Source organism: Mixophyes fleayi, chromosome 6 (assembly GCF_038048845.1).
Source record: "Mixophyes fleayi isolate aMixFle1 chromosome 6, aMixFle1.hap1, whole genome shotgun sequence".
Taxonomy (NCBI): Eukaryota; Metazoa; Chordata; class Amphibia; order Anura; family Limnodynastidae; genus Mixophyes; species Mixophyes fleayi.
Window position 1 is genome coordinate 39,230,114 of NC_134407.1, and position 218,824 is coordinate 39,448,937.

At 40.4% G+C, this 218,824-nt stretch overlaps 1 protein-coding gene and 1 long non-coding RNA gene across 3 annotated transcripts; both read right to left on the reverse strand.

The window, feature by feature from the left end:
- Nucleotides 1-19,161: 19,161 nt before the first annotated feature.
- Nucleotides 19,162-144,812, reverse strand: LOC142160240 (uncharacterized). Its single transcript, XR_012693112.1, has 3 exons — nt 144,723-144,812; nt 130,896-131,012; nt 19,162-19,613 (listed from the first exon to the last, which is right to left on the reverse strand). It is a non-coding gene; the product is annotated as an uncharacterized LOC142160240 (long non-coding RNA).
- Nucleotides 144,813-183,956: 39,144 nt separating this feature from the next.
- ZNF365 (zinc finger protein 365) lies at nt 183,957-211,017 on the reverse strand. 2 transcript variants are annotated; one of them, XM_075216335.1, is made up of 5 exons: nt 210,785-211,017; nt 201,348-202,088; nt 194,447-194,627; nt 190,270-190,307; nt 183,957-185,076 (listed from the first exon to the last, which is right to left on the reverse strand). In XM_075216335.1, the coding sequence occupies exons 2-5, from the start codon at nt 202,073-202,075 to the stop codon at nt 184,830-184,832; spliced, it is 1,194 nt and encodes a 397-aa protein (XP_075072436.1). In that variant the 5' UTR covers nt 202,076-202,088; nt 210,785-211,017; the 3' UTR covers nt 183,957-184,829. The 2 variants fall into 2 exon arrangements, with proteins under 2 accessions (XP_075072436.1, XP_075072435.1); XM_075216334.1 differs by lacking the exon at nt 210,785-211,017 and adding an exon at nt 207,676-207,764.
- Nucleotides 211,018-218,824: the final 7,807 nt, after the last annotated feature.

The window sequence follows — 218,824 nt, forward strand, 5'->3', positions numbered from 1 at the left end:
AGCATTTCCACTAATTTACAGTGTATTCTGAACACCTCACAATATAGTTATTAGTCCAAAACGTTGCAACAAGGTATCTTTCTGGACTGCGTAGAGGAGTGGGTCACCACAATATATATTAAAAACCCTGAACTTTTATGATTCGCACCAATAATTGTACCTGGACTGCGTAGAGGAGTGGGTCACCACAATATCTTAAAAACCCTGAACTTTTATGAATCGCACCAATAAATGTACCTGGACTGCGTAGAGGAGTGGGTCACCACAATATATTAAAAACCCTGAACTTTTATGAATCGCACCAATAAATGTACCTGGACTGCGTAGAGGAGTGGGTCACCACAATATATATAATAAGAAAACCATCAACTTGTTTGATTCGCACCAATAAATGTACCTGGACTGCGTAGAGGAGTGGGTCACCACAATATATTAAAAACCCTGAACTTTTATGAATCGCACCAATAAATGTACCTGGACTGCGTAGAGGAGTGGGTCACCACAATATATATAATAAGAAAACCATCAACTGGTTTGATTCGCACCAATAAATGTACCTGGACTGCGTAGAGGAGTGGGTCACCACAATATATTAAAAACCCTGAACTTTTATGAATCGCACCAATAAATGTACCTGGACTGCGTAGAGGAGTGGGTCACCACAATATATATAATAAGAAAACCATCAACTTGTTTGATTCGCACCAATAAATGTACCTGGACTGCGTAGAGGAGTGGGTCACCACAATATATATAATAAGAAAACCATCAACTTGTTTGATTCGCACCAATAAATGTACCTGGACTGCGTAGAGGAGTGGGTCACCACAATATATTAAAAACCCTGAACTTTTATGAATCGCACCAATAAATGTACCTGGACTGCGTAGAGGAGTGGGTCACCACAATATATTAAAAACCCTGAACTTTTATGAATCGCACCAATAAATGTACCTGGACTGCGTAGAGGAGTGGGTCACCACAATATATATAATAAGAAAACCATCAACTTGTTTGATTCGCACCAATAAATGTACCTGGACTGCGTAGAGGAGTGGGTCACCACAATATATTAAAAACCCTGAACTTTTATGAATCGCACCAATAAATGTACCTGGACTGCGTAGAGGAGTGGGTCACCACAATATATATAATAAGAAAACCATCAACTGGTTTGATTCGCACCAATAAATGTACCTGGACTGCGTAGAGGAGTGGGTCACCACAATATATTAAAAACCCTGAACTTTTATGAATCGCACCAATAAATGTACCTGGACTGCGTAGAGGAGTGGGTCACCACAATATATATAATAAGAAAACCATCAACTTGTTTGATTCGCACCAATAAATGTACCTGGACTGCGTAGAGGAGTGGGTCACCACAATATATATAATAAGAAAACCATCAACTGGTTTGATTCGCACCAATAAATGTACCTGGACTGCGTAGAGGATTGGGTCACCACAATATATTAAAAACCCTGAACTTTTATGAATCGCACCAATAAATGTACCTGGACTGCGTAGAGGAGTGGGTCACCACAATATATTAAAAACCCTGAACTTTTATGAATCGCACCAATAAATGTACCTGGACTGCGTAGAGGAGTGGGTCACCACAATATATTAAAAACCCTGAACTTTTATGAATCGCACCAATAAATGTACCTGGACTGCGTAGAGGAGTGGGTCACCACAAGATATATTAAAAACCCTGAACTTTTATGATTCGCACCAATAAATGTACCTGGACTGCGTAGAGGAGTGGGCACTGGGCACCACAATAAAATATATAAAAAACCTTCAATAGGTCTGCATTACACTACACATACGGCTGCTCCTCCATCCTCTCCATCATATACATGTTGGAGTTTTAGCGTGTGACAACCTCTTGTTTTTGATAATGTCAGTGCATTTGGAATATTTTTCAATTTGCCCCACACCACTGAATGTACTTTATCTATGATACGCATCTATCTATCTTGACTGCGTAGTGTGGTGGCCCCGGTACACAATTTGGTACCGAGGCCACAATATAATTTAAAAACCCTCCACGTGTCGGAATTCCACCAAACAAGTATCTGGACTGCATAGTGGGGTGGCCCCGGTACCCAATTTGATACCGGGGCCACAATAAAATAAATACACCCTCCACGTGTCAGAATTCCACCAAACAAGTATCTGGACTGCGTAGTGGGGTGGCCCCGGTACCCAATTTGATACCGGGGCCACAATACCTCCTCCAAACATGCTACAGACAATTCGTCATTGACAGACCCCAGACAGACAGGGTCGTAGTGTTATTGTTTGACTTTGTAAACCCAAAAAAATGTCCCTGTTGCACTTGCACATAGTCGTGCAATGAAGACTGACTTTTTCATTTAAAGGCACGATCTTTCAAGTGTAGTGTTTGTAAGTCTAAGTCATATTATACTTTTGGTAAAATTGGTTTTTTTTGTTCCTCTTTATGGTAATTAATTAGTAATAGAATTAAAGTAGGAAATAGAATTAAATAGAATTAAAGTAGGAAATAGAGTGGTATAGAGTTGTAGTGTGGTATAGATAGAGTGGTCCACACAATATAATAATAAAACCCTCAACTGGTCTGAATTCCACCAAACAAGTATCTTGACTGCGTAGTGTGGTGGCCCCGGTACACAATTTGGTACCGAGGCCACAATATAATTTAAAAACCCTCCACGTGTCGGAATTCCACCAAACAAGTATCTGGACTGCATAGTGGGGTGGCCCCGGTACCCAATTTGATACCGGGGCCACATTACCTCCTCCAATTTCCAAGTGTAGTGTTTATAACATCTTAACACTACACTAATTCTAGCACGTCAAAACCTCTTGTTTTAAATAATGACAGGGCATTTAACTTTTGATTTAATTTATTGAATTTGTTGGCATTTTCTTTTACTTTTTGAACATGGCAAACGACTGTTGAATGGTCACATAATGCCAAAAAAAAAGTTGCAAGATGGAATTGTCCTTGGGCCCTCCCACCCACCCTTATGTTGTTGAAATAGGACATGCACACTTTAACAAACCAATCATTTCAGCGACAGGGCCTACCAAACAACTGTGGCTGAAATGATTGGTTTGTTTGGGCCCCCACACCAATAAAACAATTCATCTCTCCCTGTACAAACTAAACAGGCTCTACTGAGGAAAGATGTCGTCCTTATCCTCAACCTCTGATTCCTCTCCCCCTACAGTGTGTACTTCCTCCTCCTCACACATTATCAATTCGTCCCCGCTGGACTCCACAACCACAGTCCCTCTGTACTGTCTGGAGGGCAGTGCTGTACTTCATTGAGGAATTGATTATTCATTTTTATAAACATCATTTTTTCAACGTTGTGAGGAAGCAACCTCCTTCGCCGCTCACTGACCAGGTTCCCCGCTGCACTAAAAACTCTTTCCGAGTACACACTGGAGGGGGGACAACTCAGTTAAAAAATAGAGCCAGTTTGTACAGGGGCTTCCAAACTGCCTTTTGGAGTTCTACCACGTCACTACCTCTAGTTAATTTAGATTGCAAGGCTTGTAAATATAAATACTTTGAAGATAAAAAAAAGCAGGCTGCACAGACTGTGGAGCTAGAAAGTGAAATTAAATGGACCACGTTACTTTGGTGGCTATCTATGCCCCCCCCCCGCCCTACACTTGTAGTTGAATATAAATAAAGCAGCCTGCATAGACTGTAGAACTAGCAATTCAAATATACAAAGAAATGGACAAAGGCAGTTTGGTATCTGTCTGCATCAGATCCCCTCTCCACTAGGAGTAAAACAGAAAACTTTTCAGCCGTTATATAATCTAGAATATAAATAGAAATTGAGAAATGCAATTTGGTATCTGTCTGCATCATAATCATCAACATCCTCCTCAGCGCCAGCTACATCAATATCCTCCTCCCAGTGCACAACATTCACACCTTCATTAGCCAAATCTGTAACTGGACTGTGGGTGATCCTTCCAGCATATGCAGAGGGCGTGCTGCAAATGCTGGATGGAGTCACCTCTTCCCGTACAGTGATGGGAAGGTCAGGGTTCACAACCAACAACACCCTTGGACTCGCCTTGGGGATTTGTGATGTCATCTGTTTAGAAGGCAGAGTTCTTTGCTGTTTTGTTGTTGTTGCTGACAGCATAACTCTCTTAAATTTTTTGTAGGGGGGGGGAGGAGGGCTTTGATCCTTGGGTGAAGTTGGACCACTAGTCATGAACACGGGACAGGGCCTAAGCCGTTCCTTGCCACTACTTGTCGTAATTGGCATATTGCCAACTTTACGTTTCTCCTCAGATGATTTTAAGTTTCTTTTTTTGCTGTTTTTTGAGAACTTGGGCTTTTTGGATTTTACATGCCCTGTACTAGGAGATTGGGCATCGTGCTTGCCAGACGACGTTGATGGCATTTCATCGTCTATGTCATGACTAGTGGCAGCAGCTTCAGCATTAGGAGGAAGTGGGTCTTGATCTTTCCCTACTTTATCCTCCAAATTTTTGCTCTCCATTATATGTAGCACAAGATACTGCAGAATGTGTGAACTTGGTAATATTGCAGTACCAATGGGCTTATACTGCAGAATTGGTTTTGCAAATTTTTGTTGTAATTAAAAAAAATTTAAATTATTTTTTTGTATTTTTTTTTATAACTTTTTTTTAATTTTTTAAACACTTGGGAATAGTGGGGAAATAACTATGCCCTTAGAAGCACAGAGCACAGGACACAGCACCACTGGACTGAACAGGACACGGCACAGGACCCAGCAGCACTACGGAACTCAGCAGGACAGAGCACAGGACACAGCACCACTGGACTGATACTGCAGAATGTGTGAACTTGGTAATATTGCAGTACCAATGGACTTATAATGCTGGATTGGTTTTGCAAATTTGGTTATAATTATTATATATTTTTTTTTTTTTAAATTTTTTATTATTTTTTACTTTTTTTTTATTTTTTAAAAACTTGGGAATAATGGGGAAATAACTATGCCCTTAGAAGCACAGAGCACAGGACACAGCACCACTGGACTGAACAGGACACGGCACAGGACCCAGCAGCACTACGGAACTCAGCAGGACAGAGCACAGGACACAGCACCACTGGACTGATACTGCAGAATGTGTGAACTTGGTAATATTGCAGTACCAATGGACTTATAATGCTGGATTGGTTTTGCAAATTTGGTTATAATTATTATATATTTTTTTTTTTTTAAATTTTTTATTATTTTTTACTTTTTTTTTATTTTTTAAAAACTTGGGAATAATGGGGAAATAACTATGCCCTTAGAAGCACAGAGCACAGGACACAGCACCACTGGACTGAACAGGACACGGCACAGGACCCAGCAGCACTACGGAACTCAGCAGGACAGAGCACAGGACACAGCACCACTGGACTGATACTGCAGAATGTGTGAACTTGGTAATATTGCAGTACCAATGGACTTATAATGCTGGATTGGTTTTGCAAATTTGGTTATAATTATTATATATTTTTTTTTTTTTAAATTTTTTATTATTTTTTACTTTTTTTTTATTTTTTAAAAACTTGGGAATAATGGGGAAATAACTATGCCCTTAGAAGCACAGAGCACAGGACACAGCACCACTGGACTGAACAGGACACGGCACAGGACCCAGCAGCACTACGGAACTCAGCAGGACAGAGCACAGGACACAGCACCACTGGACTGATACTGCAGAATGTGTAAACTTTGTAATATTGCAGTACCACTGGACTTTTACTGCTGAATGTGTGAACTTGGTAATATTGCAGTACCAATGGGCTTATACTGCAGGATTGGTTGTGAAAATTTTGTGGTAATTAAAAAATATTAAAGTAGTTTTTGGTATTTTTTAAAAAAACTTTTTTTTATTTTTTTAAACACAGGGGAATATTGGGGAAATAACTATGCCCTTAGAAGCACAGAGCACAGGACACAGCACCACTGGACTGAACAGGACACAGCACAGGACCCAGCAGCACCACTGACCTCAGAAGGACAGAGCACAGCACACAGCACCACTGGACTGATACTGCAGAACACAGCACAGCACAGCACAGCACAGCACAGCACAGCACAGCACAGCACTAAACAGCACAGCACAGCACAGCACTAAACAGCACAGAACTAAACAGCACAGAACTAAACAGCACAGAACTAAACAGCACAGAACTAAACAGCACAGAGGACCACCTAACACACCCTCCCTCTACCCTGATCAATGCCCGAGTGAAGATGGCGGCGACTAGCGGGGAATTTATAGGATCCGAGTATCGCGAGATCCGACAACGGGATTATGAGTCAGAGCCTCAGTTTCACTTTTGAATTTGGCGCCAATACCCGGATCTGTCTCGGATCCGACTCGGATCCGCAACGTTCGGGTGGGCTCGGATTTCAGAAATCCGAGCGCGCTCATCCCTAATATAAATCATAGCCCATATAAATCAATCAGATGTAACCTTTCATTTTCTAAACTGTTATTGAAAAATGACAGCTTTGATTTGTTTGGTTTAAGCACATTGCACCTATAAGCCCACAAGTTTACATTTATGAACATGCCTACATTGGTAATGAATATATCATCATCATCATTTATTTATATAGCGCCACTGATTCCGCAGCGCTGTACAGAGAACTCATTCACATCAGTCCCTGCCCCATTGGAGCTTACAGTCTAAATTCCCTAACACACACACACACACAGACAGAGAGAGACAGACTAGGGTCAATTTTGATAGCATCCAATTACCTACTAGTATGTTTTTGAAGTGTGGGAGGAAACCAACACAAACACAGGGAGAACATACAAACTCCACACAGACAAGGCCATGGTCGGGAATTGAACTCATTACCCCAGCGCTGTGAGGCAGAAGTGCTGACCACTTAGCCACTGTGCTGCCAATATGTTTGGCTGGGCTGGACTGGTATTGTTATCTGTGTTCCTATGACCCCTTACATTAAAGCACATTTCTCAAAGCCCTTCCATCCAGAAGATCTTTGGATTCAAAACTTACACATTAGATCTGTGATGGGCAACAGAGTGCCCTAGGGCCTGCTAGCCTTCATCTGTGGCCCCCAGGTCCTTCCTGCTTTAGTGTCAGTTTTGTTTGTTATAGCTTGTAACACTCATTTAAAATGCATTATATGTACTCTGATAGAGTGCATCTAATCAATGGTTAGTGAGAGAGTATTTAACCTAGAGCCATAGCAGCCTTAGGCCCCATGTGGTCTTAATCAAACTCTGATCTAATCAATATAGGATCAAGGTTATATTTTGGTGGATTTTGTAGATTTAAACCCTAAAAATGTCCACAAAAGTAGATTAGCAACATTTTTTTTTACTGATCTTGATGTGTTTCACTAAGAATTACTGTGCTAGTGACTCATCTCTGGTGATAAATTGTATTCTCACTGGTTAGAAGTAGCCATTTGTATCTTACTAAGATCTACTATCTTACTATTAACTTTCACTTAGCAACATTTTTACCGTTACTGCTACAAGATCTAAGTAGAATTTCACTTTCTCTGTAAACAAAACTAAAGTAAAAATACATCTGACTAAAAAAATTTGCAAAAGACAACAGTAATAATCCACCAAATACAAGAAATATATTTTTCCTTTTATTAAAGTGAAAATAAATTTCTTTTGAGCAGAAAAATAGCCTACCTTCGTGAGTATGGTTTGTAAGTATTAGTTATTAATAAACAACCTCAGTATGTCCGCAATATGGAATGCTCTAGCAAGGTAGAAGAACAAAAGTGTACCCAATAAATGACTTAAAGTAGACCCGTCACCTACACACAGTAAAGGCAGCCATTTTATGTGTTGAACTGACATTCAGCCTATGAATTTGTTAGTAATTGGTGACATTGCTGAGGTATGAGACACTTTGTTCCTCATGTCTCAGTGAAATCAGTCGATCCTAATGAATTGATAGTCCAAGGGCTAGATTTACTAAGCTGCGGGTTTGAAAAAGTGGGGATGTTGCCTATAGCAACCAATCAGGTTCTAGTTGTCATTTTGTAGAAAGTACTAAATAAATGAAAGCTAGTATCTGATTGGTTGCTATAGGCAACATCTCCACTTTTTCAAAACCCCAGCTTAGTAAATCTAGCCCCAATAGTGATTCAGGCCACAATATGGCTGCCTCCACTGTGTGTGTACTGACAGGACCCCTTTACCTTGCAATCATTTTTTAAATGGAATACTCTCCAGCTTTGGAATTGCCATTGGTTTAGAAAGCAGGGCATGTTATACAAAATATGTACTGTATGCATGTAAGGGAGAACTCCATTCAAATATTTTTCCCTGCCCTTTAGACCCAATTTGCACTATCCTCCTGCCGTATCTTTATATCTCATTCATGGTTCATGACTTCAGTCTCCACCATGCTACATGTTGATAAGATAAAGTATTTATACCCCGTACTTTTTAATTTGGCACTGAATCCCCCTCAGTGTCTTGGACACGTTCAACTTTTTCAATGGACTTAAAATTAGTAATAGATAGGTGAAGTCTACTGCTTTCATTAAATACATACTTCTCTTTATGTTATTGTATACCACATATCCTGACAATGATGGCTCAGTTTGTATTGTTCTTTAGGTTTTTCAAGTCATTGAGAAAATCATCTGCCCTCTATCTCCTCCATGACAAAACCAAATGGCAATATTTTATTTCCTTTCAAATGTGCAGAAATAACTCTTAATGTGCACAGACTTCTACTTATCCATTTAAAAGTTACACTGAGAACATAGGGGTGTCTATTGAAACATGATGTATGTCGCCCGCATACTCTCATATAGGGGAGGAGCTAACCCCCAGACAATGGTGGGCTGTCCAAAACTCATTTACTTTTCACAGAATCTCTCTCTGTTTTGTTAAAACATGATGATGTGAAGAAGAATACATTAATTAGATATTGTAAATGAACATTAAGCAAACCCTACAAATACTGGAAATACCTGCACACAACGATCGAAATAAATTTCCCTGATGTCATAGTTGTACAATCAAGTAACTATATAGACAGAAAACATGAAACTCTGCAGGCTCAGAGTTCAAAACGAACAATGTCATGATTACATGTACAAGCATTGACACTACAAGGCATTGTAAATAACACATTTTTATTCAGTTTGGACACATTTGGCATGGATTTTGCAATTCTAATAATTTCAGTAGCCATAAATCATTGTATTCCCCTTTTCTCATTAACCAGAGATTTATGCCGGGGCTCAATATGGGATAAAATCTATTAAAATCTATTAAATAACAAATGCTACAACACACAAGCCTCTTAGTTTTCCCAGGACCATTACCCAGTCGTTGGACATAATTTCTTTGCATTTCACCAAGCGTAATATAATACAAGCAGGACTATATGCATATTTTCAGGTGCTTAGTGAAATAACCACTTAAATGTAACGTTGGGAGTTTCAGATATGAAAAAACAGGCAACATCCTGTAATTATTTATTTTTGAGAGAGGAAGTCAAATTGTGACACTCAGCCTTTGGCTGTGTGAAGGTGGGTGAGCCATTAACCATAGATTGTAAGCTTGCGAGCAGGATTCTCTTACCTCTCTGTCTGTATGTATTACCCAGTATTGTTTTATTAATGTTTGTTCCCAATTATAAAACGCTACGGAATTTGTTGGTGCTATATAAATAAATGATGATGATGATGTGGGCTTAAGGAAATTCTAAAACATTTGCAATATGTGAAATGCCATACCAGTCGGAACAAACAAGGAGATGTCTATCAATCTACGTATCACCCCAGAAAGCGTTTCAAATAAAGATGTCAGATTCCCAAGGTAGACTTATATTCTTGCCAATTGGAGTGTCCAAAACCAGCAGGTATAACATTATGCCACAGCCCACTGGTTAAATCATGTATTGTTCACACTGGCGTAGGCAATCTTTGGCTCATGTTCTGCTATTCCTTCCACAAAGGGATCATTTCTACAGTGACCAAACAAGTTAGATGACATATGTGGATCCACTCAGCCCCTACTCCCCGTACTACCAGCTAAAACTGCTCAAAGGTTAACTTTGCAGGATGTCTGACATTGAACATAGATTGCATTTAATTGCTCAATGCACCTGGAATCTAGACTATGGGTAAGGAGCTGGGGGATTCTTCAGTGTTTGGGAGAATATCATTTACTCCTTATCTAAGCAGGTCAAACTGGTAACTAACAAGGACATTAAAGTGTGATCCTTCCATTCCCCTATATTGTTTTGAGAGCAAGTTTAGTAAGTCAGAGGTGGTATATAGTTTATGTTGGGGGCCCAGAGGCAATGTTCTCTGTTTAATGAAGATTTGTATGAAGATGACATTCTTAGTATTTAAATACAACTGTTATATATTTGTGTTAACCCAAAATTGAACATAATTCTTAAATTTACAGTTTAATTCTCAGTAAGGACTGTTGTATAAAATAAAGGAATTACATTTTTTTTTGTCTATTAATGTCTATCGGTAATTAAAAATGATTGTAGATTGTTTATGCTGGCAGATCTACATAGGAACGAAATGTGGTAAGTGGTGGAACAAGTATCTGCCTGCCACCCCAGAAATTCAGCCTCCCTAGGCTTGTGCCGATGTGACTTTTACATAGATCTAGGCCTGGGTCCAGGAGTTGAAAAAAATGTTTGAATGGAGTTTTCCTCTATAGACACAAAGACTTATTATATCGCTTGTAAAATTGTCTGTTTTTGAATACCTGTTATTGATAAAGTAAGAAACTGCATAGAGAAACTGTGATATTAGAGAGGCGTAATTATTATGGAATAAAACCTGGAAAAGAGTTTAACTGTAAGGGGTATATTTACTAAACTGCGGGTTTGAAAAAGTGGAGATGTTGCCTATAGCAACCAATCACATTCTAGGGCCTGATTCATTGAGGATCTTAAATAAAGAGGTATCTTATTTCAGTCTCCTGGACAAAACCATGTTACAATGCAAGGGGTGCAAATTAGTTTTCTGTTTTGCACATAAGTTAAATACTGACTGTTTTTTTCATGTAGCACACAAATACTTGATAGCTTATTTGTACACTGAAATTTAAAGTTGATCTTTGTGTGCTACATGAAAAAACAGTCAGTATTTAACTTATGTGCAAAACAGAATACTAATTTGCACCCCTTGCAATGTAACATGGTTTTGTCCAGGAGACTGAAATAAGATACCTCTTAATTTAAGATCCTTAATGAATCAGGCCCCTAGTTATCATTTATTTAATACATTCTACAAAATGACAGCTAAAATCTGATTGGTTGCTATAGGCAACATCTCCACTTTTTCAAACCCGCAGTTTAGTAAATCTAGCCCTAAGAGTTTAAAGGGAATCTTCAACATCAAAAGGTTCAGCAAAACATATGTACAAAAATGTTGCTTATCACATTATCTTAAAAAAAATCTGTTTGTCTTTCCACTGTGTAAGAGGTGGATGATCTATATCAGTCTATTACTTTCATTATGTAAAGTTAGATTCATCACCTCAACCTCAAAAGAATAATGTGTCTCCTCTGCCGCTCTTAGTGTAGTAATACAGCTGCTACTACTTCTTCCTGTGTTTGCTTTGTGTTCTCACTAAACACAGGAGCGAGCTCTGTGTTCCCCAGTCCCCAGAGACACAAGTGGGAATTATTAATATAATTTATTTATATCGCACAAATCATATCAAATAACGCTTTACATAGAATGATTGTAATCACCCTTTTTGTCACATTTTTGTCAGAAGCCAATTAACTTACCAGTAGGATTTTGGAGTGTGTATCCTACCACTCTAATGGTGACCATAATGTGAGATTTGCCCATGTTGGTTTACCAACCAGATGTAACATAAACCCCCTGTTCCTTGTTCAGGATAGCCAGTGATGCCATACTACATCATAGCAGAAAAGGGGCCCAAAATATAGGTCCAAAGTTGGCCCAAATATTGATATACTGGATTGTAAACTAACAATCTTTTAACTGAATTTGGACCGATTTTATCCTTGGCTGTACCTCTCCAGGGCTTCAGTAAGTGCATAAATTGCCTATAAATTAGCAAAATTCTCAATACTATTTCACAAAATATTTCTTCCATTCTAAATTTAATGATTAGATTTTGTACATTTTACTTCTAGAATTTGGCCATAGGTGTACCCAGTTCTACCTAAACCATACCACACCACCCAGGAGATTTAATTGGCATCATCGTCCCAGCTCTGTTAATCGACTATAAATTATGCAAAATGTAAATTCACTAACACAGTACAGAATGCCATTCCACAGAATGGTAAAAACAGAGAAGAACTTGAAAATTGCATCACAGGAACCCCGCACCTCTGCACAATGACCTGCTCTGCTGCAGAACTGGCACTTGTTCCATTTACTACATCTCTGATTTTGACAATATAGGCTGAATGTAGAAACCTATGTGGTCAATTATAACTACCAGTCCCCCCTGCCCCCCCCCCCCCCAACACACACACACACACACACACACACTCTTCACAAGATGATTTTAGTCCATGTAGGAGGATGACCTTTGCAACTTTACAGCAATGTGTTTCCCTTTGTTCTACTACAGTAGTAATTATTTTCTTTGAGCATATTTCTGCCATAATACGTTTAGACTGAATGTCTTGTCCAACTGAAGAAACATGTGCTTTCTTCTTGTTCACCGCACATTTTTCACTGCCCCTATAAGATGTAGTAGCAGTAATCCATAGAAGAACGTATGAGGACTTCCGTCTAATATGTAAGAGTCACTGAACATGTTACCAAGTCCCCTGCATTATCCAGCAGTCATACATACAATGTCTTCTATAATACACATAAATGCAAATAACTCAATCCACGAGACAATGTTTATAATAATTAATTAATAAACTATAAATACATGCCATAAAAGTAAACAATGATGTGTAAAGATAGTAGTTTGACTCCCATGCTCACCTGCCGCCCTAGGCACAGGCCTCCACAATCACAACGTTGACCTGTCACCTATACATAGTGTATGCATCCATTATTTTAGGCGCAGCCTATTAATTTGATAGGAAGCAGTGACATCACTGAGGGCCTGCCTGACTAAAATTCATGAGAGCTGACTTATATTCACAAGGTGCTGGTTCCTAGTGAATTAATTGGCTAAGTTCTCATGAATATTAGTTCAGCTCACAACTCGGATGCCTCCAGGAGACAACTGAAGACATTGCAAAGAAACAACAAATTAGTTTACAAATTAATAAGCCTAAATTTTAATTTTAATTTGATGTGGAGTAGGTGGGTTTTTAAAGCTACATAATGTTAGGAACTCCCAAGCCAGTACAGTGAAACTCGGGGACTACTCTGAAGGCCCGGTGTTCGCTGGAGCCCCTAGTGGTAGGGACAGACTTGGCTGCGGGCCGACCGAGGGTCAAGTAACGTATACTGACTTAAAGGAGCACCCAGGAGTGGAATCGATTGGCTGGCTGTAGTGAAGAAGGAATCCAAGGTCAAAGGTCACTAGCACAGGTACAGAATCCAGGGACAAGCGATGGGTCAGACACACAGGCAAAGAAGCAAGATCCGGAGTCCAGGCAAAAAGGTCAGGGTCAGAAGCGAGGGTTCAAAGGTCCAGGAACAAGCAAAGGTCAAAACACGGGTAGTCAATCCAAGGTAGAAATAACCAACAGATAGTACAAGCAGGCAGCAGAACTGAGGACACAACGCTATAACCGGCAGTGAGGCTGCAGACCTCACTGCCTTAAATACCAGTAGCAGCCAATCAGAGCCTAGCTCTGAAATCACATGGGCAGGCTCAAACCTACCACATTAATCAGCCCACAGGCTTGTGGGCGCTTCTGCGCATGCGCCCGGCTGTCCCCGGCTGCCGGGACGCAGCACCCCTGTAGTTAGTGTCAGACTGTTGCCCTGGCAACGGTCGGGTAAAGGCAGGAAGTGACGTCCCGGTCGCCATAGCGACGACCGGGACGCCTACAGGAACCAGGTGAGAGTCGCGGCGGTGCCCGCGGCCGCCGCGACTGCTAACACATAACCACCTGAGTAAATAATGTACTAAGCTGCCCCTCCATCTAGCTGGTTTATAGAGTTTATAAATGGTTATACTGTATGTGTCAATTTATAATTTTGTGTTTTTTTTGCATATTTATTCCTTTTTAAAACTCCAATAAACTAATGCTTTCTAACTTCTTTATTCAGAAAGCCAGTTTAGTGCAAAAATCTGTTTTATTAATATGTTTTAAAAAATAAACTAAATCATAAATTAAAAAAATAGTCCCCTATATACCACAGCATTTTGTAATATATGAGGTGGCATCTGAGTCCCTTCACCAAAGCAATATCTTCTTTAATGCATAATCTGGTGGCATTAGAATTTGGTTTCCTGGCACTGGAGAATGGGTGGCCAGTGGTTAACTTTTTAGGGATTTTGAACCATACAATTAGTGTCTCATGGTCTGAAAGCTTATAAAACTAAAATTCTAAATGTATTAATCCATTAAATTCATATTTACAATATGCTGCTTTGCTTTCGCCAGCTCTCTATAATGTGTGGACATTCCAATAGTTTCAACATAAAATGAAATGTAATGATAATGATAATGTTTATTTCTTTTGCAATCAAGAATTTGTATTTTCTGGTAGAAACTGTATCAGGAATTAGAGATGAGCGGGCTCGGATATATGAAATCCGAGCCCACCCGAACGTTGCCGATCCGAGCCGGATCCGAAACAGATCCGGGTATTCCCGCCAAATGCAAAACTGAAACCGAGGCTCTGAGTCATAATCCCGCTGTCGGATCTCGCGATACTCGTATTCTATAAATTCCCCGCTAGCCGCCGCCATCTTCACTCGGGCATTGATCAGAGTAGAGGGAGGTTGTGTTAGGTGGTCCTCTGTCCTGCTATATCTCGTGCTGTGCTGTGCTGTGCTGTTCAGTTCTGTGCTGTGCTGTGCTGTGCTGTGTTCTGCTCAGTCCAGTGGTGCTGTGTCCTGTGCTCTGTCCTTTTGAGTTCAGTGGTGCTGCTGGGTCCTGTGCTGTGTCCTGTTCAGTCCAGTGGTGCTGTGTCCTGTGCTCTGTCCTTCTAAGGGCATTGTTATTTCCCCATTATTCCCAAGTTATAAAAAATTAAAAAAAAAGTTATAAAAAAAATTAAAAAAAAATAATTATAAAAAAAAGAAATTAAAAAAATATATCCAAAAACAATCCTGCAGTATAAGTCCAGTGGTACTGCAATATTACAAAGTTCACTGATTCTGCAGTATAAGTCCATTGGTACTGCAATATTATAAAGTTCACTGATTCTGCAGTATAAGTCCATTGGTACTGCTATATTACAAAGTTCGCTGATTCAGCAGTATAATTCCAGTGGTACTGCTATATTACAAAGTTCACTGATTCAGCAGTATAAGTCCAGTGGTACTGCAATATTACTGCAGGCAGCTGTGCAGTGGAATTCAGACCATTTGAAGGCGGAGGTATTGTGGCCCCGGTACCAAATTGTGTACCGGGACCACTGCACTATGCAGTCCAGAAAGCTACCTCGGTGAAACGTTTTGGACTAAAAACAATATTGTGAGGTGTGAGGTGTTCAGAATAGACTGGGAATTAGTGGAAATGATTGTTATTGAATGTTATTGAGGTTAATAATAGCGTAGGAGTGAAAATAAACCAAAAAACTTGATTTTAACACTTTTTATGTTTTTTTCAAAATAAATCCGAATCCAAAACCTTAAATCCGAACCAAAACCTTTCGTCAGGTGTTTTGCGAAACAAATCCGAACCCAAAACCTCAAGCAAATCCGAATCCAAAACACAAAACACGAGACACCAAAAGTGGCCGGTGCACATCCCTATCAGGAATTGCAAGTTTTATATTATTCACAAATGTCTTATTTCAGATTCACAGTTTGTATTTGTGCCATTAATGCAATAAATTGTGCCAAAAAACTCTCCTCCATGACAGAATGTCTTTCCTGTGATGTAATGTACTAAGGCCTGGATTTGGAATTAAGTACAGTAATCCTGATTGAAGTAACTCAGAGGCATCTTTTTATGCACCATGTATATGTCCATCTTTTACTGAGGGGTAATCAACTTTTACTGAGAAATACGAAACCTGATATGGGTTTAACTGAGAAGGGACAATGCTAAATTGACCATGTGGGAGAGAGGCCTACCTGAGGAGCATGACTGAATGGAAGAGGGGATGAATTATGGGGGGTATTGTCAAGGCTGTGGAATTTTACGTAAAAAGGTGAAGCTGGTCAATGGGGTGTGGCCTAAGGTGCCAATGTCTGACTGCCTACAGGTTCCAATGACATACCTTCCAACTGTCCAGATTTAGGGGGATAGTCCCGTTTCTGTAGGACTGTCCAGGACTGACAGATAGGATGACTGCTGGGAGGTAAAGCAATAGTAAGCGTTGCACGCACCTTCCTCTGGTGCATACGCAGGTCAAGCTCGGTTTTGGAGAAGGGAAGGGGAGTAGAAGCGAACTAGCACTTCAGAGGTCCTAGGTACACCACGGAATGTGTGATTATGCCCGTACAGCAATGTGACCACACACCCCCCCCCCCAATATGAGGTGACCACACCCCTACCAATTCCAAAACTTGTCAGGAAGTAGTATCCAGCAGTATAGTTAATGCATTAAGAAACTGGTCTTGTATAAATATACACAATAATATTATCATGGGCAGCACGGTGGCTTAGTGGTTAGCAATTCTGCCTTACAGCACTGGGGTCATGAGTTCAATTCCCGACCATGGCCTTATCTGTGAGGAGTTTGTATGTTCTCCCCGTGTTTGCGTGGGTTTCCTCCGGGTGCTCTGGTTTCCTCCCACACTCCAAAAACATACTAGTAAGTTAATTGGCTGCTAACAAATGGACCCTAATCTGTTTGTCTATGTCTGTGTGTTAGGGAATTTAGACTGTAAGCTCCAATGGGGCAGGGACTGATGTGAGTGAGTTCTCTGTACAGTGCTGGGAATTAGTGGCGCTATATAAATAATGATGATGATGATTATCATTTTGTCCGTATTCACACATTGAAGTTTTTTTTTTAAATCCAAATTTCACTTTACAACCCTTGAGAACCTGAGAAATGAATGCTCATAATAAATATTGCAGAATTTAAAGTGCAGAAACTCGAGCTGGGACGACATTGGTCAATTCATTCTGCCTATAGTCTGTTTGACTGTACCAGTTTTGAAAATTAATCTGAGTATTTTATCTTCACTCTACGACAGTTACATCCTAATAACAAGCACCCAGTTTTGTTACAGCTCTTTACATGTTGTTTTGTTAAAGCACATCATAAAAACATATCAGAACAGGAGGTCACAGTGTCACTGTGTGATTATATTTATGATACAGGAAGCTCAGCTTTGTCTGAAATAACTTTTTGCATTGCACAGATGGCAGGAAGACACTTTGTATAATAGCAAATGGCACAGAAGCATAGATTATGTGCACTTAAAGGAGAGCATTGTCCAGAACGACCCCAAAAACCCACCAATAAGCAATAAAATATCATTCTTACTTTATGGCAACTGTGAGTAAAAGAGGGAGAGATAGCAAGAGCAAGTTAATAGTGCCGTAGGGGTGGTGGTCCCAACAGTTGTATTGTTATTATGACTATACCCTATTTATACGTGGGTGCGTAAGCTAGGTTCCAACACATTGCTGCTGAGTTCCATTTATAGCATGTTACTGAAATTGGTCATAATATATTTTTTATTGCATTTTTAATAAATATTAAATCAGCAATCCAGCATACAATTGCTTACTTTAAATATCAAGTTAAGTCACTTTTATGTATGTATCTTATTTTCTTTAGCTATCCTTCTACAAATCATTATCTCCTTTTCAAAAATTCTCTGCTTGGCTACGCAGACATAGGCAATTAATTTACTAAGTTCTAGAAACCTGCAAGACAGAGGCTTGACAGAAAACATACAGAATATATGGTACAAATATATGCTGTGATTTTGACACCTAATTAGGCGACTTCATATCTAATTGGCCACAAATCACAGCATATTTGGGTCCAAATTGGCCACCACATCCAATTAATCATCTATTTATTTATATAGTGCCACTAATTCTGCAGCGCTGTACAGAGAACTCATTCACATCAGTCCCTGCCCCATTGGAGCTTACCATCTAAATCCCCTAATATAGACACACACTGAGAGAGACTAAGGGCAATATAATAGCATAATAGACAAATAACCTACCAGTATGTTTTTGGAGTGTGTGAGAAAATCAGAGCACCCGGAGGAAACCCACGCAAACTCAAGTAGGACATACAAACTCCACACAGATAAGGCCATGGTCGGGAATCAAACTCATGTCCCAAGTGCTGTGAGGCAGAAGTGCTAACCACTAAGCCACGTGCTGCCCACTAAGCCGCCAATTAATGTTTGACCAAGATCTACAAAGAGTCTATTAGGGTGGACAGCAATTCCATCAGACGATGTCAGCATCTAAACATGAATGCAGTCGTTGTCTGACCTCAATAATGGTGTCATGTTGTATTAGGCTATTTGGAGATAAGGCTCTCTGTCCGATTTGGCCATTTGAATGTAAGGCCAAATCTGAATGATCAGGCCATTCACAGGGCAGGACTGGCACATTTTAGCCAGGGGGCCAAGACTCAACTTTGTTTTGCTTTGGCAAGTGACCAAACATAGAGCGCAAACCATACTTACAAATCCTGCTACGTTAAATGCTACACTTTGCCCTAAATCCTGATGGGGACCTGCATATATGTATGTATGTATGGTGAAATGCTTTATCTGGGGGGATGATTTCAAATCCCGACCAGAGTCCTTTCTGTGTGGAGCTTGTATCTTCCACACATGTTTGTGTGGGTCTCCTGCGGGTGCTCCGGATTCCTTCTACAATCCTTAGACACACTGACAGCTTGATTGGCTGCTGCGTTAGGGAACTTAGATTGAAAGCTCCAATGGGGCATGGACTGTGAATGACAAATATTCTGTGTACAGCGCTGCATAATATGGTGGCGCTATATAAATAAATAATAATAGATGTACACAGTAAATGGTGTATTAGCAAAATAAAAATAAATCTTACAAAAACTTTTTTTAATATTTTAATAAAAGGCCAGAGTTTCTGGGGGTTGTCATGTAAATCTATACCAGCAGATAAATTATCCTTTTTATCATCATTATTAGAACAAATAGCTTCATAAAACCGTTTATGGTTAATACCAGTAGAGGAAAAACAATTATAAATTTAAAATAGACTACTATCATGTCATTTAGGTATCTTTTCTGAGCACTACAATTTCGTAGGAGCACTCCCACTTCTTGTGATTGTCATTTTCCGTGGGTAATTTTTGTTGTTGTCCCATATGCCGCATAGTTTCCTAGTATTGAATTGATAAACAAGTGGGCTGTGAGTGGTTTCACTTTGTCTCCAGTGTACGTTTGCCTTTTCGTCTCGAGACATTACAGTAAAACTGTTAAAGTTTCCTCATTGCTTGAAAAAAAAGAGAAGGAAATGAACTCTCCACATCTGCGGTTTTTAGTCATCCTTTTTCTGAAGTGGTGGTCGCTTTCTACAGAGAAATATACCACGAAAACACCATGAAACCGTGATCACGCAAATACAGTGAATGCAAACACATATTGAACATGGAACAGAAGAGCAAACACAGGATCTAGTATTGAACATAGGAAAGTTTCGCTTTTCTGCCACCTCTAGTGCCTCAAGTAGGTAACACTGACCTGGAAAGCAGCAGGTGCTGTACTGTAGTTTAGTATATATACATAATATACATAGTGTACATAGAGGTTATAGGCATTTGTGCTGCATTTTTATCTTATCTTACTTGTTTTTTCTTTCATTTGTACCATAAACAACAATTTGCATCCTATTGAAATGTCTTCTTATTGTGTAATTGTTGTATAGGCCAAGTAGATTAAAAAAGATCTATCTTTTAATCACATGATGACTAGTTAATATAATGAAATATGATTAAAGAGCTCAATACATAAAGTCTAATATAAACCAAGCGGACAATATACAAAAGTCTGTGTGTGTGTGTTTTTTCACTGATTTTTCTCCATTCCCCTGTAGTGGATGAGATCTTTTTGTTAAGTATGTATAGACAGAGAGACTGATTTCAAAGGGACGAAAGGTTTTTTTTAAATGTCCTTTGTCAGAAAAATAAATAAATAAATAAAGACTCAAAAAATTTAATAGGCAAAATGTATCAAATGAGGAGGGAATATTTCAAGTAGAAAATAATTTACCTACACTGTATAGCCTATTCTTTTCTAATGATTTTCATAACATGACTCATTAGGTTAACTTGTAATTGTGTAACTGCAGAATGGGGCTGACATCCAAGTAATATTCCATGTTCAGGAAACCTAAATTCTAAAAAAAAAAAGGTTTGGTTTGAGTATACATTAGCCTCTGTGCAAGGTGTGTGCACATCTTGTGTAGGTGTGCGAATTACCTTCATATCGTCATTTGTTAGACAAAGATCAGGGGGTAAATGTATATCAAGCTGAGAGTTTCTGGCAGGTTTGAAAACTGTAGATGTTGCCTATAGCAACCAATCAGATTCTAGTTATTATTTATTTAGTACATTCTACAAAATGATAGCTATAATCTGATTGGTTACTATAGGCAACATCACCACTTTTCTAACCCACTGGAAACTCGCATCTTGAAACATTTACCCCCATGACTATGCACACTGTATAGAGATCTGCCTACACTGCTGGTGGTGAGTCCATGCACACTTCCACATTTGCCCGACATCATTCCATTGTTGATCGTGATTTATAGGAAGTTTATAAAACCAAATCAAATGCTACAATGTGCTTTGGTACGATAAAACATGATCATGGGAGCGTACACACTAATGCCTTATCGGACCTAACAGTTGTTTATCGTGTGATTGGCACGATAATTGGTTGAAAAACCTGTAGTGTGCTTTAGATTGGAAGCTTGGCCTAGATGGATCATGGGTGTGGCCAACTTTCCCCCAGTTTGTAATTCAGTAATAATGCTGGAATATAAGGTGACTTTTTTTTCTAACTAATTTTTTTCCTACTAAAGTGAATCTGTTGAGAATCTTATTTAGGTTTGTATATAAAAAAAATCTGTGACAATTATCAGAAAGTGGTTTCTGGTACCACTTCAGACGTGGGAATCTAGTCCTTACTCTGTTACTAAGGAGGAGAGAGGATGAAGAACCCATTTAAGAAAAAACAGAATATTGAAAGCCTTACTTAAATTTATTTTTACCGAAATTCTTTACACCAATGTTTGGTAATAAATATATTAGAGATGTTTTGTTCCTGTTTTATCAGAGTTGTTTAGCACATGGGTGCACAAATATCCTAATTATGGCTTCCTGAAATCCCTGAATACTTATAAATACTTTAAACATGAAATATAGAACTGATCTATTGATTTCTGCTATCGTTGTTACACATGATTAGTGGAGTTTGTTACAGTTCTATGCTCGCCTCAAATTGAACCTAAGCCTATTCATTTCAGTTTCCCTTTGTATTTGTCTATTGTAAACCTTAAGGGATGGATGTATATTATATTTGTGTTATAGAACTTGAGTTTTTATGATGGTGCTAGTGAGTCAACTTGCAAATTGCAGCATTTCATTGTGCTTGAATATTTTCGCTCACTTCCCCATAATCCCTTTGTCTCCTCCAAGAGCTCTCGTGTCAGTATATATTGCTTGGGATATGGTCTAATGGTAAGGGATATTTTTCACATCTTTAGGGTAGAGTTTGACATCATGACAGACAGCAGGCAAAGAGTTGGCTTATCGCCTGCTCAGAGAGAGAGTATACAACCATGTATAATATATACATTTTCCAGTGCCAGGCACAAGACACATTTCTTTGAGGTTAATGTCCTTGTGAAGATACTGTGCCAAGATCCCTGAAAGAGCCTCTAAAACTGAATTATAGACTGACCTAATATGAAAAGGCGACACAAACTGACAAACATGGATATAGATATTTTTGTAACACGTCAGAAATACGCAAGCTATTGTCATCTGTTACTGGCCACTTTAAGTATAGTAAACAGTGCACCCACTGTTTCTGTACAATGGGAGCCCTATATGTGTGGAGTATAAGGTTAGCGGTGTTCTTCACAGCAGTACACCCAGGATAACATTTAATACCATTTTGTTTATATAAGGAGCGTAGCCTCTTGCTCTGCACATGTATACCCTTTACCCCCAAACCCCCCCCCCTTCCCGTCCCCATCCATGGAGACAAAGGTTTCTGTAGTGTGAGTTTGGTGTACACCTTGTCTATGAAGTGTGTGTGCCTGTACCGTTTGTGAGGTGTGTGCCGTCTCCTTTGTGTGATAGAAAACTTGTAGGGAGTCACATTTAGAGCCTCTGCACTATTATCACTCCCGGAACTATGTAAAACAAGTAAAACAAAATTGCACGGTGGAGTCTTAAAAGAGGGTTATGGCATAATATTTTGGATATTCCTAAGCGCATTTTTACATAGATAACTTATTTCACAGCGTGCACCAAGTCACTACAGTCAGCCCTCCAGGTGAATGGCGGCCAGTACAGCACTAAATGTGACTCTGACCCATTCTGGCAGCAATCTTTACTTCTGTGAACATAACTTAAACAGTTATCCACATGATCCCTAGTGGGTAATGCTACCTTTTATTATTTGTAGCCAGTTTAGTTAACCAAATTGCTTCAACGCCGCCGCCTTGTGTGTGGGACCAAATTGAACAGTTAACCACGTATGTGGCCAAATTGAATAGGGATTAAACGTAAGCACAGAATTTAGAGGAAACAACATCAGAGGTTCCTCTCATCCTTAAGTTCTATCTTCCCTCCCTGTTTTCCAGATTTTCTTTTATAAAGTTAAAGTGAGAATCTTCTTCCAGTAACAGTAATTTTGTCTTATCTATTGTTGAGTCAATTATTCTACTACTCTTCCCTATAACCGTTGTGCTAGCACCAAGGGCTGTCAGGTCAGTTTTTAAATCAGCACTAACCACTATAATGAAAAGAAGGCTTCACCTGTGATAGTTACAATTTCTTGAGTTTCATGAGTTCGATTCCCGACCATGGCCTTATCTGTGTGTTCCAGTTTCCTCCCACACTCCAAAAACATACTGCTAGGTTAATTAGTTGGTATTAAAATGCCCTTGGTCTCTCTCGGTCTGTGTGTGTATGTTAAGGGATTTAGACTGTAAGCTCAATAGGGCAGGGACTGATGTGAATGAGTTCTCTGTACAGCGCTGCTTAATTAGTGGCGCTATATAAATAGATGATGATGATGAAGGAGTGTCAGATACTTAAAACCAGACATAAGCAATTGGTACAGGGTGGTACATAAGTTGCTTAAGTATTTTTCACTTGGGTGCTTCACAAATATTGCGTTGACACTTAAAAGTTTGAGAACCACAACCCTATTTAAACGTTGGCATGATTGTGACAGTTGTGATCCATGAATGTACTAAAATAGTTTTCATAAACTTGTAAACTTCACTCAGAAATGTTGTGTTCATGTTTCCGTCATCTCACAGTACATTGCAAAGGAAAAAGGAGGTTTTTTTATGTTTTTCCTTCACTGAATACTCTTGAGTGCCTTGTTTATGTCTTTAAGAATGCAGGAAATGGGGGAAGGGCTATCTATAGAATATGTAGCAGTTGTCAAAGAAATTCCCATGAGGCTGAGAATTAAGATAATAAATTAAGAGTAAACTTGAAGAAAACATCTCTCTGTTTTCTTATAACCACTATGTGGTTGTAAAACCAAGATCTCTGCTCAGGAAACAACGCGCATCTATCTCCCTGTTCCTACTTCTGTGCTACTGACAGACTTCTGTACCTACAATGTAGTTACATTGGGATATTCAGATGATTGAAATGGGATTGCAGAACCTTTGTGACCGCTGCTTGTCATGTCAAAACACTTCATTAAATCATCATTACCAAAGCACTGCTGTTTACCTGCTTTTCTAATCCTCATTCTAGCCGTAAACAACTGGTGTCAGGGCACTGTGGGGCTGTGTTTCTGAATGTTCATTGTTTATAAACTTGTTTACAATAAATATAAATATACACCCAAAAAGGCGTCGCTGCTGGAGGAACTATCGGCAGATTGTGGGACAGATGGTTGTGAGTGCATACACCCTACAGCATCGGTTCCCAGAGTGTGCGCCACGGCTCCCTGGGGTGCTGTCACAGGGGTGCCGCGATCACCCTCCAAAAAGAAGAAGAAGAAAAAAAAAAAAAGAACTTACCAATCCAGAGCCGGATCCTCCTCACTGTTCTCACTGACTGCCGGGCGTGACGTCAACACGTCCGACAGTGTCAGTGAGGAGCGGCAGCAGAGAGGACATCAGGACAGAAGACAGCAGAAAATGAGGAAAGAAGATTAGTAAAGGAACAGGGACAGTGAAGGGGGGACAGAGAGAGATTCTGAAGGGGGGAGGGCAGAGAGAGAGATGCTGAAGGGGGGGGGGGCAGAGAGAGATGCTGAAGGGGGGGCAGAGAGAGAGATGCTGAAGGGGGGACAGAAAAAGATGCTGAAGGGGGGGGACAGAGAAAGATGCTGAAAGGGAGGACAGAGAGAGATGCTGAAGGGGGGGGCAGAGAGAGAGATGCTGAAGAGGGGGGACAGAGAAAGATGCTGAAGGGGAGGACAGAGAGAGATGCTGAAGGGGGGACAGAGAGAGATGCTGAAGGGTGGGGCAGAGTGAGATGCTGAAGGGGGGGACAGAGAAAGATGCTGAAGGGGGGGGGCAGAGAGAGATGCTGAAGAGGGACAGAGAGAGAGATGCTGAAGGGGGGGCAGAGAGAGAGATGCTGAAGGGGGGGCAGAGAGAGAGATGCTGAAGGGGGGGGACAGAGAAAGATGCTGAAGGGGAGGACAGAGAGAGATGCTGAAGGGGGGACAGAGAGAGATGCTGAAGGGTGGGGCAGAGTGAGATGCTGAAGGGGGGGACAGAGAAAGATGCTGAAGGGGGGGCAGAGAGAGATGCTGAAGGGGGGGCAGAGAGAGATGCTGAAGGGGGGGCAGAGAGAGAGATGCTGAAGGGGGGGGGGGCAGAGGGAGATGCTGAAGGGGGGGACAGAGAAAGATGCTGAAGGGGGGACAGAGAGAGATGCTGAAGGGGGGACAGAGAGAGAGATGCTGAAAGGGGACAGAGAAAGATGCTGAAGGGGGGACAGAGAGAGATGCTGAAGGGGGGACAGAGAGAGAGATGCTGAAGGGGGACAGAGAAAGATGCAGAAGGGGGGACAGAGAAAGATGCTGAAGGGGGGACAGAGAGAGATGCTGAAGAGGGACAGAGAGAGAGATGCTGAAGGGGGACAGAGAGAGATGCTGAAGGGGGGACAGAGAGAGATGCTGAAGGGGAGGACAGAGAGAGATGCTGAAGGGGGGACAGAGAGAGATGCTGAAGGGTGGACCAGAGTGAGATGCTGAAGGGGGGGCAGAGAGAGAGATGCTGAATGGGGGACAGAGAGAGATGCTGAAGGGGGGCAGAGTGAGATGCTGAAGGGGGGGCAGAGTGAGATGCTGAAGGGGGGGCAGAGAGAGATGCTGAAGGGGGGACAGAGAGAGATGATGAAGGGGGGACAGAGAGAGATGCTGAAGGGTGGGGCAGAGTGAGATGCTGAAGGGGGGACAGAGTGTGAGATGGCGAAGAGGGGGACCCAGAGTGTGAGATCGTGAAGAGGGGGACCCAGAGTGTGAGATGGCAAAGAGGATACAGAGTGATATGGTGAAGGGGCGCAGTGATATGATGAAGGGGCACAATGTGTTGGTGAAGGGGTCTAAATACATCTTACGTCAGTTTGACCCAACTACTTAAAAAACGGGACTACCCGGTAATTATTTTGGCTTAGGGGTGCCTTGGAAAAATGATGGTGACCCTAAGGGTGCCTCTAACTGAGAAAGTTTGGGTACCACTGAACTACAGGATTGGAACAACAGTGTTCCATTGTTGAACGTCACATTGAATCCGGTTTAAACTTCAAATGAAATGATGCTTTGGAACACTAATCGTCCATCATTGCATTGTACACACTAATGAGATATCGGGCCGAATGGTCGTTTATCGTTTGATTGGCCCGATAACCGGCTGAAAACACTGTAGTGTGTACCCTGCTTAATACATTGGTTTCCAGAGTCAATTAATGTACAGAAAAAAGTAAAGCCAAAAGCTATGTCCCATTCTGGACTCACTTGTTACTGTCTAATGCAGTGATGGACAACCTGATACATGTCAGGGACCGCGTGACTGGCCCTCTGACTTTCAAAAGCACTGCACATTACCCATAAGTTACAATACACTTAATCAAAGAAAAAGACATCTACGTGTAAAAACATATAATCAACAAGTCTTACAAGCTATAATCTATAATACAGCAGGAAGTGGCTGGTGGGCATATGTGAAGTCTCTGAGGACCCCCTGTTGCTCATGACTGGTTTAATGCCAGGAAAAGATCTGATACAATTACTCTTCAAAGTTTGTAATTGTTTGTATCAGGTTTATTAATTAACACTTCAGCACTATAAGATTGAGTGCAGTATTAGTTCTTTACAAAATAATTTTTTTAATTGCCCCCTTCTTAGAATGTCCACTATTGCCTAATACTCCATAGGCTGTGCAGGGATTAGTTGGAATCCCTGCCATAGAAACATAGTTTCACCATTCACAGCCACAGACTCAGTGGCGGATCCAGGGGGGGGGGGGAGGGGGCTAGCTCCCGACAGCTGCACACTGTGCAGGTCCGTTTAGCAGTGACAGTGTGCTGCCCGGCTGCTCTGATTGTGTTTTAAACACAAACAGAGATGCGGGGCAGCACACTGCCACTGCTAAACGGGCCTGCACATACTGTGCAGCTGCCGGCAGCCTTAGAAATCAGAAAGGGGGCGGAGCCTAAATCACCCCCCCTTAAACCGCCCCGGGTATATCAATAGTCTAGATCCGCCCCTGCACAGACTCCACCTCCCACCCCTGTTTTCTGGTCTGTAGGCCGGAGGGGAGTGGGCGTGAATGAGACCTACTGGCCATAGGAAACCCGTAATATAAAAGGGCTGCACTGTAAAACATTCAAACACTAATATAAAACTGCAGGACACCAAAGCAGTAAACAGACAAAGGTGGGAACACACTACAGAAAATTTCTCCCGATGTAATAGTTTTGGTACCATTTTTTTATGGCAGTGTTCTTAAGCAAAATTGTGAGTGAGCCCACTACCTTGGCTGAGCAGCAACCCCACACATGAATGTTCTCAGGATGTTTTACTGTTGGCATGACACAGGACTGATGGTAGCGCTAACCTTTCCTTTTCCGGACAAGCATTTTTCCAGATGCCCAAAACAATCTGAAAGGGGATTCATCAGACAAAATGCCTTTACCCCAGTCCTCAGCAGTCCATGTTTTTCCTGGAGAGAAGTATCTAAAAAATTAGGTGCGCCAAGAAAACCAAGCATTTAATAGATAAAATAAAAAAAAAAGATGGACGACTTCTTCTAAAATACAATATACATTTATTTATAATCAATTCAACAAATAAAAAATGAAAATAAAATACACAAATCATATAAGAATAATGATTGCATATATCACATCAATAATGAATATTGAAGACATCACATTCCGTGTTTATAATACTATGCCTGTCTAGTAACAAATGACCAGCATTAAAATATAAGTTATAGGACTCTGTAATAGTTGTGCAAATAGTTTAAAGTTGATATAAACCGAGTGTGTGGCCTAACACTCTGTATAATAATCTAGGAGTTCTTTAAGAAGTCTTATAATATACCAAAATTACCAGCGATAAAAGTACTTAGGTCAATGGAAAAGAAAAAAGGTGGTTCCTAGAGTCTCACCCCTCTCATGGCACCTGACATTTATAATAACAGATAAGCATTTAAATAAAGTTCCTCTGTAAGGAGCATAGAGAAGCAGGTATATACACTATGGGCTAGATTTACTAAGCTGCGGGTTTGAATAAGTGGGGATGTTGCCTATAGCAACCAATCAGATTCTAGCTTTCATTTATTTAGTACCTTCTACAAAATGATAGCTAGAATCTGATTGGTTGCTATAGGCAACATCCCCACTTTTTCAAACCCGCAGCTTAGTAAATCTAGCCCTATGTCTCTTGAGGATATATCCTTACCTGTACACAGTGTGAGCGTCCAGGCTGCTAGGGAAGAAGAGATCCCCCATGTGGTTCAAACAGTTGGGAGAAACAATTTCAATCTCCATCTTGTGCGCTCCAATGTAACCAGTAGCAGTGGATGATCAAGCTCCGTCTGGTGCACTCTGATATAGCAGGTGATATTAAGGCTGGTAGACTCAAATAAATGGAATCCTGGTAATGTCCTTGTAATGGCCATATAAGTACAGAATCCGGTCTATAGTTGAAGTAGGTCTGTAGTTACAGGCATGCAGCAAAAAATTCCAGGCCATCCTCCAAAAGTCTTCATCTGACTGTGTGTGTAGATGCACTCACACATGCCTGCTGCCATTCCTGAGCAAGCTCTGCACTGGAGGTGCCCCGATCCCGCAGCTGAATCAACTTTAAGAGACGGTCCTGGCGCTTTATGGACGCTTTTGGGCGCCCTGAAGCCGCCTTCACAACTAGGGAACCTCTCTTCTTGAAGTTCTTGATGATCCAATCAATGGCCGATTTGGGTGCAATCTTACTAGCAGCAATATCTATGCCTGTGAAGCCCTTTCTGTGCAAAGCAATGATGACTGCACGTGTTTCCTTCGAGGTAACCATGGTTAACAGAGGAAGAACAATGATTTCAACCACCACCCTCCTTTTAAAGCTTCCAGTCTGTTATTCTAATTAAATCAGCATGACGGATTGATCTCCAGTCTTGTCCTGTGTTAACGAGAGAATCACTGACCTGACCTGATGTCAGCTGGTCCTTTTGTGGCAGGGCTGAAATGCAATGGAAATGTTTTTGGGGTAAAGTTCATTGTCATGGTAAAGAGGGACTTTGAAATTAATTGCAATTCATCTGATCACTCTTCATGACATTCTGGAGTATATGCAAATTGGCATCATAAAAACTGAGGCAGCAGACTTTGTGAAAAATAATATTTGTGTGATTGTCAATCAACATATAATAAAAAAAATTGTATAAATTACTCAAACAAAATAACTGTAATGAAAACATAGGATAGCACATGCCATAAACATTCCTCAATATATTGAAAAGAAAAACAGGAAACAAACACACTTACGTATAGCGTCACAATAAATTTACACTTTCCGTGGAAAACATATAAAAACACAATATTTATTCAAAACATACATCTAAAACAACATTCTCATTATATGCCTGCGATGCACTAAGACATGTACTATTGTATTACAAATTAATTTGATATAGTGCTAGAGTTAGTTTGCCCAAATCTAATCGGCCTTTTCACATACAAGGAAAAACTTTAAACTATAGAGAACTTCAAGCTCTCACTAGTGAGCTGAACAGTTGATTATATGTCAATATTAGGGTTAAGGCTGATGACAGCATTCTTTTTTTTCTTAACTTTTTATTTGACCCTGGAGATCTTAGAAACCTAGAGAAAAGGGATTTTCTTAGAATACCAGTTGGCTGATGTAGATGCTCTAACATCCAGGCACCATATTTAGAGAGCCCAATGATTGGCAGGTGAGCACTCAGCAAATTATTTTTGACATTACTTTTATGTAAATAAAATATTTGTATTTAAAAACCAGTTTCTCTCCTTTTACTTTACTCTAAAATAACTGTACTTTACTTTTAGATAACTCTAGCACACTAAGGATCCGGATCTTTTTTATACATATATACTAGCATTATTTTTTTGCTTTCTAAGAAATGTTCATTGCATTATACATATTGGGAGCAATCTAATTGAGACTAATAGAAACAGAATTTTTTTATATATGTTGTATTTTATAGCTTAGGCTATCTGTATTTACATATGGCAACAATTTGTATGTATGCAATAGATATTGATATTATTCTTACTGTTTTTATTATTAAACGACTCTTGTTTTTATTTCCTTGGATTTCTGGTCAAGTATTTAAGTGTTTTATTACAACTGGAGATCTCTATCATTTTGCACTACCCCCCCCCTCCTTATTCTTAAAAAAACCCAAATAATTTATGTATTTATTGATCCAAGTCAGTGACTAGGGAATGGGATGTGGCATGGAGATTTGCAGAAATATGTCAGAATGCAGTGAGCAATATCTTAAGTTGTGAGAGGCAACAAAGTACAGTAGAAGCCTGTACCTCTTCTGACCTAACATGTTGACAATACCTTTATGTACTGAAATTAAGAAGACATTCAGCATAGCATGTTTTTTCTATTATTATTTAATGTGCATGTATGTATTATTAGCTTGCATAGCCCTCAATGTACAGTTATATATGTGGAGCCTGAGATCTGCGTTTCTGTGATCTTCATAAAATTTCTATCGGCGCATTCATTTACCGAAATCATTCTTAATACATTTGCTATTCTTTTCAGCCGAAGAAAAGCACAGCGTGATCAGCTTATTTATACATAACATTCAATGCAAGTTAACAGTGATTAATGGCCGTAACAAGAAGCTCGCAATGAAAGTAGTCAGCTAACAGAACATAAATGTTGAAATACAAAGATTGTACACTCAGCCCTACACAGCTCCCTATTATTCTACAAGGGAATTAGGCATCATTTGTTAGCCGTGCTGGTTGTGGTATAGTACAAATAACACAGTAAACAACTAGAGCCACAGACACTCATTATAATTGCCGTACCCCAGAAAAGCAGCATTAAAGTAGATTAAATTTCCTTTTTCAGATTTCTTATTGTTCAATTGCTTTTGAAAAGAGCTTTATAAAAAAAAAGTGTTAAATGAATGCATATCCTATATTAATAATACCCCTAACACAATTAAAGACCACAAGTGGAGCTAGGGGAGCGGTGGATTTACGGATCCGCAGTTTATGCCTCTGAAGTGCCATTGTTTTGGATAGAAATCTTAACTGTTCCTGCTATTGTATTTTAAAGCAGACGATCTATTCTCTAAGGAGATTTAGAATGAATGCACGTATTTCATGACGGAACTAACCTCTTGCATGCCAGATTTAATTGTTTACATAAATGTTTAAAATGTTAGTCAGTGGCTTACAAGTCCCTGCGTTCTGTTGTATGTTGCCTTTTCATCTTTTATTTTTGTGTTCTCTGAATTTCTATGACACACTTCCACAATGCTATGGAGTTTATATTGTCGTGGCGTAACTCAGAGGACCGTGTCTGAAGAATGGCAGTTGCTCAGCGATCAGGGATAACACTTGTTTATTTTTAATTGCATTGAGGAAAAGCAATTGTATAGCATCTTCCAATTTGTGAGGTTGGAGGAAAGCCTTGTCATAGGGTTACATTAGAAATGAGCAGAATGATCAAAATTGTTCCGTGGAATATTCATCTCAGTTTACCTGTTCTCCTTAGGAATTTGTCCTTAAGTGGTCCACGTGAATTCTCCCTGTCATTTCTGTTCTGTCTGGAATTCCCAGCTTGAGCCCTACTACACCACAGAGCAAAATGCATCAGTACTGTCCAGGGGCAGGCTGGGCTGGGGGGTAGGTTGCATCTGTCCCGGGCCAGTCCCACAGTGGACTACCTTGGGCTGGGTCACTGGGCCACCTACATTTTTTTTTCCTTTAAAATAGACTGCTCAATCAAGTCTTGCCCCCCTGGCTGAAATTTGCCAGCCCTCCCCTGGTACTCTCGGAGAAGGCTGGAATTCTTTTGGCAAAATGACAAAATAAAATCAGAACTCGAGGACTGTCAGAAAATGATATCCATGATTTTTCAGCATAACTTTGCGCATCTCTTGGCTACTTCTAAGAAACAAACAAAACAACTTGGAGCCTGAAAAGGAGAAAATTTGCACCTTAGCAAAATCAGGTTGCTTGAGACGGGGAAATACGTTTAAAATGTGGGGAGAGATTTATAGTTGGGACAGGGCATCTCATAAATCAACTTTAATTTCAGTGAAATAATAAAACTATCAATTATTTGTGTGCTACATGACAAAACAGCCAGTATTTTCCATGCGTACAAAAAAGAAATCAGTTTGTACCCTTTGCATTGTAACATGGTTTGTCCAGGTGCAAATTTGCTCCTTTCCTGAATTGAATTGCACAGCAGAAAAGGGCCCTTCACAAATGTGCAAAGTCCCAGTGATACAATCTTAGGATTTACAGGACACTTGCCTACAGTTTGGACCAGAGGGTAGGTCCAAAGGACAAGTGCGGGGGATGTGACCATGGTTTTAGCATCGAATCACGTCATCCAGATCCACATCCACATCCAAAGAAAGTGATGCAAGATCCGGGAGGTTGGAATACTTTCCCGGAAAGCCAGGAGAACGCCCCAACATTTGTGAGTCTCTTTGACATTCCGGGAGAATAGACAAGTATGATCTATATCTGCTGTGTGGTATAGTTGATATAAAACTATAAACACCTAAGGCCAAATTCCACTGGTGAAATGTGCACAATTTCCTGGTCAAATGTGTAATGAGGCAAATATTTTGTGCAATAGTTTTGATAATTTTGGGCATCTCTACAACTAAGTATCCTTTGGATGACAGTAATTATAAAACACTTCTTGTATTCAGGGCCAAATTTTGGGCTAAGCCATGAACATGTCTTCTCCTTCTTAGGCTGGGTACACACTATAAAAACTTTCAACCAATTTGTTATCACTAACGATTTTACAAATGACTGAAGTTCCAGTCAGTCTGCTGATACATGTGTACACACCATACAGAATTTACCTTCAGATCTGTGCTCCTCATCTGGTCCTGTAGTCATCTAGAGAATGACAGCACAGTATTCATTCATTCATTCATTCATTCATTCCTGTCACACTGATTAACCGCTTTGTTATAACTATCCACATGTCCTTAAGAATTTCGTTAGCTTCAGTGACTCTGAAAGGAAATATTCAGTCTCAGAACAAATGGACGAATTATTCCACCTACAGCACTCTCTACATTTATTCACATGTTCATTACCGGCATCGACTGAAAAGATCATGACTCTGTAACCTCTATGGATATCGTGATCGTGAGTGCATACATACTACAGGATATGACGGCAGTTGGAACAAGATTATTAGCTTTATCGACCAACCAGATGAACCGACGATCTGAGCTTTGGAACGACTATCGGTCATCATGTAAGTGTTCACACTACTGCCATATAGGGCCGAACAGTCGGTTTATGAGTGTTTAGCCTGATAATCAGCTGAAAAACCTGTAGTATGTACCCAGCCTTAGAGATAAAGAAATAAGCTTTCCTTGCAGACTGGCTAACTCTGAAGGATAGTTGGTCTATGCTGTACTATAAGTGACCTTGATTCTCAGAAAGAAAGAAAGACAACACAACCAGTCTGTAGGACAATGTGGAGTATTGCTATGTCACTAAATTAACTCTCTCACCTCCCAACACTCTCAGCTCTCAGTAGACTTAGGGAGAGATTTAAGGAAATGGGTGCACAGATAATTTTATAAAAATAGCTTTGTAACCCAAAGCAACCAATCAGGCCCTCTTTTCATTGTCTTAACTGTGCCAGAAAAATTACAGCTGGAATCTGATTGGCCACACTGGTGTTGTGTCGGTGAACCCATGCAGATCTCCCAACTGTTAAACCTTAGATGGGACTGTGCGGAATCTGGGGGGTTGCTCTGCCGTCCCGCTGCAAGGGGATGCCAGCGTGTTTTCGGTGAAGCGGAGGAGGGTGGAGGGTAGCGTTTCAAAAGTGCAAGACGCACCCACAGGGAATGAAGTCACAACACAATTGTGATGTGACCACAGCCCCAATGCAAGGTGACCACACCCTCTCCTTATAGTGCCCCAATTCCAAAAATCCGAATGTTTGAAGCTCTATGCCAACAGTGCACTAATCAGAACAGACAATTTACAATATAGGCAATCTTGGCACTTACATAGGACAACACTTTTCACAGGGCATCAAAAGAACTGTCTGCAGACCAAGTTACACAGAGGTATAGCAGTGCACCTAGGTTCAGAGATATACAGGTGTAAGACATATGCGGCTAAGTAAAAGTATAAAGTGTGATTTAACTTGCATGCTTTGAAAGTGTCTTTTCCACAGCAACAGCAGAGCTGACAGGGTATGTCTGTAGTGAAGAGTAATTGTAGAGCACCTGAGGAGACTTCCTTTTAAGGACAAGGTGGGAGTGTCACCTGTCCATCAAGTCAGGGCTGTGGAAGGAGTGTCACGTATAAAAAGCTGTATTGTGCACTTGTGCACTGCATCTGACGCCAGCTAGTGGCCAGTGACTAGAGAGGGAAACTGTGACTAGCCAGAGTTAGGTTGTCTGGTGTCGTCCTGATGAAGTATATGCTGTTTATTGTGATGAAACAATAAAAATACCGTTTATTTCAAGCAAGAAGTTGTTTGTGTGTGAATCACCTAAGGGTGCCCAAGTCACACATCACAAAATCTCATTTGCTGTAGGAACTTGCTGCTTAAATTACCATTAAGAGGGGTGTTGAACTTAGTTAAATCCATTTTACACAGCTAAGCATGTATTTGTGCTAATATACCATTATAATATCATATCGATGACTATTTAAGCTGATAACACTGTGCCATCAACGGTTTCTCCCACACAGCAAAGTGTTTCCATTAAGATGTACAAAGGTCCTCCTAGACAGCCCAGTCAGGGCTGACATTTTGTCGGTCAGTCTATAGTTAAAAATACAGATAAACATTTATTTTTACCACTCTTTTAATAGTATTTGCACATAATGGAATAGAAGTAAAAGTGTGTTTTGACCACAGGCTTCAGATTGTAAAAAAGGAAAAAACATGTTATAAATATAACTTAAGTTTTCAGTTGGGAAATAACCTTTTAAATAAACCAATTGTTGTCTTGTCTAACAAGTGTGGGCTAATTCCTTTATTAATATTAAGTTGGATAGATTGTGGTAAAGATAAAGACGTTTGTTTGGGGCAGCCCCAAGCTTACAAAAATAGTGGTGAACCTGTATTGTGATTCTTGATGTTTACGAACATGGTTAAAGTATCTGAAGGAAACTATGTGTATAGTAAAACATTAAAATAGCTGGACCTGTGCATTAGGTTTAAACTATTTTATTTTCACATCCCACAGCTTTACAGGTAATGTTATGTGTATGTGTTTCTACTGTCACTGTCCTGAATTAAGATACCAAGAGCAGCTAATGCTTTTTTGCAAATTGACTGTATAATATCATTATTATTACTGGTTTGTAAGGCGTTACATTGCTGTACTGTGTAGACAACAGAACATATATAAAACAGGGACATATAAGGTAGACAAAATAAATGCAGGCATGGAAACAAGACTCATGAGAGCGCTTACACTTTAATTTGAAGAGGGCAGAGCTGAAACAAGAGGAGTTATGGTGACATCCTGGTTAAGAGAAGGGCATATTCTGGGATTATTTCTACGGTGGAGGCGACAGGACTGACAGAGAGACTGGATGTGAGGATTAGAGCAGAGGCTGGAGTCAAATGTGATACCGAGGCAGTGTGATTGGCATTGGTTTTGTTATTGACCATGAGGGAGATTTAGGGGGTTTAGATCACTATGTATCATATAACAGGAATGTTTCTTTCAGGTGTTCTGCAGAATAGCATACAACACCCAATCACCTATGTGTACCTTTCTTAGCTTCCTGCATTCTGATGGTAATGTCCTCTCACAGTACAACATAGCAATTTAATTATGTTCACCTGTAAGAAATACATTTATTTTCAGATACTGTTTCCCAATTGGAGATAATTTAAGATACAGGTTCAGATACAGGTCTGTGCATTCACACATTCACACCCACATTCAGCAAATATGTCTGTGATCATTGCAACTATGCACAGGGGCGGGCTGGGCCGGGGGGCAGGGGGGCATCGGCCCCCCGGGCCGCTCAGAATTTCCGCTTTTAGGGCCGGGGGGTAGGCCGTCCGGCCGCCCCCGATGCAATTTCTCCAGATTTTTTTCTGCGGCCGCATCTGATCACATCAGATGTGGCCGCGTCAGCGCACAGGCGGCCGCACCCCATGACACGGGATGCAGCCGCGTCATCAATGACGCTGCCACATCCCGTGTAATGAGATGCGGCCGTCTGTGTGCCCCCCTGCCTGCATTATCCCAGCCCGCGCCTGGCTATGCAGGTGGGACTCAAAAGTCCATCCGAATGGTCCTGATTTGCGGACAGCAAAAGGGGTGGGGCTTAGCAGAAAAGTGGGTGGAGTTTTACCCAAATTTGTCAATTTGTGGGTGGAGTTTGGCAGGAATGTGGGCAAGGCTTATTTTATCCCATTTTGGGATGCTAAATGTTGGGAGGTCTGCACAGCACAGGTGTGGTACACATCACTCACTACTGGAGATGAGCAAAGCTGCAGTGACAGTTTACATGTATGGAATTTTACAAACTGTTTTGCGGAAGTATGAGATTCTTGTGATATAATCCTTGAGTTCTGCTTTTGTGTGGTATGGTATTTATTCTACTGTGTGCAGTGCTTGGGGTAGAATGGGGAACATTTAAGAACAAATTCAGACGATAATGCATGTGACATTTAGTTTTGATAATTTTGCTTATCTCTACAGGGGCAAACGTAGGATTTGCAGAGGGGGGTTTGCACATCACGCCACCAGTGGGCGTGACCAGCATGCGTGGGGGCGTGGCTCTAAATTTAGAGAGTGCTTGGCTGCTCTCCAACCCTCCCGATCCCCATAATATACATGGGCAAGCGGGGGCAGGGTTCAGCCACCTCAATTATACAGTGCCCCAGGCTTAGAGGGGGTTTCCAAGTACTAGGGAACCCCTCCTCAATTTGCCTATGCTCTACTTACTACTATGCATAGCCCTTCTATCACATTTCTCCAGATTCTCTTATTATTCAACAATAATGTTTAATATAACTCCTGAAAACAAGAGGTCCTAGGCAGGGGCATAAATAGACATTGTCCCTCCCAAGGGTAAAAAAACACATACACACATTCCTGATTGGAAAATTGGTACAAATTAGGCCACGCCTCCACTATACCAAACCATACACAATAAGCCAAAGAAATCATAAACACTAACGCTAAAATATAAAACACTAATAGCAGCTACAACCCACGTTATTATGGTAGTCATGTTTTGAGATATCTGTTTTTTGATACTCTGTTTTTTATATACTTATTGTTGAAGTTTACTAATTGGATGAAGGTGGTAAGCAATATTTTCTGAACACTAATAACGGTTGCGATGAGATTAGTACGCAATTGAATAATTATTATTGCAAATAACAACATGCAAATAAGATTAATCTATTTATTTTAGTTAATATAAAATATAAAGTGGTAGAGAGGCTAAATAGTGTTTCCTACATCTAAATTACATATACATTTCTTACATATACATCAAGTTTGGTATCATTTTGTTCCCAATTGCATTGCCTCCACTCTACCAAACCATACACAATAAGCCAAAGAAATCATAAACACTAACGCTAAAATATAAAACACTAAAACAAATATATTATGCAAAACTAAACAATGCACCTAGATCAGGATTCTATTGAGAACTGAATCTGAAAACTCTCTTCAGAGTTATCCGGGGGGTAAATGTATTAAAGTGCGATTTTCACGAATCGCCGATAGGCAGCGACATTGTGAGCTAAATTTAAAGCGGCAATGTGATTAAAGGGAAACCTTGCATTTAATCACATTGCCGCTTTAAATTTAGCCTGCAATGTCGCCTGAATATCTGCGATTTGTGAATTGCACTTTAATACATTTACCCCCATATCTGATGCTCTATCTTCTGGTTCTTAAGAGCCTGAATTCTTTCCATCTCACTGAGAATATCTTGAACCAACACGTGGTTGGAGAGGAATTCTGTCTTAGATTTAAATAACATTGTACCATCCAAACGTGATTCCTGACCACTGCACCAACTATTATAAAAAGTGCTGAAAAATCCCTATGTCACTTGAAAGGTCCATTTAACCCCTCCTGGTAATTTGAACAAAAGAGGCAAGGCATAACTAAGGCACCTGACACTTTTTTTTCTATACCTGTATGTTAAAGGACATTCCACCAGAAAGTGGTCTATAGATTCCACTTACCTCACACACTCCTTTCGAGAACATTTACCATCATCAATCCCTGTGAACTGGCTATTTGGTGTAAGAAAGAGTGATATTATTTATAACTAGCGCTCGCAAGGTACGAACCCTACAAAAATAACATCGGAAACGTTCTCATGCGGTTGCCAACAGAATGAGACCAAACTTGATGTAATTAATATGCTGGAAATATTAATTAGCTTTTTCACCACATTATATTTTATATTAACTAAAAAAAATACATTAAACTTATTTGTTGTTATTAGCTAAAATAATTATTCGATTGCGTACTGATCACATCGCAACCAATATTAGTGTACAGAAAATATTGATTACCACTTTCATTCAATTATTAAACTTCAACACCCTCAGCACATGTTACAGTTATTTATCAGAACATATTTTCCACTTAATTTTTGGAGTTGGCCCAGAATTTTGGTAAGCAGTCCACTTTCTTCTCTGTCAATTGTAAGACAGGGGCGCGGTGATATTTATACGTAATAGAGTTCCCTTCAAGCATTTCCACTCTCACTCCGACATTGATGTCATGTTTGTCATAATAATCGGTTTCATAAGATCGGAGGTTGTTACTCTGGTTTTATTATATTCACATAACCACAGCCAAAAGGCTTTTTTGCCAAAGTTTTCAGGCACATTGGGCAAGTTATACAACCCCACTTACTCATAGGTGAAGAGTAACCCGGTCTTGGACCCCGATATGGATAAAGTCGCTCCTGCAAAAACTATTCATTTGCAAAAAAACCTCTCATGACACAACCCAAAACAAATTAACGTGCCTGACGTCTGACGACTCAAAAACCCAGTGACAATGCATTACACAGTCCCACGTCGGACATATTCCTGCATAGATATGTTTTTCTCTGGGCTCTTCTGACAGAGACTATTACAGAAACTGGGATAACAAGCTTCCCATGGTCAGACCTCGCAGTATCTTTAATCTATTAGATTTGATGACTTTGCTCCCAAGGCTTTGTAAGTGCTATCTCTACGTCTCCTTCCTCTTGGATAACTCCATATTGCGCAATATCAAAGAGGCCATCATCGATTAAACTGTTAAACTGTACCCATACGATAGCACTGGGTATAGTCTGGGAAGCTTACAAAGCAACAATTTGAGTTACATTAATTAGCATTTCCACAACGTCAGTTGGGTGTTCTCTCTCTCGTTCAAGTCATCCCCATGCCTGATCTCCTCACTCAGATCGAGGTCCATCAGAGGTGTCTTGATGCCTCAATTCTATAAAAAGTTTCCTGATGTGCTGGCACTGAAACTAAGAGTCTTGCTCAATGATATCTTAGAAGGAGCAGCCTTTGATTCTACGACCACCTTAACCAATATTGTAGTGATTCCTAAGCCAAGAAGAGACTCTACGCTCTGTTCCAATTACACACCCATATCATTATTAAATGTCAATCTCAAACTTCTTCTACACAGTAAAATTAATTAACGTTGATACATCGGCTCTGTTCATAGACTATACATTTAGAAAAATGTGAATTTACAAATACATTGTGGAATGGCATTGTGTGGAACAGCGAGCAAAAGCAAACTTGAGAACTGTATTGTCAGTATGTTGTACCTCTGCGACAGAGCCATAGAACTTCATTTGTGTGAAATATTTCCACCAGCCAGTTGTAACACCTCGGATGATGGGCCCCAGATGGTGTGATATGGGGACTGTACAGTCACTTATTTTAGACATCTTCAGTGACCCCTCCAGGCTGACCTTCGAATGGTCCAGCAACAGAAGCAACCCTTCGGATGTCAACTAGGATGAACATCTACCTGGCTCACCAGTGACACCAAGTAACAATTCAAATAGAAAGGGGGGAAATCAAAATAAGCTTTCTTTATTCTTATTAAAAATAAATGAGGTAGGAGCAAGGGCAACCAAACAGTAAGTGCAAGGTAAAATAAGTAGTAAAAGAGTCGTGGTGCTGTGAAATGTATACACTGGATATGATTTATAACTGTACATCTGTAGACATATATATTGCAAACAACTGTAAATAATAAATCACTACTGACTATCTAGCTGGAAGTAGGCCCTACATGACTATAAGCTCTGATCTGACACAGGGTTATGGATAGCAGTCAAATGACATCCAAACACATCAATGTGCTTAGCTAACAACAGCCCCCACAGTCAGTACAGCAACCTTGCGGCTGTGTGTTACACATGAATTTGATGGCATTAGGCAATCTGTGCTGTCTGAGGGAAATCAGCTTCCACACTAAACTATTAACCACAGTCACTGCTCATCAGTTGCAAGGTACCTACAGGATTGTACCCTGTGAATGAGATCACACGGGAGGGACCCATCTGGATGGTGTATATTCTGGGTGTCTCTGGAGATACAGTAAATTAGATAGTGCTCAGAGTGAGAATTCTAGAACACTGGAACACCCCGGATCTCTGCTGGTCACTATAGCATGAGGAAGCTGGGCCCTCTGTATAGTTACAGACGATGCTCTCTTGCTGTCATTTCACTTCCCAGGTCCAACCAGAAGATAAAGATGGCTGCCTCACATGGGCTTTTATCTAGTCCGTCCCATCAGTCTTCACGGCTAGGGCTGATGAGACATGTAGTTACCTCAGCTACCAATCAATGGAAATGTTTCAGGGCCCCTCGGGCTGCCCAGGTTTATGCCTGTTCAGCCGCTCCCATTATTACAGGCACTTATGTGGCTGTGGGGGCTACACCATACTTGCCTGCTCTCCCTGAATGTCCTTTAGACTCCTGAATTTTGGGTAGTTCTCGTGGCAGAGCTGGACGCCTTCCCGCGTCCTGCTCATTTTCTAGAGAAGGCGAATTGCTTCATTGTTGTCTCTCAGACACAATGACACAAAACGTTGCATCAAACCCCCACCGTAGCTGCCACCCGACCTCCGCTTGGAGATCTTCCAGAGGGGAGTTAGAAAAAGTGGTCAAGTATTGGATACACAGTGATTATATTTTGTGTGTACAGGGCATAGGGGTCTATGCATCAAGCTTATTTGACACTTAAAAGATGTGGAAACAGCAGTCCCTGCATGATGCATTCCAGCAGTGCAGAAATATGCATCACTGCGATTTGCATGATGCATATTTAGTTGCACCGCAACTTATTGATGCATAAACCCTATAGTAACATATATTATTATTATTATTATTATTACATGAATAATTGACATAAGTTTTCTGCATATGTTCTAAAGGCCAATAGTAATGATGTGGATGTTTGTCACTTACGCTGTAGCATCTGACTCACAGAACGTGTTCTGTGGGAGGTTTGATGTTTTTACTTGTAATGTCACAGCACTTTTCTGCTGTATTTTTCTAAAGATAAATTGCTAGGAATGCCTACAGTATAGTTTTGCATGAAAAATAACCATGTTGCTTAATAATCATGCTTTAAGGTTCAGAAAGCCTTGTTAATTGAATGTCTGGTCAACCTTGACAGAAAATCTTTTAAGCCGTTCATATAAAACTGAGTGCCGTTAAATTATTGGATGAAGCCCCTCTCTGTCAGTTCTGAGATGGCGCAAAAGTGAATTTATTTTGCAGAGTGGAAATGGCTCCACCCCCTCTGAACGATTTGCACCTAAATAACAAATGATGAGGCCCTTGTCTACTCGGCCCTATGCTGCATTGCTTGCCTGTTTCAGACAGATATTAGTATTGTCAATGCTACAAGTCATACTAGCTTATAGCAGAGCTGTTCTGGATGAGTGGAGACATCTGGGGAACTCCTGGATTTGGGGAACACCGTACACCAAGGTAATTTATACTCTCTATTTTAGCTTTGACTTTTTGAGTGCAGTTTTTTTTTAAAGAATAAAAAGAAATACTTATATACATATATAATATTTCTCATTTTATGCTAGCTCAGAACACAAAATCTGCTTCTCTGAAAGTGATAGAAACAATACCAGCAGGAAGCCCCATCAATTAAGATATAAAGAGTCATTGACAAATGCAGAAATATATGGAATCCCAGCAAGCTTTATTTTGTGAAAAACCAGCTATTTTACCATCTTTTTTTCATGAGCACCCCCATGTGATTCCTGCTCTGACTGCCTATATGTTTATGGTAATAATCTTCATTTATTTTTGCTCGCACTGCAAATATTACAGATCTTTTCTGAACTATAATTGCAGTATAAACATAGCTAATTGAGGGAATCGGCCCTCTATAAGGTGCGAACAGAAATGAGCAAAGATTATTGACAGAAACATCCTCTGGAGACACATCGGGTGAGGTTCTTATGGGATCTTGCTGCTAATTAATCTGCCCCTTATAGTGGTGGAACTGATGTTGACGTCATGGCCAAAAGTTTTGAGAATGACACAACTATTACTTTTCACAAAGTTTGCTGCCTCATTTTTTATTATGGCAATACATACACTCCAGAGTGTCATGAAGAGTGATCGAATGAACTGCAATTCATTTCAAAGTCCCTCTTTGCCATGACAATGAACTTCATCCCAAAAACAACATTTCCACTGCATTTCAGCCCTGCCACAAAAGGACCAGTTGACAATAGGTCAGTGATTCTCTCGTTAACACAGGTAAGAGTGTTGATGAGGACAAGGCTGGAGATCACTCTCTCAAGCTGATTGAGTTAGAATAACAGACTGGAAGCTTTAAAAGGAGGGTGGTGCTGGAAATCATTGTTCTTCTTCTTTTAACCATGGTTACCTGCAAGGAAACACGTGCCGTCATCATTGCTTTGCACATAAAGGGCCTAAATCACTTAAATCAACCATTTATTGGATCATCAACAACTTCAAGGAGAGAGGTTCAATAGTTGAAGGCTTCAGGGCGCCCAAGAACATTCAGAAAGCATTCAGCTGTGGAATCGGGCACCGCCAGTGCAGAACTTGCTCAGGAATGGCAGCAGGCAGGTGTGAAGCCAAGACTTTTGGAGGATGGCCTTGTGTCATGAAGGCCAGCAAAGAAGCCACTTCTCTCCAGGAAAAACATCAGGGACAAACTGATATTCTGCAAAAGGTACAGGGATTGGACTGCTGAGACTGGGGTAAAGTCATTTTCTCTGATGAATCCCCTTTCAGATTGTTTGGGGCATCTGGAAAAATGCTTGAGAAGGAAAGGTGAGCGCTACCATCAGTACTGTGTCATGCCATGCAATGGTATCATCTCCCTTGACAAGCAATCGGCTCAATTCCTTTATAGCGCCCTCTGACACTCTCTCTTCATTTGATCCCACAAATGAAGAGGAAGTCTCTACTCTCTTCTCATCTTCCTACTCTACCTCCTGTCCTCTCGATCCCATTCCCTCACAATTTGATATGTCCCTGTCTCCTGTGCTCATTCCCCCTTTAACTAAAATCTGTAATCTATCTCTTTCTACTGGTATTTTTCTATCACTATTCAAGCATGCAGTGATTACTCCGATTTTAAAAAAAAAATAATTCTGACCCTAACTCTCTCATAAATTACCGCCCCATCTTCCAGCTCCCATGCCCCTCCAAGCTTCTCAAGAGAATTGCCTACACCGACATACATTTCCTCACTGGTCTCGAAATATCTCCCTACTTGACACCTCTGTTCTGCACAAGATCTACGTCTCTCCTCCACTTTCATCACATCCTTCCATTCTCGATTACAGGATTTTTTCCGGGCTGCACCCACTTTGTGGAATTCCCTCCCACGCACAATAAGACTTTCCTTTAATCTTCAAACCTTCAAGCGTTCACTGAAAACCCACCTCTTCAGACAAGGTTATAATATTCCTCAACCACCATCTTAATTTCCCTAGATTACCCTACTACCATCCTCTACACTGCTAACGCAAGACAACAACCCTCTGACCAACATTGCAACACACACAGCCCACTCAATACTTTTACCTTTGCGTTCTAGCTGGTCCATTGTGCGATATGATGTAGCACATGCCCTTGTGTTTCTAACTCCCATTGTCCTATAGATTGTAAGCTTGCGAGCAGGGTTCTCTTACCTCTCTGCCTGTATGTATTATCCAGTATTGTCTTATCAATGTTTGTTCCCAATTGTAAAGTGCTACGGAATTTGCTGGCGCTATATAAATAAATGTTGATGATGATGATGATGATGCCAACAGTAAAGTATCCTGACACCATTCATGTGTGGGGTTGCTTCTCAGCCAACGGACTGGGCTCACTCACAATTTTGCCTAAGAACATAGACTGATATTCTGCAAAAGGTACAGGGAGTGGACTGCTGAGGACTGAGGTAAAGTTATATTCTCTGATGAATCCCCTTTCAGATTGGTAGGGGCATCTGGAAAAACGCTTGTCCGGAGAAGGGAAGGTGAGCGCTACCATCAGTCCTGTGTCATGCCACCAGTAAAGCATCCTGAGACCATTCATGTGTGGGGTTGCTTCTCAGCCAATGGAGTAGGCTCACTCCCAATTTACCCTGAGAACATAGCCATAAATAAAGAATGTTTCCAAAACATCTTCCAACAGCAACTTATCCCAACCATCTAAGAATAGTCTGGTGATGAACAATGCCTTTTCCAGCATGATGGAGCACCTTGCCATAAGGCAAAAGTGATAACTAAGTGTCTCGGGGATCAAAACATCGAAATTTTGAGTCCATGGCCAGGAAACTCCTTAGAACTTAATCGCATTGAGAACTTGTGGTCAATCCTCAAGAGGCGGGTGGACAAACAAAAACCCACCAATTCTGACAAACTCCAAGCATTGATTAGGCATGAATTGGCGGCCATCAGTCAGTATGTGGCCCAGAAGTTGATTGACAGCATGCCAGGGCGAATTGCAGAGGTCTTCAAAAAGAAGGGTCAACACTGAAAATATTGACTCTTTGCATAAACTTAATGTAATTGTCAATAAAAGCCTTTGACACTTATTAAATGCTTGTAATTTTACTTCAGTATACCATAGCAACATCTGACAAAAAGGTCTAAGAACACTGAAGCAGCAAACTTTGTGAAAACCAATACTTGTGTCATACTCAAAACTTTTGGCCATGACTGTACATATATGGAGAATTATTGGTTCTTGTTAGCCAGATTTACCCAATACATAATCTTTAACAATGTACAATTAATACATTGCAATAAATGATTCATTCCTATTTTACTTCCCTTTTTCAGAAAAGAAACAAGCAAGCTATACGGTAAAAATGTTTTTTCTTCACAATACATATATAATAAAACTTAATTACTGGTTTATTGTTAGGGGTGCGTGCAGATCACCGCTGTGTTATTAAATACCCCCAATATTTGAGATGGATGTTTCTTTGTAAGTGATGCACAGTGTTGTAAGGATACATTGTAATCATTAAGTCATATTATGTAGTTTTGTGGTAATGTCATACGTGGTAGAATTTCGTGGATTCACACTGAAAAATTCTGCACACGTCTCTTCAGTTCAAAAGAGACACAAGTTTAAGGTCCTCTCTGTGTCATGTAAGATCCTCTCCAATATATGTGAGATCACACAACAGAACTGGATGCAGATGTTTAAGGTCCTCTCTGTGTCATGTGAGATCCTCTGCGACAGATTCAAGATCACAAAACTGGTAACAGATGTTTCTCTTTAATAGATTCTCACAAGTTCACTTCATGCACCATTTTAAAAGGAAAAAATAAATAAAAGTACACATGCATAGCATTCAAGAAATGTTCATTAAATACATTATAACATGTGTGAAATATTTAACTACTAATTGTGCAAAAAATGATTTATCTTTGTTTATACCTCATGGGTACTGAAATCCACTTTTCTTTTTCATCTGACATAACTCCCTGGAAGTGGTACTCAGAGAGTGTACAGGGTGAGATAGACTATGGATGTTCATTGACTTCCAGAGTCACATGACACTATAACACTATAAAACACTAATAAACAAGTTATACACCATTAGAGGATTTTATGTTGTAGACAGGTTGTTTATTTCAGTGACCCTCAGAAACGATATGCTGTGTAGATAACTTTGTATCCAAGGCATCTAAAGGTGGCCAATTAAGCTATTTTAGACCCAGTTGGCTACAAATCTTAGTGTATACTCCTAAACACATTCCCATTTGAAATCAAAATCTGACCGGGATCCATCAGTTGTTGGTTGGGACAGGGAATAAATGTGATCAGACGTTGATCACATCTGCCTACTCGTGTTCATCATCCAACCATCTATGAATCCAGATCGCCCTGTGTATAGTCAACTGAAACGTATCTGTGGTTATATCCATAGACAGTGAAAATAAATACCTGGGCAATATAATTCTCTGAATCCCTTTAAGGTGCAGTAAGAATAGATATAGAGTTAGGGGAAAAGGCATCTAGGAGGTATAATTTCACACCTTGGCAAAAACATGTTGTGCTTCAGGCAGGAAAATTATACATTGTGCAGAGAGATTAAGGGGTTTATTTACCAAACTGCGAGTTTGAAAAAGTAGAGATGTTGCCTATAGCAACCAATCAGATTCTAATTATCATTTATTTAGTACATTCTACAAAATGACAGCTAGAATCTGATTGGTTGCTATAGGAAACATCTCCACTTTTTCCAACCCGCAGTTTAGTAATTATACCCCTTAGAGTTGGGAGGCCCTAGCTCAATTATATATATATAAAAATAAAGCTGCCCAGTATTTGTGTGTTACATGCAAACAACAGGCAGTATGTTCCCAGTATTTGCACCGCCTGCATTGCAACATGGTTTGTCCAGGTGCAGATTTGCTCCCTTTAGCTGGGTTTGTTTCCTACATTACTCTGCATCATTGTTTTGTTATATTTTCAGGTTATGATTTGCACACATTTCAATCATTGCTTTCCATACGTTATGAATGCATTGTATTTTGTAGCCTTCACCTTTAACGTTTATTTATTACATCAATGTTCACTATAACTGATGGTGTTGCTTAAAAATTATGTATATGTCAGTTTATTATATAGACTAATTTAACTGAAAAAAATAGTCATAGACAGAGAATTGCTTAGCTGGTGAATGCCCCATAAATATCCCATATATAATAATATCAGGCAAATGTATTTCTGAGATCTTAGTCCCAACAAGATATACAACATTTCTCTAAATAGAGGTGTCGATGTGTCGAACCAATCATAGTATTGATGTGTTCTGCCCATCACAGGGTGACAGAGATACAAAATTCATCATAAATTATCTTATTGCATCTGCGAATTGATTCAACTATTATTTTCTTCCAGCATCGTGACTGATAACAGATAAGTAGGAGACATTCAGCATCCAAGGGCACTTGGACCATTTTCCCTGTTTTAACGTTTATTGAGTCACGACACTTATGGTTGCTCTCTTTCCTTAGCTTTTGGCACTGTGGATTTTAAAATCCTCTGACTTTGGGCAGAATTGGCGTTATGGGCAGACCTCTATGCAGAGCTCATACAAGACTACTTTCTGTAGAGATGGCAACATTTTTTAAATAGCACAACAAAATGAATCTAGGTTATTATTTAGTATATATTGAACTGCCTCCTGATCACCTACTCCCTGGAGTATTACACAAGCAAGACTGGATCTAAAAAGAATTGGATTCCTTATGTTTGTTATGTGTGGCCGAGAGGAGAAAATCTGGTAGGAAGGTAATCAATATTACCTTTATTGGGATTTAATATGTTTTTAAAATCTGTTTGGTTTGCTTGTTAAGCTTTCAAAAGGGTAATCCACGCTTTTGATCTCTTTGTTCTATATTCCATGCATGACTATTTGGGAGTAAGAAGAAAGAGGATATTTAAGAGAAGAAAGAACGAAAGACCATTTATTGAAGTTGATTCTCGTCTGCCTGTTGATGTAAGTATCACACCAAGGGGGATTACAGGATACTCACCCGTTCAGGATATATGACATGAGATGGTTCTAAAGAGCTCTTGAAACTATTTTGAATTAATTCCATTATATATGGTATAAGTGTTTTATTAAGATATTTGCATATATGTTTTGATATTTAGCTTGTACCTTTTCCGACAGAATAGAGTGCCACTGTACAAACTCCTGTATGTTTGATTTTTAAAATAGCAAATTATGTTAGATACACTCTGTAGCAGATTGCATCTAACAACCAAACTAAGATAGGCATTAGCATTAAAACAGTTACTCTACAGTGGACGTATAATTTATAACTGACCAGAATGTAATATTACTAGTGATATATTGTCATCAATGTTTTATGTCATGTTTTAAATATTACCAGATATGTTGTTATTAATTGTAAGGACAGGCCCAGATCTGTGGAAAGGCCACAAGGGCTCAGTTAGGGTACAGTTAGTTCTATGTATTTGATAAAGCTGCCATTGGAACCGTGGAGAGGTATGATAATGATATTAGAGGATGGGGATAGGTTGAGGTTGGCACAATAAAGGTGGACTATGGAGGCAAAACATGTAAATGTGAGTTTGGGTAATAATGTTGATAACAGACTGCCATAGAACCAAATGCATATTATGACCCCATTTAGAGTTAGGAGTAAGACCAGATAGAAGGTCATTGGCAAAACCATGTTAATCTACAGAGGGGTTGGGGGGGCAAATATATAATGTACAGACAAATTAAGAGTATTGAGGGGGAGTGTCCTAGCTCAACTCTAAGTCGTATTGTAAAAGGAAAGCTGCTGTGTATTTGTGTGCTACATGCAAAAGCAGACAGCATTTCCCTGTTTACAAAATAAATATATAACATTTGCTAGGGGACTTGTTTAGCTGCAAATTTACCTGTATTGGCTCCTAACTGTCACACGCCGGTCTCCCGCGGCGTCTGCCCAGGAGCCGGCGTACTCACCCGTTACTCTCCCGCTCCGTCCCCGCCAGCCTGCCTTACCTGGTCAACTGCTGCGGCTGTCCGGATGCCCTTTCCGGTGTTGACTCTGCCGGCCGGTCCTTCCACTGTCGGCAGCTCTGCGCATGCGCAGAGTCACCAGCCCTTCTCCCTTTGCTCTGCCTGACTATTGGCTGCCCTAGTAAACCAGCCCTATATCTAGCCTCACTACTCTTGAGTCTGCGCTAGTTCTTTCAGCCAGTTTCTACCTTCTGTACTGGAGGCAGCTCCTGATCTATGGCATTCCTGGTTCCTGTGTTCCTGTGGGTTCCTATGTATTGCGTCCAAGTGATCCTGCTCTTCCGGGGTTTATTCGCTGCAGATCATCGGCACAAACCACTCCTAGTGGCAACGCTGCAGATCATCGCTACAAACCACTCCCTAGTGGCAACGCTGCAGATCATCACTATAAACCACTCCCTAGTGGCAACTCTGCAGATCATCGCTACAAACCACTCCCTAGTGGCAACGCTGCAGATCATCGCTACAAACCACTCCCTAGTGGCAATGCTACAGATCATCGCTACAAACCACTCTCTAAGTGGCAATGCTGCAGATCATTGCTACAAACCACTCCCTAGTGGCAACACTGCAGATCATTGCTACAATCCTCTTCTTACTTGTAACTCTGCAGATCCTCGATGCAATCCACTCCCTAGTGGTAATTCCACAGATCATCACTTAACTCCATTTGTCAGTAGTAACGGCTACAGATCTCCAGTTGCCCTACCTCTTCTACATCTCCCGTGGGCTACTACCTGTCAAATCCTTAGCTCACTCTCTCGCTGTTTGTTGGGAACTTCTCTAGGGGGTAGCGACCTGCAAGTGGAAGCCGCAAAGTACATATTCCCTTGCGGGAATCCCAGGGAAGACCTTTCATTTGTTAGACTCTGCGCCTCTAGCTGAAGTCACGCCAATCCCAGCTGAACTGCCGGGAACTAGTTATTCCTGGTTGATACCGTGACAATAACCCTACATAAGTTCCTAAATGTATGACATCTCGGATATACAATACTGAGATTAAACATAAACACTATATAATCTGCAGTGACCAAGGGCCATTGTATGAATCCGTATAATATCTTCAGTTATAAATGGCTAAGGGTCAGATTTATGAAAGGGTGAAGAGCCCAATTGACAGAAAACTGGTGTTTTCACCGGTGGAAGGGCTCGTTTTTGTTACGCCCTATACAAGAAAGGCTATAACGTTGGTGATAACATTGTTACCTCCTGTAATAATCCTGCCGGCGGTAAGATTCACCCTCTTTCTCTAGTTAATGCATTTGCATGGAGAAGCCTATTTAACAAGTATACTTGTTGGGATAACTAAATATGAAACACACCGCTCCCTCATTGGCCGACAATGGAAAAGAGGGTGTGTGCTTAACTTAAATCCCGAGGATGGCTGCCGCTCAATACAGGGAAACTGGACAAAATAAAAATTCTAAATGAGTGACATAATGTCACTCATTCAATGTTTTAGGCATCCCTAAAATGTTGCCTCTCTAGGTCAGTGTTTCTTAAACCTGATCCTCGGGACCCGTAACAGTGCATGTTTTTCATGTTTCCTTGCTTTAGCACAGGTATATTCATTACTGACTGACACAGATTCACAGGTAGTATAATTATTTCCCTTGTCACCTGGAAAACCTGCATTGTTAGGGGTCCTGTGGACTGGGTTTGAGAAAAACTGCTCTAGTCCACAGTGCCCCGATGATTGTAATGGACCACAACAGGAGATCCTCTCTCCTTCTCACATTTTCATGGGAGGTAAATGGAGATTTTGTGCTTATCATCCTCTGCACATGCTCAGACCCGGACAATACATCACAGAACGCAGCCATGTTCAATTCATCTTCGAACGCAATGGACACTAAGGGCAGCCTACGATTTCAGGGAGGGAACAGGGTGGGAAAGGGCGTTTGGGTGTAGTCAATGTACAGTAGGGCGTTTGGGTGTAGTCAATGTACAGTAAGGGTGTTTGTCTGTAGTCAATGTACAGTAAGGGCGCTTGGCTATAGTCAATGTACAGTAGGACGTTTGGGTGTAGTCAAAGTACAATAAGGGTGTTTGTCTGTAATCAATGTACAGTAAGGGCGCTTGGCTATAGTCAATGTACAGTAGGGCGTTTGGGTGTAGTCAATGTACAGTAAGGGCGCTTGGCTATAGTCAATGTACAGTAAGGGCGCTTGGCTATAGTCAATGTACAGTAAGGGCGCTTGGCTATAGTCAATGTACAGTAAGGGCGCTTGGCTATAGTCAATGTACAGTAAGGGCGCTTGGCTATAGTCAATGTACAGTAAGGGCGCTTGGCTATAGTCAATGTACAGTAAGGGCGCTTGGCTATAGTCAATGTACAGTAAGGGCGCTTGGCTATAGTCAATGTACAGTAAGGGCGCTTGGCTATAGTCAATGTACAGTAAGGGCGCTTGGCTATAGTCAATGTACAGTAAGGGCGCGCCAAACGTGAGCTCATGTAGCAGCATCTGATTCAAGCTCCGGGCATCTCTCAGCTACTTGTTTTACAGCCGTATCTCTTGCTGTAGCTACAGGACTAGTCTAAGTGCCGCTTACTAATGATGACGGCTGTGTATGGATGTTATAACAGGTGTATACAATCAGGAGTAACCGTAAAAATATATTTTATGAACAGTGGACAATACTAACATCTTAAAAAATGTATATCATGGGGATGGGGGTGGTTGGGGAAGGGGGGGGGGGCTTTTTTGTAGTGTTTAACATTTTGTCATTAATACTTATATTAGTAACAAGTGACATTAATTAAATTTTTGTTTATTTGGTGTGTTCTTTTGAGAATTTGTATTACACCTAGGTATTGGATGTATCCTACAGTATCCTGGGTAGTAAAGCAGACCAGGGGGTAAATGTATCAATCTGCGGGTTCTTCAACACCCGCGTGTTCAGCCTCTTCCGCGATTAAATTTCAAGAGGCGCTGCATTGTAAACGGTTAACTTCCCTTTACAATGCAGCGCCGCTTGAAATTTAATCGCGGAAGAGGCTGAACACGCGGGTGTTGAAGAACCCGCAGATTGATACATTTACCCCCAGATCTCTGCCTATATTAATCAGTGTACATATCTCCAGATCTACTCCTGGATGAATTTGAGCGTGCACAGACCCGAATTACATGCATTCTGAAACAAACGCACATTGCGCTCGGTATGTGTCCCTTGATGAATCGCATCCAATATTTTTGGCACCCTAAGCCCCACCTGTCAACTGATCACATCCCTGTCAACTTTTACAGAGATATAGGTAACAGAAGTAGGTTAAAAAACCTCATTATAGACCCTTAACTATTTTAAATGTTTCTCAGTACTTTATTATTGCCCAATGGACACTCAAATCACATAACAGCTAATGCTAACATTATGCTAACATAATGCTATACAAAAAAGCTCTACTGAATAAAACAATCATACAGACCATCGCTGTGCAAATTAAAAGCATATACCATCTATTGTTTGAAGAAGAACTAGAAGAGTTATAAAATGATCTCTGCATTAATTAGTAACTTCCAGGTCCAGTTCTGATTTAACATACCAATAGCAGAGCACGCACCTGGGCGACAGTATGAGCAGGCCTCTAAAATGTTGTACAAGATCTAGGAGCCTACACCAACAGGTAGAAGAATATAATATCCTGACGCATAGCTTGTGCAAGGTCTCATATACAGAGCATTATTTGGTGTCACGTCTAACATGCAGAGCCATATCTGATCCCCAGTCTAATATGCCGGGTTTTAATTAGTGTCTACTACTTTTATACATTGTCATACATTGTATACATCTGGGGGTATATTTACTAAACTGCGGGTTTGAAAAAGTGGAGATGTTGCCTATAGCAACCAATCAGATTCTAGCTGTCATTTTGTAGAATGCACTAAATAAATGAAAGCTAGAATCTGATTGGTTGCCATAGGCAACATCTCCACTTTTTCAAACCAGCAGTTTAGTAAATCTAGCCCCTGGTGCACAGACACATATGTATAGTCTTATCCTGTACTCCTTCTAATATGCAGTGCCTTATCTGGTGCTTAGTCTTATCTGGGGCTCAGGCTAATATGCTCTACATATTGTCCAGTCTAATAATCAGAGCCTTATTTGGTGTCTAGTTTCAAATGCAGTGCCAAACCTTGCATTTAGTCTACTATGCAGGGCTGGTGTTCAGTCTAATACACAGTGCCAAACCTTGCATTTAGTCTACTATGCAGGGCTGGTGCTCAGTCTAATATGCAGTGCCATACCTTGCATCTAGTCTACTATTCATGGCTGGTACTCAGTCTAATACGCAGTGCCAAACCTTGCATCTAGTACTATGCAGGACTGGTACTCAGTCTAATACGCAGTGCCAAACCTTGCATCTAGTCTACTATGCAGGGCTGGTGCTCAGTCTAATACGCAGTGCCAAACCTTGCATCTAGTCTACTATGCAGGGCTGGTGCTCAGTCTAATACGCAGTGCCAAACCTTGCATCTAGTCTACTATGCAGGGCTGGTGCTCAGTCTAATACGCAGTGCCATACCTTGCATCTAGTCTACTATTCATGGCTGGTACTCAGTCTAATACGCAGTGCCATACCTTGCATCTAGTCTACTATGCAGGGCTGGTGCTCAGTCTAATACACAGTGCCAAACCTTGCATCTAGTCTACTATGCAGGGCTGGTGCTCAGTCTAATACACAGTGCCAAACCTTGCAGATGCGATAATATATTTAAAGCGTCTGCCGCCTTCACATAAATAACATGGGAGATGATTGGAGAGGGGGTATGGCATGGTAATTGGGGTAGGAAGGGTGACTTTATTATAAGTTATAAGTAACTAACTTATAATAAAGCTAAGGGGCTAGTCTAAGTTCTGATCAGTAGTGACAGTCTCGTATACATGCTAGAACATGTGTTTGCAATCACGAGCAACTGTAAAAATGTATTTTATGCTCAGCAGACATTAACAACATCCTAATAAATGTATTTCATGGGGGGGGAAAAACTCTTTATTATTTTACTGTTTTAACATTAATGCCTTTGTTATTATCAGGTAACAATAATGCAAGATTATTTTTTTTTCCTGTGCGTTCTTTTGTGAATTTATATTCCACATTGGTATTGGATGCATCCTGCTGGGGTAGAGCACAGTAGACCTGCCCCTGATTTCAACAGCACACGTATCTTGAGATCCGTGCCTTGATGAATTGGGTTGTACTGAACGAGGGTTACACTCAGAATACCTGCCTTGATGAATTAGCCCCTTAGTCTCTAGATTTACAGTACAGTCCACTTAATTAGATCAAACAAAGGAGGAAATGAGATTGAAATTATTTCAGGGAATTATTTGCAAAAACAGCATTCCCTTAATAGCTGAGAATATTCAACAAATAAAGGTCACAATAAATATAGTTGACTTCTGTTTGCAATATAACTTTCTTTTAAATATTGTTTATATTAAAGCATAAATAGTTTCTAAAGTAAATCTATAAGAAGATGTTCCGATGGGCTCCTAAAAATGCCTATTCATTTACTTAAGTGTGATTCTAAAACAAAAACAAAACACTTTTTGCCTGTATGAGCTTTTTCATTTTAAGGAAATGCCTGGTTCAGGATGGTAAATGGGGATTGCCTCATTTTCGGTGCTGCTGCAGGAGTCAACAATGAGGACAAACACCTATAAAGTTTGTCTACAAATTTAAAAAAAGTCATTCTGGACATAGCCTTACATTTTTTGTTATTTCTGTATTTTTTGCCATTTTTCTAAACGGTTTTTTGGTATGTAAATTGATTTAGGACACAAATTGTAGCAGAAATCTGGTGAATTCCAAAACGCAGTGAATCGATTTCACCATCTCTAATAATAATCTGCAGATTATTAGTGCAAAAATATAATTGTGCGCTCTACAGATAAGGAAATATAAACTCCTGGACTGTACAAGTTTAGAGATACATATATTCTCTTTCCACATAAGAAAACTATTTGTGTCTGTGTCTTTAACACACCATTAAATAAGTCTACATTAGCTGCTATGGATGTCTTACTAATGGTGAAAGTGGATCCGCTTAGTTACTTGCATGATAATGTGTTAATGTGCTTGTGGTCTGACTGTAATTTCGGCAGAAAGGAGTATGTTTAAGGAGTTATCAGACAGGTTTCTTACACCCATTATGCAGTGGCTGGAGGTTTATTGGTATGTAAATATTCCCCTTGTAGCTGGGAACGGCTTCTGTCACTTCTGCTGAAGGTAGTTAGACATTAAGGGTGGGATAGTGGGCAGGAAGGACCCCCTTGGGGGCCTTCAACCTTTGTAAAAAAAAAATGATGTATGAGACAGGGACTCCTTTGGAACCTGAAGAGAACGTGACAGACGGAATAATATGGGAGGAAAACTCTGTCCTAATAATTGAGACTGATGATCCCATCTTGTCTCTATGTTATTGTTCCTGAGCAAGACTTCTTGACGAAGAAGCTCATTTTGTGGCAGATTGTGTATGTTGTACACACTGTCCTCAGTGGTAGCTTTCCATCCAAGGTGCGGGCGATGACAGCAAGACAGCGACACCCTTTGTAATACTCTTTATTTGACACCTAAAAAAATTCCTTCCAGCATTGAAATGCATGCTTGCCAGGAATGACATGTGTGGTTTAATACTTGTGTACCAGCCTGCTTGCCAATGAAAATGCACAATGGTCTGGCCAAGAATCCGCATTTTGGATTTGTACATGACTGGTTGTTTATTACTTATCCTTGTTGTAGTTTCTGCACAGTGGTGGAAGCCTATTGATATGCAGCTATGCATTAGATAATGGTTAGTCTATATAAAAGAGGAGTAATAAGCATTTTGACTCACACATTGTTTCCCATGCATTTGCTGATATATTTTGTATTTAGTAAACCAGCAAATTCACTCTGAAAACTACAACCCGTACAGAGGAATAGGTGACAACATTGAACCAGTAAGCATACATCCAATTTCAGTCTTGAGCTGACTATTATAGTTAATATTTAAGATAGCAGTGGATTCTCTGTTGGGTCCCGAGCTCGAAGGACATATGAGACAGTGGGATGTATGCCAGTTTGTGTACCGTATCTTGTATGACATCACTGCACACATGCCCAGAAAGTGGGTGCGCACACATTTTCCTATGTAGAGTTGTGGGATTCTGACACTTATGCCCATATCCGCCTGGAAAGGGGGGCAGGGGAGGGAAGAGGGGTGCAAGAGCAGACCAATAGGCATGTTCATGCAAATGCAGCATATTCAGATCAGCAGAGATATGTATATCCACCTGATAGGAGGCCTATGTTGTGCACCTGTTATAGGGCACCTGCTATAGGATACAAACACACGCTGATGTTAATGGCTTATCATAAGCCAGGTGCATATATATGTGTATGGGTCCACATATGGTGGGAAATAGAACTGCGTTCCCAGCTCTCCTTTAAGAGCACTCCCAGAGTTGTGTCCTACATCAGCCCCAGTGTCTGTATTACCCTCTTATGTCATCATGTTTTTTAAACAGCTAAATGAGTGTGTGGAATAAAGTATATGTGCCACATAAAAATATTACATTATAAAGAGATAACTTTATTTCCTCTCCTAAAGGATGTGGTGGGAATTTCCAATCATATACAGAGGTGGATGGATATAATCTGTCAATAGTTTGCTGGCCAAGAGCAAGTGTGACATAATATCACACAAATGAATATAATATACAGGTGTTTAGTGTGGGTAAAACAGCTCATAATCAGACAAGGATGGAATCAGGCAGAGCCTGGAAATATAAATAACTTGCTGAAGTACCCGGCGTTGCCCGGGTTTAAATCTTCAAATTATTAAGTTATTAATGATTTGGATGTAACTGACAACCTTTTAAAAATAATTAACAGCTTAGCAGCACTTCCAACACACCCATGTGGTGGCTGCCCAGTGTCGGTTTTGTTTTTATATTAAGTGTCATCTAAATCCATCCAGTGGAAGGGCCAGAACAGGCTCCCCGGGTTAAAGTTATGCCCAACGTACACCAACAGGAGCTCCAACCGGGACACCAAGCCCCTAGTATGTCTTCCGGGATCTAATGGTACCAGTCTGTGACGTTTTCATCTAAATCCATCCAGTGGAAGAGCCAGAACAGGCTCCCCGGGTCAAAATTCTGCTCAGCATACACCACAGGGAGGTCCGACCAGGACCCTATCCCCCCTAATACCTGGCCAGGATGCAACTGGACCACCTTGAGTTGGTTTCATCTAAATCGGTGCAGGGGTGTCCGAATGCATAACCAGACAGACATACAGACCAATGATTTTTATATCTAAGATTACTTTAAAAATTTGATTTGGTTCTACAGTTAAACATGCATCATTGTGGGAAGCTGTTACCTTTCTAGTGCGGAGTGTGGCCTTTATGTCCCTCCATACGGTTGTCGAGTACAAGTTCTAAGTACAGACAAACATCACATCCAGGCTAAGCTGCAGCAAATGTGAACATATCTCTATTCCCTCAATCACAGATACCATGGAAGAGGGCAAGCCATGGAGATCACCATCTGAATGATAACATTGGTGGAACATCAATGCACTACAGATGAGATTGGTAACCCTACTGTACTAGCTGTTCCACAATCCCCAGCCAAAGATAAAAGAATCAGTCCATCATAGATTGGTAACCCTACTGTACTAGCTGTTCCACAATCCCCAGCCAAAGATGAAAGAATCAGTTCATCATAGATTGGTAACACTACTGTACTGGCTGTTCCACAATCCCCAGCCAAAGATAAAAGAATCAGTCCATCATAGATTGGTAACACTACTGTACTAGCTGTTCCACAATCCCCAGCCAAAGATAAGAGAATCAGTTCATCATAGATTGGTAACACTACTGTACTGGCTGTTCCACAATCCCCAGCCAAAGATGAAAGAATCAGTTCATCATAGATTGGTAACACTACTGTACTAGCTGTTCCACAATCCCCAGCCAAAAATAAAATAATCAGTTCATCATAGATTGGTAACACTACTGTACTAGCTGTTCCACAATCCCCAGCCAAAGATAAGAGAATCAGTCCATCATACTTGGTCACTTTATACATTTCTAAAGTAAGTTGAAAGTTAGTTGTTTTTTTCATTCAGTGACACAAGTGTCATCCTGTGACAAATGGGGACATGCATGGCAGTGCACTATGAGAAAACTTAAGGTACCGTAGCTATGAATCTCTGAAGAGATCGGTTTGAGATTGGAAGTTTGATAAATGTCTGAAACTATATTGTGAGTAGAACGCAGTAACGGCGACTTATGCCACTACTATCTTTGATACATAGTGCGAACCTCAAAAACCACATCTTGATTGAAGGACTACTAAACATAAAATACACGTTAGCTTATGTAAAAGGACTACTAATAAAGTCCACACATATAGAATTAAAGTGTCAGGAGTTTGTTAGAAAAGAAAAGAAAATAGAAACAGATTTACTACAACATACCAAAATAATTCTTTAGGTTACTTCCGTAAGGATTGGGACTCATAATTATGAATAGAAAACCGCTGAATGGGAATAGAAATGCTACATTTAAAAATGAAAGGTAAGAAATTTAAAGGGGTTTTCCACCATCAGATAATTTTAATTTACTATTTTGTGCGTGCCCCTCTAAAACTTCTTGAATATTGAAGATGTTGGACTTGCTTGCCTTTGGTTATGACACAGCTCTGCTGCACTTTCTGCATTGGGTACAGTGATATACCGAAAGAATCTTTCTGTTCTGTCTGGGCCAATGAAAAGAAACAATTCTCCCTGATGCTATAAACACGTGGCTGAAGAACACTGAAGGAGGCTAGGAAGAAACAGTTGCAGGAGAACATGAGCAAGCCAATGCATTAAAGAGATGTGAAGGTGAAAATCCCCTCTAGAAAAAAATATATATTGTTATATTAAAATTAAAGGGAAATAACATAATGTAGAAATGGGGCTGTAAAAAGAAAAGAAGGAAATACGTTTTTTTACTTTGCATAAGATGGTTTATAAGCTACTAAATATAACAAAGTTACTGTTCCTGTCAGTTGGCACATTGCCTAGAACAGCTTAATAAAATACTACAGAAGAAGGTTTGAAAGTATTTGCCAGTGTTACTATACTAAGCATTGCGATGGCTTGCCTGGTCTGGGTACAGCACACTTGGGTGCAATTAGCATAGTGAGCTGGGAAAGCCTCAGTCCTCAGGCTTGCCTCTACTACAATCGCTTGCTTAATGTGATCATTCATAACCACTGTTACGTAAGACAAAGCCTTAGCAGTGAACGTTTGTTGTGTAGAGTCTCCAGATCTCCAAATAAGGGATTCCATTGTTTTATTTAGTCAAACCCTGGCATGGAAAACATAAAGTTAATTAATAAAATGATTGATATTTCTTTCCCTTAGCAATAGATGTTTGTCCAAATAAATTTCAAACCTGCTTCTCCACATGCACCGACAGGTGAGCACAGAACAAAGGAGCAGACTTGCTTCAAAATAAATAAGCGGAACTCCTTCTTCAGAACGCATCCAGATGACATACTGCTCAATGAAAGCTACGTGGGAGATTTAGTTTGTAGAATAAAGTGATGGGGGAAAAAAAAAACTTGTTTCTGTGGGTTTCAAGCAAGTGGGAAAGAATCATAAAGAGATAGATTATGGGCCTGTTGCTCAGTTGGTTGCATGGTGGGTACAATTTACTCTAAAAAAGCCACGCATAAAAATACTGTATTTATGCCCATATGCATACAGGAGCGGACCTAGAATTTATTTTTAGGGGGCAATTTAGCATAGCCACACCCCTCCTTCACTCTGATTGGCTGATCCGGGATCGCCTCCCGCCCCCATGGATCCGCCACTGACCTTTCTCCTGCTGCTGTTTCCTTCCTGTTGTGACCCGGCTAGCTGACTATTCCTCCTCTGGTTGTCCCGTTCTGTTACCGCAATTTGGCCCATATAACTACTCTCTGGATTTTCCTTTGGCTCCGTCTGCTCTGAATGGCTCTGACCCGGACCGTTGATTCCTCTACTACTGCACCGGCAACTGTCCAATGGGACCGCGACCTGCGTGCCCTGTGCAGCTAAGTCCAAATCCCCTTGCGGGAGTCCCTGGTGAAAACCAGGGGCAAGTTAGACTCCGCACCCACTGGTTCTGTGGCATTCATACCGGTTAGTAGTTTCTGTGGGCCTGATTCATTAAGGATCTTAAATGAAGAAGTATCTTATTTCAGTCTCCTGGACAAAACCATGTTACAATGCAAGGGGTGCAAACTAGATTTCTGTTTTGCACATAAGTTAAATACTAACTGTTTTTTCATGTAGCACACAAATATTAACTTTAAATTTCAGTGTACAAATAAGCTAAGTAAGTCTCCATACTCCAGCCGAGCCTGACAGTATACTCTGGCCATGACTGACAGTACCGGGGAACCCTCTGCCAGTGATCTCCTTTTTCATTTCAACGGGTGGATCAACAGGAGGCTAACCAGACTCAGCTTCTCCAGTGTATCCAAGAGGTAGTATCCCATCTGGACGCTTTGCAAGGTCCTTTGAATCCTCCCCAGGCTGCTCCTCCGGTCGCACCTCCTCTCAGTGCTAAGGCCGCCACTCCTAGGAGCCTACATATACCTTCCCCTGAAAAATATGATGGTAACCCTAAAGGCTGTCGAGGATTCTTAAACCAATGCTCTATCCAATTCGAAATTGCCCCAGAGAACTTTTCATCTGAGAGAGCCAAGGTGTACATTTCTGAAAATCTCCAGCGAGGTTTTATTCGAAAATCCTCCTTTCCTGCGGGGGCCGGATTCTTCTTCGTGAAGAAAAAGGATGGTTCTTTAAGACCCTGCATTGATTACCGTCGCCTTAACGCATTAACTGTCAAGAATCGTTATCTGCTTACCCTCATTACGAATTATATGACCGCATCCAGGGTGCCAAAATCTTCTCCAAGCTTAACCTCAGAGGAGCCTATAATCTGGTACGCATTCGTAAAGGAGATGAGTGGAAGACAACCTTCAATACTCGAGATGGGCACTATGAGTATTTGGTGATGCCTTTCGGGCTCTGCAATGCCCCCGCTGTTTTCCAGGAGTCTGTCAACAAAATTTTCAGAGACCTTCTCTATCAGTCTGTGATCGTCTATCTGGACGGCATCCTGGTATTCTCACCTGACTTGCGCTCTCATCACAGCCACGTCAGGACCGTCCTCTCCCGTCTCCGGGATCACTCCCTGTATTGTAAACTTGATAAGTGTCTCTTTGAACATCCTCAAGTGCCCTTCCTCGGCTTTCTTGTCTCCGGCACTGGTCTCCAAATGGACCCTTTCAAGGTGGAAGCAATCCTCAACTGGCCACAACCATGTGGTCTTAAGGCTACTCAGTGGTTCATCGGGTTTGCCAATTATTATCGCCAGTTTATTAAAGGGTTCTCATCCATCATTGGTCCCATTACGGCCTTAACATGTAAAGGAGCTTGCTGTAAGACCTGGCCTCAAGATGCTGTTGCTGCCTTTAAGACCCTCAAGGAGGCTTTAATTTCCGCTCCCATTCTCAAACAACCCGATCAGTGGAGACCCTTCTTTCTTGAGGTAGACGCCTCCTCCATGGGAATAGGGGCTGTTCTGTCCCAAAAATCTTCTTCTGGCTCCTTTGAGACATGTGGATTCCTCTCTAAGAAGTTCTCCAGTTGTGAAAGAAACTACGGAATTGGGGACAAGGAGCTCCTAGCTATCAAGACTTCGCTTGAGGAGTGGCGTTACCTTCTTGAGGGGGCTCTACATCCTGTGACTGTGATGACCGACCACAAGAACCTAGCCTGTCTTCAGGAGGCACAATGCCTCAATCCTCGCCAGGCCCGCTGGTCACTTTTTTTTCCCCGCTTCCAATTAATACTTACTCTGGGCCAAGACTCAAGCAAGGCTTTCTGAATCCGCACTGCGGTATACGGACGCTGCTGATCGCCATCAAATAAATTTGCCTGTCCTGAAAGTAGGAGATCGTGTTTGGTTAGCAACCCGTATTCTCAGACTTCGTGCTCCCTCCATGAAATTGGCTCCTCGCTTTATTGTACCATTTGCTATTTCCAAAATTATTAACCCAGTCTCCTACAAACTCTCCTTACCTCCTTCCCTCAGGATCCACAATACTTTCCACATCTCCCTGCTAAAACCCTTGGTTCTCAACGAATTCTTCAAGGAACCAGTGGTCCCTCCTCCCATCAAGACCTCTCTGGGTGATGAGTATGAGGTAGAAAGAATCTTGAAGTCTCGCTCTGTTCATGGTAGTATCCAGTACTTGGTACATTGGAAGGGTTACAGCCCCGAGGAGAGATCATGGGTCCCTGAGGCTGATCTACATGCTCCCCGTCTCCTTGCTAAATTTCTGGAGAATACCAACCCTTCTTTGGGGGTGAGAAGGGGAGGGGGTACTGTCAGGCACCCTCCCCGCTTCCTTCCTCCAGTGTAGGGACGGCCACCTGATAGTTTCGGCCAGGGGCTCCTGGTTGCTAAGCAACAGGCACGGCGTCCCTGGCCGCCATCTGCCTGCCGGGCGCAGGCGCTCTGACACGTTCCATTGCTAGGCAACATGACGCTCTCTGTCGGCGGTCAGACCGCCCTCCGTGCGCTCCTATCAGCTTCCTCTTGCCCCTATTTTAAGCATGCTCTGGCGCCATTAGGGTGCCAGAGTATCAGTGTTTAACTTAGTGGTTTCCTGCCTCTAGCTTCCGTTTGTATTACTTATTTGTTGTGACCCGGCTTCCTTGACCTTTCTCCTGCTGCTGTTTCCTTCCTGTTGTGACCCAGCTAGCTGATTATTCCTCCTCTGGTTGTCCCGTTCTGTTACTGTGATTTGGCCCATATAACTACTCTCTGGATTTTCCTTTTTCTCCGTCTGCTCTGATTGGCTCTGACCCGGACCGTTGACTCCTCTACTACTGCACCAGCAACTGTCAAGTGGGACCTGCGTGCCCTGCGCAGCTAAGTCCAAAACCCCTTGGAGGGGCACATTGGACTCCGCACCCGCTGGTTCAGTGGCATCAATACCAGTTAGTAGTTTCTGTGTCTCCATACTCCAGCTGAGCCTGACACTTCCTGGGCTTATAGAGGGCACACCAATGGCAGTTCAGCCACTGTGTAGAATTAGTGGTTTTACAAAAGGGCAGTGGGTGCTTGGAACAAGCTTTCAGTAAAATTATTAGATTCTGAAAATGTCAAAGAAAGTAAAGATTATTGGACATAAAAATCACCTTCAGCAACAAAGTACTGAGTGTTTATGAATCAGACGTACAATTGTATAGACTAAATGTCCCTGTTGGTCTTTGGGGCTCTCACACATCTATGTTTTTATGGCTGAGTAGAACCAGTATTGCATTAAGCAGCAAAATGACAAAGTGAAATTATCTGCACATGCAATTATCACTTAGAATCACTGTAGCAACTGAAAGATTTGAAATCATTTTACTTTTTAGCAAACTATAAAAGTTTGCCACTTAACACATTTGAATTGACTTTTCCAGATGCAGTTTAGCCAATTGCTTAGAAAAAAAAAAAAGAAAAAAACCAGAAGCACATTTAATCCCAGAGAATTATTCATGTGGAGGTATGTAATCTTCTAGTCAACATTTCAATGAAACAGAAATGAATGATAACAAAGCTCCTGCCATGTTTTAACATTAAGCATGTCTGACATGCCGCATTTACACTGTGTTCTTAAAAGTTTCCTCTTTACTAGTTGAGTTTAAAGTTATTTTATTAAGTGACATTTTAGTTTCATAAATCAATTTATTAAATGTACAAAATCGTTGTTTAGTTATTGGGGGGGGAAAAAAAATAATTCCAAGTCTAAATATTCATCAATATTTTGCTTTCCCTTCCAAAATCGAGGTTCCCATGCTCAACCGGGTAAAGCCAGAAACTTTCCTAAAAATTAACAAACTTTGGCGTCAAACAAGCCTGATGGCCCCTGAGCCATTTGAATCATAAAACGAATAAATTTAATTTAATATAAACAAACTGCTTAATCCACTTTACCAAACCACTAATTTTAAAATACAAATTGCCCCATAAAAAAAGCTAATAATAACATTCACAAATATATAGGAAAATGTGTCCGGGTCTAGAAAGAACTTGAAAAGTTTGGCATTTGTATTTCTTGTGCCACTGTGTGCAAGCTATTTATCTCTGTTGTCAGCCAGTTACTGCAAAAGGAGACTAAAGTGAGTCTTTGCAGTATTTTGAATGTAACAATTAGTGGCCCTTTCAGTGTTCTACCAATGTAAATCTACTATCCCTAAATTCGGTAAATTACACAAACCACCCACCCTCTTAGTTCACTTTCTCCCCAGTATTGGTTGTTTTCTCTCCCTACCCATTCTACTTTTTGCACCTTTCTTATTTTACTTCTATCCTTTCCAGAGTACTGAAGCTCTATGTAACACATTAGGGCCAGAATACACCTGTAAAAATTTTAAGCCCTTGGTACTCCGTATGTAAACCTATCATAGACTAAATCAGGTAACTGGTTCAATATTTAACAACTGGGAGGCCAATAAGCGATAGGATCACTATCCGTCATTTTGGTATATCATCTTGATTATCTTTGTAAAGAACTTACATCCCGTGGTGCCATTGGAAGTAACTGCATAGCCCCATTGCCAAATGGCCAGATCTCATCCATTAGATGGCCAATGTGGACAGTCACGTTGTTACTGGGAACTTGGGCTGGACAGCAGAACTGTAGGGCCAGAATCATGTTTAGAAAACCATTTAACTCATTGCAGGGTTCCTAGTGATGCCAGTAACTTTAGTATAACCTGGTGGCTGCAGAAATCTACAGACTACCCCTTTATTACAGAGATTAGATCCAGTCTGCATCCATATGGGGTTCCCATCCCAGTAGCAATTGTGACCATTGCAACCTCTGTTTCTATACCGCTGTTTAGAAATGGAGTAACTGTTATCTCAAAATGTATTTCCAAGTTTAATCACCTGTTGTTGAGCTTGAAATGTTTACAGCAAAGATACTCCAGAGGCCATCCATACACAAGGACCAAGAGATTTGGGGTGTACTTTGTGTAGGTATAAATTTGAGAAAAAGTGACCAAGAATAATTCAGGTAGACTAATCAAGAACAGAGGGAAGATTGAATTTCTATTCAAAACTTCACCAGCAGGTGGCAGTAATTCTTAGTCATTCCACTATGTATAGAAGTGTGGATTGCCATGTATTTGGTAAAGGTTAACAGTTTCATGTACAGTGAGTGTCAAAGAGAAAGTGATTTAATATCACATCTTCAGTCACTTATTTGGACATGTCTGTATACAATGTAGATGTAGAGTAACACTAACAACCATTGTCAACCAGTTAGAGGCTCACACCAGATGCAGTCTGAAGACAGTCTTGCTTGACTCTTAAAGGAGCACTAAAACCTAAAACCTAAAGCCTAAAACACAGGTAGTCTAGTAATAAAATACAATAATGTTAACAAATATATCTAAAAGTGTCAACAACTTATCACAAACTGACAATATTTAAGATAAAGTTGTTGTTATAAGGGGCGGTATTTTCATAACAAAGCAGATTTCCTGTCAGTAATCCAATTGAAGGACCGTGCAGGTTTCCTCTTTCAGCAACCCTTAAGAAAGAATGGTTGACAGTGTCGCCGAGAGCCACATTGGGCCTAATGTGACCGCTTCTTGCCCCCTCCCCTGTAGACGGCCCATGTAGCCTTGTCTAAGGCCATTTCTGTGTGCACTGCCTAAGGATATGTGTGACTTCTCCCATTCCCGTTGGGGGTGTGAAAGCATTAACCATTGCCCTAGGATGTGTGCAACCTTCTCCCACCCATAGTATCTCAGAAGGGGCAGTGAATGGGTAGATGGGGAATACTCAGCTGTTTGAGAGCATTGATTTATGAACAATTCTCTTAGTCCTGGCCCATTTCAATGGAGTTGAGGTCTGGGTTTTGCTTTGCTACCAAATTCTTGATTCTTTTAGGGTTTGCTAAGGATCCTAGTTCTGTTGCATGAACCAATTTTGGTTAAGCTTTAGTTGTTTGACAGATGACCTCATTGTATAGTAACCAGGTACCTGGTTACTGTACAATGCTGCCCGGATCACTGCAATGGAATAACAATTAAAGTGGGAAAATACAATCCCTGGCCTACAATGAGGTAGTGGCCTAATATGGTCCTCCATTGGAACTAATTAATTGACTTTAAGTACACAGATGCATTTATGATAAAAACCAGTCCCAATCTATTTGTAATTAAGAGAATGAGGGGAGGAGTATTCTCTGTAGTATTCTCTGTAGTATTCCCTGCAGTATTCTCTGCAGTATTCACTGCAGTATTCTCTGTAGTATTCTCTGCAGTATTCTCTGTAGTATTCTCTGCAGTATTCGCTGCAGTATTCTCTGCAGTATTCACTGCAGTATTCTCTGTAGTATTCTCTGCAGTATTCTCTGTAGTATTCTCTGTAGTATTCTCTGCAGTATTCTCTGTAGTATTCTCTACAATATTCTCTGTAGTATTCTCTGTAGTATTCTCTGCAGTATTCTCTGCAACAGTTCAAGTTCAGCCCCCCAGGTCAGTCAAGCACATTCTGAAGGGTTCTAGCCCTGTGTCTGGTACTGTGCAGAGATTACAGCGTTACTCATGCTGATAAATGCCAGTTTTAGAGTACAGAGTCTGGACTCTCCTTGGACATCTGGATCGGATCTAGAATCCCTCTGGGCACACAGACCGGGTCTAGAATCCCTCTGGACACCTGGATTTCTGGGCTGTTCCCTGCTTGGCCTCTCTCTCCTCTATAACATATCTCTCCTCTAGTTAGACCTGTGTATGTGAGGTGAGCATTCTGAATTACAGCATGGATCAGGGGAGGAGGAGTGGTGGGAGAGGAAGATTAGTCTAGCCGCAGCATTCAGGATGCATTATACAGGGGAAAGGCAGGTGAGGGGAAGGCAAGTGAGGAGGAGGTTACACTAGTCAAGGCGGAAGATAATGAGCAAATGGACCATGGTTCAGTTACTTCCTCGTGAAGAAAAGCATATTGTGGCAATGTTGAGGTGGAGGAGACAACAAGACAGTGAGAGGAACTGGATGTAAGGGTGAATCTGAGGGCCGAGTGGAGGATGACACTGAGGCAGCATGCGTGAAGCACAGGGGAGACAGTAAAGTTGTTAGCTGTGAGGGGGATGTGGGGAGGGGGAGTGGCATTAGCAGGGGGAAAGATGATGGGCCTGAGTCATTAAGAAAAGTAAGGCAAAAAAAGGAGTAAATGTTCTCTGGGACAAACCATGTTAATCAATGCAAGGGGTGCAAATTAATTTATTATTTTGCACATCAGTTAAATACTTGCTGTTTTTTCATCTAGCACACAAATGCATAATAGCTTTATTTGTACACTGAAATTTAAAGTTGATCTAAGACATGCCCTACCCCAACTATAAAACTGTACCCATATTTTACATTTACCTCCCCCTCCAATGCACCATGGTTTTGCCCAGATACAAAGTTACTCCTTTTTTATGCTTTACTCTCCTTAATGACTCAGGCCCGATAAACTCAGATTGGGACATGTTAAGCTTGAGGGAGTGTTGAATTATCCAGGTGGAGATGGCAGAGAGCCAATTGGACAAGCGGCATAACAAATAAGGTGAGAGGTTGGGTGGAGTAAAGGTAGATTTGGGTATCATCTGGTAGAGGTGGTTGTGCATCTCTGGTGAGAGGAGATTTCCCGGTGGATAGCGTTTATTTTGTATTTAAAGTAAGTTGGTAAAGACCTGAACAGTGATTGAGGTGGGACAGGTGGTGACAGAGGACACAGAAGCGAATTGACAATTTTCTTATAGATGATTTCACATTTGTGTCATTAATAAATATTTCACTCTCTCATCTTTGTTTGTTGCTTTGTCAGAATACCCAGAACAACAAATTCCCAAAAGTAACAATACCCAAGTCATGAATACATTGTTATTAGACAAAAGTTTAAATTGCTGTTAACACATCTTCTATGACTCTGGTTGTCTCTCTAACATTTACCTAAATCCTTGTTTTTAATATATATATATATATATATATATATATATATATATATAATCAGAACACATTTACCAATATATAATCCTCTAGGCCTCTCATTTTAATTGCTTTAGGAACACAACTAAGCTGTACTCAGAGTAAGAAGTGTGTGGTTATGATTCACTGCTAAAAAGTTACCCGAACACTCATATTCTGACTCTGAAGGCTTTGTTGGTATTATACTGAAGGAGGTGAAAACATATTTAACGTAATGTTAAAGACAAATATCATGCACAAATAAAAAATACAATACAGCCCTGTAACAGGTTAGAACTCTATGAATCCATTCCTCTGTGCCTGCGGACATTATAGACACTCTGGGCCTGATGCTGAGTTGGAATCATGTTAGACGTACTTTACACTCACAAATGCTGCAAGTAAAAACCCTGAACTTACACCTATATGCTGAGTCGCACGTATTACAAGATGCGCCCAGCTCTGCACCTGCAGCCAGGTTTAGGTCAGACGTTCATACTTAGAACAGGAAAGGAAGCACAACTGTAGATACTAGAACCTTGAGATCACTAGAAAGCAGCTGTAAGCAGAGTTAGCCAGACTCTTAAAGCAAACAATAAAAAACATATAATCAAACAGCACCTAATCACTGGATCAGTCTGTGAACAACCTCAGCACCTGTGGCAGTATATGAAGAATTGTGAAAAAGATGTATCTGAAGAATATCCTGACCTAAATCTTGTGCCCAAAAATTCCAACTGGAATCCTAATGTTCGTTGTTCTATACAGATGACAAGCCACACCCATACATACACCCACATAAAAAAAAAGTTTGTTAATATTTGTTTTGTAGTGAATATCACATTTGCATCTGTTGTCTGTTTGCCCTCCGTTTAGGTTGTAAACTCTTACGAGCAGGGTCCTCTTCCCTCTTGTCTCACTACCTATTATTCTGCTCCAACTACACTGCCCACCTTCTCCTTGGGCTTTCTGTCCTTGACTTCACTCCTACAAATCTTTGGACCACTGTCTGTAGCTCCTTGCCTGTTAGCTGCGCCCACACTTTTGGGGACAGGTTCTCAGCGTTCCAGCCTTCCTGCAACTGGATACTATTAGCTGGGCCCAGAGCCTTAGAAGCTATAGGAGCAGATTCAATTGTCCGTGATGTTTCTCAGGACATTGCGGACAATTTTTTTTGTACCGACAGTATGGTAAAAAGTAACGCAGATTTTTGGTGCGAGCAAACATTGGTGTTACTTCCGTAAAAAAATTCAGCTCGAGGTGATTGTTTATTAATTGAATCTGCCCCAAAGTGTTACTTGTTTATTGTTCTGTGGGGCTATACCTTGTACGGTCTTATTGTTTGTAATCTGAAGATATACAGTATGGACATTTCAGTGATGCAGGTTCATTGATCTCTATGCTGCTTTTTTCACTGATAGCTTTCTGGCATTGTGTTCTGTTTGGAATGTTACCCAATAAATATCTTGCCAAGATAAACTGGAAAAAGTCACAGCAAAGTATAAGATCACTTGTGAGCTAACAGATAATGTAGAAACATTACTCAGTACAAATAAAACATGATGATTGCTGAAACCTAAACGTGCACTGCGCCAGAGCATCACTGGGTCTAATCTTGTGGCCTGTTGCCTGTCTCGTGAACTAGGGTGGACCATAAGGATTTTCAATTCCAAAATTCAGATCACTTATAAAAAAATACCAAATGGATTTCCTGACAATATCATTAAAGTTCGTTTAGAAAAACTATAGTCATGAACTTTGCTGAATTCATTCTGACACATTCATAGGAAGGGAGTGGTCTGGTCAACTTTCTTCTGAGTTCATTTAAATAGATCCACACTTTTCCCGTACTCTGTAATTCTAGTAACCCATACTTACAGCCCCAAACTGCCCATTATCCAGCCAAGTTCTGTTCATGGCCATAAATACATCTCAAAAACGACTTCTTAAGGATGCAGAAATGCAACTGCAAACACAGTGACGCCACAAACGTGCAACCTCGTAGTTTGTACTCAGAGCAGGATTAACCCGAGATCTAACTGGGCTATAGCCCAGGGGCCTCGGGCATCCAGGGGGCCCTTCAAAGTCCTCAGCAGCATTATTGATCGGTCTGGGGGAGGGGGCGCCCCCAGCCCGATCAATGCTGCTGAGCACTGTCACTGTAGTCCTCCGTCCCCGGCGCTCAGTAATCTGCTTACTGAGGAGATCTCGCGAGTGAACTCTCGCGAGATCTCCTCAGTACAGCCCGCCGGGGACAGAGAACTACAGTGACAGGTAAGTGCTTGGGGGGCCCTCACGGGGTACGGGGGGGGGCTCACATTGGGGGCCTCACGGGGGAATGGAGGCGCCCTTAGCCCAGGGGCCTCCATTCCCTTAATCCGGCCCTGTTTGTACTACATGAATTATTCCCAAAATGTAAGACTTTTTCGTTTTATTTTTGCCATTTAGGAAAGTTTACATTTTTTGTGTGAAAAGAACCAATAAGCAAAATATGATATTGGGTGATAATAATATTACATACCAAAAAAAAGAGAACAGATGTGTTTACTGGGGCACTCTGGGATGTTAGAGAATAAAACTTCATATTTTATTAAAAAACTTTAAAAAACACAATAATCTCTGGGTCATAAAAGTTAGCGAAATATAGATAAATACCAATGTGATGTATGTGATCAGGGGCACCATCAATGGGGAGGGGAGGCAGGGAGTACAGCAGTATGGGACCCAACAGCAGCATGGGGCTCTACCAGCCCTGAGCCCCCAAAAAATTATTATGGGAGGGGTTTCTCCGTATTGAATTAAGAAAGGTAGCAGGCTTCATTTCTGAGATATGAGGGGCAGGGAGAGGCCTCATCACTGAATTAAGGATTCAGCAGCATGCCCCCTTGTAGGTGGATTTCCCAAGATGTCAGGGCTCAGGGCTCCACAGCTGCCGCTATTTGCTGCAGTCTCAGCCCCTGTGGCAGAGCCGGATTAACAATTGGGCTAAAGGGGCTACAGCCCAGGGGCCTCGGGCAGCTGGGGGCCCTCCGGCATTCATTGGGTCGGGGGCATCTCCAACCCCGGCTCCGACTGTCACCTGTTCAGGGAGAATGGCAGGCAGCTAACAGCAAATGTTATGCTGTTAGCTGCCTGCTGCCACTGTAGGGCTTACCCGGTGCACAGTAATCTCCTTACTGAGGAGATCTCGTGAGAGTGAGACTATGGGGGGGGGCTCATGGCTGGGTGTCCCTCATAGTACCCTTAGCCCGGGGCCTTTCTTCCATTAATCCGGCCCTGCCCCGCGGTACCTGGCTCTTGAACAGAGAGCGACGACAAGGCAGTGAGGCTCCCTGCAGCATCGCTGACAACTGTAATTAATAACCTCTCAATGCTGTCAATGGAGAGGAGCTGAAAGGAACAGCAAGAAGAAGCGGAGAGGTAAGTATACTACTGCAGGGGATAGATAGAAAGGGGCAAATGTTGGCTAGAGGATAAATTTAATTTTGGGTGGGGTGAAGGAAAGAAGGAGGGGGGCCCTGTCTGTTACATTTGTACTGGGCCCCACTATTTCTGGTGGCCGCCCTGGACATGATCATACTTATATAGTGCAAATAAAGTGTTTTAAAAGTTACAGATTAAACTGCAACACTTGTATTTGTGTGACAGTAATATCTCCACTCCTAGTTAGAATCTATATTTATAGCTGCTGTTGAAAAATTATTTAATCAACAGGGACAGGTCAGAATCATGAAGTCTGATCACTTAATATAACATTAGTAGTTCAAAATATTATAATAGCTTCTGACATCCATTGCATTTCCATGGGTATCTAAAATAATACACCCCGATGGGTGCAATAGGGTAATTGCAAGATCTCAGCTATAGTTAAAGCTAAATCTATTGTAACAATTTAAACAATTAGGGTCATTCATCAATAACCATCAAGGGATTATTCAACCCAGGGTGATTGAAGACTTTACTTTAGTATATTATGTATATTAATTTCCTTAAAGTAATTTGGGATTTAATTAGACCATTCACCTAATCGCTAACCTGAAGGCTAGAGTAGGTACACTCAATAGTCATATATCTCCAGCCTGGATAGATGTTAAATTGTTTCTATCGCTCCATGTTATCCCTCGATCATCATCATCATCATCATCATTTATTTATTTATGTATATATATATATATATATATATATATAGCCCCACTAATTGCGCAGAGCTGTACAGAAACTCATGCACATCAGTCTTGTCCCAATCTTAAAAACTGATCTGACTAAAAGGGATTCAAAGCTATTAGCAGCATATAGAAGTGAAAGTGTGGAAGACAAAGTGAAAATGCTGAGGCGCGTTTTGCTAATTATAGCTTTTTAGGGCAAACCAAAGGGTCCTTCTAATTGGCTTTTTACTATGCGATGGCCAAGCCCCTATAACTACGTCACAACTGATATCCAATCAGCTTTCAGCTGTAGCCGTATATGATTGACAGCAGTAGCTGACAATCTCGATCTGCGAGTAGTCTTCAGCCCCACCTTTCTACAGTTCTAATTGGTCAGCACAAATTAATTGTTCTTATGTTTGACAGGGAAAGGTGTTAGACATAACAGGGAAAGGGGATATCCCTAACGTAAGTAATCCATACAAAATACAATGAGAGATTCCAATTACATGTCGTATATGTCCCTAATATGTGTATTGATCAAAAGAGTAATAAGAGATATTGTGTGTATATCAAAGACATACAAATGTATACTTATCCTGTTCTGCCTAATACATAACTTCCTTAAAAGGGAGTCTCTCAACAATCCATGAATGATAGAAAAAACCTATTTATTAATAATCTAATGACCAATTCAGTATTGTCTAATAAACAGGTGGTAGTCAAGTTCCCGGTCATGATAAGGCCGCCACAGTTTCTCGACATAAAAAAACGATGCTTAAGTGCCCGACAATAAATAAATATAGACTGACCTTCAAAATGACATTTAAAGTAAACCTCATTAATAGAATCACTCATTAAGGTCAGTTTTGACATCCATATAAAGGAAATACAAACTGCATAAAGTCCCTGTTTGTGGTCTATGTTGGTATACCAAGATTCCACATCATAAGATACTAATTTAGTATCATTCGCGACTGATATTCCTTGTATTTCAGATAGTCCATCCAAAGTGTCCCTAACATATGAGAGTAAACTGAGGACATGTTGGTGTAAATGAGTATCCACAAATCTACTGGCATTTTCTGTCTAACATTCCAGAGTGCCCCATAAACACATCTCTTCTCTATTTTGGTATGTAACTGTATGTTTATATATGTATATGGGTGCAACTCTACGCTTATAGGAATACAAGGTACCCTGAGCAGTAACACATTGATACATTTAGGGGATGTTATTAGAAATTTACCTGGTGCGGTTGAAACAACGTTTCTTGTAATGATTATATTCTCAGATTTGCTAAAGTATTAAAAGGCACTAAAATAATTCTTATATTCTATTAAAATATAATTTTTTTCAATAGCATATTATTAAGTTGAAGGTTTTATTTGCAAACTAATGTGCAACCTCTGAAGGATATTACTATAGGGAAAAAGAAATTAGCTTGCTAAATGCCAAACACGTTTTCAGCATGAAAGTACTGTCAGTGACTTTTGTTACTGACTGAAAACTATAGGCGTAGGTTGCAAACCACCAACTTTCTTGATGTCTGAGGGAAATTCCAAAACGTGAATAGACACTGATAGTATAAGTGATTATTTATATACTGTATTCAGTAATGAACAAATGTTATAAAATTATATTTTACAAAGGTTGAGATAAACTCTGTGTGCAGTGAGTCCCAGTACTGCTGTACCTGTAGCAATATCTAGTTACACATAGCGTTTCCTAGGAAACAAGTTATTTGTTTTATTAATTGTGACTATGTAACTGTATTGACATTATCCATTCTTTTAGTGACAGCAGATTTTCATCAACATCATCATCATCATCATCCCAATAATAATAATAATAATACTATTATTATGTGCTCATAATTAAATGAGATGCTTATCAAAAAGCTATTTGGTCACACAAATCTATATCACTGTATAAAATATATCCTGTAGCAATACAAAAACAGAAAGATGTGCTGTAAAATTAATGCTGTGTGGCTTATCACAATCATTGTGGTGCCAAATACTGTATGTTCATGTTACAGGGTTACCAGTGGCGGATCGAGGGGGGGTGGGGGGGGGCGATCGGGGCGATCGCCTCCCCTAGCAGGGGCTTGCTGCCGGCGGCTGCACACTGTGCAGGTCTGTTCGGCAGTGATAATGTGCTGCCCGGCTGCTCTGATTGTGTTTTAAACACAATCAGAGCAGCGGGACAGCACATTATCACTGCCGAACGGACCTGCACATACTGCCGCCGGCAGCCTTAGAAGTTAGAAAGGGGGCAGGGCCTAAATAGCCCCCCCTATATCGCCCGGGGTAGAAAAAATTTCTAGATCCGCCCCTGAGGGTTACAGAAACAATTCTGTGATATACAAGATACACTGTCACATCTGCAGAAACTAATTTGTGACGTAAAACAAATCCCGGAACAAGTCATTTTTTTTTGCACATATAAGTGTATGAAAGCTTGTGTATTACTGAGTTATGCTGATCGCACAGGGTATTATATCGCGGCTGATTTTGTGCAATTGGTCCAAAATCTTAGAATGTGTGGTCCCAAAATAAATGTGATGCCGAATAATAATCCACCTGAATTTAATTCAGAAATTTTGATTAATTTTTTTATTTTTTTTGTTAAATGCGATTGAAGAAAGACCAGTATCTGCTTGTGTGCAATACTTTTCCGGCCTCTCTATCAGGACCCAGAGACAAGTAGGAAGAGATTAGGATCTACATGCACAATGTGGGTGGTCAAAGTGTGGACAGGACACACCGTAGACAGTGATTCCTTTGGCTGTTGGGCTGAACAACAGGAACACAGTATGTGTGGCCAGTATTAAAGGGGCAGAAACACCCAGCAGAATCATATTTAACGGGATGTAGAAAAGTGTCCATACCAGGGTAGGATGTGAGCACCACGCACACATAATACCCCAGAACAACATCTTTGGCAATTTATCATCACTTTACAGGTAGGTAGGTAGGGGATCTAGAGCTTAATCATAAGCAAACAGTGGGAGAACACATACAAATTCCACACAGATAGACCCTGGTCAGAATCGAATCCATGACACCAACACACAAAAAATATACTGCCAATATTTTCAATTTTGTATGTAGTTTTTTAAAAACCTTGAAGAAATCAGCAATATCTGAGATATGGTAGTGAACATGGCTGAGAAATGTTTGCTCTTAAACACTTTTAGAGCCTAAGGGCTAGATTTACTAAGCTGTGGTTTTGAAAAAGGGGAGATGTAGCCTATAGCAACCAATCAGATTCTAGCTTTCATTTATTTAGTACTTTCTACAAAATGACAGCTAGAATCTGATTGGTTGCTATAGGCAACATCCCCACTTTTTCAAACCCGCAGTTTAGTAAATCTAGCCCTTAATCTTCTGCTAACACAGTTCAGCTGTTTACACTCACAAGACTCACAAGATTAGGTACCGAGGTTGGGCGGACTCTTCTCTGGGTAGAAGGAATCTTCGCAGTTGATTTCCAGTATTGGACACACAGGTTTTTTTCCTGCTACGGAGCAGCAGACATAACCACCAATGACTCATATGTTATTGGAAAATATACATTACGGCAATAACAAAAATGATATCAAAACTACTGTAAATCGCACACTTACAGTAGATATAGATCTTGTTATCTTGATCGCTATAACACATATCAGAAACTGTGTGGTATTTACTTTCCTCTCGTAAAATATAAGATCTGATGTGAAACTTCTCATTATCCACTACTGACACCAGCAGTAAAAACAACTTAGCTTGGAAGTTAAATGTCTCCGTGCACATATAGATCAAGTACTGTGGAATATTCTATCTAATCTGTAAACCAAAGCCATTATGTCATAATCCTTAATAATTTGCTGGAAAGCAATGTAAATGTGATGATGCAGAGGAAAAACTAGTCAACAGTCCTAGTATTGGATGCAACTATTAGGCAAATAACTTGTAAATAACTTTTCTGTTCAAAATAAAATTTGTTACAAAATGAGTAACAAATTTGTTATTGCATTCATTTTACAAAATTGATTTTAAGGCTAAAAATCTATTTTGTGACTACAGAATTTTCATTTTATGTAAAAAATAGATTTTTTTTTGCCACAAATTAAATTTTGTGCACCCAATGAACAACATTATTTATGAAAGACAGTTAAACGAATTTGTTTCCTTCCACAGTGTTTTCTTTAGAGTATATAACTGATTTTGCAGACAACATATACTGACAAGTGGCACCTCAGGTATGAGTAAAGACTGCCCATGCTAGTTTTAGGCACAAAAGAGACTTCATCACTGTGCATAAATGAGAAGTGTGTCCATTAGACTAAACGCAGTTAAAATCATGCGGGTGAGTGACTTGCCAAAGAACCTATGATCTGTGGATTCCTGGAATTTCAGCCAATGGGAGCAGGAAGGGGTTGGAACTTATACACAGTTATAAGTCAGTGCAGCCAGGATATAGTTCTTCCTGCTTCCGGATTCCTCCCGCCCTCCCTGCAATTTCTTGGGTTACTTTGGAGTTATAGCTGGTTAGAGTAGGAGAGCAGGGCAGTCGGTAACTGTGCATATGGTGCTTGGGTGATCTTGTCATAGGTCACTACCCCTCTGAGGTTATGGTGTCATACCATGGTTGGTCCGTATTTTAGGAGGACCATTGGGCCAGTTTTGTATGGTTTACACTGGTGGAGTTAATAGGGGGCGTAGTCTTGCCGTTGGACTTGATCTTAGCACCGGCCAATAGATAAGGTATGATCCTGGGTTGGTGGTACTATGGTCTGACCTTTCCACCTTTATTGGTTTTGTGTTTCTGACTGCCCTGCTCTCGTCCACCTTTCAGCCCTTTTAGTTTAAATATTAATAAATACCTTCATTCATTCCAACTTTAATTTGGTGTCCGTGTCTTTATTTGGTATGGTTAAAGGTTATGTCACAGTGTGTGTTATTTGGGGAAAACTTCCCCGCTATGCATTTTAATATTAATGGATCATACCAATCATGTAATCTATATTCCCCACTGAGGGCACAAGGACACCCCTTACAGCGAGAAGAAAAGATATTTAATCTACACAAAAAGAGTGCACTCCCCAAAGATCTAGCAGATACTCTAGATAAATTTAAGAAATAAAAATGACATTTTCTTAGGAAAATTCATTTTCTTGTCTGATTAGTTGCTATGGGTTAGTGCACATTGAAACGTTAGTAAATAACAGGGTAAATATGTAGAAAAGATAAATTTGCATAGCAATGTACTCATGTGTTATACTATTTATCACGAGCGCACTTACATGATAACATTTAGTATATACTCAATATATTGTATTAAAACAATTATCAATCATTATTGATCACACTATAATATGTTTTCTCTAGACATTTTCTCTCTCATTTGACTTCTGATGATGGTGTGTTCTTGATTTCCCCCTCATTTCAATAAACGCTCTTGTTTTAGTCAAGCTGCTCTTGAGAATTGCTTTTAGTCCTCACAATTCTGACTACTACTGTTTCATGCCATTTCACCGCATGTTATAACTCTTAAACATAATTGTTTGACTGGAACACTGTGTTTTACAGTATTTTGTTCACACTTAAAAGAAAAAGACATTTCAGAATGTAAACATCATTCCATAAAGAAAAACTTGCTTGACTTATTTTAGATTTTTCTGTCCAGTCTCGCACAATAATTAAGGCGGTATTTTTCTTGTCTGCTTTGCCATTGTGTTTAAAGGGAAAGTGTATACTGTTGTGAGCTGTTTAATGTTGTCATACCTGACAGCTCTGTAATTGCTTAGATGGAAGCTCTGCTACAACTAGCTTCTCTGGCATCAATAAATGTTTGTAACAGTCGTATCGTCAGGTGTTTAGCTGTAACAGAATGGGCTTACTATGCCACAATGCTACAATGTGCTCTTTGGTGTTTTGCTGCTATTCAGCAAATAGTCATCACCAACTACTCCCACTTGCACCACTTGACGAAGACAATGAGTGTGACTTGCACATCAATCTGGTGTCTCCAGCTCTAGGGAGGGTAATTTACTGGGTATACACCTATACCACAGGCAGGTGCGGGCTGGCGAGTTTAAGCCTGGGGGGCGCACAGGCGGCCGCATCACGTGACACGCGATGCGGCCGCATAATTGATGACGCGGCCACATCGCGTGTCATGTGATGCGGCCGCCTTTGCGCTGACGCGGCCGCATCACATGTGATGTGATGCGGCCGTAGAAAAAAATTTATTAATACTGCATCGGAGAGGGGGGGTGCTGGCCCTAACAGCGGTTTTGACTGAGCGGCCCGGGGGGGCGCTGCCCCCCTGCCCCCCCCGGTCCAGCCCGCCCCTGAGAAATGTACAGTGTACATGGGCTACTAGCCCACCTTTTTCCCCAGCCCTAAAGTAGGTAGACCAGCCTTCTTAATCAATCCAGGCTGACCCACTTAGACATGTTACAATAACTATAGTGACTGAGTTGTTGCCTGTCCAATGTCCACTTGCAGACAGAAGCCAGGGGGTTCAGCCTAATCTCTCAATTTCCTCCACTTATTCTGGGCTGAAAGATCTAAAACAAATTTGACTCATTGTTTTCAAGTGCTGATTTTATTAGGAAAATTTAGATGAATAATTCTGATTTTTTTTTGCCCACTTTGGAAAGGTAGATTGATACCAAACATTTAACTAAAGCATGTGTTTCTTGTTGGAGTCTAGCAAGAAAAAAAACACACACATATATGTTTACAGTTCACTTTCTTGAAGTTTTAATCAGGGTGGTCCCAATGATAAAGCGCTATGGAATTTGCTGGCGCTATATAAATAAATGTTGATGATGATGTTGATGATGGTACAAGTGAGGGGTGTATAGAGTGGTAAGCCAAACCACCACGTCTCCTACTGCCTTCATTGTCAAATTATTAAATTCAATCCACTTACATTTCCATTAGTTTTTTCATACCGTCACTTCTAAATTTCCACTTCCACCACTAGTTTCAATAGAAAAACACTTTTTGGCCATTTTGAGTAGATTTGTTTCGTTTTGCGTTGTCAGGTGTTATAAATAAACCAATAAAACATCACGATAGGAATGGTTGTGCCCTCCATCTATACAGTACAAAGGACAATGTACAATGTTTCAGCAGCAAAGTGCCCTTAGAAATAATTTTAGAATGTTGGCAGCAATGCTAAGTGGCTTGTTATTCCTTCTTAGTCCTGTAGGTGCGCAATTGTATTACACTTTTTGTGAGTGCTTTTGTGTTTGTTCAAAAAGTTGGAAGATAAGAAAAGATGAATATGATAGACATCAAACATTGCAATATGTCTCTATTCTTTAAAAAAGCAAATGACAGTTTATAATAATGGATTTTCTATCCTCGTACGTGGGATATACCATACAAATGAAGAATATTTCAATTATTTATTGTGACATTTGTTCACTTGGATACTGATGTAAATTGACCTTCGAGAAATATATAGTAAAATTAATTACATGCCTAGACTTGTTTGTTGGTATTCGTGAAAAAGCAGCACATGCTGACAACTGGACACGGGTTACAAAACAACACTGACTCACACATGTTTTAGCGTAGCTTGGGTCAATTCAAGGTTAACCTTTTCCATTTGTTGTATTTTGTAAATTTATAGAAGCGACGTTTGTTGTTAGAGAATGGCTTCTGTCTCTTAAATTCTCAGAGTCATGATGAAACAAAGTAGTTCATGTTTATAGGGAAGTTGTCGTCAGCCTGTGTAATAATAACTTATGTTGAAACATTGTTTTTAATAGTTTTAGTTCTCTTTTCCAAACAGTTGGAAAATTGCATGCAATTCTGTTTTGTATCATTTTATTATTGGAATGTAAGTGGAGTTTCTTTTAATTCTTATCTCTCTAGACACGCCAAACCTTTATGAGGTCACTTTAATTAAATTTTAATACAGTAGTTGGCTTTGTTGAACTGTGAAGGTTTGTGTGTGAAAAATACTGCTGTAATATTAATGGGTACCACTGAACAAGATGTTATCTTGGTGACATTGTAGGAACAACCATGGGTTACACAGGTCGGGACGGCGATGGGCCCCACACCACGCTGCCTCAGTGCCAGACTGGAGATACATAATTGGTACCAATTTACCATTCAGTCTTTGATTTGGCAATAAAGCCCAGTGCAGCAGAAAGAAGCCCAGACTGCATAAGGGGCAGGAAAGGGCTGGCAAATTTTAGCCCAAGGGACAAGACTCAAATCAGCAGCCTATTTTAAAGGGGAAAAAATGCAGGTGGCCCAGTGATCCACCCCACGATAACCTATTCTTGGACTGGCCTGGAAGGCAGATACCCCAGGCCTTCCAGATCATCCAGTCCCTGATAAGGGGAACCCTAAAGAGGTCTCCTCTCTAGGCAGCATTAATAGAGCCACATAGACTGAATCTAATAAACTGTCTTGCCAGTAAATATTAGATACAGAGTGCACCATTTGGACCTATCACATTCTTTTTATCTGTTTTATGAGTGATTCAGCCAATTCCATGTTTGAAAATATGAGTGACTCCCATCAGCTATGTGTTACGATACCACTGAGGGTATCGGCTTCCATTTCCTGTTGCACATAGCAGAATGTTTCACCTCCTACATCCATCTGAATAAAACAAGTCAGTCACAGCAGTTGCGTAGGCTGCACAGACATCCTGTTACAGTCAGCATTCCATGTCCAATCAACATTTTTTCTCTCATCTTGGATATGTGGGCCAAAATGGCCGCATCTGAGGAGGTGCAAAAATTATTAGTAGTTATTGATGGCAGGAAACTGACAGATCGTGGCATGCTTTGCTAAGTACACCAATGCACCTTCTTTTGCAAAGAAGTAGAACAACAAGATTTGCAGGACAAGATTATGAGAATGAGCTGGCTAGTTTGGAGAAAGCATGTTTAGGTAAATATTATACCATCAGGCACTTAGGGCCTGAGTCATTAAGGAGAGCAAAGCAGAAAAAAAGAAGTAACTTTGCACCTTGGAAAAACCATGTTGCATTGGAGGGGGAGGTCAATTTAAAATTTAGGGACAGATTTATAGTTGGGGTAGGGCATGTCCTAGATCAACTTTAAATTTCAGTATAAAAATAAAGCTATCATGTATTTGTGTGCTACATGATAAAACAGCCAGTATTTTCCTTACACGCAAAATAATAAACAAATTTGCACCCTGTGACAGATTCGGGTCTTATATTGGGAATATCGTGCCAACCCGGTCTGTCATCAGTGGGCCAATTGAACAAGCATGGTCCACTCTGTTATTAAATGCCACCCGGTGGCCAGATCTGTTATTGCTGTGGTGTCCGGAGCGGGAGGGGAAGGGCAGTTCACAGGAAGTGTGAAACCCTGTAGACCCTGTGACATCAAAAAAGAGTGGAATGGGTAAAAAACAGGAGGGTCAGGACCTTATCTAAAATCAGGAGGTGGACTCTCCCTGTTTGCTAACTATTATTCCAGCAACTCTTCAGCACAGTCTGAATGGAGACCACTGATGTCATGCTCTACTTCCACCCTTGTTACCACCCAACTCTTCACACCACCAATCACAAGAAGACAATGAGCGGGGGGTTGACCCAGGGAGGCAGCCAGGATTGGGTATCTTGTGAGAAGGGACAAAAAGGAGCTGTCTTAAGAGAGCAAGGACTTGGACTGTTTGAGAGTAACCGTATTCTCTCAGGGCCAGTAAGGAATGCTTGAAGCAGGAGCTTCTTGAGACAGATTGGACAGTGTACCTCTAGCACACCACTCCATCAGGGGACACTCGCAGATTCTGGGGAATTGGTGAGCCTACATTGGTAGGGAGACTAATACCCAGGGTCCCACCAAGCTGGTGGAGAGTTGGACGAGCAGCTGGGATCAGCAAGATACACAGACCCACCTTACGGATCAGAACCCCTGGCCCACTTGGATTGTCAGCTGTGGATTTTATTATCAGGAATTTGGGCCTGCTAAGACTCTGTGTTTGGAGGTAACCTCCTGGGAACTTTGTTGAGGAGTTTTTACTTGCACTGGTGATTTTCTGACACTTGTTATATTTGGTGGGGGAACAAGTTTCTCCTTGGGGAGCACTGTTGTATTTTACTAAGTGTGTGCACTTTGTTTAATAAAAGGGATTATTATCTCTTTTCTGTCTCCTTACCCATGTGACCTGTGAACCAAGAGCACTGGGTATCTAGTGAGCTTTGGTTCCAGTCCTGTTGTCCTCACACACCCCTTGCATTGTAACATGGTTTGTCCACGATCAAACTTACTCCTTTCTTTGCCCTGATCTCCTTAATGACTCAGGCCCATAGTGTTTTTTTCCAAGCAAAAAGAGATAATATTACTTACTGCGCAGGGGCGGTGTAAACCAGGGCTCATCCTATACTTTGAATGGGAACATTTTACACTTGCTAGTTGAAATTTGGCATAAAACCCCTTTCTATTTTCTTCAAGCAATGTAAAAAAACTTTTCAAAGTGACATATATACAAAGGCAATGTACAATGACTGTAGAAGGAATAGTTGCCCTCTGGTTGTCAGGTTAAAAGCGGCTCATGAATGAAGATATCCAGTCTCCAGACATCAGTATAACATTGTCAAGTACAGTTGAGCACTGCGATCACCCTAATAGTGGGATGGGTTTGAGTGTTGTTGATTGTTGAGGGTATCAGTGAGTAATGACCTAATGAAATTATATTTAGAGATGCTCTAATTGAATGTGTTGGTAATGGGCAGCATGCGGGCAATGTGTAGGCAAATGCAATCAGATGACCAGAATAAGACGTCTCAGGAAAATGACGTGTCATGTACTCATCAGAGCTTTGCTTCTCCTTTTGGAATTGGTATCCTGTCTGCTTTCTGGCTTAAGTGGTTTTTGGACATATGGTAAAAGAGAAGAAAAGAGAGAAATAGTGTAAAACCTTTTATCTGTTAACTAAAAGTAAGACATAGGGGTAAATGTATCAAGCTGAGAGTTTTCCGGCGGGTTTGAAAAACCTATTAGATTCTAGCTATCATTTATTTAGTACATTCTACAAAATGATAGTTAGAATCTGATTGGTTGCTATAGGCAACATCTCCACTTTTCAAACCCGCCGGAAAACTCTCAGCTTGATACATTTACCCCATAGTATCACACTCACATGAATTAAAATATGTCTCAGCATCAAAAACATAGTAGGCGCAGTTTGCTCTTTCCCTGTATGGGGAATCCTGTATCGGGATAACTGTTCCCTCCAGGTATATGGTGCGCAGGTGCCAGCGACATGCTGGCACACAGGGAAGAAGCACACAGCGGCAACTTTTGCACTCACCCCATAACCAAAGTTACTTCTCCTCCTAGTTCAACATCCCTATAGTTAGGGATACCCCTTGTCTCAGTCCACACTCAGTCCACACCATCCCAATACACAGGGGCCCTCCTATGCACAGTCCCACTGCTGCTGTCATCACATCGGTAGAATTCTGTCAAGAGGATTTCTCAGGCAGATCTCTCATATTGTCCCAATAACCAGGGATTCTGCTCTGCAAATAATAGTGTTCTTCAATCACAGGGCCCTCTCTCCTTCTCACCATGTGGACTCTCCTTCGAGCAGCCATGCTGCCTGTACACAGCAGTACCCCCTTACTATGGGGGCACTTATCTGGGGGCTGCCATCTAGTGGGATCTCATTCTCTCCTTCTGTTAGTCACACTGTGCTAATGCAGCGACCACCCCTCACTATGGGGCCACTTATCTGAGGGTTCTATATAGGGCTTAACACCCTGTGGCTTCCAGCCAGACACACTCAACCCTCCTATGGTCTCTTTATTAGCTCTCCATAACCCCTATCCGGGCAGCTTCTCCACAGGCCCTCCTCTCTGCTGGGGCCCTTGCTTGCTGGGGGCTCTCTACCTCTTATCAAAATTCAATCCTCATGGCAGCCGCACCTGCTCCATTCTGGTGCCTCTTCCCGGGGTACCGCTGATGATGGGAATCCCTCTCTGCATCTGTCCCCCCTACGATGGGGCTAATAATAACTTATGCCTTACAGATGGAGCCATGTACCCCTTCACCAGGGACCCAGGATATTCCTCCTTCTTCCCGGGTCTCAGTGTACTCAGACTCCTCTAGCACAGGAAACCTGAGTCTTCAATAGATTCAGGTTCCTTCGTCACTGTCCGGCAGTAATGCTTGGAGCTTTCGCGACCCACCACTTAACCATGTGAGCCCAGCTCCTCGATCCTGCATCTGCATGGATACTAAATCAGGTCACACTCCCCAATGCAACTCTCTTGGTTTAGGTTTTTCAGAAGAAGAAGAAGTGGTGAAATCTGGAAAGTTGTACCATTTTGCAGAGGTGGGGTGGAAATGAGGTCTATGAGGAACCTACCTTTTTTATATGGTGGAAAATGGCTCCCAAAACCTCAGTTAATGCCATATGCTTCAATGTCAGGCTCATACCAGAGAAAGAAAAAAGCTATATTGGAGCACATGGGGTCTAAAGGAGCTGACTTGATTTGCTTACAGTCTGGGGTTTAATAAAGAGGAGTGGAAACACGGGTATAGTGTATAGTTGGATAGTGCAAAAATAGGAGGGTGTCAAAAGAGAATGTCAAACTGTGGCGGACGTGGTAATATTTGGTTCTAATGCATTATAGATGATTAAGGGGTAGGGTATTTCATGTTAATGCACCCACTGTAAAACATTAAAGAAAGTAATTAGTTGAGATAATGTTAATTTTTTTGTTGGGTAAGATGCCGTGTATGATTGTTGTAGGTTGTGTGATTGACAAGAATGGAAGCTGTGAATATAAGATTGATGTCACAGGTAATTGTTTGAAGCAAATGTTGACTGTTGACTTGTGGATGCAGTGAGAGCATGTAATATAGGTAAGCCAATGGGTTATGTGAAATATAATTTACTTAATAATGAAAGAAAAGGTCAAGGTTTTCCTATACTTTTTCATGGCTGCAGGTTTATTTATCAATATATTAACAACACTGTTAAAAAAAAAATGTGGGAGATGTAAGTCTAAGTTGGACACTTACACATAAAACAAAAGTAGGCTCTTATAAAGAAGCTACTAATGACATTTACAAATCTATATGTAAAAGTTACAAGAGCTTATCAGAGCTGAAGATATTTTGTATTTGTATTTTAGATTTAGAGGCTTTTAAGAGAGTGTGTATGATGGCGTCTCAGAGAGTTAATTAATGGGAACCCGGAGAAGAATGTCAAGATTGAATCGAGTGTATGACAGAAGTGTCAATTGCCTTTAATTATGTTTGCATGTGTCATAGAGATGTTTTGCGCATGATTACAAAGGATAACGCTATGAGATGACTGTTAGTGCCTGGAAGTGGGATGTGGGATCATATAGAACAAATGGGGGTGAATAAAGAAGGGCTTGAAACGGCCATATTGTCAGAACTATCGTTAAATTGTTCTGTAGAGCAAATGCTTTTAGGGTAACTTGGGAGAAGAATAAACTAAAATGTTGAATGTGTGAAGGGTGTAAATAAGGTGTTGGGGTGACATAATGAAATAATCAGTTTAAAAGGGATGGAAAATGAAATTAAGGAAATTTGCAAGAAAGTTAGATTTTTGGAAGACGCATAATTTGACAATGACAAAAGTTGTTTTTATTAAGGCTGTGGTGTTGCCAATATTGTTGTATGTGGCAAATGTATTTCCTCCGTCTGAGTTATGTTTGAAGAGAATAAATTGAAATATTTTTTCTTTTCTGTTGGGGTGTAAGGAATGAGTGGATGAAAAGAGAAAATGTAAGGAAAGAGAGAGTGAAAGGTGGGCTTGGTTCTCCAGATGCTGAAATATAGTTGACGTTAAACTATATAATACAAGTGTTTGAGAAAGAGAGCAAGGCGGCGTGCTGGGAGCACCTGGCTGTGTGGAAGCTGCGTGGGATGAAGAGATTGATAGAACAGGTAGCTCTTGGGTGCAGTGTGATTGACAGATTCATCAAGAAAAATTAGTTTGATTGGAGTATCAAAGTAGGATTTTAAAGTGAAAAAGAAGGGTATAAAAGGGCTGCATGATAGAGACAATGGGCTAGATTTACTAAACTGCGGGTTTGAAGAAGTGGAGATGTTGCCTATTGCAACCAATCAGATTCTAGCTTTTATTTTGTAGAATGCACTAAATAAATGATAGCTAGAATATGATTGGTTGCTATATTCAACAGGTGAAGTGACTGTGGTGTGATTGTCACAGTCATGGCCTGGGGAGCAGAAGATTACACCGCCCCTGCTCCACACAAGGTAATGAGCCCCAGTGTGTGTTCTCCTTGTTAATTTAAAGGTATGAAAGCACAATTTAAATCTTTTTATTTTAACTAAAATCAGGAGAGGCATATTTATTCTTGCTGGAATCTAAGTAATTCATGAGTACAAATATTTATCTACTGTATATTTTTTAAGAAAGTATCTCAGCAACTCTTTTAATGACATGGAAATATATTATTTTTTTCTATGCAAAAAAAACATTGAAGACCAACAATATATTTTTGTTGGGCACATTTCATACAGTGGTAAAAGTATTAGTAATCAGATGGAAATGCAGTCAATTCAGGATTCAAGCCATTCGGTGACACTAAGCAACACAGTGAAATTATTTACACTACGCTGTCACCAAACAATGTTTATTGTAATTTTAAGAACAGAGTAGAAACAAACATGACATTTCAGACTGCTGTGAGCATGCGGATGTGACTAATAGCTTTGTAAATGTCTTTTTGACTAGTTTATGCAGTATAAACCAAAGGGAAGAAACACTGGACTTACAGCTAACCTAAATCCTAACCACTGGGTGACTGACACAGCAAACTGCTAATCAGCTGTGAAGCGATGAGATACATGAGTGTGATAAATAAAGGGGGGACATGGCTTCAACCTGATAGAGGATGGCTGTGTGAGCAGTGTTTCTACCAGGCCCATGGCTTTGAACAAAGTAGCCAACATTAATCAGCCATGAGGGGACCAACACAATTGTGGATTTGTCCCATTACTTAGGGTGATAAAAATTATCAGACTACTGGAACTGCCAAGATGACACAGTCACCAGAACAACAGCGGTTATTTGAATCAGTGAAAAATTCTAAAGTTAGATAAGATAGGAGACTACTAGGTATATTTACCAAGCGGCCGCTCTGGAAAACCGCCGATTGTCGGTGGTTTGCCGTCATTTTTGAAAATGGAGATTTTGCTAAAGACAAAACTCGATGGGCTTTGTCTTTAATAAAATTGTTGGAATGGCCGCTTGGTAAATATACCCTGTAGTCTCCTCTCTTCTCTAAGTTTAGAACTTTCCACTGATTCAAATAACCGCTGTTGTTCTGGTGGCTGTGCCATCTTGGCAGTCCCAGTAGTCTGAGAGCATCAGTGCTCTCTCCCCACTAGACGGGGCTCTGATTATCTTGCTCAGGGAATAGAATCATAAGGGTTGAGTTCTCCCTAAAAGAGTTGCCCACGGTTGCCGTCCCCATGCATGGTCAATAGTGGGTCTGGCTCTTCTCTTCTGAGCATGTGCTGGTTTGACTTTTTCTTTCCTATATTGTTTCCAAATATTGCCCAATGTTGTCTTAGCTTCTGTCCATCCAGCCTATTAACGGTTATTTGGGTGTGGTTTAACTACCAGCCCCTTGTTACACCTCAGCCTCTTTACCCGCAAAGTGAGTGTATTTCATTGTAGCTGCATTTCAGTGTTGTTTGAAGCATAGAATTAAGTATAGGACTTGCAAACACGAGGAACCTTGAGGCTGGGTAGCAGGCTTAAAAGTTTTGATCAAAATATGAACTAATGCCTCATACTGTAATTTTGCTAGATACACACAGATTTGAAACAGTAAGGATAGGACCTGACAACGACTGTGGGGTTGTCTTTGTATTCATATAGGGCATATATATTGCCATACAGCTTGTACCCTGGAGAGTATAGGGTTAAAAGACTGGCTTATTTCTTTTCTATTTAATTTACGTGCATATGTACAGTCAGACGCATCTCAAATTGCATCCAGCTGTACAACAGTTGCATTTTGGTAGGTGTAACGCCCAATGATAGTGTAGAAGAAATGTAGAAATGTGGCTTAAAAGTTGAAGTAGTAAAATGTTTGTACACAACATAATAATGTAATGAAGTGTCATATACACAAGAGAAAATAGTGTCTAGACAGTGTTATTAATAAATGTAAAAGTCTTGCACAAAATGTAATCACATACAAACACAAATACAAAACATAAATACAAATGAAACTAAATTTAACACATCTGTTATTTTCTCCTTTAAAGATGCAATGGAAACCTTCTTAGCTGCAGACGGTTTTGAATTGACAGAGGCAACTTGATATAATACACAGTGGCTTTCAAAAATATTCAACCCCCTAAAAAGTCGACAGATTTGTCTGTATTACAAATACCACTTACACAGATTGTCCCAGACAGTATTTTTATTGCTAAAAAATCTGCAGACAAATAATGAATTATGAGTTTGAAAATTTACTTTAAGAGCCTACTAGTTTGTAATAAAATTACTGTCTGTAACAATTTGTGTAAGTGTCATTTGTCATTTGTAATCCGTGCAAAGCTCCTGACGTTTGAGGTGTGAATACTTTTGCAAAATACAGTAGCTGGGCCACTACTGATCTAAGTATCAACAGCTGGAGAGTTCAACACGCAATCAGCCAATCAGATGAGGCTAGATAGTGCTACTGATAGTCATTATCATCATTGCATATGGCTGCACCAGCTTTACAGCACCCACAAGCGATGCTCCTCCTGACCAGTGTATCGAGATCTGCATCCAGGTCTGACTCACAATCCCGGGCCATTATTGAACACACCATTACTGTTCTCGGTCTATGCTTGTCTGACCCATTCCTCTTAAGTGTTACAGTCTACATATGGAAATAGGTGTATGCGTTTTTGGTGCCTTTTTTACAGAAATGTACATATTATGCAAAAAACAAAACAGACATACATCCAACTCTACATGACAATGAAATATATAATATAACATACAGGAAGCAAGCAGTGTAGTCAAGCAGTGGGACAAGCCAATAGAGTACTTGGTTGTATAAGAAGAGGTATTTCTAGGAGGAGGAATGAGGTTGTATTGCTACGTTATAGGTTACAATTCCACACCTTGAGTGTTGAGCACAGTTTTGGAGGCCAAGAGGATTTCTAGAACAAGGAGACAAACTATGACAACAGAGGGATGAAGACAGAAAGTAACACAAGTAAGAACTGCTTTACAGTAAGCTGATCGATCCATGGAAACGTCTCCCAGACGGCTGCTATCATTGCTACCGGTGATCCATTCTCACACTTTTTTTATTGAATCTAGCGACATATTGCTCAATGTGTAAAACAGAAACAATCAGGTTCTGCAAATATCAGTTATAGGATATTGACCTGACCTACCTCTGTAATGACCACCATGCAACATAACCTAATATTAATGCACTATGTGTTATAACATACAGGAATGAGGACAGGCACTGTGTGATTACTTTTCCTTTTGGAATGTGGTATAGAATATATGGATTTCCTTTGATAATGGAAAGGGATTCAGGACAGAATTTTCACTGATATAGGCTATCATTGGTGATTCATTCTCATACATGTTTACTAAATAGAGTTATGTGGCGGGGCATATGACCAGCCCACATTGCCCCATGACTAGACATAAGAAACCTTTTCAAAACTTGTCTGCAAAATATTCACATCATTCCTCAATGGCAGCAACAGTTTGAAAGTTTCACAGGTGGAATTTGGCCTTTAATATTCCCAGTCCTCCCCAACCAATCACACAGCACAATGATCTGACCATAGTAGTCCCAGCATAGACAACAAAGTCAGTCAAATGCAAATTTACAATTGCAGTGTGGAATGGTGATGCAAAGGTGGAACTCAAATACTGTATTGTTGGAACGTCACATCTCTGGGAAACTCTAGTCGCATGAAATTACAGCAACTTCGTTAATCTCTAGCCATGACTGCCGGCCTCTCAATTATTCAAAACTCAAGGCTGTAATTCACAGTGTACAGCAGATGTGGCAGATTTATGTCACAACCTGTCCCTAAGCCTCACTCCCAGAAGATCATCACCATCACCATTTATTTATATAGCGCCACTGATTCTGCAGCGCTGTACAGAGAACTCATTCACATCAGTCCCTGCCCCATTGGAGCTTACAGTCTAAATTTCCTAACACACACACACACAGACAGACAGACAGACATAGAGAGACTAGGGTCAATTTTGATAGCAGCCAATTAACCAACTAGTATGGTTTTTGGAGTGTGGGAGGAAACCGGAGCACCCGGATGAAACCCACGCAAACACAGGGAGAACATACAAACTCCACACAGATGGTCAGGAATCGAACTCATGACCCCAGTGCTGTGAGGCAGAAGTGCTAACCACTAGGCCACTGTGCAAGCCTGTTGAAGTTATTGAACTCGCATAAAAAGGCCACTGACCTAGGTCTGGTGAGGTGGTCAGTATAACATGGTGGGCACTGGCTCCTGGGTCCTGGCCGTGATTGAATACATTGTTAGAATAGGCTATTTGCAATTAATTGCACATGCAATTTGCTTACCATAGTCTGTATCAAGAGTATTCTTATGGCAGAAGATTATCTAAGTTTTGTTTGGCAAGAAATCAATCAAGGTTAAATTACTGTACACTCACATTATACAAATTGAAAGTGGATCTGAAATATGAAAATGAATTGACGCATATTGGAAGTTTCATATACATCATCTACACAAGAGAGAATATTGTCTTGACACTTGTTAATAAATGCAAAAGTTGCATTTTCAATATAAAGTGTAATTAAATACAAACGCCTCTACATCGGTGTTTACCCCTTTAATAATCAAATGGGGATTCTCTTTCCTGCAGTAGTCGAAATGGAAATGTTAAATAATGTGAATGGACCTGTATAATAGAAGTTATATAATATAGCCACCACACTAATGTATTATGCAAGCAGCCAATCAGAAGTGGCTATATAGTCCTGCTGACAGTCATCATCATTGCATATCATTGCGCCAGGCCTCCAGTACCAACAAGAGATAAAAGGCGCTTCCGCGGGTGTATCCGTGACTAATTGTGATGCAATTATGCTAACGCACCATTATTGTGCTCAGCCTATGCCGCTCTCAAGAGCCATTAACAGTTTGCTGATCTTGGCGAGTTGGAGGGTACCTTCTTGGAGGCGGTAATAGTGTCGGTGCACCCTGATGTCATGCCCAAGGAAGTCTGCCAACTGATCCAGTTCTGTGTCGTTTAGGTTGAGGACCAATCGAGAGAGTGGCAACGTGCTTTCGAAGCTTTGTGGAAGACAGCGTGTGGTGATGCTTGGCCCCACACTCTCGGGCAAACAATCATATGCAATTGGAGCCTCTGAAGTGTGACAAGTCAGCTGGTCTGGCGAACATATAGACATTTTGGCTATCCACTCCACATTTGCGAGAAGTTTGCATGGCTGGTGTCAGCAGGATGGGGACTTTTTTCCCTTGTTTTCCTCGGATTTCAATGCGAGTGAAGTGCCGGCAGAGCTTCCTCTCAACCTATGAAAGCGATAGGGACACATCTTCGTGGAGATCTGAAGTATCTTTCGAAGAGAAGGTAGTCAGCAACATTTTTGAAACTTCCCCTTCCCTTCTTCGATTGAACAAGATCACCTGTGCAAGGGTGACTTTTGCAAGTAGTGTCCAGTGGTTAACCGTAGGCTCAGTGGATAGCCCACTTTGATAGGCTTGCTGCTTCTCATCGAGGTACAAGTGCATCTTTTTCATATCTTCCGTGAAAGGTAAGAACTGAGGCATGTTCCACTTGGACTTCTTAAGAGTTTTCAAGGCAGCCAATGAGATCAACTCGTTCCATCTCGCCTCATATATCTTCCTGAAATTTAGTGTGTTTTCATCCATCATGGCTCAGCACTCCACAATGCTCGCTATCTTTTGTAGGCCATGCCCGACCTTGAGTGTCAGCGAGGGCATCTTAAGTGTACCTGTCTCCACGTCATAGCAGTTACCAGCCTCACAGCGTCTACTACGTACAGAAAGGTCGATGGGGTGGTAAAGTCTTCCATCCTCTCCAAACAGGTAGCTCTTCTGGCCTGTAGCAGTAGCCTGCACATTTCTCTAAGCTTCTGTCTGATGTACTTGTGCCTGCCAACATCTGATCCGACCTGGTTGAACAGATGCTGCCCCATCTGCATGATGCATCAGTCAATTTTGTCTGCGAGTAAGACTTCATCCTGGGTCATGTCACTCAAGAGCTTCCAAAAGCCACCACTGATGTCAGATGGACCAGGCTGAGCAAAGGCGCAGTGACTGGACTTTGTTCTTGCCAGGTGTGAGCTTGTTGCCCTTTCGGTTTAGCTTACATCTCTTTGTGTGTTGCCACAGCTATTTCCTTGCAAAAAAGCCCTGGCAGGCTACGCAGTGCATGAAGCAGACAAATATGAGATCACCACGCTTCCCCAAGTGGAATGTAGAAATTCAGCCTCAGAGGGAATAGAAAATGTGGAGGTGGGTCCTCTTCTCCAGTAGACAAATAACAAAAAGCAAATATTCCCAGGCGCAACAGTAGAAAGTGTCAATATAGAGAAAGTATGGTAAACTACACAAACATTTTTTAAAAACATGCCCAGGGGGCTAATAAAAACATATATCATAAACAAGGTCCGTACCTATAAAATTATATACAGACACTTGAATAACATACATCAGCCACTACCTGCAACCATTAATAATGGCTGGAAAACACATAAAAAATATATAGATAACCAAATGACCAATCTTGGATAATTCTCAAGCAGGCTGTCTCAAACCAAACTCATAAAGGGAAATGGTGTATACCTCAGTGGATAAATGTGTCTGTAAGTCCAAAATCGCCAACATAGGCTACGTCAATAAATACAATAAGGTCCTCTCAGTGCATGAAGCCTTCAGCATCCATCCCTTGTCTGGAAGTTTGCACGGGACCAGAACGCCATGGCCTGCCCTCATTGCCTCAGCGTTGTGTGCAAAGTTGCCCCTGTTGCGAAGATGTGCCATCTGCATGCACCTTTCTTTCGAGTGCTTGGGGAACTTCAGAGCCCAGGCTACTTCAGTCTCATTGCGGTGAATATGCTCCATGTGCCGGGCAAATTTTAAAAGGGGCTTCTCAGAGTATAGGCAGTACTGCTTTTTCTTATACGCCCTGGAGCCACCACTGTATCTGGATAGTGTTTGGACAGACACCGCATCGTCTCTCCTTGACCCTCTGTGTTTAAAAAACAGCTGTCAGAAGGTCGAGAATGGTCGTACATAGATCTCATCTCTGGGTGCCTGCACTCTGCTGTGCTGGTGGCCAACGGGGCATCACCACTGGTGTCTGAACCGCTCTCCTCCGTAGTGTCAGGGGCATACTCATCTCCACTGCTCTCTGGGCTATAGTCAGAGCTAGCGGTGGGCTCTGCCCACGCTTTACCTCCAGCAGCAGACGGATTCGACTGTATCTTTACCCACTTGGTGTATAAAGTGACGGCCGGCTGCAGTCACTTCCTCTTCCTGCTATACATTTGGACGGTACACTGGCCTCTGGCGATGGGATGCTCACACACTCTCCTCTCCATATTGGACACATGCACACTTTTGTTCCGACTAATGTGACTCGCGGAGACATGACAGATTTTTATGCTGAGCATATCAGCAAGGTCCCCTGCAAGTACCCACACACTCTCCCCATGAAACAAATAATTAGATACTTTAGAGATCATAATCATGGAATTAGTTGACTACCTTAAATGTTATTTATATATTTTATTTATCAACCATCCTCTTCCCTGACCTTTCACCTTCCTTATATAATTAATTAACCATTAGTGAAGGTTTTCCTTTTCATTATGGTCCAATTCTCTTTATTGTTTTTTTTTTTTCTAAATTTAACTGAATTTGAATAACCTATACCTGTTGATTACAGATCCAAAACAATGATATGTGAAATACAGATTATAGATAATATAATATATAGGAATATTTAAATGTAATAAAATGGTATAGTGGGCACATTTATAGAATAGCTTTCTGGTGTGTGGCAGAGATTTTCCCCCAGCAAAATGAACTGATTTTCCACCAATTCTGTTTTGGTTTAGATCAGGGGCTACATGTAACAAAGGTTCTAAAAATAAAAAGTGGAGGTGTTGCCCATAGCAACCAATCAGATTCTCTCTATCATTTGTAGAGTGCACTCTAGAAAATGATAACTAGAATCTGACTGGTTGCTATAGGCAACACGTCCACTTTTTTGTTTTAGAAGCTTTGATACATTTATCCCCAGGTCTCCTGCTTTGCTTTTAATGGGACACATTGTGTAATATTTTTCTGCTGAATGTGCATTTTTAGGTGTGTTATGACCATTGTAATAAAAGCAATCAAACAACTAATGCAGATGGCCCCCTTATTCTCATGAGAAAGATGGAGAAGTGGTTAACAACCTTGAAATGTGTTAGGCAGACAACTAGAGGCACTTGAGCAGATCTGCATTATTGTGGTTCATACATGAAAACAAATGCCTAACTATTTAATATAGAATGAGCAGAATTATGCATCTTTTGAGTAATGTTGGCTAGTGACTCTTATGAAATCTGAAGTCTATGCTCCAGCGTAGTGTTTAGTAAATGAATGAATGAAATCATGGCCACCACTGGTACAGAACTTTCTCCCACACAGTTTCTCTTTCCTGTTCCCACTCAAAGTGCACCTTGTACTTCATCCCCTCTAGACATGTTACAGCTTGAGGCCCATCCAGAGGGACTGGCTGACTCATCTGCAAGCTCACAAATATCCAAACTTTCAGCCCAACTATCATAAAACAGATTTCCTATAATATTACACACTATCAATTTGAATTTGGCTTTTTCCCCTAAGTACCCAAATTAAAGGATTGTTTGCTCTGTATTATATTTTAAAATGGGTTTTTTTCTGTCCCAGGATGTTTTGCATAGATTGTTTTATATAGGATATTATTCTATATAGATACCATCAGTTAATATTTATGTCAAATTCATTATTCAGAAGTGTTACTGAATGTCATAGGTTTATAGGATGGGAGTGGAGGGATGGGGGAGGGGGGAGTGACTACAACCAATACTACAACTCTGCATCTGCATGGGTAAGTACTCTCTGGGTCATTAGGGGGTGGGACAAGAACTTGCCCATCCATCTCCCACACTTGCCTGCCCTGTCCTAAACTGGGCCAGACTCACCAGTGTTGTGCTTCACAGTGGTTGCCCTCCCCCCTCCTCTTGGACCAAACACAAATGAGCTGCCTTCCTTTTCATTCCCACCCATCGTTTCCTGTCTCCCATGCTGCTCCTCTCCGCCCCACTCTTCCCTCTTCTACTACTTCCTCTCCTCTCTTGATTTTTCCATCCGCCCCTCTCTACATCTGGCTGTGTGGCTCTATCAGCTTTGGAAGATATTTAAATGTCTTGGGGCTAGATTTACTAAGCTGCAGGTTTGAAAAAGTGGGGTTGTTGCCTATAGCAACCAATCAGATTCTAGCTGTCAATTTGTAGAAGGTACTAAATAAATGAAAGCTAGAATCTGATTGGTTGCTATAGGCAACATCCCCACTTTTTCAAACCCGCAGCTTAGTAAATCTAGCCCCTGGTGTAATTAATGTTATTGTGTTGTGGTTTTTTATAATAAGTGCAGTGGGTATTAATGTTATGTGGGGTTTGGTGGGGGGCTGGATTTATTTAAATGTAAGTGGGTATCAATGTTATGGGAAGGCTATTTATTAAATGTGGGGTTGGTGGGGCTATTAATATATTGCAGCCATCCATACAGTGTGACATCTCTATTAAATAATACCATGGTGATTTGGACTAAATAAATTATCTACTATACAAATGCCTAGTGGCGTGTGTGGAAAAAAAAAAAACCAAGCTGCAGCGCCATCTGCTGGGCAGAGTTATACACTGACCTATATATTTCTTGAAGGAGAAGTGACAGTTGGTAGTGGTTGGTGGTTGCCGGGGGGGACAGTGGGGAGTTTTTAACACCTTAAGTAGCTTGATGAAGGATGTGGCGATGAAGATGAAGGATGAGGTGATGGAGAAAAATGATGAGGTGGTGACATGTGGACAAAACCACGTTAAAAAAGGGCGCTTGCGTCGGGAAGTAACGCTCTTCCCCTGAGGAGGCCTGTGCTAGGCCCAAATGCATGACAAGAACCTTTTTAACACCTTAAGTAGCTTGAATTGACTAGAATGCATGAGTATCATGCACGGGTTAACTTGTATATATATATATATATATATATATATATATATATATATATACATAATGATATATATATTGCAAACAATAACCAAGATACAAATTGGCGCGTAACTCAAAGATGATAATTGTCCAAATAGTCCAAAGTACATAAACACTTGCCGATGTGCAGGCGGCTGCAAATTCCAAATAATGCCAGATGGTAACTCTGGAAATAATCTAAAAGCAAAAGAAAAGGGATAGGGCGCCAATACTAGTATAATATTGTTAAAATGATAGCAATACTTGATAGTCAATTGTGCGTACCAAAGGATGGAATATAACACGTGTGTATTTAGTGCAATTAAGTCCCAATTTCCTAATAACCTCAGAGCCAGGGTGATCAAAAACATATAAGGCAGAAGTGGAGACCTTTGTGCTAGCACCATGTGCACCAGACCGGCCCAATGGTATATATGCGTAGCAGAAATAAATACTTTAAAGCTTATCTGTTGGTAGTCCTGAGATCCTCATATATATTCACTGTCTCTTAATTTGGAATAAGTGTATATCCTGTATATGTAATTCAATTAAAGACTTGTGATAGAGCATAATACTATATAGCATTTTTGTTTATATACAGTATATAATTATACCATTGTCTCAAATGCCTCCTTATATTATATGGGGGCATATAAAGCTATATCAGCATACTGGGTATATGTAGCATATTGTATTGTCTATGTGATTTCAGGGGGGTGGGGCTAAATAAACATTCTTGCAATAGCATGCTAGTACTTTTGCCATACTGTGTACATTAAATATTTACCATATATTTTCACCATACTTTTAATGTTCAAACAGTGAACATTTCTGTATTGGAGCTCAAATGTGTCTTTTAGTTGAAACAGTAAAAATACTATATATTACATCAATTTAAGCTAAAATATGATCAAACCTGTTCACCTTTTTTTAATTTAACTACATTTTTTATTCCATCTAATTGCTATCTATCTAATATATATATATATATATATATATATATATATATATATATATATATATATATATATATATATATATATAAATATATATGTATATATATATATATATATATATATATATATACATATAATAATATATGGATATGAAACTGGTGCTCCTATTGTGTGCAGCCTACTAGTAAATATATATGGAATTTCACTAAATTCCTACAGGATAGACTCAAAAAGTAAAAACCAGCCTTTTGTATGAGTTCTGGTTTCAGATTGTCATCCAGAGAATAAGTAATCTATGTGACAGAAGACTAGAATTGTCTACAAGATTGCATATGAGCGGAAGGTGTATGTATAAAGGACATATAGGACATGTCCTACCCCAACTATAAATCTGTCCCCACATGTTAAATTTACCTCCCCCTCCAATGCAACATAGTTTTACCCAGTTGCAAAGTTACTCCTTTTTTTGCTCTGTTCTCCTTAATGACTCAGGCACATACATTTTTTGTCCTGTATTACCACTTTTATAAAACACTGACAACTTTTGCTGACACATATTTTAGTTCATGGCCTGAACTGACTTTTAGTTAATATAGTTGACAATTGATTCTTCTTTATATAGAATTTAAAATATTTTAGCTGTGAAAAAAATTCCTTACGTCCGGCAAGAGCAAAGGTTAAACGTATCTGCTACCAGTTTGCACACAAATGCCTAAGTGAGTGAGTGGGTTTTCTTTATTGCAAGAATGGGTTATAATTAGCATTTTTACACAAGACGACAAGCTGCTTCACCTACGCTTTGAACTTAAGCCTACCATAAATCTAAGTTGCAATTTCTCTAGTGTAATACTGTATATGGCTACTTCCACTATGCATTGGCAGGGAAACAGCGCCCTCTAAGGACAGATAAAAGGACTTACATCAGCAGCCCACAAATTAGCCACCAAGGTGTGCCAGAAATATATGCTAAATAAAGATTCTCACAGTGTAAGTTTAAAGGAAGAGAGTAAGAGAGTCACTACAAGAACTAAAAGAGCAAATAAACACAGAGTTGCAAAACAAACATAAACAACTAGCAGGGAACATCATTGTAATGATTGCAGGTTTGAACACAAGGTAAAAAAACAAACTCACACCTCATGTTTATTATTACGTAAAGTATCATTACTTCTAAGTAAACACAGCCTTGTTCTGATGTATTCCAATATTGCAATGTTTATAGTAGCTGGATGGGCAGGACAAAGATGATGTATAAGATTTCTCTATCCTCAAACCCAATGAATTGACAATAAAAAACTAGAAGGTAAAAATATTTAAACAACATAATAAATATTTTGGTAATATGACAAAGAGGTAAAAGTATTATTAAACTAACATACACAATAGGCTACATTAGTGATATATGAGTGGAAATAGTTATTAGTGGATGTAGTCTGCATGCCTGAGGTACTTCGGTGGCTAAGTGGTTAGCACTTCTGCCTTACAGCACTGGGGTCATGAGTTCAATTCCCGACCATGGACTTATCTGTGAGGAGTTTGTATGTACTCCCCGTGTTTGCGTGGTTTTCCTCCGGGTGCTCCGGTTTTCTCCCACACTCCAAAAACATACTGGTAGGTTAATTGGCTGCTAACAAATTGACCCTAGTCTGTGTGTGTGTGTATGTGTATGTTAGGGAATTTAGACTGTAAGCCCCAATGGGGCAGGGACTGATGTGATTGAGTTCTCTGTACAGCGCTGCGGAATTAATGGCGCTATATAAATAAATGATAATAATAATAATTCTTCTGTCCCCAGTCACTGACATACCTTCACTTAGTGGACTTAAAACAAAATTAGTGTACAATTAAAAAATATTATAATCATATTTAAAACAATAGTTTTGCAAGCAATGCCTTTTTTTTAAATGGACACTTAAATCATTAAGAGATAATAGAGAATTGACACAAATCTTGTGGGTGTTTTCATTATTTTTCACTGACAATAAAACAGCATCATCATGGACGGGTTAAATATATCTTTACTTTGAAAGAAATTGGAGCAATGAAAATCTTAATGATATAATATGATGATTTTACTAGAATTATATTCACAGTACAACTGACATTTGCGTGTGTCTTAGCAATTTGTTGCAATCTTGTGTGTTGTTTGTCTTTTGACATTTTACATTGCTTACTAAACCTGTATTATGGTAGTTCATAATTTTTGCTTAAGCCAGGAAAATTAATATTAAAGGGAGTCAGCCTCACGATTGTCCTGTTTAGCATATCTGTCTTTGCTCCCCACAATAATAGCATATCGTCATGTCATATTTTATGCAATCCCATAGAGGATAAGCAAGATAAAGGCAATCCTACTCCCTACCTTTCCACAGGTAAGACAGCCATAAACTAAGATAAGAAATACTTACATAAAAAAAAAGACATGAAAAACAATAAGCAAAGGAAAGTCTACTGCTAACCTGGCCAACCTGTGGCTCTCCAGGTGTTTATGAAACTACAAGCCCCAGCATACCCTGCCAGCTATCGACTGGCAAAGCATGCTGGGGCTTGTAGTTTCACAACACCTGGAGAGCCACAGATTGGCCTGGCCTGGTCTACTGCTCCTAGATCCATTAGACTCTTCCAGAAACTAAAGACATTTTTATTATAAACATACATAATACATACACATAGTGGACATTTTTTTTAGCTCATATTTAATAAACAGTCCCTCAGTTAGCATTGGAAGGTTGAATGTATTGTAGCTGTAAAGGAGTCTGTGAGGTACATAGTGAGGTACATTGTGAGAGCTTTGTTTCACATCATACCAGTGACAGGAATATTTTGTCCTTTTTTCCATAGAAACTTTGAACGGTAACTGTAGGGTTGTGAAATACACAGTTTAGTTTACAATGTGTCCTCAGAGTACAGCTGCTGTGTTGGTGATATGTTCAAACGCCCACAAGTATTGCATAATCTTACTACTAACTGCTAGTGGGTCTGTTTTCTTATGAAAAGAATAAAAAAAGGAAAATATGAATGTTCCAGATCTATTCTGGCAGCAGGTTTGTGCTCTGAGCACACAGTAATGCTACCGCTCCTGGCACATGTATTTTTTTAATTTTTTATTGCAATATGTACTAGTTCTCTTGTTCTTTATTTCCTACATTATGTTTGAAAAATGTGAAAAGAAATTGATTTTATTAAACGTGGACTGTACCGAATAAAAGTATATTTAAAGTGGAGTCCACTTTCAGACAATTCTCCAGTATTGGGTAACACTGATCCCTTCCCCACCCCCCTGCAGAAATACCACGGTGTACAGCTCTATACAACCAGGAGCACTAAGGGGAGGAATGGTCTGACCCTTTCTTCAGGGCCACAAGCCCCTTATAACAGGTGCTTAAGTCACAAATCAATCATATATCGAGTATGTGTGAGAACTTGGGATTTTGTATCTGCGGGGGCATACACTGGAAGGGGTACGGATGTGATACAAAGAGAGATTGTTCCACTGAATACACTGGAGGGTACAGCTGAGTATACGAAGTGTGGGCTTTTGGTAACTTGCAACAGAGTACTCAGAGTTGGTAGGCACTGCCTGGGCAGCGCATAGAGTGTGATAAGGTACACAAGGGTGTTGGCACTGGTTGAACAGCGTATAGCGTGCAGTTAGCTATATATAGGTGTTGGCACTGGTTGAACAATACAAAGCGTGTAATGAGGTACACGGATGCGTTGGCACTGTTTGAAGAGCGTGTAGTGTGTAATGAGGTATGCAGATGTGTTGGCACTTTATGAACAGCATTTAGTGTGCAATAAGGTACACAGAGGTGGTGGCACTGTTAAGGCATTAAACAAATGGATACATAGAATATATCGCAGTTACCCTTTAGAACAGAGATGGACAGCAAGTGTAGTGGAGTACACACACAGATGACAATAACTAGTAGGCAGGATTGGCACACTACCGTGTTTCCCCGATAATTAGACCTACCCGGTTAATAAGACTTACCCTTACTTTCCCCATATGGTCCAAAATAAGCCCTACTCCGAAAATAAGCCCTAGCTAAATCCCCATTTTGGCCAGGCCCTGCGCTACAATACAATGCCTCCAGCTCCGCCCCCCCCCACATTAGATGGATGCCGGTGTTAAAGATTTAACAGTGGCATCCAATCACAGCTGCAGCGTCTCACAGTGAGAGCGCACCCTCCCCTCGTTTTCTGTGAATGACACTGGCGTGCGTGCCAGCGTCATTTACTGCAGCGCCGCGTAGGAGAGTACAGAAAAAGAGGAAAGTGAAGAAAAAAGAAAAACGGTAAGTACGGTAAAGTATATGTTAATTTAAATAAGCCCTACTCCGAAAATAAGCCCTAGGCAGTTTTTTTAGCCCCCAAAAAGACAGTGTCTTATTATCGGGGGAAACACAGTAGCATGGGGTCAATGACCCCCACCGCACTTCATCAGGGCTCCTCGCAAGATGATCTGGACTTAGCTCAGTGAGGACCCAGGTTGCGGCCCAGTGGAGAAGGGCAATGACCTGAAAGTAGCAGAGTACATATCTGGTACTGAGGACTTTGCTGAAAACACCGCAGATAGAAATGTAGATATGAGTGTTCTGCTGTCTGGGAGACTGGACACAGGTGTTGAAGAAACATGAGGAGCTGCTATACTTCCCAGTATAGTCCTAGAGCAGGAGTATCAATGCTGGACACAGTTGACACTGAGGAGTGTAGTGAGCAGCTTCTTATAGTGGTCGCCTGGTGATTCCCCACATGTGTCATCAGTACTGGAGGCTCGTGATTACACCTGAGAGAAGTGTTATGTCATCTCTAGCCTGAGGCTGAGCCCAGCTGGGTTCTACTAAGGATTCTAATTGGGAAGGCCAGTGTTCCGTGGCCTGCTGAGTGTTGGAGGCAGACAGTGGTGTCTAAAGCTGTGTACACACTACAGAAATTTCGACCAACTTTTTATGCCGAGCGATTTTACATGCGATCGATGTTTCCGATCGCTCGGTCCATGGACTGCATACACACTAGCCTGTTTGTTGACTGTAATTTCGTGCTCACTGCTGTGGATCGGTCGGAAGTTTATACACACTACACAGCGGAAACGAGATTGGAATGAAAATATTAAACGGTACGACCAACCAAATGAGACGATAATCGTCCATTTGGGCAGACTTTCGACCATTGTGTCACTGCACACACTGACCCGACTTTTGAACGAGCAGTCGTATGTCGGCTGTTAGAGACGATTATTGGACGAAAACATTGTAGTGTGTACCTAGCTTAAGACTGCTGGTACTGACAGTATGTGGTGTCATTTTGTTCACCTGTCTACAGGATGGACTGCTATAGAGGATACAGAATTGTGCAACTGTATTATTTATATAAATAGATCATCAAAAATATTAGATGAAATGAGCTTATTTAAATTGAGAAAAAAAAGTGCCTTAAAGGTGATCTAACTAGTATCAATTCACTGTCATCATAGAGGCATCTTATTTATTTATTTATTAACAGTTATTTATGTAGCACTTTACATAGAATATTTAATAATTCACACCAGTCTCTGCCACAATGGAGCATACAATCAATTTTATTTACAACATGGACATATTTCTCCATTTCAATATTGGGACAATATGCGCTGTTCCTAAGGAAGTGATCTGCTATTTTGAACTCTATCATGTTGCTTCTATATGAACAATATTAATAAGTATTGGCACTTTAATTTACTGCTAAGATCTATTTATTTATTCCACTAAGTGAGTTATATTATTCCAGCCTTGCATTTGGGTTCTACTAATATAATACTTTGGTGATACTTGATGCTATTTTAAATTTCAAATGAATTCATTAACTTTTTTTATTACTAAATAGTAATTTAGTATATTTTTCATAGGTTGCACATTTTTTTGTAGTTTAGATTTGTTAGAATTTTGTCCCATTCATTTTATTAATATATATATATATATATATATACAATTTAATACATTATATTATAAATTAGAATGACTTTATTAGTGTTGCACCTGTTGCTTTGTTGTTTGTTTTTTATAATTATAATAGATTGAACTCGCCGGAACTAACTCAAGTATGTAACTATAGAAACATATATACCCTACGTCATTGGCTAGCCATGACTTCAGTTCAATGACAAGCTGCTTTAAACTTGTGTACGAATAGTGTTTATTTCCCTTTTCATTAAAGTGGTTCAACATGTTATCCACATAGCACCCAAACTCCCATCAGTACTAATAATGCAGCTTATTATATTTAAGTACAAATGAAGAATTTTTACATGGTATGTTAAAACATGCAAACATTTTCAAGTCATCCACCTACACAAGAGCTTCAAGGAGGCTGCCAGTCCTGTATTAGACATCTGTTATAACCCGCCACATCATGCAATCTTTCTAAAGATTACATAACACAAAACACAGGTCCTTTATGTGGTATTAGACCACACTAAGTCATAGCTCGGGTTGCTCAGGATAGCGTGCAGTAGAACATTTGTTTGCAAAAAAATTGAGATGCCGTAATTAAGATTTGTAAGCAGCAGGATAACAAGTTTCCATGTTTGTTTTATACTTAACTATGTTCTTATTTTTATTTTTTTATGTAACCACCTCTACCTAGAGAAGTGTAAATAATCCTTATGGCAATATATGTACATACATGCCATGGCTAGTGTTTATATGTGTTGTTGTTGGCATATCCAAGCCTTTCTTCCCACAATACTGGTATTATAGGAGAAATAGAAGTTAGTCGTTTTAATGAAGATGATTATTGTAAATATACACTCACACTGGTCTTTTTGTAAGCGTATTGTAGTCAGTAATCACCAACATTGCAAAGTAACCCATCGTGTAAGTGATTACCACTTAGCATAGCCAATACAAAATGCAGGAAAACGATTAATTTTGGTTAAAGTTCAGAAGAGTATGGTAGAGGGCACTGTAAGACAGGATACAATAAACAAGTCTCCTAAATATTTTCGCAACATCAAGGCAAGCCCAACATATATGTAAAGAAGTCTGATATATCCACTGCCTTGAGGAACGGGTCATATAAAACACAGAAATGTCAATTGTTACAGAGTACAACAGCCCTGTGTGTGGCAGGTTACATTCACGTTGACCATCTCTATTATAAGAATTTACTATTTATTGATTATAGTATAGTGACTTTATAGCAAATATTTTTTCATCATCAACTTATTATTATTCTTTTTATTTTGTCATCCCTGGTGGGTAATTATATTTCCAACACTTAATTAGTTTTTTCTGCCCGGAAGAGGCCAAGGGGTATATTTACTAAACTGCGGGTTTGAAAAAGTGGAGATGTTGCCTATAGCAACCAATCAGATTCTAGCTGTCATCTTGTAGAATGTGCTAAATAAATGACAACTAGAATCTGATTGGTTGCTATAGGCAACAGATCCACTTTATCAAACCCGCAGTTTAGTAAATCTAGCCCCAAGAGTTAAAGTGAATGTGGAGCGAAAGAATGTGGACCACGGGACACAAATTTTGTCAAAGGATTTGCTGGCGTTTATAATTATACTAGTCCTGTACTATATGCAATAAGTATGCCAAATTCTATTACCAATAGATTGGACTGAAGGTGGATTGTACTGTTTCCAATCTGTAGGCAGGTGGAAGCAGAGATCACACAGGTCTTATAAGTCTGTTCTGGTGGTGGGCTGCAGATGGCAAATACAACAGAGAAGAAAGATTTTGCATATTTGCAGCCAGAGAACTTTCCCAGTGTATGACTCTGGGTGGTCGGTTCTGCGGTGGTCACCGGATTCTTCTGACAGCCGTCATGTTATCACCTGGTGTGGCTCAGCGATGGCGTGCTTGTGCAGCCAGCACTTTAAGTCCTCCACACAAGTCCGGGAGCTTTGTCTACTTTACTGGGAGACAGGAAGGTCTCCCAAAATTCCGGGAGCATCCTGGATATCCCGGGACAATAGGAAAGTACTTACATAAACTTTGTCATTGTTTTATACTATATTTATCTAAAAATAGAAATAATAATAAACAATGAGGGGCTGATTCAGAGTTGGATGTACACCTTTTTTCTATTGTACTGTGCATGCTCACTAATGATATGCATGTATATGTGTGTATTCAAAGTCAGGCACATCCAACATTTACAACCCATTACAAGTGGTGAGGCATGGCAGAGAGTGAAGGGGCATCCTATGCACACTGAGTACAGTAAGGGTGTGTTAATGCAAATGTGCCCTCTTCAGACCTGCTCACCGGTGTACATATTACTATTTTATCATTTGCAGCTGCTCGACCAGTGTAAATACTAATGTAATGATGATATTAAATGATGACAATACTAATTATGACGATTGGCAGCACCAATTGCTCGCTTCTGTTGGGCTGGTTGTGATTTCGCTTCTCATAATGCCAGTGCAAATACCTGCTGATGATGATGACTAATGACAACAACAGCCGGTCGCTGCTGATCACTTCAACAGCTGATAATAGTTTGCTTATTGCTTGCAGCTATTCAACATACCAAAGCAGATGGTTCTGTGTAAGGGGGGGGGGGGGGGGGTTGCTCACGACACTACTGCGCAGAAGCAGCCCTATAAAGGTACATTTATAGGTAAATATATATTCAGAGCTGGGCAGCTGCATACGGCTCTGAATCAGGGTGAATAAATGCTCTTTTTGCGTCTGACTTTTTGGAATGGAAAATATGTCTGATTTACCCACACAACAGGCTCCAGCGATGCCAGAAGAGATCTGGCTGCAAAGCCCAAGTACCGAACAACCGGATCTCATCCATGTGTGCCCAAATTGGACTCTGATCCTGTCTGCGCTTAGGCCGTGCAGCAAGAATACTGTGTATAGCCAGTATCAGTAGCAGAACAACCACTGGAGCAGCAGGGCCCATGGAGATAATGGGGCCCACTGCACAGGGAACCAGCGAGCTGTGGGCCCCAGTTCCCTCCTCCCTATTTCCCTGCATCGGGGCACAAAGTTTGCTAGTTCCGTCTCTGGCCAGTATATTGCTATTTTGCTCATTTTTGTTCATATTTAAACTTTGTCAGTTGCTAGGAAACCACGTTTGCAGTATAACACTTCTTTGTGCTACTCAAGTCATCTAGCGGTAATAACAATAATGTTATGCATGTTTATAAAACAGGCAATGTCTTGTGTGCAAATCACGTTGGAGAACACATTTAGACCATTTCCCACTCACAATCAGATGATGGTATGAAGCAACACACTATCTCTAAAAAAACACTGCACTTTACAGTTTGTGAAGAAGAAACAGAAAAGGCTTCATGTGGTCACAAAACACATTTGAAAGTTAACAATGCTTTCAAAATAATCAAACTAGTTATGTTTAATAACTAGTAACAGTATACCAGGTAACTGACTGATACTCACTCATGAGGACAGAGAGATGTAAAAACTAGGGAACAGTTGTAACTATGGTAATCATCTCGGAATTTAAAACTTTCTCATGAACAAATGACTTCCTAACAGATATTAAATACTGACAGTAATTACTGGAATGTATACTTTCATAGGATAGACTTTGTTCCATAGCAAGGTTATGTTCTGGTTACCTGCCAGACTCTAAAGGGAGAAGATGGTTTTCTAATTGCTTTCTGTAGCAATATAAATGAAGGGTCATTGCGACACTTCTCAAACACAAATGAGTAAATTCAAATTATCAGTCCTGAGCTGAAAGAATTTTAAGGTAAATTAAGGTTATTGGGAAAAATGATTAGAGATTAAATGATTCTATTTTACACAACATCTAAAAATTGTCTTTTTGTTACTTCTCGATTAAAAGTCTTCTATATTACCTAAAGTTCTTTAAGTACCAAAAGCCTCAATTGTGCTTCGTGGAAATTGTTCAATACATTTAATCCAAATGGGGGAAAAAAATCTACAGTATACTTCTTTACCGTATAATAAAAGTTAATCACAGCATCATTTTAGCTAATGTGCAAAAAATGGGGACAGATCATTTGCAAATCAGGACTATAGATTTTGTTCCTGTTATTGTAGAAATGTCAAACAATCAAATACATTAGTCATTCGTTTTATTCATAATCACATTGCAGAAATGTGAATTCAAAGAACTGTTAATGTTTCTAGCTGTGCCATATGATCCACTGTCTTACTCTGAATACATTTTCTCTACTGACTAAGAAAAAATACTTCTTATTTGTGGTTTATTTTAAGCAGCTGAGATGTAATACACTGTAGTGACTAAACTCAATGAAACCTATCACACAAAATGTGCTCATGTTGTAAGCAGATGAGTTGCTAAATTGATTCTACTACCTGCTAGAGGACTTTTCAAAGTGTTTCCATACCTGTATATATGAAACATTGCCTTATTGTTTCACAATGGATGTAATTTGGTTATTGTTATGGAGAGGCAGCTTTTTTAAACAAAATATTAATTTGTGAAAAGAGATAGTCAGATCTTTGCAAGGTTGATTCATTTTATCCCTCTATTACAATTTCATAATAACTTTATTAAGTTTCCTAAAACCTGTGTTTTTCAAAAACGTTGGGAGTATTAGTACAGAGAACACAAATCTAGCATAAACACATCTTTGTAGCAAATAATGATGAAAGAAAGAGCAGCCAAGTAAATTAGTCAACACTCATTAAGAAATGTAAACAATAGTAATACAGAGATGTTTAATCGGGTGAATGGTAACTATCAACATGAATGGCCATCAATTTGTGCACTGAAGAGAATCATTATTACCTTTGTTTTACTTAACAATCACAATGTCGACATTAAAAGAACAATGCCGCTGTATCCGTCTCTATACGCCAGACCCAGCAGTTTCGGTCTTTTAATGTCGGCAATTACACTGTTGACATTGGTAAGCTGTCCCCACAGTGGAAGTGGTAACCTGCCAATATTTTCATGTTGACAGGTTACCACTGTCGGAATTCTGACCACCACCAGTTATTTCAAACCTCTCAATCAGACCTTTAGGAATTTATTTATTTAGGGTAAATATACAGTAGGTTTCCATTTGGGAAAGTTTTAATATCCTATACTCACCCAAGGTGAATCAAGGTGTACATGTCCACAGGCTTTAAATCTTACAAAGCTAGGATAAGGAGAAATACATTTTTATAATGTCTTCAAATATAACGAATGTTGACTTTCTTCTTCATTTTACATATGTGTTGTTGGATCCAAACCATTCACAGTCTGACCTATATATTTCATTCTACGTCAATATAGCACGGTGGCTAAGTGGTTAGCACTTCTGCCTTACAGAACTGGGGTCATGAGTTCAATTCCCGACCATGGCCTTATCTGTGAGGAGTTTGTATGTTCTCCCCGTGTTTGCGTGGGTTTCCTCCGGGTGCTCTGGTTTCCTCCCACACTCCAAAAACATACTGGTAGGTTAATTGGCTGCTAACAAATTGACCCTAGTCTGTGTGTGTGTGTGTGTGTGTGTGTGTGTGTGTGTGTGTTAGGGAATTTAGACTGTAAGTCCCAATGGGGCAGGGACTGATGTGAGTGAGTTCAGCACTGCGTAAATAGTGCCGCTATATAAATAAATGATGATGGTGATGATGATGATGATGATATCCCAACATAGAGATTACAAATGTGAGTTAACAGGGACATTTTATGGAACTAGTGGGCCTGTGTGCATGATTAGCGCTTAAGCAGGTCCCCTGGCCACCAGCCCTCCTCCTCCCCAGGAAAAATAGTAGCATTTCAAGGAAATACCTTGCTTTTTTCTAATCACTACCACTTCTTATTATAAAATGAACTGCTTTGCTCTCCCACAGTACTTGTAAATGACCACAAACTATTGCCTAATATTGAACTAATATTCAACATCTGCTTTCAATTGATACAGAAGCAGATAAATTCGTGGATGACACATCCGGGGTTTACTCTTCCTCTGGGACACCCTTTAAGCTCTATGATCTCTGTAAATTGTGGTGACTTTGACAACCTGAATAAAAAGTTAAAGGAGGAAAGGTGATAGTGATTGAATAATAAGGATCTACTGATCTCTAGCAATAATAAAAGTTCATCCTCTCTCCATTTGCATTGAGGAAAAAATGGAGGGGGGTACATAAAAAAATATACAGAGTTGTCATTCAAAATGTTGGAAATGATCCTGGTGTTTAACAGTAAGAGCGTCTTCCTTATTAAGTTTATGTAGTTACAAGTTTCTATAATGAACTACAGCTTAGGTTACATAGGAAAACTTGGTGAGAGTAAGAATGGCTATTGTAATAGAGAAGAAGTGTGGTGGTCATTCCAGTGTGCGTGGCCCATTCATTTTGAGGAGGTTTAAGGGGTAAAGCAACATTATAGGTTAGTGGAGAGAAGGTTGAAAGAGGAGGTCTCCTGTGTTGCGGCAGACTAATTGGGTTGAAGACGTCACTACTAGACTTTCCAATGTGTGCAACTTAACTTTATTAGAGGATTAAAATAATTCACAGGATTATATATATATATATATATATATTTTTTCTCCATGAATAAAGATTTTTGAAAATGTTTCTGAAATCTCATTTTATAAAAATAATGTTCTCCTCTTGGCTGGTGGTAACATCTAATGGCACTCTGAATGTTAATGTTTATTACGCCTCTTATATCATCTTGTATATTTGTGGTTTTCACTTATTTAGCTACTCATGTTACTGTCAGACGGTAAAATGTTACAGACATTGTTATCCATTTTCCTAAAATTACTGTATTTTCTTTTCTTCGATCTCTCTACTCTATTTTAAGTTTTGTGATAAATTTAGTGAGTCACCTATAACTTGTTAAAATTTCCCCCACAACGAGGTATAAATTATGATTAAATTCCATGTCCTGCAGTGGGTTGTTTAAAATAGTTTAGTAAATTGGCTGTTTTTGTGTTGTTTTTTTTGTCATCTATGAAACCATTTTTAGTGTCTGCCTAACAGGAAAAGAACATTCAACAGGACCTGTGGGAGAAAACAGATGTCTGGCTTGGTTTGTAAATTTAACTACTCATCTAAAATGAACACGGTCACGGGTTTTAAATAAGCAAATGTGTGTTAATTGAGTAAAGTCTAACTGTGTTACATAGGACTTTTTGATGTACTACATCATTTTTGGGATCATTATTATGAGAACTCATAGATATAACTGTGGCAAAGCATATATTGTTTTTAACGCTATTTAAATATATTTAATTTCTGCTAATATTATTTTTTATTTTGATTTTAGTTGCCATCTTGATGCAGTGGTTATTCGTTAAATAATCTAAAAACAACATTTATAGAAGAAATATATTGGTGTAGCTATAGCAAACTTGTTGACATAACTGTACTTTGCGTTTATATTGCGTGCATTTTTTTCACCCTTTAATCTCCACACTTCCCCTGCAACCTCACCCCCATCGTCTATGTCAGAGAGCATTACATCTTTCATACAGCTCTGTGGAAAAAAAATGCATATACAAACAACAGTAAGTATAGTATAATAAAATACTAAAGCATATATTTTCTTATAAAAAAAATAAATAAATACTACTCTTGTTTTGTTTTTTAAGGTATAACATAGTTCTGATTTCAGATGTAAGGATATTAGAAGTCATTTTGTAGTACTGCAGCCATATAAAAGCCCACAGCCACAGGTGGTTTCCAATACAATTATATCCACACCATGCCATATATCACTCATATTAACAGAGTTTTCCTTAATGCCGGAATCCTCTTGCCTGACTTTGCAAATTAAATCATAATCTATTTAAAGCCTCATAAACAATTTCATTTATTGCAACGTGAGCATGCGATGACTCTAATTGTCTACATCAATGTACCTTAGCTACATTTTTTATTAGTTTAATTTAAATGAATGTTGCACATTCAAGGTAACAGAGCCTTTTTGTTACTGGTGTTTATTACTTATGAATTATTTGTATAGTTCTAGGTTAAATGCTAAATTATTACTGTAATGTTTAAATGGAGTAATTACAGCTTCACAACCTCCAGTTTCTTTTTGTAAACACTGATCTGTTAAAATAAATGTATTATTATATGTTATATAATATAAATATATACAATATATATGGTATTTTAAAAAAAAATTATTTCAAATATATCTTTTTTTCATTGGTATCTTTTTTTATTATTATTATTTTGCTTTATATTTTGGTTAATTTTCAAACTGTTAGTTCAGTAAGTTTATATATCAGACTACCTATTTTATAGAAAAGTGACATAATGATCCTTAGAGTTAAATAAAACTCTGCCCATCAGTGTTTGTATTTTGTGGCTTTGTTACTCAACACATCTTCTCTGTGGTCTAATTTACATTAGTCATCTGGGCAAAACCCCTAGTATGGAATTTCATATTTTTAAGTGTAGGCTATTTCTACCCCTCCCATTACTGGCCTGAGACAAGTTTATATAACAATATTGTACACAACTAAACTCTCTTGACATATCCCTACTGACCTCTTCACGTCTCCCCACAGATCTCTTCACGTCTCCCCACAGACCTCTTCACATCTCCCCACAGATCTCTTCATGTCTCCCCACAGATCTCTTCACATCTCCCCACAGACCTCTTCACATCTCCCCACAGACCTCTTCACATCTCCCCACAGATCTCTTCATGTCTCCCCACAGATCTCTTCACGTCTCCCCACAGACCTCTTCACATCTCCCCACAGATCTCTTCGCGTCTCCCCACAGATCTCTTCATATCTTCCCACTGACCTCTTCACATCTCCTCACTGACCTCTTCACATCTCCCCACAGACCTCTTCACGTCTCCCCACAGACCTCTTCACATCTTCCCACAGACCTCTTCACGTCTCCCCACAGATCTCTTCACATCTCCCCACAGACCTCTTCACATCTCCCCACAGACCTCTTCACATCTCACCAGTGACCTCTTCACATCTCCCCACAGACCTCTTCACATCTCCCCACAGATCTCTTCACATCTCCCCACAGACCTCTTCACATCTCCCCACAGACCTCTTCACATCTCCCCACAGATCTCTTCACGTCTCCCCACAGACCTCTTCACGTCTCCCCACAGACCTCTTCACATCTCCCCACAGACCTCTTCACGTCTCCCCACAGATCTCTTCATATCTTCCCACTGACGTCTTCATATCTTCCTACTGACCTCTTCACGTCTCCCCTCAGATCTCTTCACATCTTCCCACAGACCTCTTCACGTCTCCCCTCAGATCTCTTCATATCTTCCTACTGACGTCTGCACATCTCCCCACTGACTTTCACCACTGGGCTTTCAGTTTTGGATCTAAAAGCCCAATCAGGATTTAACTGCACATGTGTAGGCCCAGTGCATGCTCAGAATAGCAGAGGGGAGGCCTCTTGAGGATAGACCCGCATTAGCCGGCCCCTCCCATGGTTTGCTCTCAGACATGGTGTGGAATGTTGTGCATCACTTCTATATTTAAAACATTTGATGAAATATCAATGCAGAGATCAGCACGCTTTCTTACCTGCATGATTAACCATGTGTTAAGGATATGCAATAGTTTGGTATTTAAAAGCATATAACAGCGAATTCCTTAAACTTTACTAAAAAAAATAGGCAAGGAGTATACCAGTGGATAGACAGTACTGACTAAGATGGTCAATTATTTGATCCCTGCTAAATCTACTCCGTTATTCACTTCTAAGTCTCCTGAATCTTTCTGCTGCATTTGACAAGTTGGATCACTCTCATCTCATACAAACACTACATTCCTGTCAAATATTGTCAAGTTGTTCAGGTTGAGGATGGGCCTGCTAGGCAATGACTATCCCCAGAGAGGTGCAGGAATCTAATGAAAGGAGAGATTTTCACCAGGGATCTCCACAAGGAGATATGGACTTGGCTGCTCTCCAACCACAGGTCGCGGTCCTCTAAGGGGCACAGAGCAGACTAAGAAGGAACCCAGAGACAATGAAGACGTGTAGCTATGTCGGACTGCAGGAGGGTAAGTATACAGGTCTTGGAGAGCGAAAAGTAAGTCAGGAGAATACGACAGGAACAATACGCTGAGAGAAGATGATGACCTATAGTCAGCATGCCATCCACGTCTCTGAGAGTTGTTTGTGCTCAGCAGCAATATACAGGAGAGCTGAGATCCCTAAGACCTGGTTACCCAGAGACAGGATCTATGATGATGCCCAATGCCTTGTAGTAACCCTTTAGGTAAACTGTGGTAAAAGCACTGAGGTCCCAGATGGGTAGCGAAGGGTTGATTCAGGATCAATTATGAGGTGTGAAATAATGCTGGCTTAACACGTACATATACTGAGGAACAGGTGACACAGGAACAGTAGTGAGAGTGATAAATTGTAGAGAACTGTGCGCTGAGGTCCCTGTGGGCGGAATAGCCCGGAGCAGAATCAATGATGAGATGCAATACTCAGCAGTATAGTCACTGGCCTTGAATAGAACAGGTATGAGCAACTAAGACACAATTAGTAGTAAATGACTGATCGCTGAGATCCCTGCTAGCTGGATAGCTTATAGACAGGACTGATGGTAAGGCACGAGGCACTGCGATATATCCACTGATCTGATCATGGAACGGGTGACACCGGTTAGAACCAGGAGGGTGATGTACTGCTCAGGACAGAAGCGCTCAGATCCCCGTGAGGCTTATAGCCTAGGCACAGGACTGATGGCAAAATGCGATGCACCAGCAATACAGCCGTGGATCACGATGATGATACAGATGTCACAGGAATCAGCAGGCAGGTATGCGTGGAAGCGATCACGAGTCAGAGTGGAAACAGGAAACAGCTGGGAGAACTGCATCCATACAGGTAGGAGACCTGAAGATCTGACAATGGGAGATAGGAGGAAGCTGTTAAAATGTTGAACAGGCTGGTAATCAGTCAATGTGGATCCAGGAGAAGTTTGAAAGGTGCCGGGACTGCACATGCGAAGCAGGGCAGGTAAGATGGCGATAGAGAGAGGAGGAACGCCGTGCAGTCCGAGATGAGATGGTTGTGCAGGTGAACAGGAATGACAACAGTCCAACATGGAGTTAGAAAGCTGCGATGTGTGATAATTCCTTATGGCTTTAGGACACAGTCCTATTCTGGTTCTCATTTAGTATTTGTTTCTCTAGATCCACCTTCTCTACCATTCCTCTATTAGTTGGAGTACCACAAGGCTTGGCACTAGTCCCTCTACTATTGTCTATATATACCACTTCACTTGGACAACTAGCTCCTTTGGATATCAGTACCATGTCTATGCGGATGATATCCAAATCTATCTATCTTCTCTATATCTCTCACCATGTTACCTAATGTCTTTCTTCCATTTCATCTTGAATGCCCTCTCACCACCACAAACTCAATCTTGGGCTAATACTATCCCCACGAACCAACAAAGGCTGCCTACCTGATACTGCACCTCTATGCTTTGTTCCGACATTTAGTCTGTATAGATTTTCTCCTAACCAGACACTTACCACTAAAATCTATTTTGAATGCAATGACTAGATGATTTTTTTCTTGCAATACTTTCTTCTATTCCTGCTCCGCTCTGTCAGTCCCTACATTGGTTGCCTGTATTTTACCGAATCAAATTAAAATACTTCTACTAACTTACAAAGGCATTAACAAAACTTCACCAACGTTCATCTCTTCCATTGTTTCAAAATATCTCCCAACTCAACCCCCCCCACCTACTCTGCTCAAGATCTGCATCTCTCATCCACACTCATAATCTGCTCGCATTTCTGATTATAGAACTTTTTTGGGCTGCACCAACTATGTGGAATAACCTAATATTACCAAGACTTTACCCTTGCCTTCAAACGCTCCCTAAAAACTCATCTCTTTAGGTAAGCTAACCAACTTTCTGAACCTTAACCTCTCTAGGCTCTTTTACCCAATTACCACCACTCTACACAGTTCACCCAAACTTACAGTTATTCTCCTTCTATAGACAAACATCTTCTGACCCCTGGTTGGGTCATATAGCGCCACTAAGCACTTTTCCCACTTTTTTTTCCTATCCCTGAGTACCAATATGCAGTAAGTGGCACTTAACGTCATGTATCAAACTCCTACTTCCCTGTACATTGTAAGCTGGTGAGCAGGACCCAGCTTAATGTTTTGTCTTCTTATTAATACCCAGTTCTGTGTATTATTGTGTTTGTACCATATTGTAAAACACTACAGAATATGCTGGTGCTATATAAATAAATGTTAATAAACGAGGCCTCACTAAAGGCACACAATAAACATTGGTATGGCGTTGTGGAAAGAGGCTTTTAAACAGAAAAACAGCAAAGCTATAGAATGTATTTGACTTTTCTATAAAGGTCAGTTTTTCTTCTATTTGTCTGTCTATTTCTGCTTTGTCTATGGATTTAATAAATGTCACCCACAGAGCCATCACATACACTACTTTCCAAATGACAATCTTGTTGACCTCATATCTCCCAACTGTCCTTCTTTTTTAATATGAATATCCTCTTCCTCTCAAAAGTGTCTCCTAAAATCAATTTGATAGAATATGCATGCTGTTTCATATCGTGAAATATAGTCCACGGCTAGTAAAGAGATGCATCTGTTTGTGGTAATCCTAAACACTCTGCATTCATGTATATTGGTAAGATATCTGTGCTTGATTACATCTAATTGAATAGCTTCTTCAGCAAATAGGATATGTTCCTGAGCATAGTACAACAATGTGTCAATCAGAGTGGGCCACTTAAAGAACTCCAAAAATTCTTCTTCATGTGTAGAAGGAAGGGGAGGGGGACTTTCCAAACCTTGAAGTAGGAACTGACCTATATATGCACAATAATTATCAGGGGAATTCATTTTGTGAAAGTAGCTAAGGAAAGAATGAAGAGAATGTGTGTTTTTTAAGGTTTACTGTACATTGGCCATAAATTAAAAACATATTTAAGTATTTAGCACCTGTGCCTCACAACGCTGGGGTCATGAGTTGAATTCTTGACTATGACTTCATCTGTGTGGAGTTTGTATGTCCTCCCCATGTTTGCGTGGGTTTCCTCCCACACTTTTTTTTTGTTTGTTTTTTGTTTTTTTTTTTGTTTTTTTTCTCTCTCTCTCTCTCTCTCTCTCTCCCTCTCTCTCTCTCTCGGCAGGGACTGATGTGAGTGAGTTCTCTGTACAGCGCTGCGGAATCAGTGGCGCTATATAAATAAATGGTGATGATGATGATGAAGATATTTACTTAACTATGATAAAAAAACGGACAGTCCTATCTGTCCGCCAAAAACAATGTAACATTTGCTAGGGTAGAGTAAAAATATATTCCTGACAAAGCCAATGTAAATGTGAAAAAACAAAAACTGTTGGCCTTCTGGGGTGCACATTTGGCACTGATCCATGTCACTGATTGGGTTAAAGAAATGGTAGTGGTTTCGTTTGTCTACAATGGACAGCTGCACAATGTCTCTTTTTACAGAGCTGAAGGAGAAAGTCATATTTTGGGGTATATTTACTAAACGGCAGGTTTGAAAAAGTGGAGATGTTGCCTATAGCAACCAATCAGATTATAGCTATCATTTATTTAGTGCATTCCATAAAATGAAAGCTAGAATCTGATTGGTTGCTAGTGGCAACATCTCCACTTCTTCAAACCCGCCATTTAATTAATCTAGCCTTTTATCTTCATGTTCATTTATGAACAATTCATTTCAATTTGTGGATTTAGTTGTCCTTTAAATATTTGTGAATAGTTATAATTTGAAATAATAAAATATTTGAGGGGAAGAAAACAACATAAACACAATACAACATTTGTCAGACAGAAGCCTTATGTTAATCTGCTACCAATAGTATCTTCACTAATAGTCTAATGTAAACAGTTGGACATGTAAGTACACTAATGATAATCTTAGTACATTCCTGGCATTGGGTTCCCAATCTTCCGATTCATCGTGACTCACATGTAATTTTCTAGCTTACCATAAACTGGGAGTGTCCCATACCCCCGCCAGGTCAGTATATTCCTGTTAGTGATAAAGTGACCAGTTATCGTCATTGGATCCACCCAGCAGCTCAAACTGTGGCTGGACACGTGACTCTCAAAAATGCACATATAGAGGCCATAAATTATAGTGATTTCAATGTTTGCCATAAATTCACAATAGACTTATTCCATTATATATATATATATATATATATACAGTGCTTTCTTGTCATAGAACTCATCGGAACTGAGTTCCGGCACCTTTTTTCGATAGATTTTCCAAGTTTTAAAAGTAACTTTTGAACATTTGATGTTTGGTCCACGTGGACTTGAATCGCCCTGTTGAGCGTTGCAGGTCGGCGGCCAAATCATTAAAATGGTGCAATATATTAAAAATATTGCCTTAATTTAGCATAATTCCCATAAAATAATGTACCAATAGAAAAGAAAGAGAAAGACGTGTTCAATAAGGGCACTACATGGATATATCCTATAGCAAATAAAATATTTAATCTTTATTATTTACCCATTCAGACCTAATCCTGTAAACACTTGATTTGTAAGCAGCAAAATATAACAACTCTTAATACTATAATCATTAATGAAAACATAATTTTTTTTTTAACATGGAATACATAAATCAGTACGTTCTTTATGCTTATTGTACATAAAATGCATTATTATAGGGTCTCTTACCTGCAAACACATATTCTGGCACCCATACATGTCAATCATCAGTGCTAATGAAACGAGTAAGAAACATGTACTTATGCACCATCTGCGTACGCACGCCCTCACTGTACATTGCCCTCGTTAGTCCACCCTCTCCCCCCGCCGCTCCACCCTTCATGTCATAGGGAGCTGCAAGTGTCATTTGCGTTCGGACATTAGTTTCATACAATTGCATTCACTGGCGTAACTCCCGTTCTGGTGCATGCGCAGAGCTTTCTCACGCAGTATAAGGCACGCAAATGGACTGACATCAGCAGATGAATCAGGACCATGAGTCACTGAAATATTAAGAGGTTGGAGCATCGCCGACAAGTCAAATGTCACCTTCTAGTTGCACAGATTTTTACATAATTGTAAAGTGATGGAGTTCCAGAGATGATGAGCAGAAATGTTTACTGGCCTGAGCTACAGTGTGTGAGCTTATCAGAATGGCAAAACAAATTATTTTAAAGCTAAATGAATACAAATTACACTTGAATTAGGGGAATATATGTTAATCTTCATTTACTAATACAATGTGAATTCTGCTGAAACAATTGTCTGCTTGGAATTTTATTAATCAGTGCAAATATATACAGCTGGAAAATGTAAACCTCAAAATACTGCATAGACCACGGAGGGAATTCTGGATGTGAACCTAGTAGTTACTCTCAGGTTTAAATATTTGTTAGCTAACCACAAAATATAATAATGATGAACTTCTCTTTGTCTTTCATTTTCTATACTGCTAGGTCATATGAGTGACAGATCCCGTACAACAAGTTTCAGTTTACATGTGAGGATTACCCTGTTATTTGGGTAATATTACATAGTACAATTTTCACAAGGTTGAAAAACAGTCCATCATGTCCAAGCTGTGCTAGTCCAGAGGATGGCAAAATAAATATTACTGACACTGGGCCTGATTCATTAAGGGAAGTTAAGTTAAAAAATTTAGTAAGTAGTCTCCTGGACAAAACCATGTTACAATGCAAGGGGTGCAAATTAGTTTTCTATTTTGCACATAAGTTAAGTACTGGCTGTTTTCATGTAGCACACAAATATCAACTTTAAATTTCAGTGTACAAATAAGCTATCAAGTATTTGTGTGCTACATGAAAAAACAGCCAGTATTTAACTTATGTGTAAAATAGAAAACTAATTTGCACCCCTTGCATTGTAACATGGTTTTGTCCAGGAGACTAGTTACTCAATTTTTTTACTTAACTTCCCTTAATGAATCAGGCCCACTGTTATTAAAATGGACTTTATTTTCCCATTTAAAAACTAAATGGGGATCTTCTTACCTGCAGTAGTCCAAATGGAAATATTAACCATATAATGCAAATAAATGGCTACGACTTCATATAATATAGCAGCCACACAAAGTACTATCAGTGGGAGGGGTAAAGACACAATCCACCAATCAGTAACAGCTAGTTTAATGCTGCTAACCCTCATCATAGTGTATCATTGCTCCAGTGCCCACAAGAGGTAAGCCCCTGACTGATGGCAAGACGGAAGCCATTTTTCACATAAAAACCATCCAAGCCTGTGTAAATTTTGCAAAAAAAGTCCAGATTTGACAATTGCCCTTAGATAAGTCAACAAACAAACTTAGGTCCATACATTTTATACAACTGTCCAGTATCTACACAGCTGATCTACTGTCATATGTCAAGGCAATACAAATATATATTAGGGAGTGAATTCAATTCCCCCCAGAGTAACGCTGCGCTAAACGTATTACCGTTAACCCCGAGCTAAAAAACGGCATTGAAATTACCGTATTAGCGGTGATTACACACACTATTACCGTAATATCAGTAAAAGTGAGCAGGACGCGTTACTTTTAGCAGTAACGCGGCTAATTGAATTCCCCCCTATATGTTATATACAAAAGCAATGAAAATAAACACATGTGCCTGGAAGACTATAATGAATGTTGGCAGTGTTCCTCCTTAAATGCAATTTCCCATAGTAATCTGGGGGAAGATTACTTTGTCAAGGAGTTTAACATTTATTGGCTATCCGTTAAAACATTTTATATAATAATACACCCATGTCCTAATTAGATGTATGAGTATTCTAGATGCTGAGCTATGGACTTTTTAAGAATGTTTTATTTGTCTGATTATATAGATCTTATCAGTAACAGACAACATAAGCATGACAGATTTGTAAGGAACTGTAAACTAGCCTCTGTCACACCCACCGTAGGCTTTTCAGGCTTTTATGGGAAAGAAAAGAAAACATAAAGTAGCAATATGCACATTACTAACGTCTTGTTGTATGGGTGGAACATTTTGGCATCTGTTTTTCATATAGTCCTATATGTTTCCCTTGAAGGAGTGTGTCATCATTACTCTTTGTATGAGTCACCAACATTCACTGCTAAAATGTAACCACACATAAATGATGCAACAAATATAATTTACAATAAATATACATATTAAATATATATTTGCTATTTATTGTCAGGATGTCCTCAAAATACTTTTTACTAATTAATTCCCAATAGCTTAAGAAATATGGACATTTAGGGTTGGGTGTAGATCAATTTTTTGTGTGTAAATATATGCATTTTCATACTGCGCAATATATTTGTGCGACTCTTAGACTTACAGTGCCTTACCTGAAGAGATGGTAAAGGGCAGGTAAGTTGAGTACAATAAGAGAGTGTACATGTAAGTGTAGAACCCCCTGACCTAATGAGACTTGAATGCATCCCAGATACACTACTGTGTGTGTGTGTTAGGGAATTTAGACTGTAAGCTCCAATGGGGCAGGGACTGATGTGAGTGAGTTCTCTGTACAGCGCTGCGGAACTAGTGGCGCTATATAAATAAATAGATGATGAGGCTGGTGTTCCATGACACGTACTATGTATAGGGCAACACAGTGGCTTAGTGGTTAGCACTTCTGCCTCACAGTGCTGGAGTCATGAGTTCAATTCCCGACCATGGCCTTATCTGTGTGGAGTTTGTATGTTCTCCCCGTGTTTGCGTGGGTTTCCTCCAGGTGATTCAGTTTCCTCCCACATTCCAAAAACAAACTAGTAGGTTAATTGGCTGCTATCAAAATTAACCCTAGTCTCTCTCTCTGTCTGTGTGTGTGTGTGTATATTAGGGAATTTAGACTGCAAGCCCCAATGGGGCAGGGACTGTTGTGATTGAGTTCTCTGTACAACCCTGCGGAATTAGTGGCGCTATATAAATAAACGGTGATGGTGATGTATAGCCACTTCCCACTGTCTCTACTTTTTCATCCTCAAATTGCCAGTGCAAATTGCTGTCAGCATTTGCAGTGTAGGTCACACTGCATCAGTTATCTGACAGAGAATTCACATTGCTGTGTGAATAACAAGTCAAGCTGAAAGTTTATGTTCCCAGAAATTAGAAATGATAAGCAGCAAGAAGGACTGCGCATTCATACCCCACTGCTTTGTCCATGACAGTGCAGTTTTCTAATTTCTAAGTGTACCAAGAGTGGTTGGCCGTATTTCTCTGTTCTAGTAAGCAGAACAAGCAGAAGAAACACATGGCTTTCAGAAACTGAGCAACAGACACAGTAAATGTCATTTACAAAGCTTCTCAGTCATGAAGTTTCAGCTCAATCAAGCATTTATGGGATATTGTGGAACGACATCTGAGACAATTTCCATCAACATCCACTAGAGGTCAACTGAGTTTCTTTCTTGTGGCAGCCCTCCTTCAGAATTCCACACATTGGTAGACTCGGTGCCTTGACGTACATGTGGTACTGGCCACACTATTAAGTGATTTTATATTGGTGTTTCCATTTTTATGCCCAATTTATATCAATTACCTGTATATAATGAAGAGGGAAGGCAATGGTGACCATGCAAACATTGGGATGTCTGTCAGTAAAGTAAGCTCTTTGCAGCCAGTGGTGTAGAGGGCAGAGGAGACCTGCGGGAGTTGTGCAATGACAGCTCATTGAATGACCAGATCACTAAGTGCCCCCACTTGTGTCTGTATGGTGTGAGGGGAGTTGCTGATTGTGCAGAAGCTGTGATCCATCATTCACTGAATAGTCTCCACACACCTGCTGAATTTACATGGAGCATGCCAATGACAGCTGTAGGGTGGGAGAGGACAGAGGGTGACTGAGAAAGTTAGTGACAGTCCATGACAGCCAAACAAAAAACCTGATTCATTAGGGTACGTAAATGCCGATATTTTGCATAAAATCGCTATGCGCATGCTCAGAATTGGACTATATGCCAGTGAACGCAGCAACATCCAATTAATCTTCGAGTGCAAAAGACCCTTATTACAGCCATTGATTTCGGTCAAAGTCTGTATCACTTGCACGAGGTACAGGTCAGTTGTAAGTGATTACTAGGGATGACATTTGCATATGATGCTAGAACATGTGTTTGCAATCAGGAGCAACTGTAAAAATGCATTTTATGTACAGTAGTCATTCATAACATTCTAATAAATGTGACGTGAGTTTTCCCTGGCGCAGTGTAGGTAATGTAATGTGCTGATCAAGTGGGTGTAATAAAAATAATAACTACATTTATTAAAGCAAATAGTGTAAATATTTTGGTCCAGACCTAAAAATCTGTTTCAATACAAACAACAAATGGTACAGTCAGAAAATACATATCAAAATATTGATTCAAACGTAAGAAACCAGTCATTGTACTGCAAGCAAATAAACTATATTTGTATCTGTTGTATCTATTCCTAAGACAAACCTGGTATTTCTGGTATCCTGTACCTGCAGTTCTTCAATCGTGCCTGGCATTCATTGCCTCCTGCTTCCTCAGCTAAACCTGGTAATCCTGGTATCCTGTACCTGCAGTTCTCCAATCGTGCCTGGCATTCATTGCCTCCTGCTTCCTCAGCTAAACCTGGTAATCCTGGTATCCTGTATCTGCAGTTCTCCAATTGTGCCTGGTATCCAGTGCCTCCTGCTTCCTCAGCTAAACCTAGTAATCCTGGTATCCTGTTCCTGCTGTCTCTTTGTACTTGTGCTCGCTGCTTTACCATTGACTGCATCTAGTTTATACCGGTTTGACCTGTTTTCAAAATAAAGACACCCTGTTTCATTTACCCTACTCTCCGCGGTCTTCATACTGGGAACCATAACAGCGTGACTTGCCACCGATTTACAGCGTATTCAGAGATGACGATGTATCTCAGAATGAATGACACGGACACACTCCTCAGACACTTACATACAACTTGCGAACATGTACAAAAGACTTTTATTTTTTATGCTATGAAAGCAATTGCTATGACACATCATTTAAACTTGAATAACCTAGCTAATACAGGTCCAAAACCCACGTCTAAAAAAAAAATATTTTTTTTTCTATCTTTGCTACAACACGCTCAGCAAATCCTAATCTATGGCTGAGAGACTACTAGCGATTCAATAAGCGTCTGCTAATCATTTTTCAGCTGTATCTGCAATTACATCCTAGTCTGAATCTGTACGCAATTCTACAAACACACCTGTCAGGCGCCGTCCGCACGGCCGCCTGACTGTGTGATCGCGCGTCTGGTTGCTAGGCAACCAGACGCGTCATTTCCGGATTCCCCTGCCATCCATTTCCCCCGCAGTATGACGCGCCCCGTTGCTAGGCAACGGGACGCTATGTATTCCCGGCGGCAGGCATGACAGCGCTCAGCGCTGAAGCTGATTGGATCCTCACATTATTTAAACCCCTTCCTGTCCTTTAGTCAGTGCCAGAGTATCAGGTCTTCCTGCCTCCAGCGTTTCTGTGTACCAGTTGCTATATTGTTCCTGACCTTCCTCGTGCTGCCTGTGACCCTTTTGACCCGGACCGTTTGACCACCCCTATCTGGATTCTGCCTTTGTACTGCGCTCCCTGAAGATTACCGACTCGGCTTGCCTCACCATTCTTCTGGATTTCCCTTTTGTACCTCCTCTACCTGAACGTTGCTGAACCAGCCTGTCTGACACCCCCTTGTATCTCGCTGTGGACTCTAGGAAGGACCGCGACCTGCGTGTCCCTGCAGCGGAGTCCATACTTCCTTGCGGGGGTTCCTGGTGAATACCAGGGGCACGTTAGACTCCGCGCCTTCCTCTGAGTTGCGCCAACAACAGCAGGTACCTTCTACCAGTCATACACCCACTAACAGTCGTGACAGTATACTCTGGCCATGACAACGGAGGGGTCTGGTGAACCGTCTGCTCGTGACCTACTTCTGCATTTGGCCCAACGAGTGGAGCAACAAGAAGCAGCCCAAGCGCATCTTCTACAATGTGTCCAAGGGATTGCTACCCGCTTCGATACATTTCAGAATGCTGCACCCGCTACACCAGCCATAACCTCTGCGGCATCCACAGCATCCAGTGTGGTTACGGTCTCTACAGCGGCCTCCGGTGTACGTATCCCGACACCCGAAAAGTTTGACGGTGATCCCAAGAAGTGCAGGGGCTTTCTGAACCAATGTGCCATCCAATTTGAGTGCAATCCAGGGGCCTTTTCTTCAGAACGCACCAAAGTAGCTTTTCTCATCTCCCTCCTCAGTGGTCAAGCCCTTGCCTGGGCCTCACCTTTATGGGAACAAGGGGGTCCACTTCTTCATAACTCCAACTCTTTCATTGAAGCTTTCAGGAAAGTCTTCGATGATCCCGGAAGAGTTGCTTCTGCAGCTACCAGCTTGTTAAACCTCCGCCAAGGTGACCTGTCCGTGGGGCAATACGCAGTTCAATTCCGAACCCTGGCTTCCGAGTTAAAATGGAATAACGAAGCACTGGTGGCAACCTTTTGGCAAGGTCTGGTGGACCGGATTAAGGATGAGTTAATTTCCAGAGAACTCCCGGCTGAGTTAGATTCTCTCATCTCCATGTGCATCAAGGTGGATTTGCGTTACCAAGAGCGCACGCAGGAACGCTCTCCTGGCAAACGGTTCATACCACGGCTAGCACCCCAGTTCCAAAATCCCATCCTGCCAGTGGACGAACCAATGCAAGTAGGACGCTCTAAATTATCCCTTGAAGAGAGGGAGAGACGCTTCAAACAACGCCTGTGTCTGTATTGTGGAGATCCGGGACACCTGCTAAGAGTTTGTCCCAAGAAACCGGGAAACTCTTCCTCCTAAACGGTGGCGGGGAGGCCGTTTTAGGAGAATCCACAGTTGCTCCCTATGCTAAAGAAAATTCTCCAGAATTTCAGATGGCTGTCATCCTGAGCACCCCCAAGGGTACCTTTTCCACCACGGCCTTTGTGGACTCCGGCTCCTCCGGGAACTTCATTTCGGCGGATCTAGCTTCGCAGCTCCAAATACCTCTGAACCCATTGCCCCAACCGTTATCTCTGACGGCAGTCGACGGAAGTCGTGTCACTCACGGCTCCATCTCCTCCGTGACTTCTCCTGTTCGGTTGAGGGTAGGAGTACTTCACAGCGAAATGATCCAACTTTTGGTGTTGCCGAGGTCCATTAATCCCCTCATCTTGGGGCTACCATGGCTGAGAAGACATTCTCCTCAGATGGATTGGGACCACGCTCAAGTTATGTCATGGGGTGAAGGATGTCGCTTTGAATGTCTGTCTAGAGTCTTGCCTCCTAAATGTCAAGTAATGGCTCAGTCCGAGCTAACCCACCTTCCTGAGGCCTATATGGAATTCCAGGATGTATTCAGTAAAGTGGAAGCGGAGATCTTGCCTCCTCATCGTCCCTGGGATTGTGCTATTGTTTTATCTCCTGACCAACCCATCCCCAAAGGGCGGACCTACCCTTTATCTCGTCCAGAGACGTCAGCCATGTCTCAATATATTTCAGAAAACCTGAAACGGGGATTTATCCGCAAATCTACTTCCCCAGCGGGTGCAGGTTTTTTTTTTGTTAAGAAGAAGGATGGGTCTCTTCGGCCTTGTATTGATTATCGTCCTCTCAACCGCATCACTGTCAAAAATCGATATCCACTACCTCTCATCTCCGACCTCTTTGACAAACTCAGTGGATCTCAAATCTTTTCCAAATTAGATCTCCGTGGGGCCTATAATTTAATTCGCATCAAGGAAGGAGACGAATGGAAAACGGCCTTTAACACCAGAGATGGACATTTCGAGTATCTGGTGATGCCCTTCGGCCTCTGCAACGCCCCAGCCATCTTCCAAACCTTCGTTAACGATATCTTTCATGACCTGTTATACACTTCTGTGGTAGTATATCTAGACGATATATTAATATTTTCTAAAGATCTGAAGACTCATCGGGAACAAGTAAAGGAGGTCTTACGTAGACTTCGGAAACACCACCTCTATTGCAAGCTGGAGAAATGTGTGTTTGAGATTAGTCAGGTATCTTTTCTTGGTTTCATCGTGTCGAGTCAAGGTCTTTGTATGGATCCCACCAAGGTGTCAGCTATTCTGGACTGGCCTCAGCCACAAGGCCTTAAAGCCATTCAAAGGTTCATCGGCTTTGCAAACTATTATCGCCAATTTATTCAGGGATTCTCCACCATTATATCCCCCATTACAGCGTTAACCAGGAAGACTGCCAACCCTAGGGTCTGGTCTTCGGAGGCCATGTCTGCCTTCATAACATTAAAGAAAGCATTCTCTTCAGCCCCAGTTCTGTCCCAGCCAGATCAAGAACGACCTTTCTTCCTAGAGGTAGATGCATCCTCAGTAGGCATTGGGGCGGTGCTTTTTCAAGAGTCTCCGGCTGGTTCACACAACCCGTGTGGGTTTTTCTCCAGACGATTTCTTCCAAGCGAATGTAATTATGGAATAGGGGACAAGGAATTACTGGCCATCAAGGCGGCTCTGGAGGAGTGGCGACATCTGTTGGAGGGGGCTATATTTCCTGTTACTGTGTTTACCGACCATCGGAATCTAGTGTTCATTCAAGAGGCTCGTTGCCTTAATCCTCGGCAAGCCCGCTGGGCATCCTTCTTTGCTCGATTTGACATGAAACTCACATTCTGCCCGGGAGCCAAGAATGGACGTGCCGATGCATTATCTCGCTCATTTGACGATTCCGATCGTTTAAGACCATTGGTTCCGCAGCCTATTATTGATCCTTCTAATATCGTAGCCCTTACTAGGACCAAAACGTCCTCTCCTCCTCCAGGCCGGTCATTTGTGGAACCCCATCTCCGGTTCAAGACCCTGCAGTGGGCTCATTCATCCCGCATTGCCGGCCATGCTGGAATAAAGAAGACAACATCGCTGCTTTGCCGACGCTTCTGGTGGCCTAATGTACGTGCCGATATTGAGAGATTTATTGCTTCCTGCACTACTTGTGCTCAACACAAAACTTGTAGAAGAGTCCCGGCAGGCCTTCTTCGTCCACTTCCTATCCCCGATGCTCCTTGGGAAAGTGTGGCCATGGATTTTATCACAGACCTACCCCTCAGTGCAGGGTTTACCACTATCTGGGTGGTTATTGATCGATTTTCGAAGATGGCACATTTTATTCCTCTAACTGGACTGCCCACGGCCAGTCGTCTGGCAGATATCTTTATCAAGGAGATATTCAGACTACATGGGTGCCCGAAGGAGATCATTTCGGACCGCGGAGTCCAATTTACATCCCAGTTTTGGAGAACCTTTTGTAAAAGAGTAAACATAGAATTGAAATTCTCTTCGGGATACCATCCGCAAACCAACGGACAGACGGAGCGAATCAATCAGGATCTCGAGACATTCCTCCGCTGTTTTACCTCCGACAACCAGAATAAATGGTCTCAATTCCTTCCTTGGGCGGAGTTCTCCCATAATCAACACATTCATGAGTCTACCGGATTCTCTCCGTTCTTTATTGTATACGGAAGTCACCCTGTGTTTCCGGATCCTTTTCCAGTATCCTCTTCACCGGTTCCAGCCGTAGATACTCTTTATCAGGAATTTTCTCTCATTTGGGCTAAGACTAAGACGGCTTTACTCAAGGCTACTCAGCATCACAAGATCTTTGCAGATCGTCATCGGAGGGCCACTCCTCTCTTAAAGGTGGGAGACCAGGTATGGCTATCCACCCGGGACCTAAGACTAAAGGTTCCTTCTATGAAGATGGCTCCTCGATTTATTGGCCCGTACACCATCATGCAAGTCATTAATCCTGTATGCTTCAAATTGAGACTTCCTCCTTCTCTGAGATGTCATAATACTTTTCATGTCTCATTACTACGACCACTGGTACTCAATAAATTCTATCGACCTCCCGGTCGTCCCCCACCAATACAAACCTCTTATGGAACTGAATTCGAAGTCAGTCGGATCTTGGCCTCTCGCATTCTTCGTGGCAAACAGCAATTTCTGGTCCATTGGAAAGGATTTGGCCCAGAGGAGAGATCATGGGTGGACAAGCAGGACCTTCACGCTCCTAGAATGCTTAAAAAGTTCCTTCAAACAGGAGGAGGAAGAGGAGGGTATACTGTCAGGCGCCGTCCGCACGGCCGCCTGACTGTGTGATCGCGCGTCTGGTTGCTAGGCAACCAGACGCGTCATTTCCGGATTCCCCTGCCATCCATTTCCCCCGCAGTATGACGCGCCCCGTTGCTAGGCAACGGGACGCTATGTATTCCCGGCGGCAGGCATGACAGCACTCAGCGCTGAAGCTGATTGGATCCTCACATTATTTAAACCCCTTCCTGTCCTTTAGTCAGTGCCAGAGTATCAGGTCTTCCTGCCTCCAGCGTTTCTGTGTACCAGTTGCTATATTGTTCCTGACCTTCCTCGTGCTGCCTGTGACCCTTTTGACCCGGACCGTTTGACCACCCCTATCTGGATTCTGCCTTTGTACTGCGCTCCCTGAAGATTACCGACTCGGCTTGCCTCACCATTCTTCTGGATTTCCCTTTTGTACCTCCTCTACCTGAACGTTGCTGAACCAGCCTGTCTGACACCCCCTTGTATCTCGCTGTGGACTCTAGGAAGGACCGCGACCTGCGTGTCCCTGCAGCGGAGTCCATACTTCCTTGCGGGGGTTCCTGGTGAATACCAGGGGCACGTTAGACTCCGCGCCTTCCTCTGAGTTGCGCCAACAACAGCAGGTACCTTCTACCAGTCATACACCCACTAACAGTCGTGACAACCTTACTGTACATTGCCTTAGTTACAACACTTCTTGTAGGGGGTAGGAGAAGTCACCCCAGGCAGCATTTGGGCAAGAAATGACCCGCAGGTTGGAGGGACAATTTTAGGAAAGGAACTTAATTTAAAAAATGTACTTATATTTAATGGTGCTTCAAACCACAAACACTGACACTAGCACAAATGGTAACAAGGTCATAATAAACAATGGCATACTTCCTTCTCATGGCTAACGACAAGCCTGAAAACCTTTGAAGCATTGGCTGAGACTGACCCACCTTTTCTTAACTATGAAAGAGTTTTAAAAAATTATTTGTGGTTGATCAAACTTTCCAAACAAGCAACCTATACCTTTGCTAATCTCATTGATAAGAGTAGAGTCATTAGAAGGACGTCAATGTATCTATGAAATACACTTCAATGACTATATCAATGGCTTAAGATGAACATCCATTGTATGAAGAGTCCTTTAGTCTTTTATTGAATCAGTGTCTCTAGTGGCAGATCAACTAAGGGAAACAATTGATATTGCAATATGACGTCCGTATGTTCAAAGAAGAGCTGCTTGTTTTTAAAAATAGAGGTAAAAAGTGTCCGACTGCTCAACTAAAGTCTATTATACTAGATAATAAAAATAGACTGTTCTACAACATATAGTAATGTATTAGCTAATAACACAGCCTTCAAGTATATTTTTCTTTAGATTTATGGCTTTTCACATATAGATTGCAAATTTGAAGAAACGTTTCTATTATGTCATTGAAATAGAACAAATGGTTATTAAAAAAAGGATTATATAAAAATAAAGCAGCTGCCAGAAAAACAATTTCCAATGAATACAAGTGATTGTATAGGAAAGAAGGTTACAACCATGTGGGGCTAGAATCAGCCATATGAAGTTTCAAATAAAGATGAATGCTTCCTTGTATATTCAAAGGGCCCAGGGGGTAAATGTATCAAGCTGCAGGTTTGAAAAAGTGGAGCTGTTGTCTATAGCAACCAATCAGATTCTAGCTGTCATTTTGTAGAATGCACTAAATAAATGATAACTTGAATCTGAATGGTTGCTATAGGCAACATCTCCACTTTTTCAAACCAGCAGTTTGATACATTTACCCCCAGATGTATGTTTATACTGAGCATCCTATGAGATATTCCACACCTTTCCAGAATTTTGGAATATATCTGCAAGTCATCCAAACGTAGACAGCGTTACCTTCTCACCACATCCACTAGTATAGGTGCTGAGGGAGTTAAAAATGTAGTGAGCTTTGTTGGGAGTATGGTCTCTGTTAATAAATTATATACATTTTCTTTGTTTGTAATGCAATATTGACCTAGTATCTTATGATAGATTGGAGCCCAAGCAGTTCTTCCATTTATGTATATGGGTAGATTTTGTCCCAATTGAATATGGCAACAAATGGGAGTATAAAAATGAGATTATACTGTCCAGGATTATTACAGATAATTAGAGAGGGGTTGTGGGTCTTTATTTACCCCTGGACGTCTACGCTTGTGATTTAAGAGTCTGTTGTGGTGGTTGCTGCCTAACTGGTACAGGGGTTCTGGCCCTGTGGGTTAGGTTTTCTTGGAGGTGTCTGTGGCGCAGTATAGAACAGTGTGGCAGTGTTCTGTGTCTGTCGCTTTGTGGATCTGGTGTTGCTGGTGTGTGCTTACCTCCATGTCGGCCTTGTTGGTTGGGCGGGGTGTTGTTCCTTGATGGTTCTTTCAATTAGGGGCTGATGGTGATTGTCTTGGAAGCTCTTTTGTTCAGCTCCCAGAGTTGTTTGAGTTCTGTGGAGAGAAGGGTGAGAGAGGAGCGAGGCTCAATTTTTTGTGGTCCAAGCCTTTATGCAATATACTCGGTTTTACAAGTTTGTACCACTTTTCTTGGGGTTGTACACTTTTGTGTGTGGTATATTGCTTGCCCTGTTAATAGCTCAAGGTGAGTAGGTGTCAACGTTAATAGCTCTTGGTATAGGTTGCACCCTACTTAAGTGTCTATAGCTCTGTGTGGTAATAGATGGTAATGTTCACCGTGTGTGTGTTGTATTGTGCTTGTGGTGTATTTGAGCTATTGTGCTAGTTTGATTAGAGGTTGTATATATTGTGTACGTAAGGGTAAGGATTAAATGATCAACTTTGAAAATAGCTCTATAAGTTAATAGCTCTAGGTGTTAATAGCTTGAGGTAGAAATGTGAGTTGTGTGTAGTAAAGAGTGGAAGTATGTGTGTTAGGCTAGATGTCTCTATATGGATGAGCAATGTAGTATGGGTGTGAATAAAGGAGCAAGCTGCCGCGATGGGTAGTGTAACATAGTGTGGCTTATAATGTCAGTGTGTGGGTGTGTATCTGTTGTGAGGAAGTTGTCGATTGTCCGTGTTATGAAAGTAGCAATGTGTCCTGAAAAGAGCAGTTGTATAGTGAAGTCAATCTCACTCTTTACTGGTGGTCATCTGGGCTTTCCTTTGCGGCAGTGGCTTGTGTGTGTGTGAACTCTGCACCAGAAGAAAGCAGCTTACGTCCCACAACTTCCTGTTGGTTGGAACGAACAGGCATCGGTGTGTTCCACTGCTGTAGTAACCGGATCTACTGACTTTTGCAGAAAGGAGGCTCACAGCGATGTAATGGTGAGTGCAGGTGTACTAAGGTAAGTGTTCTTATACCAACGTGTTTCGTCCTCTGAATAGGGACTTCTTCGGGGAATTTGGAGAAGAAGGTAGGAATCCCTGGGGCTTTGTATTAAGCTGGACGAGAGCATCCAATCAGAATCAAGGGAGCATCTGCAGGGAGTTAATTGGCTGGGTTTGGAACGTGGAAGGATGTGGGAGTGATTGGGTTATGGCAAAGAGTGTGTCGGGGCCTTATGGAATTGAAGTGCATATGCATAAGAATGTAAACCAGGGATTGGATATAGGTGGAAAGACAATCATCTATACAGAAGTATTGTTGAATTGAGATAATTTATATATTAGTGTGAGGGAGGATAAGGGAATAATGGGTGGATAAAATATTAAATTAAACGTGTACTATTCAGTATAAAAAAAACAATATAATTATTATAAATATGTATATAATGTATTACAGATGAAGAACCTGGATGTTGGTGAGTATTACAGGAGTTGGTGTTTTTTATTTATTTCAAACAAAGAAATTTTACAAATGAGGTATATGTTTTATTTACATTTTGTTTTGGTGTACTACAGATTTCAGCGGGCCCTGGGTGCCAGGGCATACTGGCACTCGTGGTTTCCCAAGTGCCAGCATGCCCAGACAGCCATGGGTATGCTGGTGTTTATAGTACTATATACTTATAAGATCCTCATGGAGGAGCTTTCCAAGCCTAAAGCATCCTTTACAGAACCTTGGAATAGAGACTTAAGGGTAAATTTATCAAGCTGCGAGTTTCCGGCGAGTAACTGCAGATGTTGCACCAGTGGCAGGCTCACTGCCTGATAGGCCAGGAGTAATTGGTGAACAAGGAAGTGTCCCATTGCCAAGCAACGGGAAGCACTGCTTTTGCACATGCACATTTTTACTCTGCTACATCAGACACTACAGAATACATACAATTAACTGCCAGCGTCAGTCAGCAGACCTGGCAGCATTAAATCCTCTGCACCCGCCGACACAATACAGTGAAAAAATAAATAATAAAAAATAATAAAAAACAGCGTGCCAACCCTTTCCCCCAAACAAACTAACCCTAGTGTTGCCAGCCTAGGCTGGTAGTAGCAAAATTGGGGATATAAAAAGCGTGGGGTCCCCTATGATTTTACTACAACCAGCACTAAGCTTATCCAGCCGCAGCTGGTGGTACTATAGCAGGGGAACCTGCAGTATGGGGTCCCCCTGCCGTAATGACTACCAGTCTGATTCCAACTAGTCATGGGACTAAGCTGATAGGGCGAAATGCGCGTCGGATTGTATATTATAGGTTGCTACAATCCATCTATTCACAATATTGGGTCTGAATATAAAAGAGCTTGTAATACTCTGTGGTAAATAAGATGTAACCCTTTAAATCAGCATAATTTTTGTTTACTCAGCAAGTGGAATCAGAAATTAAGATTAATATGAGATTGCTTTTGATATTGCCACAATGATAATAAAAAGTCTTGGTAATACACATTATCTCTACCTCTGTATGAATAATGAATAGTGCTAATCCAAGCAATGTAAGCAATTCAAATAAATCTAAACATCAAACAGACACAAGATTGAATAAAAAATAAGAGCTGCTTTCTTCCTGGTTAGAAATGATAGACTCAAAGCAGAGCAACATCTAATTTCATATCCCTAGTAGCACAAAAATCCCATGACCATAAGAATTGTTCAGCTTTGGTTGTGAGACACCATTGTAATACCAAATTATAATATCAGACATGTCTAAAAAAAAAATTGGATGTCATATGTGTGTGAGTGATTCAAATATATAATAGATCCAATAAAGAAATGGGATAACAATTTCTGATTCAAAAATAACAAAATATTTATTGTAACAATAATAATACTGAACAAAATAATTGTGACTCAACAATTTTAAAATTCTTCTCATTTTAATCAATTTTGCCTTTTAATGGACCTCTATAGTAAAATATTAAAATGAGTCTAGCTATAAACATAGGATATTTTAACATGACTAACAAAATAAAATTGATTTGGACTGGAGTGCTACAATGATCAACTTTATTTTGTACGACTAAGCATCTTTTTAAATCAGGGATCCAATCTTGTAAGCTTTGTAAGGGATCCATTCTTGTAAGCTTTAACCTCAAAACAATATTGAAAGGGTGCATGGCTGTCCCAAGTTAAAAAAAAGTTTAGAACACCAGTAAGTCCAGTATCCATATGACCAAAATCATCAAGGAGCGGATGTGGTGATGACAACAGGTGTAGGATTACTCTGCTCTACTAGATAGAACACTGCAGGATACATACAATACCTATGTAAAATATAAACTTACTAAAGAACGCACAGAAATAAAAAAAATATATTCAAATAATGTTACCTGTTAATAATATAGGCATTAATGAGAAAACATAAATTTAAGTGATACAACAGAAAACCAGCTTACGTCTGCGTGTGGCTGAACCTGACATGGATGTTGAAGCACAGGAAGGCCCTTACTGTACATTGCCTAAGTGCATCCTCCCCTTCCACACCCCGTTCTCTCCCTGAAATCGTACGGTGTAATAAGTGTTCTTTGTATTCCAAGATAACTTGGACACGGCTGCAGTCCTTGGCATATAGTCCGGTTCTGAGAATGTGCAGAATGAATGTGTAAACGATACCCAAAAAAAGGCAGATACACTTCTTAATGACTTGTGGAAAAGAGGCTTATTTGCCACACCTCTCCTATAGGGACACAGATAAAAACCCAGCTAGTCTGCAGGAGCAGGCTGCATAGTTAAATTCCCTCTGAGTACTCTTTCTAGCACACACACACACACACACACACACAGGTGTACCACATTGGTGTAGTAATTGGTTTGTTGTGTTGTGATTCGTTTGTAGTGCTAGGGTGGAGAATAAACACAGTGTATGAATTTGTAGGCGGGGCCACTGATGCCAGTTACTGGCCGGCTAGTTGTGAGGAAACTACTGTTTAGCCAGACGTAGGGATGCAGGAGAAATTGGGATGAAAATTGCTGTTTATGCTATCCTGACACTTCCCAAATAAACAGCAAATTGATTCAGCAGTGCAGTGTTTGCCTTACTTTATCACAGACACTACACGTTTAAGCAAGTTCAAATGTGTACATTCTTCAAATGTGTCTCTCTGTCCAAAAAAGGTTGCATGCCCTTGTAACCCATTGGAGTATTTAGGTTTTCCAAGCGATGTGGCTTTATTCAAAACAGGAGTGAGCTAAGGACTGAACCTTTGAGTAACTTGTGATGTTTTGAATTTAAATAACTTGGGTATTCATAGTCTTTTACATTTATTTGAAATACTTTTACATAACTATTTTTTATTCCATTAGTTTGGAGTGTTAATATTTATTTTAGAGGTATAATATTAAATTCTAAAGTGTTAAATTTATTTAAGAATTTAATATTAATTTAGAGGGTAACTGATTTCATTAAGAGTAAATGTGCTACTTTAGTTCTAAGGTTTGGGGTTTGTTACTTTTGAGTGGTATAAAAATCATTAGACAAGTAAAGAAATAACAGAACCCTTCTCAAGGGAGCTCCGATCCCATCTTTATCAAGTTTATGTGCTGGAATCTGGTTAGAACATTGAGAGGACAGTGTGTCCAGTGATTGGCGGAAGTGGCAAAATCCATCCAGATTATGCAGCGTGTTTAACAAACGATTCTCAATATAAACAACAGGAACGGAACTATTACTTATTTTTAAATAATACTTTATTTTGAACCACTTCTTTAAAAGATTTGTTTGACATAGTTGAAAAAAAAGATACAGATCCATCAAGTTCAACTTTTCACAAATCTAATTGCATTAAACCAGAGAAAGGTAAAAAAAAAAATCCTAGTTCAACAGTTGCCAATTTAGCTTCATGGATTGGTGGGAGAGATGGCAATTGGATTAATTCCCTAAATCAATCACTCCCTATAATGTCCTCTACTAATTACAGCTATGGATACCAATAACCATCCCGACAGTAAAGAATCACTTGATATGCAGATTTCATTCACAACTGATAACTATATATTTTGGAAGTGAGTTGTTGGGTAAGCCTGTTATAAATTCTATAGAAGATCTTGAAGGTGGGGAAGGTTTTTTTTTTTCATTCCTTAGCTATTAGTGGTTTGGATGCATTACAAATATGCATAATCAGCCTATCTGTGGATTTGATCAGGGATTTTAGAGGTCAATTAAGTAGAAATGAGGATGGATCCCTGGGAATTGAAACATCAGGGTTCTGCTCTAGTGGTATTACAAAATAAGTGCATTAAGAGGCATTTCTACCATATGTGACAAAAATGAGCTGATATCACTATAGTTCCTCCAACACTGGTTAGATGAGAGTAGCTAGATAGGCTGGATCTTGATGACTTTAACCTCCTTTCACTGCTTAACAGCATATTGTATTAACCTTATTTTGCTACATACCTGTTGATATGTTGGTATATTTGTTAAGAATGATTGATTTAACCTAGGTATTTTCCTATACTGTCATTTTGTATTGATTCACTCTATTTGTGTGGTACCTTTGAAAACACAATTTACTTTCCAAAAACACGCACTCACATCTGAAAGAAACAGCGTGCAAAAGAAACTTATAAAGGTCACACTGTGATTTAGTATTTTGCTCTGTTGTCCAGTACATACTGTTTAACTGCAATAATACCTGTTGTGCTTACCCAATCCAGTTGTCTCTAAACAGATACACTCATTCTGATATCACACAGTTTAAAAGTGTACATTCTAAACTGACCACTATTCATGTAAACAGTACATTTTATGTGGTGCATTTTATCACATAAAGGGCCTGATTTATTAAGGATCTTAACTTAAAAAACTTCTTATTTAAGTCTCTTGAACAAAACCCTGTTACAATGCAAGGGGTGCAAATTAGTATTCTGTTTTGCACATAAATTAAATACTGACTGTTTTTTCATGTAGCACACAAATATCAACTTTAAATTTCAGTGTACAAATAAGCTATCAAGTATTTGTGTGCTACATGAAAAAATAGTCAATATTTAACTTATGTGCAAAACAGAATGCTAATTTGCACCCCTTGCATTGTAACATGGTTTTGTCCAGGAGACTTAAATAAGAAGTTTCTTAAGTTAAGATCCTTAATGAATCAGACCCAAAATGGTTATGCTTGGGCAGTATGTTATATGAGCGGATGAAACTAAATATATTGTAATGATTGAGTTAATCATGCTAACATTTACAACTTTTTGGTTAATCAACCCTATAAATACATACTGTATATATAATACATGACCAACCCAACAATGGTAGTAGAACAGAGATAATAGAAACAGACTTTTGCTTTTTTAATAGGCGTCTTTCTTATTTGTGTGTTTCGGCAAACAATATGAAATCTTAGGTAAATGCATAATTGTTTGTTTCCAATCCAAAAATCTGTTCCCTGGTTTTCTGCCAAAAAGTTCCCCAGCCAACTAACACTACACTGATCAAGCCACAAACTATTCAACAGATTTGTTCCTGCATTGATTTAAATACTTCCAAGCACGTTTTCCTGGCCAGAAAAAAAAAAAAAACATTCTACATATCAACTTTATTTTATATATTTATTATTATGTTCACAAAAGGCATGAAAAAAAAAGTTTAACACGAATGGAAAGCATTTAATATATTGCAAATAACTAGGACAATGTCTCAAGTCCTGAGCTTGTAACAGGAAAAAAAGCCATTGTCCTTTGTAAGCATTAGCTGTGCCCCCATAGTGTCAAATAGCAGCAGTTAACATTCATCTTTGGAACATGAACCAATTCATTCCACAGAGCAGTGAATAATTCATATATCACGTTTTTACCCTAGGCAAAATATACTGACATCAGGAGTCATTAAACTGTAGTCATTCATTGAACAAAATGTCTATTCATGCTCTATGCGAACATTTAACTGATGCCAGTTAAAGTTAAGAATGAACTAACTTGATTCATTTAACATGGTGACCGCTCGTAAAAACATTGTTACACAATAATTTTACATTTTTAGACATATTTCTCTTTTTCTTGTCTCTGCTACCATTTATTTATACAGCACCTGGAAACAAAAATGTAAATTGTTAAGAGCAAGGTAGAACATGCATTTTAATGGCAGGGTAGAGGAAGGATTCTGAAAGACGCTATTGTACAAGGAAGAGCGATTCCTGTAAGCTTCTGATAGTCAAGTACATAATGGAAAATGGTTGGCAGGTCTTCTTAAAATTTTCTCCATTCAAAAGCACCAAAGAGAAATGTTGATGAGAAAGTCCTGGCATTGATGTCAATGTAGCTCTCAAACTCACATTTTTTTGCAGAGTTTGCAGTTAGAAATACGATACTTTAGCTTCAGTACAGTAGTGACAGCATACACTTTACATTGCTTGTTGCCCATTTAAACATTTTAATGATATCAATTAATAAATTGGGGCAGCACGGTGGCCTAGTGGTTAGTCCTTCTGCCTCACAACACTGGGGTCATTAGTTCAATTCTGACCATGGCCTTATCTGTGTGGAGTTTGTATGTTCTCCCCGTGTTTGCGTGGGTTTCCTACGGGTGCTCCGGTTTCCTCCCACACTCCAAAAACATACTAGTAGGCTAATTGGCTGGTATAAAAAAAAATTGACCATAGTCTCTGTCTGTGTGTATGTGTGTATGTGTGTGTGTGTGTGTGTGTGTGTATGTTAGGGAATTTAGACTGTAAGCCCCAATGGAGCAGGGACTGATGTGAATGAGTCCTCTGTAAAGCACTGCGGAATCAGTGGCGCTATATAAATAAATGATGATGATGATGATGATGAATAAATAGCCAAATAGAGGTAAAAAATGCAAAACAACAGAAAAGAGATACAAAACAATAATAGGCCATGCCAATGATATTCAATGGTATCACAACAGTATTCAAAATGGCTTTCCTACAGAGTATGTACATATCTGTATATACTGTGTAAGGTAGACCCGCCTCTGCCGCCTCCCTGATCTGATAATTAATCAAATGATCAAACAGTCAAACAATATATCACTTCTGTTTAGTCAGGAAACAGCTCACCTTTACCTGTGACAAACTGCACTCTGTGCACTTGTGACTTGGAAGTTTACTATAAGGGGGGACACAGGATTCCAGCCTAAATCTTGTGCTCACCTATCCCTTAGGTGACAGATTTAACTGGTCCCTTCCCCAACACCTTCACAACTGCCACCAACTACATATAAGGCCCATAGAAAAACTATGACTTAATTACGCAATTACGCACACTCTGCGCTCTGATAGCTAAAATATTTAACACTTCCCACACTGGTATTTAAAGGGTAAACACAGCCAAGCCATCCACCTCTTCTAAACAGGCCAGAATCAGAAACATCCAGTGATCAGGAGTTCTGTGGGTGGAAACGCCTTGTTAATGAGAGACGTCAGAAGAGAATGGCCAGCCTCGTTCCAGCTGACAGGAAGGTGACAGTGATTCAATTAACCATGGGTGAAATGCAGAAGAGCACCACTGAATGCACAGCACATCCAACCTTAAAGTGGATGTGCTACAGCAATAGAAGACCTCACAGCACCCTTGTGACCACCACATAGTACAGAGGGCAGTCTGGTGACTGCCACACAATACACAGCACCCTTGTGACCACCATACAACACAGAGAACCCTTGTCACCGCCACACAATACAGAGGGCGACCTTGTAAACACCACACAATACAAAGCGCAACCTTGTCACTGCCACACAATACAGAGGGGAACCTTGCTACTGCCACACTAAACAGAGGGCAACCTTGTGAACGCCACCCAATACAGAGAGCAAAATATGATTTCTATTTATACAAACTGTACAATTAATGTGTAAGAATGTGATTATCAGCTGGATTGTTGATCATTTTCATACCTCCTAAAATCTCAAATGGCCAAATGGGAATGTATAAGATTTGTTACATATAACTATTCTTTCTTCACATGTTCATACATCTAAGCATACTTCAAAATACAAATAGTCAAACACAGTTACCTGTTAGTGGCACCAGGGTATAATCTCCATTATAAAAGCTGGTAGTTTTAGTTGTAAGAAAAGGAACTGATCCCTATGCTATAACGCACGGGCCATTCACACATGTATATTATATTGTCACATATCACCTGTTGTCACATATCCCCTGTTATCACATATCCCTTGTTAGACCTATTGTCACATATCCCGTTATCACATATCCCTTGTTAGACCTATTGTCACATATTCCCTGATGTCACATATCCCTTGTTAGACCTATTGTCACATATCCCCTGTTATCACATATCCCTTGTTAGACCTATTGTCACATATTCCCTGATGTCACATATCCCTTGTTAGACCTATTGTCACATATTCCCTGATGTCACATATCCCTTGTTAGACCTATTGTCACATATTCCCTGATGTCACATATCCCTTGTTAGACCTATTGTCACATATCCCCTGTTATCACATATCCCTTGTTAGACCTATTGTCACATATCCCCTGTTATCACATATCCCTTGTTAGACCTATTGTCACATATCCCCTGTTATCACATATCCCTTGTTAGACATATTGTCACATATTCCCTGATGTCATATATCCCGTTGGGTCTGTTGTCACATATTCCCTGATGTCACATATCCCTTGTTAGACCTATTGTCACATATCCCCTGTTATCACATATCCCTTGTTAGACCTATTGTCACATATTCCCTGATGTCACATATCCCTTGTTAGACATATTGTCACATATTCCCTGATGTCATATATCCCGTTGGGTCTGTTGTCACATATTCCCTGATGTCACATATCCCTTGTTAGACCTATTGTCACATATCCCCTGTTATCACATATCCCTTGTTAGACCTATTGTCACATATTCCCTGATGTCACATATCCCTTGTTGGGTCTGTTGTCACATATCCCCTGTTAAAAATAAATTATTTGTACCTGCTGTGCTTAGCGCCGGTGACCTCAGCCTGGGACTGCGTGGAAGTTGGTACAGCACAAGTCACACACAGCCTCTGTAGGTGCAGCCCCCACCCTACTCAGCAACAGGCAGCCTCGCGATTGGCTGCTCTCCACGTATCCACCCCGCTCTGCTCATCGCCCCAAACCTCCCTCCCCATGTCAGGTGCCCTCACACAAATTTTTTTTCTTTTAAAAAAAAAAAAAAGTTCTTTTTCCTCCTGGCTGGCCTGGGCCTATTTCTGTGGGAGGCCTGGGGCTGCAGCCCCATCAGGCCCATTGTTAATCCGGAAGACGGAAGGGGACAGAAACACACAAAGGAGAGTGATATGCACACACACACACACACACACAAGGGAGGGCAGAAGCATACATGGGAAGACAGAAGGTGAGAAATTGGAGAAAGAGAGACAAACTCAAAGGGGAAAAAGAGTTAGCAAGAGATGACATATGCACGGAGGGCAGCGGATCTGTGCCACTCACCTGAGCAGGATTTGTACCATGTAATCTAAATGGTCATGAACTGCCTTCACTATGGTAATAAGTGGCGCGTAGCCCATGGTGTGGAGGAACTTTATGTACAATATAAAGCCCATTGATTTATATTATTGGTGCAGATACATATTTCACATACAATTATAGTCATACAACATATTAGGTATATAACATAGAACAACAACTGCTTCTTTTGGTAGGTAGGTAGAAGCTGTCAGAAACACTGAAATACATAGATGTGATGAACTTCAAGCCTTTGTTTTGTGTCAAGATGTGTATGTACTAAATATAATTATGACAGGCTACATTTCTGATAATTAGGATTCTAACGCATTAAAATAAAATACAAATCAATAAAATATGCCTGTTATATTAATAAAAAGGTAACACAAAAATACAAGATAATGTCACTACCTCTAGTAGCTCAGAGGTTAGGTTTGGCTTCTCATCAGTATGTGCAGGTTTGTACCGTACATCTCTAATGTACAAAAGTAAGACATCTTCTTAGAAAACATATAAAGTGTGAGTAGGGTATTCAGGTAAGAATCTTTCCTGCTCTGAATATCCATAGTCCCACACCCGGGCCCCAGACAAAACAAGGTGTCGTCAATCGGGGTAGAGTGAAGTGTCTTTACTCCCTGCCATCGTCACCTCGGACACACACATCTTCTATCCGGCCCTAGACTGAGGTGCTGAGGGGTCCTTATGCTGAGTATAGACCACAGGGTTCTTTGTGAGGAGTGTATGGTTCATCTCATAGTCATCCCTCAGGATCGGGTAAGTACCTGGGGTGCTGGGTAGGGATCTACAGGTAGTGTTGTCCCTCTACGCAGGCACCCGTTACACTGTCATGGCCGAAGGCGGGGCAATGCAGTGATAGGCGGCATGGCCCCTACCTTCAGGCTGAGAGAAGAGGGAGGGTTTCAGGCAGCCTCATAATGACATTGGGGCCGCCGGACTAAGGTAAACAACTCCGGTAAGGTTAGTTGCATACTGACCATGTGCAGCTTCTGTTAGCAGGAGGTAGCAATTTGTACAAGGGCAGCTGGACCCCCCCCCCCCCCCCCCCACACACACACACACACATCCACACCCATACCTGCAGGGTATGTATAGATGCCGAAAGAGAATACAGATTTTTGGTGGACATTGGCATACACCCAAATTGGCCAATGATACCACCATCCACCATTGTCTACTACTCCTCGTAGCTTTGAGGAAGAAGGTGTAAGTGAAATTTCTGAATAGTGAAAGTCCAAAATGCAATAGAACAAGCAGTAGCTGATAAAATAAGGTTTACAGACAATGGAAATATCATACAGGTGATTTCACATAGTATGGATCTCTGAGCACCTGTCTTCAGAAGTTAAAATACTTGTCAAAAGCAAAATCTTAATTTTGTAGCCTCATTTAAAAGATGTGTCCACAACTGCAATAAATATTTGTAATGTTTTAAGCAACTAGAATAATATTGCAAAATATAAATATTATTTCTATTTTATGTAAGCAAGTTAAAAACAGCTTACATGATCTATACATAGAGTTGTGGTCACTTTAAAATGATTGGTACTTAATTCTATGCATGTAGCCATTATCATCACATGCTGTTTACTACATCATAGCTTTCTTAGTCATTAGATATATTAATGGTAAAATGTCCATCTATTATAAACAAAGAACACTCCATGTGCTTTTATGTGAACATCAAACAACAGAAAAGGCAATGCATGATGTTCGAGGGTAAAAATACACTGTAATTTAAAGGTTTTATACAAGTCAAGTAGGTGTTTTTTTACATAAAAGGAAGTATATAATAAGTTAAGTTCTTGTTAAAAGAAAATAGTAAATTATTCTCCTTGAAATGTAATCATTAAACAAATACTTCATTTCATAATGACCTGCAAAGTTTATTTTGAATTTATTCACAAACATCCACAACACAAGTGTATCCTTTATATAAGTAATTTTAGCATTTGAAAAAAAAAAACCCGTCTGATATAGCAAAACGCAGTGATACATAACTAGAGATAAAGTTATGTGCCCAGCTGTCAGTACTCTTTCTTAAAGACTGCAGACAAGTATTACCTTATGCTGCTGTTATAAATGCACAAAGTTCTATATTACCAGAAAAATAGGTGTCTTCTTACATTGAAGTTGCAAAATCTACAGATGGGCACATTGATTCTGAATTTCTGACTTCAGAAATTCTATGTCAGTTACTTATTCACTAATTGCTCCTGATTTGCCAAAATTCATAAAATAATAACCACTGGCCAATCACATTGCATGGATCATAAAGAAGCCAATCAGCAACTAATGTCATAGTAAGGCTGCTCCTTTCTTAGACATCTGTTCTGAGTGAACCATAAAAGAAAACAGAAGCACCAAACATAGCGTAGTAAAAAAACAAATGAAAGTATTTGGTGATTCTACTTGTGTCTGCGTACCAAAAAATATAAATAAACATTCTGAATGTCCTCTTCAGTAATCCATAGGAGACCTGGTTTTCCAAAAATGCTGTTTAACTCAAAAGAAAACAAGGAACATCAAAGTGTAGCATATTCCTTCATAAAAGAAGGACAGAAGGGTAAGTATATGTGCAGACCAAAGATATGATTATATCAACATTCAAACAAAAAATAGTTGCCTACAGGAATGTCCGGGATACTCACGAATTCCTGGGAGTCCCCCCGGACTTCCGGGAGAGCAGGCAAACCTTTCAATTACTGGCAATGTCTTTAGTTGAGCGATGGGGGCGGGGCTTATGACACAATTTCCTTAGAAAGATTATGGCATGTTAGGGGGAGGGGCCACAATGATACAATTCACCAAGCCCTTCCCCCACACGCCCTCCTCCCCCAAAATCTCCCGCATCGCAATTTGCCAAAGTTGGCAAGTATAAAACAAGAACTTGTAAAAAAAACAAGAACTCACTCCTCAAAGCCTACCAACCATCTACTTAACCTCCATCTCCTCCCTTTAGCTCGTCCTCCCTTCTCTCCTCTTCCCTCAACTGGCTCCTCTTGTGCCTGGTCTGTTTACCCTCCCTTAGGATGTAAGCTCGTATGAGCAGGGCCCCCTCCCCTCCTGTCTCCATACCTGTTCTCCCGCTCCGTCTTTACTGCATATGACTAGCCGGAGTTTCTGAAGTATTGGTACTTTTTGTTCATTGTTCTGTATGGTTTCACCCTGTATAGTGTACTGTTAGTATTGTGTGCGGCGCTGCGGATACCTTGTGGCGCCCAACAAATAAATGATAATAATAATAACTTGAAAAGTTTGCCCCATTTAAATTTCAAAACAAATTTTAATATCCACATAAAAACATTGCTATAAGATGCATACATCTGATAAAAAAACATCATTGCTTATCTGCACAGATTCTTAGCACTTACCATGTCCGCCGCTGTCATATCACGGCTACCCGGCTCCTTTCCGGTCAGCTGCAGCATTCCTGACCATCACATCTTCGTTTGTAAACAAACACATACTGTTTGTTCTGCTGCATGGGCGTGGCCATTTTGGATGTAGTCAGGTGATCCTTCCAGACCAACCAGATTCAGCAGCTGTGATCACAAGAACTGTGCAGTCAATTGTTGTTTGGAACACCCTATTTAAACCTGCTGCTGAAATATGTGCAGTGCCAGAAAAACACAATTCTCTCCTGAGGATAGTTTTTGACCCCAGGTTCCAATTGTTCCTGTACTGTTCCCGATTACCCATACTTGACAACTTTTCCTCGTTGGCTTCAGGGAGATCCCGGGGGAGGTGGGCGTATTGGGGCAGGGCTTGACGAATCGCATAATTTTTAGTTGCGTCATTAAGCCCCGTCCCCACCACTTATCTATTGCGGGGGCGAGAACCGGGAGGTTGCCTTGCTCTCCCGGGAGGTCTCCCAAAAATGCGGGAGTCTCCCGGACCTTCCAGGAGAGTAGGCAACTATGCGTTAACGAAAAGCAGCTAATGAATCTCTAGAGACTGAAGTGTCTTTTACATTTCTGTCTCCATTACTGAAGTCAGGTTGTCTTACCTGTCAGTCTTTGATTAAACCTTGGTCTCCATGAAAATGGCCACCTCCATAGGCATCAATACATGGACATAGGACACAATTTCTGAACTGTGTCATCATGCCACAGATGGTGAAGCCAACCACGTCTTGTACTGGCTCAGCATCAGGGAGAATGCCAGACTCTTCAGGGAGTGAGGGAGATCACCCCTATTTCAGGGAGTCTCCCTGACATTCAGGGAGAGTTGGCAAGTATGCGATTACCCTGAATTTACAGAGTGATCATCTTTTCTGTGAACATCCTGCATTACCAACTAATCATCTTACATTTTCAAGTGCACATCTTTCTACAAATATCTGCAATTCCAAAGTGCATATTTTTCTACACTATCCTGCATTACCTGGAGTTCATCACTCTGCAAGTACTCTACACTTCCAAGCTGCACATCTTCCAGCAAATATTCTGCATTCATCATGAGTGCTTACCTCAGTAATAATTTTGTACTATCTACTGTTTATTCTGCAGTACCTGGGATTTTACCATTATCACCAGTTCTGTTGCTGGGGCTGGTTCTGAATCTCTAGGGCTTATTTCCAATTTTGTGTATCTGTGTGTGGGTTCCAGGTCTCTGGCTGTCTCACAGTCCTGAGATCGCCATTCCGTGTCGTGGTTCTGAGTTCCTGTCTACAGTTCCATATCGTTCTGTTCTGAGTTTCCGTGTATTTACCTTCTGAGTTCTTAATAGTGCCTGGATACAGGTGCCAGGATTGAGTTTCCACAAACAGTTCCAGAGTGTTATTAGAGCAGATTCCATTCTGTACTGTAAGGCATAGTCTGGTCCTAGACTCCCATACTGCTAGTGCTACTCTGGGTACTCTAGATAAGCAGATAGTTCATCAAAGCCTCCAGGTTTCGTTTCACTCCTGCTTCAGCCAGACCCAAGAATCCCGAATCGGATCAGGAAATACAAACGCCCATGACAGGAAGGTCCCAAACACTAGAGATGGGCGGGCTCGGTTCCCAGAGATCCAAATCCATCCGAATTTCGCCTATCCAAGTACCAAGCCGAGCACGCTCGGTACTCTCCCGCCCGTTCAGTATCGAAATCGAGGCAAAACGTAATCGTGACGTATTCATATTTCTGAGCTCGGTTCTCGCGAGATTTCAAAAGCATAAATACCCGCCTCCACAGCAATCCATCGACATTTGACAGAGGGAGAGAGCAAGGTTAGGTCACAGGCTATATTAGCGCAGGGACAGAGCAATAATTGTACGCATTATTGTTTCAATTCTATTCTATACAATTCTAATATTAATACCAATTGTATTAGCAATTGATAGAGCAGTAAGAGAGGAGGATAGAGGTGCTTTTGGGGTGTCCCATATTCCCCAGTGTTTTACACTAATTTTTATGGCTGTCACAAGTTATATTTGTCAGCAGTATCTAAAACAATATTTTACACTACAAGTGCTTTTGGGGCCGCCCATATTCCCCAGTGTTTTCACAGTAATTTTTCTGGCTGTTAAAAGTCATATTTGTCAGCAGTATCTAAAACAATATTTTGCACAACAAGTGCTTTTGGGGTGTCCCATATTCCCCAGTGTTTTACAGTAATTTTTCTGGCTGTCAAAAGTCATATTTGTCAGCAGTATCTATATAAGACAATATTTTTCACTACAAGTGTTTTGGGGTGTCCAATATTCCCCAGTGTTTTACACTAATTTTTCTGGCTGTCAAAAAAGTCATATTTGTCAGCAGTATCTATAAAAGACAATATTTTGCACTGCAAGTGATTTGGGGTGTCCAATATTCCCCAGTGTTTTACACTAATTTTTCTGGCTGTCAAAAAAGTCATATTTGTCAGCAGTATTTCTACAATTTTTTGCAATACAAGTGCATTGGGGGTGTCCCATATTCCCCAGTGTGAAACAATAATTTTTCTGTCTGAAATGTCAGACATTCCCTTTCCTTACTGGGAAGAAAAGAAGGCCATTTGGAAACCTATGTACAAACTTGCTTTGCAATACCTAAGCTGCCCACCCTTCAGTGTGTACTCTGAACGAGTATTCAGCACAGCCGGGAACTTAGTCAGTGATCGCCGTAGAAGGTTACTTCCCAAAAATGTGGAGAAAATGATGTTTATAAAAATTAGAGATGGTCACTGACCCCCGTGTTTTGGTTTTGTATTCGGTTTTGGATCTGGATTACCTTCGTGTTTTGGTTTTGGTTTTGCAAAACCGCCCTTGCGTGTATTGGTTTTGGTTTTGCAAAACCGCCCTTGCGTGTATTGGTTTTGGTTTTGCAAAACCGCCCTTGCGTGTTTTGGTTTTGTTTTGCTATTTTCGAAAAAAATACAATTTTTTTGGTCTAAAATAAACTAATTTAGTGCTTCACCTGTTTCTTAGATAAGTGAGGTAATTCTAAAGCTAATAAATTATGAAAAAAACAGTTTAATCCTTGGTAGGCCGTCCTTAATTCGAACACTTGTCTGCAAATTATACAGATAAACCTGGTTGTCTACCTCCTCCATCTTTGATTATTGGCAATGTAGCCATCATCTTTGGGTGTATATTACACCCTACACTTATAGTTAAATATGTAAAGAAATGGACAAAGGCAGTTTGGTTTCTGTCTCTCTAGGCCCCCCCTCCACTTGTAGTTGAATATTAAAAAAAGCAGCCTGCACAGATTGTGGAACTAGAAAGTAAAATTAAATGAACCATGGTAGTTTGGTGGCTATCTATGCCCCCCCCCCTTCACTTGTAGTTGAATATAAAAAAAAGCAGCCTGCACAGACTGTAGAACTAGAAATTCGAATATACAAAGAAATGGACAAAGGCAGTTTGGTATCTGTCTGCATCAGACACCTTCCCCCCCCCCCCCCATCCACTTGTAGTAAAATAGAAAAAAAAGCAGCCTGCATAGACTGTAGAACTAGAAATTCGAAAATACAAAGAAATGGACAAAGGCAGTTTGGTATCTGTCTGCATCAAACCCCCCCCCCCCCCCCCCCACATCCACTTGTAGTAAAATAGAAAAAAAAGCAGCCTGCACAGACTGTAGAACTAGAAATTCGAATATACAAAGAAATGGACAAAGGCAGTTTGGTATCTGCCTGCATCAGATCCCCTCTCCACTAGGAGTAAAATAGAAAACTATTCAGCCGTTATATAATCTAGAACAGGGTTGTCCAACCCGCGGCCCAGCACGCCTGTAAATGTGGCCCAGAAGGAGTTTTGGTTGTGGCAAGGGGGCAGCACTGTTAATGGGGAAAAATAATCCTGCAAAAAAAAGAAAAGAAAATACTTACCTTGCGCTCACGCGGTCACGTCAGCTGGTACTCCGGCTCCCTCCCTTGTCTCCTCCTCCGTGCGGTGCTCGCAATGAATGTCGGGCGTGATGTCATCACACCCAACATACATTGCGGAGCGCAGCACAGAGTAGTCACCCGCACGAGAAGAACAATCAGCAGCACAGAATTGGAGAAAAGAAGAGAAGAGGACAGGAGAACAAGCCGATTAAAAGGTAAGTTAAGGGGGATTTTTTTTATTATTTCAAGGGACACTGACCAGTGAATAAAAGTCACCTGGTCCTGGAGCATCATGGACCTTATCTCCCTGCTACATACTTCTACTTGTAATACTAATGGGGCATTATATATTATTCTCTTTGGCCCTGTTACGAGCCGCGGCGGTGCCCAGCCGCCGCGACTCACTCACCCGCGTCCCGGCCGTCGCCATGACGACCGGGACGTCATTTCCGGCCATAACCCGGCCGTTGCCGGGGCAACCAGTAGACGCTTCAGAGCTGCGTCCCGGCAATAGGAGGAGGCCGGGCGCAGCGTTCTACAGCCTGTGGGCTAATTAATATGGGCAGATTATAGGAGGCAATTACAGGCATTAGCCTGCAACTGTGCAGGCCAGGGGCAAGCCCTGATTGGCTCTGTTAGTGACTGCCTTATTAACCTGCAGGAGTGTGTTCAACCTGTGATTGGTTCAGCTGGGTATTTAAGGCAATGAGGTCTGCTGCCTCATTGCCGGTTATAGCTCCTGTGTTCCAGTCTGCTAACCTGCTAGTTCCTGTCCTGTATCCTGATATCTCTGTTTGACTCCCCGTGTATGACCCTTGGCTTTGATTTGGACCTTGCTCGTGTTTCCTGTGACCCTGATCTCTGGCCTGTTTACCCGTTCTGCTATTTGCCTGTGACCCCTGACCTCAGCTTGTTCATCGATACTGTTGTCTGCTGCCGGCCCTTGACCTCTGCGTGGACCTGACTCCTCTTGCCTGGGTTCTCCCCAGCTGGTACGCATTTCACGATCCTCTGTCAGTCTGCGGCCCAGTCTGTCCCCACCATCAGGGGCTCCAGTGAACACCTGACTGGCAGAGTAGATTCCGGGTTGTGTTGTGCCGGCTGGAGGGGTTCCTAACATTATAACCGGCCCACTCACGGAGACAAGGTTAGAATGGATACAAGTGGATCCACACCGTCTCCGGCACAAACCCTAGCAGGCCACGTTGAGTCCTTGTATCAGATGATGCAGGGATTGGCTGAGCGTATGTCTGTTCAAGAAGAAGCCACAAAAGCTTCACAACCGACTCCAGGTCCCATCTGTGAACCCAAAATGAACTTACCAGATCGGTTCTCCGGAAATAGAAACCTGTTTCGGAACTTCAGGGAGAGCTGCAAGCTCTATTTTCGGATGAGACCCCGCTCCTCCGGTTCAGAGCAGCAAAGAGTTGGGATTATTATTTCCCTTCTACAGGGTGACCCCCAGTCCTGGGCGTTTTCTTTGCCGCAGACCAGTCCGGCCATGCAGTCCGTAGACTCCTTCTTCGAGGCACTGGGTCTACTGTATGATGACCCGGATCGAGTGGCCTCCGCGGAAGCTCATCTACGGTCCTTGAAACAAGGCCGACGGTCGGCAGAAGAATACTGCGCTGAATTCCGTAGATGGTCACCTGATAGTGGATGGAACGACCCTGCCTTACGAAGTCAGTTCCGTCTCGGCCTATCTGAACAGATTAAAGATTCTTTGGTGCAATACCCGTCTCCTAGCTCTCTGGAGGATCTGATGCACCTCTCCATTAAAATTGACAGGAGATATAAGGAGCGGAAAACTGAAAAGGAAACATCATCACCTCCATCCGCCTTCGTTCCTGTTTCCCAGGATGGTGAAGAGCCTATGCAATTAGGAGCATATCGTCTCTCTTCTGAGGAGAGAGACAGGAGACGTTCGCAAGGTCTATGTCTCTACTGTGGCATAAAAGGCCACTTCTCCCGTTCTTGCCCAAATAAGTCGGGAAAAGACCATGCCTAGGGAATGAGGGGAAAGTTCACCTAGGTCTGCAAATTATCTCCCCGAAAAATGCTGTATTAATCCCTGCACAGCTCACCTTCCGGGCTCGCTCTGTGGACCTGTCGGCCTTCATTGATAGCGGAGCTGCAGGCAACTTCCTTGATATCGGGTTTGCCCGCTCTGCCGGAATTCCGATGGTAAAACTCAACTCTGCCATTACTGTCTGTGGCTTAGATGGAGGTCCGTTGCCTGGTGGCAAGATTTCCTGGGAGACCCCGCCACTACAGTTGAAGATCGGAGCTCTCCATTCTGAGTCAATCACCTTCTTCCTGATCGATTGTTCGTCGGTTCCTATGATCTTGGGCCACCCATGGCTTTCCTGTCATAACCCTGTCATAGACTGGGTAAAAGGAGAGATTGTCAAGTGGAGTACTTATTGTACACAGTCTTGTTTGTCACTGTCTCTGCGTATGATTCAGCCTATTCCGGAGCGGCTTCCCTCACAGTATCATGAATTCTGGGACGTGTTCTCCAAGAAGGCTGCTGATACCTTACCGCCACATCGTGACTTTGACTGTGCCATCGAACTTATTCCTGGTTCCAAGTTACCTAAGGGGCGTTTGTATTCCCTTTCTGCTCCAGAAACAAAATCCATGCAGGAGTATATCGACGAAAACCTGGAGAGAGGCTTCATCAGGCCATCTAAGTCTCCCATAGGAGCAGGATGCTTCTTTGTATCAAAAAAGGACGGAGGGTTAAGACCTTGTATTGACTACCGGGGATTGAATCATATCACAGTCAAGAACACCTATCCCCTTCCGCTCATCTCGGTATTGTTTGATCAGCTAAGAGGGGCTACTGTCTTCACTAAAATCGACCTTCGTGGAGCATATAATCTCATCCGTATCAAAGAAGGAGATGAGTGGAAGACGGCGTTCAATACGCACTCTGGCCACTACGAGTATCTGGTCATGCCGTTTGGCCTCAGCAATGCGCCTGCAGTGTTCCAGGACTTGATCAACAAGGTCCTCCGAGACTTCCTGGGTGGTTTTGTGGTCGTCTATTTAGATGATATCCTCATCTATTCCAAATCTTTACTCGCACATCAGACTCACGTCAAACAAGTCTTACAAAAATTGCGGGAAAACCATCTCTACGCCAAGCTGGAAAAGTGTGAGTTTGAGGTGCAGAAGGTATCCTTTTTAGGTTACGTAATCTCTTCTGAGGGATTTTCTATGGATTCAACAAAGGTCCAGGCTATTGTGGATTGGGTACAACCCAACAATCTAAAGGCGGTACAGAGGTTTCTGGGCTTCTCCAATTATTATCGAAGGTTCATTCACAACTTCGCTGACATTGTGGCTCCCATTGTGGCTTTGACCCGTAAAGGAATGGACCCAACTAATTGGTCGTCTCAAGCAGTAGCCTCATTCAAAAGTCTGAAAAAGGCCTTTATCTCAGCTGAGGTCCTTAAACATCCAGATCCAGCTAAAGCATTTGTTCTAGAGGTCGATGCCACGGACGTCGGGGCCGGCGCCATTCTATCACAGAAGGATCCTCATACTAATCATCTACACCCATGTGCCTATTTCTCCCGTCAGTTCTCTTCAGCAGAAGCCAACTACGACGTCGGTAATAGAGAACTATTGGCAATCAAGTGGGCCTTCGAGGAGTGGCGGCATTGGTTGGAGGGTGCTTCGCATCAGATCTCTGTCATTACCGACCACAAGAACTTGCAATATATACAGTCAGCCAAGCGTTTAAACCCTAGACAGGCCCGCTGGGCATTATTTTTTACCCGGTTCAATTTCCTGATCACCTACAGACCAGGTTCCAAGAATGTCCGGGCAGATGCCCTGTCCAGGAGTTTCATGGCACACCATGTTCCAGTTACTAACCCAGAGTCTATTATTCCTCCTTCCATAATCCATGCTGGGTTAACCCAAGATCTGAATGTCACACTGCAGAGATTCCAGAAATTAGCCCCAGATGCTACTCCGGAGCAACGACTTTTTGTTCCAGTCCACTTAAGAAAGGCGGTTCTTGTGGAAGCACATTGCAGTAGGGCTGCTGGGCACCCTGGAATTTACAAGACGCTAGAAATCCTTTCCCGCACGGTCTGGTGGCCATCCATGTCTGCCGACGTCAAGAGGCATGTCCTCTCATGTGAGATTTGTGCTAGAAACAAAGTGCCTAGGATCCGTCCAGTAGGCCAATTAGTTCCTTTGGCCCCTCCTGCGAAACCATGGACTCATCTGTCTATGGACTTTGTAGTGGATCTACCACCTTCTGCAGGACACAACACGATTTGGGTCGTGGTAGACCGGTTCAGCAAAATGTCACACTTCATTCCGTTAACCAAACTGCCTTCTGCTCGGGATTTGGCTCTCTTATTCATTCAACATATTTTCAGGCTCCATGGACTCCCTACTGACATCGTCTCTGATCGGGGTTCTCAGTTTATAGCACAATTCTGGAGATCCTTCTGTACCCTTCTCGGAATCAAGGTCAGTTTATCATCCGCCTACCACCCTCAGTCAAATGGGCAAACTGAAAGGGTTAACCAGTCCCTAGAAAAATTTCTGCGATGCTATACATCGGAGTTCCACGATAATTGGTCTTCCCTGTTACCCTGGGCGGAATTCGCCTGTAATAATTCCTGTCACTCAGCTACAAAAATCTCTCCGTTCTTCTGCAATTATGGTTTTCACCCCAGATCTAACTCCCTGTATTCACTCCAGTCCGTTGGTATCCAGGAGATCCGCTCCACTGCAAGAGATCTCACAGTTATCTGGAAGAAAGTTCACTCATCATTGAGACAAGCCTCACTTGTGGCAAAAAAAAATTCGGACCGACATCGTACCACCTGCTCCCTTAAGGTTGGCCAGAAGGTGTGGCTGTCTACAAAAAATATCAGGCTCAGACAGCCTTGCAAGAAGTTGGGCCCTAAGTTCATCGGGCCGTTTCCTATCATCAAACAGGTGAACCCCGTCACATTTAGGTTAAAAATTCCGGCCTCGTTGAGAATTCCCAACACATTTCATTGTTCTCTGTTGAAACCGGTACTATTTCCTGGTCAAACCCAGTCTTCAAGTGTGCCTGGGAGAGGTTCCAGTGGACCACAAAAATTTGTGATTCAAAAGGTCCTTGATTCTAAAAAAGTTCAAGGACAAGTGCATTTCCTCATACAATGGAGGAATCGCGGATTGGAAGAGAGATCTTGGGTTCCGCGGAGACAACTCCATGCCCCAAAGAAACTGAAGGAGTTCTTCAAAAAATTCCCTAGAAAACCAGGATGTCGGGGTCCCTCGACCCCTCCTCAAGGGGGGGTACTGTTACGAGCCGCGGCGGTGCCCAGCCGCCGCGACTCACTCACCCGCGTCATTTCCGGGACGTCATTTCCGGCCATAACCCGGCCGTTGCCGGGGCAACCAGTAGACGCTTCAGAGCTGCGTCCCGGCAATAGGAGGAGGCCGGGCGCAGCGTTCTACAGCCTGTGGGCTAATTAATATGGGCAGATTATAGGAGGCAATTACAGGCATTAGCCTGCAACTGTGCAGGCCAGGGGCAAGCCCTGATTGGCTCTGTTAGTGACTGCCTTATTAACCTGCAGGAGTGTGTTCAACCTGTGATTGGTTCAGCTGGGTATTTAAGGCAATGAGGTCTGCTGCCTCATTGCCGGTTATAGCTCCTGTGTTCCAGTCTGCTAACCTGCTAGTTCCTGTCCTGTATCCTGATATCTCTGTTTGACTCCCCGTGTATGACCCTTGGCTTTGATTTGGACCTTGCTCGTGTTTCCTGTGACCCTGATCTCTGGCCTGTTTACCCGTTCTGCTATTTGCCTGTGACCCCTGACCTCAGCTTGTTCATCGATACTGTTGTCTGCTGCCGGCCCTTGACCTCTGCGTGGACCTGACTCCTCTTGCCTGGGTTCTCCCCAGCTGGTACGCACTTCACGACCCTCTGTCAGTCTGCGGCCCAGTCTGTCCCCACCATCAGGGGCTCCAGTGAACACCTGACTGGCAGAGTAGATTCCGGGTTGTGTTGTGCCGGCTGGAGGGGTTCCTAACAGGCCCATTATAAGTTGTTATCCCTTAACTAACATAGTGGTGTAATTAGCAAAACAGGTCACAATTTGGGGGTCACAGTGATGTATATGTCAGGTACCGCAGGCCTGGTCAGGGCACCCTGATATACAATGCCTGGCTTAAATGCACTTTATTGATATTGCATCGAAACAATACAAAAAGTGATTATAGTATAATAACTAGAGAGGATTTTTTGAACATTGCGATTGAAAGGTAAGTATAGGGGATTTGAAAAAAAGTGATATATATATATCACTTTTTTTCTCATACATATATATGTTAACTATGTTTTCTATGGTTTTTTTGGATGATCAGCTATCGTTATATCGTTATTGTTAGTGTATCTTATGTGCGGCCCAAACCAACTCGTCGTCTTCCAATGTGGCCCAGGGAAGCTAAAAGGTTGGACACCCCTGATCTAGAATATAAATAGAAATTGAGAAAGGCAATTTGGTATCTGTCTGCATCATAATCATCAACATCCTCATTAGCGCCCTCATCACCTCCACAAATCTCCCCCTCATCCTATTCTATTTCCAAAGTGGTATCCTCAATTTGTGTATCAGCGGCTACACTCGGGCTGTTCAGGAACACATCAGCAGAACTGCTGAAAGGGCCCTTCTTTATGGGTACACTAACAGAATGCTCACAATTAGACATCCCACTGTTGGATGGACTCTCCACAGGGATTGGTGTAATTTGTGAATCAGAGCAAACATTATCCTCTAATGCCTTACTGTTATCTTGCAGCTCGGCTTTGACGCGTAACAGTAGTTGTGCACCAATTGTAGGCTCGGTAACTTTTTGGGATCTGCCACTAATAGCCAAAGGTGAAGGCCTCATTCTCACTTTGCCACTGTGTGTGTAGAATGGCATGTTGGCAATTTTTTTTTTATTGGCACTTAACTTTTGCTCAGTAACACTTCTTTTTCACTTCAACACAGTAAAAATTTTTTTGGGGGGGGGGGGTTTGGACTGATTTCTAAACACTGTGTAGTTTGACATCGCCTTGCCCAGATGACGTACTGGGAACACTAACATCAGGACTTGTGACAGAACCTGGTTGCTCATTCTGATCATATTGCACATAGTGCACTGCTTTGAATCCATTCTGAGCCCAAAGCACTGTGGAGTGCTAAAAATTATTTGGTAAGATACTGCTGACAGATAGTAATTTGGACAGCCAGAAATATTTATGCACAATTATGGGGGACACCCCAAAAGCACTGGGGAGTGTTAAAAATTAGTTGGTAGATACTGCTGACAGATAGCAATTTTGACAGCCAGAAATATTTATGCACAATTATGGGGGACACCCCAAAAGCACTGGGGAGTGCCAAATATTGAAAAGAAAACAAACCTCTATCCTCCTCTCTTCTCTAGCGATTTTTGTTACAACAATTGGAATAAGAATATTGGATTCTCTGACACCTGCTCTAATCAGCCTGTGACTACACCCTGCTCTCTCCCTCTGTCAAATGGCGATGGATTGCTCTGGAGGCGTGTATTTATAATCTTGAAGTATCGCGAGAACCGAGCCCCGACGACGTCACAATGACGTTCGGCCTCGATTTGGATTCGGAGCGGGCGGGAGAGTACCGAGCTACTCAGCTCCATACTCGGATATCCAAAGTTCGGGTGGGTTCGGTTCTCGGGGAACCGGACCCGCCCATCTCTAATAAAAATGAACTACATCTTCCACGGGGAAGGCCTTCATCATCAAAGACATCCAAGCACTGACTGTTCTCTAATGTCAGATTCAAGCGGCGATGATTTGATAGTCTGTGATGATGACGTACACACTGATGAGGGTGAGGATGAACCTCAAGATGATGATGATAACATCTTTTTATAACTTTCTATTTAAGTGTAGGGTGCAATCTACCCCCAAAGAGGAAAGGGACTTGGGGCATTTCTATATCACGTACCGTCTTGAAAGGCTGCTGTTTGGGCAATTTCTCATTATAGGGTGTCATACACAGACTGACACCAAACTGGCTTTGTCCATTTCAATTAATATTGTACAGTCTATAACGGCTGAATTTTTTACTATTTTCTACAAGTGGAGGGGGGCCTATAGAGACAGAAACCAAACTGCCTTTGTCCATTTCAATTTATATTGTACAGTCTATAACGGCTGAATTTTTGAGTATTTTCTACAATTGGAGGGGGCCTAGAGAGACAGAAACCAAACTGCCTTTGTCCATTTCTTTACATATTTAACTATAAGCGTAGGGTGTAATATACATCCAAAGACGATGGCTGCATTGCCAATATGCATAGATGGAGAAGAAGACAATCTGGTTTGTGTGTAGAATTAATGAAGGCCTACCGGGAATTGAACTGTTTTTTTTGATAATTTATTAGCTTTACAATTACATTACTTATCCAAGAAACAGGTGGAGCACTAAATTTGGTTATTTTATGCCCAAAAACATTGATTTTTAAACAAAATAGCAAAACAAAACCAAAACCAAAACACACAATGGCGGTTTGGCAAAACCAAAACCAAAACACGACGGTAATCCAGATCCAAAACCAAAACACGGGGGTCAGTGAGCATCTCTACCAAACACACTGTAAAGAATGGCAGCCTCCAAACAAGATAAGTTCCAGATCCCTACACATTTTATCTGGGTGACTTCCTCAGGCGGTGTGATCAAGCATCGTGGAAAGCGGCAGTATAAATAGTACATTATAAAAGTTCATAAGCCAGTAGGGTGAAGACAACAATCTGAGCTATGTCCGAGGTATACACAACACTACTACACTTAGAACGCTCATATGACATCACTTCCACCCACAGAAAAGCGAATAGCGATGGAATCTATGATTACTAAAAATAATAATAAAAATAAGTCTCCTAGCCCAGAGACTACTAAATGATAATAAAACTTATAAAAAAATGGACAAAGTTCCAATCCCTGAATTTGTACTGGCATTGCAAACCATCCTATAACAATCTTTATGAAAAGGAACCATGAACTCAAATGAGTATCAGTATGTCCTTCAGGATAATCCAGTTTTTTTTATCATCACCCTGAAGTTCATAAGTCTTTATATAATCCTCCCGGAAGGCCTATAATTGCTGGTATTGATTCACTTACATCGCGTGTGTAAGGGATTCAATACCAGCATACCAGTATGTGCATATCTTTCTGATGATTAAATTACCTTCTTACCTTAAAGACAAAATATCACTTTTACAAACCATAGGTGACTTAAGTAGGCAAGATGGTTACAAATGGTTTACAGATGATGTTCAAGCATTAAACATTTAAATCGAATAGAATTAGTCAAGTATTTACTTGACCTTGATCTGAATCTAAGTGATGAGCATAGAGAATTTATCTGTGAGCTGATTAATTTCAATTGATCCCATAATTACTTTAAATTTCTTGATTCTTTTTATTTACAGGTGTGTGGTATGGTGATGGGCAAAATTTTGGCTTCCAGTTTCTCCAATGTACATATGGGAAAATGGGAATTAGAACACATCTATAATAAAAACTCTTTTTTTTGGAACCTATCGTATTTTATTGCAGATATATTCATGATATTTTAATTATCTGGAATGGTTCTATATTAGTTTTTTAATCTCATAGAGATCTATTTTGATCTAAATTTCACTTTTTAAATAGATGACCTTAAAATTTACTTTTTAGGTCTCACCTTGGAGACCAACGATAAAACAATTGTCCCAGTACATTTATCAAACAGGTTGATACAAATAGCTTCCTCCACTACACTAACGGTTACCTTTTGCAATGGGAAAAAAGAACATTCCTTTTCAGCCAGGTTAAAAGAAAATGCTTGGACAAGACCACATGAACTTCAACTTCATACCTATGCAAACAGGTTTCGTGAGAGGGGTATCCAGAGACCTTGAAATCTGAAGCCTGTGACAGAGCAAGAAAGATTGACAAGAGTGATATACAATAATAGGAGTAAAGGAATTGATAGGAATTTGATATATGTTATAAGTGTTTATAATGAAAATTAAAGGAAAATAAATATTAATTGAAGAAATATTGGAACATTGTCCCTAGAGATCCTATACTTGGGCTCTTGCTCCCTAATAAATCAGATGTAGTTTTTAAGAAAGCCAAAAATCTGAAAGATCTCACAGCACCTACAGTGTCATGGCCAAAAGTTTTGAGAACTCAGGCAGAGAATATACAGGAGTGGCAACCTTCTGAACAGAATAAGCCTCGACAACTCAGAACTCAGAACCTAAGGTAGGACTGGAACTGGAAGTCAGTACCCCGAGACACAGAGATGACTCCAGAAAGTGTATGACTCAGAACAACAACCTACTACCCCAGATAGCCAGTAGGAGAAACAGGAATAGATTGATGAGAGGAGAATCCACACAGAAGGTAACAGCTGGAATCTGTACAGGAGCAGATAGAATGAAAGTGAATCTACATGAGGAATAAATAGCCTAACTCTTTATTTCAGCCGGCAGAATGAAGCTGGATTCACACTAAGGGTTAATGGTTAAAGTTTGTATCACAGTAAGCATAGTAAAGCTAAACTCACTCAGAGAGTAAATGGTTGAAGTCCATATAACAGCAAACAGTATGGAACTGAACTCACTCAGAGGGTAAATGAATGTAGTCCATATAACAGCAAACAGGATGAAGCTGAATTCACACAAAGGGCTAATGACTGAATTCTGAATACAGCAGGCAGAATGCAGCAGCAAACAAACAGCAATGGTGGCAAGCTGGAACTAGGAAAATGCTGCACTGGGAATTAGCTGAGTGTAGGAGGAGACTCTTAGGGCTAGATTTACTAAGCTGCGGGTTTAAAAAAGTGGGGATGTTGCCTATAGCAACCAATAAGTTTCTAGCTATCATTTTGTAGAAGGTACTAAATAAATGAAAGCTTAAATCTGATTGGTTGCTATAGACAACATCCCCACTTTTTCAAACCCGCAGCTTAGTAAATCTAGCCCTTAGAGTCTGCAGATGAAGCTAATTGGTGGATGACATTAGATGTTCAGCAGGATGTTTAGCAAATGTCTCACCCAAGATGGCAGTCTCCAGTACAGCAGACAGAAATCATGCTTTGTCCCAGGATTTAGAATGCTGCATTCTGACAGGAGGGAGATGCACGGTGATATGATACCACCGAGTGGCGTAAACAGGACTAAGACCCCAATTCATGACACCTTGTTTTTTCTGATGTCTTAATGAATTTATTGTAAAATTTTGAATTTTGTCTATTTTTATTTTCTGTAGTTGTATTATATATCTGAATCCTGTTAAATAAAAAAACAGGGTTCTAGACAAAGATTGTAAAAAAACAGGGAATATCATATTTGTCGTTGGTCATTAGAGGGTATACAAGTGCCCATGTACATACTTTTGCCCCTGGGGACAGAGTGCTTATTTTAGTTACCACTGTGGAAAGTACATTTTTAGCAAAGTGCCAGGGATCATTTGAGATTATGAAGAAGGTGAGTGAGGTTAATTATAAAGTGTACCAGCCAGGGAAAATAAAGCATGAACAAATCTATCAAGAGTCCCCGTATTTAAAATAGTGGAACCCTGTCATCAATGCAAGAGAACTTTGATGGGCTGGCCAGCACAATCGCCAGAACTCAACTCTATTGAGCTCTTATGGGATAAGCTTGACTGTATGGTCAGGGCAAAATGTCTTACACCTCTTGGTTGCACCTCCGGGAAGAGCTACAGAAGTTGTGGATACAAATTTTCCCTAAAGATCTTCAAAAACTGACAGCTAGAATGTCAAACATCTACAAATGCTATTATTGCTGCAATGGAGGATTCTTTGATGAATGTTAAGTTTCATGAGTAGAAATAGTAAGATATGACAGTGTAAATGTGTTGACTATAATTTCAGATCAATTGAATAGTACGTCGAAAAAAATATATAGCAACTCTTCCAAAAACCATGGCATTTCTTAGATTCCAAACTTTTACACATTAGTATATACTGTGTGTGTGTGTGTGTGTGTCTGTGTGTGTGTGTATGTGTGTGTATGTGTGTGTGTGTGTGTGTGTATATCTATACACTAAAAAAAACAAGCATACAATAATAAAGAAATCCCACAACAAGCACGCCTACCACTTAGTTTTGGAGTAAAATAATCAGAAAAATAAATAGAAACTAAATAAAATTTCAACAATTTCCAGTGAAGAATTTGACATCCTATCATGGAATGATCTAAGATATCAAGATAAAACATAGGCAGAGAAAACATATTAATCTAGCTCCCTGGCAAACTTTGCTTCCCGCCATCCAACAATTTCTCCTACCCTGACCAAATTGTCCAGAAGGCGAACAGTCTCACATATATCATCACTAAACTCCCCCCTGAATCCACTCATCAACAATCCGGACTTTCCCCCCGGCCACTTGAAACAGTCTTTCAAATACTGGACAAAAGCCGGAGTCGCCCATGTCGGCCAGCTGGTGGACGCATCGGAAGTTATTCCATTTGCTGACCTTCAGACAAAATGGGAATTGCCCAATGCGGAGATGTGGAGACACTTACATTTACACCACTTCCTATGCTCCCCGTGGTCTGCGACATGGCAGGGAGGACACCCACACAGTTTGAGTCATTATGCATCGCTCCTCAGTATCCTAGACACACCTTGTCCTCCATATATCGAATCCTGATCGAACACTCCTTTAATACACTACCCAAATTCACCAGTGATTGGGAACATGACTTGGGGAGTGCCATTTCTGAACAGGGCTGGTGTGACATCTTCCAAGGCACTCAAGCTTGTTCAGTCAGTGTGCGAGTGATTGAAACACAGTATAAAGTGTTGACTCTGTGGTTCCGGTGTCCCAGCCTATTAGCCAAAATGCTCTTGGGGTTCCCAGACCTCTGCTAGAGTTGCCAGCTGTCACCAGACACCCCGCTGCACAGCTGGTGGGAAGGCATGACTCTTATACCTTTTTGGAACACAGTTTTACTCCTTTCTAAAACTATTGTGGGAACTGAAGCATCCAATTGTCTGAAATTTTGGCTACTTAATGATATCAAATTGCTCATTTCTCAATATAAACAATTCCACCTTGAAGTACCTCAGTAGTGCAGCGAAGGCTGTGATAACCGTCCACTGGTGATCCCCAGCACCCCTTTCTGTTAGGGAATGGTTCACACATTTGGACTTGTGTATGTCTATGAACTAAATGATTTACTCCTCAGCTGACAAATATAGAGAATATTACTTACTATTGTTTGAATGGAATGAATTTAATGATTCCCCATTGTACACCCAATGAAATATATGAGAACAAATTCCTCCCCCACCCCACTTTCCCACCCCCCTCTCTACTTCTTTCTATTCCTCTATCCAACTAATATTTAAGCAATCTCACCACATCAGGTTCATTCAGTGATATTCCTTATAATCCCGCTAGCAGGACTTTTCGCTAACCTTCTCAGTTTAATGAACGATCTGTTTTACTGGTGATGGAAACTGATTAAATGATATTATTTAATTTTTTTAAACAAAAATAAATTTTATTAAGGTTTTTATAATGCAGGAGATACAGAAAAAGAAAAGGTACCAAATTCCAAGCTTTAAAGTAAGTACATAAGTTACATTAAAAAAAGGTTCCAAATCAATAGCATAATCTTATTACAAAAACAAGTCGAGAACGAAGCAATGGGGGTAGTCCACTTAGAACTAAGTTCATTGTGTGGCACATGAGGTGCCGGGTAAGGTAAGGATCAGGAGGGAAGAGAAAAGTAAAGAAAAAAGGGGGGTTGCGAAAGAAGGGCTTGTTGGTATAGGAAAAAATAGTATAGTGTAGGGAGTAGTAGGGATAAATAGTGACTCAACAGAGAAAGTCATGTTCTCAAAATATTCAAGACACGTAATACATTAAGAAATGTGCTGTAAAGAGGCAAAATAGTCTTTCCAGGAGGGCCATATCGGGAGTAATTGATTAGGTCTGTGATTTATGATACTAGTCATATGTTCTAGATTATATATCTGCCATATGTTATGAATCAGCGCTGGGAAAGTGGGACATTCAGCTTGCATTCAATTTGTAGCTATTAAACATCTTTCGGCAGTGAGGATGTGGCTTGGGAGTTTCCAAATTAGTTTGTGATTATCAGGAAGAAGGTGAGGGAGAAGAAAATAGGAAAAATGGAAACTGTAGACTAGTTATTTTATAAATAAAGTCAGCTACATCTTGCCAGAAAGGGACAATTTTAGGACAACTCCACTAAATGTGGGACAGGGAACCCCGATGACCACAATTACACCAGCAGAGATCTGACCTTGTCGGATAAATAGTCTTTAGTCTGGAAAAGACCAAATACCAGCTAACTAAAAGTTTATAAGAAATTTATTTTATCCGAGTACAGATTGAAGATTTAGCAACTGCCTCGTGAATCTCTTCCCGCTCTTCAGGCTCCAGAGTCTTAGCCATATCCTCCTCCCAACGTAGCTCATGTGATTCCTTATCAGGTAGATTGTTATTCATCAGTAGAGGATAGAAAGTGGATATTAGACCTTTAGAGGATGATCTATTAAAACAGAAAGTCTCTAGATGAGATGGTCAACAAGATCGCTGGTCAATCTGATATTATTTAATAACTGTTCAATTGTGTTTATGCTGCCATATGTATATGCTGTGTTACATTCAATAAAAAAAAGATTATATATAAAAAAAACAAAAACAGAGAGCTCATAGTGCAGTATATCAATAACACCGCTTATAGTCTAATCAAATACAGCGTACTTTAGAAAGGTGAAAATGAAATAAAATTATTTTTGGAATTAATCATTGGTACCAAAAGATGTTCAGAGCCTGCTTATACCGCGTGAACAATAGGAAATCATAAAAAGAGATTATCTGAATAAAGTGGTCCGATCGTCTGTCAGGTCAAGAAGTGATGTCATCCAGGGATCCCAAAGTCTTTTTGCCCAAACTAACCACCACCCATATGGAGAAAAGATGTTAGAGAAGTCACCCTACGTATCTCGCTCCAAGAACTTCATCAGGAGTTTGGCTTTCCTTCCTAATACTGGTTTGTTTTTTTCAGTAATTGCTTCTTTCTAAACACCTTTCCATACAGGTCAGTTGTATGCAGAGTTCTTTCTATGGTTGATTGGTGCACCTTCACTCCAGTCTTAGCCTCTGAACTCTGTAGCTCCTGCTTAGTGATAATTGGCCTCTCTGTGGCTTCCCTCACAACTCTCCCTCTTGCTGTGATGCTGAGATTTAAGGGACAGCCCTAGCCAGTGATGGGTGGTATGGTGAGGCTTCCGTTTCCTCATTCATTCAACAGTGCTCATTGTGATATCCAAGCACTTCAATATTACTTTCCAATATTGTGCATGTCTATAACTTTGTCTTCAATTTTCTTAAAATGCTCTTTGGTCTTCATTTCACAGTTTCCGAACAGATTCACAGTATGACCAGTGTTATTTGAATTAAGGAGTTTTTTATTTATTTATTTATTTTTATTTCATTAAAAGCTAACCTTTTTAATGATTCAAAGGTAGAGGCTAGGGCAAAAATTTTCATCTGTGCAAACTTGAAGCTTACATCGTACAGCGGTTGAATTCTAACGTAGGAAGTATTTTTATTTATCTATTTATTTAAAAATATCTGCGGACAAACAATGAATTCTGAGTTTGAAAATTTACTTTAAGAGCCTACTGGTTCACAATAAAATTTGTAATACAGACAAATCTGTTGAACACATTACACTTTTGCAAGTTGCTATATCTATAATATAAATGTCTAGTGGCGTGTGTTAGTCTGTCTGTCTGTGTGTGTAAAATATAAAACCAAGCTGCAGCGGCACCTGCTGGGCGGAGTTATACACTGACCTACTAAATTCTTAGTGTGTGTGGAAAAAAAAATTCAGAAAGGGCTGAAATTTGGTATACTAAGATGTTTTTAATTTGTTAATTGTTAAAAGTGTTTATAAAGATTTAAAAAAAATATATATATATTTCTTGAAGGAGAAGTGACAGTTGGGAGTGGTTGGTGGTTGCCGGGGGTGACAGTGGGGCGTGGTTGGTGGTTGAGGCCTGGGCTATGGCCCAAATGCATGACAAGAACCTTTTTAACACCTTAAGTAGCTTGATTTGACTAGAATGCATGAGTATCATGCACGGGTTAACTTGTATATATATATATATATATATATATATATATATATATATATATAAATAAAATTATATATGCAGCAGCATCGGTCAATATTATGCTCACATGCTCTGCAAACAATGCTTGTTGTAGAGCATGTGCGCAGCTTCAAACAAAGTGGGGAGAAGTGCCAGTATGACATACCTCCCCACCTCGAGGACTGTATATATTTATAAAAGCTTAACTATATTTATCCCTTCCTATTCTTTTAAACAAAATGGGCAATTATAACCATGGGGGGGGGGGGGCATTCCAACCATCACAACACTTGACCTTTAAGTAACCCCCCTCTGCAAGCCTAATGTGGACAGCTACCTTGCATTTCACATACAGGAAGTGGTAATAAGTTATGACATGTATTTTTGCACGTACAGTATAGGTTAGTATCAGCAACTACCCAACAGTGCAAAAGGTCAAAAATAACATTTACAGCATTATCCATCCAGATGTTTATTTCTCTTTTCTGTACGAGAACGTTTACCACTAAATTCTTCATATTTTCGGAGAATTGTAGCCTTGTGTGTGATGATATTCATTACTCACCGCCAGTTTTCCCAGCTTATAATCACTGTATGACAGTAATCAGGTCCTAGTTTTCCAAGTGGTGTGAAGATGAGTCTTAATGCATCGGAATTCAAATTGAATCCAGTTTCTTGCCGCTATTTAATTTGCATATTATTACAGCATCCCCTTTATGTTATAGTATTCTATTCAATAGTTTAGGTCTTACAAATTGTTTTTTACTTACATCTATTAAAATTTAAATAATGACCAGTTAAGTACAGCCAGATTCTAAATACAAATTTATGTTATGAATTAAAAGTACAGTTTAAAAAAATGCACTGGTGGTTTCTAGTGATAATTATGACAGCAGCAGAAGTGCATATAGTGTGATATATGATTACACATTGCCATCTAGTGCTTAGAAATGATAACAATTGCATGTAATACATTTATAGATCACCCTCATTTCCTATACATTTTATACACATATTCTGTTGCTGTTGCTGTTGCTATTGCGGTTGCATCTGTTATCTTTTAAGCTCTGAATGTTCCAATGCACTAAGATGTTGCTAGCGCTGATCACTACAAGGATGCTTGCACTGACATAGCTTATAAAGAAGAAAAATTAATACAACAGACGCACACATACCATTAAAATATGCCAGGAAATATCTAAAGGTTTGGTTATACCTGAGAGTTTATTAGGAGATCACATTGCGTTTGAAGTTTGTCTGAAGAATAGTTATTTATTCGTTCAGTGTATGGTATTTTGTTAAAATATTTTATTAATTTGGAGGTCAACATATAATAAAACAATATCAAAATTGTAGAACTATAGTACATCAGTTAGTATACAAAATAGAAATGATCGTAACTATTGTATGTATTATATAAGCATAAGTGTAATCATACACTAATCAAATCATCTTAAGAATTACACTAATAGTAACATGCCTTGAGGGACAGCAGTGATCATTATCTATAGTGAGTTATAAGGTAATGTAACAAAAGGAGGCATTTAGCTGGCAATATGCAGAGAAAGCAGGGAAGTAGAGTAAAACATTTGTGCAGTAATGCACTTAGATTGAATGTAAAGACCTATGTATGAAAAGCAATAGTTTAAATTTGGTTTAATTTACATGACTTGAAATCCTTCCTCTCAGCAAACAGACAGGGTGTGTCTGTTTGAATTACAGAGCCAGTGATGGGCGTTTCCTTTTAAAGAGAAGGTGGGTGTGTCACCTGTCCATCAAGCTAAGGCTGGGGGAGGAGTATCAGGTATGAAAGCTTGTTTATATCATTTCTGCATGGAGACCAACGCTGGGTAAGCTGGCTGGTCCTGAGAGAGAGCTGGACTATGTATAGCTCGTGTTTAGGGTCTCCATGATTGCTGTGCAAGTATACGGTGTCAAAACATTTACCATCCTGACAATAAAGCACCATAAAAAGGAAGAAGTTGTACGCGTGTGCTTCTGCAGTAGCGGGCTCTGCCACACTATTTATCTTTTCTGTGTAATAAGCACTGGATGATTTAACAATAGTATATTTTAGGGTGAATTATTTGAATCCCCTACTCTTGGTAAATAGACTAATTTATTGTAACAACAAATACAAATTGATTCACAGCATTTTATAAAGATATCAATATTCATACATTAACATAGCGAGGCTTGGTGGCTTATGCTACTATTTTAAACACTTTTTTTATTACACTGTGCCAAGATGACTTAATTAGGCTTTTTAATTATTTTGCAACTGGTTACACTCAAGAATTTATAGGGATCCTGTTTTCCTCTCTTTGTAATTGACCTTAATAAAGTATTCCATTTTAATTGTTGTATAAAGAAGTGTCACGGAGTGCCCCAATACTGCAAGTTTCTCTTTCTTTTGCTCTTATTATTTTATTAAAATAATTTATGAATTTGGAGGTCAACATATAACAAAATAATGTAAAATTTGTAGGACTATTGTACATCAGTTACTATACAAAAAAGAAATGATAGTAACTATTGTATGTATACAACATCAACCCTTAGTGCAGTACCAAGGATATGACAACATTTGCTGATCATCATCATCATTTATTTATATAGCGCCACTAATTCCTCAGCGCTGTACAGAGAACTCATTCACATCAGTCCCTGCCGCATTGCAGCATACATTCTAAATTCTCTAACATACACACACACACACACACAGACAGGTCAATTTGTTAGCAGCCAATTAACCTACCAGTATGTTTTTGAAGTGTCGGAGGAAACGCGAACACAGGGAGAGCATACAAACTTCACACAGTGCTGTGAGGCAGAAGTGCTAACCACTAAGGCACTGTGCTGCCCATATGATCAGTGTTTAGTGTATAACAAGGGGCAACATAAGTAAAAGAAAGGGATTTGGAGGAAAGAGGATTGGGGATGGGAAGTGGGGCTAGTCGCGAGCAGAGTATAGTTTTTGGGGGAACAGGGAGGCAACAGGTGGACCAGATCCAAGTTAGCAGAAAGTTAAATTGAGAATGGGAGGTGTACAGTATATTGCAATGTGAAGCCCAAGGTTCCCCGACTTTATTACAAGATGTAGAAGAGTTACAGAGAATGATCTCCATGAATTCCATCTTACAGGTATTCCATATCCTATTGACAATCAATTGCATGGATAGTGCAGCCGGTTGTATCACAAAGTTTATTTTCAATTGTACACGATCCATAAGAAATCCTTACAACATTCTATCACTTGGTTCACAAATTCATTGGCCAGTAGAACAATGCAGAAGCATCCTCCTCATCACTACACAAACACAGCCAGTGTCACAGCAGGGAAATAATGATGGTGTCTACTTGCTGCTATTGGTACTACTGAATCTGTAGGTGCGGAGTCTAGCGCACCCCCTGGTCAGGGACCCCCACAAGGAAGTTTTGGCTTCGCCGCAAGGAGACGCGCAGGTCACAGCCCTACAGAACAGTAACAAAATGCTGAGTTATCAACTTGGCATCAGTTTAGTCTATTCAAAGACAGCACGGTGGCTAAGTGGTTAGCACTTCTGCCTTACAGCGCTGAGGTCATGAGTTCAATTCCCGACCATGGCCGTATCTGTGTGCAGTTTGTATGTTCTCCCTGTGTTTGCGTGGGTTTCCTCCAGGTGCTCCGGTTTCCTCCCACACTCCAAAAACATACTGGTAGGTTAATTGGCTGCTAATAAAATGACCTGTGTCTGTGTGTGTATGGTAGGGAATTTAGATTGTATGCTCCAATGGGGCAGGGACTGATGTGAATGAGTTCTCTGTACAGCGCTGCAGAATTAGTTGCGCTATATAAATAAATGGTGATGATGATGATGATGATGATATAGAATTATTTATAAAGTGCCCAGTACCTTCCTAAGCCAATTACAAAGTGTGGCTTTAAACATGTTATGAACCAAAGCTAACAATATCTAATTTTATTTCTAATAATTGCTGAAGGCATACAGCCTACTTGATTGCACTTAATTTTAATGTCTTTTAAAGAATGACCCAGGAGTAAGATTGTGCTGCTATTATAACACTTGTTTCTAATTACTACTGCTTTGTTTTCCTACAAATATATTTTCAATCTTTAAAACATTACCAGTGAACTAACCTATAACCTATAATCAGAGCTGAATTATCTCAACGTTGTTTGTTACATTTCTCAACACACTTCAGTCTGATAAATTATTTGAAATCAATCACACGCCTAGAAGCTCCCATGACCTGCAGGGCTATTACCATATCATTAGAAGTGTAGCTACTTCGCACAATGCTATTCAGTGCTACCTTACTGTTGTATTTGCAATTAATAGAATTGTTTAGTAATGACCAGATATTTAGACAAACCTGATAAAGATATAAGGGAATTGGGTATTTTAAAACATATCACAGTTGCTAAAGTGAAGCTATCATTATGACATAAAACAGCATTGTTGGCTTTAAAACATCAAATAAATATTAGCCTAGTGCAATGTGTGTAGTAACAGAAATAAGCATTTTCCATGATCTTTAACCTTCTGAAAGTGACAATATCAGAGACCATCATACTACAGTAATGGAATCTATTCCCCAGAATGCTTAAGACTTTGGGGTTTACAGATAAGAGGTTTATATGTAATTTGGAGCATCATGCCTAAAGCATATTAAATTACATTAAAAGAATTACCATTTACTTTACCGACACTGCTGGCCCTCCTGTTGTGATTAGGTGTCCCCCTCGCAGTGACTGCAGGAAGATATGTTCACTGATCATGTGTGTGTATAAATCACCCACCGATGGATCGCTAATTGCACTACAGTCCTCTTTGGTTGCTAGTGGACGGTGCATTTACAGGATTAGGTTTTTTGTTTTTGTTTATTCTTTTTAAATGTTTTACATACAATAAGCAATAATACATAGTGATACAATACAAACAGGATACAAAGAAAACGTAAAGCCTCAGTCAGCCTCACTTTCCTCATAGCCTCAGTCAGTCTCACTTTCCCCATAGCCTTAGTCAGTCTCACTTTCCCCATAGCCTCAGTCAGCCTCACGTTCCCCATAGCCTCAGTCAGCCTCACGTTCCCCATAGCCTCAGTCAGCCTCACGTTCCCCATAGCCTCAGTCAGCCTCACGTTCCCCATAGCCTCAGTCAGCCTCACGTTCCCCATAGCCTCAGTCAGCCTCACGTTCCCCATAGCCTCAGTCAGCCTCACGTTCCCCATAGCCTCAGTCAGCCTCACGTTCCCCATAGCCTCAGTCAGCCTCACGTTCCCCATAGCCTCAGTCAGCCTCACTTTCCCCATAGCCTCAGTCAGCCTCACTTTCCCCATAGCCTCAGTCAGTCTCACTTTCCCCATAGCCTCAGTCAGACTCACTTTCCCCATAGCCTCAGTCACCCTCACTTTCCCCATAGCCTCAGTCAGCCTCACGTTCCCCATAGCCTCAGTCATCCTCACTTTCCCCATAGCCTCAGTCACCCTCACTTTCCCCATAGCCTCAGTCACCCTCACTTTCCCCATAGCCTCAGTCACCCTCACTTTCCCCATAGCCTCAGTCAGCCTCACTTTCTCTGTAGCCTCAGTCACCCTCACTTTCCCGTAGCCTCAGTCAGCCTCACTTTCTCCGTAGCCTCAGTCAGCCTCACTTTCTCCGTAGCCTCAGTCAGCCTCACTATCCCCGTAGCCTCAGTCAGCCTCACTTTCTCCGTAGCCTCAGTCAGCCTCACTTTCCCCGTAGCCTCAGTCAGCCTCACTTTCCCCGTAGCCTCAGTCAGCCTCACTTTCTCCGTAGCCTCAGTCAGCCTCACTTTCTCCGTAGCCTCAGTCAGCCTCACTTTCCCCGTAGCCTCAGTCAGCCTCACTTTCCCCGTAGCCTCAGTCAGCCTCACTTTCCCCGTAGCTGCAGTCAGCCTCACTTTCCCCATAGCCTCAGTCAGCCTCACTATCCCCGTAGCCGCAGTCAGCCTCACTTTCCCCGTAGCCGCAGTCAGCCTCACTTTCCCCGTAGCCTCAGTCAGCCTCACTTTCCCCGTAGCCTCAGTCAGCCTCACTTTCCCCGTAGCCTCAGTCAGCCTCACTATCCCCGTAGCCTCAGTCAGCCTCACTATCCCCGTGGCCTCAGTCAGCCTCACTATCCCCGTAGCCTCAGTCAGCCTCACTGTCCCCATAGCCTCAGTCAGCCTCACTATCCCCATAGCCTCAGTCAGCCTCACTATCCCCATAGCCTCAGTCAGCCTCACTATCCCCATAGCCTCAGTCAGCCTCACTATCCCCATAGCCTCAGTCAGCCTCACTTTCCCCATAGCCTCAGTCAGCCTCACTTTCCCCATAGCCTCAGTCAGCCTCACTTTAACAAAACTTTATAACTTTATAACACAAAGGGCCATTACAAAGAGGATGACATATAACACATAATACATTGGAATGCACTTTTGTGCAGAGAATAAACCTGGTGGTAAGTGATGGTGGTATTATATAGGGGTGCATTATAAAGAGGGAGCAAAGTATGATCAGCCACGAAAACTTACCTAAATCTATCTGCGGATTTTTAAAAATACCAAATATGTGGATATTGTGTGTTTATCATAATAGGTTCTATTGAAAGGTTAGCAATTGAAGATTTTATCTAATATACTTTCTGATTATTTTTTTTAAATGTTGTTCGTTTACAAATCACTGAAATAGTGTACTTCAAGCTCTTCAGACAGGATGCACGGAAATAATCAGCATTAGACTGACGCAAGAACAAAAACATAGCAAACCGCTCATGACGTGCAAAAGGGGGACAAAGCAGCAAGACCAAACTCAAGTACTTTCAAGGACCTCACAAGCATAGTCAATAGAAGGGAAAAGACAAGTGCCATAAGCTCTAGTCAAAGTCTATAACTGTAGTTTTCCAATGGCTTCTCAAGAAAATAAAGGAATGTATAATAAGCATGACACAGAACAGAAAAAAGACAGTCAACAGAAATTAGTAATAATCAAAAATAATAATAAACAAGAGCAAGCAACTAATACAGACAGACACAAGGACTGCAGATAGATGAGATAAATCATAGGCTGAGATTGCGGAACAAGGCACAGGATAGTATACGACCAGGTCTGGCGCTACCATTAGGTGATCTCCTAGGGCACCAATTGTTAAAGAGGTACCTAAAACACATGTAGCACTGTGCGCTGACATGGAGGAGATGTCGGCTGCTGCTCCTCATTGTTAGTGATGGGCTGGGAGAGTGACGCTGGTCTATGGTGGTGTTGCCCAGCACTAAACTGAAGGAGGCAGGAGATGTCACAATGCCCTCCCCCCTCATCCTTCCTATCTGCTATTGTAATTGGCAAAGGGGTGGGGTAAGATTTCCATGTGGGGCATCACCTCTGAGGGCAGGGGGTACAGTGTCTCTGTGTCAGCCCTGTGTAAGCCCAGCAAATACATTCCAGAGACTCCAAATAAGGCTGAGCTGACTTCGGTGAAGGCCAAACAGCAGGATCCAGGGTAGTCACAAGCAGGGCCGGTGCTAGGGTCCATGGCGCCCTAGGCAAAATCGGCGCCCTCTCCCCCCCGCAAAAATCGGCGACCTCCTCCCCCCTCACCCCGTCTTTTCTTACCTTGTTTCAACACTGCCGCCTCTCTGCTCCGTCTCCTCCCCTCCACTCACTGACACTAGTAAGTGGAGGGGAGATGACGGAGCAGAGAGGCGGCGGTGGTGAAAAATAGCCTCTTCCCCCCCCCCCCCCCTCCCCATGCATCTGAATGCTGTGCGGCGGCCGTGACAGGTATGGTCAGCGGTCGCCGCACAGTTTTAAAATTAATTTCCAGTTCTGTGGCGCCCTCCAGAGCCCGGCACTCTAGGCAAGTGCCTAACCTTGCCTAATGGAAGCGCCGGGCCTGGTCACAAGGAGGAGGAGTACCCTGATATGAAGGCTCAGGCTACAAAATACTTAAATACATTAGTCTAAACAGGTGACGAAAGCTTCTAGGCGGCAGACACTATATACACTGAAGACAAGTGCAAATAATCAGAATCATTAGCTGGATATACATGCTGATCTCCAGAGAGTCTGTCACCATCTAGTGGCGAGATGTCAGACTACAGGATGATAAAAACAAAGCATATAATATGACAGCTGGTCTCATTCTACATTAACAATATTCAGTAAGAGATTTGTTTTGTTTTGTTTTTTAATATATATATATATATATATATATATATATATATATATATATATATATATATATATATAATCTATTATGTAGCCAGAGATTAATAATGATGTTAAGTGTTATACATTCCACTGTGTTATTTCACAAGTACTTGCCGCTCATATACCTGAATCAGGCTGTAGTCTCAAGTAGGAATGGAAAAATGTGTTGTTTGACCTTCTACAACATGATGCTGTCACATTACAACCTATATGTGAAGTATAAATAAACTACCACAGGCTTCAAGTTATTAAATGAAATGTAGTATAAATGTTACATAGAGAAGCACTAACATAGCACCACACTATACCAGGATATCATTACAAGTCTACTGACTATATTAGAGAAGAGTCCCAATCCACTGTGATGAAATGCGTAAGACAGCTGGGGACGCAGCAAATGTTACAGGGAGGAATATTAGGGGCCTGATTCATTGAGGAAAGTAAAGCAAACAAATTAGTTACAAAAATTAGTTACATGTTACAATGCAAGGGGTGCACATTAGTTTATTATTTTCCACATAAGTTATATACTGGCTGTTTTTTCATGTAACACACAAATACTTGATGGCTTTATATTTACACTGTAATTTAAAGTTGATCTAGGACATGCCCTACCCCAACTTTAAATCTACAAAAAACAGGATTTGAGATCTTTAGAGCGCTCGACTAGGGTTTCTGCTAGAATTATTCTTGAAATTGCCTCACACAAATAGGTCGGAATTTTCAAGCGCTACCATTTTACACAAACTATTAACAAATGTACAATAAAATAATAAATAAAAAAATAATACTTATATTTTAGAGATGCATAGGACGCTGCTTCCAGGTTCCACCAGGAAGATCTGTAACATGTAAAAAATATAAAAAATACACTAATAATATAATAATAGTGCAATATTGTATACAGAATATAATTCTATCGACAATACAACACAGTAATCCAATTCGATGTTATCAGTATAGATCCCCTTTTGTAGGAACACTTACAGAACATCAGCATGTGAATGTGCCCTCATAGAAGTCAGACCAGTATTACACCTTCCAGCACAGTGTTTCCCCTTCAGATATTCTGCTTACTCTGTGACATGCTGCAGATAAACAGGTTATTTATGCTCTTCATTCAAATGGTATCATGCAGACAAATTTCCTCATATATTGGCAACGGACCAAAAAAATATAAAGAAAAACCATCTAGTGTAATAGGTTCATTATATAAAAATACATTCCTTTATTTAAAATACACTAGACATAACGTCTTCAAAAGTAAATGCAGGTACTCCTACCAGATAGGAATAGATGATAGTTATCTCACAACAGATGGCAATACAATCCCGGTAAGATGATGGTCCACAACTTTCCTAGATGTACATTTCTTTGGTAGGTATATCAGCAGTACTGCACTTGCACTTCTCCAATGCGTTTCGGCCCAATATGTGGGTCTTTATCTAGGTGAGTATTGCAGATTTTTCCTTTCCTTTCCTTAATGAATCAGGCACTAGAAGTGTAGGAAAACTCAATGATTTGTTGTACTCTTGATATCAATTTATTTTTCTGAGACTGTAAAGATTATAATGTAGATAGCATGAAACTACTCTTGTGACTTCTTATATGAAAAGAGACATTGCTATAGATAGTGATGTTAAAAAAAAAAAAAGTGTAATGAAAAACAACAGTTTTCTAAAAATCTATGTTGATCTAGTTGAGGGAAAATAAAACCTCCTAGTCAGGCCGGTACCAATTAAACCATAAATGGGAGGCCTCAGAAATAGCAATGAAATGATTTCCCTGGATCAATCCCCCTAATTATTTTGCTAATTACCTATAATGCATAATTTCTTGCAGGACATGTATCTAATCCATTTTTAAATTCATTGGGTGGATCTACCTCAGTTGTGCCTATCTGACCTTACAATTAATTAACCCCTTCTGTGCTTATGGGCTTTCCTCCAATTGTACTGGATGTGTTTGCGTCACCTGCTCAGTACAGAATTGTCAAAGTTACTTTGTTGGAGAAGGCAGAACGTCCACTAAGAATAGTTCATTGTTTTCTTCCTTGATGCGGTCTTAGTTATCTAAGCAGAAACTGTCCTAAAGAAAACAAAACTATAAAGCTTGGGACCCCTAGCTGGGTTCTCCCTTATAAATGTTCTGGATGGACAAAAATATATAACGACCAGTGCTTATTGTCCACGATCAGCATACATATGTTTACATCCAATTAAACTGCGCTTACCACCATGCATAGTAACTGAGCTTTAGAACATGCTAAAACACCTGTGAATACATACCCTATAAATACTTCTAAACAGGAAGTCATGGAAGTTGGAGCAGTGATCTTGATAGATTATTATTAACTGCAAGAAAATATATTCATAAGCATAAAAAGTTGGCTGCAAAAACGTCATGTATTTTAGGCTGCACACAACTTAAGATACGGCTAACTAAAATATTTTTACGTCGGGCGTACAAATGTGTCTGGCACAGAGATAAGGCTAGCGCAGTGGTGTAAATGGCATTTCTCGCTGTGTGTATTACACGTCATTAGACTATGATGTGTACGAATAGGGTTATGCTATAATAACATCATGTTTGAGTTGTGTGTTACAATTTTCCTATAAATAACACTAATACGTTAGACAGACTATTTTCCCTCGTGTATTAATACTCTCCATGTACTACTGCTGTTATTTCAGCACATTATGTTAACATAATATAAAATATATTTTAAAAAAAAAACAGATTTAACAAATAATACAAGTTTATTAAGCAATAACTTCACTTATAAAATACAAGTTTTTAAAAAAAGAATATCAGCGTTGAACAACTTGCATTAGCTTTAATAACTTCCAATATTTGCCCCAAGACGAACCTCATGACACTTTTCTGTGCATGCCATTGTCTGCGTTTCTCGTCCTCCTGAATATAACAGTTATTACATATATGTGTGACATCTCTGCAGGACATATGATACATGTGTTAAGAAAACCTCTTATGTTCCCTTTGGATCAGACAGAATGGTGCAACACTCAGCTATTTCACTAAGCGTCATGTACCAAGTCACACAGCTTGTTCACACTGAACCTGTTCCATCAATACTTCCCCTTCAAATGTGTCATTTTCAGAAATGCGATTGCCATGGTTTATATGTTTTTAGTTGCACTGTAGAGAGGTCTTTTAAATAAGACGTTTGTGTCGCCCTGGGCTCCAATGTATTTATAAACCCCCAATTTGTCACTTTACACCCTAAATAATCATACACAAGTGTCTAAAACTTTCCTTATGGTATGGACTATATTAGATGATTTGTCTACAGGCCAACTAGAGTATAACAAAAAACAAAGAATAAACATGCAAACAGTACCTACTTTTAGAACAAACATCAGTGGAGTAACGGCCAATAGGATCTTGGGATGTATTCATATGATCAAAGTGGATGCTGCCTTAGTTAAGGGCTTCTTCAGGCCTAACTGTGTTTCCTAATGTCATCGGCATTAATTAGAGAGGTGGTATATTATTATTATTATTATTATTATTATTATTATGAGTCTGTAAGTACCGTACAGATAATATACAGTAAGATATTACATGGTAAAAAAGGACAAAGGCAAAAAGGCACAATAAGAATATAGGCAATACACTACAATATAGGCAGAACAACATTCTTGCAAGGCATAGTATAACCAGCACTGAGGAGCTAAGAGGGGGATAGCTTCTCATTAAATCATAAGGCATTTGCCTGTTCCAAAAAAATGCTCATTCAGTTATAGCACATATAAGCAATTTTGTACAACAACATTTAGTTTATATTACTATTACAATAAAACAAATTGATACACGTTTACAATGTGCTGCATGTCTTAACATGCAGTACATGACATATACAAATTTACCAATTCCATACACTGGATGGCAGTATGTGCACACCGATATCAGAAAAACGTGCTGCACACATGTAATGTATACATCAGTGAAATGTACTACTTACATATTGTTTAAGTACATCCACAATGAATAGATGTTGGAATATACTAAAAAATCATAAGCAATTTTATGAAACACAATCAACAATCATCATACCTTTTAAATGCATCAAGTATACAGAACAATTCTGTCAGCAGTAAGTTCTCCTGTTTTTCATGGGTTTCCTTTGGCTGCTCCAGTTTACTCCTATAGTCCAAAAACATACTGGTAGCATGTTGACTACTGACATACTAGACTTTAGTTTGTGTACGTGGTAGGGAATCTAGATGGGCTCCAATAAGGCTGGGAGTGATGTAAATGATTCACATGGGGGCCGCTATAAAATTTTGCTATGGGGCCCACAAATGTCTAGTAACATCCCTGAATACATCTATACATAGAAGTGAAAATTGGCAATCAGAACATGTTCAGTATTAAAAACAACTACATACTACATGTTCTGCAACTATTGCTTGTGAAAGGAATCAGGACTGAGCTAATAAATATAATTCTTAACAGCAAGATGCACTCCAAGGTTAATTATAGACCTGGGCCTTCACCAGTATCTCAGATTGACTGGATACCCAACAAAAGCCCATTTATTCCCTAGATACTATTGTTATTACAGTGAACTAAAAGCAGATTGAGCAGTGTAGCCAAAGTGAACCTGGTCCCAGTTGTGAAGTTAATGTGAGAAGGTGATTGGTAGAATCTGGGATAAAAGATATTGTTCTATGTGTTCTAAAAAGGGGTTAACTATGATAGAGATCACCTGGGGTCTGATCTCTTATAAGAAGGGTGTGTCTGTAAACCTGGTTAGGGAGGATTTGTAAACTGACCTGTGACCAGCGTTGGGAGGATAAATTGGATAGTTAGGATTTGTTTTGCTGTTGGTTAGAACTCAGATATGTTTTATGTCATTGTTTGACTAACCACAGCCCACAGTCATGAGTTCAATTTCCAACCATGGCCTTATCTGTGAGGAGTTTGTATGTTTTCCCCGTTTTTGTGTGGGTTTCCTCCTGGTGCTCCGGTTTCATCCCACACTCCCAAAACATACTGGTAGGTTAATTGGCTGCTAACAAATTGGCCCTAGTCTGTGTCTCTGTGTATGTTTGTGTTAGGGAACTTAGACTGAAAACCCCAATGGGGCAGGGACTGATGTCAGTGAGTTCTCTGTACAGCGCTGCGGTATTAGTGGCGCTATATAAATAAATGGTAATAATAATAAAGTCTTATTTCGAGTATGAGGAGCTATTCCAGTAAGTTATAGTTTCCAGCATTATCATTTTAATTAGACAACATCATTTTGAGTAGAGCTACCCTTCCTTCAAGTTATAAAAACATACATCGAGAACTCCACCTAGCAATCTATCCAATAACCATAAAGGGGATATAGTTGATTGGATGACTCAATTGGCTTGTTCAGTCAGCTCTATAGGAAACTATCTAATGCCATCTGTTTTCTTTATGGCGTCTCCGTAGAACCCATGTGATTCTAAAAGAGGTGGAGTGGGGGGATTATTGGGAAAATACAGCACCTCTGGGGAGTTCTTCAATAACTCAGAAACATAACGAGAATTGTTAGTAAGTAAAAATACCTGTTTATCAACTAGATATGTATTATGTTCTGTCCATACAAAAAAAGGGAATTAGTTTGTATTAGTATTTTCTATTCTAATCTGCTATTTTTTGTTTACCAAACACCCTTTGACTGCAGAAGAAACACATATTGTCATAGGAGAAGAGCATATTCAAACTAAGAAAAAAAAGAAAAACTAAACTGCTACTGTGTGTTTTGTTCCATAATAATAGTGTAATTTACATTTTTGTACGCATACAATGACTTGTTTCTCCCTCTCCGAATTTCCATAGAAAAGGTCCCAAAGTTAGTATGATCAACTCCTAATCCAACTTTAAATAATTCTTGGATATAGGATACAATTGTATCAAGCATAAAGACACAAAGAACAACTACATTTATGTTATAAATTTAAAATTATTTTATAACTTTTAATGATAGTTTTGTTATTTCAATACAAGTTACTACATTTGTAGAATTGTGTACAACATTTTACTTTATCATATAATATATAAGGATTGATATACACTGTTTTTCAGAGTTTTTTTGTTTGTTTGTTTTTTTTACAAAAAATAGCTGTACAGAGTGGTTTGGTTTTACTGCACTATAGATCACAACAGTGACAAGACCATTTGGGAAAAAATATTCATTAAATAACAGATACTTTTAATTATTTAACAAAAGGAATACATGCTTAAAAAATGAACATCTGGTTGCTGACATATTTTACATTTTTTTTTGTAATCATAAACAGCTTACTGCAAAACATTGTGTATGAAATAAAAGTGATGCAAAGGGGAAGAGGATACAACAGTGTTCTCCCCAGAACCTTATTGGGAAATGGATTCAAAATCTAACTTTAGGTTCAAGCGCTGATATATTAAGGGTATTGCAAGCTATAGCTATTATCAGCTGCTGAGTTCAGCTGCATTGATTGGTCGATAGGTGATATTCATTGATTAGTGCCAAATGTGATGTGATTGTTCTTTGCTTTTGTGATTTCTTAACATAATCATTTTCAATAACTAAGTATTGGATCATTAGAAAAAAAGATTATGTCCCATATGTTGTGTTTATAGATTACCATAACTGTTCCTATAAAATCCACACATTAGTGCAGGTAGCTTGCAGCCATCAGGAAACCAAGATAATCATCTATACAACACACTAGTTTTCTACTATAACAACATTAAATAGTTAGCAGATGATCTATTGTGATAATGCATAAAGGTTATAGATTAATGTAAATACACTGCAGAATAATCTCACATATATTAGTAAGCAGCTTGACTTATGTACACGGTTTTGATGTTCACCGTATACCAGGCAAAATACACTAATTAGTTTTAACCAACTCATAACCATATTATAAATGATAATATAAGGGGTCAAAAATAAGAAATAATGTAAATGAAAAATGCTTTCACAATTGGGTCAGTTTGGGAGAGCCTAACGGGGTCTTATTAGACCGAACAATGGGCTTTGGTGACAATGAATTTCCCTGTATACATAATTTATCAATTATAGAACTACTATTATGGATTTACAGATCTGATAGCCAGGTACTGATTACACATTTGCCAGAGATTGTGCTGCAGCCAGAAGTAAACATGAGTATACTGAGCAGTAAGTATTGTCTGAACACACTGAAAGAAGAATGAACAGTGGCTTTAACAAGTGCAGCTGTGATTGTCGTAATAATTAACAAAAAATAATAATATAATGAAATAGCTTACCATATGTATCATTATATTTAACAATTAGGTAGCAAGTCTGTCATTTAGAAGTTCCTTACACTTTTGGCAACATTAGATCCATATTTTGTTTAGATTCATACTTCTTGTGTGTACAGTTTATGTCTCATTTAGTCTCATAAATGTTTTGCTTGAACTGGCATGGTCTAAACAACCTTACAGCCCTGGGGTTCCGCCTATCTCAGGATGCCACCAAAACCATTATCCATGCGCTTATCATTTCCTGTCTTGATTACTGTAAAGTTTTCCTCACCGGCCTCCCCCACTCCTCGTCCCAACTTGTTTTATACTCAATGCGGCTGCGAGACTCATCTTCCTTTCACACCGCTCTCCTTCTGCCTCCCCTCTTTGCCTTACCCTCACTGGCTCCCATTCCCCTACATGATCTTCTTCAAATTCCTCACCCTCTCCTACAAGGCACTCTCCCACTCCACTGCCCCTATATCTCCAACCTCTTCTCTATTCACACTCCCTTCCATTCCCTGTGATCGGCCAATGACCTTTGCCTTTCCTCTCTTCACCTCATCCCATTCCAGAATCCAAAACTTCACCCAAGCTGCCCCCCTCCACTGGAATGACCCCCCATGCTCCATCCGATTGTCCCCTAATTTGTACTCCTTCAAACGGACACTCAAAACTAACCTCTTCCTCAAAGGCTACCAGCCATCCACCGAACCCTCTCTCCATGTCGCTCTCATCACCTCTCTCTTCCCGACCCCTTTACGCGCTCATTCGCTTGGTCCCCTCTACTGACTCCCCTTTGTGCCAGCTGTCTGTCTGCCCTCCCTTTAGGATGTAAGCTCTTATGATCAGGGCCCTCTTCCCTCCTGTCTCTACACCTATTCTTCTGCTCCAACTTCACTATAATTGCTATGCCTGGAGCTATTAAGAGTCTTGGTATTACTTGTTTATTGTTCGGTACTGTATTCCCTGTATGGTCCACTGTTTATATTGTCCAGGACGCTACGGAAATCTTGTGGTTCCTTATAAAGGATAATAATAATACACAAGTATACAATGTACCTTCATTAAAGTTGAAATCCCAACAAGTAAATCTACCCTCAGTATAATATTGGAGCCATAAGCTATGTGCTGATGGTCAAAGTACTCTTTAAAAAATGATGTCACACAATAATCTATGGAGGGTGTCAGATAAGGTGGGACCACAATAATGTAATGCAGGGCTGCAACTGAGCCGGGGGCCACCGGATGGACATTCCTGAGCTATAGCTAAGCTATATAAAAATAATATGGCAACAAATGTAAAAATATCTCTAAAATATATGTATAAATATTTTTTTTTCTTTACTGGTTAAACCTTTACAGTATATTTTTATGTGTAACGTATCATTCATGCATCTTCCTACACTTTAACAAGTATAGATGCACCACCCTTGAAGCTGCCAATGTGAAGCCACATACATGAATTTAACCTATTCCAAGGGATGGGGGTACTGCTAAGTAATACATTGAACATACAACAGAACCTTCTTCTGCAATAAGACATTGGGGTATATTTACTAAACAGCGGGTTTGAAAAAGTGGAGATGTTGCCTATAGCAACCAATCAGATTCTAGCTATCATTTATTTAGTTCATTCTACAAAATGACAGCTAGAATCTGATTGGTTGCTATAGGCAACATCTCCACTTTTTCAAACCCGCAGTTTAGTAAATCTAGCCCATAGTGTGTAAAACATTTTAAAAGATTTCATCCATTTCTAATCTTTTGAACACTCTCTAACGTTCATCTCCTTGAATTTTCCAATTCCATCACGTTGAACATTAAAAAGTACAGGGGGTATGTCCGTCTTCATTAATGCATCTTGAATCCATATGTAAAAAGTATCCATTCCATAAGGGCATCTCATTTTCCCACAGTTAACTTAAACATCCCTTTCATCTGCACTGTAAATAAAACTTCAAATGCCCCAGGGAGCCTGATGACTGGAATGATACATTTGAGGCCCTCACTATGGTTAGAAAATTGTTTGCTTGATGGAGACGCTTATAAAAAAAAAATCCACTATATTTATTTAGCCCTAAGAAGTTTCTCAGAAACTCTCATGCACACTTGGTGGCCATGTACTATTCTGGGGACATACTGGAGCTAAACCATTGAGATTCTTACTCTACAACACTACAACACAAAATTCCAAATCTGCACAATGAAAGTTAGAGCTACTAACAGTAACAAAACAAGATTAAAACAGACTCCTTGGTTGGAGCTTACATGTGGCTCAGGCTTGTCAATACTGCATATTAGTTTTGCCTGAAACCCAAATAAATTTGGTATCCTTTCCTGCAATTGTGTAAAGACAAACTGCCCGATAGCTGCCTCCCATGTGTGTGTTTCCTTTTCTGTATATAATATTTGTATAATCTGCAAGTTTTAAACACCACACTATAAATTGGTAGTGTTGCTCCTCGACATGTAGCCTGCGGCGTGCAGCGGTGCTGGTATGTCACCGTTTCTGCAGAGCTGGCACTGCGGCTCACATGACCCGGTTGCCACAGCTACCATAGTAAGTGGAATGCTGGGTGCGTCTTAATAAAATAAAATACATTTTTAAGAAATGCATAAAAAAAATACAAATAAATAAATGTGCTAATAAATAACTATACGTGTGTGTGTGTCACATTCTGTTTAAGAAACAGAATTAACTTGTGTAAGGAATAATGTACCCCTTACTTTAAATTATTACATGATAATATAGCTCCTTCTAATATCCTTATAAATTACAGTAAGAGTGCAATATTATTATTATTATTTTTATTATTATTGTAATTGTAAACAATTCTCTATAAAAACAAGTGAGTGAAATTAATGGAGACTATTCACCAACACAAAATATTATCTCTATTATTTTCTCTATGGGGAAAGCAGCAGTCTCATTTCAGATATCAGAAGATTATCTTACTAGGTAATTTAGCCTAACTATATATTGATCATTCCTTGCAGCAGGAATGTGATCACTTTTCTTTCTAAGCTGGACAATCTGGAAGTGACAGTGATTAAATACAGATACTGTGCAGATAGATGCACAATGTGAGGTTGAGCCACTGCTGAATGGACCTGCGCATACTGTGCAGCTGCCGGCAGCCTTAGAAGTCGGAAAGGGGGCGGGGCCTAAATCGCCCCCCCTACATCGCCCGGGGTATAGTAATTTCCTAGATGTGCCCCTGGGTTGAGCTGAACAGCAGATTCTTAGTGCAGAATCAGGAGCAATTGTATAATAATTTCCAGATTGCTCAACTCTAAATCCCACTGCAGGAACCTTCTGTTACCTAAAGCCACCAGCCATCTCTCCCTGAATATCACTCATCATCACTGCAGAGAAAATTAGCATTTTACACAATGTCCACAGCTCTTCCTCTATTGTAGAGTTATGGATTGCCCGAGTCTTCCAATGCCAAGAACCACCTATCGGCATCAGGTAACGAGGTGGGAATGAATGATTTGAAAACGGTTTTCCAAAGTGGACAATCAGATTAATCTTCATGCCGTAGCTCTCAAACTGCCTACAGCAGGGGAAGACAATCTACAAATAATAATAATAAATATAATATATATATATATAATTTAATAAATAATCTGTATAATAAAAGTGCAGGTTGGCAAAATTATATTTTCGACAATGGTCAACCATTCATTGTTTAGCATGGGTGCTGTTGAAAAAATATTACCCACCTTTGATCTACAGTGTAATGACAGCAGTATCAGACTTTTAGTAACTAGTCTCATATACATGAGATGGACACAGAAAGGGGTGTATTTCCTGTAAACATATTTTTTAACTTTTGGGATGGGAACCCGCTGTTGTTTGAACAACGAAAAATTCAAACACCAGTGACAGTGATTTGAAGGCTGTTTAACATGCGGTGGTTGATGAGCACTTATAATTGCGGTAGGGGAGGTCAATCCATTGACATCAATGCATTCAACTCTGCATTAAACACAACCAACAGGCAGCAACCGAAAAATTGCAACATTCCCAACCATAAGTACAAATGCGAGTAGGTATGGTGACATTGGAAATAAAGGTTCCAATATTACCCCCATTTATATAGGTTTTACTAGATTTAAGTTGTAAATACATGTATTTTGATGCCAGTGGATATGAGGCCTTAATCTCTCTCTCTCTCTCTATATATATATATATATATATATATATATATATATATATATATATATATATATATCAATATAACTATATACAGATATAATAGTATTTACAGTATGGTTATGATTGTTTATGTGCAACACATGATAAATAATCAATTAAGAAATAGTACAAACATATAGTAGCAATATTCTTCTTAACAGTTATTAGCAACAAGGGACATGAGGATACCTGTTGCCATTTCCGATATAATATTACAGCTCTGACACAGAAAAAGTGTTCCTCTGAATCACAAAAGACATTTTTTGTTTATACAAAATGTAAACAACCTCTTACTTTAGTATTGCTTATAAACATTATTACACATGCCTATCTTTTTTCCTATCTTGGACTTGCTGTGAACTTTCCTGCCAGAGGCTGAAGGGTCCCCAATCTTCTGCGGCTTCCACAGGTCTCTGGGACAGTCAGAATACTCGTGTAACAATTTCATCGGCTGTATGCCCATGCGGGTAATATAAGGGCACCCTTTTTGCACTGACTGAGGTTTGACATCGTTCATTTTGTTTACCATGTGGCCTCGATTCCTGAAAGAGGAAACATGTCATTCATTAATCTTATGAAGCTGATATTTCCAAGTACATTACAGAAGTGGCTTCATAGTGCAGTACAATTTAGCACCTTGTACATATTTATTACTTTATATTGTCTTCTTATCCTGACAAAAGACCATATAAGGGGGACTGCATGTCTATACAGCTTAGATTCAGGCACTAATCAGGGTCTGTGATAGCATATTTATGGATATTGAGGTACTAAGCAAATGGAAATGCACTTTATGGTTTGCGACCAAAAAAAAATATTCAGCATCAAAGCAGTCGGTGCAGGCGGGGGGGATACGGGTGGTCTCGGACCTGGCGGTTGATCGAACTTGGGCCTCTATGTCAGAGCTTTACCATAGGTTTGAACCTTTCCGCCCGCTGTGCTTTGAATACTTCCAGGTTCGGCACTTCGTCATGTCTTTGCCCTCCCCTGATGCTCTCCGGACCCTTGCCTATTTTGAGCATATGTGTCTACACTCACCAAAGGGATGATCTCTGAGATCTATAATTGGCTTATAGAATATACTTTTAACACGCCAGGCCGGCATGAGCGGGAATGGGAGAATGACCTGGGACCTCCTCCAGATGACTCTTGCTGGGAGGAGATCAGGAAGGGGATTGCCAAGAGCTCGATTTCTACATTAATTAAGGAAACGGCCTACAAATTGTACTATAGGTGGTACTATACCCCTGACAAGCTGTCCAAAATGTTTCCCACGCCCACTCCGGGCTGCTGGCGGGGGTGTGGCCAGAGAGGCACGATGCTACATATATGGTGGACCTGTCCTCGTATAGTTCCTTTTTGGAACATGGTCCTTACACTTATAAACTCTGTGTCAGAACAACAGATAAATAAGGACCCCTGGTCATTCCTTCTATCCCGCCTTATACCTGATGAGAGCGTGCCTTCTAACAAGCTTATCTCCCATATACTGATAGCTGCTAAATCCCTAATAGCAAAGCATTGGAAAGACCCCAATGCACCATCCATGCAGGATGGTACGTACTATCTGCACGATAAATCACACAATTTCGACAGGATGTGGGCCCCGTGGTATTTGCTAGAAAGCCGTAGTTGCCTATCCAGTACGGCTCCCCCTCCTGTAGTTGGAATATAGTTCTTGGGCCGCTTCTGGATCCTCCGGGCTGGGCACGGCGCGCTGTTGGTGAGTAACACCTGTCTGCTATTTAATTGCCTATTTAATTGTTTGGTTTAGTTCCTCCTAGTCAAGTTCCATGTATACTTATTAGCAATATTGTCAATAGAATTTGTACCTTTCTACCTCCCTCCCTCCCTCTCACCCCCTACCCCATTGGTATAATGTATAAAACATGGAGGAGACACCTTGTATATTCATATTCTTGAGTTCAATATGTTTGTATTTCTCCAGTTGTTTCCTCTTCAAATAAAGAGTTTAAAAAAAAAGCAGTCAGTGCAGTATATAATGGAATCCATTTGTTCCAGAAAGCTTATGCTTTTAGTTATGTACCTTATCCTTCATCTCCTTTACTGGTGCACCCTCTCTAATGCCAGTAGCATGGGGGAAACAGCAGAATAAAGAGAAAGATATCCATTGTCACATTGTGAGAAGAAATGAAAACCACATGACAGAGCTTCTGAACCAAGCTTGGTAGTGCTTTGATCTATCCACGTCCGGCCCACACCTCGACAGGGCCAGTGGTTACATCTATCTATGCTAAGGCTCAGTGTATCATTGCCTCCAAAGAATAAAAGGGAAAAATTTGATTTTTGTTTAGAAGAAAAACAATGTATATAAGATAAATTATTTGGTTTTTAAAGGAACCTCCAAAGGAATAAAATACAATCCTAATCACTAGGGGGTATATTTACTAAACTGCAGGTTTGGAAAAAGTGGAGTTCTTGTCTATAGCAACCAATCAGATTCTAGTTATCATTTATTTAGTACATTCTACAAAATGACAGCTAGAAACTGATTGGTTGCTATAGGAAACATCTCCACTTTTTCAAACCCGCAGTTTAGTAAATATACCCCTAGAAATGCTATGAGCACTGAGGGAGCTGCATCTGCCACCGCATTGCCTGCTGTCACAATCTGCCTCCGTCTACTTTGCAGCATCTCCCTATAGGATGTTGCCTGCCTTCTGCAGCTCCTGTTTGTTTAGAACTGTGATTTCTACAAACTACCTGTTCACCTGCAGCAGCCGTGTTCCTGTTATCTGCCTGTTATCTGTCTTCAGCCGCTGCCTGCAGTTCCGAGTCGCCAGCCGTTGTCTCTGTTACTGAGCTACAGCCTGCTTTCGAGAGGGCGCTGCCCCTACAGCCTGCTATCGAGGGGGCGCTGACCTACCAGTCTGCTTCCGAGAGGGCGCTTCCTCTACAGAGACATTGCCACTTAATGCGGTTCAGCCCGAGTTGCCATTTCATGCGGTTCAGGCCGAGTTGCCATTTCATGCGGTTTAGCCTGCATTGCCATTCCATGCGGCTTCTCACAGTGCTGTCTGCTCTGAGGCTTCTCACAGTGCTGTCCAGTCCGGGCCTCCTTCTATGTCGTGTGCCAGGTCCGGGCCTCCGTCCAAGTCGTGTGCCCAGTCCGGGCCTCCGTCCAAGTCATGTGCCCAGTCCGGGCCCTGTCCAAGTCATGTGCCCAGTCCGGGCCTCCGTCCAAGTCATGTGCCCAGTCCGGGCCCTGTCCAAGTCATGTGCCCAGTCAGGGCCAACGTCCAAGTCGTGTGCCCAGTCCGTGCCTCTGTCCAAGTCATATGCCCAGTCCGCGTCTCCGTCCAAGTTGTGTGTCCAATCCGGGCCTCCGTCCAAGTCGTGTGCTCAGTCCGGGCCATTTTCTGCCGAGTCCCCAGAGGCGTGTGTTTAACCCGAGCTGACCAAGTCTCGTGCTAAACCAAATTCATGTTCTGTTCCAGACTTCCGACCACATACCTTCAATGGGGATATTCAGCAATTTAATGCTCTTATAAATTTATGTATATCTTATTTTCCATCAGTACCTGACCTCCTAGTTACCCAACGAAAGCAAGTGTATTACCTGTTATCCAACTTTACAGGAAAAGCTCTGGAATGGGCAATCCCTTTATTGAGACCAGAGATCCCATTCTTTCTGGTTTGCAGCTTTTGTTTGAAGCAGTGATCAAGACATTTGCTCTAGCACTTTTTGGTTCATACTCCCTGCATGTCTTCTGTGCCATCTTTTTTGTTTCCAGTTGCCCAAGCCTTGGAGTTGCCCTCATGTTCTATTCAATTTGAACAACCCTGTGTCCCTAAAAGACTCATAAAAAGAAAGCAAAGAAGAAGAAGAAAGGGTGTTCTGGGTCTCAGCTCTCTTCTGACATAGTTTATGTGCCTTTTCCGTTCTTGGGCGAGGACCTTTCAGCTGCATGCCCACTTTTGGACTACAACTCTGACTTTTTTGACCTATAGGATGCTGCTTGCCTTCTGCAGCTCCTGTTTGTTTAGAGCTGTGTTAGTCTTGCTGTGGTTGTGTTCCTGGATGCAGTACCTCCATGCCGCCAGAGGTGCTGCTCTTCCACTATGGACATTTTCATTCACTAGTAGGAGTTAATCTTTGCTCCTCGTTGATGGTACACCTGTGTCTCTTATTATTTATGTCTGTTCCTTCCTATGTACCATGCTGGTCATTGTTATTACTACATGTTCCTTGTGGTGTTCCTTGTTTTGCTCCTGGTGGACTTGTTCTCAGGGATTTCTACAAACTACCTGTTCACTAGCATCAGCCGTGTTCCTGTTATCTGCCTTCTGCACCTCTTTGCAATCCCTGTCCTATATCTACCATCTGGTTTGTACCTTACTGCATTTTCTGGAAACATATCTGCAATAAATAGTGTTTATTTCACCATAGTCCGGGCTTCTTGGCTGTGATTTTCTGCATTGAAATGTGACACTGCCACTAGGCATGTCAAATAAATGTAAAGTGACAGGATTAACACACCTCAATAATACCGACAAGATAAAGGGTTATAGAGTTTGTATGTTCTTCCCGTGGTTTCATGGGTTGCCTCCTGGTGCTCTGGGTTCCTCCCACGGTCCAAAAACATACTAGTACATTTAATTGGCTTCTGAGAAAATGGACCCTAGTTTATGTGTTTTTCTGTGTTCTAAGGAATTTAGATTGTAGGCTCCAGTGGGACAAGAAGAACTGATGTGAACGATTCAATATTCTCAGGAAAGCACTGCGCAATATGTTACTCTGTGAAAACAGACTTATTAGCAGCGTCAGAGAAACTTGGTGAAATCATATAACAAGGATATTTTTATACATTCATCTCTTAATATTTACATTTAGCAAATACAAGGTGAATCTAAATATAGGGTTAGAGCCCCTTTAATGTAGACTTATCACTATACTACAGAAAGCATCTCAGTATGGAGAGTTTCCTTTAAATAAATTCCTCTTTTTCAAATTACATTTTTTTTGCTTTATTTCTTTATTTCAGCTCTATAAACTACTTGTGTCCTCTATCTAATTATGTCCCAGACTGGACTTATCTGTGCAGTCCTACTATCTCTCAATCTTCCTGTTGTTGTCTCCTTTATCAAGCTCTTATACATATATATATATATATATATATATATATATATATATATATATATATATATATATATATATATATATATATATATGTAACATTCACTGTTTAATTTTAACCTGATTTCCAGCAGCAGCTCCCTTAAAAAGTAAGGTGTGCTTCAAAGTTTCTCCCAACTACAACACAAACAGCAAAACCCACCAAAGCTCTAAGATAATGATAAAAAAGGACTGTATATAGGACAAAAAGATTAATTGGCAAAGGGTAGCATGTCAGTTATACTTGCTGAGACATCACCGCCCATGGCCCTTTTGTGCTATACCATGAAAGATAGTGAAGCTCCTTCTTCTAGACCTATATTTACATATATCCATTTTCAGCAAAGGGATGAGAGAAATAATACACAGGATAGATTTAGCCAAGTATAAAAATATCAATATAGAGGAACTTGTGCACTCAGATATCAGATGAAATTCAAAAGCATTTTGTTCTAAACTTCACATTGACAACGTGTAACAGTTAATCTTGTTTAACTCAGTAATATACAGGATTTGGTAAAGTGATGTCCAATTGTGGGTTCATGATTTCTAAAATGAATACAGTATATGACTAAATATATGTAATAAATATACATACTGGCACTTGTTTTTCCGGTTAGCTTGAAAATGTACAACCTGAAGGAAGAAAACAAAGATTATCTATACACAATCATATCATATATCTAACTATTCATAACAATTCAGTGCTGGATATCATCACTTGTGACATCTGCAACAAAATTTGTGCTATCTGTAAGCAGTGATTTTAAACATGTCTCTTCCAGTTACAAGACTCCAGTCTGCTGTCATGACTGCTGACCTTGTTAGTTTCCTCTTTTGAAATCTTGTTGCTGATTATTTATATAAAGAATATGATCTCAATTCTACTAATAAAAAGGTAAAAACACACATTACTCTTTTCATTGCAGAACTCACAAGGATGTTTCTCTGCAATCAATAAAGTTTTGAGGCACAAGAGCTTGACATCTTCAAATTGAATATACTGTGGGAATATGTGTCTGTAAAATAAACAAGGAACACTCAGTCACAGTGTATCCACTGGCCATGAGACAAAGTAAGAGGAACAGAAGACAGGAAGGGAAGCCAGTAATTTCTAAAGCTTACAACCTCAGTATCTCACTAATTAAACACATAGCGCTCTATTGATTTCTGTAGGTAAAGAAACCAGTGATAAGTTAGTGGTGCCATATGTAATATTTAGGTTTTAAATATAGGAGTATCTTTGGCAATGATCAAGTCTAGTATCTGTAATTATCAGTACCCAAACATCCGGTGGTCCTAATGCTGACTCGGAAAACAACACTGGTACAGATTGTCAGCCACGGTTTGCACCTGTGATTACTTCACCTGTGTTTTTAGTCAGTTCTGTTATTGGTCAGTCCTCCTTTATAAGGCTTCTCCTTTCACCTATTCATTGCTGGTTCTTCAAGTCTACACCTGGCCTGGTTCAGCTGTCTCTTCTAGTTATTATCAATGCTGTTATCTGCTCTGCATGCATCGCTGACTGTTGCTGATTCGTTCCACATCCCTGTGGTAAGCTGCGTTTGCTGCATATCTGGATACCGCTGATCTCTGCTCATCTGTTCCACTCACTGGTGGTAATCGCTATGATCAACCCCAGCTATCTACTCTGACTGCACCGCTGACTACTGCTGACTTGTTTCACATCCCTGTGGTAAGCTGTGGCTCATCATCTACAGTATACTCGGCATTTCCTTGGACTTTGCATTTATGTTCCACTCCTTAGTGATACATGCTGTGATCAACGCTCACTATGAATTCTGTCTTTACTGCTGAACTCCGCTGACTGTTTCTACTCTCCTGTATAACAGCCGTGGCTCATCATCTACAGTATACTCGACATTCCATTGAACCTTACATTTATGTTCCACTGCTTAGTGGTACATGCTGTGATCAACGCTCCCTAGGTATTCTGTCTGCACTTCTGAACTCCGCTGACTGTTTCTACTCTCTTGTATAACAGCTGTGGTCCATCATCTGCAGTATACTCTGTACTCCACTGAACTTTGTATTTATGATTCACTCTTAAGTGGTAATTGCTATTATCACCATCTGATATCAGAACTGTATCTCTCTGTATGCTGCCTAGATCTGTTCTCCCATCTGTCTCACTGGGAACTTCCCTGGAGGGCCGCGACCTGCAGGATGGAAGCTGCTGAAGTCCAAACTCCCTTGCGGGAATCCCTGGTGAATACCTTCCATCTTATTAGACTCCACGCCTCTAGGGAAGTCTAGCCAATACCAGTTGAGACAGCAGGATCTCACTCATTTCTTTGTGTGCAAACCTGACACATACAAGCACCTCTTCTGGTTTGTGCCTCTGCACAGGCACTCATAGATGCCCTGGAACAAAAACTTAGAGACAGTGTGCCCAGGAACTGCCTATTGTACGAGTCAGTTTCCTGACACCCATGCTCATGGGGCAATCCAGGAGGATTGGCGCCTTATGAACTTTGTTAAGGATGCTTTATGGCTTGCCTGGAATCGCCTCATATTGAAAAAAGGGAGAAGATGATCACCCAGGACTGTCACTGGCTGATCCACAACCTGCTAAGAGACTATTGCATCATGGACAGTCCTGAGGAAGAAGAGGACTAAAAGCCTATCCTTCTCCCCTTCCTCCTTGTATGTGTCTGTTTTCAATAAAGCCTTGGGCCTGTAATCCTCCCTTCTCCCATCTCACACTTGAACTTTGTTGACTGTCTTGCCCTATTTATGCAACCTCCCTTTATATGTGTCTGTCTAGCAATAACGCTTTGGGCTTGGGATCACCCTCCCTTACCCACTTCACCCACTCCCTCTCACATCCATTGCTTATTGAAACAGTTGTCTTTTTAAGCGATGAATGAATAGTGCAGTACCTGATGTACAGTGTAGGATGTCATATTGTATGCCATATGTCACTTGTATTTTACTATAAAGTATGTCTGACTTATGTTTCACGACATATTATGTTTCATTTGTGGACAGAAGGGAGTGGCGCAACAGGTCTCATGTTATAACTAATGATACCATGCATGCTCCGCCCCAACTCCTCTGCCCATGCCCCTTATTTACCTTGATACATAAACCCCTTAGTATTTCAAATATTAGATTCGCTTTATTAATAAAATTTCAGGACTGCCTACACCTCCAAACATTGGCGACCTGGGAAACAGGACCAGATGGCATGGTCACACAAGCGCTGGTGGGGCGCAAATTGAGATGGGGATGGCAGAATTAGTGCATGTGGTGATGCTGCTTCACCATCTCAGTAATAGGCTGGGAGTGGCAGAATATATGTCTAGCAGAAATAGATATTTAGCCATTTAGAAGGGATGCCTGAGTTGTTGATGGGCTGGCTGGTAAAAATGAGACTGTGCTAATGTTATTAATAGGGTGGAAACACAACTTAGACTCAAGCAATCCAGATATCCAGGCACCCAGAGCTTTAGCGCCATGCATCACCTCCCCTCCTCCACCTGATAGACATTGGTCCTGCCCTGAGCGGCTGCCGAGTTTAGTGCAGGAAGAAATGCAAAGGAAAGGTAGAAGAATGACTTGAAGCAAATTATTACAGTGGGGTCGGTAGGTAAACATGGTGACAATCAGATAAAACTAATTATTGGCAGAACATTCTTGTGTTGATCTTTTAAGCTAATCATCATCTCTCAACCCGGCGAGCTTTCTTTTGATTAAATCTATTGATCTTATTAATGTTGCTAAACTACTATGCTCTATTCAAGAATAAGCTCAAATTAACAGTTACTGTTATTCTGTGTGGGGGCGAACCTACCCAGTTCTCCCTCAATTCAGCGATCTGCAGCTTAACCCCCGATAGTCCTGTCTGTGGCCTATGTGGTTAACGAGTACATTAGAAATTACCCAACCTTAATTTCTGTGAATTGATAGGTCTGTGGCAAAAGCAATAAACACTCAGGGCCTGATTCATCAAGGCATGCACACTGAGTGCAACGTGCACTTGTCTTAAAACGCATGTAAATCGGCTCTGTGTACTCCCGAATTCAACAAGGAACAGATAAGTGCACTGATGAATTCGGTAGTAGGTCGGCTCTGCTCTACTTCACAAGATCCGGCAGGATACATCCAATGCCAATGTAGAATATACATTCGCAAAAGTGCACACAGAACAAAAAAAAACATATTGATTTATTGTCAACTGTTAATAATATAGGGATTAATGACAAAACTGTTTACAACAAAAAATGTTTTTCATATTTCTTTTCCTCCCCGAAAAACATTTATTAGGATGATTTTTATGTCTATTGAACATAAAATACATTTTTACAGTTGCTCCTGATTGGAAACACGTTATAGCATGCATACTGTCATCACTACTGATCAGTACTTTTACAAGTCCTGTAGTTGGAGCAAGAGATACGGCAGAAAAGCAAGTAACTTTGATATACTCAGAGCTTGATTTGGACGTAGTGCGCCCTTTCAGGACATTGACTACGGGCGAATGCCTTCGCCAACCTTGTTACCTCCCAGAAATCGCAGACTGTAGTAAGTGTGTTTTGCGTACGAAGATACATTGAACGTTGATGCATTTAGTTGCGTATGACTCGGTTCTAAACATGTGCAGAGTGATTTTGCGTATGATACACTCAAAATCAGCAGATACTTGATGAATCAGGCCCTCAGATCCTAATCTTATATCACTCAATTAGTAAATGCCATCATTTGCCTACATTACATTTTATCCCATGACAACATCTTGTACATTATCTTACCATCGCATCCCCAGCACTGGTTTGGCTGTTTTTTATCTGCCGATTTTGATAAAATTCCAGCTGTTTTTCTGCACATTCTACTCGTTGAAGCAGATTCTCAATAAACTGCTGAAGCCTCCTTTTCCCCCTGAATTCTTTTTCGGCCGCAGCTTCCAGAAAGTGATTAATAGAAACCACTTCTCTGTAAGGATAAAACGTATTATAAGAGTGTAAAACAAAACCACAAAAACAGTTATATCTTGTAGAGGAAGGTAAACAAATGTTTTATCTTTCCTTTAATGTAACAACAGCAACACTGTCCACACACACAGAATTTGGGGGGAGTTACAATAGACTTTTCTTTGCTCACAGAATATACAGCACTTTAGCCCCCCCCTTTGAGAGACCTCATTATGGCAGCTCCCACCCAGCGAAACCTGAGATCATAGAAATTGGGTAGTTAATTACTGTGAGATTGAGATTTAAAGTAGTATTCTCATTTCTTGGCTGAAGTTCGATCGTAAGAAGAAGCAATTAACCGTATTATGTAAAACTTTCCAGTACGAATTCAGAGTGATGTATAAACACACACACACACACACACCACACACACACAAAAACTTATTGTACGATCGGTGACAGTGCTGTTACAAACCAGTTAAACAGACCATTTAAAGCACCACCATTGTTCTAAGAGTCTTGTCTTTTACTTTCATTTTTCAAAGTTGAACAATCTTACAGTAACATGTGAACATAAAAAACTATCATACCTTCAATAAAACATAGATAAACATGTCAAATCGAGTGAAAATAAAGAAATATAAATGGCAGTCGTCTGAAATATGAAAAGGTATTTCCAAAGGATCACAAATATAGTTTAAGTCAGAAACTGTTGAAAATTGGGTTAACCAGGATTTTATATTATTTAGGGGAGAGGTAAAGGGGAGTGAAAACAAGGGGGCAGTAGTGAATGAGACAGAAATCAAGAAGGGGAAGTTTACAGCCCTGGGGAATGATATATGAAATATGTGTTTACAAGTAAGTGAAACTATAAAAATGCATTTTATGTACAGTACAAATTAAAAACATCCTGATTTATGTATTTAATAAAAAAAAATACAAAAACCTTTTTATAAAAAGTTATTTTTAATAATGATTATAGTATTAAGGGGCATATTCAATTCTCGGCGGAAACGCAGAAAATCCCGTGGTCCGCGCACTAGTACCGTTATTACGGTAATTGTACGTGGAAACAACCGTTAATACTGTAATTTTCTCGCTGGATTTCAGCTCCCTGAGCTGCGAGCTGAAATCCAGCTAAATATTACCGTAATATCGGTAATAGTTTTTACGCGGCGCGGGAACGGAAGAATTGAATATGCCCCTAAGAGTTGTGAAAAATGTTATAACATATTTTTGTTCTGATAGGACTTTATGGTGCACATGTGCGAATCCTGTAATCTTGTCTGTGTGTCTGCATATGGTAAGTAACAGAACATACTTGCATCCAGAGTCAAAGGGAAACGTATCTTGAGATCCACATGTATTTGGAGGCAGGCGTACGTGCATACAAGTTACGTTTAAATGCAAGTTGCATTCAAAGATGAATCAGGCCCAAAATGTATTATGAAGGGGTGAGAGCTTAAGACATGTACGGTCAGTGGATATTGTAATGAGACGCCCAGGGTTCTCAGGGTTATGTAAAGATTTTGCTGAGTTTGTTCTTGCACCACACTCCTGACTAGGGAGCAACCACTGTAAAGTAAAAGTGCATCTCAATGTGTGGATAGGTGGAAAAATCTTTAGGAGGTGAACTGTGCAAAAGTGTAAAGGTCACATGAACTCATTTAGTACCAAGCTTTCAATTTAATGAATTGTCAATTTCTTCTCAAATGACAGCTTTGTTAAGCCTTACATAGGTTTCAAATAAATTAGAGTAAGTTGACCTCGGAACCGATATTACATGAGCCACTTCTGTGTGTGTGAGACTACATTGCTGGTAGTGTGTCTAGAAATACTCTTCTCAACCATGGTGCAACATAAAGGCCGGAAATCCATCTGATCATTTCAGCAGATTACAGTAAATATCCATTATACTGAGACCACAGTGATGCCAGTCTTATTCACTACGCTCAAGGTTTTCCTTGGTTGCAAATTTGGGAAGGGGGGCACACTGCCCATTTTTAAATTATTTATTTTTATTTAAACAGAGCAGTGTTCATGGGCACTGTCTATTACAGATGCTAATTGTGTGCGTGTTATTACATTACTTGCAGGACGCCTGGATAATAGAACATTCAGGTGCAAAAAGGGTCCCATTAAAAGTACAGGACAAGAATCAATCCCTGCCTGCTCTGAGTGGCTGCTGAATTCAAGTCCTTTATGCAGAGTAGGGACACGTCTCTGAAACGCCTCTGGAAAAGCGTCCTGCACACATCTCATTACAATAATCTTGGTCGTTTTGCTAGGAATCTGCTAGACGCTTTCATGCGCTAAATTTTGCAAGAAATTACTTCCCCACCCTTCCCCTCTGTCTGTGAAACTGCTAGAAATGTGACCACTATACTGTGCACACAGCAGGTTCAACGTTGGATTAGTGCTGCGCCCATTTTGCACTCTGTAAGTTATCTCCTGTGTGTTACCAAAATCCATGTCTTCCAGAGAAATGTATTTACCCAAATATAGTATAAAAAAGTATTTTCATATTTACTTTCTTGCAAACCACACAAATAAAGACAGACAAACAATGTAATTAGAGCCCCTTTAAAGTCTACTTGGGCATCTGGGTCATACTGCTCTGGTGCCCAGCCGTCATAAGCTGATGAGAAGTGTACCATAATCAAAGCCGGAGAAGTGTGCAATGGCAGAAAACAAAAAGGTCTTTTCAAAAATATAACATGTGGTTCCTTTTAGCAACCAAGGGCTATGAGTGAGGAATATCCACTTTCCAAAAATCAACCCCCTACCGAAGTTTGTTATCCCAAAAATACATTTATTCCAATATTCCACCTATATGGCTTATTTGTTTCTTATAGTTACAGATACCGCTCAGTTCTGTGTTTCAAATGGATTCCCACAACTAGAAAATCTAAGAGCTAGGTAAGGAAATATTGTGCAATTTAAGAATTGCAAAATGAAAGCCATTAAAACAAAATAAAAAAGCAATGGGATTGGCCAAGAGGAGGCCATGTTCACGACAATTCATTAAAGTTATCTGAAGGTGGAAAGCTCTTTAATCCTAGGTGAGGTCGGGAGATACTAAAAAATGTAAATTTGATGGATTACTGTGAAGACTCTATGGGGGGTATTCAATTGTTAGCGAGACAGGTGAAAATCCCACGCTCGAAAAAATATTACCGTTAATACGGTAATTTGCGCGTAAATAACGTTAATAGGGTAATTTACTCGCTGGATTTCAGCTCGCAGCTCCAGTGAGTAATTACCGTATTAACGGTAATATTTTTAGAGCGCGGGATTTTCACCTGTCTCGCTAACAATTGAATACCCCCCTATGAACCTTAAACTGTTTTTTCTTTATCTATACCTAATCATACGTGATTTCTAAGCACAGTAATATAGGGAGCAGATCTGGCAAGTTATACTCTAGCACATTAACATTCCCCGTACACAGTGGCACCAAGAGGGACTTTCATAATGACATTGCAGTAAGAAGGGGACAGGAAGCTATACTAACCATCTGAACTAGGGATTTTATGGGAAACATTTCTCATACTTCATAATTTCCCTTTGCTCACTGCTAAAAGGTTTCACAGCAGAAATAGAATACATCATACCAAAGCAGGCTTTTAGGTGATTTAAAATAACTTAAGTCCCAGTGATTCATATCACAAAAATCTGGCAATATTAATGTTAAGTGGTGAATTATACTAGTCATCTCGGATGGAACATAATGGATCGCCGTTTCTATTTTATTTTTCATCCTCTTGATGTGGGGTTTAAAAAGGAAAATGTCTGTCATGGAAGATTCATTGATCGCACCGTCTTTGAGTACAATATTTTAGGAAAGTATAAAAACATGATTATATATCAATGCAACATGTGTTCTTTTATTACAAATTATTACAAGTCCGGCCTTGTCACAGGGTACAGAGATAAAACAATTATTTAAAATGTATTATTATTAGTTATGTATGGCACCAGAATGACCACAATATCCAATAAGAATCAAAATGTATCAGATCATTATTGAGCACACTGACAAATACGTACGTACGTACGTACGTACGTACGTACGTACGTGCGTGCGTGCGTGCGTGCGTGCGTGTGTGTGTGTGGTCATCTTCTGACCAAGCTAATGTGCTCTAACACATTCCAGAGCTGAGAGGTAAAAAACAGATGTTGTCCAATTTGATCACCTAAATATGATGCCATAGTGGACAATGACCCAGTCCTGGCAGGAACGGCTCATACAGTATATAACCAGCATAAATTATGCGACTGGTAAACAAGGCACTTATTTTAATGGGGATGCAACATATTGGAACCATTAGTGCTTCAACTGAAAAGAAGTGGACAGGTTTGAATCATGCTCTCAGGCTTTGTCCCTCCTCACATAACATCAGCTGCAATCACCGGACGGTGGAGGTTGCAGAGTGGAGCACCCCATCAAAGTTCTTATATGGTCAAGGAGATTCCAAAAGAGAACAGCCCTTTAAACTGAATTCAGTATTTGTTTTAATCAAGACAGAAATTGTTAAAAATTATAGCGGTCATTTAGTCCAAAACACAGATGTAAAATGACGCAAAATTGTTATTTTAAGTGTTCATTTTGAAAGCAATTCCATCCCGAGAACACTAAAAACTGCAAGCTTGGGAGATGTGTTACGGGCACCTGGGCATCACAAACTATTGTTATAACAGGGCCTCCTGTAGTGTGCCCTTCCTATGCAATACCCTTCCCACCCCCCCTCTCCGCACACACAGTTGTCTTTGTACTTAGAAAGTGGAATATTATTCTATTTTCAGCAAAATTCTGAAAAGGCTGAGGCTGTGCCCCATATAAGAGGAGGACATCACGTTGCTGGTTCCCCCATTATAGTGTGATCTGCCCAGCCTGTTATAGCCTGGTGATGGTTGCAGCTCCCGCATTTGTGGGATTGGTGGGCCACGACTGTTTTTATGGAACAGGGTGGGCCACGACTGTTTTTTTATTTATATTGTCTTATTTTTTTAATACTTCAAAAGTCCATGCTCATGACCATCAACATCAGCACGTATGTTTACTCCATGGGTTTCTCCGGCTGTGTCTACTTCTAACTATATAAAAATTATGTGAACACATCCTTACTGGTTTCTCCCTACGCATGCACACGCACTCCCCCCCCCCCCTCCTTTATATGTAAGGAGAGAAAAGTCAGGAATACACAAGAATCTTAACGGAGACATACACATATGCATTTTGGGTGCAGTATAAAAATGCATACTTATGCTACAAACATGGTCCTGCATTAAACTCAAAATGAGTCTCTATGATTGCATTCAATTATGCACGGTGGCTAAGTGTTTAGCACTTCTGCCTCACAGCGCTGGGGTCATGAGTTCACATTTCCAACCATGGCCTTATCTGTGTGAAGTTTGTATGTTCTCTCCGTGTTTGTGTGAGTTTCCTCCGGGTGCTCCAGTTTCCTCCCACACTCCAAAAACCTACTGGTAGGTTAATTGGTTGCTATCAAAATTGACCCTAGTCTGCGTGTGTATGTTAGGGAATTTAGACTGTAAGCTCCAATGGGGCAGGGACTGATGTGAATGAGTTCTCTGTACAGCGCTGCGGAATTAGTGGCGCTATATAAATAAATGGTGATGATGATGATTTCTCAGCATGCTGGAAAGAAAGCCAATCCTAATCTAATCCAAAAGATACAGGAAGTGACCTGTGCCTCGCATTGTGCGTAGGGACAAATGGTTGTACTAAAATTCTTTAGTATTTTGAATTAATTTTGAATAACCTGCAAGAATCCCTGTTCTCATTACTCAATGTCGAGGTTTAATCTGGGATTGGATACACAGGAGGAGGAAGGGATGTGTAAATAAGGATTAGATTATCCTAGACACAGTGTTTAAGTACACAACAACATATGTATCAAGCAAATTGTTCTACAAGTTGTGTAGTTATTTAACTAATATATTTCCTTTGCCGCTAGTCCCTCCCAAACATCTGTACTTTCTATGCCAATGAATAAACAAATTGATCATGCATTCTGCATGTTTAAACAGAGGGGTAGCCCGGGACACGATAGTTTTGTGAAGAGCGATGGTCAACTTTCAGGCAATGCTCCTGGGTAATCCTCTCCATAAGGAGAACTCTGGAAAATACCATTTATACCGCTTTCATACTGCCGCCCCGGCAATATCCCGGGTTTTTCAAGCGGGGTTTTTGCCGGGGCTCGGAGCGTCCCAGCTCAGAAACACCATTCATACTGCACCTCGGACCCGGGAATTTCCCGGGTTGACCCCATTCATACTGCACAAGTCCCTGGCAATTTGTGGGAGTCATCACCAGAGCAGTTTTCATTTCTCCTAAACTCCTTCTCGAATCTTCCACGGGCTCCCACCGATGATATCATCCTCCAGAGACAGGCAGACAGCCAATCAGCTTGTTTTCTGTGCAACCCGGGCCTGTCATAGAGGCCATCAGGACACTGTATAAGAAATATGCTAAACAGCATTATAGAACAGAAGTTGTTGGTATGTTTTTATGGATATACAAGGTATTCAAATTATATAAGATGCTATATTCAAAACATATTTGTTTTGAAACAAAATTCTTTGGTTACAGTACAATAAACTGTGGGTTATTTAGAAAATGAAAAACAATGCAGGTGACTGTATGGAATGCATGTTGTTGCACTAAATGCAACCGATTACTGATTATTGTGGTTTGCTATAGCTGATCGTTACTTACTCCTCTTTCCTCTGTAGTTCCTGCTCCGACTCCGTCAATCTCTGGCGAAGAATTGCAATCAATTCCACCGCCACGTCCACCTGTCGACTGAGTGCTCTCTCTCTGTGCTGCACCTCCTGCTTCTTCTGGGAGAGCTGTAAGAAAGCCGCCCGTACTTCCAACAATTCAGACGTTTTGTGACAAAGTTCCTCATTGAGTTTATCGATTTTTTTTTCTATGGACTTGTCAACATTTTCCGTTAGTTGGTTAAGCACCGACTTCTCTTGTGGGTCTAGCTCAAATTTAGTGCTTGTTATAGGATACCCAATGACGTAGTTGTTATTTTTTGCACAATTATCTGAGAAGGGGCTTTTGACCAGAGGAGAAGGCCGTTCCGATAATATATCTATGGGACTGCTGCCCTTCTTGCTCGCATTCTTTAACTCACAAAAAGTTGATTCACTTTTTTTATTTAGTGCATTGTCGATAGATTCCATCTGTGTTTCATCTGGAGGCTCTGTGTCATTTTTCAGATCTGTCTCTTTCAGTGAGCAAAACACTCCTGATTTTCCCCAAAAATACCTTTCCTCATAGCTGTGCATATAGTCTAGATGGGCCCTCAAAGAGGAGAGGCTCCTGAAACGTGCATTTTCTCCACATTGTGGGCAACGAAAAGGTTTATATAAGTTACCATTTCTAGATGAGTCTTGCCACGAGGACTTGTTTCCTTCAGAGGTTTTCTGTTGCATCACCCCAGTCAATCTGTAATAATACAAAATTAGAGAAGTAAACAAAAATGTAAGGTTCATTAACCGCATCTCAGATAGTCCCTTCCCCATACAGCAAACACGTGGGGTCCCTCCATTTGGAGTCCTGCTTTAAACAGTCACATTTTGTTGGACTGTGTTGGAGGATGCCGGTTGAACATGGATCACACACAACTTCCTCCAAAGCACTTTAATTAGTCCTATGTGTTTCTTGAGGTCTCCATCAGTAAAATTAAAGTAACAACAGAAGTCCTAGAATAGGGAGCGCAGCTGACAGCTAATCAGAATGGTGGGGAGGACTACGTAGGTGAGGATTGACCAAACATGGGTCATCATATTTAAGTATTGATCCTAATTTGGGTTAAGTTTGCTTTATATTTTCCTAGTAGGTCATACGAGAGTGGATACTATCAATTAGTGCGCTGCAAACAAATAGTCTAAATTAATTATTATTCAATCTACAATTTATTTTAATAAAACAACTCATCCATTAAAGAGAGATGTCTGCTCATTTTTTGTACTTATTGCTATTGAACTTTTGGTTATAAGAGAGGTACAGAACAAAAGAAGGGTGGGTGTATAACACCAAGGATATAAGGGTAGAGGTACATAGGAATTATACAGACAGTACAATTGAGATATATAGAAATATCAATAACATCGATGCTCACATGACATCTGTGATATAACAAGTTACATAAAGGTCACTAGGGAACATTCAAGTCCTATAGCTGGTACCATTTATACCACTTCCTTTGTGGGGATGGCGCTGATGTAGAGTATTCCAACCCCACTGTCTCCATCTCGAAACTTCTATGAATTTGGGCCAAGACGTTATCGTGAAATAATGTAGGAGGGTGGTCTTTAGGGGTATAGAAAGGCCGTGCCCAGTTACTAGAGTTATTAGGTTGCCTACTTCTACCCAGAGGGATCTCATGACCAAACAGTCACAAAATATGAGCATTATGTTTCCCACGAGGTCACAGCTTCTCCTACATTATTTGTATTGATTCTCTGCCCAAATAGTTTATTCCTATCTAATATTGATAGCAAAATTATTTGCAAATTATTATTATTCATTTTTCTGTTGCCTAATAGTTGAATACCGTAAATACTGAATTCAAGTTAAAATGATCAGCGATCTGGCAGTATTAAAAGCTCATTGAGAGGAGCGCTTTTAGAGCTTACATGTTTCTTCCTGCTTTTATACTCAGTACAACAACGCTGCAAGTACATCACATGATAAAGTTCCCAGAGTGCTCAGGGATCCTACATCTTTGCAAAACTGTCACACGACTGTGCTTTTCCCCACACCTCTGGGATTATTTTATAAAAAACACAGCAGACTTCAAACACAAAAAAAATAACACGCTATAAAATCATTCCGATATCCCTTCACTCACAAGATTAATGTAAGACACAAATTAATCTTATACTGAGCAGTAGTATGAGAGAAAAACAGAAAAAACATGCAATTGTAATAGAGACAGATGGCTAAGAGACTATGGGAGTAACTGGTCGTTTTGTTTTGACTTCTAAGGACAAGTACCAGGGGCAGGCTGGGCTAGGGGCAGAGGGGCAGGCTGGGCTAGGGGTAGAGGGGCATCGGATCCCCGGGGCTGGTCCCATAATGAGCTACCTTGGGCTGGGTCATCTGCATTTTTTCCCCCTTTAAAATGTTCCTAAAAGGCTGCTCGAGTTTTACCTCCATTGCTAAAATTTGCCAGCCCTTCCCTGACAAGTACCCACTGGTGCTTTTTAGATGTGTTTTCAATGCTAGGTAAACACATGTAAACAGATGTGACAATCATTTTTCCAAGCGAGTCTCTACCCTTCAGTGTTTTTTCTGAACATTACTTTTTACATTGCATTTGAAACTATACAATTATCTGTAAGACACTAGTAAAACTGTATCTCAAACATGTTTAGTATGCATTTAAGTGTTTTTTAATAGCACTTTTTACTATTACTTACATCTCAAACTGAGGTAGATACGTGGCTTAAGGAACACACATTATGATTTTTATGTCAACAGTTAACACTGTAGCGATCACATTTCAAAAGCTTTACTGAATAAAATGATGTAAGTTCTATTTAATTTTACTTTTATACATCCATCACTCCCTGTATTGCACCATGCAATGTGGATAAACATTAATTTGACTTTTATCAGAGAGAATACAAGTATATGGTTCTCACTGGGCAACACAGTGGCCTAGTGGTTAGCACTTCTGCCTCACAGTGCTGGGGTCATGAGTTCAATTCCCGACCATGGCCTTATCTGTGTGGAGTTTGCGTGGGTTTCCTCCGGGTGCTCCGGTTTCCTCCCACACTCCAAAAAAAACATACTGGTAGGTTAATTGGCTGCTATCAAAAAATTGACCCTAGTGTCTGTGTGTGTGTCTATATTAGGGAATTTAGACTGTAAGCTCCAATGGGGCAGGGACTGATGTGAATGGGTTCTCTGTACAGCACTGCGTAATTAGTGGCGCTATGTAAATAAATGATGATGATGATGATGAATTTACGTGTTGTGGTTCAGGTCATCTTGCTAATTATTCTTATGATACAGCAATGTCAAAATATTGTGATAAATAAAACCAGTATCACTATTAAATACGCTGGGCCTCGTGCTGAGCTGGCTGCAAACTGGACATGATTTACCCTAAAAAATGTTGCTTGTAAAAATAGTGGATTTACGCCCACATGCTGAGTTGCAGTCCAGCTCTGCACCTGCAGTAAACATGCCCAGGGTCGTAACTAGGGCTGTGCGATAGGGGCAACTGCCCAGGGCAATCAGCCAATTAGAAACAGCTAGACAGTGCTAGTGATCATCTCATCATCGTATATGCGGCTCCGTGCTGCTCTGCCTCAGCCGCATTGGTGTGAGCACTCCCTTACTGTACAGTCTGCCCCATCCCTCCCCCATACCGCCTCTCAAGTCATAAGGAGGCACAAGGATAACTTGTGCTGTCTCTTTGTGGGCATGCTCAATGCTAATTTTCATAATTTACGCTACATTATGTTTAAAAAAAAGTGTAAACAATATTTAAAGTGGTATCGGAGTGTGTAGTATTAGGTACATTTCCGGATAATTGCAGTACTATACTGATGCAACTTTTTAACTAGTGTAATTTAATAAGTAATCATCATCATCAGCTATTTATATAGCTGATTCTGCAGCGCTGTACAGAGAACTCAATCACACACAAGTAATTTAACATATATCACAATTGTTGATGTATATAAAATATATGTATGGGATTTTCACATATTGGCTAAGCAAAACACCCCAAAAAATTATATAAATGTACAACAGTTAATTGACGGCTTCCCGATCGCCAAAAGACTTAACGGCAGTAAAAGTGGTACATAAAAATAGAGCAGAATTGGGGCCCCCTCCATCTGGCGCTGGATCCAGTCTGTAGGTGACCATATACAGTTCCAGCACTGTGCTCAGGAACCACTTAATTTTTTCCAATCACTGATACATAATGTTCAATATGATATCACCAGGACATGAAAAAGTTTTAGGCCATGTGAGAGTCGAGCCAACTCTCCACAGTAACTCTTCATTAACAGAGATCTCACTGCTAATAGTGATTTATAGATACTGATACTGGAGGGATGGATCAGGTGCCCTCATCTGACATGCCCCCAAATATATAAAAGTTTTTTAAAAAGTAAAATAGATAAAATGTGACACTGATTTTAAGCACAAGCTATAGGCAAACCACTCTGTTGCACTCAGGGGTGCTGAGATGGGGGGTTACAAATTACCGGGACAGGGCAGCAGCTCCGTTTCGCCAGCGCTGTCCTATACCGCAGCCGCGGCGCTGTCTAAGAAGCGTCTGCGGCGGTGCTGTATACAATAAAGCACCGCCGCGGACGCTTCTTTGACAGCGCCGCGGCTGCTGTATAGGACAGTGGCCACTTAGTTAGCGCAGGGGGGGGTTTCTAGAGACTCAAAAACCCCCCCTGCGTGCGCCACTGGAGGGGGTGACATAACATGTCTCGTGAGGGTGGTGTGATGTGGCTGGGGGGGGTGACGTCATATGGCTGGTGGGTGGCGTGTTAAATGTCATGTTTAATTATAATGTGCTATATGTTTTATATACTGCAGGCTAAAAATGAATAGACGTTCAAAAACCCTATATATTTTTTATTGAACGTGTGCACATCATATATATGATATGCATACATACATATATTTACATATATTTTCTAATTTTTTCTTAATTTTTATTGTGTATTTATCTTGGTGTGGGGTTGGAGAGCCCCTAGAGGCAGCCATTTATCTTATACACTTACAATTGTGTTTCATTATCTGACCATTTCCAAACATATAAATATCTGTGATTATTTTTATCAAGCATATTTTCCTTGTTATATAATTATATACTGTGTGATCTGTGATGTGCAGCTGTGTTCACTAATTATTTTTCATGTCCCTATACATTTTCCAAACAGGCCCCAATATTCCAGGATCCAGACAAGAATCCAGTACTAACTTCTGAAAGCTGCAATGTCAGGGGGTAAATGTATCAAAGTCCGGTTTTTTCAACTCGCCGGAAATCAGCGAATTTTACCTGCAAAGTAGCCGATTTCCAGCGAGTTGAAAAAACCGGACTTTCATACATTTACCCCCAGGTAGGTGAGAGCAACACCAGTTTAATACATAATGGGGGAAATTCAACTGCTGGCGCGTAGACATTGTGCTGTGCACATATTGCTAGCAATTACGGTAGAAATCTCCTCTCGATTTTCCTCGTACCTTTATGGGGTGCGAGGAAAAATGAGCGCCAGGACTTCCGGAAACACTTTGTGGCTAATTGAATTCCCCCCATCAAGTCATGTGTAAAGAGGCGCAGCCACAGTCCATGTTGGCCACGCCCCCATCACTATGTGGTCACGCCCCCTCCGACAGGTTGCACTATATATGGGTGCAGACATTTTTTAACAAAATATATCGAAAAAGCACAAGAGCAAAATAAATATGAATAAGAGGGATAAGCAGGGACATTTCCAGGATAAGAGTTTCAAAACAGTTATAGTTATTTAGTGAAGCACTTGTCTGATCAATCTTCATTGTTTTAAACAGAACTCTGAGAAGTACAGGCTTAAATCTACTTTAATATACTTTATGGAAATACATGATGCAACTAAGCCACAGATGAACAGAGCATGCAGGTGATTCTCTCTTGGAGATTTGTAACCATGCAACCACAACTAACTCATAATAATTCATAAACTGCTACACATAATAGAGATCAATCCACACTATGTGCATCTCTTCATTGTAAAAACAAATAGTACTTGGAATGAACATTTTATGAAGACAGAAAATCTTCTTTCATAGGCTCTTGTTTTGCTCATAAATCATCCAGCTTTCAAAAAAGAACTGTCATGGCTGTCCTCTACTGTATCTTATTCCTGCAGGGGTTAATATGCAAAAGACAGGTTTCTTTATCTATTGTTATGCATCTTTATTGGATTTTGCAAATCAGCAGTGGTTAACAGACTGAGGACTTTATCAATACCCTGTCTGCATCCGTAATCACAGCAGGAAACAGCAGACTTACCGGACTTGTTGCTGATGCTGCTAGAAAAGCCCTTTTCAGCAGAGCCGTAAATCAGAGCAGGGCTGACACTACATAGCAGAGCTGTCGGAATGCTGATCACCCAGCACAGTGCTACCCAGCTCCTAAACTTACCATGTAAGCTGTCCCCTAATTGGCCACTGCACAATTCCATCTGATTGGGCACTGACATTTTCCAGCCTGCTTGCTCTCTGCTTGTGGAAGATTATGTCACCTTAACACAAAGCTTTTGGGTGATATGCTCTGGGGTTTTGTTTTTACTGGAAGAGCTGTATTGTCAATAAGGAGGTAGTTTAGACAGCAGGTTGTCACCTGCAGAGCCTTAAACAGCAAATGTCCTTGAGAGTCCTGAAAGCATCATACTAGCAGACACATCATGCTTAAAGGAATGACAGCTCCAGTCTGCTAAAAGGAATGGCAATTGACTATTATGAAAGCAAATTGAACATTTATGTATATTTTATAAACATCTTAAACTTTTGAATTATATCTTCCACACACTTATTGCTAAGATATTTGGTCATCTTTTACATGTGGAATGATGGCCAATTACTATGGAATGACAGGTGTTTTATATGCAATGAATAAGATAATAGATCAAAGTGGTTGATTGTGCCAAACTCAGCTGCTGCTAAACTTCCTATAAGAAACACACAATATTCCAAAAATGTTTATAAAGATATATATATAGGAGTATTCAGTGCTGCTGATTGTACTCACGTGGATACATCCCAAAATGTGACAATTAAATGCAAAATCAGCACAAACTGCTTATAATCATATGAGCAGATGTGAATTAACAAATTCAACTTTCTAATATAAACACATAAATAAAAATAAATATATTCAAAATACTGACTGTTTTTTCATGTAGCACACAAATACTTGATACCTTATTTGTATGCTGAAATTAAAAGTTGATATGTGTGTGCTACATGAAAAAAAACAGTCAGTATTTAACTTACGTGCAAAACAGAAAACTAGTTTGCACCCCTTGCATTGTAACATGGTGTTGTCCAGGAGACTGAAATAAGATCTCTTCATTTAAGATTCTTAATGAATCAGGCCCCTGATCTTTTTCTCCGTTTTTTATACAATGATGATATGGCATAAAAAAATATAAGAATACAATATAGTATAATATTGTAATAACAAATGGTCTGTGATATAATAAATATTATTCTTTTTAAAACATATCAATCCATGATCAATTTCCATTCAAGATTCTCTACTTATGTGAATCCACTCACCAGATGATAAATACATAAATGCCTTGAATGTTTAAACGTGTTCAATATTATTATTATTATTATCCTTTATTTGTTAGGCGCCACAAGAGTTCCCCAGCGCCGTACACAGCATGAACAGTAGACTATACAGGGTGAGACATAACTGAACAGTAAACAATAAATACCAATACTTCAGAAGCTCCAGGCAGGCTAATGCAGTGAAGACGGAGCAGAAGAACAGGTATGGAGACAGGAGGGACGAGGGCCCTGCTCAAATGAGCTTACATCCTAAGGGAGGGTAAACAAAACTCAAGCACAAAGGGAGCCAGTTGACGTATAAGGGAGAGAATAGGGGCAGGGAGGGCGGGTTAGGTGGAAGATTGGTAGGCTTTAAGTAACAGGTGGGTTTTGAGTGCCAATTTGAAGGAGCTTAGATTGGGAGAGAGACGGATGGAGTGTATTATAGTGTATTATAGTGTATATTACATCTTCACCCAAATCCTTAAGTGAAAACACTTACAAGATGGAAAAACATAGAAGGCCTGGTTTCATATTTCTTTACAATCCTCCATGGGGATATCAGAGAGTTCTTCCCAGATAGATAGTCTCAGATGTCAATGCAAAGAAGAAAACAAACGGATCTAGTGTGATACCGTTTAACTACAAATATTTATTGCACATATATGACATATAAAAACAAATATAAAAATATATAAAAAACACTGGAACATGGGATTCTGAGGGTCCCTACCAGAAAAAAATGGATATGAGGCTTGTTGTTATAAATCCCTGGGGTGCTCAGTCTCCACTATTCCTGGTTATCCAGATGGTATAGGTGGGATCCTCACAAGTTCCAAATCTGATAGCCCTAATATTCCAACGCGTTTCGCCAAAATACCATATATCTGAACAGCTAAGAGTATACCATACACAATGAATACACACCTCAACAGCTCATAATAGAATTTTAACATTTTAACATATACCATCCAGTGATTTCCTTCTTAATTGAATATATACCAAATACGATGGCAATAAATAGATGAATTCTTAAATAAATTTGAAGTATATCCTAAGTATTGAGGGGGACGCCGTTTGCGTTCCACCCTCACTTCTGATTTTGTGGGCCATCGCTAAGTGATGTGAAACGCATATGCGCTTCATCACCCCACTTTCAGGTCCCATTTTGCCATAGCGTTACCTCACTTCCAGTTTTAGGTTCCTTGGTGGTAGATGGAACGCAAATGCGCCTCATCACCCTTCTTCCGATTCCTATATCGCTGTAACGATACCTCAGTTTCCGTTTTTATTTTTAGTATGTGGAACGCAAATGCGTTCCAACCATGAATTACAGATCTCTGATTGAACTTATGTATTGGTGTCCTATAAACATGTTTTATACGCAATGTCAATGCAGAAATATAAAAAAAAACTGCTTTCCTGTCATGGAAAACATCCTTATTTCTGCCAGATCCCCTAATCCCACACACTAAACCCTTTGCATATGTGCTCCCCCATACCTGTACCCCACTACACAAGTGTCAAAATGTGGAATGATGGACAATTAATATGGAATGACAGCTGTTTTATATGCCATGGCAATGCAGAAATATCAGTAAAAATTGCGTTTCTCTCATAAAACACCCGTTTCTCCCAGATGCCCTAATCCCACACACTAAATCCTTTGCATATGCGCTCCCCCACACCTGTACCCCACTACACAAGTGTCATAATGTGGAATGTTGGCTGATTGCTATGGAATGACAGCGGTTTTATACTTCTTCTGAATGACACTGGCATATATTGGAGACAAAAGTCAAAACCGTAAAAGGAATAAAATACAAGGAAGTGCAGGTACTTACACAAGTCTGTAATAAAGTCCATTGTTTAAGATGAGTTGCAGAAATCCATAAATGGTCAATATCCAGTTGACACCTCAGGGCCGGTGGGCATCCAGAGAATGGTTAGATCCAACAGAAAAGGTTAAGACAGGCGACAATCCATGGAATGGTCCAAGTCAGACAAAGGTGAGAACTGGCAGCATATAAAACCAATAATAATTTGTCCAGCAGCAGCAGGAACAACTACTTTCACCAATGCGTGTCTGAGAGCACCGTTCCTGACAGAATCTTTTTTTTTTAAATGCTCCTAACTGTACGGTAATTTCGGAAGACTTTACAGCCATTCCACAGAGTCTTGACAGTTAGGGGCATATTCAATTGTCCTCGGTTTCCGCCGCGGAAAAACTATTACCTGTATTATGGTAATAGTAAGCCGGATTTCAGCTCGCAGCACCCTGAACCGTGAGCTGAAATCCAGCAAGTATAGTACCTTAATACCGGTATTTGCACGCACTATTACCGTAATCACTGTAATAGTGCGCGGGGCACGTTACTTTTGGCTGTAACGCCACAATTGAATATGCCCCTTGGGATGTATGCCCTGCAGAAGTTGTGGGATGAGAGGGTTGTGGGGCATCCAAGTGCTTCTGAAACTCTAGGCACACCCTCGATAGCTTGGCATGCCCATTGGCATGACCCAACCATATTACAGTTAATATCAGTTGGTTACCGTTGATATAATTTGCAGCTCTGTTTACATTATATTGCATTCATCAAGAGAGCCCTATGCTGTACTTGAGATAATATAACCATAATCTAGCAATTGAGGAAACTACAAGTCCAAATATGTTCTGCCTCCTGTTGTGGAACTACAAGTCCAAGCATGTGGGCAGGGCATCCCATAATTTTGGCCCTGCCCCCAACAACAAAATGTTGATTCTGTCGCAGGGGCAGGGCCAAAGTGACACGTGTTGCCCCGCCCTCCCCCTTCTACCCACCCACCATGCCCCCTGTCCGGGATTTCCCGCAGATCTAAAATACAAAGTTGCCAAGTATGCTTTAAACTATTGTTTTTACATGAATGTTTTTTCTGCAGATTTGTGTCATATCCAAGGGCAATAAAAAAAGATACTGCCTAGGTGATATAAAAGCCTTTGTAATAAAAAAAAACACATTTGGAAACAAGAAAGGTAAATCAATACAATATGTACAACTACAAAACCAATACATTAAAGTTGCTCAAAGGTAGAAAACTTGTGCAAATCTTTTTTCATCAAGAACACCAGCAGATGGGTCAACTGGATGTAAATTAAAAAGAAAAAAAAAAGAATACAGCAATCTAAGGGCACACATAAACATGAAATAACAATTTGGTGTATTTGAATCTCATTTTATAAACACACCAAAAAAATGCGAACACATCTAACATTAAAATATGCATATAATGACTCCATAAAAAACAATTACAGTCACAATGAGCGCACATGAATTTATAAAATTATAACTATTGATATATAGAGCAATATTGCAGCCAGAATCAGACTGTGAGGATACTATAACTGGATATAGAAATAATACAGCAAGATCCTAGATAAACAATGATTTACACTCAAATTCAAAACAACATTATTGCGCTAACCAGTACCACAAAGAAAACATTCTTATTGTACTACAAACTGTACAATTAGTGATGCAGTACTAATAACAGTATAAAATACAATGATCAAGTAACAAGGTTAGCCATGCAACAGTGGTACATAATATATACATTAAGTGCAAGCACAACCATTTTTATCTATGACACAAGAAATGGACATGAGCGATAGCAATCAGACACAGAAAACAAACATCTGTTCTTATCAGCCAAATCAATGTTCAGCCATATCAATCATTGTGCTAATTCATTTTACTCACTCAGCTGAGAGGTGTGAATCTATGATTTCAGCAGCAAGCTCCAGGCACACTGACCCCTGAGAGGCAAGTGCAGAGCTGCACAGATATGTGTTATTCAGAGTCTGCAACCATACCCATATTAAATCTAAATAGGCTTAAGTTATTAAAATCTAAAGCTGGCCACATACTGTACATACAAGCATTATATCTACAGTAAACATGGTAGACTAATATACTCATGTGTATTGTTTTCGGGCTCACAAGCAATGGGAAGAATATATATATATATATATATATATATATATATATATATATATATATATATATATATACACAAGAGATATATATAACACTCTCTAGCCAGTGCTGGAGAGTGTTATCATCAGTGTCTATGTGCACCAGCCGTCTGGTAGGTGCAAACATACGGCCTCTGACAGATGCATGTGCATCTCCATGCTGGTCTGCCTCTGCCGTATTTGCATAACCACGCCCTAAAATGCGCCTAAGTCTGCATGAGCTCATATACCTGCTCTCTCTTTGTTGGCATGTGCAGTGCAAATTTTCAGAATTCAAGCTATGCAAAAGGGCATACATCCAACTCAGCATCAGGCCCTGAACGTGCAAGTGGGTGTTTTCAATGTAATGCCAAGCAGGGCCATCTTAACAACATTATGGTCCCTTGGGCAAAGCAGTGCACCTGGGCCCCTAGATATAGATATAGATATATAGAGATAGATAGATGTACTTGCTCAGTGACCCTTGAAGGTTTTTTTTGCAGGTTTTTTCTTTTGCAGGATTATCTATTCTCATTAAGAGCTGTGCCTAAGGTGGCCTCTTGCCCGTGGGGCCCACGGGCAGCTGCCCATCGTGCCCAATGGAAAAGATGGCCCTGATGCCAAGAAATGCCCCGAGAAACTGCATTGTTGTCGAAGGGAAAACACAGTCCTATTCCTCCACTGAATTTCAGCAATGATAGATGACTTATAACAGCAATGGATTAAACATTGGACTAAACTGCCCAGTCATTGCTGACCAAAGAGAAACAAGGCAGGCTGCATTTATGAGCAGTTTCTCTGTTCCGTGTTCTAGTGAGACATGTTTTATGATATTTACTTATGGTGGTTATAGTGCTCTATAATCCCCATTAATACCTGTGTTTTCCAGACAATTTTTAGGGGTTCACTCACATGTAACCAAACAGTGGATAAACCACTAAGTGGGAACCAGACCTTTATCAGAATACAACATAAATAAATACATGAATAACATATTCCTTAAACCAGAGACTGATTTGTATGTTACAATGATAAACATGTACATTCATAGTACTTATATCTATCTGGCATAATAATCTGTTAGTTAAGTACAAAAGACAATGCTATATACACTGCAAATGCACTCTATATGCTTTGTAAAAGCTTTGCTGTAATTATTTTAAAAGGTATTTCAACCTGCAAAAAATATATACGTGGAAGGATCAAAGAGTAAAAAAAAACATGGCAACAAAGCCGCATGACAGGAAAAATAAGATGTAATTTAGTCAGTGAGCTACATAGTGCATGATAATCACATGGAATTTCTATTTATAAGATCTGTTTAGTAAGCTTGGCAAGCTTAGTAACAGGAAATATAAGTGCCTTCATGTTTGGTAAAGATGATTTTTACTCTGAATAGTTTAAATGTCACTATTTATCTGTGCAACGTGTTTGCTGCTATTTATTTGCTTGTTGGTTAATGTTGCATAGATCTGGAATAAGACCAGTCAGGCTAACCAGGCCTGTCCATTATGCAGTGTAAGTACTAGTACTGATGGTGTGCACTTGTGCAACTAGATGGTCTGCCCAGAGTACATTAAAAGTGAGCCTAAAAGTACCTGCGCAAATCGAGGTGCATGGCAGTGTCTAAAAGTGGATTTGCTCTTTAATCTTTTACAGTATGACTCACTTTGCCCTTTCCATTGAAGCTACCTACCTATATAGTGCTCATAGGGCATAAACCAGGTGTCATCCTCCTTAACCCCTTAAATACCAGAAGTGGGTTACACCTCCAGGGCCGGATCAACCAATAGGCTGATCAGGCTGCAGCCTGGGGGGCTGGGTCCCTGGGGGAGCGCAGCATCTGCACACTGTAACCATTTAAAATTGAATTGCATATATATATATATATATATATATATATATATATATATATATATATATATATACATAATTTTTTCCCTGTCTCAAAATGCCGCCAATTGTCTTCACCAGGGGCTGCCCCGGCTGTCACAGTATCCATTCAGGCAGCTAACAGCAAATTTGATGCTGTTAGCTGACCTGTCATTGTGGGCGTGGTGCGCTGCTTAGTGTGGTCTCGTCTTCCGAGACTACACTAAGCACACAGACCGCGCCTGCACTGACAGGGTAAGAAGAAAAAGCATCGGAGCTGGGAGAAAGGAGGAGCAGAAGACAGCAAGGTAAGTGCTGTTTTTAAACAAGAGGAGTAGGTGATACATTGGTGCAGTGGGAGGAGGGGTCATGACTGGGGAGGGAAATGAATTGGTTGCAGGGGGATGCAGATGATTAATTGGCTAGGGGGGTTAATTAATGGTCTGCCGGGGGAAGATGGATTGGCTGCAGGGGGGAGATAAATTACCTAGGGGCAACCAGTGTATTAGCCTAGGGCGTCTGGAACCATTAATCAGGTCCTGTACACCTCTAAAACCACAATGATTTCCATGTTTTGCTCTATGTCAGTGTCACTGGCATTAACTTTTTAATTTCTTATTCGACCAAAGCGAATGTTGATTAAGCTATCGTGTTACCGTCCCTCCAATATGAGGTATAACATGCTCTGCTCCTGAACTTCCTACTTCATTTACTTTTCAGTTACTGCTGTGGATGATTTAATTACCGAGAAGGATGTTTTTAAAGCATCAGTTAGTTAATTCAGCAGTAAATAAAGTGGGGATTTCAAGATCAGAGAATGTTGTCCTGGGTGAAGGAGCTCATGTCGGCGGGATAGCCCCAGCAAGGACCACGTCCTGTGACATCACATGATGACATCGCTAGGATTGCCTGTTACAATGTGCTGATAGTGGTTTCCAACCACATGAGCCTGAATATTCTCATATTTATTACTACAAAGCAGGGCAATGTTTTATCCTAACCTGTTTTTTTTCCCCCTTCTCCAGTCATCTGCTGATGTCACATCTAATAGTACTTGCTCTATTTACTAAAAAATAAAAGAAGGGAAATTGACCCAAATTTGATTATGACAATTTATCAGGGAAGCTGGCTAATTTTGTTTTACTCTATATTTATCCATGTGAGTCTTTAATCAAGCATGTGTATTTAAAAATGTGCTTATCATGATGCATGCATATATAAATTCTCATCATTGTACTTTTTAAAATTGTCACAGACATATTTTTTTTATATTCAGGTTGACCTAGGTTAGGGTGAAATTAGTTATTTGATATACACTGTTTAAACTGTAAGATCTTGTGTGAATAAAAATACTGCTATCAATAAATATTTATTTGTCCAAAATGGAATATTGACTGCAGTTGATTATCCTGATGCACCACATCATACATAAAATATTTTAGTCATCCTGCTTGTCATTGCAAGTCATATAGGAGGGTGACCATCACATTTTTTTTCACGTTGGTACTGGCTCTAAACAGCACCACTGACTGGACACAGCAGAGACTTGTGTGTGACATACATATTAATAACTGAAGATAAGCAATAGGACATTAGTTATCACAGCCTCCTGAGAATGTTCTTTGATTCGCAGAGAACAGAACACACACCACCGGGGGAGGTCGGGAAAGATTGCTTGAGGTTATGGAGTGGTGAAAAAAAATGTCTTAGGAACTTTAGAAAAGAGAACAAGACCATCAATAAGCCATGCAGTACTGAAAAGAGACACATTTAGGGCTAGATTTACTAAGCTGTGGGTTTGAAAAAGTGGGGATGTTGCCTATAGCAACCAATCAGATTCTAGCTTTCATTTATTTAGTACCTTCTACAAAATGACAGCTAGAATCTGATTGGTTGCTATAGGCAACATCTCCACTTTTTCAAACCCGCAGTTTAGTAAATCTAGCCCTTAGTCTGAATCATTAGGGAAAGGAAAACAAAAAAAAAATGAGTAACTCGAGTAGCAATCTCAGTTTCTTTATAAATGTTATAACTGCTTTGGCACAAAATGGAGGCTGAAATTATACTAGGGGGTGGGGTCTCAATATAATTGATGATTCCTATTTGGATAGATCAAGAAAGGTGGGGAGGTCTGCCTAACGGAGGGAAATGAGATCCAGCATTCACCCATGGGAAGCAATAAGTGACAGCAGAATTCAATTCTATTCTGGGGAGCAGCGAAAGTTGTCTTTCGAAGGAAAATTATTTAATTTTTAAACATGCATGTAAGAGCCCAATATAAACAGTATAAGTAAACCCTACTGAGACCAATAAGGCCACCAACCAACAAGACATATTTAGTTGTGAATAGCATTATCAAGCCAAAGCTGACACATTCAAATCCAAAGTGGATTCAGGTTTGAGAATAAGGTAAGGGCTAACCCATGTAAACATGGACCAGATATTATTAAAGCTACAGATGATGCTGGTCAAATTACCTATGAGCCTGATAAAAAAAAATGTAAAACCTTGTAACTAACACTATGGAGCCGATTCAATTAGCTGAGATATTCCAGTTATAAATATACGTAAGGTCATTATAGTGGCCAAAAAGTAATACAGCCGTACAAATGATAATATCCTGATTACAATTGTTGCTGAGCAAGCTATTGATAATGTTGGATGTTATGGATGCCCAGCGATGCCAATCTGTCCACCAGAGGCCACAGCTCTGCTCTCATGAGCATGCTCAGGGACCAGCACGTAAGCTGTGAAGCCCCATTTGGACTTTCAGTTCTGGAACTAAAAGCCCAAAGGAGCTTTACCGCATATACACTAACCCCCGCTTACTCAGAATAGCAGAGTGAGTATCGTGCACCAGACCATCCACCTCAGTCTCCTGGTTCTGGTGCACTGCTCATCAAGATTCTGGTAGCATCATCGAACTCCTTCCTCTCTAGCACCGCAGCTGCCTCATTAGATGGTGGTCGTCATCCTGGATTCTTTGGGCATATGAAGTAGTGCACATATGCATTCAATTTACTAAATCCAGATCCACCTCGTCTGTCCCTGCATTACACGCCACCTATTGCCTCCAGTACGTGTATGGCGCCTCTCACAGGCAGAGGGTGCCAGAAGATTAAGGGCTAGATTTACTAAACTGCGGGTTTGGATGTTGCCTATAGCAACCAATTAGATCCTAGCTATCATTTATTTAATGCATTTAACAAAATGACAGCTATAATCTGATTGGTTGCTATAGGCAACATCTCTACTTTTTTAAACCCGCAGTTTAGTAAATATACCCCTAAGTCTTGCTCATTACAGTTTTATCCTGGGTCCCTCCTGTGTTCCCTGCATATTACAACCATGTATACAGCTCCTTATAGCTATAGATGATAGAATATGATAAAATAAACACCCAATTAATGCACATAAATCATGATTGAATAATCAATCATTACATAGCATATATATATATATATATATATATATATATGTTCTTAGGGTTCATAGCTCACTCTATTCATAGATACATACACACAAAAAGAGAAAGAACTGCACTGTGCAGATTGATCACTAAATTAATAAATAATCAATACACATTAAAACATTCAAAGAGATATACAAGAGAAAGTCTCTAAGAAACAAATATTTAATCACCATATAAACGTATAGAACACTGCCAATAGGTAGTGGTGTGCAGACATAAACTAAAAGAAAAAATATAAGCTCCAGGTAAAGCTCCAGTGATATATCCCAGATGTAACCAACACAGTCCTTACAGACCTTGATATAAATAAATTATCCTAAGGAATCCCAGTAGCACTCATATTAGGGAGAAAAAATGCAGCCCCATACAATATAATTGTGTGCTCAAATACAGATCCCACTGATTAAATATAGCAGAGAAAACAAGGTCCTATGTAAGAACAATCCAGGTCAGATGTTGCAGACTATGTCCTTCTGTCCCGTTTTTAATATAATGGTGGTCCCAATTTGAATGAAATACAGATACGTCTTACCCGTGTCCGTCTAATGG

Coding starts and splice junctions, on each gene's coding strand:
- ZNF365 (XM_075216335.1), bottom strand. CDS start 202,075: ATGCAACAGAAAACCTCTGAAGGAAACAAGTCCTCGTGGCAAGACTCA. Junction 190,308..194,446: donor CCAGTGCTGGGGATGCGATG/GTAAGATAATGT, acceptor TTCTTCCTTCAG/GTTGTACATTTTCAAGCTAA. Junction 185,077..190,269: donor AACCGGAAAAACAAGTGCCA/GTATGTATATTT, acceptor TTCCTCTTTCAG/GAATCGAGGCCACATGGTAA.